The sequence below is a fragment of the Corythoichthys intestinalis genome, chromosome 3 (assembly GCF_030265065.1).
Source record: "Corythoichthys intestinalis isolate RoL2023-P3 chromosome 3, ASM3026506v1, whole genome shotgun sequence".
Classification (NCBI taxonomy): domain Eukaryota; kingdom Metazoa; phylum Chordata; class Actinopteri; order Syngnathiformes; family Syngnathidae; genus Corythoichthys; species Corythoichthys intestinalis.
Window position 1 is genome coordinate 28,802,579 of NC_080397.1, and position 202,758 is coordinate 29,005,336.

Below are 202,758 nucleotides of genomic sequence, written 5' to 3' on the forward strand. Positions count from 1 at the left end.
AATTCGTTCCACAGCCCAAAAACCTTCACTAAATCCTTAAAAAATACTGCTGGTACTATTACAAATGGCAATTACACATAGCAAAACAAATAAATTATAAATCAAAATCGGAATAATAATAATAATAATAATAATAATTCCTGTATTAATGTAACGAATCGGGTTCTAATGTGGCGGACGTTTTTTGCTGACCCTGAACGCACCGCGGGGCTGACTGCCAGAGACAGACCGGTGAGCTTGAGTTTCACTTTCACTTTGAATGTTTTCTCGAGAACACCGTCAGTTGCGGCAGACAGAAGGTGTTTTTGTGTTGAATAAGTTGTGAAATAAATGATAAAAACGTGGCGAAGTTGGCGATTTCTATGGAGATGTTACCACAATAAGAATTGTCAGCTTAATTTATAAAGACTGGCGAACGATGGTCGGAGGAGGACCGTGGAGATGTATTGTTGAGCCATTTCACGGATGCCCACCCTACGCTCATATTTTTCTGTCATTTGCATCTTCATTTAGAAGGTAAGCGTCAACTTTTTCCTTGTTTCACCACCTGTACCAACCTTTTCTGAAACCAGTGTTGATTTGTCACACAAGAAAATCCGCCGTGCATTCGTCTGCGGTGCTGCCATTGTCGTCGTATTTCGAGCATGTCGTCGGATGTAGAAACAAATGGCGAGTCAAATTTTACGTCGGATGTCGAAAAGTTCGTGTTTCGAAGTGATCGTATGTAGAGGTACCACTGTACTTATTTACTCCCACCCATTGTCCTTACATTTTGACATATCAGTTCCAGTCCTTAAATTTAAACACATACATTCTTATTTAACACATATACAATCCCACTATATAACCCTACATGTTACCTATACACAAGTGTCACAAAAGCCCAGTCTATAAATCAAGACCAGTAAACATCAATAAACAAATAAACTGAGTATCCCATATCACAATATGTATGACAATTATCACAACACCCTAGTTTTTTATGCATATCTCTCTCATCCTTATATTTTCATAAAATCATACCATTATACCATTATATTTTTTCAGTAGTCTCACCCCACATACTGATAAGCAAAAACATTTCCTTGTCATCCGAAATTTGAGTTCTTTGAAGTCCCAGTATCCCCGTAAATTTCTTTTTTTTTTTTCATAGTCTGTAAACAACTGCTGAATATTCTTTGGTAATAAATTTTAATAGCTTTGAAAATTATTTGTGCTGTTTGGCATTGTACAATATCAGGAAACTTGAACAATTTTGACTTAAAAAGAGTGTCTTTGTAAGATCCTGATAACCAGCTTTGTGAATGATGCATAATGCTGTTTTCTGATATACATTTACTGAATATCGCAAAGTTTTGTAATTATTGCCCCAAACCTTGGCACTGTATTGCAAGTAAGGAGAGACTAGTGAACCGTATAGAGCCGGGGTCCTCAATTAGCAGACCGCGGTCCACGACCGGACCACGGCACACCTCTCTGCAGACCCACGGACAAACAAAGAAACGGAAAAAACAACAACCTTTTTTTAACACATATCATATGAATCGCCGATCTATCACTCTGCGCTACTATTCTATTGCTAAATTCTGTTTCATTCTTAGTCAAATATCTTCCATGTTCTCACTTCTGTTGTCATCTCTATGACAACAATGCGCTGATTGGCTGAGAGAGCCTGTGTGGATGCGCTGATTGGTTGAGAGAGCGTGCATGGATGCGCTGATTGGCTGAGAGCGCCTGCATGCTACTAGCTAGCGTGGACGGACCACAGCAGTGTCAGCAACCTCAAACACGAGTCGCACCCGCCACTTTGCGATCTGTTTGTACATGCTGTCGTGTACTTTATTTTTCATTTAGGAACGTGAGTCATACTGTGAGCAAACCTGATTTATTTATTTCCCTGTGTTATCCCGGCACTCTTGCTGCATGTGGGCAACGTTCAAGATCACAACATTTGCCAACGTTCACTAACACCAGACATGCCACCAGTAGAAGACCGACTCTAACAAAATGGCATGCTCAAAGTTGACCAAGAAAAGAAAGGTGGACAACGAAAATTGCCATTTCAATGAGGAATGGAATGACAAATATGCGTCCATTTTACCAACTGCAAGTACCAAACCTATGTGCTTAATATGCTAAAAAACAGTTGCTCTGATAAAAAGTGAAAATGTGAAACGCCATTAGGTTAAAGAACACAGCTCTTTTGAAGATGTATCCTCCTAAATCAGAATCGAGAAGGCAAGAAATTAACAGGTTGAAGCAGTCATATCAAGAGCCAAGCAACGTTATTGTTAAATCTATGAGACAACAACAAATTGCAACGGAGTGCTCACTCAGAGTGGCTGAGTGTTGGCCAAACAAAAATAATCAGTTCTCTGATTGAGAAATAATAAAATAGTCTATGAGTGAAGTAATGACTGCAATGTTCAAAGGGAAAGAAAAGGAGGAAATGACAACAAAAATCAAAACAATCTCACACTCAGATTTATCAACCACAAGACGCACTGAAGTACTGGCTGATGATGTGAGTAAACAACCAAATGCCATTTCTCTTATTGATCGGTGTTTTACAGTTAAAGTTACTGTCAATAATTATGTTTGCACCTTAATGACAAAGCTTGTCATTTATGTTCTGAACATGTGAACATGTACTGTACTACTTGCACATGTTTTCTTTTTTGTCCAGCAGTATTTTACAGTTACAAAATGTACAGACAATAGTTATTGTTTGCACCTTAAGTACAGATATGGTAAATTACTTAGTGTACATGTGTAAACATTGTACTTGCATGTTGATAAGACAAAAAAGGTTTTGTTAATTTATTTTCATTTAATCAGAATGTACAATGTATTTTTGTTTGGTCAAAGGAAAACCACCTCTGGCCTGCCTTGTACTTGACCGACATTAATAAATGGACCCATGCTTGTATCAAAAATACAATTGTGGACCCTCAAGATTTGTATTTCAGGACCCCTGATCTATAGCATTTGTTATCGATTCTATTGCTTCTATTATTGCCAGAGTTGTTGAACCTTTTTGACCTAAACCCATACTGATTTTCAGCAAGGATGTTGTGTTTTTCTAGGAATTAGTCTAATCTATTGTTAAAAAGTTTTTCAAGTATTTTTGAAAATTGAGGTAATAAAGATATTGGTCTATAATTGGTAAAGGAATGGTTGTCCCCAGTTTTGAATATTGGTATTACCTTGGCTATCTTCATTTTATTTGGAAATTTACCAGTCTGAAATGACAGATTACATATGTAGCTGTCATCCTGTTTTGTTGGAAAGAAATCCTGCACCCGCTGCGGCCCACTGTGGAATACTTTGGGATTCCCTGGCCTAAAAGTTAAGGAACCCCTGAAAAAAAGCAAAAATAACATAAAACATAAAAAATAATGATTTAAAAATTTTTTTTTAAAAAAGTGGAGTTGATTGAGCAACAAAAAAAAAAAAGTTCGACAATAAATTTGTTGACCTAAGTGCTCGCCATAGAAAAAGTGCTAGAATTCGACAGGTTTGTAAACAATATCTGAGGCTGCATTCACACGCTTTGGATTTTCTTGCCAAAACTTGATATGTTTCTCATCTTTTTCATGCTGTGTGAACAGTACAACTCAGTCTTAGTAACTCTCTGAGTTAAAGTTGTGGAAACAAAAAACAATCCCACTGCATGTATTGATTTTCAATGTACTTTGCATATCTACATAGTCAGATAGTAATGTCCAATTGTATCTTATAATGCCATATTTAAAATGAAGAATTGGCCAATCCCCCCCCCCCCCATCCCAGTTAAAATAGTTTTCCCTTGAAGAAAAAAAAGAAAGGATATTTTAAAATAATGTGCTTAAGGAATATAACAGGGAGGGTAGCACATATCCAGAGAGAAGCAAATTGATTTTGCACATTACAAAGCATCCCTCCCTTTTTTGCATCCCTACTACACTCTCCCACCTTCATGTGATCAGATTATCGATCCCCGGACCAGTCGATGGCCCGCTAGCTCGGTTATCTGGGCCAGGACAATTACTTCAGTGAGTTATAGCGATTAGTTTGTGTCTAGATCAATCTGTACCCCAACACAGAGAAATTCTGTGGACAGAACCTGAGGGACTATTCATTGGGGACTATTCACAGTACATTTGTGAAAACAACTCGGCTAGTGCTGTGACAAGTGATGCAAGATTATAATAGCCAGCAACCGATATATATCCTTTGCCGTTTTCTAGAGGGTGAGACCGTAAGAGACACTTTGAACATCATTTGTCTACGGGGTTAAGGGTCAGCAGAACTATTGATTGATCAATGCATCGCAATAGACCTACCAAAGAATCGAATTCGAATCAGGTTGCATTGTGTTGAAACAAAATTCAATTGAATCCAATGGCGCTACATGGCGTTGTTTGAAAAGAAAAAAAAGATGATGTCCCAAAATGAAAACTCACATTGATAACTACTGCTGGTTTAGATTCTCTAAGCACCTCCACACTTTCGCTGTGGAAACTTTATCTTTACAAGCCTTCCAGGTCTGGCTGCTGGGAAACATCCCCACAGCATGATGCTTCCACCACCATTCATCAAAATAGGGACGGTGTGTTTTTGTTGTTGCGCAGTGTTTGGTTTCCGCCAAACATAACTGCTTGTGTGATGGTGAAAAGCTCAATTTTGGTCTCATCAGACCAAAGAATCTTCATCTACTTGACCATGGAGTCTTCTACATGTTTTTGGCAAACTCTAGTCAAGGTCTAATATGACTTCTCTTCAACAGTGGCACTGTACAAAAACACTATCCCCTCTGTGAAGCATGGTGGTGGCAGCCTCATACTGTGGGGATGTTTCTCAGCAGCCGGATCTGGAAGGCTTGTAAAGATAGGTGACAGAATGAAAGCTTCAAAATATACCGAAATCCTAGGGAACAATCTTCTTCAGTCTGCAAGAGAACTACGGCTTGGGAAAAGATTTAGGTAATGATCCAAAGTATACTGCCAAGGCTACATAGGAATGGTTAAAAAAGAACCAGGTGAATGTTTCTGGAGTGGCCGAGTCAAAGCATAGACCTCAATCCTATAGAGAATTTGTGGCTGAACTTGAAAAGGGCTGTTCATGCCCGATACCCGCGCAACGTGAAAGAGCTTGAGCAGTTTTGCAAAGAAGAATGGAGCCAAATTGCAGTGGGCAGATGTAGAAGGCCAAGGACAGACTGGCATAAGGGAATATCAGGGATTTCCGCGGTGGGTAGGTGGGCTGATGGGCCGGTGTCGGGAGAAATGAATAGGGTCGTAATTCTTAAAATACTGGGAGGTTTGGTATCACTACGCATGCGCGAACTGCGCACCTACATATTTTACACATACACAGGAAAAATAAGTATTGGGTAAAAAATACAGGCATGAAAATGGGTCAGGGGTAAAAAAGGTGAGAAGAGTGTGGAGGAAATATGTTCCGGTACACTGTACAACTAGGGCTGTCCCAAACGACTAATTTTCTTCCGATTAGTCAGCGGACTATTTTTACGATTAGTCTACCAATCTAATTTTTTCCCCCTATTCTTTTACTAATTTAGCAATGAAATTTTTGATGATGCTTATTAAGTCACAAAATTCACATTTTGGAACACTTAAATTCTTTTTTGAAGTACAAATAAACCCCTAAATAACAACAATAAATCAAAAATAAATAATGTCAAATGCTCATAGCATTAACAAGTGCAAAAAAATGGAATGTAAACACATTCAGAACACTGACTTCGCCTTTCACACATGATTCAAAACAATTCTTAAAAAAATATCTAGCATTAATATTATAGTATACTACAATATATAATAGTGGTATAATAATTATTCATTGCCAATCAGATTTTTCATAAAAGGTGTCATTTTAAAGCTACTCTTAGTGTAAAATCTGAATTCTGAAGTATGTGGGATTAACTCTAGAAATCGTAATTTATATGACGAACATGACGTGCTTTTATTTTGAAATGTTCACCGGAAGTACGTTCGCTAAACCGCTAAAAGGAAGCTTTACACTCTGCAAAACAAAGCTCTTTTTGTCATTGCATGTGGTGTCAGTAATCAATTTTTTTTTCTCATTTTTTTCATTTGCAAATACTGTTAAGCAGCGTTTTTTCATGTTTGAAGTGTCACCTTTTAACCGCAAGTTTGCGTTTTGGAGAAGATTGTCAATATTTTATAGCAGGCTAAAGTAGGTTGTCTTTTTTTCCCCACTGGCCTCAGTGTAGCAATGCTAACATTTACAGTGTTTAATATAAATGTGATTCCTTATTTGTATGTCTGAACTTTAATTCTACGGTGTGTTGATGACCAATAAACATCTGTGAAAAGAACTGGAGTCTCATATGCCATCAACACGCACGTGTACACGCACGCGACGATAAAAATGCAGACGTGAAAATTACCGCCCTCATTTTTATTTACCGTGCGATAAATGGACTCATTGCATATCGCAACTGGCTTGGCAACTTCAATAAAACATGTCGTTAGTTAGATGGACTTACAATCTGCCAGCTTGTCCTGTTGTCTTCCAAAATTACAACTGGGTGACGGCGCTTTAGGTGTTCATTCACGGCCGACGTGCAGCCAAGCTTGGCAATGAAGAGACAGGACACAACAGTGTACACCCCCCCCCCCCCCTCAGAGCTACACAATTCACGTAGGTCACCCTTTTTTACTTTAAAACGGCAAATTTTGCCGAAAGGTGAGAGATTTTCATGCCTGAAAATAAATAGGGATTGGAGACTGCAGTCAAGCTAGCGGACATTCGTGTTCCCATGGTCAAATGAGCGGACCCTAAAATTAGTGCACCTGTGTAATCTATGCATTATGGTAAATGCATTACAACTGAGCGGCAAGGCAGTTGACTTCCATTTGCTCGTGTTGTCTCCAACTCTTAAAAACACTCTCAACACTCTACAATATATAACGCTGCCATTTTCATCATTTAATAAAGGAAATAAAATCGCCTGATATTAACGGCGCTCCATCTACATGTGCGTTATGTATGCTGTCACGTCAGTAAAATATTATGTGCTTCCCCTTGATGGTAGATAGTAGGTTACAGTTCCCATTTTTGTGGCACTGTAAATCCACAAATCTGAATACATTCTGGTCAAGGCTGGTAAATATTAGTAGTACACCCCTCTGATTACTCCCATTCTCAAAATAATGCATCTGCTGCACCAATATTTAGAAAAATTAAAAGTCCTACATGTATACTTTGATCAGGTTGCAGTTCTAATTTTTGTGGTACTGTAAATCCAAACTTATGAATAAGTTCTGGCCAAGGCAAAAGTTGGTGAATTTTAGTTATGGATCTCTCTTACTGCTAACAAACTCAAAACTATGCATTTTTACTGTAGCGATATTTAGAAAATTTGAATTAAAAGTCCTACATGTGTACTTTGATCAGAGGACAGTTCTCTAAGGGTATAATCATGTTATAATTTATTGTATCAATGACCTGTTAGCATTCATATCACTACACTGTTGTAATTATTTTACTCTAGGCTAATTATGGGTTAGACTATTGTGTACTTTATGATTTTTGTCCAAAACAACATCAAATGCTGTTTTTTTCCATCAAGGTACAGCTACTTGTGTTGCCGGCTGGATGGCTTCCAAGACAGTCCATGAAGTGGACCCGTCTTTCAATGACTCCCAATTCATTATTTTTCAATAATTTATTGTTCATTTAATTTGTGCACATATCAAATCGCAAGCATCTTACTTGGGAGACATCTAATGGTCATGAGAGCACAACTGAATAACTACATAACTGCTGTGCCAAGCTGTGACCAGCCCATGTACTAACGGAGAAAGCTTTTACATTCACTTAGATGGCAACATGCATATTGGCCCAAAACCGATAATTAAAAACCGATGTTGATATTATCCGATATCATTTTAAAATGCTACCAAATAATATCAGACATATCTAATATAAATTTAAGGATAATTTCACACTGTTCTAAATACACAGATATAGAAGAATTTGCAATTCTAGACTTTTTTATTTTGCGGTCATAGAAAATCCTTAAGTAAATGAGGCACACGAGGATGTAGATGTGATGACTCATTATTACCTTAACAACAAAAATTAAAGAATTAATTAATTTAAATAAAGACATTTTTCTATTCAACCAAAAAATAACAAAAACATACATCTGACGATAGTGCATGTTTCAATACATGAATTAATATTTTCTAATTTTATATATTTATACCCCTTGTCTTTGATTTAATATAAATGTTCTCACAATTTGAACAGTTTCACAAGTTCTTGGGGCTTTTGAATATTGGGACGTCTTGCTGAGGACAAGAAAAAGAACATGGGTCGTCTAACCCCAGGTCAGACTGAAAAATCAAACAAACAAAGAAAAGGGAATTATCAATGCTAAAACATTACATCCGGAGTCATAATTCCTTTATATTTGTGCCTATGTTAATCACTATTAATTTATTTAGTTTTTATTTAAATAAGACTTCTAGATGTGGGACATTTTGTCCCCACTCTCAAAACTCAGTTATATACTGTATATATAATAATTGTGATATAAACCAACTCTAGAAAAGAATAGACTTTATTTGTCATTATACATAGTACACCGTCCTATAAACCTATTGATAAGAAAAACTCTTTTCATCCAGATTTAAGACACCTCACCATGCTCTTTGACTGACAGATCCATATCAGATATGGAAGACAAAGGCAAAGACAACGCAGCATGCATGCACGAACGCACATAATCACACACACATATTGTGAGTGTCTGCTGGATCTAACCCAGTGGCATTGGTTTGACATTGCATAAGTCATTAAAGGTAAACTAGTACTAATGTCGGAGGCAAATCTATTTATGTTGATAGTATTCATGGGCAATCTTTCCATAACATTGATCAACACAGTCTAATAGGAAAATAATAAACAATTACTCCTCCAGACGAGAGGGGTAATTGATTTTCTTCTGTAAATTACCACCGCCATCAGGCCTGCGTACACGGAAAGGTGATCATCTGCATAAAATCAATGGGATATGATCCTCTCTGTATGATAATCATGGACAGTAACCAAGGAGTCGCTATTAGCTTTAGGGTGCAGAAGAAACATGAAAGGTGAGACGAAGGAATGGCAGTCGAGCAGACGTAAAGGTGCGCTTAAATCTCTTCATTTTTAACGTGACAAAAGCTGTTAGCCTAGTTTCTCTTTTGACACACAATCTTTAAATGTTGCAACATTTCACAGCCTTCCAATGAGGAGAACTATGTTTAAAACTATTATTCATTTCTAATGGATCTTCTCACAGCTCTGCCGGTGTTCTCATGCAGTCAGACATTGAGAAATGGTGATTGGTAAGCCCACCAGTGGACAGCTATATGAATGACTCTGAGCAAGCCCCCAGATCAATACCCTGTGCAGGCAAAATAATAACACCACATGCATCAACATGCAAGGATTTTCTTGTATAGGGGACACCACATGCTCAACACAACATATGTTAACTGTTAATCACAAGCAACACCATAAAGTTTACAAACCAAGGCTTGAATACTAGAATAATATTGTTTACTGTAGCAGCGAACAAACCTGCTAACAGCTCATTCTTTTCAGAGTCAACTCGTATGACTAAAATCACAATAACAATAGGAATAGTATGACTAAAATCACAATAACAGTAGGAATAGTATCACATACCGTATATTTAAAAATAAAGCCCAAGAAAACAATTGAAAAAAAAAATCAAGCTTGCTACATAGTTATCAGGATGTTTCAACAGGGCCGCTGCTACCTGTTGGGGTGCTTTAAGATGGAAAGTCAGACGATGCCCCCTATTACGGGTGTAAATCACCAATTTCATGACATGAGATATCGATTCTTTACACCAGGGGTCCCTAACCTTTTTTACACCACGGACTGGTGTGATTTGGGTCTTTTTTCACGGACCAGTATTCTGTCAAATTTTGCACCCTTACAAAATTTTGCTCCAAAAGCTTTTATGGCGGTGAAAAAAGCCCTCTTTTATATTCAGTTGGACTCTCAATGTTATCCAACGGTGCTAAAAAACTATTTACATCATAAACATACATGTGCAACATGAAAATGGCGTAAATTAATGCTTAACGACACGGCGAAGTCGTTAATTGAAAGAGCTGCGTGCTGTTGTTGTGTGCAGCTAACATGGCAAACGTAAGTTAATATTCCTTTCTTTAAAGAAAGTTTGTAGTGTGTACTTTGGAATCGCTGCATTCGCGGTCATTTTTAACGTTATGCGCATGCCAAATTTGTCAGAACACCGGCAATGTGCGGCAGAAAAATACAGCACACATAAAATAACATTCCCGGGATGGGAGAGTGAGAGAAGACCGCTTCACAAAGATACGATGTTGGAAATTGTAGCACAGTATTTAGTGCTCTCCTAGCGATGGCAGGATATTCCGAAATGACTTTAATCCAGAACTTCGGCAGAGTTGTTGTTTCAAATGTACGTTTAAGGTCGCCGTGATTTGCGATCTCTACAAGCTGATATTCCTGTTGCACAGACATGCTCGAATCCCTCGGTTTATTCACATACGGGTCACAAATCCACTACTTCGCAGTTCGTGGGTCTTTAGTGATTGGGAAGTAGCATAGATTTGGTTTTCTTTGAGAATGTAGGCTCATCTTCTGGCTCGTCAGGTTCCCTTTTCCCCGTAAAAAATCTGTCCAAAGATGTCTGTTTTTCAGTCATTCAAGTGTGGGGGCTAATTATTGCCGGGAACAAATGTGATGGGCAACGACCTACGTCATACGTTATTATCGAGGCCAAGCGCACATAGATAAACAAAACAAGATGTACTGCTCACAGTCCAATCAATGCATATCTCTGACGACCTCCTATCCTGTAGTTGTATATCTAGAGTAGACAGAGATATTGGTGTGTTAAGCGGCACAGGCGAAAGTCAACCGGCCAGAATGCAGTCGTTAATAAATTATTTATTATTTCTGCGCGGCCTGGTACCAAATGCGCCACGGGCCGGTACCGGTCTGCGGCCTGGTCATTGGGGACCCCTGCTTTAGACGGCGATACGATAATTACTGATATTACACAGCCAGCTGTGATTCTGTGGCCATCGATTGATTTATTACGACATGTACGTATTTAACAGTTACATTTCACTTAAAGCAATGAAAAATACAAGGAAATTTTGATGTTTTGACAATTTTTTTGCAGAAACATTTAATAACTATAGACATTTAAATGAAAACTATTTAACAAAACTACAAAAGATGAACATATTGATATACTGTATGTTTTGTGATTTGATCACATCCACTTTGATTGTGCTGAACCAATCGATATTCTGGAGTATTTTGCCTTGGAAAAGGCAAATACTCTGCTGGGCATTCTAATGTTAAAGCACATTTATTAAGGTTTCATTGGCCGTGACGTGTATGTTTCCATTCACCGAACTGGATGCTATGACGACGCCAGCACCTCTGCTATAGGACGGCTTCAGATTTTGCCAAAAAATGCTCACTGCTGCCGGTAACCCATGGGGTTTCAGAATCGGCACAGTTCCATCTAAATTTCTCAGGGATTCCGGAGTAGTAGAACATTTTGGAAGATGTTTGCGTAATTGTGAGAAGACACCATATTTTTTTCGGCCTGATCGTGAAAAAAAAAAAAAAAAAACATTGGGATATTGTTTAAAAGGTACTGGAAATAATGGAAAACTGGTCTTCAAAGTCCTTAAAAAGTGCTTGAACTTGGCCATGAAAAAGGTGTACAAACCCTGTGTCTGTAAAATCTGTTCTGCTGAAGTGTTCTGAAGAATTTTTCAACCTCAGGTTTAATGAGCCACTTGTCCGACAAACACACATAACAATACGAGTATTAAAAAGCTCACAGGAACGGAAAAAAACTACAACAAAATAAGTCGCCCCCAGCATACCGACTCCTTCTGTGGCCGAGGCTTTTAAGAGAATGAAAAAGTTTCCTCGGGATACTGCCAAAGCAAAGGGTATTAGTCGGAAAATAATGAAATAAAATCATTTTTATTAAAAAAAAAAAAAGGAAAAAAATGAATTTTATACATGTGTATTACTCAGCCTTTCTGATTTCGGCAAAGTGTTTCCAATATTCAGTTTTCAGTATCAGCCAAGAATTTTGCTTTCAGTACATCTCTAATATACAGGTATGTGTATAAATATATGTATATACTCTTTATTTTGGATTTTTCAAAATTATGTTTTGACAAATTATTACTCTGATGCAAAACCACGCTACTGTCAGCAACTGCACTAATTCTTGTAAACATTTACTGTCTACAGGGGGAAAAAATACAGTATGCATCACCTATAGCAGCATAAACTAAATGGACAACGATATACATGAAAAGAAAACCAGTCAAATACTAGTGCGACGTTGAAAAAAATATCATCTTAGATCTTTTTTTAACTTTCACATTTTTTTTTTTTTTTTTTTTTTTTTGTCATCTCATTTTGTATACGATGAGAAAGTGAGTATTTTTTTGTCTTATGAATAGCATTACATGACAGCATGAGGAGACCTCAGACTACATGGTGCCCTATGCACAGTGCATTAGGTGAGTATAGGAAGCGGCAACTTTGTAATGTCAACATGTTTTTCAACGATGAATACACCATATGATTTAGTCTGTACATTAATTTATTAGTTACTATTGATAGATGCCAAATACATTTTAGTGACCATTCCCTGCCAGCCTTCAAGTTCAAATAGACTGGACGCTTACCTCCGTTAGTTGGAGCGAATGAGTTAAGGTTAGGTGGAGGAACACACGAGTCAAAGTCGCCTCAGTTATTTTATTTGTTTTGTTTCCAAAGGAAAGACGGTGATTTTTGTTTGCTAAAATCAATTAAAGCTCTAAGCAGTAATGAAGGGGTTGGGCTTTTAAATTAGCTACAGACAATCAGCCAGAAGATGCTTTCAGTATATTAGCTTGTCAAATCAAGGCACCGCGAACAGAGCCAGCATTTACCATAGCTAGGCGCCACGGAGCAGATGAATAGAACGAATGTTCCGTTTCAATATGCACTCCCTTCATAGACTTTAATGGCCTATTGCAAAGTGAAGTGTGTTAACACCCAATAACTACATTAGCGCGGGACTATTTTTTAAGAGTTCAGGAAAGGCTCCGCCAATTTAGCATTTCCATTTGCATTGCCATTGTAAATTGCATACAACGAAATCAAAACCTCGGGTACACTCAGTACAGTCTGTTACCCATTATCAAGTTATGCTGATTTATTAGAAATACTTAATTTGAGACACTAAGTGCAATAAAAAGCAAGAGAAACTGTGCAAGGCCAGCATATTCCCTCACAGTAAAGATTTGGATAAAGCGAACGTAGGAATTATAGGCATTTAGGGCAAGGAGGTGGTTTGGTTGAGATTGATGCTCCGATTCTGTCATGACGGAAAAGGCAGAGATCACTCAGTACTAATCAACAAGCTGGACACGAGCTGGTCTTTATCACTTTGTCCCCTTTATATGAGTCCCAACCTTGGCTGTGTGACCAGTTGCCTGATTTCTCATTTTGTTGCACTGCGGCTGACAGTGAGCGGCTCTGATTGAGGGGATCCATTAGGGATCAGCCTGAGGAAAGCCCGTTTGATGGATGAGACCAGCAGTCACCTTCAAAGCTTGCTAACAACACCTGTATCCTCTCTGTCACACAGACACACACACAAAGCAGGCACACTTCTGCTGACATATAGCAATTTACTCACTTTGTAGGGCGGGGAGGGAGGAACAGAGGAGAGATATCTTCAAAGCCCAAAATCCATACTGGCCTGTCACGTCAACTTGTAGCCAAAACTAACAGTGGAGTTGCACTTTTAAAAATATACATTAGTCAAAAACAACAACAAATAAACAAGTTTGCGCAAAAATCTAAATGCTGCATTTATCACTCAAAAAATATGGATCGTCTTTAAAAGTGTGCAACTAAACAAGCAGTGAAAATATGTATTATAACAGCAGTTTAACACAATAAGCTAAATAAGCCGGGAGGAACATGAACAGAATATTAAGGTTTGTATGTATTCATTGATCATTCATTGATCAAAGGAAGTCATTACTACCTTCCCATTCTGGGTAAGTTCACTTTCAAACGTAACATTTGTGAAAAGACAGACTTTTGATTACTGTGCTGCTTTCTAATGGCAGTTTGCCTGTAGGTTCAAAATAATAGACGTATGGTAAAGGTTTTCTTTTGTGTTTGTCATATGCGTAGGGGGGTAATGGTGGGGGTATTCTTAGCATTTGACTCTTGCCTGAAGATCAACGTGTGGCAACCATGTAATGAATACTGGTAAGGTGTCAGCAGCCTGAATGAGGGAACTGACAAGATTTTTTTTATATCACAGTAATACATATATAATTTACTAGCAGCACAAGTAGTATGCCCGTCCCGGGCATACCGTATTTTTTGGACTATAAGTCGCAGTTTTTTTCATAGTTTGGCCAGGGTGCGACTTATACTCAGGAGCGATTTATGTGTGAAATTATTAACACATTATGATATCATTTCACATGTTATTTTGGTGTTTTGGAGTGACACTGATGGTTTGGTAAACTTGTTAGCATGTTCTTTATGCTATAGTTATCTGAATAACTCTTAATAGCTATGGCCACGTTCGCGTTCTGCCTTTGACAATGTGTGTTCAATTGTATTATTGACTTTTTTACATTGAAATGCATGCTTTTAGTTTGTGGCACTTTCACACCCACGTGGGGGCGCACTCGCACTTGTTTACGCGAAGAAGAGCGCTCACACGCCAGAAGAAGACGGACAGCTACGCAGCGTCTCTGAGCGAGTGGGCGAGAGAGAGAGAGAGAGAGAGAGAGAGAGAGAGACAGAGACAGAGACAGAGAGAGTGAGAGACACGGCTGTGAACCTACGTTCGTTGTTTATGCTTGTAAAATATCTCGACAGAGGCAACGCCTGTGTGGATCATCTTTTCTGTTGTTGTTGTGTGTTTTCCACCCGCGATCGGACACTTATAGCCAGTTGTGTGGTGGTTTGAATGATATGCTACTGCGAACGCATGCTAACCGTTTGTGTCATTGCTGTAATAGCACCTAATTATCATGTATTTACATTGATGCGAACCTGTTTAGTATCGAGGACGAAATTGATTCAGCAAATTATACGGACATCCAGCATCGTCATTTGGGAGTTTAGCTCGCTGTATAGCCAGGACCGAGCCGTAGCGTCCTGGTGAGGACAGTATATTCGTATTTCGTTGTTCATGCACTGTTCACTTATTCAGCATGTTGTTCTCTATTGTATTTTTATATTAAATTGCCTTTCAAGATGACATATCCGTTCTATGTGTTGGATTTTATCAAGTAAATTTCACCCATAAATGTGACTTATACTCTGGTGCGACTTATATATGTTTTTTTTTTCTCTTCGTTGGGCATTTTATGGCTGGTGCGACTAATACTCAGGTGCGACTTGCAGTCCGAAAAATATGGTACTACTTGTGCTGGGTTGTTAGGGCCAAAGTTTGTTAAAGCACATAAGAAACCTCGAAATCAGGGCTTCCCCATGATTTTATTTTTATGCAAGCTAGATAGGTTTATTAAGCAGTATGGCCTGGCGTTGCTCGGATTTGTAAAACGATCCAACGAGTGGCAGATAAAACTCCTTTCGGATGCCGGTGGAATGTAGTAATCGTAAAACAACACAATAAAGGGGATAATACGCACTTGTTTTTCCATCACAGTGTACATTATTTTGGCGAGTGATGTGGAAAAGAATGACATAGACTGTTTTTATGTTTTAGACTTGCAGCTCTTGTGCCCCATACACCGCACAACCCCAAGAGACAGCGCCTTTATTGAACAGAAAACACCAGAACACAACAACGGCAACCACCACTCTATGTCATGGTTGCCCATGAACCATTGCGGGCGTAACACATAATAACATAACAGTCGCTACTGTATGAATATCCAGCAGAAATGCTTCCATTAGTCATTCATTTTTTTCCCATATTCTGGAATATGTACTTTTTTTTTAATCCATTGTCTTCTTGTAGAGTATTCAAAGCCACAACGTACAATCACAACACATTTAAATTTGTATATGAAACAGTATGAAAGCCAACTGCGACATTGCAATCGCAAGAGACGTGGCTTTCGCCCAAAAGATGGCGCTATTGCCTCCACAATCAGGTCACATTTTCTACACTCATTTTTGGCGTTTCAAATTAATTTTCCGCACTAAATTGAGGCCTACAGAGATCAAACCTAAGAACACTCCCAAACACTAAGTACACTCCAACTATGTAAGATTTCATCAAAATCCGCCCAGCTATTTCGGAGTCCATGGGGAACAAACAAACAGAGACAAAGTTCCATTTATTTATAACCACAAATCAAATGTTTATAAATTTTTCTCAAATATACTGAAAATTACGTTTTCATTATCTGAAAATTATAATCATCCAAATTACAAAAATAGTTCAACTGTTCATTAAATATTTCACTCTCAAAAGAAATACCGATTTTATTTATTTTATTTACTACAATGTTCTAATTATATGAGATGCACCTGCATTTTAAATGTGCCATATTAACATTGCCATCATCTTTTAGCATTTTCATACAGACATAAAGCTTTCATGGAGTAATTACATCAACATACATAAAGGAGAGGGGAAAAAAGCGTGCACGATGACGTTTGTGTGTTGACGAGAATAACCCGCCTGTTTCCAACAGGCTAATTGCTCTCAACAGTATTATCTCATTAGGGCCCATCAGCATTTGACATTTAAATACAGAGCTGCTAAAAGCCTCTCTGCTTCTTTAATATGAACATTACCATCCATCACATCTTTCATAGAAAGGCAGACACTATTCCAGGGTCTTGTTGACTCCATTTCTCCCATTTCCTAGCTCTTAACATCCCTGAATGATTTGGCTCCCTGCTCATCAAATGATCAATCTAATCAGAATATTGATCCTGAAATAGACGGCTGCTAAGCAAGAGGCTCTATAAGACATCGTGAAATTTGTACACAGTGTGAAATATGTAGGGAATGCTGGGATGAGTGACGGTAAGCAGGGAAGGTTTAAAAAAAAAAAAAAAAAGAAAGAAAAAAAAAAAAAAAAAAGGAAGATAAGCAATGGAGTGTGGAAAGAGAGGGAGAAGAAGAATGTGGGTAAAACAGAGGGAGGAAGGTCAGCAGTGTGGCGTTACGCAAGGAAGGTAGAAGCTGATGGGCACCAAATGAACAAATTATGACGGGCTCCATTTTGCAGGATGGGGTCACCCCTCCCCCATCTCCCTGCCACCCTTCCTCTCTCCTCTCCTCCACTCCTCCTCTCTCTTCTCCTCTCCTCTCTGACAGTTCAATTTCCCCCTCTCGCCTCTCTGCTGCAGCCTGCTAATTGTGAGTGAAGCCTTATCATTGGGCCCCCCGTTCACCCTCGGCCCGAGGCATCGCCGTGTCTCAGGGAGGAGACCGGAATGTCAAAATGTTATCCGAGACGGCAAGCCGCCAGAGAGACAGAGGTCACACACAATAAGAGTGGACGCTCATCCAAAAGCAGGAGTACAGGAAAGTCATCCTTTTCAGTTGCTGGATGAAATGATATGATGGCTATAGATACTTTAGGTAGATATCTATCGATCCATGAATTTACTACATCCGCTTCAGTAGGAAGAACATGTGCAGTATGTTAACATATTCAGGCACGTTGACATATACAGTAGTCGTCTTCATCTAGCATTCTAAAAACAAAGATGAATGGATGAAATTATCCAGTCATTTGACATCTTTCACTCTACTATAATTGAAACTAATATATTCCACTTAGAAATAAATCCACACACTTACAGCAAGACTGCCTTCTCTCAGGTCAGTTGAAGTACATACTTTGGCTGAAGAGGTGTGCATCAGATATCTTATTTGGGAAACATTTAACACTCCAGAATGCCTAAACACTGTCAAAAATAAAACTTCCTGGTAGTACTTCTTAAGTTCTCTGAAGTAACTTGTTATTTTGAGTATTTCTAACTCATTTTGTCCAGTTAACATCGTTAAAGTGATCAAAAGAGTTGAACTAACCTGGATTATCAAGTTTGTGATAAATACTTAAACTTCTGGGTAAAATGAACTTAAAATGCTAAACTATTTGATTTTAGCCCGGTTGTTTCGTTCAATTGTTTGCGCTTTGCGCTTTTATTGTACTGGCCTGGGTTAAAATCCCTCTTGGAGTCATTTATTGTATACACAGGATTCACCAAATCTGGACCTCGATGCCATCTATCCTGTCGTGTTTTCTACGTCTCTCTCCCCTAACACACCTGAATCAAATGATTATGTCATCAAGAACCTCTCCAGAAGCCTGATAATGATCCTGATTATTTGATTCAGGTGTGTTCGAGGAGGGAGACATGGAAAACACGACAGGAAAAGTGGCTACGAGGTCCGGGTTTAGTGAACCCTGGTATACAGTTTTACTTTATACATAAACAAGTCCAGTTCACTTAGAATTTGAGTTCAATTCAGAGACAAAAAGTCATTTTCCAATATTTTGAATGGTTTTATGCATAAGCTACATCGAAACGGGAGTTTGCCCTGGTTGAAGTGTGTCATTTGTGTAGTTTTTTTCTATTTATAATTTATTACAATCACGGTTACAACTGAATTTGTTCTGCAAATGGTAGGCAATGAAATTGGTGACAGTGTGATGTCACACCATGCCATATATGCAAGTACCCGCCCTTTTCATTCGTCCTCCATGCGATAACAAAAGCTGTCTAGAGGTGGCCACTGATTCCTAACTAAGCCACACTAAGCATACAGTAAATAAATAACTCAATATTTAAATGTATAAATGTGCATCTGCTTTGGCTTAGTACAATACTTTTATCCCGCGACCACTTCTTGTCTTTGTCACTTTTTTTTTCCTCCGACCTACAGTCCCTACAACTCTTTGCCGGCAAAAGACCTCCTCGCCTGTTTCTCGATTGACTTTTTCTGCGACGACCTCCAGCACATGCCACTGATTGCTGTCTAGCCGGCCGAGAAGCACTTTTCTTGGGTTGTACGCTGGAAAAGTCTACCTTCTCGCCTGGTTCTTGATAGACTTTTTTTTTTTTTTTTTAAATTTATTTTTAATGTGACCTTTGCATCCTTTCTGGACGTCTGCATCTCAATGACCTGCAACCTTGATGCACTGTGTGAGTTTGTTTGCGTCAAGTGTGTGAATGTTATACAGTGGTACCTTAAGAACGAAATTTGTTCCGGTGTGGCTTTCGTATCATGATTTTTTTCGTATAATAAATCGCCTAATTCACCACATTAAATTTATTGTCATGTCCTCTGATTGCCTGTCTTTATTTGTAATGGTTTTTCGCCCCCTAGTGGTGCTTAAGTGTAACTATTTTGTTCGGTCCTAGTTTCTACAGATGTTGTCACATGACTAATTGAGCTCATAGCAAACACAGAGTGCTAAAAGACAAGCCAATTTGCTTGAGATTACATCTCTTTGTTTGTGCCTTGAAAAAGCATCGCTTGCAAGTTATATTCTTTTGCTTCAATTACATGAGCCTCATGTAGCACATTGTTACAGTATGTATGATGAATCATTTTTGGTAATATAGAGCGAAAAAAGCGTCAAAATATTTTTCATAAAATTAGTGTTCAAAAGCTTTCGTATCTCAAGGTACCACTGTATTTGGAAATAAAAAATATTATATAGGCATTTTGGAATGCCCTCTGACTGATATATGCCTCTCTGTGCACATGCGCACACGTAACCCTCCTGAAAGGGGGGTGTCAAGTGAGCTAATATTTTTGTATAATTGTGAAATAGCAGAGTTTAGTGTCAATGAAAAACTATTGTAGTCCACGGCTCAGCAATGTCAAAGTCACCACATGCATTGCCAACTCCCACAATCTTTTCACAGGCACACCCACCCCACCGATGACAAATCAGAGCAAAGAGATGAAATTTAAACATGTGAATATTTAAATGAGTTCCCGTTATTTTATTGAGAATCAGCACTTCTGCAGAAGAGCCCAAAAAGGAACAACTATAGACAAGTTTCCTGAGCGAAACATGGGCGGCACCATCTTTGATCATTTCTGCTCCGAACTTCATGTTCAGACAAAACAACATGAAGTGTGGTTGAGGAAGTTGAAGAAGTTGTGTAGTTATTTTTGTTTTTGGTTTTTTATTTATTATAATCACGTTTACAATTGAATTTGTTCTGCAAATGGTCGTGTGTTGACAAAGCTAAAACTGCAAAATCAAACCAGAGGAACCCACGGATCTCCAAAAATGGATTCCACATGACGTAGATAAGACTCCGAGACTTTCTGATATATATGGTTGGAAGTGTAATGTTTTGAACAGCATCCAGCTTAAAGCGCCAGTGTGGATCTACCTTGCCATACGCCTTAAATCGAAACCCGCAGCAGACATAAGTTAAAGATGTGCTTTAAACCTAAGGATATTACTGTACCTAAAAGATTTTGTGTTTGTTGTTATCACTTCGTTAATCATTTCTGGACAAAATTACAACAACCTGTCAGCCTGTGTTGACGTGAGGTGTTGATTGATACACCGGCCACTTGAGTGACCAAAATGAGGTGAAATTACAAATAATATTAGACTTGCCAAATGCAGAAGGGCTGACACGGATTTTGTTGGTACAAGGAAATACTACAAGGAATGTACTTATAAACAAAAATAGTACATCATTCTTTTTTATTGCAGTCATTGATTGCAATAAAACATTTGGAAAACATGTTTCAATTTTTTGTTTTATTTAATACGAATAGTGCATGTGCAAAAAGGGTCAATAAATCACAATTTATAAAATTATTAGACAAATATTAACAAAGGTGGAGCATAAGTCGAGCCTTCACTCATCAAAGTAGAACGCGCGTAGTCTCGATGTATGTGCATCGACGTACAGTAAGTGTTGTAGTGAGGCACATCAATTTGTCTTCCCTTGCCTAACAGCGTTTTTCACCTGTAAACAAATGAACAAAAAACCTGAACACTCACATTTATGCGTTTACATAATTGTGCCATCCTACACGTACCGATTAACAACAGGCTAGCAGCATATAGCGTAACATGCAGCCACAGCAGTATAGTAGTTGTAGTAAATAATACTAAACATCATCATAATTACAATCATCATCGTAATAACTATATCAAAGACAACAAGTCGTTTCATGCGCAAGATTTTAACTGTAGTATTTTTTTAGCACCGGACACATGAAAATGCAGGGATAGGAAGAACATACTTTCCATAACACCAGCGGCAACATGGTTACATAAACACCCGGTCTTTGTGGTGGCATGAACATGTTGTCCTCCCATGTTGTGAGGATGGCAGATGGATGCGGTATTTCCAAATTTTCTTTTTTGAGGGATTTTGATGAGTAGTGTTACTCCAGCTCCACTGTTGTTTTGGATGGGGAAAGTGTAAAATGGAAGTCGCGACAGAATTCTGGAAGTAAAGCGGAATTACCTCGGAAACTTGTATATAGTTGCTTGAAAAATGACATTCTAGCCGCTTTCTATGCAAATTGTTTACAAATCTGATCATATGGCATCCAAGGTTATGAAAAATAATGTATTAAAAAAAAAAAGTGCCACTAAAAGCAAGTCTAATTACTTCTACTTTTTTTTTTACTGAATTTGCTTGATTTTTTTTTTTTTCGTTTTAGTTTACATCAAAACTTGAAAAATTAAGTGAAGTAGGTTGACGTAAATGTCATGTTCTGTTAACTTTTTTTTTTTTTTTTTTTTTTTTAACAGTGGACCACCAATTTTGATTGAGAGCACTCATTCGTTTGTGTGTGCGCGAGTTATTTTCACTAAAATATTATGGTGATCTAGAAGATATCCATGGATGGGATGCGTCAGGCACCAAAAGTTTAAGAAAAGGAAAATTGGAGCGACACCGACGGCATTTGCTCATGACGTTGTTTTTGGAAACACGATTGTCTCAGATATAAGGGAATCTTTAGCGCAGCAGCTGGTTGTTAGACAGAGCAGGGTCTAAAGTAATTTGCTGGTCATCTGATTGGGCTGCTCTCAGGTCAGAATAATCTGAATGCGGGAGGAACTAGCGGGACAGAATCACTGACCCCAGACGTCCCCATCACATAAGAGTAGATTGAGGGAACGAGCCGCCTCGGCGGGGAGAAGATTCTGAGCGTGAAGAAAGAGAGATCACTCATCTATATTCCAACACTGGTAATAAGGGTTAATTCATTGGTTAAGGATTAACAAGGCGCAAGAGTGTGATAGGCAAGCAGTTGCCTTCTCAAATTTAAGTTTAAATCAACCCCATTAGGCGCGATATAATTTCAGACCCAGAGCCTCTCCTTGCGGTAAAGTAATTACAGTGACCTCCTGGACTACTCTTTTTAAGTAAAACTCCATTGGAATGTCCGACATTTTCATTTTCTCGACGCTTTAGAGATGTTTCTCTTTGCTATGTTTCAGTGGGCAGGTAAATGCTGTTGAGTGGCGGGTAACAATTCATCGATCTGGATCGATATAATGATTGGTTAAGTGAAATGGAATTGAAATCGATCAAAACATCGATCGCCATCTTTTAGTCGTGCCATTTATTTATTATTTTGTTTGTCGTTTCTTAAATTTTTTCATCCAAATGCCCGAAAGGTTTCAGTAACAAAATAGTTAAGAATAGCAAAATGGCTTTGGATAATTTATTGCAGATTGTGTTAAATGTGTACTTAATATCTTATTAAATCAGTTGATGACTCTTGAAATGAATCCAATCTAATTTTGGCAGACTTTGTAAGATTGGTAAATATCGTATCATTGTCCAAAAAAAATAAAAAATAAAAAATACCACATCGTATGCAGAATTAATTGGTGATATCCCCTCTGTCTACATACATAATCATAATGGAAAATTTCTTTGACGACATTATTTAGAACCCCTATTCCAATGAAATTGGGACGTGTTAAACATAGAAAAAAAATGAGTACCATGATTTACAAACCTATATTTATTTGGATACTGAAAAGAAAACGTTGGACAATTGAAACCCAATTTTTACCAAACAATTTAAGTCAGGTGTGTGCCCAATCACTGATGAGTGGTTTAAAGCTGCCCTGCCTACTATAAAACACACACCTGGTAAGAATTGTCTAGATGAGAAGCACTGTCTGATGTGCATCATGTCTTCGTCAAAAGAGCTGTCTAAAGACCTGCGATCAAGAATTGTTGATTTGTATAAAGCTAAGAAAGGATACAAAACCATCTCGAAAAGTGGAGATGTTCATCATTCGACAGTCTGAGAAGTTGTCTGCAAATGGAGAGAGTTTGGCACTGTTGCTTTTCTCCCAAGGAGTGGCCGTCCACCAAAGTTGACACCGAGAGTTCAGCGCAGAAAACTTATAGAGGTAAAAAAGAACCCAAGAGTGTCTGCTAAAGACATAAATCACTGGCACAGTCCAATATCGCTGTGCATACATCAACTATATGTTAAACTATGGCCAAGAATGTTGTTCATGGGAGAACTCCACGGAGGAAGCCAGTGCTGTCTAAAAAAATAAATAAATAAATAATTGTTGCTCGTTTTATGTTCGCAGAAAGGAACTTGGACACTCCACAGAAGTTTTGGCAAAATATTTTGTGGACTGATGAAACCAAATTTGAATTGTTTGGGAGTAATACACAACATCATGTGTGGAGGAAAATTGGAACAACTCACCAACATCAACACGTCATCCACAACGAAAAGCATTGTGGAGTGAGCATCATGATTTGGGGCTGTTTTGCTGCCTCAGGCCCTGGGCAACTTGCAATCATTAATGAAAGAATGAATTCAAAAGTCTATCTGGATGTTCTGCAGCGGACACTGTTTTTTTTTTCATCTGTGTGATTTTGACAAAGATCAGTTCTCATTTGGTGGTGATTTTACCCAGAAATGTGAGAAATTACAAAAGGTTCAGATACTTTTTACTACCACGTGCCATGATTAGGTGGAAAAAAAGCTTCCGTAAATTGCTCCGTCATTCACAAGAGTACAAGCAAATAGGTCAGCTTTTTTCTTTTTAATCCCCCGCTTCCCCACATTGTTTCATTTCAAACTTTCTGAAATATGTACATAGCTCTAAATAGCGATCTGGCAGGCAGCCCAGAATGTCCAAACCCTGTGTATTATATGATGTTTTGATTGTCTTGGTCTGGCTGAAACTGGAATTGAATTTAGTTGCATTTTTTACAAGGACAATTTGACAAATGAAGAAACCTTGAAACAATGGAGCAGGGGAGCCCAAACCGGTCATCAAGAGCCACTGTGGGTCCTGGTTTTTGTTCCTACTGATCCAGCACAGGCTGTTTAACCAATGAGGTTTCTGCTAAAACAAGCAGCACTTGACTACAATCAACAGATTCCACTTGTAAGAAATCAGACTGTTGCAAAGGTGTCGTCCTGATTTATTGGAAAGAAATCCAAGCAAAGCACCCTCTGTGGCCGGATGGGGAACCCTGCTTTAGAGTTTCTATGGTGAGGGGGGATGCAGTGGCGACCAAATGTTTGCAACCATATTCATTGCAATCAGTACTTAAAGGTTAGATACAGATGTGATATAATCTGTATCGAACATTTGGGTATAGCTACAGCTAGATACTTTTGACAACACTTGAAGGAAGTCCTGGTCCTCATCGATTACCTAATTGTCTTCGCACCCACTTTAGAGGAACATGAAGAACGACTGCTGAAAGTGCTGAATCATCTGAGGGAATTCGCACTGAAATTATCTGTGGAAAAATGTTTTTCCAAACCTCGGTGAAATACCTTGGACATGTCCTTTCTGAAGATATAGAATACAAACTCATGCTGACAAAATTAAAACCCTCTCCTTATGGCCTGTTACCCAGACCCTCAAAGAGCTAAGGTAATTTCTCGGCTTCGTTAGCTATTATCGGACGTTTATACATGACTTCTATGCAATTGTTAAACCCCTTCATGATCTGACTGCAGGATATCCTCCGTCCAAGAAGTGACCCCAAAGCATTATGATAATGATGTTTTTTTGGGAGGGGGTTGTTATATTTGTATTAATTTTTGTTATTGAGCATATTAGAGTTAAAATCTCAGTTGATTTCTTTCATAAAACATTAGTATTAATTTAATGTAAGTAATTTAAATAAAATATTTTTCACATTTAAAAAAAAATGTTTTGCGTGTCGAATCGTGGGTCAAGAATCGTGATACGAATCGTATTGGGAGACACTGTATCATTATAGCCCTACCATTTATGTTTAATTTTTAAAGAGGGATGGAGTACAATTTTAAAGATTTGAGTGAATGATTTAGATTTGATCATTTCCCACAAAATTATTCTTCAAAGTCTTCAATATCTTGCTTCATTATTTTTTTGTACCATAAAACAACTCTTATGTCACTTGACACCATCTTTAAATCTATAAAATGATTACTATACATGTAGTATAATACATTTACCTTAAAATGCAAAGTGGCTAAAATTGTCTGGCTTGTCAAACAAGTCGAACGTGACCTTAAGGCAAGCCCACACTAATGACGACCTGAGCCAAGCTAATATTTCATCATCAGCTAACCGTTGTTGGAATAGTCTGGATGCTATTAGCAGACTAATGGCCAAAATACTCCATCGCTGTTAAAGAGCAGCCAGCCTTGGGATCTGCCGGCTCGTTTAGCTATGCGTATAAATTAGCATGTGAAGAGGAGATTCGCCAGTGATGGACACACAGGTGACCCTTCCAGATATAGGTACACGCACAAAGGCACAGAAAACACAGACACACACAAGCATGGACACTGTGACCCCTACATGCTTGATGAGACAGGGGCTGATATGCGAGTCAGGCGGAGCCACATTTGTAAAAAGAGATAGCCAATTACGGGAGCCCGGGCTGGGGGATAATAGCCTGCCTGTCAGGCTCTGTGTGCATGATCTGTAAGTGCATGGATGTGTGTGTGCCTGTGCCTGAGCACGTAGCACCCAAGAGTGAATACCAAGCTACCTATTCTCACCTATTTGCCCTATATCTTCATTGCTTGGGTATTAATTTTAGAGCAGCACGGCCACACGGAGCGCGGGTCGTTAGTGTGATTCATCTGGGCTTCCTCAAAAGGAAAGAAAAATGGAAGAAGCTTGAGGCCTTTTTTACTACACTGACAAGATTTTTTCTGATTTAAGCACCATGAATAGTATTTGACTATAATGGCCGTTATTGCTTTACGATACCGAGTACAATGATCTTCCAACGTGTTCAAAAAAATCTTAACCTTTATAGGGTGCTCATCCAGAGGTGGGTAGTAACTAGTCGTGGGAACCTCTGGGTACCTCACAATACGATACGATTTGCAATACAAGGCTCACAATAACGATTATCTCACAGTATGGTGATACATTTTTCGATATATGAGTCAGGAAATAATTCTAGGATCCTTCTGTTGTGAATTGGAATGAGTTTATCGCTAGTAGACGTCCAATCCATTTGAAGTGGGATGGTGGCAGTGAATCAACATTCGTTCATTCTCTGCCAACCCTCCCAACCCTCCCACTTCTCACTCGGATTGGATGTCTATGGCTGTCAGCGACAGCCAATGCCAGGCAATTCAAATTCATTTTGGGGCATTTCATTTCCTGTTGATTTTCAGTCACTTCCTTTTCCTTTTGGTGCATTTACGGGTCACTTCGTTAGTATTTTGCCGCATTTACAGGTCACTGCCTGTTGATTTTGGGTTATTTAAAAGTAAGTGACTCAAGAATGTCCCTAAATGAATAGGAAGTGACTCAAAATGAACAGGAAAGCATCATGATATATCACCTTTTTGATATATATTCATACCCCTACTACAAACAATGTTGAGAAAGTATGAAACTGCATTGCATTTACTGAGACACGAGTAATAAACAGAAAACCAAGCACTTTTCATCCTTCTGCTGTGAATGGAATTGAGTTTATCAATAGTAGATGTCCAATTCATTTGAACTGGGGGAAACTGGTGGGAACCTCTGGGTACATCACAGTACGATACGATTTGCAATACAAGGCTTAAAATAACGATTATCTCACAGTATGGTAATACATTTTTTTGATACATAGTTTTTTTTGTTGTTGTTGTTTTTTTGGGTTTTTTTTTTTAAACAGGGGCACCTTTTTAAAATGATATATCGATTATTGGCAGGAGTATATCGATAACCTTTCGGGGTACAAGTATTATAATTAGGGTTGTTCCGATCATGTTTTTTTGCTCCCGAACTGATCCCGATCGTTTTAGTTTGAGTATCTGCCGATCCCGATATTTCCCAATCCGATTACTTTTTTTTTTGCTCCCGATTCAATTCCAATCATTCCCGATAATTTTTCCTGATCATATACATTTTGGCAATGCATTAAGAAAAAAATGAATAAAACTCAGACGAATATATACATTCAACATACAGTACATAAGTACTGTATTTGTTTATTATGACAATAAATCCTCAAGATGGCATTTACATTATTAACATTCGTTCTGCGGGAGGGATCCACGGATAGAAAGACTTGTAATTCTTAAAGGATAAATGTGACTTTGAATATTGTGACTAAATATTGCCATCTAGTGTATTTGTTGAGCTTTCAGTAAATAATACGGCAGCCATTTAACTAACTGCCCAAATGCATGATGGGAAGTGCAACCATGACTGTGCGTAGGGGCACCAATTGATATATCTTCTCTGAGTTGGGAAAGAACATAGGGTTTTAAGAAAATGATCAAATACTACCTTTCTTCCCCACATTGCCTCCCACGTTATTTTTAATTGCTGAGAGAGGTATTGTAAGGCTTTATCCACATAAAATATGGCTCCAAAGGCTGTCAAAATTCTCTCTACTCATTATATGCTGCCTTTTAGTGCTATCTATAGGTAAAACGGCATTTTTATAGATTAAACGCGACAATGCGTGAGTGGGTCGTACAGCGCATGCGTTAATTATTTAACGTGATTAATTTAAAAAATTAATTACCGCCGTTAACGCAATAAATTTGATAGCCCTACTTTAAGCCAAAACTACTCTGGATGAGTGTAAGACATTTTGTCTGTAACGTTAAATACAATTAGAAAACGATTTAAATAAAAAATATATATATATACAGTGCCTTGCAAAAGTATTCGGCCCCCTTGAACCTTGCAACCTTTCACCACATTTCAGGCTTCAAACATAAAGATATAAAATTTTAATTTTTTGTCAAGAATCAACAACAAGTGGGACACAATCGTGAAGTGGAACAAAATTTATTGGATAATTTAAACTTTTTTAACAAATAAAAAACTGAAAAGTGGGGCGTGCAATATTACTCGGCCCCCTTGCGTTAATACTTTGTAGCGCCACCTTTTGCTCCAATTACAGCTGCAAGTCGCTTGGGGTATGTTTCTATCAGTTTTGCACATCGAGAGACTGACATTCTTGCCCATTCTTCCTTGCAAAACAGCTCGAGCTCAGTGAGGTTGGATGGAGAGTGTTTGTGAACAGCAGTCTTCAGCTCTTTCCACAGATTCTCGATTGGACTCAGGTCTGGACTTTGACTTGGCCATTCTAACACCTGGATACGTTTATTTTTGAACCATTCCATTGTAGATTTGGCTTTATGTTTTGGATCATTGTCCTGTTGGAAGATAAATCTCCGTCCCAGTCTCAGGTCTTGTGCAGATACCAACAGGTTTTCCTCCAGAATGTTCCTGTATTTGGCTGCATCCATCTTCCCTGTCCCTGCTGAAGAAAAGCAGGCCCAAACCATGATGCTGCCACCACCATGTTTGACAGTGGGGATGGTGTCTTCAGGGTGATGAGCTGTGTTGCTTTTACGCCAAACATATCGTTTTGCATTGTGGCCAAAAAGTTCAATTTTGGTTTCATCTGACCAGAGCACCTTCTTCCACATGTTTGGTGTGTCTCCCAGGTGGCTTGTGGCAAACTTTAAACGAGACTTTTTATGGATATCTTTGAGAAATGGCTTTCTTCTTGCCACTCTTCCATAAAGGCCAGATTTGTGCAGTGTACGACTGATTGTTGTCCTATGGACAGACTCTCCCACCTCAGCTGTAGATCTCTGCAGTTCATCCAGAGTGATCATGGGCCTCTTGGCTGCATCTCTGATCAGTTTTCTCCTTGTTTGAGAAGAAAGTTTGGAAGGACGGCCGGGTCTTGGTAGATTTGCAGTGGTCTGATGCTCCTTCCATTTCAATATGATGGCTTGCACAGTGCTCCTTGAGATGTTTAAAGCTTGGGAAATCTTTTTGTATCCAAATCCGGCTTTAAACTTCTCCACAACAGTATCTCGGACCTGCCTGGTGTGTTCCTTGGTTTTCATAATGCTCTCTGCACTTTAAACAGAACCCTGAGACTATCACAGAGCAGGTGCATTTATACGAAGACTTGATTACACACAGGTGGATTCTATTTATCATCATCGGTCATTTAGGAAAACATTGGATCATTCAGAGATCCTCACTGAACTTCTGGAGTGAGTTTGCTGCACTGAAAGTAAAGGGGCCGAATAATATTGCTCGCCCCACTTTTCGTTTTTTTATTTGTTAAAAAAGTTTAAATTATCCAATAAATGTTGTTCCACTTCACGATTGTGTCCCACTTGTTGTTGATTCTTGACAAAAAAATTAAATTTCATATCTTTATGTTTGAAGCCTGAAATGTGGCGAAAGGTTGCAAGATTCAACGGGGCCGAATACTTTTGCAAAGCACTGTATATATTTAAAAAAGGCATGTCCGATATTTTAGCATCAGCTTTAACATGGTGATCATCCTATTAATAGCTCGGACAACTTTTTTACATAAAGTTTGTGGCTTCTAGGTGGGTTAAATCGAAAATAATGTACTGCTTTTCGTGCTGAGTGTGTATTATCATTACAAAGTTGGCTTTGTCTTTGTAGATGCTACAGTATGTGCTCATCTGTATGTTCATTTGAAATTGTTGGAAAGCTTCATGTATTTTTGGACTAAAACCTTTTAATTTTACAAACTAAAACACTCTGAGTAACTGTCGACTAAAACTGGACGGAATTGTATGAGATTTCATAGACTACAACTAGACGAGCACATTTTCAAATGACTACGTATTTTCATCCAAAAGACTAAGTGAAATTTTTAAAAAGCTGCCATAAATAGTGGCATGGATAGACCAAGGGAAACAGGAGATATGATCGTTTTAATTAAATTGTAGGAAATATGTTTTCTCTAGTAGAGGGCACTCGTGCTTTTAGGACGGATGATGTTTCCTTTCTAGAGTTTTCTAGCCAGAATTTTTGTGTTTGTTTTGTGTGTTTTTAATTGTCAGGTTACAGTACAGTATAATAATAACAGCTCATATAGATGACATGCTGAGAAAAAAAAACACAATGTAATCAGTTACTCAGAAGGTTACTCATTACCCAAGTATTCTTTTCACCTCATACTTTTTTACTTGAGTAATATTATTTTTGAAATAATGCTACTCTTACTTGAGTAAACTTTTGGCTACTCAATCCAACTCTGGCTCATCTAACTGAATGGCTGCTAGTGGCTTTGCTAGACGTCCGATTCATTTACACTGGGAGAGGCTGGCAGCGAATGATCGTAGGACCAAGCTGGAACCAAAATGTGATTTCCATGAATGTGGAAATCAAGCTTAATGGGGTTACGTTTTTTTTAAGAATTAAGGGGAAAAAATAGTCACTTGCCCTACAAAAGGTTAATTAGGGTTGGCAACAAATTGTACAGAGTGTGTATGTAAACTGTAACAGGCCATTACATCAATGTCCTACATCATTCCAGTATTTTGTTATTGTAAAAAACGGCATATATTATGACCTCAATTCAACATTGGCTGCTATTTTCAATGGTTCTGAACATGATCATTAACTCCCAACCTGCCCCATTCAAATGGATTGGGCATCTATCGCCAATATTGGCAACCAATGAGTTAATGAGTTCAGCCTTTTGTCCAATAAACACTTTACCAACTCTTCTATTTTTAACTCTGAATGGATGTGCTAGAGGAGAAGTGTCAAACTCATTTTGGATCGCTGACCGCATTTATGGCAGTTAGACCTAATGTGAGACTAGTTTATTTTTGGCCAAATAAGTTAACTCACTCGCTGCCATTGACAGCACTTGACAGCCCAAAATAAGTGAACAATTGTTCATTCTCCCCTCCCAGTCAAAATGGATTGGACATCGAGGCGTGGCACTGGAAGATGAGCATTTACTGTATGTGTAAGTTAATTGGACGGTTATCGTTTTCAATGGCAGTCATTGATTTAATTTTGTGTCACTTCCATGTAATTTTAAGATACTTCCTGTAAATATTGGCTCATTTCCTGTTGATTTTTTAGGCATTTCCGGGCTGCTTCCTTTAGATCCTACTGCATTTCCAAGTTGATTCCTGTTGATTTAGTGTCACTTCCCGTTCACACAAATCTCCGGTTATTGGGCGCCAATGCAAAAATAAAAGCAACAGAAATATATTATGAGGGCAAATCACGTTAAAAAATAATAATAATAATAAATAAATAAACATCCAAAAAGGGATGTGCAGGTAAAACCATGAATGCTACCATGAAGACATTTGGACGAAACAGACCAGAAAGGGATGGGGGGGGACAAGAGCAGCAGCTCGGGAATCATTCCAAAGCTCTAACATCAGAGCTTGTCCTGTACTTTGTACAGACGCATGATCTCCTCAAGGACTCAGCCCCGTCAGCCACAGCGGCCCAGCCACCTGAAACGGAGCCATGATGGACTATCAGAGGAAGAGAAAGCGTTCAGGGGAATTGTGTGGATTTAGTGGTCTGCTGCTGACACATGGCTTTGAGCGTGGTAGAAAAGCACTTTAACTCTTCAGTGCTTTTATTGCGTGTACACACCCCATAAAACTTGAGTCTATGTGGCATCGCTCACGCTTCCACACTCACGCACGATGCATTTGCATTACATTTGTCCATTAAAGTACCAAATTCTCAGAGATGAAGTCAATTGTGTTAGTTGATTTGGAATTTTATATGCCTTCCGTTTATCTGTGAAAGAGATTGACACAACAGTTTGAAAAGTTTGTAGAACTGCCATCATTTTGTCTCTAAAATTGGCTTGGACAAGTAAAAGTATAATTCTAATATTTGTTCCACATGGCTAAAGATTGAGGATTATGTCAGTTATCATTCATCTGCGTGTGAGCGTTAGCAGCATTTAAGGTGCACATTTCTAGACATAAAGGAGTAAACATTTACAATGGAATGCAGTGCCTTTTATAAGGGAACAATAAGGCTGACATAAATCTGATCTTTTCATGTTTTACGCTGAGCTGACAATGTGGCAATAAAAACTACATTTCATTTTATGCCAAAATGAGTGCACAACTGCTCATGTTTTGGTTTCAATCCGATATCACATTTTTCATAGTCTACTTGGCATATATTTGAGTTAAGCATCATGTGATACAGATGTTTCGTAGTAAACGCACGAAAAGTATTCTCTTACTCAACACACAAATCAATCTATCTAAAGATACACTGTTATACTATAATGAAACAGTAGTGGAAAGCATAACATTATTGTTTCAAAGTCTGAATGTCAGTATCATTTGCGCTTTCCATATTAAAAATTAAGTTTTTACAGGCTGAAAGCAGTCTGTCAAGTCATCACTTAAGTAGTTGTTGTTCCTCGTCTTCATGAGGAAACTAACATTTTGAAGCCCTACGCCTCCGTTTTTCTTAATTTAAATTTGACTAAAAATGCAACTCACTACGAAGCTGAATTTCAATGTTCCTATTAGTTAGGGTCAAGTGCAGGCTTATTTTCAACAAGCTGATCTCATATTATGTTCGATATCTTCAAATGCGCTCCCAAAAATGTTAATATTGAAATATATTTTTCATAATCATTGAGAGCAGTTCTTCATTATTGTGCCAAAGTGAGGGCAGTTTAAGACAAGCATTAAAGGTTATAGCTTTAGCTAGCATAGCTAACAGCAAAGCTCTTTCACAACCAGTTTATTTTCATTCTCTTGGACTCGCTTAGCATACTAAAACTCTTGGCTGGATATTTAACTGATCGATTGAGAGCTGCATTGCCAGATCCATTACGTCTAGTCAATTTCAAAACTAAAATTTCGCAATGATAAACAGGTAATGGAAATGCCGCAATTTCGGGAAAAAAGTCAGCTATTGCAAGTAAGGTTTTTCCGCTTTCATGACAATGTTTTTTAGATATTTCGATATTATAATATATCACAAGAGGGCTACAGAAACTCTTGTTTTCAAATTTAAACGCCACATGATAGGATGTACATAATCAAATGACCATTTTTCCTTTACAAGGGCATCATTCAGAAAACCTTCGCAGGATAAGAGATCTGTGGCTTTTTTCAAAAACAACCTGCAATGGAAAACGGTGAAGGCGCAATTGTACTGTGCCAAAAATTTTTAAATATCGCTTTCATTTTGCGAAAAAACTCGATTGAAAACCCATCTACAGTGGAATCAAAATCTTGCGTACTTTGGTAGATAATACCAGATGCAACATAAACATTAGTAATGAAGAGAAATTGTATTTTTGCTAACATGCTAATCGATAATCAATGACATGTCTGCTCCTACTGTTTTAGTGCATAATAAAATCAAGATTTTACTGATATTAACCAACAATTACCAACAATAAAGTACACCTAAAATATGAAAAATATTTATACAAAAATAAAATATGAACGTGGGCTGCATGGTGGCTGAGTGGTTAGCACGTATGCCTCAGAGTTCTGAGATCAAGGGTCGGGCTCCGACCTTCCTGTATGGAATTTGCATGTTCTCGTCATGCCTGCGTGGGGTTTCTCCAGGGAGTCCCATTTCCTCCCACATCCCAAAAACACGCGTGGTAGGCTGATTCAACAATCCAAATTGTCCGTAGGTATGAGTGTGTGGGTGAAAGGTTGTATGTCTCATTGTGCCATGCAGTTGGCTGGCAACCAGTTGAGGATGAACTACGCCTACTGCTCATTTGTGTGAGCAGACAAAAAGAGCATATGCAAAAAATGAGTATTGATAAGAACAGGCCAGTATGCTGACAGTCACATCACACCCTCACCATATGATAACAGACAGATAGAAAGTTCTAAGCTGACGTCGCGCACCAAGTTAGCCCACTTCCGACTGACGCTAACAGAAGATAATCAGCGTCACCCTGACAACAGTGGCCACTAAATGTTTCGCCCAATCCAAGACTGATGACACCCCTGGTCAACACCCGGACAGCCCATCCGATCTGACTCCCTCCCTCCTGGCACCTTCAAAAAGGCTGAACATTTCCGTCAGAGGTCATTTCTTCTCTGGATGTCACTAGAATGGGACACAGGGCCAGGTTTTCTCCCTCTGCTTGCCTGACAGTTGTCATTGTTCTTCCAGTTATTTTTTACTATTCTCAACTTTTTGTCGTTGTTAGAGATTTTTTTTCAGATTGTCAAAGTTAGTGTTCTTGGAGTATGTAGTGGTGACAACAACATGAACGCGCGGCGTTTGGCTAAGAGGTCAAATGACAACAGTAATTAGTCCATTTTAGATGAATAACAATCTCAAGTTACGAAATCAACTAGTCAACAAATCAGTCACGGATGGGCAACCCTGGGTCCCAGTTGGTCCTGGTATTTCTTCCAACCGGTCCAGCTCAAACAGTTTAACCAATGAGGTTTCAGCGGAAACAAGAAGCACCTGACTGCAAACCACTAATTGCACTTGAAAGACAAGATTGGTGAAAAGGTGTCCTCTTTATGGGTTCTAACATAAACCCACACTAACTGCGGCCCTTTGTCGAATAATTTGCCCACCCCTGGTCTTAGCTGAAGGGACCACTATATGTTTAGAAGGGAGCTAAATAAAAGTGGTAATTTAACTCGATTTGTAATGAGTATATACAGTATTTATTTCATTTTACTACATACAGTGCATCACAAAAGTGAGTACACCCCTCGCATTTCTGCAAATATTTAAGTATATCTTTTATGGGACAACACTGACATAATGACACTTTGACACAATGAAAAGTAGTCTGTGTGCAGCTTATATAATAGAGTTAATTTATTTTCCCCTCAAAATAACTCAAAATATAGCAATTAATATCTAAAGCCCTGCCAACAAAAGTGAGTACACCGCATGGGAACTACGTACATCCCTAAATGTCCAAATTGAGTACTGCTTGTCATTTTCCCTCCAAAATATCATGTGACTCGTTACAGGTGTGCTGTAGAGATTGAAGAGGTGGGGGGTCATAAAATTGTTGTGCATGGCTGTCCTCCCAGGAGGAAGCCTCTTCTGAAGACGGTATACAAGAAAGCTTGCAAACAGTTTGCTGAAGACATGTCAACAAAGCACAAGGATTACTGGAACCATGTCCGATGGTCTGATGAGACGAAGATGAATTTGTTTGGTTCTGATGGTCTCAAGCATGTGTGGCGGCGACCAGGTGAGGAGTACAAAGATAAGTGTGTCATGCCTACAGTCAAGCATGGTGGTGGGAATGACCCCCCCCACACACACACACACACACACACACCTCTTCAATCTCTGCAGCAATGCTGACAGCACTCCTGTAACGAGTCACATGACATTTTGGAGGGAAAATGAACAAGGGGGAAATTATTTTAAGGGGGAAATAAATTAACTCTATTATATAAGGCTGCACACAGACTACTTTTCCTTGTGTCAAAGTGTCATTTTGTCAGTGTTGTCCCATAAAAAGATACACTTAAATATCTGCAGAAATGGGAGAGGTGTACTCACTTTTGTGATACGCTGTATTCATCCATTGCTAGTATTTTACTGATATCTGTGACCTATAACTTTTTCTTATTAAGAGGCATGAGGTCTGGACCAAGGTCATTCCAATAGACAACTTTTTCAGCCATGGCTCCGGTGAACTTCCATTCTTGTGATTTTCAGGTGTTTTTTCATGTCATGCCCTGCATAACCATAATATATAAAGTGTATGATTTGGAAAGTCGGCCACTGTATCTTCAGATCAGGTGATCAAGTGAGGTTGGCCTGCTTTTAAGTGTTCATTAATGACTAAATGTATTTATCTTACATGATTATTGTTTTATTTTTGCTCCTGAATGGTGTGTCGTCATCTCCTGTGTATTTAAGAGAATTAAAAAAAAACCTGTTAAAAGAGAAAATAGACATTTTTCCACTTTAAAAACCATTTAAAGTGAAGAAAAACTGCAATTTCAACCCCTTCGGCCTGCAAGTGATGAAGCTGAAGAAAAACTAACTACACATGGCAATTAATGGCTAAATAAGTGCATCTTTATGTTATTCATAAACATTTAAGCCTAGCCAGATTGCAGCTTAAATGCAAGAAAACAAAGCAATATGCGATATAGCCCTCTCTCCATTTCTCCATCTCTGTAATAGAGATGCAAGCTCCGTAATGCTCGCTGGGAGCCAAGCATGAGATTGAGGATTTCTCACACACCATGCATTATTCATACTGCAGCGCAACAGAGTGTGTGAGATGAGAATTACGCAGCATGAAGAGAACAGGGGAACGAAACGAACGGGGACTGAAGGGGGAAAGACGGGGAGGAAGGAGAGGGCAGCACAGGTGAGCCAGAAAGAGTGAAGGGAAGTGAAAAGAGAGACGGCGGACACGCTCAGATCTCCATTTTCTTTTCCTGTCAGCTTAACCCCCGGATCGTTCTCGGAGTTGGAGAACAGCGGGTCGGGACGGAAATGAATATGGAAAGCGGAGCGGCCAGATTGGCTCACAATTTGCATTTGTTAAGTACACGTCTTGTGAGTCGGTTTGTATTCCGAGCACAAACTGAATAGCGCGAAGGAAATTTCAGGGCTCCGTTACAATTCGTGTTCAGCCTTCGTTCTTCGTAATGAAAAACAGTGGGAAGTGAGTCTGTGTTGGAATTGATTTGTTTAACAATGGCAATGGAACAAAGCAGGAGGCACGGGAGCAAAAATAGGAGGCTCGCTATCGTAAATGAATTTCTGAGACCAAGAAATTGCCAGATTGTACCCAGATACAATTTGACAAATGAATTGCACAGAATGATATATCTGGTGTGTTTTTCACTCCAATAATTGATCGATAGTTGGGGGAAAAAAGTCCATTACCGTATAACAACATTTAAGAAAAAGCACCAAGCCTGGCAAATATACTCATGGCGCTCTTAATTTACACCTTAAAAGTACAGCGAGTAATTGCAGAAATGTAATTCATCAGCCACTATGTTTTTTTTTTCTTTGAATTATTAAATCAGAGCGACTCTGTTGAAGGAAACCACTGCAATAAAATTGTAGCTATTCTCCTGATGACCCTCATTTTCTTTGTCTGAAAGCCTTTCTCAGCAGTGGACTAATGGTTATTAGAGTGCCAACTTAATGGAATATTACATTATACAGTATATTTTGGTTAAATGTGAGTATACGTGTGTATGTGCCCACTTGTATTTCTCCTCAGATGTGGTATTAATGACAATAATGTAATGGTTACTGGTTTTTTAACTTCCCGGTGATGAAAAGCCAGTATTAATTTGGGGTACAGATTTCATTTGTTCAGAACAGGAAAAACAATATAAATCACTTTTAGAGTGATTAGAGGGAGGGTTGGATTAATCCAGGCTTGATTAGGGCATTATGCCGCCTTGTTATGGACACACAGGGTGACTGACGGTAATTACTGTCTGTAATAGGAGAACACACACTCAGTCAAGGCATCAGCCACAGCAGTCAAGGTGTGTGTGCATGGGAGCGTGCACCGTTAGCGCTGCCGAGGCTGATAACGTTTGCTTTTCACCAATTACATTGATAAATATGTTGAATAGTTGCGATTGTTGGCACGAGCCGGCCCCGGCACAACACACAAACACTTTTCCAGTGAGTGAGTCATTGCTTTCTTTATGATTATTGATATCCTGAGACAAACATATTCACCCAGATAATAAAAACAAATGGCAGTAGGCAAGGCTAATATTACTCTGTGAAAAATTAGAGAGGTGCTAAATCAGCAAATCGATTTAGGGACACGCAATGGAGCCTCATCCGTACACAACTTGAGGATCCAAAAATGTCCCCATCGAAACAAAAGGATATTTGAATTAAGCTCATTAAAGAGTGACAGGGTGATTCCCATGAAAGCTATGCATTACAGTAATGAAGGATATTTACCTAAGATATCTTAGAAAAGCAGAATGCTGCGATGAATCAGTAATTTTTTTTCATCGGCAGCTTGTGCTCCCTAATATACATATATATGTACAGTGGGGAGAACAAGTATTTGATACACTGCCACCCATTGGCAGTGTATCAAATACTTGTTCTCCCCACTGTATATATATATACAGTATATATATATATATATATGTATACATATATATATATATATATATATATATATATATATATATATACACAAATGGTTTTGTTTTTTACAGTCAAAGGTCTAAAAACATGTAGTATTACACATTATGGCAATAATCACCTATGGTGGAGAAGTAGGCATATATAAATAAAAACTGAACTACAGTGGTACCTCTACTGACGAAATTAATTGGTTCTGGAAATACTTTCTTAACTTGAAAATTCTGTAAGTAAAGACGCGTATTACATGTAAATGCCCTAATCTGTTCCAGGACCCCAAAAATTCAGACATAAATCTTTTATAATACATAAAAATGTATCAAACATGTAACAAATTCATGTTACAATCATTGCATAATAAACATAAAATCAGAGTTGTGCATAGTGTGAAAAAACAAGAATAAAGACTCTAAGTTAATACACTCATTAATGAAGAGGACACTGGGATACACACATACACATACAGTAGAGGTCCCTTATGTGTTCCAGGACCCCAAAAATTCAGACATAAATCTTTTATAATACATAAAAATGTATCAAACATGTAAAAATTTCATGTTACAATCATTGCATAATAAACATAAAATCAGAGTTGTGCATAATGTGAAAAAACAAGAATAAAGACTCTAAGTTAATACACTCATTAATGAAGAGGACGCTGGGATACACACATACACATACAGTAGAGGTCCCTTTTCGCCAATTAGATGCCAGGAATTCTAGGCAATAGCTAATGGCAGAGCAGCTATTAAAAAAGTATGTTACGTTCGGTAAACTCAGGGAGCTGCGAGTACCAGCAATACTGTATTTTTGCCTTTTGTATGCTGAAATTTCTTTCCTAACACAAGGCAATATTTTCCCAGTGAGGCGTGTCTTAACCTGAAAATTATGTATGTGTAGACATTCTTAAGTAGAGGTACGACTGTAATAACAATATCAAAAATGTCCAAACAATCTTACCTTGTATTACCTTGCAAAAATGTAATATTTTTCTTGCCTTCTTTGTGGTGCATTATGGGTCAAAATAAAATTAAAAAAAAAACAAAACTTGAGTATGCCAGGATCATGAACACAGTGCAATAGTAATGAAGCTACATGCTTCGACACTGGGTTTTCCTTAAATATTTTTTTAAACAAAGTAAGAAACCATTATAGTTCATCGTAATCGGATAAATTAAACAGCTTTAAACAATGTATATGGCGGAAAGCACTAAGGTGACTTGAAGTTCCGCTCTGAGAGCCAATTTGGCCAAATTTCAAACTTGTCCTATCTGCATGTGTGATACATCATTGGAAAGCTTAAAATCTCAATTTTCTGGGGGAGGAAAAATTTTGAACAGGAGGGCATTTGGGAAAAAAAAAAATTAAACAGTAAAACCCTAACTGGAGGCGAGAGCACGCAAGAGCAGAATTAAAGACGCCACCATTTTAATGAGATATTATCGCATATTTACCTTGTTTTGCCAAAAACTCCATGTAGCATGTATCACTGATTGTCAAGACACGGCTGTGAATGGCCACAGCCGGATTTTGGGGGGATTTTATGGGAGAAACATGGTGATATAACAAGGTTCGCGATGCAGAAATCGCAGACAACAAGGAGTGGTCGAGATTTTCTTTTTCATATATTTACCCTTTTAAACGTTATTTTTCAATTTTTCTTTGTTTGGATCGATTATTTATCATCTAAGATATCGGGGAAAATGCGACAGTAACAATAAAAATACAATTAAGAGATAGTTATGAGGTAGATAGCCGTAACTTTTTTACAGACGCTAAATTTTTCATTGTGACGTAATTTGTTTAAAAGTTTAAAATATGCGAGTGAATAATTTTTCATAGTCGTTTTTTTTTTTTTTTTTTTTTTTAACTAAATATTAGACATCAATTAATGATTCTAAGCTAAAAATGACAGACATTTTGAATATAAAAATAATTACTTACCTCCTTTTTATGGCTAGGTTGAAACAAAAGCGGTTGCGCAACGTCTGTAAACGGGGGTTTCCAGGGTAAAACGGACAAATTACAAATAATTCGGAGGCGTGGTGCGCCATGAATCTGCTATGGCAGCATATAGACATCTTGTTCTATCAAACACAATAATTCTTTTGGCTTAAAATACAGCAGTTTATTTTAAAGAGGGGTGCAAGAGCAGAAACTGCCTTTTCAGTCTTGTCTGTGTTTCCCGCCATATATTCCTTTATGAAATTGAATATTGATGATGATGTTTTGAGGTGAAAACATCAGCAATGAATTTATGACTAAAATCAAGTTCAAAAGCATTAAAAAAAAATTACTATTTTGGTAAGAAATGGTGGAATGGACCACCAAACAGACATAACCATCTTTCAACTAAAAATGAACTATTTCTGTTTTTCATGACTATATCACTAAAATCTTCAAAGACATAGTTTAAGTTGGCTTCATGAAAATCACCAGACTGATTTTACGCTTTGCGGAAGGTGTACATTAACTATGTAATATAAAGATTTATATTGGTATCTGTACAGGGCGAATTTCCTGAATGTGTCAAGCTAAATTTCCTTTTACAGTTTGGAATCAGACAAGAAGAGCGAATGAGACATGTCCCATTTAAAAAAGGATTTGAAAATAGCGTATGCATATTTAACACAATGTGGCTTTTTTCTTTTATGGCGCCAATCGTTCCTTTTCAACACTTGGCTGCTTGGAGAAGAACTTAAAACACGTTGTTGGCTCAGAGAGAGCTACAACACGCTTTGATATGCTGACAATTCAGCCACCCTTTCCCGGCAGTCCCTTTGGGCTGTAAAACAGCCATCGAGGACCTTATTTTACGAGTGCACACTTCTGTTCTTTGCATGTTTATGGCCAACATTTGGAACAAATGGCACGCATAGGCTGGAACAACACAGATAAATCTTGTCAAGTCACAGGCGGGGACACCGAGAGAGTGCAGCACTCAGTGGCTGACAAGAGGAGTGCTTGCATTATTCAATTAATACCTGAAAGGGGCACAATTTATGCGGCATTTAGCGACGTGGGCCAGGAGACAAACACAAAACGTGCAGCTGGCAAAAGCGGACTCGAGTTTGCATCCTGGGAAAAGACTGGACTCCCCTTTCATTTTGCTAAATCAAATATACAGTGAGAGCAAGCTAAAAGGCACTTTCAATCAGCCGCCCCGGGTCTTTCTGTCAGTCCCGACAACAACAACAATCTAGCCTAGTTGGAGTGGTCCAAGTCAACATCCATTCCCCAATAAATTCAATCAGCCATGTCGTGTGTGTCACTCTGACAGCTACAAAAACAAAAGATCATCTTTTAAGAAACACGTTGAATATTCAAGGGCATTTATTTTGGTTTGGAAAACGCAGAATTTGAAGGCGCTCGACGTTGTTTCTCCTTCAAAGTGACGACACGGGCAAATAATCTTAAAGCATCTGAGCAGCTGAGTCGTCAGGCCTGAGCTAATAACGTTGACGTGTAGGGGCTGCGCAGCGGAGTGATTGCCTGACAGTCGGAGAGCCAAAAGCAGCGGCCGCCGCCGGCTCATCGTGAGCCTGCGTTCTCATTATTCGGCCACAAATGGAAATGCAAATCGCCCCGCTTGCTGCGGACGCCTCAAATTTATTAAACTAAAAGGTTTAATTTCCATTTTTCTCTGCATCAGCTTTATTTATAAATGTCGTGCCCTATGAAGACCCTGTTATTTTCTCCTTCTCCTCCAGCCTCTTAACAAATCTGCTCATTAATATGGAAATGGAGAATCAATCGGGGTCCCCCACCCTCCTCCGTCCAAGGGCGTTGTGTGTAATGTGCTCTGACTGGTCGTAAGAACAAACATGTTTACATATTCACACAGAACTTATATTTCCACTCCAAAATATGGGACCAATCCTACTTTTTTAAACTCGTTTTTCATGACTGAAATGAACTTGAGTGAACAAAATGTTCATATTTCACAAAATTTGGATTTGTTCTTCTTATACAAAAGTATTTCTATCCCAATTTCTCACTGTTCAGTACACTCTTTTAATAATGAACATATTTCAATAACAAATACAACACTGAACGTTTTTTTTTTTTTTTTTTTTTTTAATATAAGAATTAATAAGCATAAGTCATTCCAGAATTGGAGGACATTTTAGATCCCACCTTTCAAATTTGAAATAATCCTGAAATATAAAAAAAAAATAAAAATCTGAAAAATAGATATATAAAAAGAAAAACTTAGAGAAAAAAATATTTTGAAAATTTTTTTTAAAAGTTTGGGAATATGAAACAAGCTAAATTTAGAGTTCATTTGCATCAAGTCACTGGGATTTTAACAAATACCGTAAGGCAAATAAATCATGTAATCAAAATGTTACCACTGATCAATAAGATGAGCTAATTAAGCCTTTAATAGTTTATAAACTATTACACAGGCCTACAAAAACGTTTTTGTTAGGGCATGAGTTTTTTTTTTTTTTTTTTAAGTAATTTCTAAATAATTACAACCAGCCGATTTCAAATGTGGTGTTGATTTTTCCTAACTGGTCTATTTTTTCAGCTCTTTAGAATTACAGTTATACCCTGCTTTCATAGGGTATGATAATGGCAGAATGAAGACATAAGTGTAAAAATGATCCAAATGTATTTCAATACATTTGGGGAGATATGCTGAAAGTACAGCATTGAGGCATTACTAGTTTCATTAAAAGATCATACGAAGCTTATTTTGGCACGAAAATAAGGCATCAAGATAAGTCTTGGGCTCCGCACCAATGCTCTGTTTCGTGTATCGAGAGTTTGAGGAAATGGACCAATGAAATCAATGAAATTTGTAATTCTAATGGTGTGGTTAGAGCCTTAAACTGATTATTGTTTTTTCTGCATAGTTAACATGGCAGGCTTTAATCGGAGGAAGAAAAAAACTTGGACGTACCTCGCAAACTAGAGCCACTTTCAATATTCTGACACTTGCATTGCATTCAGTGACCTCAATTTAGCTACAAATGGTATAAATATTTTGTGCCCAAATTTGACTGTTGACCAGTGTTATTGATGAATGTTTTGCAAAGAATCTGAAACATGAAGGTTTAGTTTTGAATAATTTGAAAGCCCAAATGTTTTCTAGCTCTGGAATGACTCTGATAATATTTCTAATAAATGTAGACATATTTGCATATTTGTGTAAAACAGATGAAATATTTTAATAGAATAAATGCATCTCTTAGCAGACTTTGCCTGTGTTTTATTACATGTCCCGATTGAATACATTTTAGTCTCTTAAGGAGACGGTGCTTCTTAAGTACATACTGTACTGAATAACAACATGCTTGACATGAGGTCTGCGCCTTGGATAGTTTTTTTTGTTTTGATTTTTTTTTTCAGCTCTTTCAACAAATATTCTGGAGCTAAACCCTAAACCCTAACAATGGAATTTTCCGTCTCAAACTTGTAGACCGACATGCTCAAAAACTTCCAATTTAAAGGTGCTTTATGGAGTTTGGCAATTTTTTACTTGCGACTACCACCTCCGGCCAAAAGCATAACTGCAGCCTGTGGTTAAGCTCATGCATGGCGCGTATGCTTGTATGAGCACCAGCATAAAACAACGATTCTTTAGCCTATCAAATCCGCAACACAACCGTAAAAACAAAAGACGTGATTGTTTACTGTGATTAGCAAGTCTTAATTGGTTTAGAAAAGTGTTTTTGCCAAGGGGAGATAGACGTCTGAGGGGACGTACGTGGACGTGTGACCCCAACAATCTCTATCAAAAGGGAGAAAAATGGCTATTGGAGAGAATCTATGTTAAAATGTTGGGTTCTGTGTATTCATCAGGGCATTGGTGTAGCATCCATGGAGTATAAAAGTATTTTACAATAACACAACACTATAAATACCTTCAAAAAAATCTTGAAATATAATTGTTCGGAGGGTCTGCATTTTCAGTGTTGTTAGTAACACTATCAACTGCATGTATGACTGTAGGTTGTGATATTTTTGCTCGTGCTGGTCTGATGACAGCCATAGGAAGGCGAAGTCAAATAGCATGCAGGTGGATGCAGAGGCTTTCTGAAGAAATTTAGCTTTAGTATAAGGTTCCACTTTTAACTGTCTTATAATAATTATTATTATTATTATTATTTTACAATACAAACAATCATTTTAATCGTGGATATTGTTTCTGGTAGCATTGTTAGTTCAACACGTGTATCTAGATTGAAGGCAATGGTTTAATGGGTACAAGACTGTATAATGTTACAGACTCAATGGTCATAGATTTTTCCACCCTGCACTATCACAAATTGGGCAATTTTATATCACAAAGAAAATAATATTATAGATGGTAGTTTTGGCATTACATGCAGATACCATCAAATTTAATATACCACAATATAGCATATTTGAAATTATTCTGATGAAAAATTATACAGATTATGATAGCCTTTGATAGGTATGTTCCAATCACATATTCTTGCATGTGAATCTGAGTTGCTTGATTTTGAGGATCTGCCAATACTGAGTCCCTATCAGAAACCTCTGAAATGTATTGAGGGGATAAAAATACATCCAAATGTCTTTGTTTTCCCAAGTTGAACAAATCTTACAGCCAAATAAAAGGGCAATTAGAACAACAGTGGTTTCATCAAAGCTAAAAAAAAAAAAATTCACAATTTCCCTTTTTGCAATTTAGTTGTGTAGCACAAAATAGGTTTGCACATTATGTTGCAAATATTTTGATTATGATTTATAATAGCTTTTTTTTTACTGTCGCTTGGCATTTCCTTTGTTCTGAAATGTTTCAATAGTGTAAATATAGTATGTATATAGAGTAAAATATAAAACGTTTTGTATACATTTTTTATTTGCAATATCCTTATACCTCTGGATTATTTTGGTGCCTGTAGCCCTTAACTCATTCACATAATTACACAGTTTTAGACATTAAAATCATTTCAACTGGGAAGACTGGCATTGAGTGATCATGTTTCACTACCATTGACACTGACAGACGTCCAGCCCAATTTGACTGGGTCTAAAATGGATTGGACGTCAAATGGATTGGAAGTTTATTGCCGTCAATGGCAGCCAATGAGTTAATACTTAAAAAAAAAAAATAAAAAAAAAACGTTTTATGACCTGATCTTTTTTACCTAATTCCGATTCTGTACAAATACGTGATCGAGCCCAATTTCCGATCACGTGATCGGATCAGGGACATCTCTACCCTTTACCTTTGCCCCTCACTTTTCCTTGAATTGACATTAAGCAGATCTGGAACAAATGTGGAATGTATCAAGTAGTGCTACAACACACAGATACAGTGGGGTAAATAAGTATTTAGTCAACCACTAATTGTGCAAGTTCTCCCACTTGAAATTTTTAGAGAGGCCTGTAAGAGACAGAATGTGGAAAAAAAAACTGACAATCCCATTGTTTGATTTTTCAAGAATTTATTTGCAAATCATGGTGGAAAATAGATATTTGGTCAATACCAAAAGTTCGTCTCAATACTTTGTTATGTACCCTTTGTTGCCAATAAGGGAGGCCAAACGTTTTCTGTAACTTCACAAGCTTTTCACACACTGTTGCTGGTATTTTGGCCCATTCCTCCATGCAGATCTCCTCTAGAGCAGTGATGTTTTGGGGCTGTCAATGGGCAACACGGACTTTCAACTCCCTCCACAGATTTTCTATGGGGTTGAGATCTGGAGACTGGCTAGGCCACTTCAGGACCTTGAAATGCTTCTTACGAAGCCACTCCTTTGTTGCCCTGGCTGTGCGTTTGGGATCATTGTTATGCTGAAAGACCCAGCCACGTCTCATCTTCAATACCATTGCTGATGGAAGGAGATTTTCACTCAAAATCTCTTGATACATGGCTCCATTCATTCTTTCCTTTACACAGATCAGTCGTCCTGGTCCCTTTGCAGAAAAACAGCCACAAAGCATGATGTTTCCACCCCCATGCTTCACAGTCGGTATGGTGTTCTTCGGATGCAATTCAGTATTCTTTCTCCGCCAAACACGATAACCTGTGTTTCTACCAAATAGTTCTAATTTGGTTTCATCTGACCCTAACACATTCTCCCAGTCTTCTTCTGGATCATCCAAATGCTCTCTAGCGAACCACAGACGGGCCTGGATGTGTACTGGCTTCAGCAGGGGGACACGTCTGGCAATGCAGGATTTGAGTCCCTGGCGCCGCATTGTGTTAATGAAAGTAGCCTTTGTTACTGTGGTCCCAGCTCTCTGTAGGTCATTCACTAGGTCCCCCCGTGTGATTCTGGGATTTTTGCTCACCGTTCTTGTTATCATTTTGACGCCACGGGGTGAGATCTTGCATGGAGCCCCAGATCGAGGGAGATTATCAGTGGTCTTTTATGTCTTCCATTTTCTAATTATTGCTTCCACAGTTGATTTCTTTACACCAAGCGTTTTACTTATTCCAGATTCAGTCTTCCCAGCCTGGTGCAGTTCTACAATTTTGTCTCTGGTGTCGTTCGACAGCTCTTTGGTCTTGGCCATAGTGGAGTTTGGAGTTTGACTGACAGAGGTTGTGCACAGGTGTCTTTTATACCGATAATGAGTTAAAACAGGTGCCATTAATACAGGTAACGAGTGGAGCCTCGTTAGACCTCGTTAGAAGAAGTAAGACCGCTTTGACAGCCAGAAATCTTGCTTGTTTGTAGGTGATCAAATACTTATTTTCCACTCTAATTTGGAAAAAAATTATTTAAAAATCAAACGATATGATTTACTTTTTTTTTCACATTCTGTCTCTCATGGTTGAGGTTTACCCATGTTGACAATAACAGGCCTCTCTAATCTTTTCAAGTAGGAGAACTTGCACAATTGGTGGTTGACTAAATACTTATTTGCCCCACTGTATGTAATGTAAACAGAAGCTGGATAGTAGCATACACATTTTTGCACAATGATCAAGATATTTACTGGTCATTCTTTGTGAGTGATAAGACACCAACAAAAGTGTCACCCATGTGTCGCCCATAGGGCCTGACGTTTCCACACGGTCAGGGAAGACTAAATTAACAATATGATTAATTGGGTTGTTTTTGTTCTGTGTGCCTTGATCTATTTTCTTGAATGCTACTATTTACAATTGTTTTGAATTCATCACTCAGCCCATGTGTTGGGATGGGGAGTGACAGAGAAAGTGATGCTGGAATTCACAACATGCCTAGCATTGGCCTCTTGTAAAACATTAATAATTACGTATATTGTCTTTGACGGTGGCTATAGGAGAATCTTTTATGACACCATTGTTTACGTTTCTTACGTTGTATCATGGTAGCGTATAGAGCTGAAAGATGAACCAGCATCACATCAACATTGCTAATTTTACTGCTGTGATTATCTTATTATTGTTGTTATTCAGTCACAGAAGTTAAATTTGGGATACATCTTCAGCAATGAGATCAAACTCACAACCTGTGCGACAATAATCTATGAGAGGACAGTACACCCTGAAACAAAAATAAATAAGAACAAATAAAAAACACCTATACATACGTACAAATAAAAAGAAGAACAAGAAAAAAAAAAACACCCACACACACAAACAGTACCTCGACAGTCATAAATATATATGATATGGTGATGTCTCCTGTAGGTCAGCAGTGCCAAGTAGCCACACAATGAGTGAGAACCTATTTGCCAATCAGCGTCTCGCCTCGCGTTTGCTGGCTTTTTGGTGGACAATTAGAGACGGAAGCAAGTTTCTCTGCTCTACACTGTCTGCAAAAAACAACTAGCACACAAAACGATGTGACAGACGCAGCTGTATATCGCTCGTTGTGCTAGAAACAAGACAACGGTCGAACGGATCACTCGCAACAGTTTGGCACGCACGTACAGTAGTCAGTGGAAGCAAGGACACGTAGTGCATTCAGGGAGTTTTATTAAATGTTTCATGCTGTTTGGTTTGATAAATTACGGTAGATTACGTACGAAATGCAAGTTGTACCCTGTGTATTCCTATTTGTATACTGTATTAACTTTCACTATATGATCACACTGTTGTTTTATTAATGCAGGAATTATTTTGTTTAACTTTCTGAGTACTGTGATCACGCCAGCGTGATCAATCATGTGGTGTGTTTAAAGCGCTGTGAAAAGAAATATTTCACATAGAGTGCTGCCGTCAACATAACTCAAAACTGGTTTTATTTAGCACTGTTAAACCACGGAAAACCAGTTTTAATTTAATGGTCGGAAATATGTTTATACATGCATGAGTGTAAACTAGAGGGCAGTCATGCTCTTGGGATGGCTGACGCTTAATTTCTGTATGTTTTTTCAGTCAAAATTTTATGATTTGGTGCATTTTTTGGCAAAATATTGTCATGTAATAACTGCCCGAAAAAAAGGCTCAGGACCTTGTTAGCTAGTGCCAAAGCAAAAAAAATGCGTTTTTTTTTCTCCTGTAACTTTTTTGTATTCGGAACGTTTTTACTGCCCGCCATCATTTTTGTTTTCTTGTCACCAAAACAACTGTGCTTGCACCAAAATATGTAAAGATCCTATTTTTCCCCCAATATTGTAGCAGTGGCTATGTGTGTTGACCACTAGAGCTGGGAATCTTTGGGCACCTAACGAATCAATTACGATTACGATTCAGAGGCTCAGATTCGATTATAAAACGATTATTGATGCACCCCCCTCCCTTTTTTTTTGTTTTTTTGTTTTTTATGTTTTGTACATTAGTTCCAAAATTGTTCAAAAATCCTCTCAGGCTAAACCAAACTACCATTTCAGTATCAAGTTAGCATGTAACAGTAAACAATTATACAAAAATAACAGTAAATAAAATACTCCAGTCCCCATTCTGTATCAGCAGCTTTAAACTACATTCAATTAATTTAATGTTGTGAATCAACAGTTACAGTTGTTAAAATTGTTCCCGTTATTCCATAATTTCCCTTCTGTCTACTTTTGTCAAAGTTTTAAAACTATTTCATCATTTAAAGATAGATTCAAGACAAGATTCTGCCGATTTAGGAGTATTTTAGATAAAAAGTTAACTAGGGTCACTACAACAGAGCCTTCTAGAGAAGTTACTGCTTTAGTACTGCTTTAAGATGGCGGCTGTTAACTAACGCCGGAAAGTCTGTCATTTCGCATCTAGGTTCAATAATACATGTTCTAACACCGCCATCGTCTGTCATTTTGCATCTAGTTCTACATATATATATCTACTGTAGCCATATGTTTGTAGCAACTAGCAACTGGGCGTTGTTTTTTAGCGGCTGTCGGCCGCAGTCAGGTGTGATTGTTTATTTATCTAGCGGCATGAGTTGAACATGATATTTACTCTCGGTCCGTTCCTCATTGCGTCCCAAAGACCGCGCTGTGTTTTACTTCCGTTTTACCTGGTATAATTCAATAATCGGAATTTGGATGTTTGTGAATCGTTCTCGAATCTTCCACGGCCGAATCGCGAATAATCTAAGAATCGGAAATGTCGCACGCCTCTATTGACCACCTCATATTTTTTTTTATGGTTTTATTTATGCACCATATGCTTGTGTTGTGTGGTGCTTTATAGCACCTTTGGTTTGCCTTGCTAGTCTTAGAAGCATCTAGTGGCCGTTTCGCATTATTGATTAAGAAATAACTGAATAACTGAAAACAATAGGTTTTTATATTACTAAAATTGATGATAGTGATGATAGAAGAAATATATTTCATATCACTGATCAGTAGTCATAGTCTGATTTTGCTATACATTCAAAAAACAAATAGATAATAGAAAAATAGTCCAGTATGCTTTTACATGTCCAATTCCGCCCAACCAAGGTTCATCAAATTTTAGAAAGCAGATAATTGTAACGCCAACCGCATCATAATTCACATTAATTTGGTGACATTTGTTTTTAAATCCATGGTGTGTTCACGAAAATGCAACGATATAAGCTTTTCTCCTTATACATGAATTCCCACAACTACTGTATACATTTAATTCTATGATACTAGAAGGAAAATAAGCTTTACTATTCAAACTACTTGGTAATAGTCAAATGTACAACAAACAAGCTGCCATAAAATCCAGCGGAGCATTTATTAATATTGAAAAGCTTGACCTTTTTACTCCATGAAAAAACTGCAAGTAAAACAATGTCAGGATTAGTTGAGCGGAGGTTTGATGGCTTGTCTTAGTAAAAGATGAAATGCTCTGTAATATTAACGATTACCAAAGCAGTCTTTTCTGCACATTGACATATCATACATCCTACGTGATACAAAATGTGAGGAAAAACAATTGAAATATTTACAGGTGTGAATTTGAATGAGTAATTTTGCCATATGACGGTAACAAATTTAAAAATTGCATCCCTATCCCATGCACTCACTCATCAGATAACTGCCAGGATGGTGCCAGATGTTGCGGCATTAATAAGCCATAATACCAAGTCCTGCTTATCCAACCTTTCAGAACTCTAAAATAACACTCATAGACATTAATGAGATGTAATTATACGCCAGGTTCTAATTCAGGGCAATCTGGGGATAATTGCATCCACGGCTTTTAACACTTGGTCGTCAAGTTGGCGGGTGAATGACTTTCCCGCTGCCTCTCGCTCTGCCCGTGCCCGTCGCTCTACAGTCGACAGCAGAGAGTGAACTATCGCACCTATCCACTCTGGTCGGCGACCTAATGAACATTTCTAAATGGCCATGACCAGCTGGTTAGGAGACTAATGTAGCAGCTATTAGCCAAAGTGGTTGTTTCCCCACACGCACGCACACACACACCTCAGTATTAGAGAAAGAGGATGTGAGGACGAGGGCGGACATTATCACATTTTTCCCCCCAAGACACACATGATGAGTACATACACAAAGACGGGCAGTCACAGCCACGGCTTGTTTATCTTTCACATTGTGCAGCAAACAAACCGTGCGACAGATTCTAAAGCATTAGAGTGCTGATTAGGGCCTCGAGTTGTGTGTGCATCTGATTAGGAAAATTCAGTTTTACTCAAGGTCTCAGCACTGCGGTTGCAGACCACTGACCATTGATTATTCATAGAGACTGTGATTGGGTCCATTAATACCAGATTAGGGGAGGAACTGATGCTCACTTGCGCTGTGCGTGTGCGCGTGCAGTGTATGTACAGAAGGTGAATTGTAATGAATGTGCGGCCTGTGTTTATTTAGAGTCCATCAATGGGCACAGCAGAAAATTGCTATTGAGTGCATAAAGAAGACCGAGTAGATAGTTAGAGAGAAAGTTGCTAATAAACTAAACGTATACCAAACATCAGCCTCTGATAAAAAACCAAATAAGTACAAGTGCCTTTTGTTCAAATATGACCAATAAGATTAAGACAATAAAATTGGGAATAGTTTAAGCCCAGTCGTTTACAGCATACTGTAAGATTTTCACCTAATAGCATTTGTTCTCCAATTGAAACTTAATCTGGGTAAATGGTGCTTAAATGTTTAAATCACATTTACAGGCTGTCAACTCATCTGATGTTCTTCACATGGTCACCCTTCGTTTGAATGAAAATAAATTGGAGGCAAATGAGAAAAAAAGGATCTGCCAAAAGAGACGCACAGGTTGCGGACGGCGTTATAGCGCCCCCAAGTGGCTAGTACAGAAACTTTCAGTCTAAGTGCGTGTCTTTTCCACAATGTGGGCCAAAATAATTCATACGCTATGATTTTGACGAGAAACGAGTCATCATTATATATATTATGAAAGCAATAATCCTCATTGGCAGCAGAGATCATCGACACAGCAGATGCTTCCACTGCTAATCATCCTCATCATAATTAGCGCCATCACCATTAACGTCCTCATTATTATCACATGGAGGGAGATGGCTGTCGTATTTGACCTACAAGAGTTAAAAATACTGTACAGCAGGCACGATGTTTGAGTTGAAGTAAAGGATTGAAATGTACTCGCATTACAGCTACGGCCTACACAGTAGCCTGCATACTATACTCGTTATACTATTTACCCAAGTAGTACAACAAAATTCAGAGCAGAAGATTGACGTTCGTAAAGTGCGTACGACAGGATGAAAAAAGTTTTAAATAGCATTATTATGTGAATTAGAATCATATTTTGAGACGATTTGACTATATACAACAATTTGGCAAAGCGCAGATGACGAGAAATTAGTCTTTTAATCGGCCGTTTAGCCGCGCCTTCCATTATAGGGCTCTAGCGTCCCCAACAGGTGGATGACGTCGGCAGGGTAATGGTTTCATCTGATTTACACACAAAAAGAGCCACAAAATTTCATTTTTTTCAGTCTCTCTATTCCAATATTTTTACAGGATATTCTTTTTATTGAAGTATTTTTCCCCAATTGCTAAATAAATGGTATGGTCATGACAAATAACAGTCTTGGAAGGAATATGAAAATAATAAAAATGCATTTATTCAGGACGACATGGCAAAATTTCTCCATAATAATGGTAAAAAATTTTGACTTCCTCTTTACTGTATCACCTCCCGAACGATATTTTATGGCCCCGTAGTTAGTCAGGCTTTTGTCATTTCCCCGTCCCGGCTTCGGTGAATGTAATCAAACCAGGAGGCGTGACAGCTAGCCGACATGCTAACCCGAACCAAGTGATGTTTCAAAGTCACTCAAATCACTCAAAACTACCCGGGATCATGTCACACGGCGGCGGGATTGCCGATTGTCTAAGCCGATCGGCAACCTGCCGGGCGCCGAGCAAGTTATAGCTCGTCCCATGTTGCGGGCAGGAGAGCATGTTTGCCGGGGAAGCAGTTGGAGAATTACCCCCGGAGAAACTGGCCGACGTCGGAGGAGCGCGTAGCTGCCACATGGTCACCATGAATATGGCGTAAAAATAATGCTTTACTACACGGCAAAGACATAAGCAGAGAGCGGCTTGCAGTTGTTTTGCAGCTAACATCTCAGGATATGTCTGAGGAGAACTTCTCTACATGTCAGTCCATATTCAGACGTTAGTAAATAGTCCTTTAATCAAAGAAAGTTTGTAGTGTTTACTTTGTGATCGCTGTATTCGCGGCCATTTATTAACACAATGTCGGAATTTCTGATGGGGTTGAAAATTTGACAGAACATCGGGCACACGAAAAGAGCAATAAGCCGATTATAGAGGGGGGTGTGCAAATAAGCCGCTGGTCATCGACCGAGTGGCATTCTGGACACTAACACACACAAAATGCAAGCCACCTCCGTATTAAAACATGTGCCTTGATCCCAGTACTGTATTTGACATAATACAAAATACGATGTTTACGCACTTCCTCGTAAGTCCAGTGGTCCCACAGATGTAGGGCTTGTCTTGGCCAATATCCGCAGTGAACTGGAACTTTTTGAAACCTAAAAAAGCTCACACGCCTCTCCCTGGTGCAGCAACAATGTTTTGCAGCCGTTTGGCTGGCGTGATGCGAAAAATGAATGAATTAATCCGCAAAATCAGTTGAATCCGCAGTCCATTCCCATGCAATAAAGCTATGACGTATTGTAAAATGCTGACCCGGGTGACGTCACATTCACATTCGTCCTAAACCCGAGACTGAAGCTGGAAGTCACTCGTTTTCATGGCGCGAGACTCAAAAATTGAATATATAAAACGATTGCTACCATACACATCCAAGCGGTCCATTTCATTCAGGAGCATAAAACATAGTGTGAAATATTAAATAAACATGCTTTTTGGTGTCATATGCACTTTAAGGCTCTAGTATGGTTTATATTTGACCAATTTCCTTCCTTCACAGTCAATAAAAATAGTGCTCAGAAAGATCGTGTCAGGCAATAAATGTTGAACTTGCTCAATATTTTAGGGTGACCAAACGTCTCTCTTTTGCCCGGACAGGTCCACTTTTACATCCTGTCCATGGCTTCCGTCGGGGTTATTTTAAATTCATGAAAATTTTTCAGTTTTCATTATTTTTCATGGGACCAATTAGTGTGTGTTGAAATTGACAGAAGCTTTGCACAGAATTCTACGGTACTGCGCTGCCTGTGATGTGTACCTAGAGAGCCTGCCCAGTTGTTAAGACTTTTATTAAGATCAACAGGTATATAATCAAATGCTAATGTACCCGAAAGAGTAATTAAGTTGAAAATATATTCGTTTTACCAATTCGAGCATACATGCGTAGTCACAGACTGGCATTATCATGGCGTCATTCCCAAACAAACCTTCGTCACGCCAGGAGCTCACAGGCTTTTGGTATGTACACTTGCTAAATTTACCTTTCGACAACTGTTGACTTCAGTTAGAGCTTTATACTGGTGTGATCTGTAAAATCCCGTTTTGTGTCGCATCATTGCGCTGCCGATGATTGTAAACTTTTATAGCAATGTTTTTTGCGTTGGCTACAGGTGCTCGCTAATAGGCTAGTTGTCTGTGAGCTAAGCCGCGCTAGGCATTACGGGAAATGTAGTTTTGAACTGCTGTGTTTAGATAATGCTGGTTGAATTGTATGTCAGCTTATTTCGGTTATTGTTTGCATGCAATCTAGAACAATGAATGAGTATAATAAAAGAGTGGGAATAATAATTTGGCAACGACAATTGTATTGATAGTAATTTCTAAAAATGTTTATTGTCACATAGCCTGCTGCATGTGTGTATTGACTGGACTATATACCCTACCCACCGATGTCACAAAACCACGTGCTCGCTGTATGGTTCCGCCCACTTGTCCGTCATTTTGTCTCTGTATTAGCATTGGTTTCAATTGATCGAGGAATTTAAAATGCATTTCATGGAAAACCCGGTGCTTTCTGATGCCGTAAACTCACTGGATGTGTTGCATAAAAGGCGTTATGTGGAAAAGCTTCGTTCTATACAGTCGCCAGATCCATATTTGATGCCTAAATCGATGATTTTTGACCGGCTGCCTTCGCCGTCTCTGCCTGACCCTGATATTTACAACTATCTTGTCCACACAAAATCAGCCTATTCTCACGAAAGTTTGAAAAACTTTAAGAGCTTGGAGGCTTATAAATGCTACGTTGCTGGTTGGGTGAAACAGGTCCTCGTACACGAAAATTCGGCAGGAATCTTGTGCTCGGAAGGTGAGTTACGAAATGTTCAATTCAAAATCTTTTGTTCTTGCTAACATCCACTGTCAAGTCTAATGTATTTCATGTCATTTGTCAATGGAGCTAGGGCTTTTAATGTTTATATGGATTGCGATAGCACTCTCACTACATACATACGTGTATGTTGTCGGCGATTAGCCTAGCAATGATCCTAATTGTGGTTGTCAGCCCAAAACCCTCTAAATATATATTAAATGCATCTTACCAGATATAAAATGACTACTACATAATCTGTGGTAATCTTTTGGAGCCCAGTTTTCTCGTCGAATTGCAGCAGCCCATCTCGCTCTCTCCTCTCCGTGTCTCTCGGAATCCGGTAGAACTTCAAGTCTCTCCGTCTATCTTCTCTGTTATTGCAACTAGTGATGCACGATAATGCATTTTTCAGCCGATACCGATAACCGATAATTTCCTCCTCGTTCCAACCGATAACCGACAATGTCAAGCCGATAATTTTATTAAAGATTTATGTAAAATTTGAAAGTATACACAAGAGAAAATATTGCTATGCAAAAATAATATTGCTCTTTTTTTTCAACATCAAATGTGAACAAGTAGTAGTAGTAGTAAATTCCAACATCTAAATAAAGACAGATTGTCTGACATTGTGTAATGGTAAACTTTTGGCAACAATTACTTACAGAGTAAATACATAAGTTGCACAAAAATGGCTTTAAAAGTATGCCATTCCTAAAGTATAACATTACTACACAGCAAAAACACAGCTCCTTAAGACTAGTTAAAGTCCCTTGTTTTCAGTGTAAATCTATTGGAAATAAGTTAAATTAACTGCCAGCACTTCAAGTATATTTCACTCAGATTTCTTGAAGAAAAATGGCCAGCTGAAAATAAGATTAACAGCCTTATTTTAAGCAATAAATTATTATACATAATCCTAAAAAAAAAAAAAAAAAAAAAAAAAACTGTCAGAAATGTTCTTTATTCAAGAATATGTATGGTTCAAAACATTATTTGAAAGCAATTTTTTCTTGATTTAGGTGAAAAATGACCTTATTTTTTTAGATGTTTGGGCTTAATAAAAACAAATTGAATTATTTAGTTCAAGTAAGTGGAATAATCTGGCGCATTCAACTAGTCTTCAACACTCAAACAAGATAGGGAAAATTATTTGACTAGATTTAAGAAGAATGATCTGATTAAGACGTCATAAATTTAAAGCGTACTGAATGCATTACTGACTGGATGACTTCTTTGTGTCGTTTGGTGCATGTTACAATTATCAACTAACTACTGTGCCGTCATGATAAACATGGTTTGTTGACATCACCTGTGTAAATGTCCGTGGTAAAATTGATGTGATCGGCATGTCTTTCACGAAGAATCGTGGTCGTATAAAGTACATTATTTTTTCATCCAGGGGTTTGGCTATCGGTTCATTTCGGGAATTTCCTCCCGCCTGTGCCCTTCAGTCCGCCCGGCTGCCAAATTAGCACCCGCGCCAGGCCTCTGTCTCGAACCGGAGTGGCGGCGGCAGCTAAGTTCGTACCGGATATCCGCCCGCCCCGGCCGGCTCGCTGCGGCGCATTCGGTGCATGGCTCTACTCTGATGCTCTACCCGCCTAGGGCCAGGCGGCGGCAGCGGCCTGCCGGACCAGCGGGCTCCGTCGGAAAAGAGCTACTTGTCAACTATCGATCTCGTGAGGTGTTTAGCCATAGATGGGAGTTTACCACTCGCTTTGGGCTGCATTCCCAAACACCCCGACTCCGGGAGGACCGCAGCGTCTCTGTATTGTCACAAGCCCCGTAGCTTCCTTTATAGTTTATTTGTTAACAATAGCTTTAGCATTCGTGCTAGCAGCAGCCTCATATTCGTTCCAAAAATCATTGTGATGCAGTTTTAAATGGCTGCTGGGTTAGTGCTAGTGGTGTTCAATGAGGACGCTTTCTTTAGGACTTGAGGAACTGTTTTTGTAGATGGCGAGAGCCACACTGGAAAAGCAACGCACGCTCGTGAGAGCGCCTCAACACTAATGTGTAACACCGCCTCCTCTATGATGCTGTACTCCTAAACCCCTCCTCCCACAGGGGCTTCAGAGAGGGGAGGGGTTGAGCAGGCGGCAGTGAAGAAGTGGAGAAAACTGCTTGGTTGCGCACATTTGGAGGCTATATCAAGTATATAATTATCGGATTGCATTATCGGTTGATTTTTTTAATATCTGTATTATCTGTGTGACGTCATAATTGCCATTATCGGCCGATAATTATCGGTAGGCGATATTATCGTGTATCTTTAATTGCAACCGACCGCCACACACGCCTTCACCATTTTGATTATTAATGTTAACGAACAGAAAAACACGCCGTAAATAGGAGGAATGTACGTAGCCGTAACAGGTCAACACGATGTGTTGACGGACAAGTGGGCGGCACCAGTCAGGAGAGCGGAGTTGTGATGTCACGTGGGTAGGGTCTATACTTCCATGGGTCTGCATTATATTTATAAAATATTTAGCTATTAGTTTTTGAATATCTTCTGTGTAATGATGACGTTGTTAGCTGATTATTTGGCGGTAGATTTCTGTCTTTATTATTCAAGCAAAAAAAAACTTAATCAAAGAAAAAAAGTATAAATAAAACTGAATTTTCCTATCCAGACAAAGGAGGCTCACTTTTAAATATATTAAAGTGATAAGTCATGTTTGAGTGAACTTCGAGTAAAATTAGGTATCTCAAGACTGAGCAGGGTGTCCTCTCTTTTTGGAAATCAAAATATGGTAACCCTACAATCACAAAACCTTGTGTGTGTGGTCAACAAAAAGTTGGGTCGAGCCAGCCATACCATGGTAGCGACAGGAAACAGACACGGGCTAAAAAGTGTCCACAGTGGTCACAGAAAGAACTTGAATAATAGAATTACTGAATAAAAATGTAACTTAAATTATAGAGATAAACATGCAACTGCACAATGTATTGTTTTAAACTCATCTCGGGTAATGATGCTATTTTTGTTTGATACATTTGGATGTGCTTTTTCCCCCCTCCTTAATAAATTAGACTGGATAGGTACTCAGTATTGGCAGATCCTCAAAATCAGATGAGATCCTCAAAATCAGGTGACTTGGACTTGAACTCGGATGCAAAAATATGAGATAGTTTACACATTTGTATGAATAAAAGCTATACAAGTATTTACCCTTTGTCTGAAAAAAAAACAAGATTAAAGAAAAAAAACAGATAAAAAAAAAAAAACAACAAAAAATATAAATCACAGTTTTAAAGAAAACCAACGAAAATGACGTCTTGGTTCCACATACCTTATTTTAATGTTAGGAACTCGTCTATAATCAGTGTTGTTAATCTTACTTTAAAAAGGTAATTAGTTACAGTTACAAATTACTTCTCACAAAAAGTAATTGCGTTACAAACTCAGTCACCTGATTGTGACAGTAATTACTCAGCAAAGTAACTGACTTATGTTGACTCATGTTGTACACATTATTACATTATACATTCTACCGTACATCTTTCACATCAAAGATGTTTATATTAGCCGATTGAAGAACATAAGCACTATATACAGTATTTTAGAACATTTGATATTTATTTGGATCAAATATATTAGTCTGTTAAGAAAAAACAAATGTAAACTGACCATTACCCAGTGCCAATCTCTGAAATTTAGGCCTACTGCACAATAAGCAGAACACTATCCTTAAATATTCCCTGAAGTAACAATATTAAATATTGAAAATAATTCAAGTTTGAGATCGCTACCTTTGGAATTCCCTTGCCTGTCGCCATTATCGCTGTTTTGTTGTCAGAGCTGTTCCTGACCAATTTGGCACTCAAGGCAACAAGCATGTTTGCTGTTGACACCAGCCCGCAACAATAGCTATTTTCACCACAAATATTTAAACACTCACACTGTGCTTCTTTTTCCACTAGCAGTCTGTTTGTGGGAAGGGACTGGACTTGGCGGGCTTGGACTTGGTGTTGATGTGGATAAGGTGGCTGTAAGGATGATCCAGGATGTACAGAGGTGGAAGGAAAATAGTTCAGAAGAGGATCTACAAAGAGAATAGTAAGAAACATTATATTAGTCAAATAGCTGTTGATTGTGACACCAGCATGACATAAGCATAATAGTGCCTACTGTGCTTGGCTCAATCAGGTATTCGGATCCGGCCACTAACTTTGACTGGCGAGGTTGAAAAATAAAATTCATGAAGCACTGCAACTACACAGGACCATCCAATAATGATGAATTGAATAGTATATGATAATAAAAAATGAAATTGAATATTTTTTACTTGAACAGAATTGCCATTTAAATTAATTAATGACACATCTAATAACATGTTTGCATTTAAACCCATGGCACTTTTAGTCCCCCATACCACAGAACTATGAAATTATTAATTGTGTATTTATTTATTAACCTTGGCACTTTTAGGCAAGGCAAATTTATTTGAATAGCAGAATTTAACACAAGGTAAAGGTGCTTCACATCACATGAAAATCAGCAGACACAATTTTAGTCCCCAATACACTTTGTCCAACTTTCTCTAAAAAGGGAGATACACAACAAAAAGAATGATGTCTAGTTTTGGAATCAGGAACCAGTAAAAACCTTTTGTTCAACAATTATTCCTTCTATTTTAAAAGTGGGAATGGTAACAACAAATGCTTCCAATTTCTTAACGTTTTGAAACATTTTGGCAATTTTAATGACTTTTTATTGACTTATGCCGGCCGCGCATAATGATGTGGCGGACCTGGTCTGGCTCCGGTGCCCCAAGTTTGACACCTGTGCCGTAGTCAGTGAAATTTCTCCAGCAGTTTTGGTCTTCTTTCATTTTATTATGAAAAACAATGTTAACGAATAAAATGAAACCAAGAACACTCACTAGGACCATGCAGAAAACGCCCGTCAATTTTAGTTGAGCATCCATCTATACTGCAAAACTATATAATACTATATCTATGCTGCAAATGACATTTGGCTGAGCCTACCATATACCTTTTGAACGTTTTTGATCACATGGGTTGTATTTTCTGGGATTTACAACTGTCATGCTGTGACGAGATCTCTGTGCGTTCAAAGTACACAAGTATTTCACCTATAGAAGTCTTCCCCAGGCAAAAACCTTTTTTATCCGACATTTATATCTGCTGAATTCTGAAAACACTGTGGGGGAAAAACGCTCAGCTCATGTAAAAAAGAAAATCTCACAAGCTTGGAGTTGTTGCACAGGACACCGCTCACCGGTTTTGGTCACGTGACGTAGCGGATTGAGGGAATTTAATTACTATATATTTAGAGGGCTTGCAATAGTAATTTTTAATTAAATGCACGTCATAATTTCAACATCTGGCAAAAATGACGTGTGTGAATAGTACTCTCGCGAATTTTGGTGGTGACGTCACGCTATCCGCGGTGCTGAATGTATGACGTCACACATTTCACGTTTTGTTCTTTGCTAACGGGCGGACGGTCCTCCATCAGCGGTCGGGAGGCGGAAAAGACCGCAGGCGGCCGGCAGCAAGGGGAAGCCAAAAGACAGGGAACGAATATAGACAGCTAGGCAGTTCGGGGCATAGTGACACACCGGAAAGGCTTATCTGAAAGGCTGGAAAATGTCCGACTTTGACAGCAACCCGTTCGCCGACCCGGACTTCAACAATCCGTTTCAGGTAACTATAGCATCACTAGCAAGCTAGCTGCAAATCTACCCTCATAATTTTTGATGGCTCGATGTCACGATCGGCTACCTACTAACATGAATGAATTCTGGAAAGCCGATGGACGCCACGGCATACGACACGGCTAGTTAACGTCAGTCAACGTCTGTAAGATACCGTAGTTGACTCGCTAGCTGTGTTAGCATAACGCACACAGTGGGTTTGCAAACGTCCCTTAGTGTTTTTCCTCCGGGGGTTGCTTATTAATTTTCCAGGTTGGGTCGAAACCTCATAATGTGTCTACATGACCGGATAGCATAAGCAGCTACCTAACAACTAGCGAACGTACACTATTTAATGGACCGTCTCGGGGCCTTCAGTGGACGCTCGAAAACTGTCTAGTAGTTGGCAGTAGTGTTGGAAAGCCGCTAGACTTGCCAACGTCACTTCCGTAAACCAGGGCTCGGTCGTAGCTTGACGTAATGGATGTGAACTACCAAATTCAAAACTGTAGGTAAATTGTTTGCGTCCTGCAAGTAGTGCTCGTGCTAAATCTATGAGTTGCTTCACCGTGCCAATACCTGATGAGCAACAAGACGTAATATAAATGACTTTGTGTGTAATTCTTACTTGTTGACATCCTCCACTTGCCCACGATACCAAACAAAGGTGGCAAGTTGCCATTTTTGATTGGATGACAACTTGTTTGGCATGTGATTGGCTCTTGAGGGCAAGTGAATGGGCAGCCATTTTGGGACGGCCGTTTTGGGTCAGTGCTATTCGATAATAGTGACAGTCATTACAGTGGACAGCAATTAAAAAGTTGACGCTAAAGACTTTCAACAACAAGCAAGTGACTAGTTTAAAAGCATTTTTGGGAGACATAAAAGACCTTTAACAACTTTATAAGCATTATTAAGGAGTTAAATTAGAATAAGTAAATGACTATTTGCAAAAAAGTTTATAATAGTAATTGCTAATGTTTATGTATTTTTAAATCATCAATCATTAGTGTGTTGATTTATTAACATTACAATTATTAATACGTTTATAAATGAATATAATGTTAATAACAAATTATATTGAAATGAATAAAAACAAAATTCACATTCGTTATGGCCCCTAGTAACACTCGACCCCCCCCAACCCCAAACATAGGATTGGTAGTCCCCGGGTTACGAACGAGTTCCATTCCTACACTGGCGTCATAACTCGAATTTTCGCATAAATTGGAATTAACCCTTTAAGTACCCCTAGATACCCCCTGAATCTAAAAAAAAACTATGCAAAGACATGTATTATATGTCATTGTACTGTCAACGCCAAGATGTTGGAGCTAAACCCGGGAACACACTAGCCTGGTACTCCAGACTCACCGCTGTTCCAGCTATTGAGTCTGGCCACCATTAAGCAGATAAAATTTCCAGGGCGGAGCAAGCCACAGCAAACAGACAGCGGAGTGGACCAATCAGCGACAGGCGGGACGAGGGACTTGTGCGCGGAAGTAAACATAGGAGGAGCGCGGAGTTTATTCAACATGGCTAGCGCGAGACAGACTGTGGTCAATGACTTGTGTCTATGTGTTTTTGGTAATTTAAAACTGATTTTACAGTGGATTGGAACATATTCTCGGCTCTCCCGTTCGCCATCTGTGTTGTTGTGGAGACGACTTCCGACGCGGAAGAGTGAAGTTGCTCTTTAAGAACACGTCACGCGAATAAACTAACCTGATTTGTCGATTGATTTTGTACTTGCTCGAGAGGCCGTTAATGGGCTGGGTCCCAGACTATACTCTCAGTGTTTGAAAAACACAGGGAGAACAGTCTGGCCGTGCCAGGCAAGGAACACAAAGGGCACGTCAATGGTGCTTCAACGATGCCGCCGCGACAACGCAGTGAAACCCGGCTGTTAAAGTCAATCAGCCAATGCACACCAGTTGCAGTGCGGCCGCGTGTTAGACGCGTCCCAGAAGCGGCTCAATGCGTCATTCACGAAAAGAACGGAAGTTTTTATTATTTGACGCGAGACGCGGCCCTCCTGCGTCAATACTACTAGGTAGGATCAGGCATCGGTCCATCAGATCTCTTGAGTCTGTGGGTAGATCGGGTCACCGTTTACTTGTCGTTGTTGATTTACTGCTGTCTTCTCTGCTATAAAAATAACCAACACGGCAGGACAGTATCAACTCTGCTTTTAATCTTGGCGCATCAGTACCCCTGTGTTCAAGACAAAACCCTCCTACCACAACAAAACAAGTAGGAACTAATATCCACTTAAAAACTGAAATTATAGAACATAAAATATAGAATATAAATGAATACTGCATCACATTTGTAAAACTTAAATACATGATAAAATGAATAATAGCTCATATAAATAAAATACATTGAAATGAGCTAAAACAATAAATTGAAATGAGCTAAAACACCTGTATTTGAATAATAATAATACACAAATCCCACTTACACAATTAAATTTATTATTTTTCTGTGTGGCGCTTTAACTTGAAAAAATCCATCAATAAAGCTTTAGAAAAATGTTCATAATAAAGAAATCGATTAATTGAGGCATTTTGTTTGTAAAATACGTGTTAAAATCTTTGTTATTGGGATTGATTTTCTCTTGAGCACAGGAGTTTTTTTCTTCTTTCCTTCAGAAAGAAAGCTTACCAATACGCGGGGTCTGAAAGGCAAATGGTTGTTGTATTATTATCTTTAAATACACGCTACTCTCGAGCAAACTTGCAATCCTCGCGTGAACCGATCGAGCCACTCGATGGACGCGCTGCTCGTAAAACGCGTCCTATGGAAAATGACTCCTAGCGTCACTGGTGCGTTGTCGCGCCGGTGTCGTTGACGCGTTATAGATGTGCCCGGTGTGTTACCGGGGTGAGACTTCAGCAGAATTCAGCTGCTCATGACATAAACACTTGCAGAATATAACTAAAATAAAAATAAAATAAAATCTGTTTCATCTTCAAAAACAACAATTCAAATTTGCATTTATAACTAGTTGCTGATAAAGCAATAACAATCCAAACAAACGATTATCATCTATCACTTAGCGTCTGCACATCATCAAAAATAATCACATAAACTCGCCCCAAGTATTAGACCATAATTGAAAACACACAATAAGCAGTACAAAAGGTTAGATACATTGTTGCCTCTGTGGATGCTTCACAAGCACCAAATGCGCGCGCAGCCTTGCAGGCTTTCCCGCTCTAACTTGGCTAGCCGACTTCTTCGTGGGAAAAATGCGCTCTTCGTCGTGTGCGCAAATTGTTTGTGTGTGCATGCGCTCTTACTCACATACCACTACTAGTACCTGCACTGCGCTCCCTGCGCCAAGATAAAAACATGCAACACAAAACAAAAGTCAACATTGTTGAAAGAAAAAAAATTTCGAAAACGCGTAAATTGGGTACGTTGTAACCCGGGGACTACCTGTATTTAACTCATTGATGGGGATAGACGTTTTAATTTTTGGTCTCTTTGTCTGAAGTCAAATCAGACTAAACCTCTCCTGTTTTAGTCAGTCATTCAGTTAATTCATATATTCCAATATACTCAAATTACAGTTTATATTTTTAATAAATTGTAATGGCATAATAAAGTATAAAGTGCAATTGTAAACTACTGCAAACTACCACCATATCAAAAATTGATAATTGTCTAACAGTGTCAGTCAAAACTTGGAAAAACTGTTGAAGCTACATCTCATGCGTTGCAGCCTATTAGATGTGCACGCATATCTCACAGAATTAATTGTAATGTACAATTCCACATATGCCCCATGGGACAGGATCCCTCGGTGACACAGGTGACGCGCTCTACTCCTCCCGGTGGTCTAGAAGAATATAACCCCTTCACAGATGCCAGAACGGTCAGCTGAACTATGCCATTTTTTCTTGTTACCTCAATATTAATGTTTGTGTGTATGACCTCTTCTCTTTCATTTCTGGAAGACTAAACAGACAAAATGGGACTATAGCCTAAGTATGTAAGTATACTGAGTGCTTGCTTGTTCCTCCTGGTTTTTAGGCTGCCCCTGGAAATGCCCCCAAGTCTGCGCCAGCACCTTCACAGAACACGCAGCCTGCTATCATGAAGCCCACAGAAGAGCCCCCAGCTTATTCGCAACAACAAACGCAGGTGCAAAGTTGCTTTCTTTTGTTTTTGATTTTTATTTTTATTTTATTTTTTTATTTTTTTGTGCAGCTGCAGCAAAATATTGATGACCGCTTGTTGTCATAATTGTCTGTTCAGAACTAACTTAACACAAGCTTACTTAGTTTTTTTTTTTTAATGGCAGCTCCTTTTTTCGTCTTAGTGTTTTGGATAAAATACTTATCAGTCTAATGGACTCAACACGGGAGGTTCAATACTTTTTCTATAGCACGAGCATGAAGAGTTGAAACTGGCCAATCCTGTTGCTGCGTAGCAAGACACGACGTGATGCACCTACACGTGCACACGCAGACCAGCGACACGATATAAGAAAATAGGAAATGGTTCTATTTCAGTCGCTGTCGCTGGGCACTACAACCAATTTACATCGAATTTATTGATGGACAGATCACCTGCGAAGACACTGGCCAACCAGGAATCTGACATCCACACGCCGCATTTTGTCAACATGGAAGAATTTATCATTTTAGCAGTGTACGACCACAACATACTATGATACCTCTCGGCATGATTTCCATGACATAAATAAAAAAGCAGCAGTATGGGAAGTTATTAGATGATGCTAGACCATCCTAGTTTTTAAGATGGAGTGGATCCATATATATAAAACAATGTTAAAATCGGCATCTCCGTTAATTCCAAATAAACCTTCTGCCTCCGCATGGTTGCAATCGGAAAAGACCGTAAATTTTTTAATTCATTCCAAATTCATAGCCAAAGTCTAATGATGACGCACAGCCAGAGGACAGTGCCTGTCGCTGTCGCTTGCCGCTGCAGTCGCATCGCGCCCCGTGAGTTGGTTTTCAGCTCAACAGCAATAACTTTGACATTTCGCCATCGCCCATCGCCTCCTGTATGTCGAGCCCTTTTGTAATATTTTAGTCATTTCAAAATGTATTCGTTTTCGTAGACGAATATTCAAAATGTTTTCGTCCAGTTTTAGTCAACAAATACTAAAAATCTTTTTGTCTGTAAAAGTTTTAGTCAAAAATAAATAAATAAATAAAAAGAGGTTTCCAACAACTTTGAATGAACATTGACAGATGAGCACATATTGTAGCATCTACAAAGAGAACAGCAACTTCCTGAGGGTTTTCCATTAGTTTTATTTGCAACCAGAAGCATGGAGCACTACTACTGTAAGCCGTGGCCGACACCAACAAAATGAAAACAACACACCTTTTTAAGAGGACGCTCTATACGATGAAGTTAAAGCTAAGGCAAATGCTATGCTATCGGTACACGTTACATTTAGTGTGTGGTGATCATCCAGCACAGACGTTTATAGGCTAAAGCAACATTGCATATTCTCTCCTGTCAAGATAAGAAAACAATCTTACCTTGTGTTTCAAAACAAGCAAACCTGGGGCACAGCCTGACTTTAAGAGCATGATGGTTTATACGTTTATACGGTTTATACGAGTTAACCACCAGTCACCGGTGACAGTCAGATGAGGGAGCAGGACATGTTACATGAGCGACACCATCCAAACGCTGCTACGATGCAAGCGGACTAACTAAACGTACATTAAGCGGACTAACTAAACGTACATTAAGAAAATGTCATACATTGTGAACATATGACAGAAACTACAGTGATCCCGTCCTACTTTGCGCCCTCAGTCCATCGCGGATTTTTTTCAATTTAAAAAAAGAAATACAGTATTTTACTTAAAATGTTCAGATATATGCATGTATTGATGTACAAATCAGTTTTCTTATATATATATATATATATATATATATATATATATATATTTATGTATGTATATATATATGTGTGTATATATATACGTATATATGTATGTATGTATATATATATGTGTGTATATATATACGTATATATGTATGTATGTATATATATATGTGTGTATATATATACGTATATATGTATGTATATATATATATGTGTGTATATATATACGTATATATGTATGTATATATACGTATATATGTATGTATATATATACGTATATATGTATGTATGTATATATATATGTGTGTATATATATACGTATTAGGCCTGAACGATATATCGTTTAAACATCGCCATCGCGATGTGCGCATGTGCAATAGTCCCATCGCAAGGACGTGCGATAGTTTTTTAATTTCATTTTTTTTAATCCACAAACGTTTGTTTTGAGGAAGGAGAGGGGGAAAAAAGCGCACAGCTTCTCTTTCTCTCCAGCAAGTCATCGGCTCCTCCCCCTCCCCCTGCAACAGCGGAGTGGAGGGAGGAGGGGCCGAACAGCAGAGCGGAGGGAGGAGGGCCCGTTCTCAAAGTGAAAGCAAGCAATCAACACGTTGGAGGAGCAAGAAGACTGTATCCAAAAGGAGTTTTGGAAGTATTTTGGCAAGAACAAGACTATAAGGGACAAAAAACAGCCCTGTCGACAGTGCCTCGCCATGGTTGCCTCAACAAGAAGTAATCTGTCAAACATGTGGGACCATTTAAAACGCAGGTATCTATGCATTCCTGCTACGAGCTCCCCATCAGAGGCTTTTTAGCACAGGTGGGAACATTGTTAAATGCCAACGTTCTTGTCTCAAGCCTGCTATAGTGGATAAACTAATAGTCTTGGCCAAAAACCTATGAGACCCAGTTGAGAATTGCTGAGCAAGGAAGGTGGACGATATGCAGACAAATACATAACACAGCTGAAGGAATGTCTTTTCTTTTTAGTCATGTGACAGCTATCAGGAAGGCAGGAAATTTGGGAGTTAAAATGGTTCTGTTATTCATCACAGTTATTTGCAGTTATTCAGTTCAATTATTTACAAGTTCAATTGAGTTTGTTTCTTTTATATTTAAATTTATTGTAAACCGTATTTTTCAAATAACTATATATAGTACAGCTGCACATAAAGTTTTGATACTTAATATTTTTGTTGAAATATTTTTACAACTTTGTTGCCGTTTTGCAGTTTTATATTGTTATATTTTGTGTAAACAACTCAGGGGACTAATGCACTTGCACTTTTATTAGTCAGATTTAATATTTAAGTTCAAATATGTTGACAACTTTGTTGTTTAACTGAGGTTTTTATGTATTGTTATAGTTTGTGAACTCTTTTGTCATATTTAATATTTTTGTTCAAATATGTTGACAACTTTGTTGTTTTACTGAGGTTTTTATTTGTTATAGTTTGTGAACAACTCTTTTATTTGTCATATTTAATATTTTTGTTCAAATATGTTGACAACTTTGTTGTTATTTTACAGAAGTTTTTATTTATTGTTATATTTTGTCAAAAACTTAGGGGACTAATGCACCTGCTCTTTTATTTATCATTTAATGTATTTGCTGCTGTTGAAGTGTAAAATATTGTATTCAATAAATGATCTATTTTGTGCAGACATGACTTCCTGGATACCTTCATACAGAAATCTTCATCATTCACAAATTAAACGGTATTATATGAATACACTGTGGTCACGGTGTGTTATGTAAAGTATTTCCAAACAGCTATTCAAGTCATTTATTGAAAATTTCTTTAAAAAAGATCTTTTTTTTTTTTTTTAATATCGCAATATAATATCGCAATATATTGCAAACCTAAAAAAAATCGCAACAATAGTTTTTTCCAATATCGTTCAGGCCTAATACGTATACATGTATGTATATATACGTATATATGTATGTATATATATACGTATATATATGTATGTATATATATACGTATATATATATATGTATGTATATATATACGTATATATGTATGTATATACATATATATATGTATGTATGTATATACATATATATGTATGTATATATATACGTATATATGTATGTATATACATATATATGTATGTATGTATATACATATATATGTATGTATATATATACATATATGTATATATACGTGTATATATATATGTATGTATGTATATATATGTATGTATATATATACGTATATATATATATATATATATGGTGGAAAACACTTAAGTGACTTGAAGTTCCGACCTGAGGCCCCCAATTTGGCCAAATTTCAAAATTGTCAGCTATCATGTGTGATACATCATTGGAAAGCTTAAAAATTCAATTTTCTGGGGGAGGAAAATTTTAAACTGGAGGGCATTTTTTTTTTTTTTTTTTTTAAACAGCAAAACCCTAACTGGAGGTGAAAGCACGCGAGAGCAGAATTAAAGACGCCATGATTTTAACAAGATATTATCGCGTACTTTCCTCTTTTCGATCCAAAAACTCCATGTAGCATGCATTACCAATTGTCAAGACACAGCTGTGAAAAGCCACAGCCGGATTTTTGGCGGATTTGATGGGTGAAACATGGTAATATAACAAGGGTCGCGATGCAGAAATCAAAGACATCAAGGAGTGGTCGAGATGTTCATTTTTATGTATTTACTCTTTTAAAGGTTTTTTTATTTATTTTATTGTATTTTTTTTTTTTGATCGATTATTTATCATCTAACATATTGAAGAAAATGCAACAGGAACAAAAAAAAATACAATAAAGCGAGTTATGTGGTAGATATCCGTGACTCTTTTGCAGACGCCAATTTTTTCATTGTGACGTAACTTGTTTAAAAGTTTAAAATATCCGAGTGAATAATTTTTCAAAGTCGTTTTTTTTTTTTTTACAAAGCTAAATATTAGACATCAATTAATGATTCTAAGCTAAAAATGACAAACATTTTGAATAATACATGTAATTGATGGGTTGAAACTAATGCGGTTGCGCGATGTCTGTAAACGGGGGTTTCCAGGGTAAAACGGACAAATTAAAAATTGTTCAGGGGCTTAATGCGCCATGAATCTGTTATGGCAGCATATAGACATATTGTTATATCAAACACAACCGTTCTTTTGGCTTAAAAATAACAGCAGTTTATTTTAAAGAGGGGTGCAAGAGCAGAAACTTCTTTTTCAGTCTTGTCTGTGTTTTCCGCGTATATATATATACTAGGGCTGTCTAAATTAACGCGTTAACGAGCGGTAATTAATTTTTTTAATTAGTCCCGTTAAAATATTTGACGCAATTAACACACAAATGCCCCGCTCAAACATATTAAAAGGACAGCAAAGTGAAAGGTGTACTGGTTGTGTTTTTCGGAGTTTTGCCGCCCTCTGGTGGCACTTGGGTGCAACTGATTTTATAGGCTTCAGCATCCATGAGCATTGTGTAAGTAATTATTGACATCAACAATGGCGGGCTCCTAGTTTAGTTTTTGATTGAAAATTTTACAAATGTTATTTAAACGAAAACATGAAGAGGGGTTTTAATATAAAATTTCTATAACTTGTACTAGTTATTATCTTTTAATTATTTTCTATAAATTTTTATAAATATTTATATATTTTATTTATTATTTTCATTTATCTTTTAAGACCTACAAGTCTTTCTATCCATGGATCGCTTTAACAGAATGTTAATAATGGTAATGCCATCCTGTTGATTTATTGTTATAATAAAGAAATACAGTACTTATGTACCATATGTTGAATGTATATATCCATCTCGGTCTTATCTTTCCATTCCAACAATAATTTACAGAAAAATATGGCATATTTTATAGATGGTTTGAATTGCGATTAATTAATTTTTTGAGCTGTAATTAACTCGATTAAAAATTTTAATCGTTTGACACCCCTAATATATACATATATCATTTATATCATTACATATGCAGTGCTTAAAAAACTATTTATTGAAATATACATATACAACATATCAGAGGGGTTTTTTTGCACATTTTCGTCTCGTCAGACGAAAAAAGGCATTCATCTCGTTATGTTTTAGTCTCCCAAGACACGTTTTTAGATGATTATCATCTCGTCAGGTGGCACGGTGGCTGAGTGGTTAGCACATCTGCCTCACAGTTCTAAGATTAAGGACTTCCTGTGTGGAGTTTGTATGTTCTCCTCCCGTGGGCCTACGTGGGTTTTTCAGGGGACTCCGGTTTCCTCCCACATCCCAAAAACAGGCTGATTGATCACTCCAAATTGTCCCTAGGTGTGTGCATAAATAGTTGTTTGTCTCATTGTGCCCTGCGACTGGCTGGCAACCAATTCAGGGTGTATCTTGCCTACTGCCTTTAGTTAGCTGGACTCCAGCACCTCTGCAACCCTTGTGAGGATAAGCGGCATGGACAATGAATGAATGAATCAACTCGTCAAAATTATTTGTCGAAAAAATATTTTCATTATCGTCATCTTTAAAGAAAACAATGCTTAGTTTAATGACTGGTGTACATCCTCCTTTAACTCTTTGTGGACGTTCCAGGACCAGGCACGTGCTCAGGCCGAGTTGCTGAGAAGGCAAGAGGAATTGGAGAGGAAAGCGGCAGAGCTTGACCGCAGGGAGCGAGAGCTGCAGTCTCACGGAGTAGCAGGTCAGTAAATCCATGAATCCATCATTGGTTTCTCACTAGAACCTTTGACTTTGATGGGATTGTTTGCATTTTAGAAGAACAAGCACGAAAAGCGGACAGACACTCTAAAGCAGGGGTGCCCAAGTCCGGTCCTCGAGAGCCCCTATCCAGCTTGTTTTCCATGTCTCCCTCCTTGAACACACCTGAATCAAATGACCAGCTCATCAGCAAGCACTGCAGGAGCCTGATAATGATCCTGATTATTTGAGTCAGGTGTATTGGAGGAGAGAAAAATGGGAAACAAGCTGGATAGGGGCTCTCGAGGACTGGACTTGGGGACCCCTGCTCTAAAGCAAAGGTGGACAAACTATTCCACAAAAGGCCGCAGTGGATGTGGGGTTTTGTTCCAACCCATCATGAGGACAGCCTCTCACCAATCTGGTGTCTTACAAGTGCAATCAGTTGATTGCAGTCAGGTGCTTCTTTGCCTGGCTCTGCCAGACTATTCTCCCTGTATTTTTCAAACACTGAGAGAAAGGTCTGGGAACCAGCCCATTAACGGCCTCTCGAGCAGGTACAAAATCAATCGACAAATCAGATTCGTTTATTTGCGTGACGTGTTCTTAACGAGCAACGTCACTCTTGCGCGTCGACAGTCGTCTCCACACAACACAGATGGTGAACGGGAGAGCTGAGAATATGTTCCAATACACGGTAAAATCAGTTTTAAATTACCAAAAACACATCGACACGAGCCATTGACAACAGTCTGTCTCGCGCTAGCCATGTTGAATAAACTCCGCTCCCTTCGTATGTTTACTTCCGTGCGCAAGTCCCTCGTCCTGCCCTCGTCATTTTACTAACCTCACGTCTGCCCGTCGCTGATTGGTCCACTCCGCTGTCTGTTTGCTGTGGCTTGCTCCGCCCTGGAAATTGTATCCGCGTGAATGGTGGCCAGACTCAATAGCTGGAACAGCGGTGAGTCTTGTGTACCAGGCAAGGTGCTTCTTGTTTCCATTGAAAAATCATTGGTTAAACTGTCTGCGCTGAATCAGTTGGAACAAAGACCACAACCCACTAGGACCCTCGAAGGCCGGTTTGCTCACCCTTGCTCTAAAGCAGTGGTCTCCAAACTATTCCACATGGGGCCGCATTGGGTGCAGGATTTAACTCCAACAAAACAAGACCACACCTTTTCACCAATCTGGTGTTTAATAAGTGTAATCAGTTGTTTGCAGGTGTTGCTTTTTTTTTAGTAGAAACCACATTGGTTAAAAGGTCTGTGCTTGATCGGTATGAACAAAAACCAGGACCCACAGCGGCCCTCGAGGACCGGTTTGGAGACCCCTGCTCTAAAGCCTATAACACCTTTACAAGAAAATAGTCATTTGAGTTTAAATGTATTTAGTTTTCAGAGGGACAATGCATGGAAACATGAGAGCCTCTAAACAACTGCCAAATTATCTGAAAGAGAATATTATTCAACATAATAGTTTAGCGGAACGATACAAAAAGCTGCTAAAGAAATTTCAGCTGTCAGTTTCCACTGTGAAGACCTCATTTTCAATGCCCAAAATGTGCGTGTGGATGATACTGTAAAAAAAAGTTCTTCTTTTTGCCAAATGCCCTGCTACGTGTAGACGTGGCCTAAATTTTGCACCAGCCTATTTTTGTTTAAATGATTACAACTAGTGATGCACGATAATGCAGTTTTCAGCCGATAACCGATAATTTCCTCCTCGTTCCAACAGATGACCGATAATGTCAAGCCGATAATTTTATTAAAAGATTTATGTAAAATTTTAAAGTATACACAAGAGAAAATATTACTGTAGAAAAATATTATTGCCCTTTTTTTCCAACATCAAATGTGAACAAATGGTAAATTCCAACATCTAAATAAAGACAGATTGTCTGACATTGTGTAATGGTAAACTTTTGGCAAGAATTACTTACACAGTAAATACATAAGTTGCACAAAAATGGCTTTAAAAGTAAGCCATTCCTAACGTATAACATTACTACACAGCAAAAACACAACTCCTTAAAACTAGTTAAATTCCCTTGTTTTCAGTGTAAATCTATTGGACATAAGTGAAATTAACTGCCAGCACTTCAAGTATATTTCACTCAGATTTCTTGAAGAAAAATAGCCAGCTGAAAATAAGCTTAACAGCCTTATTTTAAGCAATAAATTATTATACACAATCCTAAAAAAAAACTTGTCAGAAATGTTCTTTATCCAAGAATATGTATGGTTCAAAACATTATTTGAAAGCAATTTTTTCTTGATTTAGGTGAAAAATGACTTTTTTTTTTTTTTTTTTTAGATGTTTGGGTTTAATAAGAACAAATGGCAATATTTAGTTCAAGTAAGTGGAATAATCTGGCGCATTCATCTGTTAACTAGTCTTCAACACTCAAACAAGATGGGGAAAATTATTTGACTAGATTTAAGAATGATCTGATTAAGACTTCATAAATTTAAAGCGTACTGAATGCATTACTGGATGACTTCTTTGTGTGGTTTGGTGCATGTTAAAATTATCAACTAACCACGGTGCCGTTATGATAAACATGCTTTCTTGACATCACTTGTGTAAATGTCCGTGGTAAAACTGATGTGATCGGCATGTCTTTCACAAAGAATCGTGGTCGTATAAACGGCATTATTTTTTCATCCAGGGGTTTGGCTATCGGGTCATTTCGGGAATTTCCTCCCGCCTGTGCCCTTCAGTCCGCCCGGCTGCCAAATTAGCACCCGCGCTAGGCCTCTGTCTTGAACCGGAGTGGCGGCGGCAGCTAAGTTCGTGCGGATATCCGCCCGCCCCAGCTGGCTCGCTGCACCGTATTCGGTGCATGGCTCTGCTCTGCCCGCCTAGGGCGAGGCGGCCGCGGCGGCCTGCCGGACCGGCAGGCTCCGTCGGAAGACAGCTACTTGTCGACTATCGGTCTCGTGAGGTGTTTAGCCATAGATGGGAGTTTACCACCCACTTTGGGCTGCATTCCCAAACAACCCGACTCCGGGAGGACCGCAGCGTCTCTGTACCGTCACAAGCCCCGTAGCTTTATAGTTTGTGTTTACAATAGCTTTAGCATTCGCGCTAGCAGCAGCCTTGTGTTCGTTCCAAAAATCATTGTGATGCAGTTTTAAATGGCTGCTGGGTTAGTGGTGTTCAATGAGGACGCTTTCTTTACGCCTCGTGGAACTGTTTTGTAGATGGCGAGAGCGTCGTTTATTTCATTTCACACACGGGAAAAGCAACGCACGCTAGTGAGAGCGCCTCAACACTGATGTGTAACACCGCCTCCTCTATGACGCCGTACTCCTCAACCCCTCCTCCCACAGGGGCTTGAGGGGAGGGGTTGAGCAGGCGGCGGTGGAGAAGTGGAGAAAACTGCTTGGTTGCGCACATTTGGAGGCTAAATCAAGTATATAATTATCGGATTGCATTATCGGTTGATTTTTTTTTTATCTGTATTATCTGTGTGACGTCATAATTGCCATTATCGGCCGATAATTATCGGTAACCGATATTATCGCGTATCTTTAATTACAACGCACTTTCGGTTTGTCTTGTAAACTTAATTTCACTTCTCAAATATTACTGTGTTCATCTGCTATACTAGTATTATATATTTAACTGAAAAAATGGTTCGAAACAATCAGTGATTTACAACGGAAAATCTTTAAAAGTATAAGGGGTGCCCAAACCTTTGCATACCACTGTAAAATGAACTATTAAAATACTGTATCTGGGTGTATTATAAATGAGAATAGGATGGGATTTAATAAGTTCTCGTCCCACTCCTTTTCAGGCATTTGTCGGTCCTTGTTTTTTGTTTTATTTTGTTACTTGTAATGTAAACCAGTTGAAAACTAATGAACTTTATGTGAGTCATAATGGGCTGCCTGAAATTATAATAATTTTTTTTTTTTAATTCATCATGGGGGCTCTGTTTTGGCAGGTCGTAAGAACAACTGGCCTCCCATGCCTGAGAAGTTCCCTGTGGGCCCCTGTTTCTACCACGACATTGCAGTGGATATTCCTATAGAATACCAGAAGACGGTGAAAATCATGTATAACCTTTGGATGTGTGAGTGAATCCCTCCAGCTTTCTTCACTTACGGGTCCTTTGAATGCTCGCTTATCCTACGGTTGCCTATCCACAGTCCATGCCGGCACACTCTTTGTGAACATGTTTGGCTGCTTGGCGTGGTTCTGTGTGGATCCTTCCCACGGTGTGGACTTTGGCCTGGCCATGTTGTGGTTTCTCCTCTTTACGCCTTGCTCTTTTGTCTGCTGGTACAGACCGCTCTATGGAGCTTTCAGGTGAGCAAGTGGAATTCTTGGTTCTTATACCCTTCATGTTTCAGTGCATAGAAAGTATACTTATGTGTGTACAGTGGGGCAAATAAGTATTTAGTCTACCACTAATTGTGCAAGTTCTCCCACTTGAAAGTATTAGAGAGGCCTGTAATTGTCAACATGGGTAAACCTCAACCATGAGAGACAGAATGTGGAAGAAAAAAAAACAGAAAATCACATTGTTTGATTTTTAAATAATTTATTTGCAAATCATGGTGGAAAATAAGTTCATCTCAATACTTTGTTATTTACCCTTCATTGGCAATAATGGAGACCAACGTTTGCTGTAACTCTTCACAAGCTTTTCACACACTGTTGCAGGTATTTTGGCCCATTCCTCCATGCAGATCTGCTCGAGAGCACTGATTTCTATGGGTTTGAGATCTGGAGACTGGCTAGGCCACTCCAGGACCTTGAAATGCGTCTTACGAAGCCACTCCTGTGTTCCCCTGGCTGTGTGTTTGGGATCATTGTCATGCTGAAAGACCCAGCCATGTCTCATCTTCAATGCCCTTGCTGATGGAAGGAGATTTTCATTCAAAATCTCTCGATACATGGCCCCATTCATTCTTTCCTTTACACAGATCAGTCGTCCTGGTTCCTTTGCAGGAAAACAGCCCCAAAGCATGTTTCCACCCCCATGCTTCACAGTGAGTTTGGTGTTCTTTGGATGCAATTCAGTATTTTTTCTCCTCCAAACATGGGAACCTGTGTTTCTACCAAAAAGTTCTATTTTGGTTTCATCTGACCATAACACATTCTCCCAGTCTTCTTCTGGATTATCCAAATGCTCTCTAGCGAACCGCAGACAGGCCTGGATGTGTACTGGCTTCAGCAGGGGGACACGTCTGGCAGTGCAGGATTTGAGTCCCTGGCGACGCAGGTCTACAATTTTGTCTCTGGTGTCCTTCGACACCTCTTTGGTCTTTGCCATAGTGGAGTTTGGAGTGCGACTGACTGAGGTTGTGCACAGGTGTCTTTTATACCGATAATGAGTTAAAACAGGTGCCATTAATACAGGTAACGAGTGGAGCCTCGTTAGACCTCGTTAGAAAAAGTTAGACCTCTTTGACAGCCAGAAATCTTGCTTGTTTGTTGGTGACTAAATACTTATTTTCCACTCTAATGTGGAAATAAATTCTTTAAAAATCAAACAATGTGATTTTCTGTTTTTTTTCCACATTCTGTCTCATGGTTGAGGTTTACCCATTTTGACAATTACAGGCCTCTCTAATCTTTTCAAGTAGGAGAACTTGCACAATTGGTGGTTGACTAAATACTTATTTGCCCCACTTTATGTAGTATCCAATTGCATTTGGTCTACTTCTCCGCTCCAGGAGCGACAGTTCTTTCCGCTTCTTCGTCTTTTTCTTCGTCTACATCTGCCAATTTGGAGTTCACGTGCTACAAACGATCGGTATCACCGGCTGGGGCACGTGGTGAGTTGGACGCCCCCACGCAGCAATGTTTGGCTTGTCGTTCTGATACATTTCACATCCTTGTGTTTTCTTTTCATGTCCAGTGGTTGGATCACAGCCCTAATGGGCCTGAACACTAGCATCCCGGTGGGCATCATCATGTTGCTCATCGCCGCACTCTTCACCACGCTCTCCGTGGGCTCGCTCATCATGTTTAAAAAGGTAACGAACTCTTCCCACAGATTCACAGATCACTGCCATTGAGGGCGATAGATGCCCAGTTTATTCAAACTGGGTGTCAATGACATCTAATGAGTTAATATACAGCCGTTAGGTGTTCTAAAGAAAAAGAAAAGCTTGAACATTAATACATTCGTGCCTCAGGTTAGGAAGTGAATTTTTTCATATAATAATTCGTATTTTACATCTAATATGTTCCAAGATCTACTAAAAACACATTAAATTTGCTGTCAAGTCCTCTAATTGCCTTTCTTTATCTGTAATACTTTGTTACCCTTTAGTGGCGTTTAAATTTAACTTGTTTGTAAGGCTCACTCTACAGACGTTATCACATGACGACTGAAGCTCATAGCAAACACTGAACGCTAAAAGACAATTTAAGCAGCCGTTATCTAATCTCGCTGTTTGTGCCTTTTAAGTTATATTCTTTTTCTATTTCATATGCATGAGCATTGTGTAGCACTGTGTAAATTTCATTTGTTTACAAATATATTCAAACGTAGTTGTGACGTTAGAATGCCATTACCCAGTATGCAATGGGATTACCCATGCAGCCACAGGACGTTATATACTTTATAAAGAAGTGTACTCTACACTAGTGTTCCACAACCTTTTTTGCACCTCAGACTGGTGTGATGTGGGCCTTTGCAATGTGTGGCAGAAAATTACAGTAAATATAAAATAACACAACAGGGCTAAAAACGAACATTAAGAGCAGGGAAAGTGTGACGCAACCTTTTTTTAACAGCGGCCTCTCCTAAAACTTGACGCCAGATATGCTTGGTCACAGGGATAATGAGTTCTTCTCCAATCAGGAAAATTTTCTTGGCTTTAGCAATACGGTTCGCCACGAGGTTTGATGCTCTCAGTGCATTCGCTTTTGTTACCACTTTTTTTATAGCTTTTAGCCACATATAATGCTGAATGGACTTGGTTGTAGGCTCCTCTTCTGGCTCAGCAGGTGGCCTTTTCCCTGTAAACATAAGCTGTCCAGAGATGTCTGTTTTTCAGACATTTTCGCTAAATTGTGGGCTTATTATTTCCGAGAACAAATCTGATGCGCCTACGTCATTTTCAAGGACAAGTGCACGTAGATATTAAAAAAATAAATAAATAGATGCTAGCTCCAATAGGTTTCAATGACGACTTCCTATCCAGTTTTATAATTTTATCTACAGTAGACAGGCATAATGATGTGTCAAGAGGCACAGGCCAGATTGCGGTCATTAACAAATTATTTATTATTTCTCTGCAGCCCGGTAGCGAATACACCACGTACCGGTCCCCGGCCCGGTGGTTGGGGATCCGTGCTCTACACTGCAACTAGCAGAGTGAAAACGAAACTGTTCATTGAATATTTAAGCTTGATTTTCTCGCGTCGCCTGCATATACAGTATATGGCTGAAAACACTCAGGTGACTTGAAGTTCCACTCTAAGACGCCTAATTTAGCCAAATTTCAAAATGGTCCGATATGCATGTGGGATACATCATTGGAAAGCTTAAAATCTCAATATTCTGGGGGAAGAAAACTTTTGAACGGGAGGGCTTTTTTATATATATATATTTATATATATATATACATACATATATATATATATATACAGTGAGGAGAACAAGTGTTTGATACACAGTCAATGGGAAAACCCATTGGCAGTGTATCAAATACTTGTTCTCCTTTTTTTTTTTTTTTTTTTTAAACAGCAAAACCCTATCTGGAGCTGAGAGCACGCGAGAGCAGAATTACAGATGCCATGACTTTAATGAGATATTATCACGTACTTACCTTGTTTCGATCCAAAAACTCCATGTAGCATGTATCACTGAGTGTCAAGACACAGCTTTGAATGACCACAGATGGATTTTGGGGGGATTTTATGAGTGAAACATGGTAATATAACAAGGGTCACGATACAGAAATAGCAGACATCTAGGAATGGTTGAGATTTTCTTTTTCATATTTTTACCCTTTTAACCCTTTTTTATTTTTTTATTTTTTTCAATTTTTCTTTGTTTGGATCAATTATTTATCTAACATATCGGAGAAAATGCGACAGTAACACAAAAAAAAAAATACAATTGAGCAATAGTTATGAGGTAGACGTCCGTGACTTTTTTTACAGACCCCATTTCTTTCATTGTGACGTAAAAGTTTTAAGTGTGAATAATTTTTTAGTCTTTTTTTTTTTTTTTTTTTTTTTTTTTTTAAAACGAAATATTAGACATCAATTAATGATTCTAAGCTAAAAATGACAGACAGTTTGAATAATAAATATAAATAATTACCTTCGTTTTATGGCTGGGTTGAAACAAAAGCGGTTGCGCGACGTCTGTAAATGAGGGTTTCCAGGGTAACACGGACAAATTAAAAATAGTTCAAGGGCTTAATGCGCCATGAATCTGCTATGGCAGCATATAGACATATTGTTCTATCGAACACAACAGTTGTTTTGGCTTAAAATACAGCAGTTTCTTTTAAAGAGGAGTGCAAGAGCAGAAACTGCTTTTTCAGTGTTGTCTGTGTTTTCCGGCATATATAGAATTCTAAGATCAACAACACAGTTGTTTAGGGCTGCAGCTATCAAATATTTTAGTAATCGAGTAATCGACTGAAAATTCTATCGATTAATCGGATAAAACATATTTTTAGGTGAAAATCAAATATAAATATACATGGGAAAATAAGACATTTCATCTAATATTTAACCATTTTCTGTCAATGTCTTTATTTTCGATGTACATTGTTGAAAACAGCCAACAATTGCATCTCAGATGTAACTAGAATAAAAAAAAGACTAATTCACTGCTTTCACTCAAAAAACTTCTAGATCTTATAAAAAAAAAATATATATATATATATATATATATATATACATATATATATCAGGGGTCGCGTTAACCAAATATTTTCCGTCGTTGACCGGTTTTTTAAAACGGTGACGGAAAAAACTGAAGTCCAGCTGTCATTTTGACAGGTTGCAATTCACACCCCAGACCACAGGGTGGCGAGTGAGCATATTAATTAGCTATTGTCTCTCTTGATGCATGACGTCGTTGGCCTTACTCGGAAAAATGTCAAGGCAATTGAGTGTCCGAAGTTTCTTCAAAAAGCCCCAAAACGACGATAGTGTTGATAAAAGAGGTGAAAAAAGAGGGACTGATTCAATGGAGGATGAAGGATGACAACGAATCAAGTGAATCACCGGTTCACTCCTCACTGTGGCGCGCAGTTGAAAACACCGCCAATTACCAAGAAGGGCAGAATTGGTAACACGGTGAAAGCGCCATAGAGTCAAAAAAGCGGACCAGACTAGCCAGAGCCTGAAATTATTTCAAGGAAAATATGGAGGGTGCCAACACTGTGTGTACTCTTTTTGCTAAGCTGAGCTCGCATACCACGGTAAAACGTCGGCTTTGAACGAACTCTTGGCGCGCCGTCACCCAGGTGTATTTCGGAAGACAGCAGGAAACAACAAGCTAGCGGATTGTAAATCCATACAACTTTCTAACGATTAAAAAAAAAAAAAAAATTTGAAGTTGCCTTTTTGTGCGTCGTATCAACGTGCATTTTTATTTAATGATAATAAAAAAATATATTTGTACTGTATATATTGGAATTATATAATATTTGATTATTATTAAATGACTGGCCTGCTTACTGTAATCCATGACTGCACTAATGTTAGTTACTTTATATTATAAAGTATTATTGTATTATTGTGTATATACATATAGTGACTGCATCAAGATATAGTCATTTAAAAAATTTAAGTGACGGGTAAAAATAGATTATGACCGGATTTTTATGACCCTGTCAGTCAAAATGACAGACAACGAAAAAGTCTAGCGCAACCTCTGATATATATATTTCTTACCTAAAAATGCCATTACGCTTGATAACACACATCACTTAAAAGTTAGGCGTTTTTCCCATGTGTCTCAATTGAATTTCTATTTGTGTCAAGCTATATTTAAGTTGTAGTTAAGTTTTAAGTTAGTGTAAACTGTAAGTCCTGGTAGGATTTTGAGTTATATATATCTTACCTAAAAATGCCATTACGCTTGATAACACACATCACTTAAAAGTTAGGCGTTTTTCCCACGTGTCTCAATTGAATTTCTATTTGTGTCAAGCTATATTTAAGTTGTAGTTAAGTTTTAAGTTTGTGTAAACTGTAAGTCCTGGTAGGATTTTGAGTTTTTGCAGTGTTCAAAATAATTGTATGATACCTGCTGTATTGGAGCACATTAGGGACCAGTGCTACTTGGTGTTTTATCCAGCAATGACTACTGAGCTAAAATTGACAGCATCATTAAGTTTTTATTTTACACCCTCATCACTCTACAGCGCTATGTTTTCACAGATTAAATAAAGCCTGTATGCAAGACACGTTAGCCACGCATCGACAGTGGTCATAATTAATAGAAACCTCGCCCTCCGCAGGGCTAACGTTACGTGAGCGAGTGACAGTAACGTTAAACTTATTTATTAGCGCTTAGTAGTCTACTGCTTTAAGATGGGGGCTGTTTACTAACTCCGCTGACTGTCATTTCGCATTTAGTTCAACATACATGTGATCTCTATGAGACGCACCAGACGCTACCTGCTACCACCGTAGCATCATGCGGGCTAGTTTTTAGCAATGTCGGCGTCGTTTGTAGCGGCTGTCGGCTGCAGTAAATTTGCAGTAATTTTTTTTTTTTTTTTTTTCCTGCTTCTTCCTCTACGCACGTGACATCAGCGCGTTGTCCCGCATTAAAAGTAGTCCGGGCAAAACGTGATGCTTAGAGCTGTCAAAATTAAACGATTACTCGAGGTGAATAAAACTACTCGGATCAGTTTTTAAACTCGAGTTACTCGAGTTGCTCAAGTATTCATTTCAGCTCTACAGTAGTTATTATTGCATTGTTGCGAGCAAGAATGATCTTTCGTATGATGAAATAGTTTTCGTAATATATAGCAAAAAAAGCTGAGAAAACGTTTTGTAAAATGAGTTTTCAAATAACATAACTTGCATATCTCGAGGTTCCACTGTATTAGGAAAATGAAATTTGTGTGTCTCCATGCAGGTCCACGCGCTGTATCGGACCACTGGCGCCAGCTTCGAGAAGGCCCAGCAGGAGTTCGCAACCGGGGTCATGTCCAACAAGACGGTGCAGACGGCAGCCGCCAACGCTGCGGCCAACGCTGCGTCCAACGCGGCCCGCGGCGCCTTCAAGCCTCATCCGTAGGCGTGCACAGCTGCGCAAATCTGTTCCTGTTCAATCACCACCAAGTTGCTAATGTCTTAAAAAAAATGTCTTTACTTCAAATCTAACATCCCGAAATCAATCCTTACCCTGCTCGCGTACGAGTGAGCCATGCTTGCCATCTCTGTCCGTGAGATTAACGACCCCACGGCTAAAAATATCACCTTCCGATTGACTGGATAGGTCGAACTCCGCAGCGAGATTGATTGACGGCATGCTGCGTGCATGTTCAAGCACACTCGACCAGGTAACTAATTCATTAGCGTTTTGTCTCCCGAGATGTGAACTGCATGTCCATTGGCTGTTTGAAAGGGGAGGATGCCTCGTGCGTGTTTGACATTTGTCTTTGTAGCCCCTAACACATTAAGTACTATCTAAAGCTGCTATCAATCTGGACATGGTCTCTTTGCTATTTTTGGGTTCCATCTTTTAATGGGGACTGGAACTACACTGGGCAACAGATCATTTTTAAAGGGTAGGGGGCAGAGGGGATACGAGTCATATGACGTGCTTTAAAAACATGAACTGATTTTTTTTTTTTTTTTTAATCATCTCAGTGTTAAATGATTGGAATGTGACAGGCGTGCATTTTGTTGAATTCAAGGCACATATATATTTTTTTAACCTCACGGCACACTACCGAATAAAAATGTCCCTGAATTACGCTCCCACAGTTTGACTGTGCCTTTCGCCATCTAGTCACCACACGTCACTGGTATAGTAAATCGTCATTTTCAGACCAATTTTGCAAAATTGGTTTTTGAGTTCTGATTTCCCTCGGGTGGTTGGGATCGACTGCGGGGGAAAGCTGTACAGACTACTGTCACCGACTGGATTTGTGTTGTACTTTGGCATCTCGCAATGTGACGGGGGTGCACTGCATGCCACTCGGCAGATGATTGAAATTGTTGTTGTGACAAATGATGAACTGATTCCCGAACGCGACCGGAGCACTCGAGCTAAAATGTTGGAAGGCTTATCGTGAGATTATTAAAACAATGCTAACAACAGTATTTTGCATTTCGTTTGAAATTTGATAGCGCTTTTCTGTTAGTTCTTATTTATGACATAATTTATGTTGTATTTGATTTCGCATGATTATCATGTTAGGCGTGCTTGTGTTGAAGGTATGACTGAATACATTATTCAAATCCCCCCACGTGTTAGTCTACTGTATGTCCTCAAAAGCTGTGAGAAATCTACCAAATGTCCATTTAGTTTTTTAATCTCAGTTCGTGATGTGCTCTTTTGCCATGTTTTACTTCACTACATTAAAAGTCGTATTGTGCAAGCCGGTCTACACTTACGGAATGTGTTGAACAACAACAAAAATGTCGTGTTTTAGACCATGTTAGTTCACAGAACCATGAGAAGAAACTCATGTAAGAGATACCATACTTGTACATTCTGTAAAGATGCTCATTTGATGCCCCCATTAGGAGTCGCGTGTAAAAAGAAATTTAAATGCACTCTTGTCTGGCCTTTGTCGCATGTGAAATAGTTTTCAGTTTTGTATATTTATGGTATTAACATGGAATAAAGATTTGAAAGAGACTGGACTTTGAATGGAACCACTGTATTTTTCCATCCACCTCTGGATCTACAACTCATTCAAAAAAGTCTTGCAAAAAGGAAAACAAGAACAAAGAAATGTAGCTTTATAACATTTGTATTCACAGCAACTTTATTTTTCCACACTCACATCAGCAATACTTTCATCCATAAAAAAAAAAACCTATACTATTCTTGTTCATATAAACCACTGTCTCTGTGTTCCGGCATCCCACACAACTGGTCACTTTCAAAGAAATGACAGCACAGTTTGCCATCTATGATGAATAAGAGCAATCAAATGCAATGTGGCAATTTTGTATTGAAACTAGTCACATTCCCATATTTTTTGTCGCTTCATTTTCTTAAAATGCCTCTTAATTGTACTTTGTGTACTGTAATTTTCGCACTATAAGGTGCACCTCACTATGAGCCTCCAATCACCTAATTTGGCACGAAAACAGCATTTGGTCATAGATAGCCGCACTGGACTATAAGCCACAGCTGTCCTCACTGTATTATGAGATATTTACACCAAAGATATTAACCAGTAACACTTTGACAGTGGCATCATACGACTGCCATAAGACCAAATGAAACCCCATGAAACCCTCATTGTTTCAAGAAGCTTCATTTGGCCATCACTGCTTCCTTGGGGGAGACAGTCAACCTCTGCTACCGCTTACTGTCAACACTGTTGTTGTCCAACACGCCTCCTAGCATGCATTGCAGCGCCACAGATGTAACATTCAAATTCATGTTCTGTGCTATTATTCCTGCAGTTACTGTTCCAGTTTCATTAATTGCTAGTTATGGTATTTGGTAACATTTTATTTGACAGGGGCACCATAGGACTGTCATTAGACAATCATAATTTTGACTTGACACTGTAATGAGCATGAATAAATTCTTATAACAGATGTTATTTAGTGTTTTCCTGCAAATTATCTAACTTTTAAACAGATGTATAAGATCCGAGCTGGACAAAATGGAGTTAGTGACATAATTTGTCAGATGACACTTTATGACATCTGTCATAAGTATTCAGTAAGGTCCATGAAAGTGTCAGGCTATAAATATGATAGTCTTATGACAGTCTTATTATGCTGCTGTCAAATAAAGTGTTACCAATTAACCCAAATAAATCAACAAATAAGCCGCACTGGACTGTAAGCCGCAGGATTTAAAATGGAGAAAAGTAGTGGGTTATAGTCCGAAAATAGCGGTATTTTAAACAAGTTTTCAACTTTTAATTACTATGTTTTTCTTTCCTCCCATTTCAAATGGCTTTGATGTCCATCACCGGCAATTGCAGTCAATGCAAGAAATGAGACTCCTCATTAGTTACAAGGATTTACTCCATTCTAGTGGGTATATTTGGTGGTGTTAAGTGGTCTGTTTCACATCACAGGTGAACCATAAACATAGTGGATTTGCTCAACATTTGGTACATTTGCATAGTATAATCCAACTGAAAGTCAATACGAGAACCCTTCACATGGATGATAGTAATGCTATCGTTCATTTTGTGTATCTGCAAACTATAAATATTCTAACTATAAATATTCTATCTATTTATTTATATTGATTAATTACTACCACTTTTGCAGTGTCACTCAAAACTTAGTCGCAGACACACTTCACAGTTTACTTTGTGTTCACTGGTGACCGGTCCAGCACTGATAAACACTATATCTAGAAAATGAGTGGGTCAAAGGATATTTCTGTTGCAAATTCACCTGTTTCTCAATATGAAGTGCAACATCACTTGTATTTTACTTGATTGTTCAACAAAAAGTCCGTATATACATTGTATAAAACAAAAAAGCAGATACCTCTGTATCTTGACGTAAATGTTCAATTTGTTTCATGACCAGGCTCGTAACTCAATTAGCTCGAACTACCAAAGAACATTAAAAATTGTATGTATTTAGTAAAAACACAGACCTTTGTGTTACATTAGTCCAATTAGCATCATGCAAAAAAAAAAAAAAAAAAAAAAAACAATGTAAAATGTTATAGATATGCTAACAAATAGCATTGGCTTTATGAATACAAAATTTGAAGCAACACATGTAAATAATACTGTACAACAACACTCACAGGTACTTTATCCTCTGTAAACTTCAATTACTGTGGCTTAGGAGTTTTGTGACAGTTTTATTTTTAACGGTGTATTTAAATGTGCCGTTTACATTTTATTTTAAGGACGTTATTATTAAGTACTATTTCATGACAATACAATATCAATTCTGCCTGAATCCAGTTTTAGCCTTCAAATGCTTAAAGCGGCAACCATCCGAAGACATACTAAATTCACCCCTTGAATCAGAAATACAAGCTTCTCTCTTCTGTCTTTTGCTTAATTGTTCCGCCAACTACTGAAAACATACAAACTCATCTTTCGTGCCTCTCTCCATCCGGGCAATTTATAATGTCGTTCTTCGCTTGTTGCTGCGCTCTGTATTTTATCGTTTAGTTTATTTATTATCGCATATATGCTGACTGTCTACAATTTGTTTATCATATTTAATTTTACTTCATTCGATTTCTTCCTTTGTTTTCAACACAGGTAGTACCCGGGTTACGAACGAGTTCTGTTCCTACGCTTGCGACGTACCCGAATTTCCGCGTAAGTCAGAATCAAGCCTTTAAATTTTCAAAATAACTATCCAAAAAGCCCAAAAGTATTGTATTTTCTTTAATGCTGGAGGATACACTGCCCTCTGGTGGAAGCGTTTGGTCTGGTTAGACTGTCGTTCAATAATTCTTTCATACCATAGGCGGAGTTTGACTTATGGGGCAAGGGGGGCACCACATGTTGATGACCCCGAAACGCAGAGTCAGCTATAAAATTAACTTAGAAGAATATTTATAATAATAAGTTGACAATGAGCGTTTATTGTTTCTCATCATTCTTGAGGAGAATTCTAAATCGGGCTGCTTAGGCAATACTTTTCCCCAAGATCGTCATCCATTGAATATGGTGCGCCCGCCGTTGTCGTGCCAATGTAGTTACCCCTGGCAAAAATTGTATCCCCTGGGCGGAGTCATATGGAGGTAGATTTGTGTCTTTATTATTCAATCAAAAAAAAGTTGCTTCAATCAAAATATGTTTTCACCCCCCCCCAAAAAAAAGTCGCTTCAATCAAAAAAAAATTTTTTTTTTTTTTAAGTGAATGCAAAAATAAATTTTAAACTCAAAAAACTAAAAGAAAAATGCACATGAAAGCTAGTGTTCTTTGATTGATTGATTGATTTTTTTTTTTTTTTTTGATTGAAGTAATGTTGATTTGTGTTTGGGCCACATTTTTATTCAATCAAAACAGAAGGTGATTCATAAAAAATATATTTTCAAAAAGAAAAATCACCAATCAAAGAAAAGAAGAATTTCAATCATAGAAAGTTTTTGAATGCGGGAAAATATTTGAGATTGAAAAATTTCCATTTGAACACATAATTTTTCATTGAAAAAGTTTTCGTTGATTGAAGCAATCCTTTTTGTGTTTGGGCCATATTTTGGGTTGGACATTTGTGTCTAAATCATTCAATCCCAAAAAAAGTTGCTTCAATCAAAAAAGTATTTTCAATCAAAGAAAAAATTCATTTGAAAAATAAAATTGCCCTCCTCTAATATATATATTTTTTTAATTATATGCAAAGCGAATGACCATCTAAGGTTCTAGTCACATGATCTGTTCGAAAAACAATTTTGACCCATTTTAAAAATATATTTTTTTGTTAATTTCATTCATTTTTGTAGCAGTTTTATTGCTTTATAACTTTTATATATATAGGATAGTCAATTATATGCAATGACACTTTTCGACCACCAGGGGGGGGCCTGCCCCCCCCCCCCCCAAAAAAAATCCGCATATGGCATACAGGTGCACTCAGACGTCTAACGTGTATAAAGGACAGCTGCGCTCTGGTTTGACCCACATAAGGCTGTAAGTTGCTTCAGCTAATAAATGTTTGCGTATGCATTTGTAATTAAGTTTAGAGCTATAGATTGTGGAGTTACGTGTGAGCGATTTGCTATGAGAATTGTATATACGTTAGCATTCGTAGCATTTAAGCTAGCGGACTTCTGTGAAGCAAATTACGGTAGTCGAGTACGTCGTAACCCGGGGTCTACATGTACTTGTTTTTCCTGAAATTGACCTTATTTTATTCGCTGCAAGCAGTAAGCACTTTGTTTTACCATGTGTCTGTGTATTTGACACTTCTATACATGCAATGCGTTATTATTGCTATTTTGATTGTGTATGTATGAACATCTCGTTTGTGGGGTGTCTGTGACCTTCTGTGAAAGTAATCGCCCTACAAGGAACATTAAATAAAGTGAACTGAACTGATTCTTTGGACAACAATATACAGTGGTACCTCGACAATACGATCCTTTCAACATCCAAAGTAAATTTTGACTCGTCATTTGTCTCGACATACGACGACATGCTCGAAATACAACGATTTACAACAGCGTGGCAATTTCATTGTTTTCCCACAAGACTGTTTTCTTGTGAGAAATCAACATGGGTCCCAATAAGGGTAGTGCAGGTGGTGAAAAAAAAGAGAAAAAAGGTGACGCTTACCATTGAAATTAAGATGGAAACAATGGAATATGTTTACAATCTCGACGGTCCTCCTCTGACCTCCGTTCGCCAGTCTTTATAAATTAAGCCGACAATTATTGTTGTAACATCGGCAAAGAAGTCACCTGCTTCGTCAGGTTTTTAATAATATATTTCAGAACTTTTGCAACACAACACGGCTACTGTCCACCGTAGCCAACGCCAACAACAACAGAACATGAAAAGAGAACGTTAAAAACTCAAACGCACCTCTCTAACTCTCGTCAGTAACACGGTACATTCAGGAACAACATGCAATACACAACTGCTACATTAGAACTTGATTCTTAAGATTATCATTATTCCGATTTGTTTTTTTGATTTATAATTTATTTGTTTTGCTATGTATAATTGCTATTTGTAATTGTACCTGCAGTATTTATGAGGGATTTATATACATTTTTGGGCTGTGAAACGAATTAATTGAATTATAATGTATTCTTATGGGAAAATCCCGCTCGACATACGGCCATTTCGACTTACAACCCAGGTCCTGGAACAAATTAAATTCGTATGTAGAGGCACCACTGTTGCTGATAGAATGCCACAATTCCATTTATTTCGTAGATGCACCACTGTATTTGCTGATAGACTGCCACAATTCCATTTAATTCAAGGGCCTTCCATCAACTTAATATAATATTATGTACACTTTTAACACTGGGGATGTAACAATATATCAAAAAGGTGATATATCGCAATACTTTGTAGCATAAAAGGTTATCGATATGCTCTCACCAAGAATCAATATATCGCTTTAAAAAGATGTTTAAAAAAAAATATATATATCAGGTTGCTCCCAAAATCTACCATTACAATATGTTAGCTCACCAGCTGCCATTGACGGCACTAGACATTCATTTTGACTGGATTGGAAATCTAGCACCGACGATGACACTGAAACCAGAGCATTCTCAACCAGTCTCTTGTGGTCATTTACAGGTCACTTCCTGTTCATTTTAGGGCATTTACAGGTTATTTCCTGTTGATTTTAAGTCACTTCCTATTCATTTAAGGACATTTTTGAGTCACTTCAACAGGAAGCGACCCTGTAAATCAGACATGTCCAAAGTCAGGCCCAGGGGCCAAATGCGGCCCGTGGTCAAATTTCATCCGGCCCCCAGACTCTGTCATAAAATCAATAACGTCTGGCCCGCACACAGACTTAATAAATTGGTCAGCAGTACTGCTACCAGCATATGAAGTAGCTTACACACTAAATGCTGCTCCTCATTTACCCACTAAAAGGCAGCAGTACTCTAAGCAACATTATCCCGTGTGACCCTTTACGCTCAATTTTCTAAAATGGCGACAATCAACAAAAATGACCAATGACTGCGACGGCTGACGCTTCAAGGATAGGTGGAAATTTCTTCACTAAAATATACAACAGCTGTGTCTGCCTCATTTGCAAAGAGACAGTCGCTGTTTTTAAAGAGTTCAATGTGAGGCCGTATTACCAAACAAGACACGTTGACATATACGACAAGATTACAGGGAAGATACGTAGTGAGAAATTGAAGCAACTTGAAGCTAATTTAATTTTACAGCAGCAGCATTTCACAAGAGCCCGAGAGTCGAAAGAGAACGCCACAAAGGCTAGTTGCAAGATTGTTTAAGTTATTAATTAAAAAAACAATAAAGCAAATGTGACACACAGAATGGCTTACTAAAATTTGCTTAAATATATTGTTCTACGTCAAGGACGTGAGCCAAGGTCGGCCCCCCACATTTTTACCACACCAAATCTGGCCCCGTTTGCAAAAGGTTTGGACACCCCTGCTGTAAATGATTCAAAAGTAAAAGGAAGTGACTGAAAATCATCAGGAAATGACCTAAAATGCCCCTAAACAAACTTATTGTGCGGCATTGGCTGCCACTGACAGCCATAGACGTCCAATTCATTTGAAGTGGGAGGGATGGCAGCAAATGAACCTCGTTCATTCACTTCAAATAGATTGGACGTCTTGTAGTGATAAACTCATTCCAATTCACAGCAGAAGGATGAAAGTAGCTTGTTTTTCTGTTTATTTGTAGTTTTTGTAGAATATCCTAGAATGATTTGATGTATCAATCACTGTTCTATCGCCATATCGTAAGATCCTTGTTATAGTGAGCCTTCTATCGCAAAGGTTCCCACCCCTATTTAACACAATCAGTTCCGTTTCATCTAAATTAGAAAAAAAAGAGAAAAAAAGAAAAAAAAATAGATGGCTCATATCCATTAGGTTATACTCAAGATATGACTGTTTCAAAAGATTTTTTTTTTTTTTTTTGAATCGTGCCATCTACAACAAGTCTTTTTTAACATAGAATTTTAGAAATTTGGTAGCCTGAGTTTATTATATTTTACAGACGTCAAGTGGGATTGAAGTAGATTGATGTACGAATTGTAACACAACATGGCGTGGGTAACTAAATGTTAGCTTGAATGCAGATGTACCTAGTTTTATTCAGTGGTCTGCAGTTTGCCAGCAAATGCACAAAAGTCTTTTTCCAAAACAACCGTAGAAAAATAAAATACAACCTTTCTATCTTCTAATCTCAACCAAAGGAATGCGTTCAAAGCACGCAGATGAGACTCTTGCCTTCCTCTATCTCCTCCTGCACTTTGTCACTAGAGGTGGCGATCTCTGCCTGGGCGGACAAAACGGCGCACAGAAATGTCGCCAGGGTTCCCCCGATGGCTGCGTAGAACGCCCAGCCGAGGGAGCAAAGAGCCGGCCTGAAGGGCGAAGCCTCGGCCCCGCAGTAGCTGATCACCTTCTCAGAACCCCAACCGGCGGGGTAGAGCATGAGGCCCACAAGGAGCAGCAGGCCTGCGGGGATAAACATAAAAGTAAGTGAGTCCCTTAGGTAAAGAACATAGATGATAAAAATTATACCAAGCAACATCGCAGAAGAGGGCAGACATGAGTAGGGGTGTGACAAAATATCAAAATGGTGATATATCGTGTATCCCAAAAGGTTATCGATATGCTCCTGTCAAGAATCGAGATATCGTTTTTAAAAGGTGTCAATAAAAATAAAAATAAATTTAAAAAAAAGAAAGGCTGCCATTGACAGCGCTCAACGCCCAATCCATTTAGACTGGGAACGTTCGTTCATTCAAAACCAGAGCATTCAGTCCGTTTTTTGGGGCATTTACAGGTCACTTGCTTTTCATTTTAGGGCATTTACAGGTTATTTCGTGTTGAGTTTGAGTCACTGCCTATTCATTTAGGTGATCCCCAGGTCATTTCCTGTTCTGTAACACAAAAATAAACAGCAAGTGACCCATAAAATACCCCAAAATCAACAGGAAGTAATTGAAAATCAACAGGTAAATGACCTTAAATGGCCCAAAATTACTCGTTGCCTGGCATTGGCTGCCACTGACAGCCATAGACGTCCAATCAAATGGATTGGACGTCTACTAGTGATGAACTCATTCCAATTCACAGCAGAAGCTTGTTTTTCTGTTTATTAGTTTTTTGTAGAATATCTTAGAATGATTTTCTGACCAATATATCGAAAATCGTTGTATCGCCATATCATCAGATCATCGTTATCGTGAGCTTTGTATTGCAAATCGTATCGTGAGGTACCAAGACTCCTAGACACGAGTGCGCAACTCACCCGCGATGGCCTGCATCAGGCCGCAAATGTTAAAAATGCTTTTCCTCAGGATGCTCTGGAAGCACATGCTGAAGACGGAGACGCAGGCCACTACTCCGAGCACCAGTATCCCCGCGGCCAGAAACAATAGGGCCGCCCGCCAGAAGCCGCTGGCCACCTCAGCGAAGGTCCCGGCATAGGGCCCGCAGCTCACCCCTCCCCCCCTGTTGCCCAGGCGAAGGCAGCGGGCGTAGAGGCCCAGAGAGGGCCGGTATTCCCCAGAGTCGACGCCGTCCCGGGACACGCTGGAATCAGAGCGAGGGAATCCCAGCAGCCAGTCGGGGCTCATGAAGGCGATGAGCTCAGCGAAGGCCACCAGAATACTGAGCAGCGTCCAGAGCATAGAGCGGCATGTTACGATCACGTGGCACATGGTTGCACACTCAGAATCAAACTTTCCTTTCAGAGTTCCTGGGATGCTAAACTATTATATTTTCCTGGTATTATCTTTTCACAGGTCAGAGTATTTTCTAATTTTTGCTCGTGTTTCTTTAATTCTCAGAGCAGAGGTCCCTCGAGGCACCTTATAAAGAATCAAAGCAGCTTCCCTCCTCCATGGTGTATTCAGGAACTTACACCTACAGACACACAAAAGGAGCACAGAGGTTAAATAGAAGCGGGAGTCGGAGATGTAAACAGGCGCATTCCCGGACAACAGCGATTCATCAGTCTTTTCTTGTGTTTAAAACGGGTGACATTTTCATATGAGAGTCATGACGGAGCGCGACATTCCCACAAACTCTGCTCCCTTCGCCCAGCTGTGAGCAGCACTTCCAGATGTCTACCGACTTAATGAATCATGCTCACGCACGAACGTGTTGCATCCCACCTCCGTATTAGTCATACAAGCATGGCGCTTGTATGACTCGATAATGCTGATAGCCAAGGTTGGGACCCCCAGCTTAGTGTAAAGTGTGACATACAAGTGGCAAGTCAACACATGACATTAACACTAGCCAGTCTAAAGCAGAGCCCCTTGGCTTTTCTGGTCAGTAAGTCTAGAGGAGAGCCAGTTGGCCGAATGAAATTTATCTAATAGCCCACTTCAGCTGTGATCATCGGCTTTTGTTTGGGAAAACAAATTACAGTGATACCTCGACATACGCTGTCAATCATCATTTAACTTGTTAAACAGTTGCTGTGGCAACTCACTGTATGTAAGTGAGCAGTCTTAGCGGATTAGAGTGGACTCACTCAATGAAGCATTTAATAAAGCCAAGCATTTTTCTACTTTATTCTTGTTTACAAATAATTTGGTGGGACAGTAACATGTTTAAAACTTATAATTAGAGATGTCCCGATGCCGATCGATCGGGTCCGATCACGTCATTTTCAAAGTATCAGAATCGGCAAAAAATTATCGGCCATGCCTTTTTTTAATATATATAGATATTTTTTAATTAAATCGTTTTCTAATTGTATTTAATGTTACAGACATAATATGTTACACTCACCCAGAGTCTTTAGTTTAGGCTTAAGGTAGGGTTATTAAGGATGGGCGGATCGACACCAAAATATCGATATTTCGATCCAGCGCGTTAAATTTTAGGTATCGATCCACAAGCAAAAGTATCGATATTTGGAATAAATATATTATATTTTCTTTGTCTGTTTTTTGGGTATATTTTTGTGCACTTTTTGTACGACTTTTGACTTTCGCATTCTACACGCACGTAAGCAGGGCACGCACATAAGCAGAGCACCTGTGTCTGCTCCCGCCCCCATTTACATCCCTATCATATGTCGATCAGCATGCTTTTCCTCTGCCCCTCTCACGAGGCACCAGCACAGTCACAACAAACAAACATTTGGAAGCTAGTGGTAGCATGGCTGCGGCATCGACGACGGATTGTAAAAGAAGTCTGGTTTGGACATATTTCATTTTAATAAATAGCAACGAGGCTAAGTGCACAGTTTGTGCCGAAACTTTAAGATATTCTGGTTATACCAAAAGCCTCACAAAACACTTAAGAAACATGCATCCCGAAGCACACGATGAATTAAATGAAAAACATGCCGCTCACGCCGAGGAGGACACGAGAAAAGACAAGAGCACGCCGCCGAAGCAAAGCAAAGTACTTTAGAAGGGGCGATTGCGAAAGGCAGGACTTATCCAGGTAACGTAGGTGCTAATAGATAATCAGAGACGATATAAGCATTAGTGGCTGATGTGCAATATGAAACGATAAATATGGCGTTTTTGTCATCTCACATAAAAAGAACTTTGCAGCACTATTGAATATGCTTTGTAATGGAAAGTTATAGCTACATCTTGTTTGTGAAAAGCTAAGTTCATACCGCATTATATAAAAAAGGTAAAATGACCATAGTGACATATTCAACAGTGAAGTATTACTGTAACCTAAATGTGAGTCTCCATTTTATTAATTTTTGATACAATGAGGACAAATCAGCCCACATCAAATTCCATAGGAGAGTCAAGTGAACTACTAGCAAGCAAGTTGGGTATAAAAAATATATGAATTATTACTTAACATTTTTAAATGCACACATCTCCCCTTACTGTATTTCTAACATTAGCTATTATTCCTTGTTTTTTTGTTTTTTTTAAATTGCAAGTGACTATTGTTTATTGGATTTGTTTTTAATGATCTATCATTAGAAGGCGGTAACACGCTACTATTAATTCCTTCTTTAATTAGATTCAAAATATTTAACTTAGGTAGATTAAAATTTGATCAAATACAACGTGTAGCAGGGAAATGTTCTGTGCATATGAATTTAAGGGTCATGTTTAAAGAGTGAGACTGACTAATCAGATTTTGTTGTTGATGGATTGGTTTGTGAGTTTGTAGAGTATACATCATGCTTGTCATAGACCCGGGTAATGCCAATGCTCAACTCACGGCTTTAGCTCAACTGGATAAAAAACACAAGAATACCTGACTGCTGCTGACAGCCGCTACAAACTACGTCAACATCGTTTTACTGTAGATAATAGATATCATATGTATATAGAACTAGATGCAAAATGACACTCGACGGTGTTAGCAACATTGAAGTATTGAAAACTAGTTGCGTTAGTAAACAGCCGCCTTCTTAAAGCAGGAGACTTCCCTTGTAGGCTGTTGTGAACCTTCCAAGCGAACCTAATTAACTTTTTATCTAAAATACTCCTAAATCGGCAAAATCATAACGTGAATCTATCTTCAAAACAGTTTCAAAACTTTCACATGTCGAAAGTAGACAGAAGGGAAATTATGGAATAACGGGAGCAATTTTAACAACTTTAACAGTTGATTCACAAAATTAAATGAATGTAGTTTAAAACTGCTGATACAGAATGGGGACTTGAGTATTTTATTTACTGTTTTAAAATGTTAACTTGATACTGAAATAGTCGTTTATTTAAACCTGAGAGGCTTTTTATACCATTTTTGTAACTAAAGCACGAAACATTAAAAGCATCTAATCGGTTGGGGGATTTGTGGGATTTTCCACTGAGGTTGTTGGTGTGTTTTGCTTTTTTAAGACTGTTTACAATATTATTTGCACGTTTTACTGACTGACTATGCCATTTCTGTTTGTTATTTATAATGTTTTGTGTTTATCACTGAATAAATATGTCAGTTTCTTGTTACCAACCGTTGTGTGTTATTCAAACTCACCTAATTCAGCTGGCTAGTTGTTATCAAGAGTACTAAAACATTTTTCAACATGAGTCTGACAACTAAGTAAGGAGGCTAAATAACTTTAAACTTTAACACATGCTCAGATAGGTCGGTATCGGTATCAGCCAGTATCGGTATCGGATCGGAAGTGCAAAACAATATCGGTATCAGATCGGAAGTGCAAAAACCTGGATCGAGACATCCCTAGTTCATAGTACAACTTTGTTTTCATAATCTTATTTAATTTTAAATACTTTTTTTTCCACATTTGTATTACATTTGTATCCGCACATACTTGCTTTTTTTGCACTTCTGGTTAGCTGCAAACTCCATTTTGTTGCGCTGTACCTCTGCGCGTGCAATAACAATAAAGCTGAATCTGAGCTGATTTGATCTAAGGCATTTTGCATTGTTTGATAGCGCTCAGCTCAACAGCATGCTGTAAGGTTGCTTGTTTAATCTCCATATGTAATTCTGTCAGCTGTATTTTAGCTTAATAGCCTCATTAAAGCCCGTTTTGATTAATTGTTCACTATCTGTCAAAATGCTGCTTGTAGTGAAGTGAGTTGAATTCACTGACAACATAGAGCGCTCACAAGTCAAGTGTGCTCCCAAATCAAATTAAAAAAATCAGGTGAATAACAGCTCATATCTTGAAAAACTCGAAAGTATGATCAGTCATATCTGATGGTACCACATTTGTGTTCATGCCTGAAGCATCAAGATAAAATCTCTGGCATCCATGAAAAGACACTACTGATATTTCTGACATGATCAGTCCAAGGTAAAGCATAGCTGACATTTCGCAGCCAAAACATGAAGTATCTTTTCCCTACACATATGAGATTAACCTTGCAGAACAAAATAACAAAATGGCCGGAATGAGGAGTAAGTTCAACAAACACAGGTACACCCATCATCAAATCAAAACAGTTTTACGGTTCTTGGCATTTTGAACTGTGATTAAAGTTGTCAGATTTGTGCAGATGTTTGGGCTGGGACTACTTCTATTCTGGTCTTCATAAGCTGTGGCGTACTTTACTGTCATAGTGTGTGGTTTAACACAGTAGCAATCACATAAACTCACAAGAACACAGAAGCACAGAAGCCTTCTAAACTGCAGCGCTCACATACATGCAGTTTCACGCTAGCACAAGCTAACTGGCAATAAACACATGGCTTATGTGTTTGTTTTTCCTTTTGTTTCAAAAGTCACTCCTGCTTCCATGGTGATTGCACCTTAAATATCCCACTGTTCATGGTATAAAGATTACCAGGACCACAAATGAGCAGTTTTGCCCTTTCAGACAACTAGAAGGATTTAAACACACCTTTAAATTGTTACCGTACTAATCTGATCATGCAGAAAATTACTGAGAGAAAAACTAAAATGGACTTCAACTACTTGTAGTACCGTATTGGCCCGAATATAAGACGGCCCTGATTATAAGACGACCCCCTCTTTTTTAAGACTCAAGTTTGAATAAAAGACTTTTTGAACATTAAATTATTTATTATCCAGAAAATAATTACAGTACATCTGAAACAAATGATTATAACAATATATTTGAGAGAAAATGCACGTTATTTTGCCTCATTCAAATCTTCATATCTGAACATTTAAATATGTAAACTAAAGTGCAATCACGTTCGTAAATGAATGGCTTCTGGTTTTTGAAATGTAAATAAACCAAACTATTGTGATAAAACAACAAAATTGCAATAACTGCATTAACCATCAAAGTGAAGTCTAACTGTAACTGTAGTCTTGAAACAAATCTGAATAAGGAAAAAAATTGAAATAATGCTAATAATAATAATAAATAATGCAAACTGGTTAAACTTGAGAGTAGCTGAGATCTGTCATGACAGAACATCACTTCAATGATATCTGGCACCATCTAGCGTCGTGAATGGGTATAACGTCTAGACCGCGAATATTAGACGACCCCCACTTTTTCAGTCTTATTTCAATGCAAAAAAACACTGTCTTATATTCGGGCCAATACGGTAATACTGACATGAAAAGAAATCTTAAAGCAAGCACATCATTATCATCCCGATCAATCTGCGGCATTACTAGTGCACGTACATATTCAAGAGAATGTCTTTCATTTTTACCATTTCCACATCCGCCACTTTTGTTATGTACTTCCTCGCTCTAATTAGGTACCTGTAAGGCCGAGACTTGAATGGAACAACACTTCTTCATTCAGTGTGCTTCTCCGCATATATGTCACAGAGACATAACAGAGATTCCCTTTTATACTGTAAAACCTTTATACTGTAATACCACACCCACAGGAAGAGCACACTATGGCAACAGAAAACTGTGTTCTTCTTTTTGACATTTTATCAACATCCAGGGGGTAAAAAGGCAGATACGTAAGGCAAACTGCACTACAGCATTGGAGAGGAACTTAGTATTTTGTCACTTTGCGTTCTTAAATTAAGGTCAATACCTTGTACAATAGAAAAATTTCTCAGTAAAATGCAATGCAGTTTCATACTTTCTCAACATTATAGGTTATGATAATACAGTGGTACCTCTACATACGAATTTAATTCGTTCCAGGACCTTGTTTGTAAGTCGAAATGGTCGTATGTCGAGCAGGATTTTCCCATAGGAATACATTATAATTCCATTAATTCGTTCCAAAGCGTAAAAACATACACTAAATTCTTAATAAATACTGCTGGCACTGTTACAAATGGCAATTAAACATAGAAAAACAAATAAGTTATAAATAAATAAGTCAGAATAATATAATAAGAAGAAGAATAATTAATAATTATTCCTGTAAATAATGTAACGAATTGGATTCTAATATGGCGGACACTTTTTACTGTCCCTGAACGCACCGCGAAGCTGACGTCACGGTGAGATTGGTCGGTGCGGTAGAGATAATACTTTCGTTTTCTTGAGAGCAGTCAACTGCTTAAGACAATGGGCGTTTTGTGTTGGATAAGTTCTTAAATAAATGATAAAAACGTGACGAAGCTGGCGATTTCCTTGGCAATGTTACCACAATAATAATTGTCACCTTAACTTATAAATAGTGGCGAACGGTGGTCGGAAGAGGACCATGGAGCTGTATTGTTGAGCCAGTTCAGGGACGCGCACACCAAGCTCATATTTTTCTATAACTTGCATCTTCATTTCAAAGGTAAGCATCACTTTTTTCCTTGTTTCTCCAACTGTATCAACTTTTTTTGAAAACTGTGTTGATTTCTCACACAAGAAAATCCACCGTGCGTTCGTTTGCAGTGCTGTCATGTCGTCGTATTTCGAGCAACTCGTTGGATGTAGAAACAAATGGCGGCTCAAATTTTAAGTCGGATGTCGAAAAGATCGTGTGTCGAAGTGATCGTATGTAGAGGTACCACTGTATATCGAAAGGTGATATATCACAATACTTTCCTGTTCATTTTGACTCACTTCCTATTCATTTAGGGACTTGAGTCCCTTACTTTTAAGTAACCCAAAATCAACAGGCAGTGACCTGTAAATGCCGCAAAATACTCAGGAAATGACCTGTACATCTACCAAAAAGAAAAGGAAGTGACCGAAAATCAACAGGAACTGGAATGCCCCAAAATTAACTTTGTCTGGCATTGGCTGCCGCTGATAGCCATAGACGTCCAATCCGTGTGTAAAGTGGGTGGTGTGGCAGCGAACGAACGAATGTTGATTCACTCCCACCCTCCCACTTCAAATGGATTGGACGTCTACTAGCGATGAACTCATTCCAATTCACAACAGAAGGATGAAAATAGCTTGTTTTTCTGTGTATTAGTTTTGTTGAATATCCTAGAAGATTTCCTGTCCCATGTCACCTGTCGTATCGCCATATCGTGACCTCATTGTTATCATGAGCCGTGTGTCGCATATCGTATCATATCGTGAGCTACCCAGACGTTTTGTAGGATGATGTTAGAAAGTTTTCTGTCGTAAATCTGAATCAGAAAACACAAAGGTCACATGTGGATGTTTTTATTCTATCGCTAAAAATATTGCTTGTATTATCTGTATTCCTAGATATTTTAGAAGAGGTTCAGTGGAGATTCCCAAACAAAATAAAACCTGGCAAAGCATCACTTGGAGCATCTATCTACCTGTTACAAACTAAGAAACTTAGGGAGCAGTTAAACATGTGATGCTTAGTGATTTCTATCACATCTGTGTATGCATACTGCAATATTACAGAGAGTGCAATATCTTTCCCCAACTTGAGTGACTGATGTTGATTTAAGCTTATAAAGTCACTTGACAGCCATAGAGACCAGTGTTTCCCACCAATGAACGAGACTGTGGCGGGCTGCCACAGTCTCATTTGCCCCCACGCCGGAAAAAAAAAAAAAAAAGATAATAATCAGATGCGTCAGTCAGCCGATTACACAGCTGTAGCCCACTCCACTCTACTATCCGCGCGAGCGAGAGCGCGCGCATGCGTGCACACACACAGACACATGCGCCAACAGGTCGCGCTCATAGACGGGACTACTAGCCTGGTACACCAGACTCATCATAGCTGTGCTATGCAGGCATGAAAATCTCTCACCTTTCGGCGATATTCGCCGTTTTGAAGTCAAAAAGGGCGACCTACGTGAATTGCGTAGATCCGAGGAGAAATTATTTTGGGGGGGGGGGTTATTTAATTATTATTATTATTATCATCATGTGATTAACTTAGTACGTAAACTGAGCACTTAAGAAATCGGTTATTTAAAAAAGTGACACTTGGACAGTCAGCAAATCCTTCTAGATGCTTCACTGACGAGAACCAATCATCGGCCCAAGCTGCGTTCCATTATTCCAAACGCGCGCAATCCTTACATCTACATGGCGTGCTCGGAGAGTCTTTGGTTGCATTGCAAAGCTGCGAAAAGAAAAAGCAGGCCTTATCCACACCGGAGCAGACCAGAGCGCAGCATACACACTTGCCTGTATTTGCCAGCAGATTGAATTTGGTGAGTAATGGTTTCAATCGTTTTCACATTTTGCAAATATAAAAAAGTTACTGCCATTAGTTGCAGCTTGCGTTGAACACTGCCAGAGCTAGCCAAATCTCCCATGAAAAAAAATAGCTCCCGTTAAATTAGCGCCAAGCTTGTGTATTTAGCGGTAATATATACGAAGAAACACACTGTTGAGTCAAATTAAGCGGCATGCTCTCGGATGGAGGGGGCGCCTCGCATCGCTCCCGTCGTCCGCCTGAGACGCGTTATTTTCGGCTGGGACTTGAGCTGACGGCCAGTGTCGGCACAACACCGGCCCGACGAGTGGTGGGAATGAGTCCTGCGTCTTAAAGCTTTTCAGAAATACAGGGATCCTTCGTTTTTCGTGGTTAATGGGGACCAGAACCCGCCGCAATAAGTGAAAACCGGGAAGACACAAATGTCCTAGCCAAAATGTGGCCCAAACACAAAACAACATTACTTCAATGGAAAAATTTGTTTCAATCAAGAAAAATAGTTTTCAAATGCTTTTTTTGTCTCAAATTTATTTTTGCAATCAAAAACAATTTTTTTTTATTGAAGTGACTTTTTGGGGATTAAAAGTATATACTGTATTTTGATTGAAGCAACTTTGTTTTTGATAGAAGTAACTTTGCTTTTTGATTGAATAATAAAAACACAAATCTACCTCCATCGTTATTGAAAGAGAAAAAAATTAAGAAAGCTTTAAAACTAAAAGCCACCGGGGAGTCTGTTTTTTTGTTTTTTTAAATATTTATATTTCATTACATAGACATGCCTCGTAGGGAAGGGAGATTGAGGGATCAAAAAAGGAGTTAGATGAGGCTGCTAAAGGCAGTGGATACTTCATCAGCTGGGTGAATAGCAGACCTGGTAAGAACAAGTTTGCAAGGATAGTCGGGTATTAAATACAATTATAAACACAATTACAATGTTATTTTTCTATAAGATTTTATGTCATTGCTTTATTAATCATTAGGTGTTGTTAAGTATGGATAATAATGAAATAATAGTTTTAAGAAAACTGTGCTGTTGGTGGCTCAGTGACCATCTGATGTGGTTTGTTCTCAGATGAACAAGTTGAGGAAGGAAGTTTTGATGCAGAGGTTGAAGGAAGAAAAGAGGCAGACTGACTGAGTCACAGCCAGAAAGTGTTGATGACAGTTTTGATTTCTATTCACTGTTGCCCCCTCCCAATTAAAGTATGTCACAGTCGCAGCCAATTATTATCTAAAGCTGGTTAAAATTGAAGTTATGTTGTTTTAAGGTGTATCAAATACTTGTTCATGTGCCCCTTTTGATCTACGAGCACCCGCCCCTCCACCGGTCTCTGCACGGCCCTGCTGAAACACAGTGTGGGTCGACAGAGCTCAATATTTTGTTGGGGTGTACAGTGTACTGGAACATATTTCCTCCACACCCTTCTCACCTTTTTAACCCCTGACCCATTTTCAAGCCTGGCTCTGAGAGTATGAGTCTGGCCACCATTCAGCAGAAAAAAATTTCCAGGGCGGAGCCAGCCACAGCAAATAGACAGTGGAGCGGACCAATCAGCGACAGGCTGACGCGACGTCGGTTAAGCGACAAGAAACTAGCGAGAGACATTTCAACATATTCAACATGGCTAGCGCGAGACAGACTGTTGGTTTTAGCGACTCGATGTGTTTTTGGTCATGTAAAACCGAATTTACCGCGGATTGCAACATATTGCCGCTGAGTCTGGTGTACCAGGCTACGGGACTACTGTCTGCTGCATTCTGCTGCATTTGGCGCGATCCGGCGACACCGCATACAGCAATTTATATTACATTCAGTGGTCTCAAAATGCCCTAAAGAGATACACCAGGCTTGAAAATGTACATACACACCCTACCCCGAGGGTCAGAGACCCTCCCACCACAGTCTCCTAAAATCCTGTGGGAAACACTGGAGACCAATGCAAGACGTGCGAAGTAGCCCTGCCCTTTCTCACACACCCGCCGTGATACAAGCCTGGACTCGAATGCACAACCTCATATGCATGCAGCATGGCCTCCGGCGCCCTCACAGCAGGCAGAAGTCAGTGGGCCAACATGAACATTGCTATGAAAGACAAACCTCCTGTGATGTACTTTATAATAACAATATCACATTTTAGCTCTGGGAAATGTTGACAACAATATGCTCATAATAAGGAATATGCAGTTTTAAATGACAACTGTAGAATTGTAGTAGAGTGGGTGAGTCTTAGGAAGCTTGTGGATGTTGGCAATGTGTGTGGTGACCAGTGTTGTTTTCGTCAACGATGACTATAACGAAATATTTTGTAGACGTCCAATTTTTTCATGACAATGACGAGATGATAACGAGCTTAAAACGTGTCTCGGGAGACTAAAACATAACGACACAAATGTCAGTTTTCATCTGACGAGACGAGGACGAGACGAAAATGCGCCATAGTTTCCGTCACACGTGTGACATTTCTGTGTATTTAGCCTGCATCGTACAGTGTCTGGTTGTGTCACTCATGTGACGTGCTGCGACCCCCTAACTGACCCACTTGTGTCTTTTCCATTCTCCCCAATGCTTGTTTTGAGACACACACGGTATGATTTGTCTTCTCTTGGCAACACAGAATATGTTGCTTTAGCCTTAAAAGGTCTGTGCTGAGTGATCATCACATACTCAATGTAACTCGGAGCGTTAGCATAGCATTCATGTTCGCGTTAGAATTAGGCTATTGCTCACGGCCAGCGTCCTCTTAAACTCTCTGACAACTTTTTTTACATACAGTTCGTGGCATCCAGGTGGGTATAATTAATTAAAAATAATGTACTGTTTTCCTGCTGAGTGTGTATAATCACGTGATAGATTTGTAGATGCTTGTACAATATGTGCTTGTCTGTCAATATTTGTTCGAAATAGGGGTGCAGGATATCCATTTTTTGAAACCGATACCGATATCGATAACTTCTTGCTCCTCAAAGCCGATACAGATATCGATAACCGATAATAATTTTTTTTTTTTTTTTTTAATGTATAACCTGAGTTTTTGAACACCTGGAGGTTTAAAAAAAAAAAAAAAACTAGTGGTGGATTCAACATAGATTTTCCTTTGATCTCACCAGATTTTTCATAATGACATTCTGAACAAAACAGTTTGTTTCACTTCTGCACTGCCCGGCAGCCAGCTAAAAATGAATGCACTTCCATAAACCACAAGGCTTGGTCTTTTCTTGCTTCATGGGAAGACACTCGTCTTAATAATGTGAAAGTACAACAGAAATACACATATTCAATACTCAGTATACAACAAACTGCACAATACACTTGTATACACAACTATTATATGTATAGCATAATACACTAGCTTGAGCTACTAAAGCATTGGCTGACTTCTATAACACAACAACTTATTAAGTTCTTTACATATGACCCTTCACCACAGAAGTAAACGTATGGTGCACATCCATATGTTTTAGTAAACATAAAATACTTACATATTTCCAAGGCGGAAACGTAACAGAAAGCATTCACAATTGTCAATGCGACCGCTAGACACCGCAATGTGTATGTGAATGAGCTTGTAATGTGAACAAAACTACTGTGACAGAAAAAATAGATGCAACGAATTATTCTGACCAGCAGGTGGGAGCAATGCCCTGCAAATGGTCAACTGCTTTCCTATACTAGTGTGTAAAGTCACTGTAAACTGTAAACCATCACAATACATATTATTGGTCCTATTAATAATGTTATTGGATTTATCGGGATGACGTCATAATTCCTATTATCAGACCGATAATTATCGGACCAATAATTATCGTGCACCAGTAGTTCGAAATAATTAAAGCCTTTTTAGGGCCCGAGCACTAGGCGTGCGAAGGCCCTATTGTTTTGCAAAGGATTTTTTTTTTTTTTTTTTTTTTCAGGGCAAATGAAAATGGCCAATTTGGAGGCCTGAACATGCACGAAAAGTCACCAAAATTTGCACATACGTGCGGCTTCGTGTAAATTTCGATAATCTTGCGTCGTTACGAAAAAATATCAAAAAATGGCTCAGTGGCGCACCCTTGACCCTTAAAATTTTCAAAAAGGCCTCTCCTCTCAGGTTTTCAACGTAGAGCGATGAAATTTGGGGAGTAGATACCTTATGCCTAACTGCTCAAAAAAGCAGGAAATCGGGTATTTTGGATCAAATGTGAAATTTTATCGATTTACATTTCAGACCAGTTTACATTTGGAGGCCTGAACATGCACGAAAACTCATTAAACTTTGCACATACACTCAACTTTGCGTAAATTTTGATAATCTACGAAAAAAAATAACAAAATGGCTCAGTGGCGCCCCCTTGAAATTTTCAAAAAGGCCTCTCCTATTAGTTTTTTTCAACGTAGAACGATGAAATTTGGGGAGTCGATACATTGTGCAAAACTGCTCCAAAAAGTCTCTTGCACCCATATTCCAAACCCAACAGGAAGCCAGAAATTTTGGATCAAATGTGAAATTTTATCGATTTACATTTCAGACCTTGTCGCTGAAGGAAATAGTTGGATCGTCTTCAAAATTGGTCAGACTATTCAGGAGACATATGAGATCTTAAGTTTTCAAAATGGTGAGTTTTCATTCAAGGGTCTGTTCTGGGCGTGGTCCCAAAGTTGGCCATTTTTGGGCAAAACACCAAATTCAGAAAATGATTAAAAACTCCGTGATACAACGTTCAATCTTTTTAATTTCTAGCATGTATATGAGATATCCCAGCCTGAACACAACTGCATTGAAATATTACCCATTAGGCCTGGCGCCCCCTAGTGGGGACAGGAAATGGCCTTCTTTACGAGACAGGCTCCTCCTCCAAGGGAAAAAAATCTATTGACCTGAAACCTGTTTCAGGGGAGCCTCAAGACATGTTCAGGTGCCTGATGAAAAATATTGAGGTTTCGTTGAAGCGGAGAGGTCCAAACTGGAAGTGAAAATGACTGTCAACAATTTGTCTCGCCAAAAACTTTGAACAGTCATAACTCGGCAGATATACAACATATCTGCGCCAAACTTTCCGTGTTTATTGAGAGTCATACCCTGAAGGTTCTTGTAGGGGTCATTTGCATCAACTCTACAGTGCCAACTAGTGGCGACAGAAAGAAGTTTTAAAACAGGCCTTTCCTATTGGGTTTTTTCAACATAGAGCGAGGAAATTTGGGGAGTAGATACCTTATGCAAAACTGCTCCAAAAAGTCTCTTGCACCCGTATTCCAAATCCAACAGGAAATCGGGTATTTTGGATCGAATGTGAAATTTTCATGGGTTCACAGTAGGAGTTTACATTTGGAGGCTTGAATATGCACAAAAACTCACCAAAATTTGCACATACATGCGGCTTTGGATAACGTTCGATAATCTTGCAATGTTACGAAAAAATGTAGCAAAATGGCTCAGTGGCGCCCCCTTGAATTTTTCAAAAAGGCCTCTCCATTTAGGTTTTTTAAACATAGAGTGATGAAATTTGGAGAGTCAAAACCTTGTGCAAAACTGCTCCAAAAAGTCTCTTGCACACACATTCCAAATCCTACAGGAAATCGGGTATTTTGGATTGAATGTGAAATTTTTATCGATTTACAGTGTGCACATTTGAGACCTTGGCACGGAGGGAATTAGTTTAATCATCCTCAAAATTGGCGAGACTGTTCATGAGACATATGAAATCTTAATTTATCAAAATGCTGTGTTTTCATTCACGGGCCTGACCTAGGCGAGGTGCCAAAGTCGTCCATTTTTTCGGCTAAACGCCAAATTCGGATAATGACTGATAACTCCCTCATACAACGTTCAATCTCTTTTAAATCTGGCATGTGTGTGAGGTATCCCAGCCTGAACAGGACTGGATTGAAATATTACCAATTGTGCCTGGCGCCTCCTAGTTGGAACAGGAAATGCACTTTTTTAAGGGACACACTCCTCCTCTAAGGGAAAAAAAAAATCAATCAACCTCAAACCTGCATAAGGGAAGCCTTAAAGAGCTTGTGACACGAAAAAGCATGTTTATTTCATAATACACGCGGTATTTTATGCTCCTGAATGATACGGACCGCTTGGATGTGTGTGGAAGCGATCGCTATATTTATTTAGTTTTTTGAATCCCGCGCCAGGAAAATGAGTGACTTCCGGCTTCGGTCTCGCATTGAGGAGGAGGGCGCTGTGACGTGTACGGTAGAAGACGTCCTCTTCACGCTACAGTGTACTGTTGTGTATGAGGACGAAGGATTCAGCTCATTTTGCGGATTAATACTTTTATTTTTTGCATCACGCCAGCCAAACGGCTGCAGAAAAATCATTCTGTATGCGGGAGAGGCGTATGCGCCTTTTTGGAGTTTCAAAAGGTTCCCATTCACCGTGGATATTTACTGTGGGACCATTGGACTTACAAGGAAGTGAGTAAACATCTTGTTTTGTATTATGTCAAATACGAATACAGTGATTACAAAGTAAACACTATAAAATTCCTTAAAATAAAGGACTACTTACGTTTGATCATTGATAGGCATGTAAAAAGCTATCCTCACGCTCATTAGCAGTTAGCTGTTAGCACGTTAGCTACACAACAATTCCAGCCACCCTCCTCCAGGGAACGAATTGTAAATTGCTCTCCGCCGGGCGGTTTGCCGATCCGCAAAGAAACTCGACAACCGGGTCGTCATGTCAAATAATCCAGGCTAGTTATGTGTGATTTTCCACTTCGAAGACTTTGAAACATCCCTCGGTTCGGGTTAGCATGTCGGCTAGCTGTCACTCCTTCTGGTCTGTTTACATTCTCCGAAGCCGGGGAAGGGAAATGACATATGTCCGATTTAGGTGTCATAAAATATCATTCGGCAAGTGTGACAGTAAAGGTAAAGTCGACTGTTTTGACCATTATGGAGTAATTTTGCCATGTCGTCTTGAATAAATGGATTTTTATTATTTTATATTCCATTTAGCACAAGTTATTTGTCATGACCATGCCATTTATTTAGCAATTGGGGAAAGTACTTGGGTAAAAAGAATATCCTGTAAAAATATTGAAGTAAAGAGACAGAAACAATGACATTTTGCCGCTCTCTTCGTCGCGTTTTCCTCATTGTGAATAGTTCCCCCTCGACGGGCTGACTGGTCCTTCTCAAGCCATTTATATAGCTATTGGGGAAAAATACTTGGATAAAAAGAATATCCTGTAAAAATATTGAAGTAAAGAGACAGAAACAATGACATTTTGCCGCTCTCATCGTCGCGTTTTCCTCATTGTGAATAGTTCCCCCTCGACGGGCTGACTGGTCCTTCTCAAGCCATTTATATAGCTATTGGGGAAAATACTTGGATAAAAAGAATATCCTGTAAAAATATTGGGAGTAGAGAGACTGAAACAATGACATTTTGCAGCTCTCTTCGTCTCGTTTTCCTCATTCTGAACAATTCCCCCTCAATGGGCTGAATAGTAAAACCGATGAGCCTAGTCTACCGCTGACGTCATCCACCTGTTGGGGACGCTAAAGCCCTATAATTGTAGGCGTGGCTAACCGGCAGATTAAAAGACTAATTTCTCGTCATCTGCGCTTTGCTAAATTGTTGTATATGGTCGAATCGTCTCAAAATATGATTCTAATTCACATAATAATGCCATTTAAGACTTTTTTTCTGGTGTCGTATGCTCTTTAAGACGTGTTGAGATGGCTGATGAAAATTATTGAGGTTTGGGTAAAGCAGAAGGGTCCAAAAGGAAAGTGATTATGACTGTCATCATTTTCTCTCTCCACATATTTTGAACAGTCATAACTTGGGAGATGAAGAGGGGGGCTGTCTGCCACCACCCCGACCTGCATGCCGTCCGAGTTTGCGTGGCGTCCGAGTTGCGCCAAACTGCGAGGGCCCGTTCAGTCCTGCTTGCAGGCCTAGTTTTATTTATTTTTAGAATGAAACTTTCTAATTTTACGGACTAAAATATTGAGTAACCGTGGACTAAACTAGACGAAATCAGTCTTGAGTTTTCGTCAACAAAAACTCGGCGAAGACAAACACATTTTGAAATGACTAAAATAGGACTAATAAGTAATATTGTGCAAAAGACTACGACGAAAATGAAAAGGGCTGCCAAAAACAACACTAGTGGTGACTTTGACACATCTCTGAGATGTGGACTACAATCGTTCTTCAACGACACCAAGCGTCACTATTTTATGCTGGAGCCTATCCCAGTTACTATGAATTGGTTGCCAGCCATTCGCAGGGCACAAGGAGACACAAACACACACTCATACCTAGGGACAATTTGAAGTGGTCAATCAGCCTACTATCAATATTTTTGTGATGTGAGAGAAACCTGAGTGCCCGGTCACGATAAACAAAAAGGGATAAAGACAGGAAATGGTCATGTCAAGTTAGTATTGTACTAAACCACAGGAAATGCGCATGTATACATTTAAAAAATGTAACACTGTACGCTTGGTGCAACTTAGTTTAGAACCAGGAAATTCAAGGAAACTCGAAACAAACTTGCCTCCCTCCTCATCGCTCCCGATATTAGTGGGCGTGGAGAAAGATGAGGGCAGGAATGACAGGCCCTTGCATAATAAAGCATGGTGTGGCGGCACAACATGAGCAATTTCAAAACCTACTAACCTAAAGTTGTTGTTTTTTTAAATAATGCTGTGTGAAGAGGAGTGTTTAACAGCGGTAGCCGTCCAATCCATTTGAATTGGAATTAAGTGTTCGTCTCCAAATGAAAAGGATTATTATTTACGAGTGTACCATGCTCAACCTAAAACGCTTTAATGATCTGTGCAGGGCAAAAATTTTCCCGTTTTTGGAAGAGTGTCAAGTTGAAACCAACAACACATCTGTCCGTCTTCCATCTGGGCCTAAGTGCCTCAAACCAAAACCACACCAGAGGCTGCTTCAACATCTTAGATCACTGACACAGAGTGACTCAAATATATTTGTGGACATAATTTTCTTTTTGTATCAAAAGGAGTGTGACTCAAAACACCACAGTTTGTTCGACAACTCCAACAGGCAATAGAATAAGAAAAAAATATTTGTCAGACAGACCATCTTCGAACCACTTCCTATTGTCCACATTTAGCTATCAGGTCAGAATGACCTTAGCATATTGAGTGCTAGGGTAGAGAGGAAGTAAAATGATCACAGCACACACCCATAGCCAAATAGTTCCTCTCTGCATTACAAACATGTTCATGTAAATGGAGAGAAAGATAGGGAAAAATTTCCGTGCTGCCTGACATAATAAAAAATGGGTTAAAAAGAAGGGTCAGTTATAGCACAACTAATTTTAACAGGTTCGCCTGACTCTCATCACCTACACAGTTTCTGCTAAGTTATCGACAGGGGTCTATTTTCATTTGTGGAAAATTCAATTTCACACTTCAGGGGGTGAGCAGACATTCCAGATACCCAACTATCTGCATACAAACAAGTACAAAGTTGGTTTTAATCACCTTTGAAAAACATTCTTTCCATCTAGAAAAGCATTCATTATTGTCCTTTGCTGGACTTTCCGTAAAAACCTACTGTTCTGAATCTGATAAAACATCTGCTACAGCAACATACAGGCTCTTCTCATCGGCAGTCCCCACTCTTTACAAACTGCCAGTCCTTCCCTTAACTCAGACTTCTGAGAGAGAATAACAACAGTCCGTTACGAACAATACAATGCGAGCTCTGTTTGTAAACAGTTTCCTATTCAATACAAGAGCAAAGTCTACATTCTTCGGGTCCAATTGAGACAACATGTTTCAGCATGACAGCAGCAGACAAGCAGTAACATTATAAAGAAGGACAGCCATGCCTTGTAGTGATGATTCAATAAGGAACAGTCATCACACATCAAATTCATACGCTGAATCAAAGCATATGCACAGTAAAATAAATTCTCCAGTGATATTAAACATTGAGCTGTGAAATACAGACAGATTTACACACCTGAAATATATACAGCATATATATTTCATCTTAATGTTAGCTGCAACGATGCCTGATAGGACCTTCCATGTTGTGCAGGGTTGGTTATTGGTATGTAGTTGGATGTAACGGGTCCTTTCTGGGGGTCCTTCAGGATTAGGACAGTTCTTCCGTGGGTTATACCGTCTGGATGGGTGCCATCCCTCAGTTGCTGGTTCCTCCCTGTTTCTTTTATCTTATCCACTAACAGTCTCTTCCATGGCTGGTACTGCTTGTTATGTCCCGAGGCCATCTTGTAGCTAAGCATCTCAAGGATTACCGTCGTCGTGCTGTGTATTAGCTTATTGGTATCTGTGGTTTCCTGTAGTTATTGTCGTCAGAGCATCATTCACATCAAGTAGCAGATCTTTTAAAGGAACTTGGCAGCTCAGCTTTGGTATTGGCCGTGGGCTCCAGGTTTCTATCTGGGTTATGATTACTGTGGGTCGAAACATCGAAAACCCTGGAATACATCAAGAAGATTGCTCCGAAAGATAACTGCTAAGCCAATGCCTCAGGCAGCAGAGACCCCATGAGAGTGCAGAAGTGGAGGAGCAAACAGCCTGGATTCCACAGAATGTACCACCGGCAAGTTGAAGAAGTGGCTGACATCAAGAAATCCTACCAGTGGCTAGAGTAAGCTGGACTGACAGACAGCACAGAGGCTCCAATTATGGCTGCACAAGAACAGGCCCTAAGTACAAAGGCCGCAGAGGCAAAGATCTACCAGAGCAGATCAAACCCGAGGTGCAGGCTGTGCAAAGATGCTCCGGAGACAGTCCATCACATTGTATCGATGTGATGCACTGAATAAGGAAAAACATTGCAATAAAATACCAGTACTGCAAACTGGTTAAACTTGAGAGTAGCTGAGATCTGTCATGACAGAACATAGCTTCAATGATATCTGGCGCCATCTAGCGTCGTGAATGGGTATAACCTCTAGACCGCGAATATAAGACGACCCCCACTTTTTCAGTCTTATTTCAATGCAAAAAACACTGTCTTATATTCGGGCCAATACTGTATTTGCTGCCAGCCTCTCATACTTCAAACAGATTGGATGTCTATCACTGTCAATGGCAGCCAATGAGTTAACAAAACAGTTGGAGAATTTTTTACTTGACGTCAGAGATGTCCCGATCCGATATTTGGATCAGATCGGACGCCGATATGGGCAAAAAAATGCGCATCGGTATCGGATCTGCCGACACGGAGAAATTCCGATCCAGACTTCCGATCCAGTTTTTTTGAAAATTCGGTCCAGGTTTTCCAGCGCACCGGTATACATATTCCATTCCAGTTTTTGCTTCGGTTTCCCTAAAATCCGGTCCGCATTTTACGGCACACCTTCAACGCACTACATTACCGTCATTACCGAGAGACTTCATCGGTAAAAATCTCAGCTGTGTGGGATTATTTCACTTTGAAGGACGACAAAGACGAAGAGGCAGAGTGCAACATATGCCACAATAAAGTCAAGCGTGGTGGTAAAGCTGTAAGAAGTTTTAATACAACCAACCTAATCAAGCATTTAGCGACATACCACCATAAACAATATAAGGAGTATGTTAAGAAAACTGAAGACAAAAAGAAAGGTCCTACGCAACTAACACTGGCAGAAACTTTTGCTATGCGTGACAAACTGGCACTCGACAGTCCCAAAGCCCAGGGAATAACAAGAGTCAATGCCGAAGAATTCATTCTGGATGACGAGCCATTATCTCTCGGGAATAAAGACGCACCATCCAACACTTTTATGCTGCATTCCAGAGAAGTGGGAAGTCGGATTTATCCCACTCGGATGGTACCAGTTCCGACCTCAAAGCGTTCCAAGCAAATGTAAACAACAAAGATGGCTGATCGCGACGAGGTGTTTTTTATTTTTGCCATCCAAAGACATTTTGACCTCCGGCGAACCTGCCTTCTTATAGGCAAACAAATAGTAGAGGAAAAACGACGACTGCGTTATTGCCCACACTGTAAACTGCCTTTTTTTAGTTACATCCTTTGCTGATCGTCAATATAAACACATAGCACAACAAAGATAATTCACTGTATGTGAAAAAAATACATGGCGTCTCAAATAAACTTGATTTACTTCATTATTGTGTTATCATTCAATACGTTTTCTTGAGCGCCATTTTGTCCAGTGACGTCAGATTGAAACAACTTGGAAGTCGGGGTAGTTATTTTTTCTCCGACTTCGCGACATGGACCTCCCAGTTCGAGTGGCGTTCCAATGATATTTTCCTAGTCGGAGGCCGAAAAAGTCCGACATCACCTTTGTTGTGCTATGATTTTATATTGACGATCAGCAAAGGATATAACTAAAAAAAAAAGGCAGTTTACAGTGTGGGCTATAACGCAGCCGTCGTTTTTCCTCTACTATTTGATCGCTTATAGGAAGGCAGATTCGCTGGAGGTCAAAATGTCTTTGGATGGCCAAAATAAAAAAGCACCTCGTCGCGATCAGCCATCATTGTTGTTTACATTTGCTTGGAACGCTTTGAGGTCGGAACTGGTACCATCCGGGTGGGATAAATCCGACTTCCCACTTCTCTGAAAGTTTTTTTATCTAAAATACTTCTAAATCGGCAAAATCTTCAGACTTGAATCTATCTTCAAAACAGTTTTAAAACTTTCACATGTCAAAAGTAGACAGAAGGGAAATTATGGAATAACGGGAGCAATTTTAACAACTTTAACAGTTGATTCGCAAAATTTAATTAATTGAATGTAGTTTAAAGATGCTGATACAGAATGGGGACTTGAGTATTTTATTTACTGTTTTAAAATGTTACTTGATACTGAAATAGTCGTTTATTTAAACCTGAGAGGCTTTTTATACAATTTTTGTAACTAATGCACAAAACATTAAAAAAATCTAATAGCTTGGGAAGTTTGTGGGGTTTTCAACAGTTTACAATATTATTTGCACGTTTTACTGACTGACTATGCCATTTCTGTTTGTTATTTAGAATGTTTTGTGTTTGTCACTGAATAAACAGGTCATTTTCTTGTTACCAACCATTGTGTGTTATTCAAACTCACCTAATTCAGCTGGCTAGTTGTTATCGAGAGTACTAAAACCCTTTTCAACATGAGTCTGACAACTAAGTAAGTAGGCTAAATAACTTTAAACTTTAATACATGCCCAGATAGGCCGGTATCGGTATCGGCCAGTATCGGTATCGGATCGGAAGTGCAAAACAATATCGGTATCGGATCAGAAGTGCAAAAACCTGGATCTGGACATCCCTACTTGACGTATTCACTTACTATTACAAAGAGTGGGATCTCTGGTGCACTTGCCTAGCATTTGAGTTTCAGTTGTGACCTGAAGAAAGCAGTTCAGATTTTGGCCTGATTGCTAGCTCAGAATGATAAAACTCACAGACTGCACTTCTCCACTCACGACTCAGAATTTATGACAAACCATCAGGAGGGTTATCTAACAGTGTTCCTGTTTGGAAGGGTCTTTTGGGGGTTCATTTTTCACAAGCTATTGTTTAATTAGTTGCCTCCCAATATGATATATTTTAGAACTTTAACTTTAAAGGGACAGGCAAGCCCAAGTATAAATGACCTTCATGTGAAAGATGGTTACTCAAAGCATTTAAGTATGGAATTAGCACATTTCTTTGACCTCTGACGATGGAGAAAATCAGGTTTAAAAACAAAAAAAGACTGCTTCGGAGCGGATTTTGTGATGTCAGTTATAGTCACCAACATTGCAGAACATGATGAGTATTCTTGACATCATGAGGAAGGGTGGGCAATCTGGGATACTCACATTTGATTGGCTGAGAGTACCAATGTTGATAACATTTGTGATCGCACTAAGAGCAGCTACTTCCTGGAAATACTGGCTTTTATTTAGTTTTCCTGGCCATTAAACATTTATTGAAGAAAAAACACAATGAAAAATGAAATTCTGTGTTTTTTCCAATTTATGAAACAATATTCTTTCCGCTGGGATGTTGTCTGTCCCTTTAGGCCATCATAATCATCCATACTGTCAAACCGAAACAGTTACTGTTGATGTTATTTTATTTTCCACTTTCCTCAGATAAAAAGATCAGGCTGTTTTATTTGGAATGTCATTCAAACTATTCTAGCATTTACATATTTGTTTTTATTCCCTCACTGTGCTTGAATGGCAATCGATTTGAACTGGGAAGGTTAGCAGAATAGAATAAAATAAAATAAAATAAATTGTTATTGCAGAAGGTACAACGAGATAGGAGCGCTTTCTTCTCTTCAGTGCATGTATCAAGATGAAATCAATAAACTCTCAGTTCAAATGAATTAGACATCTGTTGCTGTCACTGGCATTGCAACTTGATCATTCATTGCCAACCTGTAGTACACACCGTGATGTTTCATAGCAACACGATTTGTGTGACGTACACATGAAAAGTCATTTCAAAAGACATTCCCACGTCTCATTAGCATATACATGAATGTGTGCCAATTAAAGCGGACGCCTTGATCTGGTACCACAACTCAACCCAACAAAGGCGCCTCACAAGCAGACTAACACCACCGCCCCCTGCCTTAGACTAACCAGGGCCCAGAATGCTCTCCTTCATCCTCAAAGACTAGCCGCCACAACCTTTCACCTTTTCACCGAGCGCAGCGGGTCACCAGTGACGACTTGGCAGTGCCCCCCCCACCCCAAAACTTTGTCACACACAAAGCCTATTCAGCAGCCCTCACATTGCGAGAATACAAAGGCAGGAATGACCCTGCCCATTCAGTCTGAAAAAGCAGAAAATACTGTCAACTTCCACTACCTACTAATCTATCTAACAACCAGTGTTGTTTATGGCAGCCCTTTTAATTTTTGTCTTTGTCTTTTGGATGAAATACTTAGACTTAGTCATATTTTAGTCATTTCAAAATGTCTTATCTTCGTCTAGCTTTTGTTGATGAACATACAAAATGTTTTTGTCTAGTTTTTGTCGACATATAATCAAAATGTTTTCAAATTCAAAGTTTTTAGTCAAGGAAAAAAAACAGCATGCGTTTTGAAAAATGTATGCAAGCTATTATAATCAAAACCAGGTTCAAACCAGCACTAAATCAGGAGCTGTTCTGTCTAAACCACTACCAATGATAAAAATGAGATGTAAACAGCTACGAAGTTATGTGCAAACTACCAAACACAGCACTTTTTCCACTAAGCAGGAAAATATGGAGGACCAAATGGGACATAGTGAAACATAAATTTTAATTAATTAAAATGCGAATTAAATATGTTAAAAATAGTATGTTAAAAATGGGCGAGGAAGTGACGCTGCTTAGTGTTTTTTTCACTTTATGCGGTCGGTTCTGGTCCCCATTAACAGAAATAATTAAGGGATCACTGTCTATCCTTCATACTCGCCATGTTTTGAAAGATTTCAGACAACAGGGATCGATTAGACTTATTAGATCAGCGTCCGCGCCAGTCCCACCCTCTCCCCCGACTTTAATGGGTGAGTTTGAAGATTAAATTTATGAAGTGCTGCCACATGTTTACATGAAATAACTAATTAAATTGTGAAATAATTGTATATGTTTTTACATGAGTTATGTAATTTATATACAGTATATATACATTTTTTTAATTATATTTTTTTAGTATTTTAATTAATGACACATTTAATGACATTTTTAGTTATTTAATTCCCATTTTAATTAATTAATGACACATAAGTATTTATTTAAAGATGTATTTATATTACGAATGTCCCCGTTCAGATTATGTGATTGGAACCCGGGCCGATTGTACCATTTTTCAGACGATCGGGTGAAAAGTATAATGTTTTTATGTATTCATTTCTTTCTTTATTTAATCATTAATTTTAAAGAGTTAGCCCTTACTTTATTTTTTTAATGGCTAAAAAGTAACCAAATAATCCAGAAATACAATGGCATTGCCAAAAGAAACAAAAATTTAGATGTTTCATAATCCGCAACGCTCCCGGAAAAAACGAAGGAGGAAGTACAGTAAACCGTAGAGTACCATAATATGTTTGGAAATTTTTTCAAATTAAAAAAAAAAAAAAAAAAACTTATTTTCTTTATCGGATTAGGACTCTGTATCGGCAGTTTCTCAAAATCAGGTGACTTGACTCGGGTGCAAAAATATGCGATCTAGACATCCCTAATTTATACATTTCATTCTGTCCCATTTGGTCCTCTATTTGAAAACGGGTAAATATTATTTCCAATTAATTATACAGACATAAACGCCACAGAGTGTAAACTTTCAGAGGACGCTTGCCACACTGATGCTAATGTTAATGGAATGCTATGCTAAGTGTATGAGTTACATTTAGTGTGTGATGATCACTCAGAACAAACATGCTAAACAGGCTAACAGCAACATTGCATATTCTCTCTTGCCAAGATAAGAAACCAAATCTTAACACACGTTTTAAAACAAGCAAGCCTTAGTGACACAACCAAACACGGTGAGAATGTAGGCTGACCAAATACACTTAGAATAATAAAATGTCACACACACTGTGAACATATGACAGAAACTATGTCGCATTTTCATTTCCATCTTGTCTCGTCAGATGAAAACTGGCATTCGTCTTGTTATGTTTTTGTCTCCAACACACTTTTTTTAGCTTGTTAACGTCTCCTCATCGTCATGAAAAAAAATTGTTCGTCGACAAAATATTTTCGCGATCGTCATTGTTGACGAAAACAACAATGCTAACAATGAACCTAAACTGAGGTATTGAGAGTCAGGGTGTCATTTTGAAATCGAAGCTTGCCCTTGAACTAAGCAAGAACAAATACAAGCACTTTCCTGCTTTTGTTTAGTTTGGGGATGTAGTAGCAACATGCAGAGCTCCATGGGTGGCTCTTGGAGCCAGGGAAGCCTTCTCATAGTTCATACCCCCACACCCACTCCTCAAGGACATGTAAGTGTAGTGGAAAAGGAGGAAAAGTAAGAGAAGACCAATCGTAGCGGCTGTGCCTGCACAAATGTGGAAAGGAAAATCAAATAAAAACGGACTTTTGAAGTATTCCACTTGATCTTACACAAAAGCGTTATCCCTAAAAGGAAAAGTTGTTGGAATTCAATAAATATTTTGGAGAGCTAAATTTGTCTCAGCATGAGTCACAATTCACATAGAAAAGAATGATTTTGTTTTTCTAGCTTCCAATTACGGTAGTTTGTTACATTTTATAGTGATTAAATTTTAACTATCACTATGACCTGACATTATTAAAGTTATAGGGGAAAAACGCATTATAGTACCTCTAATTTCCTTTTTAAGAAACCATGTCACCTGAAGGAAGACCACAAGGTATGACTGATAAGATATCAATCATTCCAGTGGTGTCTCTCTCTCTGGTGATATGTGAAGGAATCACTGAATTAAATACAAATGACATGTACAATGTTAAAAGCATTAAATTAAGCATTGAAACTTGTGGCTATGCATGCACAATTTAAACCAAATCTGACTTTAGTTTTCCTCTATAAACTCTGGATTTTTGCAAATTAAGATTTATTTTTTTTGTGCAATGCAGAGCGATACATTTAAAATGTGTATATATAGCTGGCACTCAAAATAAATAACCCAAAAGTAACATTATTTCACAATGTTATGACATGTTTTTGACCAGGGGTGTCAAACTCATTCTGTTTGGCGGACCACATTTATGGCAATCAGATCTCATGTGGACCAGACCAGTTAATTTTTGGCCAAATAAGTTAATTTACTGGCTGGCATTGAAGTCTATCGCCAGCAACGACACTGAAAGATGAGCATTAACAACCAGTCCATCTACTTTAAGTGAATTGGACGTCTATCATGGTCTACGGCGGACAACAAGTACATTTTACGTCACTTCCTGTAATCTAATCATTTCCTGTTAATTTCTCGGGCTGCTTCATGTTGATTTTGGGGCATTTCCATGTTACCTCCTGTTGATTAGGTGTCAATTCCTGTTGTTTTTTGGGTATTTTTGGGTGACTTCCTTGTCAACTTATTGGCTGCCATTAACAGTGCTAGACGTCAATCAATTTTGACTTCGAGGGGGACAATGAACAAACCAACTGTGGACACCAAAGTGAGCCAAGTGCAGTCGTGCACGCACGCTATGACAGAAATCTACAGTTTTACGGCGCCTATGTCAAAATAAAAACATATGATTTTGTATGTACAGTATGAATGAGCTACAACGTCCCTGTCAGGCAGAACAACCCCGCGGGCCGAATTGGACAACTGCAGACACAGAAAACCAATAATAGGGACAATATGACATGGACTGTACTACACTGCTGCCAAAGTGCTCCAATATGTGAAAATCAGTCAAATATGAACAGCTAATGCTGGCAACAACTCGGAAAAATGCATATACTGACGCTGGCAAATCATCTGTTCTGCTACTATTGGATCCCAGTGCCGCATTCGACACGGTTGATCACAACATACTACTTAGCAGATTGGAACAGTGGGTGGGGCTCACTGCACTGTTCTACAGTGGTTCACATTTTATTTACATGATAAGGATTTCTTTGTGTCAATCGGAAGCCATCAGTTAGAACGAACAAAATTCACGTGTGGGGTTCCTCAAGGGTCCATTCTTGGACCACTTTTATTTAACATCTATATGCTTCCCCTAGCTCAGAACATGGAACAGTATGACATCTCCTATCACACTTATGCAGATGTCACACAACTGTACATTTCTGTGTTCCCACATGATTTTAGTCCCTTGGTCTCCTCTCCTATTGACTCAGACCTAAAATTTGATAGCCATCTAAAGTCCGTCACTAAATCTGCTTATTACCACCAAAAACATAGCCAGAATTAAGGGGCTTCTGACTAAACAACACATGGAAAAAACTCATGCATGCATTAATTTTCAGTAGACTGGACTATTGCAGCGGCATATTTACAGGTCTTGATAAAAAAAATAAAAAAAACTTAAAAATCAGTCAGAAAGCTGCAGCTAGTACAGAATGCTGCTGCCAGAGTCCTTGCACATAAAAGGAAACTGGACCACATTACGTCGGTTTTGAAAGCGTTCCAATGAGTCAAGGGATAGACTATAAAATAGTACTACTCGTCTACAAAACACTTAATGGCCTTGGACCAAAATACATGCTTTATTTGTTGGATCCCTATGAAGCATATCAACCCCTAAGGTCGTCCGGAACCGGTCTCCTGTATGTTCCTGTATGTATGAACCAAGCAGGGTGAGGCAGCATTTAGTTGTAATACTCCTCACTTCTGGAACAAGTTACCTGAAGGTCTGAAGTGTGCTCAAACTGTTAGCTCCTTTAAATCAGGGCTAAAAACACTTTAGTTTATCTCAGCATTTCCATAACTGTCTATATATTTCAAATTTCAAGTTTCAAATTTCGACCCCCTCTTTTTCAAGACTAAAGTTTGAAAAGACTTTTTGAACACCAAATTCATTTTTATACAGAAAATAATTACGGTACATTACATCTGAAACAAATGATTATAACAACATATTTGAGAGAAAAAGCATATTTTGCCTCATTCAAATCTTAATATCTGAACATTTAAATATGTAAACGAGAGTGCAAACACATTCATAAATGAATGGCTTCTGGTTTTTGAAATGTAAATAAACCAATCTACAGTGATAAAACAACAAAATTGCAATAACTGCATTAACCATCAAACTGAAGTCTAACTGTAACTGTAGTCTTGAAACAAATCTGAATAAAGAAAAATATTGCAATAAAATAATGCAAACTGGTTAAACTTGAGAGTAGCTGAGATCTGTCATGACAGAACATCGCTTCAATGATATCTGGCGCCACCTAGCATCGTGAATGGGTATAACGTCTAGACCGCGAATATTAGGTGACATCCACTTTTTCAGTCTTATTTCAATGCAAAAAACAGTCTTAAATTCAGGCCAATACTGTATTTGCTTTTTATTCATTTTCTGCTTTATTTCCACTTCTGACTTAAATTATTATTAGGTTGTTATTTTTTTATTCTATTTTTGATTTAATGTGATTTTTATGTATAATTTTATTTCCTGTTTCCTTTGTCTTAGCTTTAACTTACTTTTGATTTAATGTGATTTTTACCAATCATTTTATCTCTGCTCCTGGATCTTCATGTGATGTAAAGCACTTTGAATTGCCTTGTGTTGAATTGTGCTATACAAATAAATTTGCCTTCCCTTGCCTATAAAGGAACTGAAAAATTAAACTGGTATTTGGTGACAATATATGAAGAATGTGTATAAAATTGCCTGAAAACTAAAGCACCCAGGGAAAAAATAAGTAATTTGAAATCAGCAGTCAAAAATTGTATATAATCAGTTAAAGTTATGCGACCCCCCCCCCCCCCCCCCCCCCCCCCCGAAAAAAAAAAATCATGACCATGTAATATATTTAATTGTGAGAGGCTTAAATCAAAAGATTTGGAAGATTTTAATTGAAACTGTTGCTCAACTATTCATCGATTATGAACTGCTTACAGTGAATTATTTGACACTTCTCTAGTTAACATTTTTAGCCACAAAAGGGGAACATGTTTTGATCCAAACTTTGCAAAATGCTAGAATGCTAGCTCATTGATTACAGAAAGTTTTTGTGTCACTGTGTCAAAAGAGCTATTTTGTGTACAGTATTTCACATGAGAACGTTTCAAAATATGTACTGAGCTTGATAAAACATTTGTAATTTACAATGTGGCCGTTTTTAACTTTAATGCTGTTTCCCATTTCTCGCTGTTGAATTGTTTTCTTTCAATGTTTATTCATTTAGTTTCTGATTATTTTTAAAGTTGGACAAAATATATTGTCTGGAGTAGGTAAAGCTATTACTTTTACCGGCCATGCCAACTGATGAAGTTGGAAGATGCAATCCATTAGAGTCCAGTCCAAATTTAAATATATATGTAGATATATGATAGCATTCTAGAAAGGCCTGTCATTTACAGTAAACCAGCTTTTTGATATGCTCCGTCATAAACTGGGATTTACTCGTAAAATAGGTAGCTAATCCTAAACAAAGGCCACTAGGACAGAAACATTATTCCATACCTGGCGAAATGAAGTCTAAAGCCTGCCGATGGTTTTCCGCGTGTAGGTCATAAAAGAAGGGTTCATTAAAAGAAGTTGCGTTGTTTGTGGCAAACGTTGCTCTTGTTTCCCGGTTGGTGTTGGGCTTCATTCACTCGAACCTCTTTCACTTTTGGAGCGACTTGCCTTCTCTTCTCTTCTACTTCTTCTTCCTCCTCCTCCTCTCATTGCGGTGACGTCATCCCACATACTCCCCAACCCATCTTTTTTTTTCTTCCCCACCCTATTTAGGAGTCCACTCCCAGCAATTCACATTTCACAAGGCATCCGCCTTCCACAGAATTTACAAAAGGGGGGATTAAAGGGACAATACGGGATTTTTAGAGTACATTAAAAAAAATACCTTTCTACTCCATGCATGCTCTCTCTACCAATGCCCTGATGAGTACACAGATCCCTCTAATTTTAACAAGGACTGGCCCAAAAAGCCCTTTTTCTTACCTTAAAAATAGAGAATTTGGGTAGAACACTCAGGGTGAACTCTGTACGTCCCCGCGCGTCCCTGCACGTTCCCGCGGCAGCAGCGGTGTTTCACCGAGCGTCCGCCTTGTCTCCACTTGGCAAAAACACTTTTATAACCCACTTGAGACTTGCTACTAACTGTTTTTACATTTCTGGTGCGAAATTGATGAGCTAAAGGCAAGGGCGTAGGTTTGGTCTTAATATTGGTGGGGACGATTTAACAGCATAACATACATGTACACGTTTTGCTGGGGAAGGGAAGACCAAACATATTTGGTAAATGGTGGTCAGTGCTACATTTCTCACCAATATGAACCTAATTAATTGATAGGCTAAGTGAGAAATGTAAAATAAATCTGTATTGACTAGGGCTGTCAAACGAGTAAAATTTTTAATCGAGTTAATCACACCTTAAAAATTGATTAATCGTAATTAATTGCAATGCAAACCATCTATAAAATATGCCATGTTTTTCTGTAAATTACTTTTGGAATGGAAAGATAAGACACAAGACGGATATATACATTCAACATACTGTACATAAGAACTGTATTTGTTTATTATAACAATAAATCAACAAGATGGCATTAACATTAACATTCTGTTATAGCGATCCATGGATAGAAAGACTTGTAGTTCTTAAAATATAGATGTTAGTACAAGTTATAGAAACTTTATATTAAAACCCCTCTTAATGTTTTCGTTTTAATAACATTTGTAAAATTTTCAATCAAAAAATAAACTAGTAGCGCGCCATTGTTGATGTCAATAATTACACAATGCTCATGGTGCTGAAACCCATAAAATCAGTCGCACCCAAGTGCCAGCAGAGGGCGACAAAACACCATGAAACACAAGTAACAAGTGGACGTGACACTGTGCTGTCATTTTAATCCGTTTGAGCGGGGCATGTGCATTAATTGCGTCAAATATTTTAACGTGATTAATTTAAAAAATTAATTACCGCCCGTTAACGCGATAATTTTGTCAGCCTACTACTAACACTAACTACTAATAATAACTTTCACACTGCAAATGTATAACATCTTAATCTGATTTTTTTTTTTTAATCTAGTAAAAAAAAAAATTCTCCATCTTTTTGTGAATGTTAAAGGCTAGTTAACAGATTAATGCATCAGATTCTTCAACCTACTTTAAGTAAATAATACTATTTGTTTGTATTCAGCCCATGCATCTAAAGGTTGGTCATCTTTCACCTAAATCAAGAAAAAAAAAATTCAAATAATGTTTAGAAAAATATTCTTGAATTAAGAACATTTCTGACAGACAAGTGTTTCTTTTATGATTAATATACAAACTTTTTGCGTAAAATAAGTCTGTTAAGCCTTTTTTCAGCTAGCTGTTTTTATTTCAAGAAATCTCAGTGAGTAACTTCGACTTGAAGAATTGTAGCAGTAGCAAAATTAGTGGAGTGTTCCCCACCTCCAAAGCATTGAACTCTTTTTACATTACTGACAGTGGCTGCTGCTGGCAGGAAAAAAAACTTCTAATATCCCTCGTCTTTGAAGGGAATGGGGGAAGCGGCATGTTGTACTTCTGTCCGGCTGTGAATGGGTGTGTGTGTGTGTGGGGGGGGGGGGGGGTCAAGTCATCAGCCATTCAAACGTGCGTTTCAGGGGAAAAATGGACTGGCACATTCAACAAGTGAAAAGGGGTCAGTGTAAGTGAACATAATGAAAGTACTGTAATTGATTTAATAATCGTAGGATCAATTCTTTCCTTACAACATATAGGAAGACAATCTAAATGACCTATATAACTGAAGTCATTATATCATGCAAATAAAGTTGCTTAAATGTTGGTGGGGATAATTTGAGCATCCTGAAAAGTTGGTAGTGTTATGTCCCTACCGTCCCTATGCAAAGCTACGCCCTTGGCCAAAGGCATACGCGGTGATTAAGGAGGGGCGGGGGGGGGCATATCCTCTTGGTGGCCGAAAATGTCATTGCATGTAATTGACTTTCCTATAGAGTAGACAAGTTTCCTGAACGAAATATGGGCAGCGCCATCTTGGACAATGCCTCGAATTTCCGGTTCAGAAAAAACTATGTACTGGATGGATGGATGGATGGATGGATGGATGGATGGATGGATGGATGGATGGATGGATGGATGGATGGATGGATGGATGGATGGATGGATGGATGGATGGATGGATGGATGGATGGATGGATGGATGGATGGATGGATGGATGGATGGATGGGTTGGATGGGATGGATGGATGGATGGGTTGGAATGAAATTATTGAAACATACTTAACCAGTTATTTGTTGCAAAATGTTAGTGTGTGCGATGGGAGGGGATCCCAATGCAGACAATGGCACAAGTGACTGTGTTCAAAAATGTTAAATGTGTTCGAGATTCCAAAGAATTCAGCCAGGCAGGAGGCAGACAGGGATCAGGGAAAATACAGGCTTGAGGTTCCAACGTGGGGCGTGCAAAGGCAGGTCCTGGGACGAGAGCAAAAATATGGGAATCACGGGGGAAATTCAAGCAAGGCGTGATGCAACTGACAGCAGAACTAGAAGTGTTGATCTGGCGACGAGGTGAGGCGTCCACTGGCTTTTCAAGGCTGCTGATGGTGATAGCCTGCACCTGTGGTCGCTCCACCTGTCTGACATCCAACCTGTAAATTATATTAAAACATGCACACCTGCCGGAGGTGGCCGAGATCTAAGGAGGGAGGGGCCAAGGCGCTAACAATAAAATATATTTTTTGTGGCGCGCTTGTCCTCATTTGAGGTGGGTTTAAGTAAATTAGAATCACTGTTCCACCATGATCCTAATAACAAAAACGAATTATATAGGTTTTTTTTTTGTTTTTTTTTTTTTTGTTTTTTTTTTAGAATCACAGTTCAGTAAAATATAACAAACACATGTTGGTGGGAAAAAGGAAAGTTGCAAAGTTTTGTTGTTTCCACTGAGTAATTTTCTCCATTGCAAATGCTAAATACAGTTCTTTAGCCTTGTAGACGTGTGTCATTTTCCTAGTTGTAATGGGAGTGCGGTTATACTCAGAATACTGTACATTTTTGAAGTTCTTTATAAATAAAGTTGGTATGCTACGTTATTCTGCCATTGCATAAATAAGACCTGCTATTTTTATATTTACAGAAGGGGGCTTAAAAAGATGCACTTATGTGGCTTGTGCATATCATCATACAGAGAATGTGCATTCTTACATGCGTGAATTTAGGTCCCCATTTATTTCTCCATATGCATGTTGCATCTCATCACCACAAGCCACACACGCACACACGCACACACACACACACACACACACAAAAATGCTGTCCTCTAAGTTGACTCTCACTTTCTTTTTGGGAGGGCTGATGACTCACACTCTGCCTGGCAGTGACTACATGTGGATGGTCATTTGGTCATCTGTAGTTTTTGCTTGGTTGTGGGCGTTTGTGTTCATGCGTGTGTAGGGGGGGGGGGTGCGTATGCGTGTGTGTGTTTGTGGACTTTGTAGGACTCGGTGGGAAACACAAATTTGTTGGTGAGAGATAGGGAGGAAGTTCTGCTACGCCATGATTCCATTTGTGGGGTATGGTGCTCAGAGATAAACATGCGCTTCTCTACAAGAGCTTTAATTACATGCACATAAACTATGTCAAAGTTCCTGTAGAAGCTTTACATTTAGCTAAAATGTTTTTTTTTTAAAAAAGTGTGTAACAAGCAGTGTTGGAACTAACGCCCTTTCATTTGTTACGTTGCAAAACAAAACTACTTTTTGCTATAACTTCTAACGTCAAGAGTTAAATGGACTTTTTTTTTTTTAATATTGTCCGATTTGCAATTATTCATGAATTCATTAACACCAATATATTAGAATTATTCCTTGGTTGAGTACTAACCTAGATCAGGAAATTTCAGGGCAGAATGGTTGTAAGGCATAGCCAAGGCACCCCTACAGTATAATTGAAACCTATTGTCACTTAGGTTACTGATTTGACTTTATTGCATATTGTCTTTTTGTTTTTTTGCTTTTTTTTCCTACTGATCCTTACACATTATGTACTTTTTGTTTTACTTCTTCGTGTATGGGAATACCTAAAGTCAAATAAATGGTTGGAATTCTATTGGTGTGATTAATTTCTGATATCTACAGTACGTATATATGTAATGCATGTTTCAATTTGCCTTTCATAATCAAAATGCTTTGTAAAAAAAAATATATCAGCCTCTAATATCGGCTTACAAAATTGCCTGCAGACATCAGCAATCGGCTGAATTTTAAAAATAAATCAATATTGGAATAGGCCTTTGAAAATCCCATATCGGTCGACTTCTAGTCTCTGCTGCTCTCTATGAGAGAGACCGTTATCAGTTTACAGCTTTGTACTCTCATACTAGCCTCGGAGTCCAAATGGCTCTACTTACACTAAAGTGAATACAGTACGTCTCCAAAGAGGTTCTTGATTGGCAAGCCAATCAGAGACAGTTTGACAGTGTAGGGCAGGTCTTACTAGTATGGCTGTACTGAACGCAGACACCCAAACCCAGTTTATGCACACGCACAAAACTCCGGTTGAAGGAACACTAACATGCTGCATTGGCAAGTCCGTATGACACTGAGAATGGAACCTTTTCAGAGTGGAAATGGCAACATTTAATAAAATAATAATAATAATAAATCTATATATATAAATACAAATACACTCGTCCCTCTACACACAAAGTTAATTCTTTCACAGGACCTTGTTTGTAAGTTGAAATGATTTTATGTCGAGTGGGATTTTCCCATAAGAATAGATTATAATTCCATTAATTTGTTACAGAGCCTGAAAACCTACACTAAATCCTTAATAAATACTGCTGGCACTATTACAAATGGCAAATACACATAGCAAAACAAATAAATTATAAATGAAAATCTTAATAATAATATAATAATAAAATAATTTCTGTAATAATGTAACGAATCAGGTTGTAATGTGGCGGATGTGTTTTGCGTGCTGTACCTGAACACACAGCGTGGCTGACGTGACAGTGATATAGGTGCGATAGAGATTTTACTCTCTTTTAATGCTTTGTTGTTGGCGTCAACTGCGGCGGACAGTAGGCTTGTTGTGTTGCACAAGTTCTCAAATAAATGTATAAAAATCTGACGAAGCTGGCGATTTCTTTGGCGATATTACCACGATAATAATTGTCACCTTAACTTAAAAAGACTGGCGAACGGAGGTCAGAGTTGAAATTCTACGGCCGTATAGTCGAGCCAGTTCATTGATGCGCACACCACGCTTCTATATTTTTATCATTTCCATCTTCATTTCAATGGTAAGCCTCACCTTTTTCCTTTTTTCACCACCTGCATATCATGGAACGAGGGCAGACAAGCGGTGTGGACCCAACAGCAGGGAAACAAATCCAAGGCAGGGAAGCAGGGCCAGGTGACAGTGAACTCAAAAATGGTTTAATCACATTTAACAAAAACGCAAAGTACCAACAAAAGGACAGTGAATCAAATAAAAGGCATCAAAACTTACTTAAACAGGGAATGCAGAAACACAAGGGCTCAGGCGTAGATATCGAAACACTGGGATTGACTTCGACGATGACGCAACAAGGAGTGTAAAGAAACTGGGAGCTTATATACACACACAGACAAGGGGTAACAAGACAACGAGGGACAGGTGAGCGACACAGGAGGATGGAGGTTGGAGGATACACTAGGAGCAGGCACAACGGTGAAATCAATGGGCAATCACAGGGACACACTAGGAGGTAACCAACACAAAACCTAACACTGCACTAACCTTCTTGGAACCTGTGTTGATTTCTCTCACAAGAAAATCCGCAGTGCGTCCGTTTTGTAGATGTAAAAACAAATGGTGAGTCAAATTTTACGTCGGATGTCAAAAAAGCGTGTGTGGAAGTGATCGTATGTCGCGGTACCAACGTATATATGTATACGTATATATATAAATTTTTAAGTAACTTTACTAGTTATTCAATTATGAAAGTAACTATGTTAAGTAATTAATTACTTTTTCAAAGACGTAACTATGGAAGTATTCACTTCTCAAAAGTAACACTATTCTTGGGTGAAGTAATCAAACGCAAGGTCAATTAGGTTAAATTCATTAGGCGGAAAACACTCAGGTGACTTGAAGTTCCACTCTGAGACCCCCAATTTGGCCAAATTTCATAATTGTCCGATATGCACGTGTGATACATCATTGGAAAGCTTAAAATCTCAATTTTCTGGGGGAAGAAAAGTTTTGGAAAGGAGGGCATTTAAAAATATAAAATTTAAACAGCGAAACCCTATCTGGAGGTAAGAGCACGCGAAAGCATAATCAAAGACACCATGATTTTAACAAGATATTATCCCATATTTACCTCTACTCGATCCAAAAACTCCATGTAGCATGTATCACCGATTGTCAAGACACAGCTGTGAACGGCCACAGCCGGATTTGGGGGGGATTTTATGGGTGAAACATGGTAATATAACAAGGGTCGCAATGCAGAAATCGCAGACATCAAGGAGTGGTCGAGATTTTCATTTTCATATATTTACTCTTTTAAATGTTTTTTTTTTTTTTAATTTCTTTTTTCAATTTTTCTTTGTTTGGATCGAATGTTTATCATCTAAAATATTGTGGAAAATGCGACAGTAACGAAAAAAATACAATTCAGTGATAGTTATGAGGTGGATATCCGTGACTTTTTTACAGAATTTTTTCATTGCGACGTAATTTGTTTAAAAGTTTGAAATATGCGAGTGAATAATTTTTTAAAGTAGTTTTTTTTTTTTAACTAAATATTAGACATCAATTAATGATTCTAGGCTAACAATGACAGACATTTCGAATAATAAATACGATTATTTACCTTTTTTTTATGGCTAGGTTAAAACAAAAGCGGTTGCGCGACGTCTGTAAACAGGGGTTTCCAGGGTAAAACAGACAAATTAAAATAGCTCGGGGACTTAATGCGCCATGAATCTGCGATGGCAGCGTATAGACATATGTTTCTATCAAACACAACAGTACTTTTGGCTTAAGATACAGCAGTTTATTTTAAAGAGGGGTGCAAGAGCAGAAACTGCTTTTTCAGTCTTGTCTGTGTTTCCACCATATACATTTCTTCAGCATTCTATATCTTTTACTCTATTTTTCTAAAGTAACTTGAACCACACTGGTAACAAGTAATTGAATGATACATGGTTTTATCATACATTATGTTCAGCGAACTTACCATTTCCCATTACTGTTGTCTATAAATGAATCAACAAAAGCCACTAATCTTTAGGCCGCTGGGAACAAAAGTGAGCAAGTATTGACATCATTTACTACAAAGTATAATATGTGAAGCAGGTGTATTACAGCAATCAAACTCCATGGACATGATGTAATTCAATAGTCCACATGTACCTAGTAAAGTGGTCCACTCCCTCGACTGTATTCCAAACAAACACTTAAGCATGTTCTCACTATATAAGGACATCCTCTGCTAAGGTCATAGTAAGACCACACACAAATCCAGCCCATTTGCTTACAGATGTTTTATTTAATGCACGTCATCAGCTTCTCCCATGAACGTCAACATGTTATTTCCAAATGTGAGAGAAGCCTGGATGGCGTGAGTCATCCTGCATGAAGCACAACTTGTATCCAGTGAGCTACGCAGCTTGGCGTGCCAAGATAAACACAACATCGACACGCAGGTGGCTTCGATGACTACAGCTGGGAATGGAGTGCCAGTGGTTGCTAGGTGATGAGGACAGACAAGAATCACACTTTACGTACACTACAGGATAATCCTGCAGAGGCATTGGATAATCAGGCTTTTGATCGAAGTGGAGCTTGCCCAAATTTTGCCACAGAAAAGGTCTCGGACCTGTTTTGACCTGACCTGTTTTGTAATAATCAATTAAGGATACGCCGCCCTTGCCAAGACACTGGAGCTGGTCCTGGCTAGACAGGGAGCTACAGTGGTATGAAAAAGTATCTTAACCTTTAGGAATTTATTACATTTCTGCATAAAATGACCATCAAATGTGATCTGATCTTTGACAAAATCACACAGATGAAAACACAGTGTCTGCTTTAACTAAAACCACCCAAACATTTATAGACCCTACTCACCAACGTCACAGAATGACGTGTCGCTGTATCCAGCCGCCATATTGTCCTTCAGTGTTTATCTGTATTCTCAATGGTTTCAATTTGTCGTGCAATTTATAGTGCAATTCATGGAAGCCCCGGTGCTTTCAGACGCTGTAAACTCATTGGATGCGTTGCATAAAAGGTGTTTTGTGGAAAAGCTTCAGTCTATCCATTCGCCAGATCCATATTTGATGCCTAAATCGATATTTTTCGACCCGCTGTCTTCGCCCTCTCTGCCTGACATCTGCTACCCTGATATCTACAACTATCTTGTCCACACAAAATCAGCCTATTCTCAATAAAGTTTGAAAAACTTTAAGAGTAGCACTCTAAGCAACATTACCCCGTGTGACCCTTCCAATTTTCTAAAATGGCGACAATCAATAAAAAAAAGTTGACTGCGATGGCCGACGCTTCAAGGATAGGTGGATATTGGACTATTTCTTCAATAAAACACGCAAAAACTGTGTCTGCCTCATTTGCAAAGAGACAGTCGCTTTTTTTCAAAGAGTTCGATGTGACGCAACATTACCAAACAAGACACGCTGACATGTACAACAACATTACAGGGAAGATACGCAGCAAGAAATTATAGCAACTTGAAGCTAGTTTAATTTCACAGCAGCAGTATTTCGCTAGAGCCCAAATGTCGGAAGAGAACGCCACAAAGACGAGATTGTTGAAATTATGAATTAATAAAATTATAAAGCAAATGTGACACACAGAAGGGTTTGCTAAAATTTGTTTAAATATATTGTTCTATGTAAATCAGCCAAGGTAGCCCCCCGCATTTTTACCACACCAAATCTGGCCCCCTTTGGAAAAGGTTTGGACACACCTGTTTAACTTCTTTCACTTGGTACCAGCAAATTATTAGTATTCAAAATAATATTATTCATTATTATTCAAAAAATAATGATGGTGGAAGAAATAAGCATCTTGAATTTGAAACTGTATGTTGTCGGCGATTAGCCTCGCAATGATCTTAATTGTGGTTGTCAGCCCAAAACCCTCTAAATATATATTAAATGCATCTTACCAGATATAAAATGACTACTACATAATCTGTAGTGATCGTTTGGTGCCCAGTTTTCTCGTCGAATTACAGCAGTCCATCTCGCTCTCCTCTCCGGGTCTCTCGGAATACGGTAGAACTTCATGTCTCTCCGTCTATCTTCTCTGTTATTGCAACCAACCGCCACACACGCCTTCACCATTTTGATTATTGATGTTAACGAGCAGAAAAACACGCCATAATAGGAGGAATTTACGTAGTGGTAATGCATCAACATGACGAGTAGACGGACAATATGGCGCGGAGGCGTGGTTGTGACGTCATGTGAGTAGGGTCTATTGGATGTTCGGGTGGCTGCAGATATCCGCTCTAGCTAACTCAAGCGGGCTGCGCTGGGGTCAGGCTGCAATTTCTATTGCTTTCTGCCGCTGCACTACGTAACTGCAAGGCTGCGTTGCAGCGCCCTCTGTCTTTGATAGATATGCGTGCTTTGGTGTATTGAAAGTATTGTGGCTGGCGAGTTGGCCGACAGCCCAGCGGCCGTTCTGTGCTCGGAGGAACGGCTGAGCCTCCTCCTGAATGCACATATGGCCAGTCCGCCTAGGCCTATACCTAGACAGGCACCTTTAGCTAATTCTTTCTGTAAAACAGAATCACGTGCTTTTATTTGACATAGGTGCAATAAAAGCAGAAATTTGTGATTTGTGTGATCAAGTGCAAGCCACTTGATCACACAAATCTACTGCACTTGGCTCACTTCGTGTCCGCATTCAAATTCGTTCATTCAACCCGTCAATGCCAGCCAATAAGTTAACAGGAAGGTGACCCAAAGATCTTGAAAAACACAAAGTGACACAAAATCAACAGGAAATGACACGCTTGCTTTAAAGCACATTCAAGAGGCTGTTCTGCAGTTATGCTAACTCACTTCAAACATGCAAGGAATGGTCCAAAAGGTCAATTCTATTACATTTACATGTTTACTGTGTTTTCTCCCAGGAGAAAGAAAAATGACTGAGACAATGTTGGCTTAAAAACTGCTGGGAAACTTTCTTTACACTACACGAAGAACTGATTGTAATTGAAATTTATTTCGACTAAGCATAAAACAAAACAAAAAATTAAAAACAGACTGTAGATACTAGAGGTGTGCAAAATTTCCGATTCTTAGATTATTCGCGATTCGGCCGTGGAAGATTCGAGAACGATTCACAAACATCCAAATTCCGATTATTGAAATATGCCAAGTAAAGCGGAAGTACAACACACTCAGCGCGCCGCGCGGTCAATGAGCAACGGAGCGAGAGTAGCTAAACATCATGCTTCTCATTACCCGGCCCCTCGGGTAATGCCAATGCTCAACTCACGGCTCTAGCTCAACTCATGCCACGAGATAAAAAACACACAACAACATACCTGAAGCTGCTACAAAAGTACGTCATCCACATAATGTTACGGTAGATATCATTTATATAAGACTAGATGCACTACGGTAGCGGTAGCGTTTGCAGCACATCTACAAAAAGCTAGATGCAGACGTAGTAAACGGCCGCCATCTTAAAGCAGTACACTTCTCTGCAAGGCTGTTGTAGCGAACCTTCCAAGCAAACCTAATTAACTTTTTATCTAAAATACTCCTAAATCGGTAAAATATTGACTTGAATCTATCTTTAAAATAGTTTTAAAACTTTCACATGTCGAAAGTTGACAAAAGGGAAATTATGGATTAACGGGAGCAATTTTAAAAACTTTAACGGTTGATTCACAACATTAAATTAATTGAATATAGTTTAAAGCTGCTGATACAGAATGGGGACTGGAGTTTTTTTATTTACTGTTATTTTTGTATATTTGTTTACTGCTATATGTTAACTTGATACTGAAATAGTAGTTTGGTTTAGCCTGAGAGTATTTTTGAACAATTTTGGAACAAATGTACAAAATATTTAAAAAAATAAAATAAAAAAAAAAAAAAGGGGGGGGGGGGCATCAATAATCGTTTTAGAATCGAATCGGACCATCTGAATCGTAATCGTAATTGAATCGTTAGGTGCCCAAAGATTCCCAGCTCTAGTAGATACGTAATCAAAATGGCCATGAACAAGCTGATATATGAGGGAATACGAACAAGGGTTCAATATTCTTCCTAATTAGAAAAAAATGTTTTTATCAACTTCATTTTTGTAGATATATTGTGTTCACTATAGTCCTGATTGTACAGACTTAAGTCAAAGAATTTTAAGGGTAAGGTAGTAAAAAACTGATGCTGATTTGTTTGGGGGTTTTCCCCTCTAGAATAGGGGCAATAAATTTGAGGTCTGTCCGTGTATAGAATATTTATTATCACATTTATTGGCCTATCATCATCATTTTTGTTGATTATTTGTTGAAATTGGTATGGGTTAAAATTTTGATATCAAGTTTTGGAAAATAAGGAACATATTTCATATTGTCTCTCGCTTAACATTAGATTCATACTTCATAATCAACAGTACTAAATTTATAAAAATCCGGAATGCTTTTGTTTAAAGCATTTTTTCCCATAGGCACAAAAGCGCCCTCCTGTGGCTTAACCACATGTACAGCTGAGGTTGTATAAATTGGTCTACCTCCAATTCGTTCAGATTTCAAAAATCTGTTTCAAGGTTGAACTCAATCATATTTCACTATGCCTGACCAGGCTGAAACATTTGCCTTTTATGCCTACCACCTGAATGCATTGTCAAATTGACGGAGAGCTGCTTGTGTCAACCGAGACAAACACATGTTTGCAATGATTCCACAGTAAAAAAAACAGAAAAATGCCATAAACAAAAAATGAGTGGCATTTTAAACAAAACCATAAAAACCTAGGTTAACCTCATTTAGTGAAATAAATTATTGTTTGTTTGTGTGTAAAACTAAAGTATCAAAAAATACATTCCAACAGCATAACATAAATAAACATGCTGTGATTAATGTACATAACACTTCTTTTCAAACAGAGTCAAAACAATTCAGCAGGAAAAGGGGGGAAAGCACTTGTGGATAGAGGTGGGTAGTACTAGTAACCTATTGCATTTACTCTGTTACATTTACTGAAGTAAGTTTTTGAGAAAAATGTACCTTCTAGAGTAATTTTACCAAAAGGTATTTTTCACTTTTACTTGAGTAGATTTGTGAAGAAGCCACCCCCAAAAACTTGTTTTCTTCTTTTTTGTTTAATGTATTTATTCAGATCTATCATTTGAAAGAGATACAGTGGGGCAAATAAGTATTTAGTCAACCACTTATTGTGCAAGTTCTCCTACTTGAAAAGAATAGAGAGGCTAGTAACTGTCAACATGGGTAAACCTCAACCATGAGAGACAGAATGTGGGGGAAAAAAACTGAAAATCACATTGTTTGATTTTCAAAGAATTTATTTCTAAATTAGAGTGGAAAATAAGTATTTGGTCACCTACAAACAAGCAAGATTTCTGGCTGTCAAAGAGTTTCTAACTTCTAACGAGGTCTAACGAGGCTCCACTCGTTACCTGTATTAATGGCACCTGTTTTATCTCATTATCGGTATAAAAGACACCTGTCCGCAACCTCAGTCAGTCACACTCCAAACTCCACTATGGGCAAGACCAAAGAGCTGTCGAAGGACACTAGGGACAAAATTGTAGACCTCCAGCAGGCTTGGAAGACTGAATCTGCAATAGGTAAAACGCTTGGTGTAAAGAAATCAACTGTGGGAGCAATTATTAGAAAATGGAAGACATACAAGACCACTGATAATCTCCCTCCATCTGGGGCTCCATGCAAGATCTCACCCCGTGGCGTCAAAATGATAACAAGAACGGTGAGCAAAAATCCCAGAACCACAAGGGGGGACCTGGTGAATGACCTACAGTGAGCTGGGACCACAGTAACAAAGGCTACTATCAGTAGCACAATGCGCCTCCAGGGACTCAAATCCTGCACTGCCAGATGTGTCCCCCTACTGAAGCCAATACACATCAAGACCCATCTGCAGTTCGCTAGAGAGCATTTGGATGATCCAGAAGATGACTGGGAGAATGTGTTATGGTCAGATGAAACCAAAATAGAACTTTTTGGTAGAAACACAGGTTCCCGTGTTTGAAGGAGAAAGAATACTGAATTGCATCCGAAGAGCACCATACCCACTGTGAAGCATGGGGGTGAGAAACATCATGCTTAGGGGCTGTTTTTCTGCAAAGGGACCAGGACGACAGATCTGTGTAAAGGAAAGAATGAATGTGGCCATGTTTCGAGAGATTTTGAGTGAAAATCTCCTTCCATCAGCAAGGGCATTGAAGATGAGACGTGGCTGGGTCTTTCAGCATGACAATGATCCCAAACACAGAGCCAGGGCAACAAAGGAGTGGCTTCGTAAGAAGCATTTCAAGGTCCTGGAGTGGCCTAGCCAGTCTCCAGAACTCAACCCCATATAAAATCTGTGGAGGGAGTTGAAAGTCCGTGTTGCTCAACGACAGCCCCAAAACATCTCTGCTATTCCTAAACACTTCCAGTATGCATATAATGCTGAATTATATTGTTTTGGGTTGATTAAGGCACATATGTAGAATAGGGCTGCATGATAACTATTTTGTCTGTACCTTCGAAACACTTCCAGTTCGTATATAATGCCGAATTAAGTTGTCTTTTGTTTGAGCAAGGCACATGTGTAGATTAGGATTGCATGATAATCACTTTGTCTGTACTTCCTAAACACTTCCAATATGTACACAATGCCGTATTAAGTAGATTTGATTTCAACAATGCACACGTACAGATCAGGGTTGCATGATAATCACTTAGTCTAGAAGAGTCACGCATGTCTCACACTACACATTTCTATACTGGCGCTCATATCTTTTCTTCTTTTTCTGGGTTATTTGTCTCACCTTTTCCACACCGCTGTTTTCAAACACACACTAAGTACACACTTTAAAATTGTAATGTTTTGTGTTGATGCTACTCATGTATTTAATCCTTCTAACAACGTCTTAATGTTGTGTGAATTATGCCAAGAGGTTTACAAAAAATTGCACTCAGTTTTATTAGAATTTGATTTATTACATACTCGTATGGCTTCTAATGAATGTGAATGGTTGTTGACATTCAAGACCGAATATTATAACACACATCCTGAGATCATTACTTTCCTTAAGATACTTATAAATATCCGCATATGACGTATATAAATTTTGTTTCATTTAATGTGAATGGCTTCCGATCGCAGGCAAAGAGAACTAAAATTATGGAATACATCACCAAATTAAAGGCAGACCTCTTCTTTATGCAAGAGTCACATCTAGCCAAATCCGAAGAGAAATATTTTAAACACTCAAATTTTAACTTGATGTATTCAGCCAGCTATAACAGCAGACAAAGAGGAGTATCAATATTAATAAATAAAAGAATCTCGTTCACATTAAATAGTGCAATTGCAGACCCGGAAGGTAGATTCATAATAGTACAAGCCACCATAAGTAATAAACTGTTCACATTAGTGAACATATATGCCCCAAACAACGAGGACACACAGTTCTTCCACAATATCTTTGGTAAACTGAGTGACATGTCAGAGAGCTCAACAATTATTATAGGAGGGGACTTTAACACAACTCTTGATCCAAGTATAGATAGCTCCAATTTTAAACTCACTAAACAGTCACAAACCGCAAGAACCATTAGGAAATATATGGACGATTTCGGCTTAAGTGACGTCTGGAGAGCAAAACATTTAACAAAAAGGGAATATACCTTTCAATCCCTAGCCCATGGTTCATGTTCAAGAATAGATTTTTTTCTAGCGAATAATTCCGCTATTAATAATATTTCGCCAAGAATACATCCAATAATCATCAGTGATCATGCACCAATTTCTTTAGCCCTTAAAATTGACTCCCGCACGACACCCCACGCAACCTGGCGCTGTAATGATTCCTTATTAGATGACCCAGCATTTGATACATTCGTTAAGAAAGAATGGAAAGACTTTATGGAACTTAACGATTCCCCAAACATCTCACCATCATTGCTTTGGGAAACAGGAAAATGCGTAATTCGAGGCAAGATTATCTCATATTGATCATATAAAAAAAAACAAGAACAGAAGTTGGAAAACGAATTAGAAATAAAAATCAAACAACTGACGGAGGAATTCGCCAATAATCCCACAGACAATACCACAAAAGAACTTTTCAGCGCCAAAGAACGGCTCAATAGTATTCTGTCTAAAAAAACTCAGTTTCTGTTACAACAACTACGATATACCAACTTTGAGCATAATAACAAATCCGGGAAATATTTAGCAAACCAACTCGAACGTAACAAAGAAAAAACATTAATTACAACAATACAAGATTCAGCCGGCGTAATAACACAATCACCAGAAAAAATTAACGAAACTTTCTATAGCTACTACAAAAACTTATACTCGGTGACAATTGATCATAATGAAGACATTGACCTATTCGTTAACAATCTTGACATCCCCCAAATAACTTTGGAAAGCCAACAATTGCTAGATACCCCACTTACCCTCGCTGAATTATGGAATGCCGTAAAGGACATGCCAACAGGTCGCGCACCGGGGCCCGACGGGTTCTCGACATCATATTTTAAACACTTTTGGAATATGCTGGCACCACTTTTCTATAGAATGGTCCAAGAAATCAGTGCAAAGGGTCAAATTAGAGACAATATGAACACTGCAGTAATCAAACTACTGCCAAAAGAAGGGAAAGACCTAACCCAACCAGCAAACTATAGACCAATATCCTTAATGAATACAGATATTAAAATTATTGCAAAGGCTTTAGCTACTAGATTAGAACAAACTCTTCCCACTATAATTCATAAAGACCAGACCGGCTTTATTAAAGGACGTAACTCTACAAACAATATAAGACGCGTGTTAAATCTTATTAATATTGCACAGAATTATAAACAGAAAGCAATTATCCTCTCTTTGGACGCAGAAAAAGCATTTGACAAAGTCAACTGGATTTTTCTCTTCAAAGTTTTGGAAAAATTTGGCTTCGGTGAGCCATTTATCCGCTGGATAAAAATATTCTACAACGCCCCAAAAGCCACTGTAAACACAAACGGGGTCATCTCACAAAGTTTCTGTCTTCAAAGAGGAACTCGACAAGGCTGTCCACTCTCACCCCTATTATTTGCTCTATTTATTGAACCATTAGCAATTGCAATAAGACAAAACGCTAATATCAAAGGGATCTGCTCGCACACATCGGAACACAAAATTAACTTATACGCAGACGATATACTTCTATATCTAGAAAAACCAGAATCCTCCCTACATGAGACTTTTGAACTAATAAAGACATTTTCACAAATATCAGATTATGCTATAAATTGGTCAAAATCAATTATAATGCCCTTATCAACAAACTCATGGAATCCTGCAAATCAAAATCACAATATTCCAATAGGGAATATAAAGTATCTTGGAATCAACATTTCACCAAAACTTACAGAATTAATTAAACTAAACCATACACCCCTCCTAGCAAAAATATGTGAAGATTTGACACACTGGAATAATCTACCCATCTCACTTTTGGGCCGGATAGCAACAGTCAAAATGAAAGTATTACCACAAATAAACTATTTGTTCTCAATGATCCCCTTTAAACCCACTCAAAAATGGTTTCAAGACCTAGACTCAGCCGTCACAAAATTCTACTTTAAAAACAAGAAAAACCGAATTAGCCTTGCCAAATTGCAAAGAAATAAACCAGAGGGGGGTCTAGAGGCCCCTAATTTCCAACACTATTATATAGCAAATCAAATACAATATCTTATTAGGTGGTTATATCTTAACACTGAACAACAGTCATGGCTAGAATTAGAGCAAACAGACTGCAACCAAATACAATTGGCAAACCTCCCCTTTATTAGCTCTAGTATTAAGCACCATAGCTGCTTCAAAAACCCAATGATAGCATGTACCTTGAAAGCCTGGTGGAGAGGTATGGAAATTACGCAATCACAACAAGCCCCGTGTAAATTCTCACCAATCTGGCACAACCCAGACTTTGTAGTTAATAAAATTCCTATTTATTTCAGCACATGGGATGATACGGGAATAAACCAGTTACAGCATTTGTTTAAAGATAATACATTCATGTCATATGAAAAAATAGTACAAGATTTCCAGATCAAAGGGGTCAATTTCCTTCAATACAATAAAATCAGGGCAGCCATCAGAAGCAAATTTCCATCACTAACGGGTACGTTAGACCCACCACCTTTCGTAAATAAAATAATAAATATACATCCTCAACAAAAAAAAATACTTTCAAAAGTATATAAAGCCCTCTCATGTAACAACTCTACTTGCCTACCAATCGAAAAATGGAATAACGAACTTTCGGTAACATTAGATAATAACTATTGGTCCAACATCTGTAAAAATGCATTTATAATGACAAAGAATAAGAACCTTCAGCTTATACAGTTCAAAATACTGCACAGATGGCATATTACTCAATCTAAAATGCACAAAATGGGGTTCTCCCAATCCGATAAATGTATAAGCTGCAACGAAGATATTTCAGATACATACTTTCATGCTCTTTGGCAATGTAAACCAATACAAGATTTCTGGGCACAGATAACGAAGAAACTCTCTTTCCTATTGAACTGCAGGATTCCATTGTCTCCAACTCTTTGTCTGCTTGGCGATCTGAATACAGTGAATATCTCTATCCATCAAACCCGTCCACTACTAGCAAGTCTAACGATAGCCAAAAAAACAATATTGTTGAATTGGAAAAACAAACAAAACATTAGCATTAACCAATGGCTAAATCTAATCATTGAATATATAACATTAGAGAAAATATCTGCCAAACAGACAAATAAAATGGACAAATACGAACAACAGTGGGAAACGGTCGCAAGAATGATGAACATAGACTAAGGATTCTCTCTCACCTGCGAAGGAATGCCACAAAAATAATAAAATTGTATACATAAATGGATGTATGCGGGGTGTCCAGGGAAGTTGTATGCATCCTTCTGCAGCTGGAAACTGGACATGTTTAAATCCGAATTGTTTTATACACTCCCAACAGCATGTAATAAATAATTTTTCTTCCTTCACAGTTTAGTCGGTCAATGGGCTTATTTTACAAGGATACTCATGGACAATTTGGTTTCCAGCTGCTGGGGATCATATGCAACTTTTTTTGGAACACCCTATATATTACTTATCAGACTTGGAACAATTAAGGAACTATGCGTAAATAATACACTTCACTGGTCCTTGGCATACATCTAATGGTGTTTGATAAACCTCTTCTTCTATCAGCTTTACAGGTGGAGTTTGTTGGCGTCCTGCCCTGGGCCGTCCCGCCGCCGGTCTTGGCCCCCGGGATTTTCGGCCGGGGCTTGTCCGGTTGCGTCTGGCTGTGCGGGGGGTCCCGTCGGGCGCGCGCTGGTGTCGTGGGCGGGTGGGGGGGCCGTGCGGGTGCCGGTCCGGGGCCGCGGCCCTTCCCCGGTCGGCCGGGTTGGGGTTGGGGTGGGGGCCGGGGGGTGTATGCGGCAGCCATGGTTCCCTCCCAGGTCCGCCCGGCCGGAGCCGCGTCTCCCTGTACCGGGTGCCGGGGAGGTGCCCTCTGGTGCCATACCGCGCGCCCCTCTTGGCCCGGGGGTGGGTTGTGGGGGGTGCGCTTCTCTCCCCTTGGTCTGTTTCCGGCCCTGTCTGCCTCCCTGGGCCGCGGCGGCCGCGGCTGCCCCCCGGCCGGCGGGGTCGTTAGCGGGGCCTCTTGGGGCCCGCGGGGCCTAGGGTGAGGCTTGTTGTCCCTTGCCGGTGGGGTGGACGCCCCCTGGTCGCCGGCGCTTGGTGTGGCGCCTGCTCGGGGTGCGGGGTGGGTGCTCGGTGGGTGGGAGGGGGGTGGGCGGTCGCGGAGGCGCCGTGGGTGTTCTGGGGCGGGGATTGATCGGGGCCCTGACGCTTCTTCCGCCCTGGGGCCGGTGGTTCTGGTGGACGGGGCCACGCCCGCGGGAGCCTGCCTCTTAACTCACGCACTTCTCACTTCGGCACTGTAAATATTTTTCACCCTGGCACTTACATGCTCATACATTTCTCCGGGGAGAGTTGGGACGGGGCTTTACAGTCCCAGCCCGACTCCCCCCTGTTTTTAATGCACCACACACCAAGGTTGTGGGATGGTTGGGACCTGCTGGGGGGGGGGGGGGCCTCACGGCTGCCTCCTCATCACAGGCCCCGCCATCCCTGCACCTTTTTTAAATGCACCACACACATCATACTCCACAGGAGAGCTCTGGCAAAGGGCGGTGGGACGGGCGGCTGGACAGAAACTCCATGCTGCGGTCCCACTGCCCCAAGCCAAGCTCTCCTATTTTAATGCATACATTGCACTACCCTCCCCTCACACCCCCATCACGGTGCTGGGTGATGGCTGCCAGTCGGGAACCTGGCAGCCACAGTAATAGGGTGGTAGGTGGGTCCCACACTTTTTCTATATGGCGTGGCTCCCGGGGTGTGGCCTCCCCTCTGCCTCGGCTGCCGGCCGCGGGAGTGGGTTGGGGGGTCGGGTCTCCGATCTTGCGTCGCCCCATGGCAGTCCCTGGGCGTTCTCCTGCCTCCGCCTTCCCCTCTCTTCTCTGGCTGGGCGTCCGCCCTGCGCTCCGTCGCGGGTCGCTGGCTGGGCGCCGGTGTATCAGCGGGGTGTCGCCTGCACCGGCGGGGGGCCCTGCCTTGCCTGGGGCTTGGTGGGCCGCTGGGGGTCCCGTGGCGTGCCGTGCCGGTTGGGGGGCTGTGGCTCGTGGTCCGGGTGGGCGGGCGGGGGTGGGTGTAGGCGTGGGGTTGGTGATGCGTCCCCTCCTGCCATCCCTGAAGGCCGGTTGATGGGCGCGCGGGTGGCCCGGGGGACCACCCTGGGTCCCGGGGGGGGGTGACGGTGGCTCCTTTGCTGGGCGGTTGGAGGAGGGATGGGCTGCGCATGGATCCCCCCGCCCCCCCGCCCGCCCTCCCTCCCCGGGCTGGCTGGGTGTGGGCCGTGGCCCTGGGTTGGTGCCCGCGCGGTCTCTCCGCCCGTCTGCGTGGCTGTCGCGCGCCCGGTGGGGCTTGCGTGCTGCTGGATGTGGTAGGGCATGCTCGGGTTGGGGGTTCCGGTGCCGGGATTGGCGATGCGGCGGCGTAGGGTTGGTCGCCAACGGGCTTTCACTCATAAGAGATTCACACGATTACTGGGTTCTAGATCACAGAACTGATTTGTGTACACTCTACCCCTTTCAATCACTTAGTTTATAGTCTTATAGACACCCCCACCCCCATTCTCCTCTTTCACTGGCCAATAGGCCCCCACATGGTGTAAACCGGAAATACATCTCGCTGACGATAGCACCAGCATATTAGTAACTAGTTTAGATGTTCAATGTATTTCTTGTTGTTGTTTGTGTATGTGTTTCTTTTCTTTCTTCTCTTGTATTTCTTTTCTTCTGTCCCCCCATAATCCCTTCCTGTTCGCTGCTTTGTCATAATAAAAAGGTATTTTGAATGATCACAATGGGAGTATGTCAGACTCTCAATGTGAAACATTAAAACTGTTCAGAATCCGGGCACTTAGACTTCCATTCTCTGTGTCAAACAGCTGAACAGGACAGGTTTTAAAAAAAAAAAAAAAAAAAAAAAAAAAAAAAAAAAACATCACTGCTCTAGAGGAGATCTGCATGGAGGAATGGGCCAAAATACCAGCAACAGTGTGTGAAAAGCTTGTTAAGAGTTACAGAAAACGTTTGGCCTCCGTTATCGCCAACGAAGGGTGCATAACAAAGTATTGAGATGAACTTTTGGTATTAACCAAGTACTTATTTTTCACCATGATTTGCCAATAAATTCTTTAAAGATTAAACAATATGATTTTTTGTTTTTTTTTTCCACATTCTGTCCCTCATGGTTGAGGTTTACCCATGTTGACAATTACAGGCCCCTCTAATATTTTCAAGCGGGCGAATTTTGACTAAATACTTATTTGCCCCACTATAATACTGTAAGACATGTTTTTATTAACCTTTTTCCTTAAAGTATGCTTTAAAAAAAACTTTATGCATACATACATTTTAAGAAATGGTTTTAAGCACTTTAAATGTAATGATTATGATAGGTTTAAACATGTTACTGTCCCACAAAATTATTTTTAAACAAGAAAAAGAGTAGACGCACAATCCATTTAAAAAGGTTTTTTTAAAAAAAAAAAAAAAAAAAAAAAAAAAAAGCTTCTTTATTAAATGCTTCATTGAGTGTCCACTCAAATCCGTTCCAGCTCCTCACTTACACACAATGAGTTGCCACAGCAACTGATTAGCAAGTTAAATGATGATTGACGCATTCGGCCCTTTGAAGGTCAAGTCTCTGATAAAAACAAAGCTTAACTGTCTGTCAATCATTGTTTACTTTAATAAGCAACTCCAATTCACTCTCTGAAGAACAGAGAGCGGGGAGATGAAGGGAGTGAGTGTGAGACTAAGGGTGAGACTGTGCGATCAGCTCGGGACAGTTCATCTGTATTTTTGGGGGTGGGGGATACGCAATGGGCTGAGGGTGCAAAGTTTGAAGCATGAAGAAGCGAGGGATCACTGTAAATATAAATATATTTATTCATTCATCTTCTGAGTCAGTTATCCTTACGGTTTTGCAGGAGTGCTGGAGCTGTGCTGTCTTGTCAACTCGGTGATAATTAGACCAAGAACATCTTGACAATACACAAACACAGTAGATGAATGAACAAGGATAGAATATAATTCAAACAAGAAAAATATTTCAGACCTATTAAATGCTTCTCACGACACAGTGGTTTGGAATTACAGTAATCATTAGGCCTCATCGTTTTTACCACAGCTGCGGTCTATTTGTTACAAGTGACATTTTTATTGTTTCACTGAGGACAATAGTAATGAGTACTGCAAAACAATCCGTTTATTTGTCCAAAGAGGGTGCTCATTCTCATTCCTTTTTTACCCCCAAACATGAACTAAACGCCTCTCTCCCCGTCCGGCCTTCTGTGGTCAACCAATCCGCAAAGTATGGTTTGTTTGTTTGTTATGCAACATAAGCTGTGATTGGACCAGATGAGGGCGTGGAGGGTAAAAGTGGCACACAAAGTGAAGCAACCCTTCTAATAGAAGACGATAAAGAATCTTCATACCCGCTGTGATACACAAGAATTGTGCCGTTGCCGATTTTTTGTTGTTGTTTGTTTTTGCACAGGTCTTGTCTTTTGCTATCAAGAGAGCATGTGACAAGCCAGATGACTGAACTTTACCATGCAGGGGTAAAGTTTAACTCTGCCTTTATCAGCGTGTGAGATGTGTTTCCACACAGTCTAAAAATTCACACTTCCAGCCTCAAACCCAAGGGCGTAGATTTGCATAGGGACGGTAGGGACATAACACTACCACGTTTAAGGATGCTCAAATTGTCCCTACCAACTTTTAAGCAACTTATATTCATCAATTATTAGGTCATTTAGATTGTCTTCCCATACGTTGTAAGGATTGAATTGACCCTACCATTATTAAGTGAATTATTTTCATAATGTTCAGACTTACATTTACCCTTTTCACTTGCTGAATGTGCGGGTCCATTTTTTCCCCTCAAACGCAGCTTTGATTGGCTGATGACTTGACCGCCCCCACCACCGCACACTCATGCACACTCACACAGCCCCGACAGAAGTGCATGTCGACGATATGCCGCCTCCTCCGCACAAGAGGGATATTACAAGTTTTTTTCTCGGCCAGTAGCAGCAGCAGCAGCAGCCACTGTAAGTAATGTTTAAAAAAAAAATGTCAGTGTTGTGAACGTGGGGAACACACCACTAATTTTGTTACTGAAAGTCGGACCTGCATCAGACTTAGCACAACAATAAACTGTGTGAAAACTCGAGTAGAAGGCTGCTTAGAGAGAAGTGTCCTCCTGTATGTGTTTTATACTGTTAATGTTAATTAAACTATGAGAAATGTAGTGAACTCTGCTGGAAACTTTAGAACCAGAAAAATATCTAAATTATGGTCAAATATTTCAATTTATTTTAATTTTGCAAATTGCAAATTTGCTAATATAATCCAGACATTTATTCTGAAGGTTTTGAAAATGTTTCTTTTGTAGTTTTTTAGAACAAAGGTTTGAATCGAACGGTGTAACACCTGAACCAATACACATAAAAAGTTAGTGTAAGGCAAGCCTTTAGCCTATCAATTAATTAGCTTCATATTTGTGAGAAATGTAGCATTGACCCCTGTTCCCCCAATCTGTTTGGTCCGATTAATGTCCCATCCCCAGCGAAAAGTGTACATGCAGGTTATGCTGTTATATAATCCCTACCATTGTTGAGACCAAACCTACGCCCTTGCGCAAACCCCAGATTTTCAGTTTTTTTTTCTGGTTTCTGAGTAACCCAATTTCAACCCTAACTCCTCCTACTTCAGTGGCTCGGTCAACCAGTGATCCGGCCCACCCTCACATCAATTTGACCCTTTGGTTCCTTTCTACAAGCCAGTCAAAGTTAGTGAAACTACCAGCCAGTGTAGCTACAAATTATAATAAGAAAAATGTAGACTGTTTAATTTTGTAGCAACAAAATTGGGACATAAAACGGGAAATAAATAAAACATTCTATGTGTCAAGCTAATATAAGATTTTAGGTAGTAGTAGGTCATATTCTTGAGTTTCCGTAAGTAACTTATTTTGACAATTCCAAACTCATCCTGTTCATATTTGAGTATTCGTAACTCACAACATGAGTTGAGTTGAATTAACTTGAATGATTTAAAGGCAAGTCTTAAGCGACTCAGAAAACTGAACCTGAAATGTAAAGTTGTTTGAATTTGAAATGTAAAGTTTTGTGTGTGTGAACTTGAACTGACTCTAGATGCTTTCATAAGAATGGGCTTAGACAGCTAGGCTGATTAGCTCATTTATGTGCCGAGTTGGATCGAGTAGCCAAAGGTTTTGCTCAATTAAGAGTAAGGTTACATCAAAATAATATTACTCAAGTAAAGTTGGTCAACCAAAAAATACAAATCAAAAATTTTAGGTGAAAAGAAATCCTCAAGTCATGAGTACCATTGTGAGTAGAGTAATTGCATACAGTGTGATATATTTTTTTTCTCAGCACAAGACCATCCATATGAACGGTTACTATTATTCATTTATTCATTCATTTTTCAAGCTGCTTATCCTCTATATGGTACTATAATCTATTATATCACCACATTAGGCCAAAAAATACACATAAATCATCGAATTGTTAATATAAAAATCTACAGAAATGAAACATCACGTGTCCAAAGAGCATGAGTGCCCTTTTAGGAGCAAAGACCTTTCCCACCATGCAAATAAAATGATCATACCTCCAGTTTTCAACGGTGTATCGGTGCCAAAAAAGAACTGGGAGAGAGTCTGGAATCCACGCTTTCGAGTAATGTTGACTGTATGTCGATTACTTTAATTTTTACGGTGCTTTAAAGACGCCACCTGATTGAACAGGCCGGCATAATCATAGGACTTGCAACTGCAAGCTTGTGTGTGGCCACGTGACTGTATTGTTACATCTGATTGGTATAATGGAATCGTAATTATTGCGGCGACGTCTCGTTACTGAAACTGGTCGTGCCACTGTTGGCATATCTAGCAAAATTAAAGTCACATCTAATAAAAGGGAAAATGTAATGTCTCTAGTGTGGAGTAGCGTTTCTTCTTCACAAATCTACTCAAGTAAAAAGTATGGCGTAGTAAAACTACTCTTAGATGTACATTTTTCTCAAAAAGTTGTGTAAATCTAACTTGTTACTATGTTGTTACTATGTGTTGAGATCTCAGAGAGGTAATCTGTGTTTAAATCCCGTTAGATTCATTTATTATACTGTAAATAGGTACTTAAACTCAAGTCCAGGTTACACAAATTTTGAGTTTAGACTACTACTCAATTGGGATTGTTCTCTGTGTATTGTAAAGAAAAACATTTTGGTTCAGAGTTATTAGGATTACTGGAAATGCGATGAATCAATTCCATCTTAAAACAAAAGTTATTTTTGAAAAGGAATAATACCAGTATAATATCTGCATTTATGAAAACATAATAATAGCATATTTGTTGGAAGAATATAAATTATTTTTAAAAATTTGCATAAAAATAAATTCATTGCAGTTTTTTTCTGGAAGCAACCTGGCCACCAGGTGGCAATATGGCAATATAATACAGTCAAATTGACACAAATGAAGAAGAGTTTTACCACTACAGTTAGTATATTAGTGAACTGCAGCAATATTATGTTTGGCAATTTTCCTAACCTTTTTTGGGGGAGTTATTTTCTTCATGTGACCGTCTTGATCTGTGGAGCAACATTGGTCGAGCCCTATGAACTCAGCCTAGCAACAAGTGACTATACAAATATAATGTAACCATCTACATTTGTTTAGGGAGAAAAAAAACTATTCAAAAATAAATAAATGATAACAATAAAATACCAATCAAAATAGATAGCAAAAATATATTAATGTATAAAGAATTTAAATAAACAATACGAATAAAAATTCACATTTGTATTAAATCTCAATTGATTTTTGTTGTCAGTATGCTTTATTGAAGTGAAATGCACGGATGAAAAAACAAAAACCAAAGAAAAACAAAATCATAGATAAAATGTCAACTACTACAATAGATTGTAGTACCAATACAACCAGGTCATTTGCATGATCGAATAAACACCAATGATGAAATTCTCCTGTGAACTATCAAGTGGAGGCATTTTGCCTGCACTTTGACTCTGTTGATAATCTCTGGATTTTCTCCCTTAAACTGGATCGACCCAGAACTGACAGCTCTCCACTGAAGGTCAATAAACCATATCTGGAACGGGCGCGTGCGCGTGCAAATGCATTTAAGGACAGGATGGTGTTATAGTTTAACCTGAAAAATGAATGATTTACCGCAAGAGCGTTAAAGTCTCGTTGAGTCTGACCTCACTTTACTTTTTAACCATTTTAAAAACATCTGTAAGCGCACTAGTTAGCAGGGTGCTAACATATGGCAATTTGGCACAGGTGCCAGATTCTTTGCAAACTATTCCTGATGTCAGCTCGCCTAACTCCTGTGGACTGATTGCAAAATAAGAACAGTCCTTTACCATTTTTAATTATTGCAGAAAAAAATGCATCTTAAAAAAAGCAGTTGTAGCTAATGTTTAAAAGAAAACTTATTGGTGTAATAATGATTTAACGGAAGGTTCTCTTTGAAGTGCCTCCAATGGTTGGCCATGCTGTGTGGCAATAAGAAATTGGCATGAATACAAAATCCTCCCATTAATCTTCAAGGGTATAAAAAGTGGAAAAGGATAGACCTTCAGTGGGATTTGAGACAAGATTTCAGGGTTTTCTATTGTTGCAACTGAAGAGAAACATGGCACCAGTGAAGAAGGTCAGCACAGGTTTTGTATTACGATTCTTTTTTTTTTTTTTTTTTTAACTACTAAATGGCAGTATGCACAACTGAAAGCTCTTGCTAGGAAGAGCCAAATATAATGACTGTGTGAAGAATTCATCCATTGTTGGTTTAGGAGTGCACCGCAACACTGTAAGAGTTGTGTCTTACATTTTGACCCCCTGTCTTAAAGCTAAATACCGTTCAAGATCAACTTTAAACAATAATGAAAGTCAGAACTAAAATTAACACAGAGCTTTGTTCCACTTCCTGTATCGCATCTGTTTTGATTGTGTAAGTGTATCTTTCCTGATGTGTTACTTGAGTTTGTTGACATCTTGTAGTGTATGTGAGTCGTGAGCTGACTGCACTGTTGCAACATGCAGGTATCTGAGCGGAAAAGTGCCATTTTATCATTGCACCTTTGGAACCTTTTTCCTCTGTGATAAAAGCCCTCATAAACGTTGAACTCTTCATTTCAGACAAAATCTTCATCACTAAGCAACCTCGAAGATCCATTGAATGAGAGATTAAACATTTTTTTAAATGATTGGAAGGGCTAGCAGTGAATGATCCATTTTCAGTGCTATCAGTAGCAATAGCCGTCCAATCCAAGAGGGCACTCAGTAAATGAGTTAAACAAACTAAAACACGATCAGCAACCACAGGTAATATAAGTTTGTTCAAAACAAGGTATCCTCTTCCCACATTTTGAACTCCAAAAAGCACCTATTCACAGCAAGACTGAGCCCACCACCTCTTGCACCTTATAAAGCATTTTTTATGGAACCAAAGCAAGATTAGTTTTGTTGGTTGTAAACACTTATGAATTTGAGTTACAATATGTCCACCTAAAATCCTAAATTAGCTCTATTAGGATGTTTTATGTTTTTTTTACAGTGTTTATCTCCTCCATCCTCAGCAGATGAAATCCATAATGCGCTTGTAACACTACCTTTAGTTAGATATCATATTGTAAATGTTAAATGAGTTTTTTTTTATTTTTTTTTTTTTTTTTTTTTTTATCACCATTACCTAGGGTAACCATATTTTGAGTTCCAAAAAAGAGGACACTCGAAGTTCACTCAAAGGTGCCTATAGCACTTTAATATTTTTTAAATGTGCCTCCTCCATCTGGATAGAAAAATTCAGTTTTATAAAAATAAATAAATAAATAATTTTTTAAAATATTTTTTAAATTGCTGCCATATAGTATATATTACAAATGTAATATATGGAAATGTTTTTTACTCAAAAGGTTAAAGGTTACTCAAAAGGTTTTATTCTTCCTAAAAACTAATCAAACAATAAAAAAATAATAATATAATGCAAACCCATTGAAATGTATGTACCGTAATTTTCGGACTACAAGCTGCTACTTCTTTCCTTCATTTTGAATCCTGCGGCTTAAAGTCCAGTGCGGCTTATTTGTTGATTTATTTGCGTTAATAGGCAACACATCCTTCCTAGCATGCATTGCAGCACTACAGATGTAAATAACAATCAAAATTCATGTTCTGTGCTAATTATTTACTCTGTTACTGTTCCAGTTTCATTAATTGCTTGTTATGGTATTTGGTAACACTTTATTTGACAGCTGCGTCATAAGACTGTCATAAGACCGTCATAATTATGACATGACACTATCATGGGCATTACTGAATGCTTACGACAGATGTCATAAAGTGTCATCCGGCAAATGAAGTTACTAAGTCCATTTATGTCCAGCTCGGCTCTTTTACATCCATTCAAAAGTGAGATAATTTACCGGATGACACTAAATGGCATCTGTTATAAGCATCCATTAATGCTCATGACAGTGATGATTGTCAAATGACAGTCTTAAGGTGCCACTGTCAAATAAATTGTTAACTAAATAAATAATCAGCACAGAACCTGAATTTCAATTGTTATTTACATCTGTAGCACTGCAATGCATGCTAGGAGGCTTGTTGGACAACAACAGTGTTGACAGCAGGTGGCAGCAGAGGTTGACTGACTCGCCCAAGGGAGCAGTGATGGCCAAATGAAGCTTCTTGAAGCAATGAAGCTTTGAAGCCATTTGGTTCAAAGCTTCATGGTGGTTCATTTGGTCTTATGACAGTTGTATGATGCCGCTGTCAAATTAAGTGTTACCGGTTAATATCTTTGGTGTAAACATCCTATAATACAGTGAGGACAGTGCGGCTTATAGTCCAGTGCGGCTTATCAATGACCAAATGAAGTTTTCGTGTCATATTTTGTGGGTGGCAACTTATAGTCAGGTGCGCCTTATAGTGCAAAAATTATGATATGTACAATCCCTAGCAAAAAAGTATGGAATCACCAGTCTCGGACGAGCACTCACTCAGACATTTTATTATGTAGAACAAACTCAGATAAAAAGCTTGAAAAATTCTGAATTAGTTCAAAAGTGCAACTCTTTAGCATTCAGAAACACTAAAAGAAATGAATAAATAACATTGTGGTGGTTATTAAATGTTACTTTTATAGAGCAAGTGCGTGGAATCACTCCATTCCAAAGAAAAATTATGAAATCACTCCATTTTGCGTTGAAAATACAAGCACACCCGGTCAATTTCCTTTCCTTAATTGGGCCCCTGCCTCAGATTAGATCTGCTTGTTAGTCATCAGTTAAAAACAGTGCAGTTATCACACCTTGGAGGGCTGCTGGACCAAGTGGATTCACAAGAATCATGGCTCCAACAGGAAAGATCTCTCCTGAGACCAAGGAGAGGATTATCAAACTTCTTGAAGAAGGTAACGCTACAGGTGTGGTTGCCAAAGATGTAGGCTGTTCACAGTCAGCTGTATCAAAAATCTGGACCAAGTACAAACAGCATGGCAAGGTTGTTAAAGTTAAGCGTACTGTTGGACATCCAAACGTCATGACAAACAACTAAAGGCCATATGTCTTGAAAACAGAAGATGTACAACAAGACAAATGAAGAACAAATGGGAGGAAGTTGGAGTCAAGGTATGTGACAGGACTGTGCAAAATCGCCTAAAGGAAATGGGATTTTCATACAGGAAAGCTAAAAGGAAACCATCACTGACACTTAAACAGAAAAGAACAAGACTGCAATGGGCTAAGGAGAGGCAATCATGGACTGTGAATGACTGGATGAAGGTTATTTTCAGTGATGAATCAAGGAACTGCATTGGACAAGGTGATGATTCTGGAACTTTTGTTTGGTGCTGTTCCAGTGAGATTTACAAAGATGACTGCCAGAAGAAAACATCAAAATTCCCTCAGTCCTTGATGATATGGGGCTGCATGTCAGGCAAACACACTGAGGAGATGCCTGTGGTTAAATCCTCAATAAATGTACAGGTTTACATTGACATTTTAGACAGCTTTCTTATCCCTTCAATTAATAATATGTTTGGGGATAATGAAATTATTTTCCAAGATGACAATGCATCATGCCACAGAGCTAAAACTATTAAAGCATTCCTTGGAGAAAGACTCATCCAAATAGCCCAGATCTCAACCCTATTGAAGCGTATAAAACACATGGACGTGTCGGCTGGATTTTCTGTGGAGACTTTTTATTAACAAAACACAACCAGCATGGGACACTGCCACTCAACACAGCATTCCTGCGCAACTTCAACTAACACCTGTCTTTCTCTCTCTTTTGCTCTGCACAAATTCTTTTTCTGCGCTATATTTGTAATGCCAGTCATATTGAAATAGGATAGACGCCCCTTGAGGATGCCGGTAACAAAGCATAAACGTCTCTCAGAACTACTCCTTCTCCCCCTACTAGTAGGAGCTACGTCAACGCAGGCAGGCTCTGCCCCTCAGCAACTGGAGGGATTCTCTTCAAAGTGGTCACGTGAAAAATCATGAAAACCGGACATTTCCATGAATTTATAAAAAACGGCCGGACGATATGGACAGGACTTGAAAAGCGGACATGTCCGGGCAAAAGAGGACCTTTCGTCACCCTACCATAACCCTGGTTCTTTCTGCTGTGTGTCACTTTAACCTGGCATGCCAGATTGATTGCTCCATATATCTGCTATGAATATATTCACCTATCAATATGGGAAAGATCAAATCGAGACCTGCTTCATGGGAGGAACCATTGAAAAAAAAAAATACTGTACGACTGCTGATCGTTTCCCTTCAAAAAAAATTTTTTGTGACATTCTTTGATCCTCTTTTAATGAGGAAGTGAAGTGTATTTCAGATATACTTGGGAAATTGACCTATCTACAAAAAAAGTTTCACATTCCGCCGTAGTATTCAAGTAGATAGTCGCTTCCTGGTGACATCTGCAGCTCCCGCGACTTTCCCCTGATTGGCTCGATATTAAGCCACAGTATGACATATTTGTTCCCAGAAGTGCAAAAACATCATTCTCTATTCCTGTTCTTTTAATGAGGAAATTAAGTGTATTCCGAAAAAACCAGAAACTGAACTATCTATAACTTCAAGAACCGCTTTGTGCACTGACACTAGCCTCTTACAGCCTGATTAGTTACAAGAACGTAGTGCTAGTTATAAAATCGAAATAATTCATAGCAAACATGGCGTTTTCATTTAAACATGCTGTACAAAACACGAAGAAAAACCACAGCGCAATTTTTTTGCATGTTGTTGATCTTGAATGCACTAACATTAGAGATGGAGTTTATTCAGAGAGTCCCCAGAAAACTATGCCTGGTATCAAGACCTGAAAACGTTCTTGGAGCTACGCAGTTCCTTTTTGGTGGAAACACAAAAATTTCACAGTTCTAGCAACAAAACCGTTCTCTGAACTGCTATGGGATGGAAGGGGCAGAAATGCGGAAGGGGCTAAAGTATTCAAGCAGATAGTTGCTTCCTGGTCATGTCTGCAGCTTCCACCTCTTTCTACTGATTGGCTGAAACATCAGATGACTGGAGAATTGGTTGGACAATTGAAGTTTGCAAGACGGTACTGCATAATGAATTGATGAATCAGGAAGCACGGTCTTGATTGCAAGGCTAACTTTAAACCCTCCTCTGTCCAGCTTCAATTTCTTAAAAAAAGAAAATTTTATAAACAACCAGAAAGAGGGTATATCAAACTCCCTTTGAGCACATTAAAACTGTTTCAGTATTAAAGGACTTTAAAAGATTTAAAGCTTCGCCATAACATATACCACCATTACTGTTGCATTGTTAAATTCTGTCTCTCAGTACACAGTAACCACAGAATTTAGTCTTTGTACCCAACTGGGTCCATATTTATTTAATACTTCGAAGGTGTCTTCAACCATTACAGGTTTGTCATTCAAATTTGTCCTCCCTAACTGTTGTTTCCTACGGAACATCCAAATAAACAATCGCTCCTACAGGTGTTAGCAAGCACTTGTCCTTTTTCGAGAGAATCCAGCCAAATATTTTTGTCCTCATCAGTTGGAGCTTATTCTAGCTGACATGTTTAATTATATCTCAGAACCGTTGCCTTTACGCAGGGTATCATTGAACGTCTGAACTCGGGCGATGTGGTGATCGGCGATGGGGGATTTGTGATGGCCTTAGAGAAGCGAGGTTATGTCAAGGCCGGGCCGTGGACTCCCGAGGCGGCTGTTACCCATCCGGAGGCCGGTAAGACTTGCAAATGCGCACACAGACGCAACAAAGCTCCGTGTAACGATGATGAATGATGATTTCAGTCAGGCAACTCCACAGGGAGTTCCTGAGAGCAGGATCCAATGTTATGCAGACCTTCACCTTCTACTCCAGTGACGACAAACTGGAGAACCGGGGTCAGAACCTACAGTTGTCGGTAGGCATCCCATCGAGAGTCGACCCAGGTTTCGTCACAAGACATTCCTTAGTCACGTGCCGTCGGTTGTCCAACAGGGGGCCCAAATCAACGAGGCCGCGTGCGATCTGGCTCGTGAGGTGGCCGGCGAAGGTGACGCCTTGGTGGCGGGAGGCGTGTCTCAAACGCCGGCCTACATGAGCTGTGAGAGTGAGGCCCACGTGAAGACCATATTCAAGAAACAACTGGAAGTTTTCACCAAGAAAAACGTGGACTTCTTGATTGTTGAGGTAAATATCGATTGAGAAAGTGACAACGAGAGAGGACTGAACCATTAGCATTAAAAAGGCGTAGTGTTTAGATGCATTGAATACTAGTCTAAATCAGGGTTATGTTTCAACTTTGAAATATAGGGGGCATACCACTCAGGAGGTTGTGTCCGCATGTTATTTGACAGAAGCTATAAGACTGTCAAATAGAATATGATTCGTTTGGTTTGGAAGCACTTCTCCATGAAGCTCTCTCTCTATCACAAATATGGAAAATTCTTGCATTTTAATGGTCATTTTGGCTACGTTTCATGTAAACAGCATTAAAAATTGCCAGTTATGCAGGTGCCCAGTAGTCTTTTTATGGAGCTCAAAATCCCTGGCCGTACCCCTGAGTATACGTGAATTGTATTTACGTATTACCTTTTATGAAATACTGACTCATTCACTGCCGATGGCAATGACGCAATCCCTTTTGACTGGGAGGGGTGCCGCCAGACCTCCTGGTCAAATGGATTCTATCACCTTTAATGGTAGGCTACTGAAAAAAATAAACAAATGAAGAATGTTGATGAGTGCAATGGACAGAATATTTCATGAAGCTGAAGATGAAATGAACAACCATTCAACTTAGCTTCATCTTGCTGAATGGTTGTCTATTCTTTGACGCGAATGAAACATTCTATCCAGTGTGCAAATGACAAAAAACAGTATTTATATGACGCCTTAAAATAGATAGATCTACAGTGCCTTGCAAAAGTATTCGACCCCCTTGAATTTTGCAACCTTTCGCCACAATTCAGGCTTCAGACATAAAGATATGAAATTTAATTTTTTTGTCAAGAATCAACAACAAGTGGGACACAATCATGAAGTGGAACAACATTTATTGGATAATTTAAACTTTTTTAACAAATAAAAAACTGAAAAGTGGGGCGTGCAATATTATTCGGCCCCTTTACTTTCAGTGCAGCAAACTCACTCCAGAAGTTCAGTGAGGATCTCTGAATGATCCAATGTTGTCCTAAATGACCGATGATGATAAATAGAATCCACCTGTGTGTAATCAAGTCTCCGTATAAATGCACCTGCTCTGTGATAGTCTCAGGGTTCTGTTTAAAGTGCAGAGAGCATTATGAAAACCAAGGAACACACCAGGCAGGTCCGAGATACTGTTGTGGAGAAGTTTAAAGCCGGATTTGGATACAAAAAGATTTCCCAAGCTTTAAACATCTCAAGGAGCACTGTGCAAGCCATCATATTGAAATGGAAGGAGCATCAGACCACTGCAAATCTACCAAGACCTGGCCGTCCTTCCAAACTTTCTTCTCAAACAAGGAGAAAACTGATCAGAGATGCAGCCAAGAGGCCCATGATCACTCTGGATGAACTGCAGAGATCTACAGCTGAGGTGGGAGAGTCTGTCCATAGGACAACAATCAGTCGTACACTGCACAAATCTGGCCTTTATGGAAGAGTGGCAAGAAGAAAGCCATTTCTCAAAGATATCCATAAAAAGTCTCATTTAAAGTTTGCCACAAGCCACCTGGGAGACACACCAAACATGTGGAAGAAGGTGCTCTGGTCAGATGAAACCAAAATTGAACTTTTTGGCCACAATGCAAAACGATATGTTTGGCGTAAAAGCAACACAGCTCATCACCCTGAACACACCATCCCCACTGTCAAACATGGTGGTGGCAGCATCATGGTTTGGGCCTGCTTTTCTTCAGCAGGGACAGGGAAGATGGTCAAAATTGACGGGAAGATGGATGCAGCCAAATACAGCAACATTCTGGAAGAAAACCTGTTGGTATCTGCACAAGACCTGAGACTGGGACGGAGATTTATCTTCCAACAGGACAATGATCCAAAACATAAAGCCAAATCTACAATGGAATGGTTAAAAAATAAACGTATCCAGGTGTTAGAATGGCCAAGTCAAAGTCAAGACCTGAATCCAATCGAGAATCTGTGGAAAGAGCTGAAGACTGCTGTTCACAAACACTCTCCATCCAACCTCACTGAGCTCGAGCTGTTTTGCAAGGAAGAATGGGCAAGAATGTCAGTCTCTCGATGTGCAAAACTGATAGAAACATACCCCAAGCGACTTGCAGCTGTAATTGGAGCAAAAGGTGGCGCTACAAAGTATTAACGCAAGGGGGCCGAATAATATTGCACGCCCCACTTTTCAGTTTTTTATTTGTTAAAAAAGTTTAAATTATCCAATAAATTTTGTTCCACTTCACGACTGTGTCCCACTTGTTGTTGATTCTTGACAAAAAATTAAAATTTTATATCTTTATGTTTGAAGCCTGAAATGTGGCGAAAGGTTGCAAGGTTCAAGGGGGCCGAATACTTTTGCAAGGCACTGTATATAGCTACCTAACTATATCAATAGATGCCAGTGCACCGCATGGCCTAGTGTGCAGTCAGCCAATATTGATTAGTGCAACCATAAAGGCCTTTGCATACTAGCGGGTAGCGGTAGCTCAGTGTGAAAGGGTCCAGCCCGCCTGTGGGACTGTGCAATAACGGAGGCCCAGTAGTGCAGACGTAGCCGCATCCGGGTTTGTCAGTCCCATTCACAAATGCATTGATTTTTCATTATTCCACAAGAAAGCCAAGACTTTTCTCATTTCAAGGAGGAAGAAGATAGAAGCCTTGAAAAGGGCTTTACCACAGTTTTGAAAAAAAAAACAAAAAAACATTTCCAGTAAAAATCTGGAAGCTTTGTTTGGCAGAATATAATGACTCAAAGTATGAGAAAACCGTAAAATCTAGGGAACTGAAAATCATTGTAGTAAAAAATGTTTTGCTTTATATTGTTATTGATATGTAAACACACTAAAAAAAATAAAACATGGTATTTATACAAGAACCTTCAAGTCGTTACACAACTGCTTTAAGTAACCATTGTTATGTGGATAAATGAAAATGCTTAAATGATTTAAGTAAGATTTAATAAACTACTTGAACAAGTTAATTCTTATTGACACCTTTCACATACAAAATATGTAACCACCTTTTGTTTTCTTACAACAGGTTTAAATATTCATTGTGATGTTGTTAATATTCTGGATGAGTTAGGGTCCCTAGCGCAGAACATGGGCCCAACTGACAATTGAACCCTACTGTTACGCTCTAGAGGTAACAGATGGACATTGTTTCCCTTCAGTAAGCACAGAAGTCAGGCTTACTATCATGTGTCTTTTCAACCGAACACACTCCAGCTATTTACAGACAACACTAATTACAGTCATGGTGTCTCTTCACCCGCAAGTCTTTGCGCCTGCTTTGTTTTCTAAACGTGCACTTAAACTGGGTGTGGCTGATTAACTCTGTTAGTACATTTAACTCTGCCAGGGGTGTCTGTGTTCAACTCACTTAATTGACACCGCGCCAAGAAGAATCTTAACACTGCCGTTGTTAATACAACACACAAATCAACACCGATCAACTCAAAAATATATTACACCAGAAAAGTAACTCTACAGATTTTGCTGTAAACAGCAACCTCGGAGGGACAAAAGTCATATAATTTGTGCATATACATACATATACATTATATTAAAGCTGAATGATGATTCCTCCATTGTGTGCAGTACTTTGAACATGTCGAAGAGGCCGTGTGGGCGGTGGAGGTGCTGAAAACCAGCGGAAAGCCGGTGGCTGCCACACTGTGCATGGGACCTGAGGGCGACATGAACGGAGTCTCACCCGGGGAGTGCGCTGTCAGGCTGGTCAAGGCCGGTAAGTTTTGTTTCTGCAGTGTACCACATTTCAACTAGGCGTGGCCGGCAGTGAATGGATTGTATTTCGCCGTTAATGGCAGCCAATGTGATAATATGGGTCTCCTTGCGCAGGTGCCCAGATTGTGGGTGTCAACTGCCACTTTGACCCAATGACCTGTGTGAAGGCTGTCAAACTGATGAAGGAGGGCGTAGAGAAGGCTGGACTAAAGGCCCACTACATGGTGCAGCCACTGGCCTACCACACCCCCGACTGCAACCACAAGGGCTTCATTGACCTGCCTGAATTCCCATTTGGTAATAATTTATAATTTACACTCTTGCATGGAACCTTTAGTAATTCTCAGATGCTTTAAGCTATGGAGCCCAGGGCCCTGACCCGCTGGGACGTGCACAGGTATGCCAGGGAGGCCTACGATGCCGGGATCCGCTTTATCGGTGGCTGCTGCGGATTTGAGCCATACCACATAAGGGCCGTGGCAGAGGAACTGGCACAAGAGAGAGGGATGTTGCCCCCCGCTTCGGAGAAACACGGCATGTGGGGCGCCGCTCTAGAGATGCATACAAAACCCTGGGTCAGAGCCAGGTAAAGCATTCTTATTAACCAATATTCTTCTATGAATCAATGTGCAGGGGCATTGTTTGGGAATGGCACTAGCCAAAACTTTCAGAAACAAAAAGCATCTTTTTTAAGATCCTCTACTCTTTCAGATTGGATGAAAACATACATTTCAGTACTTACAAGAAAACCCCAAAAAACTGTTGAAATAAGTAATCGCTTATTCAGTCATGAACATAAAAATACTTTTTTAAAAAAATGTTTTCATTTCACGCTGCGGCTGGCACATCTTGATGACATTGCCATGTTCAAAGTCTCAAACCACAATGACGCGTTCCATTTTGACCACACTCTTGAGTGCGCTCTACGTGTATTCTCTTCCCTTAAATCAGTGGTGTTCAAAGTATTACACATATGGCCGCAGTGGGTGGTGGATTTTATTCCAACAAAACAAGACGACACCTTTTCACCAATCTGGTGTCTTACAAGCGCAGTCAGATGACTGCAGTCAAGTGCTGCTTGTTTCTGCAGAAACTTCATTGATTAAACTGTCTGTGCTCGAATGGTAGGAACAAAAACCTGGACCCACATCGGCCCTTAAAGATAGGTTTGAACTTCCCTGCCTTAAACGCACCCTTAGCTTGTTAGCTCCATTGGCTCTGTTTGTGCAAAAACTGGTTCATTCCAGGTGTGCGCCAAGTTGTTGTTAATAGAAGACTCTTGCTGCCGCTACGGAAGAGAACTGTGAGTCTAACTATGGACAATTAGACATTTTAAAGGATATCCAGATTTTGCCATGCTACACTACGGCCGACAAAGCTTTCCAGAAACTTTGCCATCCTTCATCAAAAACTCTGGAAATTCTAAAGATGAATAGGACTCCATGGATGGACATCCACTGGTTGCTACGTCATGAGGACGCGATATCATGCTCATTAGCCGTTTTCAAACGACTTTATTGCACAGGATGTTTCCTTCCGATGCTTGATCCCACTACAGAAGAACAGTTAACAGTTTTGACTTTGTTTTAATAATGACGGTGTGATGTTCCTACACTCTCAATAGAATGTCATTTCCATATATTCCAGGCAGATTGTCACATTGTGTGAATCTTGTATTATTGTTTCATTTTAGGGCTCACCCTGACTACTGGAAAAATCTCTTACCTGCAACTGGTCGCCCCAAATGTCCATCCATGTCTACTCCAGACTGCTGGGGGATGTCGAGAGGTCACGCTGAGCTCATGCAGCACAAGGAGGCAACCAGCACCCAGGAAATGAAACGTGTGTTGGAACTGCGAGACCAAGTGGGGAAAACAAAGTGAACAAACTTTGACGGACATCAAGCATTTTGGGGGGGAGGGCTTTAAAAACACAGGAAACATTTTGTAAACCTCCCAACAATAAACTCTAACCTGATGTTCAAAGGTTGGCTTTTTTTTATCTTTAGCAACACCACCTATGTTTGTATAGTGTTTAGTTTTGGGAATTCAAGTTGATCTACTTTTGATAAAGTTTAACCCTTTCAAGGACACAAGGTCACTACAGTGGACAAAAGGTGCATTACAAGTCTTAAGTGTCGACTTGTAATGCAAATGACCATTTATGGTCATTGAAAAATTAAGAAAAACTTAAGATAATACCAATAATTATTATCATTTTTTAAATTATTCATCATTATTGCATTTTGTATATTTTTTGTGTAATTATAACTTCATTTATAAATGAGTCAATGTTAATAAAAACTAAATTAATGAAATTTAAATGAAAAAAACAAATACACACAGGTGACAAACACTCTTAAGTTGGTGGGGTTTTTTCACAGCATTGAAATCAATTCAAGCAGATCAACAATTTCAAGACAATACAATTTTACATGGGCACGTAACTTGGGCATTGAACAACAAGCCAGCTTCAAAATCCAAAAAACACTACTTAGCAACAAATGATCTTCGGCAACCATAAGCGGATTTTAAGGGGGGGGCAGCCCCACCCCGGTGGCCGAAAAGTGTCATTGCATGAAATTGACTTTCATATATATATATATATATATATATATATATATATATATATATATATATATATATATATATATATATATATATATATATATATATATATATATATATATATATATATATATATATATAAGTTGTAAAGCAATAAAACTGCAACAAAAATGAATGAAATGAACAAAAAAATATATTTTTATAATGGGTGAAAATTATTTTTCAAACAGATCATGTGACTATCACCTTAGACGGCCATTTGCTTGCATATAATTTTCAAAAACAACAAAAAATAAATTAGCGGAGGGCAATTTTATTTTTCAAGTGTATTTTTTCTTTGATTGAATTTTTTTTTTTGGGGGGGGGGGGGATTGAAGCAACTTTTTGGGGGATTAAATGATTTAGACACAAATGTCGTATGGCCCAAACACAAAAAGGATTGCTTCAATTAAAGAAAAAATTTTCAATGAAAAATTAAGTGTTCAAATGCAAATTTTTCAATCACAAATATTTTTTCGGATTTGAAAATGTTTTCTATGATTGAAATTTTTCGTTTTTTGCTTGAAGTTATTTTTCTTTTTTAAAACATATATATTTTTTGAAGCAACTTATTTTTTGATTGAATAATAAAGGCAAAAACGTACTAGCCAAAATGTGGCCCAGTTGTTTCAATCAAAAAAAAAAAACCTGACTCCAATAAAAAAAAAAAAAAATCAAAGAAAAATAGCTTTCACACGCATTTTTTTTTTTAGTTCCAAATTTATTTTTGCATTCAAACACATTTTCTTTTTTTTTTTTTTTTTTTTTTTTAATTCAAGCGACTTTTTTTTTGATTGAAAATAAATATTTTGATTGAAGCAACTTTTTTTTTTTTTACTGAAGCAAATTTTTTGGGGGATTGAATAATGAAGACACAAATCCACCTCCATATGGCTCTGCCCAGGGGATACTGTTTTTGACTGGGGTAACTACATTGGTACGACACCAGCGGGCGTACGATAATCAATGGCTGACGATCTTGGCGAAAAGTATTGCCTAGGCAGCCTGATTTAGAATTCCCCTCAAGAATGATGGGAAACAAAAAAAAAAGCTCATTGTCAACTTATTATCATAAATATTCTTGTAAATTAATTTTATTGCGGACACTGCGTTTTGGGGTCATCAGCATGTTGTGCCCGCCCTGCCCCAAAAGTCAAACTCCACCTATGTCGGCAACGTCGACTTGGGACAAAAACATGGCAATGAAAACTTAACTAAAGACATTGTCTTAGCTTTCTATTGCTTTCCAAACAAGAACGATGGAACAAGAGTATATAAGAACTAGGGTTTCTGATAGACAGGTGTGGGCATTCAGGTAAATAGGGGAGGCAAAACAAAGCTGACCGTGTACACAAAGTCAATGAGGAACCCACCAAAATAAAACAGGAAGTAAATTAACATAAATGTGCTATGAAATACTACAGCATTTTAACGTCACTTTGGTCAAAGTCATTTTGGAGACAAAACCATCAAAAAAGTGACAGAGAAGGATTAATAATGAAGTGAGATCCTTATTAGTCTTCCTTTCTCAGCTGACACAAAAAAATCTTCAAACAGACGATGATGTCACACCCAGAATGAGCTGCGATTTTTGCAGTTTGCCTACATAAGAGACATAGTCTTTCTATTACATTGGTGCCGTGTGGTCATTCTGTCATTCTATCAACATGTACTATCTAGTGCAGCACTAAAAAGCTAGACATGATCATCAATGCCGGTGGTGATGTCATAATCAGAATTTGCTGGAAAAAAGTGGCCGTTTCCTGATGGTAAATAGAGAGTACATATATAGCGCATTTGTCTACATTGTTACAATGCCCAAAGCTCTTTACATTCGCACACATTTACCCTTTCACGCACACATTCACAACCCAATGGTGCTGCTGCCATGCAAGGTGCTGCCAATCCATGGGGGGCAAGTTAGGGTTCAGTGCCTTGCAGTCATAGCCGGGAATCGAACCGCTGACTCTTTAGCTCCAGGTCAACTCAAGCTACCAACTGCGCCAAGGCCGCCCTGGTGCATTGCTTTGGATGGAATAATCATGAAAAGGTAAAAGACAGCCAGATTTGTGCACCAAATTCATTTCATACATGTAAAATTACACTTTTTATTTATCGACATACAAGTAATCATATCAAAGCACCTTAAATGCCTTTCGTGACGTCATGCTACACTTACTGCACAGGATGTTTCCTTCTGATGCTTGATCCCACTACAGAAGAACAGTTAACTGTTTTGATTTTAACTTTTTTTTTTTTTTAACTTTGATATGAAAGTCTGCTTACTTAAAAAAAATAATAAGTTTTTGTCGATAACTTGCATTTTCAAGGTTCCCATCAAAACTGTAGGTTGACTTGAAATTCTTATTAGTAGCTCTAAATGTTGTTTTTTTTCCCTTAAAAAGGCACAAATCCACATGAGGACCAAATCCTTAATTGAATAAAGTGTTAATTTATGTGAAAATTAATTAGCTTTATATTTGATTAAGACTGATAAATGGTTAAAGATCATGATCAGATCAGCTCATGCAGCAGTATTGCATTACATAACACTCAACAGTCAACACAAACACTGCAAGTTTAATGATTCCCCTTGAGTGTAAAGTCCTGCAAGAATGTCTTCTGTATCACATTGAATGCCTTCATCAGTTGGGAAGCAATTGTCTAAAACCGGCACGGTTGTTGTGTACGTGTATCTTATCAAAGTGTCTAGTCAGCAACTATCACGTTTACGCCGAGACACACAAATAAACCAATAAGCGTAATTATTCCGGCCCAAACTAGTAACGCGCGCCAACAACGGACTCGTTCATCTGGAAAGGTGAGGGGGGCGGTGGTTGTGTAACTCAAGCTTTGCCAATCAGCGCGTCGCTGGGTCAGACCCCTCCCCTGGTTAAGATGGATTTAAAGAAGTGTTCTGCCCTATTTTAATGTCTGTTTCAACCTGTCAAAGTCTGAGCAGTCAGGGGTCGGTCCACACCACTCTGGGAATATGGCACCAGTAAAAAAGGTAAGCAACAGGAGCTTCAGCTCTAGAAATGCATATGCCACATATGCGTGAAGAGACATTTGAATGCACGTCGAATTTGTTCTTTAAAGTGCACAAAAGCTTCAAATTGTAGTTTTACGGAACATGGATTTCATGCAGCTTCTGAAGTGAATGAAAAAAACAACAACACAGGATGAATTTACATACTGTTGGATCATTTTGCCAAGTGAGAGGTCCAAAAGCACCACCAAAATTGCTGAAACAAAAGTTTGATCCAGTTCAGTTCAGTTAAGGTGAAAAGTTGCTTTTGATGATTGGGGTCCCCACAGAGAAGAATGTGGCTTCTGAAAAGGAAGCAACCATCCTGACATAGGAATGCATAAATATTCATCCAAGGTATCGGTTTTGTGGTCAAATATTGCTGGAAGGAAATACCTGTAATGGAAAAACTTCAACTCGGGGACTCAACTTAACCTCCTCCAAACAGTTGGGGGCATCAATGATTGTGCTGTGTGTGTGTGTTTTTTTTTTTTTTATTATCATTTCACAGTTGACAATGATACTTTGTTTCTTTGTCCCAGGGAATCTTGGAGCGTCTCAACGCTGGGGAAGTGGTGATTGGAGACGGCGGCTTCGTGTTTGCCCTGGAGAAGAGAGGCTACGTAAAGGCAGGACCCTGGACCCCGGAGGCCGCGGCCGAGCACCCCGAAGCAGGTGAGGGCAGGCCTGGAGTGGTTGCAGTGTAATCACAGCCAGTACAAGTGCTATTTCATTCTTGATACATTTGCTTTTTTAAAACACAAACTAGAATTAAAAACATGGTCAACCATGCACTTTTTTTTCTGTTCTCATGTCTTTTGATTGGAATTTTATTATGGATTATACAGGGTTGGGAAGAGCAACTTGCTTATTTCAATTTGACGCCCTGAAGCGATAGTTGATCTGAGGATGGTAGGGATGGACTTATTTGAGACGGTGGGGCTTAAAATTTGGTTCTTAATGTGCATTATCTATTTATGATTATTCTTCAGGAACCCTAATGAGCATCATAGCGTGGACGAAGTTGAAACGCTCTTTTGCTGTTGAGGCATTGTTTTCAAGCAGTCGCTGAATCGTCGTAACGCAACGTGCATTCTGTAGACATTTCAATATTCCCCCCGTGGTCGTGTTCCTGACCGGCAGACGATTGGTTCATGGGTAAACAACTTCAAGGAAATGGGTGATGTACCGTATTGGCCCGATAATAAGACAGTGTTTTTGCATCGAAATAAGATTGAAAAAGAGGGGGTCGTCTTATATTCGCAGTCTAGACATTATACCCATTCACGACGCTAGATGACGCTAGATATCATTGAAGCAATGTTCGGATCTCAGCTACTAGTTTAACCAGTTTGCATTATTTTATTGCAACATTTTTCCTTATTCAGATTTGTTTCAAGACTACAGTTACAGTTAGACTTCACTTTGATGGTTAATGCAGTTATTGCAATTTTGTTGTTTTATCACAATAGATTGGTTTAAGTACATTTGTACAATGTGATTGCACTTTATTTTACATATTTAAATGTTCAGATATTAAGATTCGAATTAGGCAAAATAACATGATTTTTCCTCTCAAATATATTGTTATAATCATTTGTTTCAGATGTACAGTAATTATTTTCTGTGTAAAAAATAATTTGGTGTTTAAAAAGTCTTTTTTCAAACTTGAGTCTTGAAAAAGAGGGGGTCGTCTTATTATCAGGGCCGTCTTATATTCGGGCCAATACGGTAAAATAAAAGAAACCTGGGCTCCCATGAACAGCTAGGTCACCCCAAAACATTGAAGCAGTTAGACAATCTGTTTTGAGATCTCCCTGACGGTCTGCCCGGAAACACGCATCTGCTCTTGGGTTGTCTGCTCATTCTGTGAGACGAATCCTCCATGAAGAATTGAAATTGAATCCCTATAAATTAGCTATGGTGCAGGACCTTAATACATGCGATTTTATTTCTCGCTTGAAAAAAATCCCTCAACAAGCGAAAGCGCGTTCCAACTTCGTCCACTCCATGATGATCACTGGGGTTCCTGAAAAATAAACACAAAATAAATAACACATATTAAGAACCAAACTTTAAGCCCCACCCTCTCAAATAAGTTCATCCTTACCATCCTCAGAGCAACCATCGCTTCGGGGCGCCAAATCTAAATAAGCAAGTTGCTCTGCCCCACCCTGTACATACAAAGAGAGAAGATTTAAATGCAACACACTGATCAAAGAAGTCGAGAGAAACAAAAATAAACAAAGACAAAACTGTTTGATTTAAAACCCTCACTTGTCAGGGTAAATACCATGTAATCTTTCCTTTGATTAATGAAGCAAATGTATGATCTTAAACTGGAAAAATTGATGTCTTGAAATGAGTGAGCAAGTGAACAATTATTACCACTACTACTAATTTTTTAAAAAATGTTAAATAAAGTGTTTCTAAATATGCAAAAGATGCAAATCAACTTTTTGATGACTAAAGTAGTAACTGTTCCCAACTCAACAATCCATGGAGCACATTAAAAAGCAAGGCAACATATCTTTAACTCATTCACTGCCATTGACGGCGATAGACGTCTAATGTATTTTAACTGGGTAGGTTGGCGGCAATCATTTGCTGCCATCGGCTCCGACTTCAAATGGTTTGACGTGTATTGGCGTCAGTGGCAGCCTATGAAATAAATTGGAAGGAATTCATAGTGTCGGTAATTCATTTGTCAAAGTCTCGATTTTGAAATGATGTTTATTTTTTGAGGGGTGTGTGTGTGTGTTTGTTTGACATTGTGTTTTTTTCTACAGTACGCCAACTTCACAGGGAGTTTTTGAGGGCAGGGTCCAACGTCATGCAGACCTTCACCTTCTACGCCAGTGACGACAAGCTGGAGAACCGGGGCAACAAGCTCACCTACACCGTAAGCTCACTAAAACCAGTATAATCTTTTTAAACCAATACAACTGCCTCATATGGTTAATGGATTTGGCCGCGCAGGGTGCCCAAATCAACGAGGCTGCCTGCGATCTGGCCCGCGAGGTGGCCAACGAGGGCGACGCCTTGGTGGCAGGCGGCGTGTCTCAAACACCGTCCTACCTGAGCTGTAAGAGCGAGGCCGATGTAAAGGCCATCTTCAAGAAGCAATTGGACGTTTTCATCAAGAAAAATGTGGACTTCTTGATCGCTGAGGTAGAGACCGAAACCGCAATTTTCAGTTTTTGCATATTCAGGCTGTCACATTTATCCCTCATGTAGTACTTTGAGCACGTTGAGGAGGCCGTGTGGGCCGTGGAGGTGCTGAAGGGCACGGGAAAGCCGGTGGCCGCTTCTCTGTGCATCGGGCCCGAAGGCGACATGCACGGCGTCTCGCCGGGGGAGTGTGCTGTTAGGCTGGTCAAAGCCGGTTGGTTTTTTTCTACTCGTCAAACACAAGTGACTCTGTATGTTCCCGTTTGCTGTTTAGACTTATGTTCCGTGATTTACAATACCGTATCTCGAGTCACCTGATGGAAAAATTAATTCACCCATTTCCAAATTTAACCCTTTGTGCTTTTTGTGGTGCACACCTAAATCACTATTGACCTGTATAATACAGACACAAAAAATGACACAAACCTTTACAACCAAGTGACTCAGTAAGCGACAGGACTTAAGTATTATTCATTTTTGGCAGAACTTAAGTCTATAAGCCCATGAGTATTGCTGTCGGTCTAAACATGTTGCAGCACTGTTCTGGTGATTCTCATGAAAGTTATGCATTATGGTAATGAAGGAACTTTACCAAAGGTAGCTTAAAAGAGCAGAATGCTATGTGACTCAGTATTTCTTTTTCATCAAAACTTTGAACTCCCTAATACTGTACTGTACTTCATTTACAGTAAAATATCTAATTGATTCATGTCCAGAAACATGTAATATTACAAGTTATGGTGATGATCATGTCCTATGGTGGGGAAGCAGGCATATGAAAGATAAACTTAATTATTAAGAATTCATCATAAAAAGCCCCAAAAAAATCTTCCCTAGTAGCCATCTTTTAGCTTGCCTTTTTTGCGGTGCATTATGGGTCAGAATAACTTTATTTAAAAAACATTTTTTAAAAACCTGATTATGAACATGAACACATTGCAACACTAATGAAAGCTGCATGCTTGGACACTAGATTCTTCTTCAATATTTTTTTAATACAAAGTAAGAAACTTATATTTTCAGCATAATCTGCAAAATTATATAGTTTCAAACACATTTGTATATTTTATTTTTATGAAATAGACTGAAAATTTGTGTCCACATATCTAATGTGTATTACACTTTTGCTTGCATTGCATTTCTAAGGTAAAGCTGAGTGACTGTAATAAATATACAAATAGATTAGTACTATTATTTTTGGTTCGACAGTACACTTCAACTGGAAAAGTCATTAAATGGCTTATCCTTTTTGGGCAAATGACTATTTAACTTAAAAATACAACCTTGACACAACCTGGCGGCCGTTTTGTGTCATGTAGGTAGTACTAACAGTTAGCATTAACATTTGGTATACACATGTAGCCTCCATGACCCAAAATGTAAAGTCCACAAAGTACGCGGACACCAGGTCAAATTTATTAATACAATTAAACGAAATTAAAGAAAAAAATACACTCCGGTTACTGGTTACTGCCCCCAATAACACAGTAAAGTTGGATTTTTTGGCCTTCCTAATTTCATAGGATTAAACTCATTGCCCACCACTGAAACAATAGACTTCCAATTCATTTAAAATAGGAGGAGTAGCTGTGAATGTTCCTTTTTCATTAAACTTGACGGCGCTAGATGTCCAATCAGTTTTGACATGGAGAGAAATGCATTGGACCTCCAGCACCGTCAATGGCAGCAAATGAGTGCCCAAAAAGAGTTGAAAGCTCACTTTAAGGCCAAACTGCTGGACAATACCATTTGTATAGGGAAACACATGGAGTGATGACAAAATTCATTAATTATATATTTTCATTCAGATTAGCATCTTCCTACCTTTCGTGATGTCACACAAAAAGATAATCTGAAACTGCAACTGTCATAGCAACAAGTTGCGAGTTTCGTGCGCTCACACCAAGGTGCTCCTTTTTAGGTGCCCAGATTGTTGGTGTCAATTGCCATTTTGACCCAATGACCTGTGTGGAGGCTGTCAAGATGATGAAGGCGGGCGTGGAGAAGGCCGGATTGAAAGCTCACTACATGGTGCAGCCTCTTGCTTATCACACCCCGGACTGCAATTGCCAGGGATTCATTGACCTGCCAGAATTCCCCTTCGGTAAGCGCACAAACTGAAACAACAATTTTCCAATTTGACACAGGAACGACATATTCAGATATTTTACTTGCATGTATTCTGGATGACTTTGGGAAAAGCAATGACTTACGACATTTAGGGACCATTTTTTGTCAAAACGTGTGACATTTGACCTGAATGATATGCAAGCTTCAAGAGAGTAAAAAAAAAACAATACAAGTAGGCAGAGGTGGGTGAAGTAGTGAAACGTTTTACTCATGTAAGAGTAGCGTTACTTCAGAATAATATTACGTAAGTAAAATTAAGTCATTCAAAAAATTTACTCAAGTAAAAAGCAGCATATCATCTATATGAACTGTTATTATTAGAGATGTCCGATCACGTCATTTTCAAAGTATCAGAATCGGCAAAAAAATATCGGCCATGCCTTTTTTTAATATATAAATATTTTTTAATTAAATCGTTTTCTAATTGTATTTAACGTTACAGACATAATATGTTACACTCATCCAGAGTCTTTAGTTTAGGCTTAAGGTAGGGTTATCAAATTTATAACGGTGGTAATTAATTTTTTTTACAAATGTATCACGTTAAAATATTTAACGCAACTAATACATGCGTTACACGACCTACTCACACATTGTCGCGCTCAATCTGTAATGGTGCCGTTTTACCTATATAGAGAGATAAAAAGCAGCGTAAAATGAGAAGAGTGAATTTTGGCAGCCTTTGGAGCCTTTTTTTAATTGACTAAAGCCTTACAATCCCTCTCCCTACGATTAGAAATATCATGGGAAGCGATGTGGGGAAGCAAGGTAGCAATTGATCTTTTTCTTAACACCTTATGTTATTTCCCAACGCAGAGAAGATATATGAATTGGTAGCACTACGCACAGTCATGGTTCCACTTCCCATCATGCATTTGGGCATGGCTACAGTATCATTTACTGAAAGCTCAACAAATACACTAGATAGCAATATTTAGTCACAATATACAAAGTCACAAGTCTTTCTATCCATGGATCCCTCTCACAGAAAGAATGTTAATAATGTAAATGCCATCTTGAGGATTTATTGTCATAATAAACAAATACAGTACTTATGTACTGTATGTTGAATGTATATATTCGTCCGAGTTTTATTCATTTTTTTCTTAATGCATTGCCAAAATGTATATGATTGGGAAATATCGGGATCGGCAGATACTCAAACTAAAACGATCGGGATCGGATCGAAAGCAAAAAAACATGATCGGAACAACTCTAGTTATTATTGTACTGTACTATAGCCTACTACATGAACATTACATGAACATACTAGGCCAAAAAAATGTATACAATATAATACTATCCAATTCAGACTAGAGAAACGAAACATCACCCATCCAAAGAGCATGAATTCCCATTAGTAGAGACAAAACATATTTCCTACCATGAAATTGAAACGATCACATCTTTTTTGGTTTTTGGTAGTCTATCGGTACCAAATTAAAACTGGGAGAGAACTTGAAATCGATTACATCTCTCTGTCAAATTGTTTCATTTTTAAGGCGCTTCAAAGATGCCACGTGATTGAACACACTGGCGTAATCGTAAGACTTCCGACTGCAAGCTTGTGTGTGATCATGTGATTGTAATGTTACGTCTGATTGTTGTTATGGAGTCATGTGATTATTGTTGCTACATCTCATTGGTGAAACTGGTAGAGCCACTGTTAGCACCAATATAGTCAAATCTAATATGTAGAATATAATGCAAAAATGTAATGACGCTAGTGAAAATATGCATGACGTGATAAAACTGCTCTTGAAAGTACATTTTTCTCACAAAGTAACTCAAGTAAATGTCACAGAGTAAATGTAACATGTTACTACTACCCACATTTGTAAGTAGGATATTTGTAATGAAAGAAATATTAAACTAGGTCTGGAGCCCAGAATCCTGACCCGCTGGGACATGCACAAGTACGCCAGAGAGGCCTACAACGCTGGCATCCGCTTCATCGGTGGCTGCTGCGGATATGAACCGTACCACATCAGGGCCGTGGCGGAGGAACTGGCGGCCGAGAGGGGAATTCTGCCCCCGGGATCGGAGAAACACGGGATGTGGGGAGCGGGTCTAGAGATGCACACCAAACCCTGGGTCAGAGCCAGGTAATCGTACTCCTAGACTTGTCCCGCTGGGATACCTTTGGATTTATAGGCACACCTATTTGTGTGATTCAGAGCCCGTCGTGAGTACTGGGAGAACCTGAAGCCGGCTTCCGGCCGTCCGCTCTGTTCATCCATGTCAACGCCGGCCGGCTGGGGCGTCACCAAAGGCCACACTGAGCTCATGCAGCAGAAAGAAGCCACCACTAAACAACAACTAAAGGAGCTGTTTGATCGCTCAAAGAGCCACTGAGTTAAACTGTGCCGCACCCCTCAGACGTGACAGCAGAGGTTCACATAAACAGCCGTGGACTAACACGCGTGCAAATGTCAGCATTTTCACTCAGCTCACCACTCATGGGGCCTGTTCCTTACTTGAAATTGGCACTGCTGTGTGCAACTGCTGTAAGTCATCATTGTAAATTGCTATGGAATTTATGTGAAGTTACAGTAACAGCTTAAGTTTGGAATTGGCCTCTAAATTTGGGATTTTTTCATGAAACAGGGCCACTTTGTAAAATAAAGAGATCTAATACCAGGTGAATCGGTGTCTTGTTTGTTGTAATGGGTTGGGTATAATAATAGGCAATAAGAACAAACAGAAACAAACATGGTTGTAAGCAAAATGATGCAATATTTATAAGCCCGCCCTATTATAATAGGAAACCAAACATATTTGACATTGCAAAGCTTTAGAAACTTTAAAATGAAAATACAAGGGTAGGAAGTTCTCACTTTATGATGACATTGCGTTTCAGTGACGTGACCTCGCAGAATGAGCGGTTATCGTAAACTGGAAATCTAATATATAAATTCAGATGGAGGGTTAGCCTTGTCCTTGCCTCATCTAATCTAACATGCAGTTTTACTGGGTTTAAAATAGAATATTATCATCTGTGGAGCCACCGACATTCGTTTCTGCATTATTGTGTTTTGTTTTAACTTTGTTGTTGTTTTTGCGTGTGTGTGTGAATGCGTCATGGACCTCCATGTAAAATAAACTTTAGGGACATTTTCCATCCGGCCAGGTGATCAGAAATTGGGCTTGATCACATCATTTTCAGAGGACCATAATAGAGTGTAAAAGATCTGTGTTTTAAAATGTACTGATCAATTTTTATTTTCAAGTATTGACTCATTAATGCCTTTAACGGCGTCCAAACCACTTTGACTGGGAGGGCTTGATTAGACATCTATCGCCCTCAATGGCAGTGAAAGATTATTAATTAGGTATATTGCAAATGTAGATTTTTTATATATTTTTATTTTATATATATATATATATATATATATATGTATATATATATTTTTTTATATAATTTTTTGTCAAGAATCAACAACAAGTGGGACACAATCGTGAAGTGGAACAAAATTTATTGGATAATTTAAACTTTTTTAACAAATAAAAAACTGAAAAGTGGGGCGTGCAATATTATTCGGCCCCCTTGCGTTAATACTTTGTAGCACCACCTTTTGCTCCAATTACAGCTGCAAGTCGCTTGGGGTATGTTTCTATCAGTTTTGCACATCGAGAGACTTCTTGCCCATTCTTCCTTGCAAAACAGTTCGAGCTCAGTGAGGTTGGATGGAGAGTGTTTGTGAACAGCAGTCTTCAGCTCTTTCCACAGATTCTCGATTGGATTCAGGTCTGGACTTTGACCTGGCCATTCTAACACCTGGATATGTTTATTTTTTAACCATTCCATTGTAGATTTGGCTTTATGTTTTGGATCATTGTCCTGTTGGAAGATAAATCTCCGTCCCAGTCTCAGGTCTTGTGCAGATACCAACAGGTTTTCTTCCAGAATGTTCCTGTATTTGGCTGCATCCATCCTCCCGTCAATTTTAACCATCTTCCTTGTCCCTGCTGAAGAAAAGCAGGCCCAAACCATGATGCTGTCACCACCATGTTTGACAGTGGGGATGGTGTGTTCAGGGTGATGAGCTGTGTTGCTTTTACGCCAAACATATCGTTTTGCATTGTGGCCAAAAAGTTCAATTTTGGTTTCATCTGACCACAGCACCTTCTTCCACATGTTTGGTGTGTCTCCCAGGTGGCTTGTGGCAAACTTTAAACGAGACTTTTTATGGATATCTTTGAGAAATGGCTTTCTTCTTGCCACTCTTCCATAAAGGCCAGGTTTGTGCGGTGTACGACTGATTGTTGTCCTATGGACAGACTCTCCCACCTCAGCTGTAGATCTCTGCAGTTCATCCAGAGTGATCATGGGCCTCTTGGCTGAATCTCTGATCAGTTTTCTCCTTGTTTGAGAAGAAAGTTTGGAAGGACGGCCGGGTCTTGGTAGATTTGCAGTGGTCTGATGCTCCTTCCATTTCAATATGATGGCTTGCACAGTGCTCTTTGAGATGTTTAAAGCTTGGGAAATCTTTTTGTAACCAAATCCGGCTTTAAACTTCTCCACAACAGTATCTCGGACCTGCCTGGGGTGTTCCTTGGTTTTCATAATGCTCTCTGCACTTTAAACAGAACCCTGAGACTATCACAGAGCAGGTGCATTTATACGGAGACTTGATTACACACAGGTGGATTCTATTTATCATCATCGGTCATTTAGGACAACATTGGATCATTCAGAGATCCTCACTGAACTTCTGGAGTGAGTTTGCTGCACTGAAAGTAAAGGGGCCGAATAATAATATTGCACGCCCCACTTTTCAGTTTTTTATTTGTTAAAAAAGTTTAAATCATCCAATAAATGTTGTTCCACTTCACGATTGTGTCCCACTTGTTGTTGATTCTTGAAAAAAAAAATTAATTTCATATCTTTATGTTTGAAGCCTGAAATGTGGCGAAAGGTTGCAAGATTCAAGGGGGCCGAATACTTTTGCAAGGCACTGTATATATATATATATATATATATATATACATAGGGTGTAACGGTACATGTATTTGTATTGAACCGTTTCGGTACGGAGTGCTTGGTTCGGAACGGAGGAGTACCGAACGAGTTTCTGACGTAATGTAACCCTTACTTTTTGAGGCTGTGAGTCGATCGGGTTACAGTTTCTTTGTGTAGATTATATTTACTCCGTCTTCTGTACTATAATGAGGACCAACACGGTAGGACAGTATATATAACCCAGAAACGTCAACGGCGCGACAACATGGCCACCGCGAGAACGCAGTGAAACGCGGGCGTTAAAGTCAATCAGCCAATACACACCAGTCGCAGTGCGGCCGCGTGTTAGACGCATCCCAGAAGCGGCTCAACGGCAGAGTTTATTATTTGATGCGAGACGCGGCCCTCCTGCATCAATACTACTAGCTAGGATCGGGCAGACCGGAAGTCACTCGTGTAAAAATACGGTGGATCCGGTCGATTTTCAAACTAATATGCAATCGTAACCCACTTTTTGAGTACATCAGATCTCTTGAGTGGTAGATCGGGGCACAGTTGACTTATCTTTGTTGGTTTACTGCTGTCTTCTCTGCCATAATAATAACCAACACGGCCCCGTGTTCAATACAAAACCTTCCTACCACAACAAAATAAGTAGGAACTAATATTCACATCGGAACTAAAGTTATACAACATAAAATATACAATATAAATGAATACTACATCACATTTGTAAGATATAAACACATAATAAAATAAATAATAGCCCATTTAAATAAAATAAATTGAAATGAACTAAAACACCTGTAATTAAATAATAAAAATAATACACAGATCCTGCTTACACAATTAAATTAATTTCTGTGTGGCGCTTTAACTTGAGAAAATCCACCAATAAAGCCTTTGAAAACCATTCATAAGAAAAAAAAAAAGATTCATTGAGGCATTTCAATTGTAAAATACATGTTAAAATCTTTGTCATTGGGATTGCTTTTCTCTTTAGCACAGGAGTTCTTTTTTCCTCTTTCTTTCAGAAAGAAAGCTGACCAATACGTGGGGTCTGAAAGGCGAATTGTTTCTGGATTATTATCTTTAAATACCCGCTACTTTTTGAGCAGAATTCTGGCTTTGTATAGGCTAATGTTCCTATTGTTGAAAGCACAAAAGTGTGTAATAAAGAACTAGCACATTTATATTTTGCATTTTGTTTTCTTACTGTACCGAAAATGAACCGAACCGTGACCTCAAAACCGAGGTACGTACCAAACTGAGTTTTTGTATAATATATATATATATATATATATATATATATATATATATATATATATATATATATATATAATGCAGAACAAACAAAATTTCCAGCAACAGCAAAAAAGTCGCAGCCAAGATAGCTCAATTTATAACATTGGATGACTCACTTAATTTTTTTATACCAGTTTATTTATGTAAAAAGACGTATTTCTACGTAATTTGTGCTGCAAAACTGATTTTGGGAGGCAAAAAAGACATTTGTGATTTTTCTTTTTTTTCGCTTTGTTTAAAATATTTATTACCATCCTCTTTGAAAATTATCCTAAATTTTTAATTGGGACAAACGAAAACATTTTTTTTGTGTGGTTTTATCTCACCTATTTAGACAATCTCTACAATTTACCTCGATGCTCATTGGATAATGCGTATCACGTGATACGTGTATTATTTCCTGAGTAGTATAAAAATAAAAGATAGGTCTTACGTTTATCTTTTAACGTAGCCGAGGAAGATACAGGTATCCGACACAAAATTTTCTAAAAAATTGCGGACGTCATGTATGCGATTCATCTTCTGAATTACCCCTCTGAGCTCCAGGGTGACTGGCGGATTTAAAGCTTTAATTGGGATGTATTTTCATGAGTCCAGGCGCTTGCTCGCTAGCTTGTTTTCACCGGTTTTGCTTGACAAGGAAAAGACTGCACATAATCTGACAGGTAAGGTATTAGGGGGTTTAGCGAATTGTGTTTAAAAGAAACTCTCCACAGTGACGCGTTGTATACATGCTGTCACAGCCCGTATTATTTACCTTGGGTGACGCGTGCCAGACCCGTCATGTCAAATTACCTTTCTGGACCGTTTTTTTTTAGACAACTGCATATTGCGGGCGGCGCCATCTTGTGGCGGGTAAGAAGACGCGCCATTTATTTTCAACCCGGAAGTAAAAGCGCAGAGGTCGTCATGGGAAGCAAAGTCAGCTCCAAAATGGCTACTCCGGCCGCCAGAGTTATTCAGGTAACGTCTTCTTTTGACAACTAATGAATTTTAGGCTATTTTACATGTAATACGGAATGTGGTGGCGTGACCCTCATCAGCAACAATGTGTCTTTTTGGTGGAGGATACAAGGAGGGAGGTCTCTTGCGATGGCTCAAGCTGGACGTACCCTTGTTGTGTCCTTGTTTTTGGACGTAAATTATTGTGCGTTTCACCCTCACGTTGAAGATTACAGAACACGTGTGTTAAAGTACATTTTCTTCTAAATGTATAGACGTGACGGGGTCAACAGCAATAAATGACACCAGTTTGTTCTCTCCCATGTTTAAAATGTTATGAATTTAACTAGGGGTGTGACAAAATATCGAAATGGTGATATATCGTGATACTTTGTATCCTAAAAGGTTATCGATATGCTCCAGACAAGAATCGAGATATCGTTTTAAAGACGTGACGGGGTCTACAGCAATAAATGACACCAGTTTGTTCTCTCCCATGTTTAAAATGTTATGAATTTATCTAGGGGTGTGACAAAATATCGAAATGGTGATATATCGTGATACTTTGTATCCTAAAAGGTTATCGATATGCTCCAGACAAGAATCGAGATATCGTTTTAAAAAGGTGTCGCTTAAAAAAAAAAAGTTGCTACCAAAATCGTCCACCATAATAGTGTCTCTAAGTCGGCGGGATGTCACGATGACATCACCTCGCTTAGCAACGTGTCGCCATTTTGTGAAGGGGGTACGCACAGCTAAACATTCCATAGACAAACGTCTGAAATTCATATATTTCGGGTGTGTTTTGCATCTTTTTTCATAAAAACGTCTTAAACATGGCTTATTATTATCACGAGTCACTGCCGACAGACGCGAGGAGGCGATACAATTTAAAATGAGCGTTTATTGGCTTACAAAGCTGCCCTTACAAAGTCGCAGCTGGTCGCTGGATAAATAAAGGAATGGCCTGCAGTGGAGTTCGGAAACATCTACAACTACCTCATAAAGTTACCCAGTAAGTTGACCTTTATCAATTATGTGGAATATGTACTGTGTGGAACTGTGTGGAACTGAGAAAATTGGTAGTATATACGAAGTGATTATTTCTGCCGTAACCGGTAATTTGCCTCCAAGCGTTATTTGGCAGTGAACACGTCAGGGCAAAATAATATACCGATTGACTGATCAGAGCAGTTAACGGCAAAAGAAAAATAACTCTTTGCGAGTTGCCGGTTACGGTAATAATAACCACTGCCTAGACCATTGAATCCTAGCAGCTAATTGAGGCAAAAAAATAAAATAAAAATACTCACCAGTAATAAAATGTCAGCTGCAAACGTAAATGTGCTTGGATTTAGGTTCCCACAGGCGAGAATAGTCCACGGAACGGTCTTCTCTTACTGTTCCTAGATTAATTGCTTTCAGTCATTTGTTTCTCTTCCTCTCACGAGAAAGAATAAAGAACTTCAAATGCGGCTCCGAACTCTTCCTTGTGTGACAACCCGCAACACAGCAACTTTTAGTCATTCCGATGGAAAAAAGACTGCAAATAAGATGAAAGTTCAACGCGTTTATATTGCAATGCACGACAGAGCAACTGCTTGTGACTTTTCTTTAGCCCCGTTTTCAATATGGCGACGCTTTGTTGTGGCTGGTGACGTCATTAATGCCCAGATGTCCGAATGCCTCTATTCTGTCTGATTTTCAGGACATTTACAGCTCACTTGCTGTTCATTTTGGGGCATTTACAGGTCATTTCCTGTTGCGTTTGAGTCACTGCCTATTGATTCGGGTGATTCCCAGGTCACTTCCTGTTCTGTAAATTAAAAATAAACAGTGACCCATAAAATACCTTAAAATCAACAGGTAAATGACCTTAAATGGCCCAAAATTACCTCATTGCCTGGCACTGGCTGTCACTGACGGCCATCGACGTTCAATCCGTTTAAAGTGGGGGGGGGGGGGGGGTGGCAGCGAATGAACAAATGCCATCCCCCCCAGTTCAAATGGATTGGACGTCTACAAGTGATAAAATCATTCCAATTCACCGCAGAAGCTTGTTTTTCTGTTCATTAGTTGTTTGCAGAATCCTTGAATGATTTCCTGACCAATGTATCGATAATCGTTGCATCGCCATATCGTCAGATCATCGTTATCGTGAGCTTTGTATTGCAAATCGTATCGTATCGTGAGGTACAAAGAGGTTCCCACTCCTAAATTTATCACTGAATCCCTTTTTCAAAAGCAATATGAGGAAAACAAGTTAGACAGTTCTTTCTAGTGGGCAAATAATGACAAACATGTCACTTTTAAATCAAAGAACAACTGTAATTGTTCGTCTAATAAAATATGACTTCATGCTTTAGGCAGCACTGTCATTGGAAAAGCCCATTTTTATTCCATTTGATGTTTTTGCTTCTTCAGGCTGTGCGGCCACATGCACCCATGATTAAGTTTCCGAGCAGGCAAGACATGCCTAAACCAAATGGTGAGTAGCAAAGTGTGTCTTGACAAAATTTGACATGAAGTGAAAACCCTAAACGACCATTGTATGTTTAAATGAACCCGATTTGCCAAGTATTTACTTATTTTATTTTAATGATTGAACTGAAAATGAATGGAAACTCCAAATTGTACCACTTACACCAGCTAATGGTCACAAAACTCCAGCAAAGGCCTTTGGGCACTCCAGTGGGCATCAAAAGTGATCATACCTCAACCAATGCCATCCCAGGTATGTGTCACGGCAGTTAGTAGAAGAAATTGATATTGAAAATGCCTATTGGTGGCAATAGACGTCCAATCAATCAACTTTTTCGTTATGTTGTTGTTGTTTTAACCAGCACATGTAAACTACAGTTCTTGTTTTAGACCAGCTGGAGCTAGTACGAGTAATTTTAGTATGGGCTCCCTCCAGGTGTATGTAAAAGAATCACTGCCAAAGTACCTGTGGCTGCGTTCAGACTGCAGGCATATCAGATGCCAATCGGACTGCTTCTGAAATTTGATTATTAAGGTTGACTGTTTACACTATTTTTATGTGGCGTCCAAATCAGATCTAGGCCTGTTCAGATTGGGCCACATTATTGACACTTGAAAGCTTGCTGCGGCAATTTAGGCATCATCCAGCATAGTGACGTCATGGATAGTCAGAACAGTCCATGTACGTTTCAGCCATTCATTTTTCATTATCATTTTGGGCAAACGAGCCGAATTCTATTTTTTGTTTTTTATGTGTGTGAACAAAAACAGGGATGAATAGTCTCCTGTTGCCTAATTTAAAAACTGGTAATTCAATAATGGAAAACCAACCTTAATCTGTTTTTCCCAATATTAGTTTATTGAACAGAAGTCAAAAAACAAAATACACCCAGTATTTCTTTTCCACCAAGTTCGTTTTTAAAATGAGCAACGACCCTGAAGACAAGTTTTTTCTCATAACTTAATATAATGCAACTGTAGCAGGGTCTTGTCGCCCTCTGGAGAGATCCACCTTCTGACATTTTTCTCCGAAAACCCTCTTGTAGAGCCAAATTGGCTAGACAAGTGTGCAGCTATTTCATTAGATGTCAACCTATGTGTTTTCATTTTCATTCACAATTACCGTAATTTCCCGAATATAACGCGCTTTTTTTCCCCCAAATCAACTTGTAAAATCCTTGGTGCTCATTATACACGGGTACAGGGATGGAGACAGAAATGTGTATATATATATATATATATACAGTGTATATATAATATATATATATAAAGACAGATTTTTTTTTTTATTTATTATTGACACGGCCATGTTGTGTTGAAGAACACGTATATGTCGATCCGTTGCCGAACATTACGGTACATGACGTCACAGTTTTGTTTTGGTAATACTTCGCTCTAATTGGTTGAATTATTTCGTCTGTGTTAAATTCAGCTTTTTTCACTCCTCATAAAGCACAGAATTTAGTTTAACTGATTTCAGTCAACGTTTATTGCAACTCGGCAACTCGGACCATAACAAACGTAACACAACACAGACTTCCTGTGTCCGTCAACTATATCTGTCCCTCGGGAAACTCAAACCCAAATACCAAAAGTTCCTCTAGTTACAGTCTACAGCGATGCGCTTTCCGATTTCCGACTTCAGTCCTCACTTTTACTTTGCCGTATCAATCCATGGAAGAAACATTTATTCATTATGATGAAACAAGCAAGTTATACAGCAGCCTGTAAAAGATAAGTCACATCTGTTTTGTTTTCTCCTGGATTCTGGTAAGTTGGAGAAGTTGTCAAATCATATTATTACCATACATATTGTCAGTTTACGCTAATGTTTTGAGCTAGCAATGTGCTATGCTTCACCAGTCAGTAAAATGACATTTCTGTATCTGTACATGAGCTCTGTTTTCTTGTATTCTTCTATTTATTGGTGCTAAAATTAGGGTGCGCGTTATACACGGGTACAATAATTTCCCCTAGATTTTACAAGTAAATTTGGGGTGCGCATTATACATGGGTGCGCCTTATATTCGGGAAATTACGGTAAATCAGAATAGCCATCCAAAGCTATTGTTCGAAGACGTGGAGTACCCACGCTAATTATTAGCACCAGGGGTCGACAAGACCCTGGTACAGCCGCCCAATATTAATTTATAAGAACAAGAACATAGTCTTCTGGGTAATGTCTCATTGTAAAAGCAAACTTGGGAATTACCTGTTTTAATCGGGAAATGGTAGAAGATTCATTTCTAGTTTTTTGTTAACACACATAAAAACAGAATTGGGCTCGTTTTCCAAAATTAAAACCCTTAGCAAAAAGTAGAATTGCCAGTCTCGGACGAGCACTTACTCAGACATTTTATCAGACAAACTCTGATAAAAAGCTTGAAAAAATAATGAATTCAAAAGTGCAACTCTTTATCATTCAGAAACACTAAAAGAAATGAATAAAAACATTGCAGTGGTCAGTAAATGTTACTTTTATAGAGCAAGTACAGGGAAACATATGTGGAATCACTCCATTCTGAGGAAAAATATATGGAATCGTGAGAAACAACAAAGAAAATACAATCAAAACACATCTCTAGTATTTAGTAGCACCACCTCTGGCTTTTATGACAGCTTGCAGTCTCTGAGGCATGGACTTGATGAGTGACAAACAGTATTTTCCATCAATTTGGTGCCAGCTCTCTTTGATTGCAGTTGCCAGATCATCCTTGCAAGTCGGAGCCTTGCTTTCCCTGCTTTCCCCCCCAATTTCCAAGACAAGTTTTCAATAGGGTTGAGATCTGGGCTATTTGCAGGCCATGACATTGACTGGATGAGTCTTTCTCCAAGGAATGCTTTAACAGTTTTACCTTTGTGGCATGATGCATTGTCATCTTGGAAAATGACATTTTCAATTGCAGGGATGAGAAAGCTGTCAAAAATTTTAATGTAAACTTGGGCATTTATTCAAGATTTAACCACAGACATCTCCCTAGTGCCTTTGCCTGACATGCAGCTCCATATCATCATGGACTGATGGACTTTTGTAATTTTTTTTCAGGCAGTCATCTTTGTAAATCTCACTGGAACAACACCAAACAAAAGTTCCAGCATCATCACCTTGTCAAATGCAGATTGACTCTTGACTATTTTACTGCTCGGCCGCTTGTTTAAGTGCCATTGACAGCGACAAATATCAATCCGTTTCTCCCAGCTAATGAGTTTAACATGCAATTATTGAAGTTTCAATTTGGGAATGTAAAATTAAACAATTGGTAATGAAGTTTGTGAAGACCTGTATTATACTTTTCAAGGGAGCGAGCAGCCTGTAGATTTTCTCCATATTCTGATCACTATATTTTGTTTTATTCCCACTCCAGCCCAAGAAGCATTGAAAACATTACTAGTCAATGTCTCACAAGCCAACAACCCCAGCTCAGCGCCACCACAAATATCAGCGAGTCGTGTAACTTTGCCGCCCATCCCGGGCACACCTGACACTTTGGCATCTATTCAGTTAGTCCCTGCAAGGTACCGCCGGAGACCGCTGGTGATAGAGGAGATGGAATACATTCAGGTAAAGTAGCCATTTCTTGTACTAGAACAGAGCAATCCGAGTAAATGTGCGGTCTTGTTTCAGCGTGGCGGACCAGAGTGATGGAATATATTTAAACCAAGTCCTTATCCATGGAGGCCAACGTCTGGATGTCTTTTCTCTTCTTGACACAGGAAGAGGTCACAATGTAGAATAAACTATCCAACTCCTCTCATACTGTATATATGTGTATTATTCCAAATGTTAACCTTTTAAGACTCTTAAAAGGACATTTTTAATAAATGTTATTTTACATTGGAAACTTGCACCAGACTGCTGCTTTAATTTGCTTCATTTGGTTGACAGAAAATTCTTTATGCCATCGTGACTTGTATTTATCATTGTTTGTTCTAATGCTGCATTCAAGTCAATAAAGCCATATTCAATTCCATTGTGTGTACGTGAAAAGTCAATGCAATACAGGAAGACTACATTTAGCATAGATGCAGTTATTTATTGTTGCTGACATGCTCTCTATCCTAACACTGATTTACCATAAGGTGATATTGCTCACGTACCTGTGAGTATGGCACATGATATGACTTACAGATTGTCAAATGAGAGAAAAGATCAGTTTTTATATAATTTGTTATTCAGTCTACAATGAAAACTTCACCTGATGGAAAAAATGCCACAGAAACACTTATGGTCACAATACGTGAAACACTTTTTTTTTTTTTGGGGGGGGGGGGGGGGGGGGGGGGGTAGTTCCCCACATATTTGCTGTCCACTATTCAGTGCCCCCACCCCCAATCATTTGTCAGAAAACTGGTTTATTTCATTTGAGGTTCTAGATGTCACATTATGCTAGCAAAAACCTCCCAATATAGGAAAGTTACATTTTTGTGCTATTTACTGAATTTGTCATCTGCCTGCTCGGTCAGTTGCTCTGCTCCTCCAGTTCTTCAAAAGCAGGCAAGAAGTCTGCGATGGTGTCCACGACATAGTCCGGCACGAGGCTCTGATGGGCGGACACCTCGCTATTGCCGTACTGGTTGGCCTCCTCCATCTGAGACACTCCGGTGAGGGTGAGCATGGTGTCCAAGCCGCAGTTAGAGCCGAAAAGCATATCTGTCTCCAGGCGGTCGCCCACCATGAGGCACTGGGTCGGGTCCACGCCCGGGAATTGGCTGGAGATGCACTCGAACATAAAGCGGCTCGGCTTGCCAATCACCGTAGCCTTGCGGCCTGAGGCCACCTCCAGGGCTGCCATGAGGGATCCAGAACCTAGCAGGCAGACAAATGCTACTGAAGTAATGCCAGGCAACAATTGAAAACATAAACATCAGTCAGTTTAGTACAATTGTCACAAGAAAGGGCCTGCAATCTAGGATACATACGATTAGCAAGCTTTTGTTTTTCTTTTAAATCCATTATGTGTGGTAAGCTTTGGGAACCTCAAAAAATGACTCCCACAACTCCATGCTAATCTAAATGTTAGCTCAATGTTTGTGTGGAACTGTAGTTCAGGAAGAACCAAGAAAAACTGTTCTCACCACAACTAGTAAAATTCTTGAAACAGCTAATATCCCCTAGTCATTCAGATAGGAAAAATGCTTTGCTTTCTTTCAACAATAAAAAATAAATGAATCTGTGCTTTGGACCAATTAAATAGGCTTGCTGGAGTCCCCGCTTTTAACTATTACTACTACTAAAATTACTACACCTTCTAGACCAGGGATCGGGAACTCCGTTGTGTGAGCACTTTTTTTCGTAAGCGCATTGAACTCATTATGTGAGAGCAATAGTGAAGGCACGATCGGCTTTTACAAGCAGTCTCTTGAGTTGTGATTTAAATAAATCTTAAGAAAACAGCAACGAAAGCCTGACATCGTTGCTTGGGATGTCACAATCATTGCGCAATTGCACCCTCATCACCTGGAAAATAACAAATAGAAACATGGTGTGGCCCTGTGTATATTTCCTGGAAGGGGAAACCCCAACCGGGGGATGCATGAAAGTGGCCGAGACAGGTGGATCCTCTCAGGGCAACAGTTTCGTGAGGCCCGCTCTCCTGGAAGTGGCAACAATTTTGACAGGCGAAAAAGTAATGAAAGTGAAACTGATTCTGCGCCTCTGTGAATTGGGGTACCACACAGTTCACTTTCGTGGTGTAATTTTCCCCTAATCATTATTTATATGCTCTTGTTTGCTCGGCATCGAGTTGGGAGGGGCCAACGTCTGAATGAGAAGACGTGAACAGTAATAGCTTAGATATTAGCTTGCTAGCTGAGATAGTTTGAAGGGGGGAAAAAAAGGATTTATCTCATTCTGAACAGTTCGGTAAATGCACATGTTAAAGTTGAGGTGTTAGGTACCTTTAGCAAGATTAAGAACCACTCTGCTAGTGTGAAACAGCATTTATAACCAGTAGAAGCAGTCGGGCGGTCGTAGTGCATTTTGAACTTTATTTGTATTATATCCATTTTTTGTTTGTTTGTTTTGTTTTGTTTTTACAGACGAAAAATAGTTACTTGCCCTGTAAAGGGTTGAGTAAATATCTATAATCATTAGCTGCCATTAACGGCTATAGTAGGGTGACCATAAGTCCTCTTTTGCCAGGACATGTCCACTTTTCAAACCCTGTCCGGGCCGTCCGGCGGGGTTTTATAAACTCATGAAAATGTCCGGTTTTCATTATTTTTCACAGGACAAATTAGCGTGTGTTTTCGAGGTACTGTGCTGCCTGTGACGTGTTCCCAGAGAGCCTGATCAGTTGTTAACACTTTTATTACGATCAATACGTATGTAATCAAATGATCATGTACTCAAAAGAGTAATTAAGACGAAAATACCTTTATTCTACTTTGGATACAAATTTGCGCATGCGTGTGCAGTCACTGACTGGCTTTATCATCGCGTCAACTGTCAAATCTCATTCCAACAAACCCTCGTCACAACAGGAGCTCACATGCTAACGGTATGTCCACTTGCTAAACTTACTTTTCGGCAATTGTTGACTTCTGTCAGAGCCATGTTCTCGTGTGTTCTGTAAACTCCCGTTTGGTGTCCGCATCATTGTGCTGCCGATGACTGTAAACTTTTATAGCAATGTCTGATCTTGCCTCGGCTACCGGTGCTCGCTAATAGGGTAGCTGAGCTGTCAGTGAGTTAAGCCGCGCTGGGCATGATGGAAAATGTAGTTTTTAACTGCTGCGTTTTGGAAACATGCTGGTTAAATTGTTTGTCAATTTATTTCGGTTATTGTTTGCGTGCAATCTAGAACATTAAACAAGAACAACAGTTGAGTGGGAATAAAACTCTCAGCAACAATTGTCGTATAGTAATTTATAAAAATGTTTAGTTGGCACATAGCGTACTGTGTGTGTGTATTGACTGGACTAACTTTCCATTATATTATTATTATTATTATTATTATTATTATTAATAATTAGTTCACTCTTTTCTTTTTGTGTGTGTTTTAATTTTTTTTAGGAATAATACAGCCTATTGATTAACTTCTGAGAATTCAAATTTGTGTCTTTGACCGGGACGGCTCGATTAATGGAATGAACGTGTCACCGACTCACCGTCAATGGCACTAAAAGACGATCGTCGGCCAAAATAACCAAGCTTTAGCTGCACTGCAACCGGATTCAGTGTAGCACTGCAACGATTAATCGATTAATTTCAAGTATTCAATTAGAAAAAAAAAGATTCAAATTAAATTTTGCTGCTTCGGGTATTCGTTTAAATAAGGTGGTGTTGTAAAGGTTTGTTTTGAACGGGTTTGCATTTAGTTTTATTGATCTGGGTGGATACACTGCCCTCTAGTCTGCCTCATTTCACGTGGCTGAATCCAGCTGCTCCCTGTTGAGGCCAACATAAGCTGAGTTTTTGTTTGAGCTAATTTTTTAATGCATTCGTAAAGTAGTTTATAGGTATACAGTGGTACCTCGACATACAATCGCTTCGACACACTATCTTTTCGACATCCGACGTAAAATTTGACTTGCCATTTTTTTCTACGTCCGACGACATGCTCTAAATACGACGATCTATGACAGCACGGCAGTTTCTTTGTTTTCCGGCATGACGAACGCATGGCAGATTTTCTTGTGAGAGAAATCAACATGTAGATCAACATGTAGTTGAGAAAAAAGGTGATGCTTACCGTTACCATTGACATGAAGATAGATATGATAGAAAAATATGAGCGTGGGGTGCGCATCCATCATATGGCTCGCTCAACAATACAGACGTAGACGGTCTATGACGGTCCTCCTCCGTTCGCCAGTCTTCATAAGTTAAGGTGGCAATTATTATTGTGGTAACATCGCCAAAGAAATCGCCAGCTTCGTCAGGTTTCTAATCATTTATTACATCAACTTGTGCCTAGTGTCCCCCGCAGCAATTAAACAAGGTTAAAGTGAAACTAAGTCAGGCACGCGATGCGTTCAGGTACACCACGAAAACACATTCGCCACATTAGAACCAGGTTTGTTAAATTATTACAAGTGTTGTTATTATTATTGCTGTTATTATAGTATTATTCCTATTTTTATTCATAATGTATTTGTTTTGCTTTTTGTAATTAATATTTGCAATAGTAACATCAATATTTATTGAGAATTAAGTGTAGGTCTTTGGGCTGTGGAACGAATTAATGGAATTCTAGTGTTGACAGATGACCATTTCGATTTACAAACAAGCTCCTGGAATGAATTAACTTCATTCTCGCAGTCGGCATGATGTCACGATGACATCATCTCGCATAGCAACGTGTCGCCATTTTGAGATGGGGGCACGTACAAGTAAACATCCGTAGACAAATGTCTGAAATTCATATATTTCAGCTGTGTTTTGCGTCTTTTTCATAAAAACGTCTTAAACCTGACATTATTATCACAAGTCACTGCCGACAGAGGCAAGGAGGCGATACAACTTAAAATTAGCGTGTATTGGCCAGCAAATCTGCCCATACAAAGTCGCAGCTGATAGCTGGATAAACAATCCAAAGGTATTGCCTGCAGTGGAGTTCGGAAACATCTACAACTACCTCAAAGTCACCCAGTAAATTGTCCTTTATCAATTACGTGAAATATGTACTGTGTGGAACTAAGAAAACTGGTAGTATATACGGAGTGATTATTTCTGCCGTAACCGGTAATTCGCCTCCAAGCGTTATTTAGCCGAGAACACGTCACGGCTAAATAACCAATTCCCACCAGGCCAATAATATACCGATTGACCGATCAGAGCAGTTCACGGCAAAAGAAAAATAACGCTTTGCGAGTTCTCGGTTCCGGTAATAATAACCACTGCCTAGTCTATTGAATCCTAGCAGCTAATTGGGGCAGCAACAAAAAAATCGATTAAAGTTTACTCACCAGTAATAAAATGTCGGCTGCAAACGTGAATGTGCCTAGTCCACGGAACAGTCTTCTTACTGTCCCTCGATTGATTGCTTTCAGCCAATTGCTTGTCCTTTTCTTCTCACGAGGAAGAATGAAAAACTTCAAATGCGGCTCCGAACTCTTCCTTGTGTTACAACCCGCAACACGGCAACTTTTAGTCATTCCGACGGAAAAAAAAGACCGCAAATAAGACAAAAGTTCAACGCGTTTGTACAATGCACGACAGAGCAACTGCTTGTGACTCATGTTTTGCCCCCATTTCAATATGGTGACGCTTTGTTGTGGCCTGGATGTCCGTCTGCGAGAACATGAAGAGGTACCACTGTATTTAGCCGTTTTTTGTGGGAATACGTGTGTGAACCATTTAAGAACATTGTAAAAAAAAAAATTTTTTTTTTTAAGTTTGCGTTTTATAGCATTTAAGCTAGCAGACATTTGTTATGCAAGTTAGCCAATTGTTCTTTTGTTGTACATAGATACTATATACCGTTTGAGGCTCTGCTCAGGTATTTTAATTTTTTATGTTCCTTACTCGATTATTCGACCCAACTAGTTCATCGATTAATCGACTACTAAAATAATCGATAGGTGCAGCCCTAATTCAGTGTAATGCGTAAATTGGGTAAAAACGAGTTGGCAGTCGTACCTGGCAGTATCCTTCCGCTCGACAGCGGGTGCCAGGGGTCGTTGTCGGTGGCCAGAAACAAGCACTCCGGGTCCTTAAGGTAGCAAGACGCCTTGGCCAGCTTGAGGAAAGTCAGTCGGTCGTCGTGGCCCACCAGCACCGCCTTGACGTCGGCGGCCAGAGCGCAGTCGTAAATGGTGGCGCCCGGCTCGTCCGCCTCCTCCACGCAGGGGATTCCGGCCTCCCGCAGCTCGTCCCGTAGCCCGTCGCAGCCGACCACGAAAACCTGTCCTCGGAGCTTGGCCACGTCCCGCAGGTAGAGGGCCGAGCAGTAAGACGAGCTGAAGATGTGCTCCAGCGCGACGGCGGTGAAGCCTAGCCGGTAGAACTTGTGCAGGTATTTCTCGCGCGGCCTGGTCGAGTTGTTGGTGACGAACACCACGTTTTTACCCTGCTTCATGAGCGAGTTGACCACCTGGGCCGCGCCCGCCACGGCCTTCTCGCCGTGCCACAGGACTCCGTCGCAGTCGAACAAGAAGAACTCCTTGGCCTCCAGGAGAGCTCGTATCTGCGCACCGCCTATTTTTCGGCAGCCTTTGAAGCCAAAGGCGACCGCCATGGCGGCGTTATCCTCGGCCTCTTCCGTCCTTCACCTCCGAGTGCGGTGCCGTGTTAGGAGTCCGACCATTATCGTGCGCAAAAGGGGGAAACACGAGAAATCACGTTGCGGTGAGAGAGGACCTTGGCGAGGTTACGTAGCAGCACCACAGACAGGAAGACGGCTTGACGTCTGGCAACGCCCACCTGCTCAAATACTGACCAATCCAATTGCAGTGGCACTTTGACCAGTCAGGAACGTACTACAATATATATCTATCACATTTTGTGTATGAACTAGATGTGAAAATGGCGCTGACAGCCAATCGTGACGAACACATTCATAGCTAAACGACATTGTAGTCACTCTAAATTGTTCAATTTTCAACAGCTTTTCATTTTTTGGGTTTTTCATAAAAATCAGAGATGCAGTAAATTACCTGCATAATTTAAAATTATTAAATATTTGTTTTAACATCCAGACTTAATCCCAGCCACGTAAATACGGTTTGTATATAAAACAAACCCTATGAAAATCCGTCTAGATTTCAATGAGTTACAAGTATTTTAAGGGAGCAAATCACTCACCTAGGGCACGCTGCAACAGAGACTGTCTTAAGCTACATTCAAACAGAACAGGTGTTCTGACAAATTTTGCAACCCATCAAAAATTGCTACCTTGCGGTTGTGCACATGCGCGTAACGTTCAAAATGGCCGCGAATGCAGCGATTCCAAAGTAAACACTACAAACTTTCTCTAAAGAAAGGAATATTTACTTAAGTTTGGTCATGTAAAGACATGTACAAAAATTCTCAGACACATCCTACCATGTTAGCTGCACACAGCAACTGCACCCCGCGCTCTCACTGTTAATGACTTCGCCGTGTCGTTAAGTATTAATTTACGCCTATTTCGTGTTGCACATGTATGTTTATGATGTATCTAGTTTAGTTAGCACCTTTGGATAACATTGAGAGTCCAACTGAATATAAAAGAGGGCATTTTCAGCGCCACAAAAGCTTTGGGAACAAAATTTTATAAGGGAGCAAATTTTGACAGAACACCGGCCGCGTCATTTGCTTGTGGCGCGTCGGTTTCCATTAAAAGTCAATCAAAGTAAACGCGCCGATAGGAAGAACACTGTTTTAAGATCGCCGCTGGGTACTACACCAGGGCCGGATTATGGGGGGGTATGGGCCACAGGGCCAGGAGTTTTCGAGACCCCCCCCCGGATCCTACAAAAGTTTCTTTCTGCTCTTCATTTTTGCAAAGTCGTCCAGTAACTCATCAAAGTTGAGCTGTTGAACAAACTCTTATTCTATTGAAAGAAGGGAGAGTGAATTCAACAGATTTTAGCACATTTTCATCCTGAGCTCGTTTTTAATTCGAGGCAGTCTGGAGAATGACCGTTCCCCTTCACAGTTTGTTATTGGCAGGGTCAAAAATAGTCTGAGTGCTATGTAAACATTTGGGAACGTGGACTGTAAATCCAAATTTACCATGGTCTTTAGCATTGTATTTGGACACTTTTGTTCCTCTGAAATGAATGATTTGTACTGAACAAGTTCATCTGCCAAGCTCATGGTCAGATCAGTGGGATACGCTGCAGCAAGAGATTTGGCCCTTAAAGTGAGCTCACTGTTGGACATATTATTAGTCATGAAAAGAACATGAAAAAAGATTGGTCAAGTGTGTGTATACAGTTAACCGATGGTTAAGACAGGACACAAGTTTGTCAATTAGAACATTGAACGTTTCAATCCGAAACTTCTCTTTTCTAAATTCTAAATTCAACACCTGGCTCTGCACTCTGCCATACATTTGCACTTCTTTGTAAGGAGGTCTTGTCTGTAGTCTTTGGAGACAGAATCAGTAGCATTTAAAGCTGACCATTCAAAAAAGGCAAAATTGTCTGTCTGTGCTGCCACAAAGTCATGAAGTGAAAGGAGAAGCTGCGCAGCTATGTGGATGTCAAAGTCATGTTTCTGCAACTGCAGGTTCGTGGCTTGGAACCGCTGCAGTATTGTATCCCAAAAGTGGGCCATGAAAGCAATCTCTAAGATGTCCAGCTTGCCACAGAGTGTGGAGGCCTCACTCCTAGTTTCACATTTCTTCTGTGAATCTTTGGAAATATTGTTCAATCTCTCAGTTGTGCATAATATTTCCAAAGAGCCTTTGTTGATTCAGCTCTTGAACTCCAGTGCGTTCCTGACAAAGATTTCAGGGTGAGTTTCACATCTGTATCACAGAACACCTTTCCTGTCCCAAATCACACACTGCCATTTCCCCCCCAGGCCCCTGGACCCTTGGGCCCCTGGGCGCCGGCCCCACTGTTCCGGTCCGTAATACGGCCATGACTAACGCCGCCTCTCCGACTTTTCGCATCTAGTTGTAACCAGGTATATGTCATATCTAAAATGACATCGTTCAGGACGAAATACTGTAAATCACTATTATGTGCATTTTGACACAGTTATTCCCATTTGATAGACCACCATAACACAGTTTAGAAGTGGTCCTTAACTACATAATAGGCATGTACTGGTATGAGATTCTAACGGTATGATAACCTTAAGCCAAAATTTCACGGTATCACGATATTGCAATTAATGCTCTAAAATGTGTTACTTTAAGATATCTGGGTTAAAAACAAAACTAAACTTTTTTTCCATTGAACAAGAGCCTAAACCCACAGCCCCAGCTCAACATAATTACCATCAGAACAGAAATAATTGAATTATTTTCCATAAAAGCATGTGTGTATGACTCGTATTATGTTTACATTATACTCACACTCTCTTTGTCAACACAGACAGTTGCCAGAGAGAAAGAAACACCTCGTTTTACCACCGCTAAACACACACTGGAGTTAACTCTCGTAACTGGTGGGAAACATTCATGACAGTGTTTACTAACCTTTAATCCTGTATAAATGCGAGATCATATTGGAGGTATTGCCTCCTCGGCAGTCACCATCCGCAAACATGTTTTACATGTCGGTTGGCCCTACTCCTCTAAGCCGGGGCCGCCTGTAACATTTCTGTAGCCGAAGTATTCCCATACCAGCGATGGGGGGAAAAGTTCAGGAGTTTCACCTCCTCCAGCCATCGTGTAGCACAGCTGACACACTGACACTGAGCAACAACCGGTGGGGGAGGGTTGAACCTTGCAGTTACAAGTGAGGGATTTCTCCCAGCATTTTTGGGACATAAAAAATAGCTAATACCTTAGGGGATGGCATGACGGAAAAATTTTGCGGTTTTGAAACGCTGATGTTTTCATACAACGGTATACCTTGAAATCGGTAATCGGCACATGTCTATTACATAATAAATCAGATTTTGAGCAATTTTTATTTTGATTGGATTTTGTTGGAAAATTTCATTTGGATACAATAGTAGCTGGTGTCAAACTCAAGGCCTGTCAAATGATTTTATGTGGCCCAAATAGGCAAACCGTGCATTAACTTGGTGTTTCTCACTAAATACAGTATTGTGATGTGACGTTGCAAGTATTTTCTTGTCGCAAACCCTCCTTTTAAAATCAAAGTAGTTGTTCAATATGAAGTTTTTACTTGTTTCTAATAAAAAAAATATCAGCATGGTTAAATTTGCTATTAAGAGTTTGTCACTTTTTTTTTCACTCATGCCTGCCAAGCGTAACTGCCTGAGCTCATGCATGGCGCGCATGTTTGTACGAGCACAAACACAAAGCAACGAGTGTTTGGCCCATCAATCGGCGACAAAAATGTAAAAACGGCAAACGTGTTTGTTTACTGTTAGTAGCAAGTCTTAAGTGTGTTAGAAAAGTGTTATTGCCGAGCAGAGACTATGAGTGGAGGCTTAAATATACACACCCACATTTTATATATATATATAAATACATATATTAGGGCTGTCAAAATTATCGCGTTAACGGGCGGTAATTAATTTTTTAAATTAATTTAAAATATTTGACGCAATTAACGCACATGCCCTGCTCAAACAGATTAAAATGACAACAGTGTAATGTCCTCCGCTTGTTATTTGTTTTTTGGTGTTGGCACCCTCTGCTGGCGCTTGGGCCCAAATGATTTTATGGGATTCAGCACAATGAGTGAGCTACTCGTTTATTTTTTGATTGAAAATTTTACAAATTTTAATAAAACGAAAACATTTAGAGGGGTTTTAATATAAAATTTCTATAACTTGTACTAACATTATGTTTTAAGAACTAGAAGTCTTTCCATCCATGGATCGCTTTAAGAGAATTTTAATAATGTTAATGCCATCTTGTTGATTTACTGTCATAATAAACAAATACAGTACTTATGTACCGTATGTTGAATGTATACTGTATATCCTTCTTTTGTCTTTTCTTTCCATTCCAACAATAATTTACAGAAAAATATGGCATATTTTATAGATGGTTTGAATTGCGATTAATTACGATTAATTCATTTTTAAGCTGTAATTAACTGGATTAAAAATTGTAATCGTTTGACAGCCCTAAGAACTCTTGTGTTTGATAGAACAATATGTCTATATGGCCATAGCAGTTTCATGGCGCTTTAAGCCCCCGAACAATTTTTAATTTGTCCGTTTTACCCTGGAGACCCCCGTTTACAGACACAGAGCAACCGCCTTTGTTTCAACCCAGCCACAAAAAGAAGGTAAGTAATTATATTGATTATTCGACATGTCTATTACTTTTAGCTTAGAATCATTAATTGATTTCTAATATTTAGTTTTTTAAAAAAAACAACAAAAAACAACAACAACAAAAAACGACTTTATAAAATTATTCACTCGCATATCTTAAACCTTTAAACAAATTACGTCTCAATGAAAAAAATAGTGTCTGTAAATAGGTCACGGATATCTACCTCATAACTTTTGCTTAATTGTTTTTTTTTGTTGTTGTTGTTGTTACTGACGCATTGTCCCCGATATTTTAGATCATAAATTATCCATCCAAAGAAAAATTGAGGGGGGAAAAAAAACGTTTAAAAGGGTAAATATATGAAAAAGAAAATCTCGACCACTCATTGATGTCTGCGACTTCTGCATTGCGACCCTTGTTATATTACCGTGTTTCATAAAATCCCAAAAAGTCCGGTTGTGGCCATTCGCAGCTGTGTCTTGACATTCGTTGAGACATGCTACACAGAGTTTTTAGATCAAAACAACTCGATTTTGTCACATAATGCATTTTCTTCTTCTCATGCCTGCATGTGACCAGTAATTTTCCAGATTTAATCAATAAACTGATAAACTTGTTTTTTTGTCCGGTTGTTTTTTTTTTTTTTTTTTTATCTTTTTTTAATCATTCTTATTCTAGATTTTTTTCTGGTTGTTGTTGTTATTACTGACATTTTTTTTCTCCACACTTAAGCCCAGTTGTGGGTGATAACCCATGATTGAGCTGTTCAATACTGTATTAGTTATATGATGAACATGATTGTATATGTAAATAATTACTTTGTGAGTCAATTTACACCAATTTTAAAATTTCAGGTGGTCGCTTTTATAAAAACAAGTTCAAATGAACTATGACCACCCAGTGACCCAAATAAGATATGACACAATACTGCCATCTTTTGAATGACTGGAATAACTACAATTACAATTACTATAATTACGTGTCCGCAATTACTGAATCAGTCCTGATAACCACTTAACTTGAATAGAGAATAACATGAAAACTGAGTTTTGTTAATACATACTTGGAATACTTATACAGTATATAAAATCATGCCTTTCAGCTTTCCTGTTGATTGAAGCTCCTCAACCCGAAATAACTTTAAAACCAACGGCGTAGGTTTGGTTTTAATATTGGTAGGGACGATATAACAGCATAACCTGCATGTACACTTTTTGCTGGGCACGGGACATTAATAAGACCAAACATATTTGGTGAATAGGGGTCAGGGCTACATTTCTCACCAATATGAACCTAATTAATTGATAGGCTAAATGATTAACGCAAAATAAATCTGTATTGACCTATACTAACTTTCACACTGCAAATTTATAACATCTTAATCTGATAATTTGTGTTAAATCTAGTCAAATAATTTTCACCATCTTTATTTGAGTGTTAAAGGCTAGTTAACCGATTAATGCGTCAAATTCTTCCACTTACTTGAAGTAAATATGACTATTTGTTTATATTGAGCCCATACATCTAAAAGTTGGTCATTTTTCACCTAAATCAAAAAAAAAAAAAAAAATTCAAATAATTTTTTGAACAGTATTCTTGAATTAAGAACATTTCTGACAAAAGTGTTTCTTTTAAGATTAAATATACAAACGTTTTGCTTAAAATAAGTCTGTTAAGCTTATTTTCAGCTAGCTATTTTTCTTTCAATAAATCTAAATGAGTAAAATTGACTTGAAGCACTGTAGCAGTAGCAAAATTAGTGGCGTGTTACCCACCTCCACAACATTGACGTCTTTTTACATTACTAACAGTGGCTGCTGCTGGCAGAAAAAAATTCATATTTGAAGAGGGTGGGGGGAGGCGGCATGTTGTATTTCTGTGGGGTTGTGAATGGGTGTGTGTGTGGGGGGGGGGGTTCAAGTCATCAGCCAATCAAACGTGCGTTTGAGGGGGAGGGGAAATGGACTGGCACATTCAGCTAGTGAAAACGGGTCAGTGTAAGTCTGAACATAATGAAAGTACTGTAATTCACCTAATAATGGTAGGTTCAATTCTATCCTTACAACATATGGGAAGATGATCAAAATGACCTACATACAGTGCCTTGCAAAAGTATTCGGCCCCCTTGAACCTTGCAACCTTTCGCCACATTTCAGGCTTCAAACATAAAGATATAAAATTTTAATTTTTTTGTCAAGAATCAACAACATGTGGGACACAATCGTGAAGTGGAACAAAATTTATTGGATAATTTAAACTTTTTTAACAAATAAAAAACTGAAAAGTGGGGCGTGCAATATTATTCGGCCCCCTTGCGTTAATACTTTGTAGCGCCACCTTTTGCTCCAATTACAGCTGCAAGTCGCTTGGGGTATGTTTCTATCAGTTTTGCACATCGAGAGACTGACATTCTTACCCATTCTTCCTTGCAAAACAGCTCGAGCTCAGTGAGGTTGGATGGAGAGTGTTTGTGAACAGCAATCTTCAGCTCTTTCCACAGATTCTCGATTGGATTCAGGTCTGGACTTTGACTTGGCCATTCTAACACCTGGATACGTTTATTTTTGAACCATTCCATTGTAGATTTGGCTTTATGTTTTGGATCATTGTCCTGTTGGAAGATGAATCTCCGTCCCAGTCTCAGGTCTTGTACAGATACCAACAGGTTTTCTTCCAGAATGTTCCTGTATTTGGCTGCATCCATCTTCCCGTCAATTTTAACAGTCTTCCCTGTCCCTGCTGAAGAAAAGCAGGCCCAAACCATGATGCTGCCACCACCATGTTTGACAGTGGGGATGGTGTGTTCAGGGTGATGAGCTGTGTTGCTTTTACGCCAAACATATCGTTTTGCATTGTGGCCAAAAAGTTCAATTTTGGTTTCATCTGACCACAGCACCTTCTTCCACGTTTGGTGTGTCTCCCAGGTGGCTTGTGGCAAACTTTAAACGAGACTTTTTATGGATATCTTTGAAAAATGGCTTTCTTCTTGCCACTCTTCCATAAAGGCCAGATTTGTGCAGTGTACGACTGATTGTTGTCCTATGGACAGACTCTCCCACCTCAGCTGTAGATCTCTGCAGTTCATCCAGAGTGATCATGGGCCTCTTGGCTGCATCTCTGATCAGTTTTCTCCTTGTTTGAGAAGAAAGTTTGGAAGGACGGCCGGGTCTTGGTAGATTTGCAGTGGTCTGATGCTCCTTCCATTTCAATATGATGGCTTGCACAGTGCTCCTTGAGATGTTTAAAGCTTGGGAAATCTTTTTGTAACCAAATCCGGCTTTAAACTTGTCCACAACAGTATCTCGGACCTGCCTGGTGTGTTCCTTGGTTTTCATAATGCTCTCTGCACTTTAAACAGAACCCTGAGACTATCACAGAGCAGGTGCATTTATACGGAGACTTGATTACACACAGGTGGATTCTATTTATCATCATCGGTCATTTAGGACAACATTGGATCATTCAGAGATCCTCACTGAACTTCTGGAGTGAGTTTGCTGCACTGAAAGTAAAGGGGCCGAATAATATTGCACGCCCCACTTTTCAGTTTTTTATTTGTTAAAAAAGTTTAAATCATCCAATAAATGTTGTCCCACTTCACGATTGTGTCCCACTTGTTGTTGATTCTTGACAAAAAAATTAAATTTCATATCTTTATGTTTGAAGCCTGAAATGTGGCGAAAGGTTGCAAGATTCAAGGGGGCCGAATACTTTTGCAAGGCACTGTAACTGAAGTCATTATATAATGCAAATAAGGTTGCTCAAAAGTTGGTGGGGATAATTTGAGCATCCTGAAAATTTGCTAGTGTTATGTCCCTACCGTCCCTATGCAAACCTACGCCCTTGATTAAAACAGTATCTCCAATTTGTTTTTTCTGGTCTCTAAATGAGTCCCCCATGAACAGGGATAAATAAGATCCGCTTCCATCCTTGTGTGAGGACAATGTGTTAAATCCAATTTTCTTTCATCTCTGGCCAATTGTAGCAGTCCTAGCTACAATTAATACAGATAAATAATTTAAAACCTATTTAAAATATGCTTCCATCAGAGCTGAACTTATTTTCACCTACTTTGAGCAATTCAAACCACTAGATAGCGCTACTTCCACATAATTATGGACTGGGATGCCATGAAAGAGTGATTAACGCATGTGCCTCATATTTCTACAATTCATCTCGGCTCAAGCCTTATAGTTTAGAGTTGGAATAGTCTATGCCAGGGGTGTCAAACGTACGGCTCGCGGGGGACCCTACCAGTGGATCCAATCTGGCCTGTGGGTTTGTTCTGACTGACATTCATATTGTAGCTCAGGGGTCGGGAACCTTTTTAACTGAGACAGCCAAAACACCTAACATATTTTAAAATATGGTTCCACGAGAGCAATAAAGTAGGTGTGAGTGCAATTGAGCGCATCATGCAGGACTGAGAGTGAGGGTACGCTCGGCTTTTAAAGGCAGTCTCCGAGTTGTGAATGAAATAAATCTTTAGATAACAACAACAAAGGCCTAAAGGCCGAGTTACAGTGCATCACAAAAGTGAGTACACCCCTCGCATTTCTGCAGATATTTAAGTATGTCTTTTCATGGGACAACACTGACAAAATGACACTTTGACACAATGAAAAGTAGTCTGTGTGCAGCTTATATAACAGAATTTATTTCCCCCTCAAAATAGCTCAAAATATAGCCATTAATACATAAACCCCTGGCAACAAAAGTGAGTACACCCCTATGGAAAAAACTTACATCCCTAAATGTCCAAATTGAGTACTGCTTGTCATTTTCCCTCCAAAATGTCATGTGACTCGTTGCAGGACTGCTGTCAGAATTGCCACAGAGTTTGAAGAGGTGGGGGTCAGCCTGTTAGCGCTCAGACCATATGCCGCATTCTACATCCCGCAAACAGTTTGCTGAAGACATGTCAACAAAGCCCATGGATTACTGGAACCATGTCCTATGGTCTGATGAGACTGGCGGGCTTTCTTGTGTACTGTCTTCAGAAGAGGCTTCCTCCTGGGATGACAGCCATGCATACCAATTTGATGTAGAGAGCGGCGTATTGTCTGAGCACTAACAGGCTGACCCCCCCATCTCTTCAATCTCTGCAGCAATACTGACAGTACTCCTGTAATGAGTCACATGACATTTTGGAGGGAAAATGACAAGCAGTACTCAATTTGGACATTTAGGCATGTACGTAGTTCCCATGCGGTGTACTCACTTTTGTTGCCAGGGGTTTAGATATTAATAGCTATATTTTGAGGGGAAAAGAAATTAAATCTACTATTTAAGCTGCACACAGACTACTTTTCATTGTGTCAAAGTGTCATTTTGTCAGTGTTGTCCCATGAAAAGATATATATCTGCAGATATGCGAGGGGTGTACTCACTTTTGTGATACACTGTATGCTTACACGTCAGACCTGCGCCGTCAAGGAAGAGCTTGGCATTGGTTCTTCGAATGTTACAATTGTTAGTTGCGCACTTACCACTTGGAAAATAACAAATAGAAACATGGTGTGGTGCAGCGTATATTTCCTTGAAGAAGAAATCCCAACCAGGAGGGGCGTTTGCATAACAGTGGCCGAGACAGGTGGAGCTTCTCAGGGCAGCCGTTTCATGAGTCTCGCTCTCTTGGAAGTGGCGACAATTTTGAAAGTGAAACTGTTCGCGCCTCTGTGACTTGGGTTACCACGCAGTTCACTTTCGTGGTTTAATTTTTCCCAATGCATTATTTATATACTGCAGTTCACTCAGCATTGAGTTGGTAGGGTCCAATCCCGCTGCTGGCAGAGCAGAGACTTAACACGCGAGACGAACTCTGTACTAACTCCCATCTCCGTGCTATGCGCAACGGGAGGACCACCAATGGGCAGTGAATTGAAGCATATTATTGTGACGTACGTTTGAAGCTCCAAGAAAAATGTGTGAATGCACCATCAGCTCATCCCAGTTCATTCATGTCAAGCAATCTATTTAAAATTATGAGTTGGCGGAGAGCCAGAAGCACTCATCAAAAGAGCCAGATACGGCTTGCAAGACAGGCTCATTCATACTGTTCATATTGAATCACACGCTTTAATTTTGACATCAGTGCGATAAAACCGGACATTTGTTTTGTGTGATCGAGTTTGCGCACATCGACACTGTCCATAGTCACATTTGTTCAGTCGCCTCAGGTCGGTTTGCTCAATGCTCAACCGCTTTTTTCCATCACTGTGTACAGTATGAATATCCAACCGAAATGAATCCCTTAATAACATTTTGGGAAATTGTTTTTTTTTTTTTTAAATCCAGCATCTTTTTGTGTATTACTCAAATCCATAATGGATCATCACAGCACATTTAAATTTGCACATGAACCCATAAAGTTTGAAAGCCAACTGCAACATTGTCATCGCAAGAGAGCGCTGTCGCCTCCACAATCAGGTCGCATTTTCGATGCTATTTTTTGGCGTTTTGAGATCAAAACTTAGTACAAATGTGTAAATTTCAAAAAATCGGTCGAGCCGTTTCGGAGTCCATAGGGAACTAACACACACAGAAAAATTCCATTTATATACAGTATAAGTTTAGTGTTGCTGTATATTTGGACTGCGCAAAAATTCTGTGCAAGAAAAAAAGGCCCACATCCCACCGACCCATGTTGAAAAATAAAGATTGGGGACCACTGCTTTATAGAGCAAGTGACATTTTTGTTAATCAAAAAAAAAAAAATCTCAGGAAGGCCTGGCATCCACATAAGTGGACATCACATTTTGGGTTATATATATATATATTTTTTTTTTTTAAATATTATGCATAACATTTACAGGTAGTCCCCGGTTTACGAACGAGTTCCGTTCCTGCGCTGGCGATGTAACCCGGATTTCCGCGTAAATCGGAATTAACCCTTTAAATACCTCAAAACACCCTCTAAATAGAAAAATAATAATACATATATATATATATATATATATATACACATATACATATATATATACACATATACATACACACACACACACACACACACACACACACATATATATATATATATATATATATACTCACTGGCCACTTTATTAGGTACACCATGCTAGTAACGGGTTGGACCCCCTTTTGCCTAGGTGCTCTATTGGATTGAGATCTGGTGATTGTGGAGGCCATTTGAGTACAGTGAACTCATTGTCATGTTCAAGAAACCAGTCTGAGATGATTCCAGCTTTATGACATGGCGCATTTTCTTGCTGAGAGTAGCCATCAGAAGTTGGGTACATTGTGGTCATAAAGGGATGGACATGGTCAGCAACAATAGGTAGGCTGTGGCGTTCCAATGATTCTAAATTGGTACCAAGGGGCCCAAAGAGTGCCAACAAAATATTCCCCACACCATTACACCACCACCACCAGCCTGAACCATTGATACAAGGCAGGATGGATCCATGCTTTCATGTTGTTGACGCCAAATTCTGAGCCTACCATCGGAATGTCGCAGCAGAAATCGAGACTCATGAGACCAGGCAACATTTTTCCAATCTTCTATTGTCCAATTTCGATGAGCTTGTGCAAATTGTATCCTCAGTTTCCTGTTCTTAGCTGAAAGGAGTGGTCTTCTGCTGCTGTAGCCCATCTGCCTCAAAGTTCGACGTACTGTGCGTTCAGAGATGCTCTTCTGCCTACCTTGGTTGTAACGGGTGGTTATTTGAGTCACTGTTGCCTTTCTATCAGCTCTAACCAGTCTGGCCATTCTCCTCTGACCTCTGGCATCAACAAGGCATTTCCGCCCACAGAACTGCCGCTCACTGGATATTTTTTCTTTTTCGGACCATTCTCTGTAAACCCTAGAGATGGTTGTGCGTGAAAATCCCAGGAGATCAGCAGTTTCTGAAATACTCAGACCAGCCCTTCTGGCACCAACAACCATGCCACGTTCAAAGTCACTCAAATCACCTTTCTTCCCCATACTGATACTCGGTTTGAACTGCAGGAGATTGTCTTAAACCGTGTTTTCATGCCTAAATGCACT

The 202,758-nt window shown here is 39.1% G+C and overlaps 6 protein-coding genes and 1 long non-coding RNA gene across 11 annotated transcripts; 4 read left to right on the top strand and 3 right to left on the bottom strand.

Annotated features, from left to right (window-relative positions):
• Positions 1-31,240: 31,240 nt before the first annotated feature.
• On the bottom strand, positions 31,241-62,088 carry LOC130912898 (uncharacterized). The gene is made up of 3 exons (XR_009062668.1): positions 59,624-62,088; positions 59,394-59,537; positions 31,241-31,807 (listed from the first exon to the last, which is right to left on the bottom strand). It is a non-coding gene; the product is annotated as an uncharacterized LOC130912898 (long non-coding RNA).
• Positions 60,921-84,515, top strand: scamp1 (secretory carrier membrane protein 1). Its single transcript, XM_057831019.1, has 9 exons — positions 60,921-61,164; positions 64,957-65,037; positions 65,196-65,306; positions 71,592-71,700; positions 75,649-75,777; positions 75,854-76,013; positions 77,387-77,488; positions 77,572-77,689; positions 82,777-84,515. The coding sequence occupies exons 1-9, from the start codon at positions 61,108-61,110 to the stop codon at positions 82,936-82,938; spliced, it is 1,029 nt and encodes a 342-aa protein (XP_057687002.1). The 5' UTR covers positions 60,921-61,107; the 3' UTR covers positions 82,939-84,515.
• Positions 83,777-122,614, bottom strand: lhfpl2b (LHFPL tetraspan subfamily member 2b). Its single transcript, XM_057831020.1, has 3 exons — positions 122,430-122,614; positions 92,760-93,376; positions 83,777-91,960 (listed from the first exon to the last, which is right to left on the bottom strand). The coding sequence occupies exons 2-3, from the start codon at positions 93,169-93,171 to the stop codon at positions 91,704-91,706; spliced, it is 669 nt and encodes a 222-aa protein (XP_057687003.1). The 5' UTR covers positions 93,172-93,376; positions 122,430-122,614; the 3' UTR covers positions 83,777-91,703.
• LOC130912894 (betaine--homocysteine S-methyltransferase 1-like) lies at positions 99,357-161,295 on the top strand. Of its 5 annotated transcripts, none has more exons than XM_057831016.1 (8): positions 99,357-99,597; positions 155,010-155,142; positions 155,211-155,323; positions 155,401-155,592; positions 159,177-159,324; positions 159,438-159,620; positions 159,681-159,909; positions 161,017-161,295. In XM_057831016.1, the coding sequence occupies exons 2-8, from the start codon at positions 155,067-155,069 to the stop codon at positions 161,204-161,206; spliced, it is 1,131 nt and encodes a 376-aa protein (XP_057686999.1). In that variant the 5' UTR covers positions 99,357-99,597; positions 155,010-155,066; the 3' UTR covers positions 161,207-161,295. The 5 variants fall into 5 exon arrangements, with proteins under 5 accessions (XP_057686999.1, XP_057686997.1, XP_057686996.1 ...); XM_057831014.1 differs by lacking the exon at positions 99,357-99,597 and adding an exon at positions 145,775-145,901; XM_057831013.1 differs by lacking the exon at positions 99,357-99,597 and adding an exon at positions 149,448-149,555.
• A 3,572-nt stretch (positions 161,296-164,867) lies between these two features.
• Positions 164,868-172,904, top strand: LOC130912828 (betaine--homocysteine S-methyltransferase 1). The gene is made up of 8 exons (XM_057830898.1): positions 164,868-164,939; positions 165,500-165,632; positions 167,747-167,859; positions 167,937-168,128; positions 168,195-168,342; positions 170,050-170,232; positions 172,135-172,363; positions 172,436-172,904. Exons 1-8 carry the CDS (start codon positions 164,922-164,924, stop codon positions 172,611-172,613), a joined length of 1,194 nt encoding a protein of 397 aa, XP_057686881.1. The 5' UTR covers positions 164,868-164,921; the 3' UTR covers positions 172,614-172,904.
• A 4,026-nt stretch (positions 172,905-176,930) lies between these two features.
• Positions 176,931-183,922, top strand: kgd4 (alpha-ketoglutarate dehydrogenase subunit 4). The gene is made up of 5 exons (XM_057832645.1): positions 176,931-177,191; positions 177,345-177,489; positions 179,893-179,956; positions 183,315-183,511; positions 183,575-183,922. The coding sequence occupies exons 2-5, from the start codon at positions 177,436-177,438 to the stop codon at positions 183,590-183,592; spliced, it is 333 nt and encodes a 110-aa protein (XP_057688628.1). The 5' UTR covers positions 176,931-177,191; positions 177,345-177,435; the 3' UTR covers positions 183,593-183,922.
• Positions 183,923-184,212: 290 nt separating this feature from the next.
• Positions 184,213-190,362, bottom strand: pdxp (pyridoxal (pyridoxine, vitamin B6) phosphatase). The gene is made up of 2 exons (XM_057832644.1): positions 189,533-190,362; positions 184,213-184,756 (listed from the first exon to the last, which is right to left on the bottom strand). The coding sequence occupies exons 1-2, from the start codon at positions 190,128-190,130 to the stop codon at positions 184,410-184,412; spliced, it is 945 nt and encodes a 314-aa protein (XP_057688627.1). The 5' UTR covers positions 190,131-190,362; the 3' UTR covers positions 184,213-184,409.
• Between the last annotated feature and the right edge of the window lie 12,396 nt (positions 190,363-202,758).

What these genes read in the sequence shown, in the direction of transcription:
- scamp1 (XM_057831019.1), top strand. Translation starts at nt 61,108, where the DNA reads ATGTCCGACTTTGACAGCAACCCGTTCGCCGACCCGGACTTCAACAAT. An exon ending in ACTTCAACAATCCGTTTCAG is followed by an intron (nt 61,165 to 64,956) that starts GTAACTATAGCA and finishes CCCATGGGACAG; the next exon opens with GATCCCTCGGTGACACAGGT. An exon ending in CGCTCATCATGTTTAAAAAG is followed by an intron (nt 77,690 to 82,776) that starts GTAACGAACTCT and finishes GTCTCCATGCAG; the next exon opens with GTCCACGCGCTGTATCGGAC.
- lhfpl2b (XM_057831020.1), bottom strand. Translation starts at nt 93,171, where the DNA reads ATGTGCCACGTGATCGTAACATGCCGCTCTATGCTCTGGACGCTGCTC. An exon ending in CCTGATGCAGGCCATCGCGG is followed by an intron (nt 91,961 to 92,759) that starts GTGAGTTGCGCA and finishes TTATCCCCGCAG; the next exon opens with GCCTGCTGCTCCTTGTGGGC.
- LOC130912894 (XM_057831013.1), top strand. An exon ending in TGGACTTCTTGATTGTTGAG is followed by an intron (nt 155,593 to 159,176) that starts GTAAATATCGAT and finishes CATTGTGTGCAG; the next exon opens with TACTTTGAACATGTCGAAGA. An exon ending in CCTGCCTGAATTCCCATTTG is followed by an intron (nt 159,621 to 159,680) that starts GTAATAATTTAT and finishes AGATGCTTTAAG; the next exon opens with CTATGGAGCCCAGGGCCCTG.
- LOC130912828 (XM_057830898.1), top strand. An exon ending in GCAACAAGCTCACCTACACC is followed by an intron (nt 167,860 to 167,936) that starts GTAAGCTCACTA and finishes TTGGCCGCGCAG; the next exon opens with GGTGCCCAAATCAACGAGGC. An exon ending in TGGACTTCTTGATCGCTGAG is followed by an intron (nt 168,129 to 168,194) that starts GTAGAGACCGAA and finishes TCCCTCATGTAG; the next exon opens with TACTTTGAGCACGTTGAGGA.
- kgd4 (XM_057832645.1), top strand. Translation starts at nt 177,436, where the DNA reads ATGGGAAGCAAAGTCAGCTCCAAAATGGCTACTCCGGCCGCCAGAGTT. An exon ending in CGGCCGCCAGAGTTATTCAG is followed by an intron (nt 177,490 to 179,892) that starts GTAACGTCTTCT and finishes TTGCTTCTTCAG; the next exon opens with GCTGTGCGGCCACATGCACC. An exon ending in AGACATGCCTAAACCAAATG is followed by an intron (nt 179,957 to 183,314) that starts GTGAGTAGCAAA and finishes TTCCCACTCCAG; the next exon opens with CCCAAGAAGCATTGAAAACA.
- pdxp (XM_057832644.1), bottom strand. Translation starts at nt 190,130, where the DNA reads ATGGCGGTCGCCTTTGGCTTCAAAGGCTGCCGAAAAATAGGCGGTGCG. An exon ending in GAGCGGAAGGATACTGCCAG is followed by an intron (nt 184,757 to 189,532) that starts GTACGACTGCCA and finishes TCTGCCTGCTAG; the next exon opens with GTTCTGGATCCCTCATGGCA.